Raw genomic sequence first — 217,513 nt, 5'->3', positions numbered from 1 at the left:
CTGCCATCTCGGCTCACTGCAACCTCCCTGCCTGATTCTCCTGCCTCGGCCTGCCGAGTGCCTGCGATTGCAGGCACGCGCCGCCACGCCTGACTGGTTTTCGTATTTTTTTTGGTGGAGACGGGGTTTCGCTGTGTTGGCCGGGCTGGTCTCCGGCTCCTAACCGCGAGTGATCCACCAGCCTCAGCCTCCCGAGGTGCCGGGATTGCAGACGGAGTCTGGTTCACTCGGTGCTCAATGGTGCCCAGGCTGGAGTGCAGTGGCATGATCTCGGCTTGCTACAACCTCCACCTCCCAGCCGCCTGCCTTGGCCTCCCAAAGCGCGGAGAGTGCAGCCTCTGCCCGGCCGCCACCCCGTCTGGGAAGTGAGGAGCGTCTCTGCCTGGCCGCCCATCGTCTGGGACGTGAGGAGCCCCTCTGCCTGGCTGCCCAGTCTGGAAAGTGAGGAGCGTCTCTGCCTGGCCGCCATCCCATCTAGGAAGTGAGGAGCGTCTCTGCCCGGCCGCCCATCGTCTGAGATGTGGGCAGCGCCTCTGCCCCGCCGCCCCGTCTGGGATGTGAGGAGCGCCTCTGCCCGGCCGCGACCCCGTCTGGGAGGTGAGGAGCGTCTCTGCCCGGCCGCCCCGTCTGAGAAGTGAGGAGACCCTCCGCCTGGCAACCGCCCCATCTGAGAAGTGAGGAGCCCCTCCGCCCAGCAGCCGCCCCATCTGAGAAATGAGGAGCCCCTCCGCCCGGCAACCACACCATCTGGGAAGTGAGGAGCATCTCTGCCCCGCCAGCCGCCCCGTCCTGGAGGGAGGTGGGGGGGTCAGCCCCCCGCCCGGCCAGCCGCCCCGTCTGGGAGGTGAGGGGCGCCTCTGCCCAGCCACCCCTACTGGGAAGTGAGGAGCCCCTCTGCCCGGCCAGCCGCCCCGTCAGGGAGGGAGGTGGGGGGGTCAGCCCCCCGCCCGGCCAGCCGTCCCTTCCGGGAGGGAGGTGGGGGGGTCAGCCCCCCGCCCGGCCAGCCGCCCCGTCTGGGAGGTGAGGGGCGCCTCTGCCCAGCCGCCCCTACTGGGAAGTGAGGAGCCCCTCTGCCCGGCCAGCCGCCCCGTCTGGGAGGTGTACCCAACAGCTCATTGAGAACGGGCCATGATGACAATGGCGGTTTTGTGGAATAGAAAGGGGGGAAAGGTGGGGAAAAGATTGAGAAATCGGATGGTTGCCGTGTCTGTGTAGAAAGAGGTAGACATGGGAAACTTTTCATTTTGTTCTGTACTAAGAAAAATTCTTTGGCCTTGGGATCCTGTTGATCTGTGACCTTACCCCCAACCCTGTGCTCTCTGAAACATGTGCTGTGTCCACTCAGGGTTAAATGGATTAAGGGTGGTGCAAGATGTGCTTTGTTAAACAGATGCTTGAAGGCAGCATGCTCGTTAAGAGTCATCACCACTCCCTAATCTCAAGTACCCAGGGACACAAACACTGCGGAAGGCTGCAGGGTCCTCTGCCTAGGAAAACCAGAGACCTTTGTTCACTTGTTTATCTGCTGACCTTCCCTCCACTATTGTCCTATGACCCTGCCAAATCCCCCTCTGTGAGAAACACCCAAGAATGATCAATAAAAAAAAAAAAAAAAAAAAGAAAAAAAAAATAAAGTCCAACCAATATGGCATTTTTAAAATTTGTTTCCACTGGTGAACTCAATCCATTTAAATGTATTGTAATTACAGCTGTATTTGAATTTATTTCTAATGTTATATTTTGGGTTTCCATGTTTCTTTTCTTTTTTTCTTGCTTACTTTCAGATCAAGTTTTTCTTTAGTTCACCTTTTTTCTCTCTGGTTTAGAGATGATTTGCCCACATTTATTTTAATTGGTATCTTAGAAATTGAAACATGCAACTTAAATTTAATGAATTCTAAAATGATGTAATCAATATTTTTACTCTCATTTGGAGACTACTTTAACTGTCTTTAGCATATTCCCAGCTCACATGCTGTTAATATGTAGTATTAGTTCAATCTTTTATATTTTTATTCCTTAAGCAATAGGCTTATTTGGATAAACAGGTTGAGTATCCCTTTTCCAAAATGCTTGGAACCAGAAGTGTTTCAGATTAATTTTTTTTTGTATTTTGAAATATTTGTATACATATTATCACTGTCTTAGAATGGGACTCAAGCCTAAACATGAAAATTATTTGTTTCATATACACTTTATGCACATAGCTTGAAGATAATTTTATTCAATATTTTCAATAATTTGTGCATGAAGCAAAGCTTGTATACATTGAACCAAAAGAAAGCAATGGGTTCACTATCTCAGCCACCCATATGGACAATCTGGTTATTTGGTATCACCATAATGCTGAGCAAATTACTGGAAGTTGGGGACCAGTCAGGACATTATTGCAATCATCCTGCTAAGATGTAGGGTAGATGAGTACATGATAGTGACTCATTGAGACAATGTGAATTTACAATTAACAGTGATAGAAACAAAAGGAATAAAAAATACCATGGATCAAAGACCAAAATCTCTATAAACAGGTGCATTCATTCACTGCTAGTGGAAATATAAATTAGCCAAATCTCCAGATAGGGAATTTGGGAATGCATGCCAGAAACTATAAAAATAGAAGTATACAGTATACCTTTCACCAGCAATTCCACCTTCAGAAGCAATAAATTATTCAGACAAACATGTGAATATGTATGAACAAAACCTTTTCCTGAAGCTTTGTTTTTTTGATTATTATTTTTTTTTCTTAGAGACAGGGTCTCTCTCTGTCACCCAGGCTGGGGTGCAGTGGCATAATTGTAGCTCACTGTACCCTCGAACTCATGGGCTCAAGAAATTCTCCTGCCTCAGCCTCCCAAGGAGCTGGGACTGCAGATACATGCCACCATGCCCAGCTAATATTTTAAATTTTTTGTAGAGGCAAGGTCTGGCTTTGTTGCTCAGATTGATTTTGAACTGTTCTTAAGTGATCTTCCTGCCTTGGCTTCCCAAAGTGCTGTGATCACAAGTGTGAGCCACCACATCTGGCCTTGAATCTTTGTTTTTGAAGCAGCAAATTAGAACCAATCTATATAATACAGTCACAAAACTGAAGATATAAATCTGTATATTTGGTCATAAATATTCACAATCTATTGCTAAATGATAAAAATGGATCACTGAGTAGTATGTAAAATACATCATTAAAATAATATGCAGGCATGTATAGAAAAGGTTTGAAAGTATATCTATAGCTATAGCTATAATTCTAAGAGTGCTTATATTACTTTTTTCTATAGTCTTTTCTTTTTTGATAATGTATGTGAATTACTGTGTTTTGGGAAAATGGTGATGCCATTAATAGATACTTCAAAGAAGCCAGCATAGGATATTGATTTAGTGGAAAATATAATGAATTTAGATGTCATTTAAAGCTCTGGCTGAAAATCCAATTGGATATGTCTGATTATCAGTTTGGAAGAGACTATAAAGAATTTAAAATGAAATAGCTGATAATGGTTACCAGAGGCTGGGAAGGACAGGGGGATTGGGTATGATAAAGGGATGGTTAATGGGTACCAAAATTCAGTTAGATAGAAGAAATAAGGTTTAGTGTTCAGTAACACAATAGGGCAACTATGGTTAATAATAATTAATTGTGTATATCAAAATATCTACAATAGTGGAATTAGAAAGTTCCTAATATAAATAAATGATAAATACTTGAAGTGATGAATATCCTAATTACCTTGATTTGATCTTCATATGCTTGTATCAAAATTTCACATGCACCCCAGATATATGTACAACCATTATGTATCCATAATAATTAAAAATAAAAAAAAGAAATGGCTAATGACAAAATTTTAGAAAATTTAAGATGAAATGGCTGACAGATTTTTTTTTTTTTTTTGAGATGGCATCTCTGTCACCCAGGCTGCAGTGCAACTGTGCAATCTCGGCCCACTGCAACCTCTGCCTCCCAGGTTCAAGCGATTTTTCCACCTCAGCCTCTCGAGTCACTGGGATTACAGGCACCCACCATCATGCCTGGCTAATTTTTGTATTTTCAGTAGAGACGGGGCTTCACCATGTTAGCCAGGCTGGCCCTGAGCTCCTGACCTCAGGTGATCAGCCCGCCTTGGCCTCCCAGAGTGCTGGAATTTCAGGAGTCAGCCACCATGCCTGACCAGAATTTTTTAATATTAAAAAATAATAACTGGCTTCCAGGAAGTCTAGTGCTTATTTTTAAATGCTAAGTTTGAAGAATTATGTAAGCCCATATTTTGGTTGCATTTATCAGCCCTTTTCTTTTACAGAGCTTAACTCTCTTCTCCCTGCTTATTCTCAGTCCTATTATATACAATTGCCTTTATCAGTTATTTGAAATCTTTTATAGATTGATGGTCTATATAGTTTAAAAACATATAGTGTATAATTAACTAATGATTCTATTGGTCATTATTCAGGACAAAGCAACTGAGAGATCACTTTAATTAATTTCTACAATTGAATAAAAATCCTATAGCTATCACTTCTGAGCATCTCACTTTTCCAGGAAATCTTCGAATGACACATTTTTTCTATGATTATTTTGCCAATTTGAAGTTTTGATCTTTTAAAATGATCAAGATTTGATCGTTTTTTAAAGAATAAAAAGTATTTTTATTTATTATGAGAAGTCATTGCATGTCTTTATGGTTCAGGTAAATCTTTATTGACCAAGGTTTTTTAATTTCACAGGTCGGAAAATTCTTCGCAAATCCTAGCTAACCAAAATGCAGATAAAAAATAAAGTTTATTTCTAAAACTGAATCTATCTGTGTGACACAGTTGAAAATGGTCCACTCTCTCCATTTCTTCTAGTTCAACCCCTTTTTGCCCTGTGTGTTATTGCCTCCACTTGTTCTCCCTGCTCTCAACATCTCCTCATTTTATGTCTTCTCCACATTACCACTATAGGTAGTTGATTGTGTAAAATACCTGATTAATAAATTTTTCACTCCCCACTCCTGATGGGCTAAAAACTTTCATAAGCAATGTCTGTATTTTGGTTCTGTGCTGTTTTCCTGATTTCATTTTCCTCTGCTCTTCTTCAGAATGCACTCTGCACTTTAGCTGCTCAAAGTTCCTGGGGGCACAAATTGAATTATTTTGTTTTCTGCTTTTGTAAAGTACAGAGAATTTCTTTCCCATATCTTCTGAAAATCCTATTGATCTGTGTTTTCTTTTCAGCTGCTATAGATTTATTTTGTTTAAAAAAATTAATTGACATAATAATTGCACATATTCATGGGGCATATGTGGTATGTTGATACATGTATACAAAGTGTCATTATCAAATTATCAAACTGCAAAGTGTAATTATCATCATCCTCAAATATCTATCATTTCTTTGTGTTGGTAACATTAAAAATCCTCTCTTCTAACTATTTTGAACTATACAATACATTATTAAGTATAGTCATCCTGCTGTGCTATAGAACCCTAGAACTTATTCTTCCTATCTAAATGCAATATTTTACCCATTAACCAAGCTCTTCCTATTCTTCCCTCCCTGCTACCCTTCCTAGACTCTGATAACCACTATTCTACTCTCTCCTTCTTTGAGATATTTTTTTTTTAGCTCCCACATATGAATGAGAACATGTTGTATTTGTCTTTCTGTGCCTGGCTCATTTCACTTAGCATACAAAAAATCCTAAAAATAGAATTACCATATGATCCAGTAATTCCGGATATATATCCAAAGGAAAGAAAATCAGTACATCAAAGAGAGATTTGCACTTCCATGTTTATTGCAGCAGTAGTCACAATAGCCAAACTATTAAATCAACCTAAGTGCTTATCAATAGATAAGTGGGTAAAGAAAGTATGGTATATTGATCCATTTTTGACAGGGAGGAAAATTAGTTGCAAAATCTGTTGTGGCAACTCATTCATCTAATGACTATATAGATTTCTCTGTTTTCCTTCCTGTGCCAATTCTGGCCCAAGCCTCTTAAAACAGCACAGAGTTGATTGAAATGGGTATCCTTTTTAGCTAAAGGAAGACCATTCTGTAATAAAGAATTCTGTAATAAAGAATGGTCTTCGTTGAGGACTCAGATGAAATAGCACCATGTCTGGAATGGTCATGAGTTTATTCCTTTATCCCTTGGCCCCATGAACATTTCTGTTCTTGCCCATGTGTATTTCCTTCCATTCATGTCAATGCCATTATTTGTTTGTACTATTCATAAATTTCATCCCTGTCTTTGGTCTGGGGAGGATTCTTTCTGTGCATTTTAGTGCCCATTCAAGGGAGGACAATAACTTTAAGAGTATAATTAATGAGAAAAATTTAAATTTCTGAGCTCCTTGGGGTGGTGGAGATGAAGATTTTAAGTCAAGACATAGAAAGTAGAGTGACATCTCTTTATTTACCCCTCTGTCATCCTGAGACTAGAAGATATTCTTAATGATACAGTTCTAACAGTTATTGGTATGTTCCATGCACTGAATGTTTGTGTACCCTCAAAATTCATATATGGAAGCTTAAATACCCAGTATGATGGTTTTGTGAGATGGGCCTTTGGGAGATAATTAAGTCGTGAGAATGGAGCCCCCATTAATAGAATTAGTGCCCTTAGATCAAACAGGAGAGAGATGATCTCTCTCTACTATGTGAGGATACAAGGAGAAGATGACCCTTTGCAAACCAGGAGGACAGCACTCACCAGACTCCTCATCTTTGAGTACCTCAATCTTGGACTTCCTGCTTCCAGAACTGTGAGAACTGTGAGAATTAAATTTCTGTTGTTTAAGTCACCCTGTCTATGGTATTCCTTTATAACAGCCTAAACTGACTTTGACAGTGTGCTGTTGGCCTTATTAAATTAACACGTGCATAAAAGAAAGTGTCACCCATCCAAATTCCACTGGACCCCCCCTCCCACCTTGAAAAAAGTGCAAAATAGAAAAAAATTAAAGAGTGCTTAGAGAAAAATTTATATGAACTTGCTTCCTCATATTAGCTGGCTATAACCTTGCAGGCTTGGGCTCTGATCATTGCCCTTCATTAGTGCATGTAATAACTGGGATTTTTTTTTTTGAAATGGGAAGGGAATGAATCAATTTTCTTGCATTGGTAAGATGCTTAAATTTTTTTCAATAGATTGTTTCTAAATCTGTGGGAAATGTTCTGTTTCAATTTTCAGTTGGAACAAGATTGCACTAAATAAGCGATCCTCTTTCTTGGCTCCCTTAATAAATTGCTTTAAAAATTAATTTTCTTTAGATACTTTGTTACATAATAGTTTCTTACTACTAAATGCTTTAAAAAGTAATAATTTTCTTTTGGATAAAATATTTTCACTGTTTGCACTTTTAATTTTTCTTTTGAATTAGGCATTATAGTAACTTTTCCGGAAATCAGAGGTATGGGTATTATTTCTTCTTCATTAATTATGTTTATTTTTTTCCTTCTCATTTGCTTGCTTCTCTGCTGACAGACACATAGAGAACAGGGCCAAGCTATAGCTTTGCTTTTGTCCTTTGTTTTTAAACGCCACCTGATAAAACCACAATAATTTTTATCTTAAATGTTTATTTTAGTTTGAGCACCTCTACCTTGATATTATTTGGCAGAACATCGAATACTCGAGTTTGACTGCTATTTGGTGAGGAGATGAGACCATACCCTTCTCTGCTTGTGTTGCTATCACCATCTTCCTGACCAATTCTGAGTTATTTCTTGGTTTACAAGCTTTCTCTGCCCTCAAAATCTCTATTTGGCTTATTTAACCTAATAGACATGTCTCTTAAAAAAAAAATGACCCAGCCTGGGCCTCTTCTCTGACTGCCCCAGTCCTCAAGGGTGCTCCTTCCCATTATCTCTTTGGAACTCGAACTCTTTCTCTGAACAAATGAGTCACGTTTATCTAAACCTTACCTTTCAACTCTGTATTTTTTTTTCCTTCTTTTGCTTATGTTTGGGGCCTCTGGAAATCTGAACCTAGGGAAAGAAAAACAAATAAACTTTTCTTCCTAAGAATGCCTTGGCTCTTACCCTTTCTGTGTCTCTGCAGCAGACACAAAGCCTCCATATCCATTTCACATAGATCCTTCTCCCCAGAGCTCTTTTATTCCTAAGCAAAGCAAAGAATTTATAGTCATCTGGTGATTCCAGCACAGTAATTCAATTTTTGTACTGGAAATTTTACTGCTTAATATTTTGGCTAGACTTACCTTATTAATAAATAGTATTAATTATATTAGCAATAATGACTGTTATTAACTGTTTTTTTATGTACCTTGTGCTGAGTTAAGTAGTTTACACAGTTCTATAAGAAATCTAGATTTATTAAATAACAATCACCTCTTTCTTCTAGTCAACATTGTATTTTATGAACCAGGTTGCAGACAGTCAATAAAACATGTTTTGGAGCATGGTCAATGGATCAGAGACCTGGGTTCAGTTCTGTGTCTGCCAAGTAATATGTGTATGACCTTGTATAAGTTATTAAACATTGTTTTATCTAACAAGTATTTTTGAAAAAAATTATGCCTTTTATTTTTAAATTAATATTAAAATTTAAAATTGTATTGACTATATACATTTTAGAACCTGGGTTACATTATTAAATCAAAAGAAATGATATCTAACTAATAGAATTATAGCAAGGAGAAATGAAGTTATATACGCAAAACACTTGACTTAGTGCTTGGCACATAACAGGAGTCAATAAATTATAGCTCTCCTACAGTTCTCCTCTCTCAGAGTTATCAAGCTGCTAAATTCCTGGGCCAGGACCAGTATCTTATTCTTTATGTATCACAGTATTTTATAACAATTTCTAGCATTAAACTGGCTAGGACAGAAATAACGTAAGTCCATCATAAAGTAACTCCTAGTTAAAGTTTTACACTTTTTCCATTTTATTTTTTATGTAGGGTGAAAATCGTTATTTCATCCAGGAAGTAACTGATTAACCATGAGCCTGATTCTCTCCTTTCAGATAAAATTTTAAAGGGAAAGACACTCAAGATGTGATGTAACCATTACTAGCACTAGTTTTCTCAGAACACTACAGAATAATTTGTAAACTTAGAAAATGTTGACAAAAGTAAACAAGAAGAGTACAACACATGTTGATTCATAACAATATTAGGCAGCTCTAATCTGTCAATAAACAAAGACAAGGAAACAGTTCCATTATTTTTGACAACTTATAAATAACTAAGGTCAGGTCCAAACACCTAAGCACTGAATTCAAGTTCCAGTCTGCTTTTCATTTTCTTCTATTTTTTTTTTATGAAGTGCACCCAGACTTGAACATTTGCTCCTCCATGAACATATTACACAGCTGATGCTTTTGAAATTATACTCCTACGATGCATTGTGTCAGGATTTCCACCTCCTGGCCAGCGCGGGCCTATTCTCTATCATCTTTCAAATCTTAACTTAGGGCCTACAACCTCTTCTTTTCTGTTTCTCTTTAGCTATCTTAATTTTTAATATTTTGACAGCAATTACATCTGTATCTGTAGTATAGCATTTCTTTTAGTCTGTCTTTTCTTATGACTTTTTAAAATAGAAAACTTGGGTTGTTAAATAACATTTAAAGACATTGAATCATTAGTTAATCTTTACACAAAGAAAACATCAGATCTAGGCAATTTTATAAATGAGTTCTACAAACTTTTAAAGGTATAGATGATTTTGGTCGTAAAAAAATTCCTAGGCAGTAGAAAACTACAGAATAGATTTTTTTTGCAATACTAAAGTAACTTCATATCAAAATTAGATAGATGGAGTAAAATAAAAATAACAGGCCCGTCTACTCATGAACATAGAGGGAAAAACACTTAAGCAAAATAGTAGCAAACTGAATTTAGATAACATACCAAATATTAAATTCTTGTATTCTAGTTTCAAGTTTGGCTTGACATTAGAAAGTATATTAATAAATTTGCTACATTAACAGATTAAGGAATGAAAAAATTTCAGATGTTCTTAATAGAAGTTCATCATTTGATAAGAATAAAAATTCATTGTTGATGAAAAAACATTACAAGTTAAGGATAATAGACAGCACATACTAACAATCTAGAGCAAATGTTATACTTAATAGAAAAATGTCAGATACGCTTTTTTTTAATCAAGAATAAGGAGGATATTCAATATTACTCTTTATATTTGACATTATTTGGGACCTCCAGGTCCTAACGGTACTTAAGTATACTTGATAATTACCACTGGAAGGGCTCAGAGGACCACATGTTCCTTCCAGAATCTGGTAACTAGGGTATGGTAGAGTAGGCAAGGTGGACATGCCCAACTTTACTGTGTTGAGTATCTTTTCTTTTCTCAGTCTCCACATGGATGTCAAATATCTAGAACTTTGCTGTGCATTATGATAATCTCTGTGTTACAAGTCTGAATTCAAATATGGCTACTCTGGATTGAAAAGCACTATAAGCATAAAATACAACACTGGATTTGAAAGACAGTATAAAAATGCAAACTATATAAATAACTTTTGATAACATGTTTACATGCTAATATGTTGGATATATGGGCTTAAATATTACTAAAATGAAAATTAGTTTTACTGGTTTCATTGTACATTAAAAAAATGTGGCTACCAGAAAATTTAAAATTACATTTGTGGCTCTGATGAGTGGAATTATTATTTCTAGTGAACAGCTCTGATTTGTGGTAAATCTGAGCTGAAGAGCATTAGTGCAGGGTGTAAGGGGTGGAGACAGCATAAATGCTGGCAGGGTGGAGGAGAAGGAGGAGGAGGAGGAGATGACCTGGCTCTTCCTGCGCACTAGGCCATAGCCATCATGCTTGGGAGACTCAAGCTCCACAGGCTGAGGAGCCAGAGCTGAAGACCTTGGAGTTATCCCAGAGAAGATTTCCAGCTCTGGTCTGTAGAGGCAGAGGCGCTGCAGAGATGGCTCTCTGAGACAACAGTCAGTCCATAACGGCAGTGGGGCCATGAGTGATTTCTGCTGGCTTCCCTGGACATGTTCAGCTTAGGGCTGGATCTTTGAGGCTGGGTGATAATCTCAGGCTATCATCAATTTTTCTGCCTCTCCTGTTAGACTTCAAGATTCTTGAGGAGGTCCTGTGGCTTACCTTTTTCCTATCTCTTACTATATAACAACAAACTGTTTTGAATAGAAAACAAGCTCCAGACTTACTTGTTAATTCAAACGGGAATTATTTCTTAGTTCAAAAGCTTTCCATGGGACCATTATTCTTAACTTCATTCACTACTAGACCCCTTCAGGATAATAAGCACGCAGGACCCGTTACCTCTCTAGCACTGGCCAGAAGGTAAAGAATTCTTTCAAGGTGCATAGCTTCATAGTATTTTTAAAGTATGTTGGAGACTCTACTATTAGTATCATTATCATTTGTGTATAATGATTTTTTTTTTGAGATGGAGTCTCACTCTGTCACCAGGCTGGAGTGCAGTGGCACAGTCTCAACTCACTGCAACCTCCGACTCCCTGGTTCAAGCGATTCTCCTGCCTCAGCCTCCCGAGTAGCTGGGACTACAGATATGTGCCACCATGCCTGGCTAATTTTTGTATTTTTAGTAAAGATGGGATTTTACCACGTTGGCCAGGATGGTCTTGATCTCCTGACCTCATGATCCACCTGCCTTGGCCTCCCAAAGTGCTGGGATTACAGGCATAAGCCACCGTGCCTGGTCATGAATTCATTTTTAAATGGATTTTTATAACCCTGATTAAGAAGTCTTAATATATGATCTATGAATGTCTCAGTTTACTGAATAGACAGTAAAATAATTCTGTCTCACTCTTTTGCACCTCCTTTTTTTTTTTTTGACCTTTCTTGCACTAACATTACTAACAAACAGATTCATATCTTTACTGGTGTTGTTGAACATCTACTATGTAAAGTTTTGTGATGGCTAAAAGATACACAAGACATATTCTCTATCTTCAAGTTGTTTACTGTCTCACAGAAGATTTAAAGACACCAGTAACTTTAACACAAACAGCATAAGAGGGTGATGGAGCTCTAAAAATTCAGGACTGTCACATTGACCAGGAAAGAGGGATCTCTGTCACCCGAGGAGATTAAAGCAAATATCATTGTTGAGATGACTTCCAGAGTGAGTCTTAGATGATAAGTGGAATTTGGATAGTGGAAAAAGTGAAGAGGGCATTATCTCTAGGCATAAGAAATGGCATGAACAATGGTAGAGTCTTCTAAAAATGAGGTTTATGGCTGTTGAGCTGAGCAACAATTTGAGATTCTTTTTTGTTTTCTCTCCATAAATAAGAGTAGTGTTTAGTTTATCTGATAGGAAATAGGAAAGTACCAAAAACAATGAAGATGTGTGACATGATCCAAGCAGTACTTTAGTAATTAAGAGTGTTGTGCAAGGTGACTTAAGGAAGAATCAAAAGACGTTATACTTCATGGGAGTCATAATAGAAGAATGAAAGAAATGTAAACGTCTACAGGGAAAAAATTCAAAGCATTTAGCAACTGATGTTGATATAGGTTATGTATTGAAGAGAAGAGTATAACCAAATATCTGTTTGAGACTAACAAACCGACTAGTGAAAAAGTTATGTTTTTCAATTTTAAATGCAACCAACTATTCAGAATTTCACTCTAATTTTGTCTTTAGTAGCAAACCTATCTCTCCCTTTCCTTTTACTCTTCTAATTTTTTATAAAATATTTCTTTATTATTTTCATTATTTTCATTATTTTGCTTTCCATACCCTTTGAAATCTGGCTTCCATCTACACCCCTCCACCAAAACTTTTTAGGCAAAGGTCTTTGATGATGATCTCTTTGTGGCTTAATAGGCTAGATTTCTATTCCTTATCTTTACTTCACTAACTATTTGATAATGGTAATTAATTAATCATTTTCAACTCTCTCCTATCTTGGTTTCTGTGACACCATTATCTCTTAGTTTCTTTTCCTACATATTTGGTTATTTAAAGAACAATGCTTCCTTAACCCATTTCATATATGTTGGAGTTTCCTAACTTTCTATTTTCAGCCTTTACATCTTATAATTCTACACATGCATTCCCATAGTTTCAACCTTAATTTCCAATGTTTTTTAAACAAATATTTATTGAGTATCTGTCTTTACCAGACATTTTGTTGATGAATCCCAAAATCATCATTTCTATTTCACCTTTTCCTCCTGAGCTCTAGATCCCAGATGTCCATCTGCCTACTTGAGTTAATCTCCTGACTGTAATCGAAGCCCTGCAAAGATAACATTCTCTGTCCCGACCCCTCCTCAGACTAAGTCTTACTCTTCTATCTTTTTTCTTAGTGAACTGTAATAACATTTATCCAGTTGACCCAATTAGAATCCCAAGAGCTCTGCTTGACTCTGCATTTCAGTAGATGACAGCATGGACAGTTGCCAATGGCCAGAGACCAGATGTCTTTCTTTCATGAATTACCCCCTGAAGAGAAACAGGAGTAGAAGGACAGAAAATCTTGCATAGAAAGCATTTGAATTTGAAATAACTGTTTTTCCATAGAATTGGCTAAAGAATTATAATGGAGATTCAAAATTGAGGTTGAAGTGCATTTTAGAAAAAGTATGTTAAAATTTTGCTCACCTGAATGCACAGCTTAAAAATATGACTTAAATTTGTTCAATTACAGTATACTTCTAAACGTTTTTCAGAAGTTCCTTATAACTTTTAGGATAAAGTCCAAAAACTATAGCACTGGATCCAAAGCTCTTTACAATCAGATTCATGCTTGCCTCTCCAGCCTCATCTCTGGCTACAAGCATCCTTGCATTCTACCTTTGAATAAGCATGGTTTTTCTGACCTCTATATTTGCTCTTACATTTTCTTAGCATATTTGTTAGCCAATATTCACTTGAGTAATTCTTATTCATTAGTTCATCCATAAACATTACAGAACATCTAACAATGTGCCTAGTATTGTTTAGTTCTGAATCCCAAAGATGAAAAAGCCAAAATCCTTGCTCTCAAGGAACTCATTATCTGTTGGAAGAGGCAGACACAAGAGATAAGTTTATTGATAGGACATTGATAGAGATGTATCACAGATGGTGTCTCTGGAATTGAGGGAAAGGTCTTGAAAGACTTCATGACAGAAGTGAACTTATGTGCTATGGTTTGAATGTTTGTGTTCCCTCCAAAATTTTTATTGAAACATAACCCCCAATGCTACAATATTAAAAGGTAGGGCCTTTAGGTGATAATTAGGTAATGAGGGCCTTGCCCTCATAAATGAATTAGTGCCCTCTAAAAGGACCTGAGAGGGCAAATTTATCCTTTCTATCCCTTTCACCATGTGAGGACGCAGTATTCATCCCTGTCCGAGAATGCAATAAGATGTTATTCTTGGAAACTGAAAGTAGCCCTCACCAGACAGAAACTGCCAGCACCTTGATCTTGGACTTTCATCCTCCAGAACTGTGAGAAATAAATCTCTATTATTTGTCAATTACTCAGCTTCAAGTATTTTGTCATAGCAGCACAAATGGACTAAGACTATGAGAACAGCCATGTACTTTCCCAAGTTTTTAATGACTAAGGAGTGCTTTCCTATGTTTAAAATAAATCTTTCTCTGTAGTTGATTTTAGTTCTTTCCATTAGGGGACAAATCAATGATATCCTAAATCAGTGCCAAAGTTTAAAGTGAGGAGCTTTGGAATGATAAAATGGTTTTGCTCATAACCTAACCCTGCCAAAACAGGATTTTCAGGTGAGGTCAGACACTTCATCTTTGAAAAACAGTTCTGGAGATCACTGTGATACACATGCAAGGTTGAATACTGTTGTTAAATAATAGCTGGCAAGCACACAAAGAAAAAACAAACAAGAACTCTGCTAGTGATTTACGTTTGTTCAGGACTTAGCTTAGATAGCATCCTTTCAGAAATTTGTTTTGTATTGTCGTAAGTCTGGGATAAACACCTGCGGAAATCTGGGTTTAGCTCTATTAAAATACACTAAATTCTATATTTCTGTCTTCTCCATTAGACCTGAGGATAAAAACTATATCTTTTATATTGGCATTAACAAGACACAGCGTAGTACCAGAAGCATAGAAAATGCTTAATTGACATTGACTATAATGTAGGGGATATGCATTATGGAATATAGGGGACTCAGGTTTTAAAGAGGGACCAATAAATTCTATTTTGTTCATATTGAGTCTAAGGTGCCATTGGTTTATTTAGTTTTGAATACCCAGTGAGCAACTAGAAATGTGGGACTTGAAGTTCAGAAATAAGTCAGGACTAGAGATGCTGGTTTGCTAATAATCTTCAACACAGTATTAGCTGAAGTTATGAAAAGTATGTATGTATCTATCTAAGCATAGGAGGATAAAGAATTAATAAAAAAGACACATCAAAGGCTTTTCTAAATATACAAAGGAAATAAGGAGAATCAGTGCCACATAACTCAAGAGAAGAAAAAATTTCACAGTGAATAATGGGTCAACATTGTTAAATATTATAACTACAGTATCAAGTGCTATTGAGGGTGGGGTGTGGTGGCTCATGCCTGTAATCCCAGTGCTTTGGGAAGATGAGGTAGGAGGATTGCTTGAGACTAGGAGTTTGAGACCAACCTGGACAACACAGTGATACTCTTTCTCTACAAAACATTTTTTAAAACTGTGGTTGGGATACACAAGAAAAGTTAAGGATAGAGAACATCCATTTTATATTATAACTAGGAGATGAGAGTTGACATGTAAGGAAATAGTTTCAGCTAAGTTGTGGGGACAATAACTTAATACTAGTAGATAACCAAATACGTAGTGATAAAATGGTGGAATTTTGGACAGGTGAGAAATTACATGATAACTTGATGGACTGACAGGTGAACACAAAAGTTTGCATTATATTGAAATATTGGAAAAGAAGGAGCAAATGACTGATAAAGGTGGGATGGTAGAAAATATTGAAAAAGGAATGACTGGTGAAGGATAAACTTTGGCAAGGCAGTATGGTATGGCGTTGCAACCACAGAGGGACATTGTGACGATTCGGGAGGCACCTCTTTGCATGACATAGAAGAGAAAAAGAAAATAGATACAGAATCATTTTGAGGTTGAAAGGGAATTAATTTTAGGTTTATTAAAACTTCCCAGGGCCGGGCACAGTGGCTCGCGCCTGTAATCCCAGCACTTTGGGAGGCTGAGGTGGGCAGATCACGAGGTCAGGAGATAGAGACCATCCTGGCTAACATGGTGAAACCCTGTCTCTACTAAAAATACAAAAAAGTAGCCAGGCACGGTGGAGGGTGCCTGTAGTCCCAGCTACTCGGGAGGCTGAGGCAGGAGAATGGCGTGAACCTGGGAGGCAGAGCTTGCAGTGAGCTGAGATCATGCCACTGCACTCCAGCCTGGGCGACAGAGAGAGACTCCGTCTCAAACAAAACAAAACAAAACAAAACAAAACAAAACAAAATAAAACCAAAGAAAACAAAAACAAAAACTTCCCAAGAAATTATGGCATTAGCTGAAGATACATAAAGTATAGAATTAGTGTCAAAGTCTGAGGCAACTAAGCAAGCCTGAGGAGCTACTGTGAATATATTAATACAGATGAGGATGGTAAAAATTTAAGGAGATGAGAAATGTGGAGATCTTATGAAGAGCAACACCGAATTAAGTGACCATTTGGACTGTAGTAGGTTAAGGCTATAGTGAATGAATGTTTGAGAAATATGGTGTAGAGATCCAAGGAAATATAGGAAAAAAAAAAACAGGTTTAGAAGCTCTGAGAGTAACTGAGTCAAAACCACAGGATAACAGGCACTTTTAGTTAGTGAAAGGAGAATCCTTTTTTTTTAGTTGGTGGGTATTTTTTTCAAGTTTTTCCTCCTCTAGTGGCCCATGTGAAAGTCTTATTATTAGAGTCTCTGTGATTCCCAAATACAATTTCAAATTTTGATGCATAAAATTGCCACCTTTGGAATTTTTAAATTTATTTTTGACAATTAAGGGCAATAAAAAAGAACTTCCATCTGCTCTATGAAAAAAAGCAAGGAAGACAAAATATAAGAATTTAAAAAATGGATTTTCCAAAACAGCACATTTTGCAATTATGTTAATACCTGAGTTTAAATTTATATACTCATATATATATATGCATACACATATGATATTATAATACAGTAAAATATGTGTGTGTGTGTATATATATGTATGTGTATATATATATTTATCCTTATTGTATCATTATTGCCATAACTTATTTTTTGGTTTATTTGGTCATGAAAGCTTTGCCATGATCTGGTAAGACACTGATGACTAGACTTTGGGTCCTGAAGAAGTGATATTTCTTTTGAATGCTGAAGGAATAGGCATAATTTAGGCAAGTAGGTGTTACAGAGAAGAGTATTCCAGATGGAAGGAACAGCAGTGTAAAAGCCTCATAGCAAGGGAGATTGTGGCAAGTTTGAGGAACTTAAATGTGAATGTGACTGAAAGGTGGAGGCTGCCATAAAATGAAGATGTATAATCTAGCTGGAAAGAGGTAAGAGTGGGGGCTGAAGGTGAAATGGTAAGTTTTTAATTTTGTTTTGTTTTGTTTTGTTTTTTTCCCCTCGCTAACTGCTCACCTCCTCTACCACTTGCTTCCTTTTCTGAGCACTTTGGGAATTTAAACCATGGGCAGGTAGGGAACTGTACTGAGTTGAATAGAGTCCTCAAAAATGCATGTCCACACAAAACCACAACATCATTCTCATTAGGGAATAGGCTATTTGCAGATGTTATTAATTAGGATGAGGTCATACTGAAGTAGGGTGAGTCCTAACTCCAGTATAACTGGTGTCCTTGTAAGAAGAGGAGAGACAGACACATAGGGAAGGTCATGTGAAGAGGGAGGCAGAGATTACAGTGATGCATCTGTAAATCAAGGAACACCAAAGATTCCAGCCAGCCACCAGCAGCTAATAGAGGCAAAGGAGGAGCCCTCCCCTGGAGCCCTCAGAGAGAGCACGCCTTGTTCACACCTTGTTCACACCTTGTTTACACCTTGATTTTGGACTTCTAGTCCCCTTAACTGTGAGATAATACACTTCTGTTGTTATAAACCACCGAGTTTGTGGTAATTTGTTATGGAAGCCATAGGAAACTAAAACAGAAAGATGAAAGGAACAGATTATTTCTTATTTGCAAAATTTCCCGTGCTTGTTTTATATTCTCTGGGCCTGCAGGTATTCAACATTGACCCCTTTCTTTTGTAAAGTACTTATGTGAATTATTTTTTATTTTAAAAATATTTAACTAACAAATAAAAATTGTATATGTTCAATGTATAGAATGTGATGATTCAGTGTATATATATGTATATACATATATGTATTGTATTGTAATGATTATCACAATCAAATTAATTAATACATTCATCATTACTCATGCTATACATTAGATACCCAGAACTTGTCATCTTATAACTGAAAGTTTTTACTCTTTGAGCAATATCTTTCCCTTTCCCCCATCCCCGAGCCCCTGGAAACCACTATTCTACTCTGTTTCTGTGAGTGCAACATTTTTAGACTCCACATATGAATGAGATTATATAATATTTGTCTTTCTGTATCTGGTTTAGTTCACTCAGAATAATGTCCTCTAAGTTTATCCATGTTGTCACATAGCAAGATTTCTTTCTTTTTTGACTGAGTAATATTCCACACACATATATCATTTTCTTTATCCATTCATCCACTGATGGGCACAGGTTGTTTTCATATCTTGGTCATTATGAGTAATGCACACTCAACAGGGGGGTGCAAATATGTCTTTGAGATACTATTTTATTTTCTTTGGATATAGCCTGAGAAATAGGATTGCTGGGTTATATGATAGTTCTATTTTAATTTTTTGAGGAATCTCTATACTGTTTACCATATGGCTGTCTCTATTTACAACCCCACCAACAGTGTACAAGGGTTCCTTTTCCTCTATATCCTCACCAACACTTACTGCCTATCTTTTTGATAATAGCCATCCTAACAGGTACGAAGTGAAAGCTTGTTTTGTCTTTGACCTGCATTTCTCTGATGATTAATGATGTTGGACACATTTTGATATACTTGTTGGCCATTTGTATGTCAATACAATCCTTATCAAAATTTCAATGGCATTTTCACAGAAGTAGAAAAAAACCCATAAAATTTGTATAGAACCACAAAGACCTCAAATATCCAAAGCAATCTTGAGAAAGAAACAAAGTTGGATGCATCATGCTCCCTTATTTCAAACAATATTTCAAAGCTGTATTAATCAAAACAGTATAGTATTGTCACTAAAACAGACACATAGACCAAGGGGGGACAGAATAGAGTATAGAAAAAAACTCCATGCATATATGGTCAACGAATCTTTGACAAGAGCATTACAAATACACAATGAGAAAGGAAAATCTCTTCAATAAATGGTGTTAGGAAAACAGTATCTCATACTTTTGTACCTTTGTCTTACACCATATTCAAAAGTTAACTCAACATAGATTAAAGAAAAACATAAGACCTGAAATTATAAAAGTTTTAGAAGAAAACCTAGGGGAAAAGCCCCTTGACATTGATCTTGGCAATATTTTTTTTTTAATATTACATCAAAAGCACAGGCAACAAAAGTAAAATTAAGTTAAGAGATACCTACATGAAACTGAAAAGCTTTTGCACAGCAAAGGAACAATCAGTTAAATGAAAAGGCAACCTGTGGAATAAGAGAAAATAATTGCAAACTATATATCTGATAAAGGGTTACTATAGAAAATATATGAGGAACTTGCATAATTTAATGGCAAAAAAATCAAAAATAATTAAAAAATGGTCAAAGGACCTGAATAGACATTTTTCCAAAGAAAGCATAGAAATGGCTGGCGGATTTATGAAAAGTTGCTTATGTGGATTCTTATGACCCACCGCTGCCCTCCAGTAGGATAGCTTTCTCACTGACTATTTCTTGATGTAAGTGATGTTTTGACCTATGGTTCTTTTTTTTTTTTTTTTTTTTTTTGTAGTCTCTAGGAATCCAGGGTGGCTTTTAACTTCTCTCTACTGTAACCAGTTCATTCTTTAGGTAGCCTTCATGGGATGGGCCCTAATAAAACTCAACATACTGAGTCACCCCTACCTGTGGCCCGCATCTGGTCCATAGAAACCTTTAAGTTTGTTTTGCTTTATTGAATTCTGGGAATACAGGCTCATTCCAACTCAGCTCCCCGCTTTTGCTTCACCATCAGAGCCATTCGCCCGTTGTTTCTTGTCTTAACACTTCCCAGATGTGAGGCACGGCAACTTCCAACTTTAAGGTGCACATATCAAGTTCTCTGAGGAGACTCCTTGAAGCTTCTGTAATTAAGTTTGAAGTTAGAGGCAGATCCCCATCCTCAGCTCTTTCCCCTGAAAAAGAAGAGGAATTCACAACCCACCGGTTTTCTACTTCTGACCCCTTTCTGCTCTGGAAGTGAGGAACTTACTGGTTGTTTAGCTGGGTTTTATATAAACGTCCTTTGAAAATACTTTTGTCTAGCACCTCTCCTTGATTTCTGAATCTGCCATTTTAAGGTATTGGATAAAACTCCTACTTTATCGTCTTTTTATATGTAGTCAGTTGTTTAATGTTTGCTTCTTCCTTAGAATAATAAAGTTACTTCCATGAAAGCAGAGATATTTTACTTCTAATAAATGTATTCCTGGTACCATCTTAAATGCCTAGCTTATGGTAAGGCAATAAAGTATGTATTCAATGAATGTGTAAATGAATGATAAAATTACAAAAGAAACACATTTCTCAGGTACTAAATTTTAAAAGAAAAATTCATGTGATGCTCATATAGGAGTTTATGTAGAGATGAACAATGTTCTCAGCATCAGTGTTATAGATGTACTAAACTAATATGACTTATATTATACTTTATCCCTAAAATCAGATTTTCTCAAGGGGTGTATTAATGGCATGCTCATTAAGTTATCTTTTCTAAGTAACTTGTTTCTTAGCTCATGTTAAATAAAATCATAAAACAGGTTTTTGTATTTATTTTCTTTGATGAGTATAAAAATGTTAATATCTGTAAGATTGATTTATGACAGGTTCATATTCTGTGGACAGTGGATTATCAGGTGATATTGTTTAACATTTCATTATACATATTGAGATATTAATATTAGTCATTTTTCTAAATTAAAGGATATTTTAGGTAAAGAAACTACTAATGCTGTATAACAAATTACTCCCTGCTGTGGTTTGAATGTGTCTATTGCCTCCAAAATTCATGTTGAAAACTTAATCTCCATTGTGGTGGTATAAAGAGATGTAGCCTTGGGAGAAGTCATGATCTTATGAACGGATCAGTGTCTTACAAAAGGGCCGGAGAGAACTAAGTTAGACCCTTTTTGCCCTTCTTTTTCCTGCTGCATGAGGAAATAATGTGTCCTTTCTGCCATATTAAGTAATCAGCAAGAAGGCCCTCACCAGAGACAGACTGCTGCCATCTTGATCTTGAACTTCTCAGCTTCCAGAACTATAAGAAATAAATTTCTGCTCTTTATAAATGATTCAATCTCAGGTATTTTGTTATAGCAGCAAAATAGACTAAGACATTCCTATACATAGAAAGTGAAAGCAATGAACATTTATTATGTTACATTTTCTGTGCATCAAGAATCTGGTGACAACATAAATCGATACCTCTGGCTTAAGGTCTCTTTTGAGACTGTGGTTAAGTTATTGAATGTAGCTGTGGTATCCTCTGATGGTTTCATGGGGGTGGGTGGGTAGAGGGATTTGCTTCCACGTTTATTCATATGGCTTTTGGCAGGCCTCAGATCTGCTTCGAAGCTCACACATGTGGTTGCTAGTAGGCCTTAGTTCCTCACCATGTGGGCCTCTTCAGAGGCCCTCTGAAAGTCGTCACCACAGGACAGCTGGTGATCCAAGAGACAGAAAGCCTGAGAGTGAGAAAGAGAGAACACGCAAGTTGGAAGTTAGTCATTTTATAATCTAATAGTAGAAGTAACGTTCCATTACTTCTTATGTATTTTATTCATTACGAGCAGTCAATAAATTCAGCCCACACTTCAGGGGAGGGGATTACACTAGGGCAGGAGGACCAGGGGCCATTTTAGAGGCTGCCATTATCTGTATCAGGACCTAAACCAAAACATTTTCTTGAGGTATTCACATTTTTACACTGAAGAACATATGAATATTCTTTAACAATTTTGAAGACATTCTTACTATTTGGCTACCTGCACCATGGAAAGTTTTTCTATGATTGTTTCAAGCAATACTTGAGAGTATTAATAGTAGTGACTATTAGGGTAGTTGTTATTGAAATCTCTTTGTAAATATTATATTGAGACAAAGACACTGTTTAAGAGAAACCTGCCATGTATTGAAAAGATAGATATCCAACTATCTTTTTTATATTTCTTTCTGTATCTTTTTTGTAATATATGTGGATACATTTCCCAGATCTATCTTCATTAAATTTTTCCCTTCAGCTGTGTGAAATCGGACCATTTATTGATTGATTTTTTAAAAAATTGGTGTTCATAATTTTATTTCTATTAAATTTTTATTAATTTTCAAATCCTCCTGTTCTTTTATCAATGTCCTGCTTTAAAAAATTATGATTTCTATTTCTTTTGTTGTGGCTTTACCATTTTAAACATAGTTTTAAAAGTTTACTTTGGATGGTTTTATTCCCTCCAGTTTGGGGATGTGCAGTACTTCCTGCTGTCTTACTTGACAGCTCCTGCTCAGTTTAGATTGCTTCCTTATATGGTTTGTAGTTTTTGATTTTAAACTTTTCTTTAATAAGTATTTTCTCCCTGTGCAGAATTCTGTGGACTCTAGTGCTTAAAGGGAAGCTATTAATATGTATCTATGCTATGTTTGTTCAATTGGTTTAAAACAAGTTTTTAATATTGAGACTTGGGAATTCTACCACTAACCTTAAGGACAGCAGAGTACCATGAACTATTTAATTTTATTTATTTATCGTATCGTATCGTATCATATCGTATCGTATCGTATCGTATCGTATTGTATTTTTTGAGACGGAATCTTGCTCTGTTGCCCAGGCTGGAGTGCAGTGGCGCGATCTTGGCTCACTGCAACCTCTGCCTCCCGGGTGCAAGCAATTCTCTGCCTCAGCCTCCTGAGTAACTGGGATTACAGATGCCCGCCACCCTGCTAGGCTAATTTTTGTATGTTTAGTAGAGATGGTTTCACTGTCTTGCCCAGGCTGGTCTTGAACTCCTGACCTCGTGATCCACCTGCTTCGGCCTCCCAAAGTGCTGGGATTACAGTTGTGAGCCACCATGCCTGGCCTTGTTTTAATTTTTAAAGGAGAATTTTAATTTATTTTTCACTTATATCCTTAGGCCAAATCAAATATTACTTCACTAGGGGTTATTATTTTATCTCTCTCTTCAATTGCTCAGAGGTCCCCCCTTTATTTTCCTAGCTCTCTATAAGGATCTCAAGTTCAACATCTATCTTCATGTAAGTCCAAGGTAATATTCATGTCTCTATATGGACAGTTAATCTGCATCCCCTAGAAATGCGGCTTTTCCTGAGCCTGATAACCCCCTAAACATCTATTGAGTCATTTTGTAAATTATCTGGTTTTACATTTCTTCTTTGTTGTTGGTGCCTAGGAATTTCTCTTATTTTCCTTTAAGCTCATCTGTATATTTCACTTCATTATTTTGATTACATGTGATTTACTGTTTACTTATGTAGCAAGAGATGTGCTTTTTTACTACAGTCAGGTTGTAAGAACTGTACTGAAAAATAATAATAGAATTTGTTATTGAACCAATTCCTTTATTTACTTTTGAAATTTGTTGTTGAACCAATTCCTTTATTTACTTTATTTATCAATGTATATCTTCCTTCCCATCCTTGATTTCCTTTATTTTACATTGACCCCATGTAGAGACAACCTCATAATTTCAGATCCTGTCCTACGTGAAATCTATGTCTATGTAGAGCCTTTCATTTCTTTTCACCCACGAAATTAGTCTCTAGATGTGCCTAGGTACTTACTGTATAATTTTTTACCCTATAATTTAAAACTGTGTACATAAAATACTTATGGGGTGAGAAGGTATAAATCCTTCTAGCCGAAAGAAATGTAATTAGTGTTTCGGCATATTTGAGTGTGTCGTTGCAAAATACTGTTCTCTAGGTTAGTGGTGTGGTTTGGTATAAAAGAAGTAATAGAAATGTTCATAACAGAGACCCAGGATATAAAAGTCCCTTTGTGTTTTTCATTACAAGGTCATTACTTGCCATTCTTTACAAAATAAACATGAAGAATTGTTTCCAGGTTCTAAAGTTCAAGAGTTTTTGGACAAACTTAGTAAAATGGTAAGTGAAATACTTAAAGAACTGTAACTGAAAAGCAAAAATTTAAAGATGTATATTTTCATAGCAATAGAGATAGGATTATTATTTCTAAAAGCTTAAAGTGTGTCTAAACATTTCCATTCAAAAAGGTTACAGTAAATTTCTGCAACTTTACAATTTATATAACCAAGAGGTGGCAGTGTTCCATCTAGTTTCCTTTGGAAACTCATTCTCCAGAGGTAAAATTTTCAGATGTATTCTAATTAACTTTTAAAACAATTGACTTTTATTAAATTAATAAATACTACTATCACATGTACTTAAAATAATTATAATTGAGTAGCATTTTTTGAGTATAAGAACATTAAAGCATTACTGTATAGAATAGTTTGATCTGAACAGCCAAAAATTAGACATTTTCAACATCATCATATGGGTGTTTTACATCTAAAATACTTTGTTACTAGATTGTCTCTTTGGTGTTCTACTCTGTCTTTAATATTAATTAATTTATTTTGTAACACTATGAAAACAGTGATTTATCTTCATGTCTAACTAGTTAATAAGGGGAATAGTTTGGATTGAGAGTTCGTAACAGACAATATAATTTCATCATTATCTTTCAACATTTTCTTCAAGAAGAAAATAATAAACATTTATGAATATTTTCATCTATTGAAAATACATACAAATACAATCTTCAGCTATTAGTATTACAATGAAAGCAGCTAACATAAATAATTGAAACAGATTTCAATCCCAAATTCCAAATCTGTTCCAGAAAATCTTAAATGAAAGCTTATTGGAGGCACAAATTCTCTTTTACAAGTATGTCCTGGCAATAATTGACTTAACAGTCAATTATTACAAACAAAATCCAGGTTTCTTAATTAAAATACAAAATATTGGCTCTCCTACTTAGCCTGAAATAAGTTATGTCTTAAGGAGACTGCAATTATGGTGGCGCCTTCTAATGCCACTGATGGTCAGAGCCTGTCAGTGTTTGTATAAAAACTAATTTCTTTAGAGGTTTGCAACAGTGCTGTGGATTGTTACTTCCTTAGCAAAGGCTTGGCATCAAAATTCTAAAACAGAAGTTTAGGGATTTTTTTTGAGTTTGGTCTGAACACCAAAAGACTTTCATTTTTACTCTCATAAACGTGGAAAAAGTAAATTCTACCATTTATTATAATTACATTTTTGAACTTGAGAATTTTATCTTTAAATATGTATATAAAAGTTATGAATTGGGTATATTTGGCAAATAATACTAAATATAAATTAATGAACCACTCATAGCAAATTTGAAACAAGTTTTAAACAAAGCCTTTACATATTTGAATGATAGCTATTTTTATTTGGTAAGCCCAAATAAGTTTTTATAATTGATTTTATCAAAATGAATAAAATGCATTTATTTTTCACTTATCAATGTTAGTGACAAAGTCTTTTTAAATGACTTATTTATTCATGTAAGACTCCTTAACCAGCTAACTTAAGAAAGACTTCTAGGACAGAATAGGTTACACTAGTTATAATTTTATCTTTCTTCTACTCACTTGCTTCTCAATTGAAAGAGCGGAAATGACAGTCAAATTGTCTACGGCTGGTCAGTGAGACTTGGGAAGAGAGAGAGCAAAAACCGTGAACTGATTTTTATACCTTGGATTCATACTATGTTTGCTTACTTCTATGTGTGTTTCTCAAGGAATTTAGTGTTGTTATAGGTCATATTGGCATAAGAAAATATCCTTTAGTAGATAAGCATTTTGACTGCTATGTATTAAACTGGAGAATGCATTTTTTTAAGCTGTGTTGTCATATAAACTGTGTAAAAGTTTATATGGACCAGTCACAATTGTGACATACATTTCTTAGACTTTGATACAATATTAGTAAAGTAATAAAATATATGAATAATTATAATGTTAATTTAATAGTTGTCATTGCTTATAGATGGTTTGTAAATATTTTTAAGCAAATTTATAAATTTCACTCTATGAATATTCATTCTATTGGACATCTATATATCAAACACTGTTCCTATAACACTGAGGCAACAATAATGCATAAGAAGAAATTTCCATCCTTCAAGAAGTAGTAAAATATTATAACACTTGACACTTATTATTTATTTTGTGTCAGGACCCATGCCAAGTCTTTTTATGTTTATTAACTTATTTAATCTTCATAAAACCCTAAGTGATAGCACCTGCCATTATCTCCATTTTACAGATCAGGAAACTGAGGCAGATAGTGCTTATACAATTATGAAATGGTGGAGTGAGATACAAATTTAGTCTAGTTCCTGAGCAGAGGCTTTCAATTGTTGTGTTATTTTGCTTCTCCATTTATAACAAGACAGACGTACTCTTTTCCAGATGTTCTGGTTGAAAATCAGTCTTAGGATATGTTTTGCATGATGGCAATCAGCTCCTTGGATAATCACCTTCTTAGCTCCTTAGATACTGTGATTCCATAGTAAAATTTTTTTGGAAAATGCTATATACTACACCTCCCCTTCACTACCATATTTTTAAAAATCTAAATGTGCAGTAGCATGCTAAATGTTTTGGGCGATCTCTTTGTAAAGGTATGAAAATTATACACTTCTCCACAGTGATCTGAATAATGTGACAAATGCTAAGATAGTGATTACATTTATGAAAGAATATTCACATACTGCATCCTTTAATGATTATAAAAATCTTCTGAAATATTTCTTATTAATATCCCTTTTTTAAGGTAAAGAAACCGAGGCAGATGTGTTAAGTGACATTTCACATGTAACAAAGCAGACAGTAGCAAAACCAGTGCTTGAATCAGTTCTAATTCAAAACCCAATGCTCCCAATTATGTAAAGTAAACGTCTCCACTGTCAAATACCACATCCTTGTAGGCAATTATCTATATGCTTTAGATGATTCTTTTACCAAGCTGTTAGTTGGTTGTGTATTGCTTGCTTCAAGGGTGAACAAGCTAACTTTTTCTCTTTTCACTCATCATATTCAGAAGTTGACAGCCTCCCTTAACACTAATGAAAAACCTCAGGGTAGATGTGCATTTTAATTTTATTTCCTTGTGCAGTGGAAGAGCAGTTAGTGAATCAAGCCTATTTTTCTCTATTGCTACTGCAGTAGGATACCATGAGAACAGATTTGAGATGTGCTGTTAAAACAATGAGGAAATATCACCAAGGAGAGAAATGCTGTATGTCCTCCAGGATATTAGGAGATTGTACAGAAAGATAACAGCATGAAATCCCTGGCTTTGTCTAACTTTGTCTATCTGTAGACATAACAATTTTATTTGGTGAAATGATCTTTTCATAGTAATTCTTAAGTCTTTTTCTCTTCTTCAAGTGATGAAACAGAAATACAAACATTGAATCCCAGGTTGTCAGTGTGAAGTAACCAATGGAAAAGCTCACAAGAATCTCAATTTTACTGGGCGAAGTGCCCATGATAATAAGTTATGAAACATGTTGACTTTTATGAAGCATTTTCTCATACATGTTCTCATTTAATGGGCTCAACAGCCTCATGATAAGGGACTCTTTTTTTCTCCATTTCACAGATGAAGAAACTTAGATTCAGAAAAGTGACTCTTTGCTGTTACTCTGTAGTTGTGTGATTCCACTGTGACTTTTCCAAGGTCATTCAGACAGTAAGTGGCAAAAACAAGATATAAATCTTGTTTCCTGGCTTCAAGCCCTATGCACTTTCCTTGGCAAGCACCATGCTTCTTAAATATCCCTGGCATTAGTCATGGAAGTGGAAAAACCATGAGCAATGAGAACTGAAGAATTTTTACAACATTCTTTGATTACATGATAAGTGATAAGGAATAGAAACTTTCTACTAAAAAGTTTCAAGCATCCAAATGACATTTGGATAGTTGCAAAGATATAGTATTCATATCATAGAGTAATGAGTTTTAAGCTTATGCCCTGTAGTTATTGATTTTATCCATCTAAGAGATTCTGATTCTATCATATATGGGTGATTTATATTTCAATTTGGTAGGAAGATCATGCTAGCCTGTTCTTGGGCTTACAATTGCAGAGGCAAGCACCCATTGAAATCTGTATATTTAGATTTATAGACTAAGCTGAGAATATTTGAACTGCTCTAGATTTCCATGGAAATAACTTTGGGCATCTAGAGAGCTCTTGAAAAGCTTGACTAGTTGTGAGTGTTGACACTTGTCTGACTCTGTGTAAGGGATGTTATTAGATTGATCTTTTTCTAATGTGCCTTTATCACTGATTTAAGAAGCATGCTTAAAATATATATGTAGTATGTAGTATATTTACATATGTGGAGTTTCTGGATTATTGTAGAAATTGTAGACAATTTTGCTTAACTTTATTTCCCTAGAAGTGGTTGGAGGAAAACACAAATCTTAGAAGGCTTTTTAGAAGACACAGTATTAAGTGAGATTGCATATTGGATTAGAGCCTACTATTAAAAGAAAATATCTCATGCCAGAATATAAAATTATTGGATGGTAAGAAGTTAATTCCTTAGAGTCAAAGATAATTATTCATTATAAGTGAGAACTGACAGGATATAATTTCCACAGCTACTTAGGTTATTTTCTTGTATTCTTACTATGAGGCTGCATATCTCGTTAAAATTCAGAGTTATTGCTGGATTCAGTGGCACATGCTTATAAGTGTTAGCTACTCAAGAGGAAAAGGTGGGGGCGTTGCCTGAGCTCAGGAGTTATAGTTTGTAGTGTGCTGTGATCATGCCTGTGAATAACCATTGCACTCCAGGATGGGACACATAAGTGAGACGCATCTCTAAAAAACAAATTCAGAGTTATTATTACTGTTATTGTTATTATTATTATTATTATCATTGTTTTGGCCAGAAATAGTGAAAAAGTTGTGAATATTTCAAAAGAATTTATATCTACATCTGAAAACACTGATCTTCTTGGGTTGGGTAAATAGGGTACAATATTTGCATCTGTTTCCGCAAAAGCAGTTTAAAAGTAAAATGAAGTTATAAGATGGGAAGAATATTATTATACTGCAGATCGATGTCATCACTGTCTTGCTGGTGAACGTGCAGCTATAAAAATACAACTGTTCTAGAAGAAAGAAAAAAGAACTGGAGATTAGGAGAAGAGATGGTAGGATTAAATCCCTCTCTGTAGGAAGAAAGGGGTGGTGAAAGGTGAGAGATAAAGAAAACAGTTACACACTTGAAAGAGAGTTCTAGATAAGAAAACTAGGAGGGATAAGCCTTTTAAAAATGGAGACTCAAGATAAAAAGTTTATTGTAAAATAGAGGAACAAAAGATATAAACAGAATGCAAAGTATAAGAAGATAAAATCAATACATTTTAAATGTAGGAAGTAACTGGGAAATGAAGACGGAAAGGAGATCCAGTGTAAGAGGAAACTTCAGAAATAAACATGCACCTCTGAGGAAGATGCATGTGCATGCACACCCATGCACATGGCTCTCTCCAAAAACCAAGAAAATGGGAAAACTTCAGAACTGAACATATCCAGTACAGATATGAAGAGTTCTTTTTATATGAGTTCAAATAATGACTGAATTTTTTAAAATTAGATTTTAAAGCTTTGTAGTAGAGGAGGCTTTATAATTCACATTATATTATAATCTAAGAAAAAAACTACAAATAAGAGCAGAGGACTGTGTAATAAGTAGATACCATTTTGAAAAATATATTCTTATTCCCTCTGTGAAATAGTAGCACTTTGTGTCTAAGAAACTGCATTTTAAGCTTAGTATTCGAAATACAAACACTTAAGGAAATTGTTCTAGAAACAACTGACCTCTAATTTTGGGAAGAGTAGGAACTGTTTTAATTACTGCTATAGTAGGTACAGAATAGCCTAGTATTTAGTCTGTAAATGGATGGAAACGTTTTTCTTGATGCAAGCATTGTGTATCTGTTTAAAGAATAATTTATTTACATATCATAGAAACTTAGTAGCGATCAGGGAAAAAATAAAAAAATCTTGCTCTAATTTGAAGTTGTTATGATACTGAAATATATAGCTTATTATATGTGCAGTGATCTATATGTTGCCAAGATTATTTGTTAGTCATTCTCAACTTTGGCTACATATTAATCAGTACTGAAAAATACTAATGCTTGGGATCATTCTCAAGAGTTGTGATACAATTGGTCTTGGGTGTGGCCCTACTCTTAGTATTTCTTAAAATGTCCTCCTGTCCCCGGTTTGTGATTCTAATGTGCAGCCTGGTTTGAGAGCCTTCGTGTTAGAGGGATATTTACATGTACAGCTTGAATATTAATAATTATTGTTATGTTCCCCATTATTATATTTCCTTAGGGTATTATGTCTTAGGAAGCAGATAGTCCATATCCTCTCATATCACAGAATATTAATGGATCTTGGATGATGTATACACAAGTTCTTTACGTTCCTGATGGACAATTTCTGTCATATATCTTGGGCCAATTTGTTAGGCTGTAAATTTATCTTAAAGGTTTTGAAGAAGACCCTATAAAATATTATCTGCTTCCTAGGAAAAAAGAATGCTATGGAATAGTAGGGCCATTTCATTAAAGCATTACAGATAATAGTAGGTCTGCCATCAAGGCCATTTTGCATTAGATAATTTTTAAGTTTTCTTTAAATTGTCTCATTGTGAACATATCAGACTAGTGACATTTATAGATTTTACTTCCTTCTGAGGATCAAGTTGCTGTTAATGGGAATTTTGGGGTAACTTGGCAGTCGTGCCTTTCATGAACTATCACGGGTTTTGAATTGGTCAACTTATTGGTAAAATACTTGTAGTTAGAGTCAGCCATCTACAAAAGTATAAATAGTGTGGGCTTATAAGCATTTACTTTGATACTCACAAACATGCCTTTAGTGTATTCTTCCATGCTCCAGACCCCACCTCATCCCAGGGTCTACTATGTGTTTCAAGTCTGCATGTACCTACTGAGCCTTAGCAGGTGTGCTGTTAATTGCTAATGTTCCTTAAAAATGGTCATTTTCAGGGCTTCTTGCATTGTAATATGGGTCATAAAAACAGCACCAACAAAACAAAACAAAACAAAACATACAATAAGCAATTACAGTGCAAAGGAATGAGGTGTTAACTGACAGGAGTAGAAGTTGCTCATTTGGGCCAAGGGCTACTTTAATTCAATATGCTGTCCTTGTAATGAGAGACCGAGGTATTTTGCAAGTTCTAATGTAATTCTTTATATAATGCTTTCTCTTCTGAGTTATTCCAATTGCCTAGTATTGACAGAAGTTTGTAGTTAGATTCAAAACTCTGGGGTAAGATGTGTAACTGGCAAGTTTCTTTATGAAAGGAAACTTTAGAAGGTTAGGGGGGCTGCATACTAAGAGATGCAGCAATTCATCAACTCATCAGCTTAAGGAATCCTTATAACTATCACTTCAGAGAGACCTGCCCTTAAAAAATTCCCTGGAATATTGTTCATCTTTGCTAAGAAAATAGACTGTTATACAAATATTAACTGAGCCACTAATATGTACTGCTTTACACCGGTGACCAAAATAAATTCTGCCCTTATTTTCATGCAGTTTGCATTGCAGTTAAAATCTCAAGAAAAAAAGTAGAAATCTCCCTTGATTAATAACTACATTGAAATAATAATTTTATGTCCTTAAGTCTATTGATAGGATAACATTTGCTCTCAAGAAATAATATAAAAACAATCTTAGGAACATGTAATAATATGAAGCATATTGAAAAATCTTCTGTTCATTTAAAACTATTCGGCAATGTCACCATCCATGAAAAATAATACCAAACATTTCAAAAGTTTTTGGTGACTGTATTTTATTATGCATTTCCAAGACTTCCTTAACAACTAGAAATCAAGATGGACAAAAAGCCTATGCTGCCCGTGATTACAGTTCCCTTTCAGGTTATAACAAGCAAATCTAAGTCAGATGGTAGTGGTGTAGCACTGCTCTGCCTTCCTTTGGACCACACCATATTCTCTATTTATATGTTTTTCACTCAAAGAGAGTGAACTGAAGCAATTTAATACTATAGATGCTGCTTTGTTATGCATTTGTCCATGTAGTCACCAAAAAGATTCTAGAACGTGATACCTTCCCTAAATTATCCCACTGCTTCCAGCCTCTTCAACATTCTAAGTGGCCTTATCTCCACCCTTTCCTCTTACTCCCTCCAATACAATCTAAGACAGCTTTTGCTTAAGATTTATAATTACATTCAAAGGATTTTGAATTTTGTTTTAATTTGAGAGACAATTTAGAAAGCAGATGCCATTTATATTGGGTATTTGTCTTTCGCTGCAGTCATATCTTTATATTAGGAGATTTTTCTCCTAATAGAGAGAAAGGAGAAATGTTTTCAAGGAGAAAACAACACAAAAACAAAAAGCCAAAAGTGAAATAGAAAGGTCCTTGTGAGCAAAACAGACTTAAACGCTTCAAATTTTTTCAGAGCAAGTTTCTTTTAAAAAGCCAAAAAAAAAAAAATTGGTTGATTGGACATAGTTGGTTTATATATCAATGAACGAAATGTGTCAGATTTTAATGAGGGAAAGAGAAAAATGATCAGAAAGAATGACAGTGCAGAAATACTTCTTACATGAATTGCATTGTCTCTGTTCCTTACCAGAAGGTTCCTAACATTAGGATATACCCAGGGAAATACTACATTGTGAAAGGTAGATTTTTACAAGGCTCCTTTTTTTTTTCTTTGAAATGTGCTTATCTTTAGACACAATTTTTGTGATGCCCTGGGTGTTTTTCCTGTCCCCATGTCTTCTTTCTCAGCATATGCTTATTCCGTATGTTCAATGCCTTATACAACTTTAAATACATACTCTGAAATTTGGAATGTTTATACTTTTCAGTTGCAAAATACTTTATCCTTCAAATTGCTCTCACATACAAGTCTACCTGAGAATTCAAATGATGGAGTAAAATACATATACTTTTAATTGAAAATGAATCTGACTTTTTGTTTGGCGATTACTATTTCCTCTTTATTCCTGGAAGGCTTTTTCTTTATTTTCTTTCTCTCACTGCACAAGTTGATCTTTTTGAAAAATGAGTGTTTGCCAAATCTAGTCTGAGTTGGAAGGGAAGGTCGGCGGGAAGGGTGATTACTTAATATTCTGACTAAGAATACTAGCAACTGATTTCCAATATAGAGGTAGGCTATATGCCTGGTGAAACAATTAAATTATAATTACACTGATTGATATTATAAATCATGCTTTGGGAAAATGAGTTTTTAAGACTTGTGATGCCTAGTCTCATTTTTATTTTTCACATGTATCTTAGAACAAAAATCCACACATATGGAAGATAGTAAGAGTTGTTTCTTCCTCTAGTGTGGTAAATTTTTACTTTGTAACTCTATGCTGTGCTCTAGAGACAAATGAAGCAAATTCATAACTTTGATGATATATTTTAAAATATTGAGAACTGTAGCCTGCTTTATCTAGGATGTTTTGTAAATGCAGAGAAACTTTTTGTCTTGAAGTAATTGATTTGACTTTGTTTCTTAGTTTGGTTTGGATGTTAAATAAGCAATGTCAAGAATTTTAGCCATTTAAACTATTTCTTTTTGAAGTGGTATTTCTTAACTTACTTTCAACCTGCACTATTGCTATTCTTTGTGATATCTATTTTACAAGGGTGTTGCATGTATGTCAGCATTTGCATCTGCTACTGTGGCATCCTACATGACTATTAATAATTAAATTTCAGTAAAGCAAATATTAAATAGCAACATCAAGTTTTCGTGCAATAACTTTGTATAAGAAAATGATGCGTACAATAAGATTCTGCAAACCCTTTCAGTATTCTGCATTCACCAATAACTGAAGACTTCTAAGAAATATGACTTTTCTTTATACATTCAGAGGAAATATTTAAAAAGAAACAAGAAACCAGGCGCCTCTAGGTAGAGTAAAGGAAAAACATTAAAATTTCATAACAGCTCTAGAATTTGCTCGATAAATTTACATTGGTATCAGCATACTATCCCAGACAATGAAAGTATTGTGAGCCCTAAGGTTAAGTGAGAGCCTGTAAGGAAAATTATAGCTGCACAAAAACATTGTAGACTTCCAAATTTTAAAGGCATTAAACATTAAGGATAAACACATACTTTGCTCATTTCCTTGGATTAAGTATGGTATTTTAGAAAGGTGTGCATTTTCCCCATTTTACCCATCAAATTTTAAAAACTCAAATTTCAATCTGCATGTAGTCATGACGATTTGATTTGTGTTTATTTGCATGGGTTAAAACAAGTCAAAGTATTGAATACAATTTATGGGAAATATCTAATTTGTAAGTCTGTGTATATTTCAACTGAAATAACTTAAAAGTTATGAATCATGACACTACATCTTAGGATATTTGTATTTCAACTTTCTGCTTAAAATTTTAATACTTAAAGACACTTAAAGCTAGGTTATCTAATTACTGTTATTGAATTATTACAACTACTATTTTGGCAGCTAGAATATATTTATTAGTGATTAATTGTCTGCTGTATTTTATTTTAAAAGGATCTGGCTGTCATTAAGAAACAGTGAATTAACCTCAATTTACAACTCATCCTTTTATTTTTTAAGAAGTGCATTTTAATGACTTACAAAAACTAGAAATAATCTCAAATACAGAACCGAGATTCATCAAGCTAACTTAGGCACAACCTGAGACTTAATACAGAAGTGTATTAAGTACATGTCACTGAAAAAAGATCTAAAGAAGTACTATGTAAAATGGATGGCAAAATTTTCAGTGTACTACTTGAAAACTGCCTTTTATTTCCCCTAGAATTTGTATGTCCCATGCATCACTGTTTCATGTTAGATGCGTGGTTATAAAATTGTGAAAATGGAGACTTTTCTGGTAGCAAAAGGGTTAAGTTCTTTTTGCTTTACCAGTTTCAAATTACAATGAGAAGCCTCTTCTTTCCCAGCAGGGTTGTGCTTACACTACTCTTTAGATCTCTCTTGAAGAGGGCTGGTATATTTGTGCCTGCTGGAGGTGGAATTAACAGTAAGAAGGAGAAAGGGATTGAATGGACTTACAGGAAGGATTTCAAGTAAATTCAGGGAAACACATTTACTTGAATAGTACAACCTAGAGTATTATTTTACACTAAGACGACACAAAAGATGTTAAAGTTATCACCAAGCTGCCGGACAGATATATATTCCAACACCAAGGTGCAGATCAGCATAGATCTGTGATTCAGAAATCAGGATTTGTTTTGGAAAGAGCTCAAGGGTTGAGAAGAACTCAAAAGCAAGTGAAGATTACTTTGGGAACTACAGTTTATCAGAAGATCAACTTTTGCTAATTCAAATACCAAAGGCCTGATTATCATAAATTCATATAGGAATGCATAGGTCATCTGATCAAATAATATTAGCCGTCTTCTGCTACATCAATGCAGCAAAAACTCTTAACAACTGTGGATAATTGGAAATCTGAGTTTCAGCTTTCTTAGAAATAACTACTCTTGACATATTCCAAAATATTTAAAATAGGACAGGAAAATCGGTGAGGATGTTGTGCTCAGAAATGTCACTGTCATGAAAAATAGGTAAATTTGTTTTTTCAGCTACTGGGAAACTGTACCTCCTAGAACCTTAGGTTTTTTTTTTTTTTAAGAGGACAAGAAGGACTAAAAATATCAACTTTTGCTTTTGGACAAAAATGCATCTGACTGTATTTTTACTTAAGGGTATTGTGGGTTTCCTCTGGAGCTGCTGGGTTCTAGTGGGTTATGCAAAAGGAGGTTTGGGAGACAATCATGTTCACTCCAGTTTTATTTATAGAAGACTACGGAACCACGAAAGACGGGAAATACAAAGGGAAATTCTCTCTATCTTGGGTTTGCCTCACAGACCCAGACCATTTTCACCTGGAAAACAAGCGTCCTCTGCACCTCTCTTTATGCTGGATCTCTACAATGCCATGACCAATGAAGAAAATCCTGAAGAGTCGGAGTACTCAGTAAGGGCATCCTTGGCAGAAGAGACCAGAGGGGCAAGAAAGGGATACCCAGCCTCTCCCAATGGGTATCCTCGTCGCATACAGTTATCTCGGACGACTCCTCTGACCACCCAGAGTCCTCCTCTAGCCAGCCTCCATGATACCAACTTTCTGAATGATGCTGACATGGTCATGAGCTTTGTCAACTTAGGTATGTTGTTCATTTGTTTGTTAATCTATGTTATTACAAAGTGGAAGTTTTCCCTAATGGTAAAGGAGCTGCTTGGTAGGTGGTCATGTTTATATAAAGACATTTTCTCTAACTCTCCTGTTTAGCTTCTGTTTTCTTTCTTTCATTGATGCCTTAGGCAAAAAGTCATATATATATATTTAATATGAATAGTTAAATTTAAACACTTATAGTGTGGGTCTTTTCAGATCTTGTTAAAATTTCAACCTCGCTTAAATATATGAATGCAAAGGCAATAGTCTAAAAACAGGGAAATTTATGAGGATAGCTATGCTATGGGCAACAATAAAAAAAAGAAGCACTTACAGATGGGAAAGTAAAAGTGACATTCGGAAGCACTTTTTTTTTAAGTGATTTAAAGCACATGTAAGTATATATTCACATACTACTTAAAAATCTCTCATCTAGGGGAGGCAACTACTGTAAAAATATAGAGGTAAAATTAACCAAGATTGAATAGCACCATAAAAGATTACTATCAAGGAATCAAGGAAGGGATTCTGAAATTCTATAGTAAATATTTCAGAAATAAAGTTTCAATCTAACAGTTCTTAACTGTAATGAGTAAAGTATGTTATAGCTACTTGATTTTTTTCACAGGCAAGAAAAATGTAAAACATGCTTTAGTGGTCTTTATCTATACAAAATTTTCCTTCTATATGAGATAAAATATTTGAAATTTTCTGTAAACCACAACAATATTAATGAGAAAATTTTAAAATTATGTTTTAGTTGTAGCTGGTACTTCATGGTGGTTTTTAAATACTGATAATGTCAAATGATAATTTAGTTCCCAATATTCCCTCTCACAATAATATTATGGATTACCAATTTCAAATTATTTTATAAGGGCTGTTGTTTTCTTTAAATGTTTTAGTAAAAATTGAAGGTGAAATTTACTATCTCTGGCAGTCAAAGGAAAATAACATCGAATATATTTTATGTTTGAAGATTAAAAACTCTATCAACAAATTTAATCCACTGGGAAGAATTGAGAACTTTATGATGTTATAGCTTTTAGAACTTTGTTTTAAAAATGCAATCTGCTTTGACTTAAAATTAACATGTTTTATTAAACACTTAATTAAAAACTTCCTCATGTAACATCTCAAAGGAAATATTCTTTGAAAAGTCAGATTATCAACAAATCTTAATAACACATGGATGCTTTTATAATATATGTTGCTTAATATACTCTGCTCATTTGCTCTTAGCAATCCTAGCATGAAGGATAAGGTACTTAATAAATCGTACGTTTTATGTTGCTAGAGACAAAGGTCTCATTATTAAGTGAGTAAGTCATAATTTGTTGCACTAATCAGGTGTCCTGGAGGCCTTTTCTTCTACGTATAATTAACAGACTTCACATGGAACTTTTTAGTCATTAAAATATAGCTTAATTTCAAATTAATGTGATTGCTTTTACCTAGTATAAGGGATATGCAAGTGTAGCTTGTGGTACATTTTGCTTTGTAACATTTCTAAAGTATTATTCAAGAATTTAAAGTAGTTTAAATATTTTAATAGAAAAATTTCAACCTAGCAAAATTTATATATTCATAAACCATTGAGAAAATCAGGTCATATCATCTAAAATCTGACAAAGAAGCATATGTATGTTACATATTTTAATAAACGATAGCTCAGTCATGAATGTCATAATATATTTTATTAGAATTGCTCTGATCATTCACAAGAGAAGTGTAAGCATGATTTTTGGATTTATGTGTTTACTTTTTATAAATCTACATAGAGTAAGAAAGTCAAAACCAATAATAGTTTTATTCATTGATTCCTATAACTTTTTTATTATTGAGAAACACATTTAAAAATAAATGACATTTTGGTTACATTGTTCAGATTATAATAACATAGCAGTTTATTAGTTTATTGCCTATATGAAGAAATACAATTATTCATTTGACTCTAGAGAAACAATATTAGCTATAAGCTTTAGAGAAACTGTGTGTTTATTTTTATCATGCTTGAACTTCTGAGTAGTGCTTTATATTCAATAACAAACTATGTTGTTTCTTCTTTATTTAATAATTCCAAACTAAATGTCTTACATGAAATTACTGACAAACTGATTCTGATACTAGGTGAGTTTTTCTTGGTAGACTTTAAGGAAAATTAAACCACAGTTTAATTATCCTTTGATCATGCCTTCAAATACATTCAAGATTTATAGTTGATCACTGCTTAGTAAAAAGCTTCAACTTTTGCATTTCTTTTATAATCAAATAAATAAATAAGCATACTCAGAAAAGGTGAAAGTGTAATAACATTATTAGCTGCAATAAGAGTGCCAGTGCTTTTTAAATGTAATATCCGTTAGCAAATATTACCTGTAGTTTATTTCATGTTCTTATAAGACTAAAAAGGATTAGATTTTATTTTTTCACTGTCTTAAAAGACATGCATATAGTTGAGACTAAGTACAAATGAGTCACATTAGTAGTAGGCAAGGGATTTGTATTGAGGAAGTCACCTGGATATTTAAATATGTGAAAAGAATCTGTTGACATTTCCCATAATTAGAAGAATTATATAAAAAGGATCTAGTAGCATCCTTTTAAAAAATGCTTGTGTGTTGTCCTTTTCAAGTCAAATAATGGATTTTCCACAGGTACCTTGCCATTCAGAAATTCTTTTTTCAACATAGTTTTGGTCACGAAGAACAATTAAACTTAATCCAAACTCAGAATCATGTTTAACAGAATACCTACTGTTTAAAATTCAGATGAGATTAGCTTTATATTCATAAGTGAAAAATAGATTTGAATTTACTAAAAGCAAAATAAAAAGTAAATAAATTGCCTAAGGCATGCAGACATCTGAATATGAAACCAAACATATCATTTTAACCTTTATTTTAGTGACTCGTTTATTTTGAAGAAACAAATATAAATTATTAACTGTGTGAAGAGAAATATTCCTTCGATCATATTCATTATTCTTAGGCCACTTTTATCAGTCTCATAGTATTAAATTTTACAGATTGAATTCTTTGCTTTTTCCCTAAAACTGTTGAATATCAGTGGAACTTTTGCTTGGTCAATATAATATTATTTTGTTAGTAATAAAAATGTTTTTCTGTTTAGTTTTATTTTCTTTTTTAACCATCTCTTTGTCAAAAGTGCTAAGTGTTAGTATATGTATTAAATACCAGTACAAGTTAAAGACATGATTAGATAATTTGCTTACAATATTTATCTCTTGTTTACACAAATAAAACATGTAGTGTATTTCTAAGATCTTTTAGTTAGAAGCCAATTTTATTTGATTACTTGGTGACATTATCACCATAATGACATAACACTAGATGTTTTAGAGGAAGTAAAAACAGGAAAATTACTTTTATATTATTCTTTGTATCTACATATTCCTCTGGAAAAAGTTGAACTTTGAGTTTATTAATGGTTTTTCTCTTAGATGTATTTCAAGAATACGTTTTAATTCCAAGCACAAAAGTATTTAAATGTGTTGTTAAATTTTTTAAATATAAAAACATATTTAGTCTGTTATCATGAAAGAAAAACGCTTTCAAAAACTAAACCTTTTTTGCCTACTTACCCTAATCATTAAGTTCTCTTGGTACTGGAAGGAAAAAATGCTTTATGTTCTCAGTTGACAGATTTGAAAGACATCATTGATAATTTATTATTGTTTTTGGCTGAATCAAGTGCCCAGTGGAAAGTAATTTATATACAAATCTACCTAAAGATGCCTATCTATGTAGTCTCTCCAACAGAGTTATTAACACTTGTGTAACATAAACACACCCATAAACACATGGAAGTTTTTTTTGAAGGGGGATGGGTTGGAAGGAAAGATAATATAAAGCCATTATAGTATATATTCATAAATTATGCCTGGAGTAACTAATGCTAATAATGGGTAAAGCAACAATCATTCTGTAAAAGTTTTAACTTTTGAAGAGAAAAATATTGCTGAGTGAGGAGACCTTTTTCTCTCTTCTTCAACAACACTTCACATTCATAATCACGACCAACGGGATTCTTTTTCTCCTTTAAAGATGGTTGATTATCAAGTGATTGGCATGACAGACAAACTCTGGGTTGCCAGAGATAGTTATAATCATAGTTTAATTAAATGCTTTTTTTTTTTTTTTCAAATTGTAGTGGTTACTCACAAATATCAAATTTTAAAAGTTTAATGAGACGTATTAGCTGGAACTAAGAAGGACTTGGGACTGCCTCAGCTGCCACCTCTCCTTCCCTTTCATTCTTCCATTTTCTGTAATATCACCACTCTCCCTCCTCCCTTCTCATCCCAGTATTTTTTGGCCTTTCCTCCTTGTTCTTGGTCTCTGTAGCCCCAGGCTCTCTTGGCACCCCTCTCCTTACCACTCCCACACTTCCTGGGGTCTGCCTTTCGTCCTGGTTTGCTAGAGGCTTAAATTAGTTGAAAATCAATTAGTTACAGTTTGAGAATTGAGGTACACTCTCCTGTTTTCTCTCCAGTTGAGAAGGAAAAGGTTATGATGTGCCAACTGCAGCCTCCACCCACTGGGAGAAAAGCTCCCCAGGGCATCAGAGCTGCCCTGGCTCTTGCCATCCCCTGTAATTGTTTCTCCATCATCCCATTCTTCTTTGCCTCCTCATCTCTCCCTAAGGATCCCATTGACAGAATTTAATTGTGTTTTGCCTTTATTTTATAAAATAACATTTAAAAGGGAAAATTTCAAGAAAAGTAAAAGAAAGAAAAAGAAATCAACAATGAACAAAAATAACACTCATCAAACATGCCATTCCTGTTTAGTTTATAAAAAGCTTTTGTGTTTATTATCCTTATTTAATATTCTGTCACTTCCATGAAGAAATTATTTTTTTTTGAAAAGAGATAATGAGAAAGAATAAAGAGACGAAGAGTGAGATATAGAGGCATACAGGAATAAGGATGAGACAGAGAAAGAAAGAAAATATTTTTGAAAAAGAGCCTGAAAGAAAGAAAAGGAATGAAATGAGTCATTAAAGGCTGGTTTTTCAGTTGTACAGGTGGAGGAGATGCTGGGAAATCCTCAGTCTACCTCATACCAAACAGCAGCTAATTCAACATCCCCAACCACATCAGCTCGAGGGGAAAACCCTTTCATCCTTACACACTAAAATACCGAAGTGGGGAAGGAGGGGGTTGTCTCAGTATGTGTGTACAAGGAGCATACAGACAAGCTACTCACATTTACAGTCATAAATAATGTAGTAGCTCAGCTTTAAAAAACCACAGGTTAAAGGAAGAGGCTTCCCTGACGCACAGGAGAGGGGCTGAGATCAGAGGAACCACTGAAAGGGTTGGAGAGAAACAATGAATCCCTTGTTCTAAGTAATATTTATGAGTGCTTCTTTGCACCTTAAGTTCATATTTTATTGGCTGGGCCGTGGGGTTTCCCCATTTGCTCATCTCTTAAAATAATACCCTTGGCTAAGATATCCTTTAAAACACACTAGTCAGCCCTGACAAACAGCTCATTTATTTAGAGGAAAAAGGGATCTGTTTTGATTTTGATGTCAGATTGGGATGTTTAAGATTCAGCTCACAAAGTCTGACAGTAAGATAAAAATAATGGTGGAGTATTCACCTGACTTTTTCAGAGATGTTTAAAACAATCTGCATAACCAAGTAGTAGTAACACCTAGTTTGTATGAGTCTTGACCAAGAAGCTGTGGATAAATGATAATTTTAAAAGGCAGAAACAAAATCTATGAAAATGTACAATGTTTAAAAAGAGAAAAAAATACTATTTGTAGATTAGTAAGAAAGGTCTTTAGTGGTTTGGGGAGAAAAAAACAACAAAAACAAACAAACAAAAAACCCCATAAATCAAAAAGAATGCATTAACCTCGGCTTGGAAGGCAGTGAATTAAATACATATTACATAACTCTTAGAAACTAAAACCTTGTATAATTCTGAATAGTTGGATGTTGAAATTAAACTGGAGGTTGTGCTGTTTTATGACTTCTAAGACAATGAAGATCCTTGTCTTCAATATTGTGTTTGTTCAATTTCTTTCTAGAAAAAAAATTAGCAACTTTTATTGTTCTTGTTAAACAGGTTTCCTGGAGTTGTTAGGAATAAAGAAAATAGTTTTAAAATGTCAGGATCAACAGATGTAAATCCTATTTAGATTTTATTCAGGACTATAACACATGTCTAAATCAAGAAAAGATTTATTAACATGTACAAAATCCTTCAGCTATTTTAATGCTATAATGACATGAAAAGTTCAATGTTATTTGTTGTTCTGACTCTGTGATTACCCTTTCTATATAGGAGACACAGCCATCTCCAGAATCTTCAGTTCATGGCATATTACTGCTCACATGACTTTAAAGTTCAATTATAAATTAAATTTAGTTGCTTTCTTTTCTGTGCTTCCATGGCAGAAATAGAGTAGTATACAGGAAGCCAGAATGCTTGGATTGGAATCCCATATTCCACGCTTACTAGCAGCGTGAACTTGAGCAAGTTATTTAAATTATTTGTGCGTCTGGTTGCTTATCTAAAAAGTGCAGATAATAAGATCACCTTCCTCGATGAATGTTGAGATAATCTGCATGAGCAGCTACATAATCTGTGGACCCTGATGCAAATGAAAATGCAAGCCCCTTATTCAAAAATTATTAAGAATTTCAAGATGGTGGCAGCAGAGTATTACACCAAGAGCAGGGCCCTTCTAAGCCCGGGACCCTGTGCAACTGCGCAGGTCACTTGCCCGTGATGCTAGTCCTACATGTTTGATTACATGTTGTGGCAACAGAAACCATGTCCCATTCATCCCTTCCCGCCTGCCCCACCCACTGAGATGTATCAGCATTTCCAGAAGAAAAGAGACAGAATGTGCAAACTGAATTATTTAGGAGAGTTTAAATGATGTTATAATGTTTATAGTGTTGTGGGCAGAGGTTTTGTTTTGTTTTGTTGCAGCAAAACAAGGGATCATATAGTATCTTGGGATGGCAGGGTAGCCTTCACTACTCCTGGGCAGGGGGCATAGTTACCAGAAAGCTCAGAGGAGAGATATGTGGGGAAGGTGCCCTGACAGAAACTGTGGCATTGGGAGAAAGATGCCATGCATCTAATCCTTAGATACTCAGCGGGGGGGATACAGATACCAAGGGATAAATACCCAGACCATATGCTTTGGTCTTCCATTGGTTCACCCTCACTGAAAGCCAGAGAGCCACAGAACCCATTGGTGCAGTTCCTAAAAGTTAGTCTTTTGGTGAGAATAGCAGAATAGGGAAATGTGGAGAGTGGATCTTGAGGTACAAATGGAAGATATTTGGCACAAGTAGATAAATAAACATTGGTTGTTTAGTCAGCAAGTGTTCTAGAATTACTTCAATTTCAGTGCAAGTTACTGATATATATGTTAATCTTTGTATTATTTAGTTAATTTATAGTAAAATTCAAGAGAGAATAATAATTTAGTGTGAGAGATAATTACTTCAGGAGTTGGTGAAATAAAGTGGTAAATATAAGCATGGCATGCTGAAAGAAAAAATCCTTAAATTGTACATGGGTCAATAATTTCAGGTGATATATTAAAACCATTTTAGAGAAAATTGAAATTAAGAAACAAAAATTACCCAGAAAACAGAAGCCCCTAAAACAAGAAAAAGCAGCACTTTCAGATCACAATATGAACTGCGGACTGCAATTGCCAATGAAAAAATTCAGTATGGGAACGAGAAGAATATATGCAAGTATGTAGAGCAAAATGAAGAGCAATATATTTTTCAAATCCCTGTTTATTGTCAATTGTATGCCATACCTCCTGAGATGATCCACGACTGTGTGTTAAAGCTTTTTTGAATTCTGAGTGGAATCATATGATATTCTCACATGCAGCATTCGCATTCCATAGTTAATGTTGCAGGCATAAATAATGTTAGAATGAGGTAGATAGGGATTATTGTCTTTCTTCTTTGCTACCTTTATTCTCCTCTGGCAGACCATCTGTGACTCAGAGAGGCAGAATTTAGTAGTGGAGCAGGTATGTCAGCTATTTAGTTCTCATAAATAATCAAGCACTAAACCTTGAGGCCAGAGCCACTCCCTGCCCTTCAATCACAGAGAAACACTGAATAGAACAACTCCTTTCCAGTACAGTTTGTGTTTTCCATCAAATTTGCTACAGTTGGAAATTTCACTTATATAATTATTAAAAGAGGAAGAGAGGGTGCAACTCAGAAACTGTGTAGGCTCTTCTGCAAATAACCTTGATGCAGACACACAAAAGACTTATTTATCTAGTGGGGAAGCAATGAAGGTTATTAATTAAATATGCTTTATGTCAAAATTTTTGTAGATGTATTCTTTGCTCTGGGTGAAGAAGGGTCATTTGGTTCTCCCTTAACTGTTTTAGTAGGGTTTCAGTGTTAGGGTTTTGGAGCCAGACTGGTTTGAATTCCAGCTGCGTATCCTTGAGCAAACCATTTCACTTCGTTGAAACTATTTCCTCATCTAAGTGGAGCTCATAATACAGAATTGGAGTTAAGACTGTATAATGTAAGGTCCTAGACTTTTGAGCCTACATGAGACAAATACTAAATTAATGGTCTCAACTGCTATTACAACTATTTCTACTAGAATATACTATGGAGATCTAATGTTAGAGGAAATCTACATTCAGCCTACAAGACTTTGTCAAATAAATGCCTTGCTGAAATTCTGAAACATTATGCACATAATTTTTCCTCTGTCTAAAAGAAAAACCTTGAATTTCATTGACTCTTTCTTCAAGCTGGACAGCTGATGGACTCTGTTCCCCCACTAGAGTGCTTTGGAAAAGGTCAGTCTATGTCAGAGCCTTCATGAGACGGACTGTGGTGCTTTCCTCTGAGGACCCAAAAGCAACATTTTCTGTGATTAGCTGCTGAAAGGTGCTTTTCATACTACCTTTGGTCAGAGTCCTAGAACTATTCCATGGTTTTACTTTAATTTTAGATATTACCTGTTCCATTTCCTTGCTTGTTAAGGAGGGGAAACTAATTAGAAGCCAAGGTAGTAATATACAATTAGAAGATATTTGATTGTAAAGACATGGACAGTCTATAAAGAACCCTTTGAAAGAATGTAAAAAAAAAATGAAAAGTTTTTAATGCTTATTTTCATAAGTCAACTCACTTTGAGGGTTTTAATTTTTAAGAAGTTGATTCATGATGAAAATTTAGGTGTATAAACTTTTAAACTCTAAGCAGGAAAGTCACTCTGTTCAAATAATCTTTCAATCCTGGAGCTTTCAGTATTGTCTGTAACTCAAATCATGTCTGAATTTATGATTTATAATTTGCAGCTATTCTCATTACTACTTAAATCATTATTATAATTTTGTTTCTACTTAATACCATTCAGCCTTAAGTATTGTGACTTTCCTCGACGATTTGTTTGGGTTTTTTTTTTCAGATGCGGCTATTAAATATTTTTGTTAATTATCTTGAGTTGTTATAATAACTTATAATTTTTTAAACAGGATGAAAATGTATTTGTTTGGTCTCCAAAGCCACACAAAAGGCCATACATAAACTGTGGACATCTTCTATTACAGGATGCACATTGTAAAATCATCACATTGATTTTTGATATTTCATTATATATTGAGTGGGAAAACATAGATTTATTGTTTTCTCATTATTTGATAAAATGCTGGAAGATAAGTCATTAATATGATGTCTCAGTCTGTTTGTGTTGATGTAACACAATACCTGAGACTGAGTAATTTATAAGGAAAAGTTTGTTTGGCTCATGATTCAGGAGGCTGAGAAATCTAAGATCAGGCAGCCCATTCGATGAGTGTCTCATGCTGTTTTAACTCTTGGTGGAAAGTAGAAGGGAACGTGAGTATGTGCAGAGACACACAAGAGAGACTGGACTTATTACAGCCTGCTCTCAAGGGAACTAATCCATTCCCAGGCGACCAATAACTCCCTCCCTCCCACAAGATGACATTTATCTATTCATAACGGCAGTGCCTTCATAATCCAAGCACCTTTCACAAGGTTCCAATTCCAAACGCTGCCATATTGGGAATCAACTTTCAACATGAGCTTAGGAGAGGACATACTCAAATCGTAGTGATAATTACTGCTAGATTTTTAATTGTGATGGGTAGTTATTAAAATAAGTACAGATTCCAGCTACATATTTATTGATATATTCGAACCACCATTTAAGGTTTTTCTCTTTACACTTTACATTAAAAGTTATCATTCTTCAGTAATTTACATTGAGGAATAATTTTATTTATCAGAATTAAGTGAGCTTTTTTTTTATATGTGTGATGCATTCACGGTTATGCATCTTTAAAAATGGGGGTGTACCTTCTGAGAAACGTTTCTTTAGGTGATTTCATCACTGTACCAATATTATAGAGTGTACTTACACAAACCTAGATGGCATATCCTACTAAACACCTCAGCTAGATGGTAAAGCCTATTGCTCCTAAGCTACACACCTCTATAGCATGTTACTGCACTGAAAACTGTAGGAAATTGTAACACCATGGTAAGTATTTGTTTATTGAAACATATCTGAAAACACGTAATTGGTTGTGCTACATTATGATGGCTATGATGTCACTAGATGATAGGAATTTTTGAGCTCCATTATAATCTTATGAGACCAGTGTTATATATACAATCCATGTTGACCTAAACATTGTCATTATGTGGCTGCTTATCGTATATAAAATTTTCAGGTCTTAGTATGGTTGTAGCAGTGATAATTAAAGGAATAATAACAACAATAAATGTAGTTCCCATGGCAGAGACTGGACTCTGTGATTTTTATGCGTTATTTCAATTTATCCACATCTTAATTCCATAGGTAAATATATTTCTGCCAATGTATTGATGTAAAAATTGAGGGTGTTCTGAGGGTAAATAACTTATAAAAGTCACCCAGCTAGTGAATGGCAGAATCATTACTGGAGCCATGCTCTGGCGACAGTTTTTATATTCTTCACCATTATTCTTTGCTTTGTAACAAAATTTTGAAGAAGTTAAAAAGTATACAACTTTTAACAACAACAATAATAATGGCTTATATTTTTTAAAAGCATCTTTATATACGTTATGTGGTTTGATCTAAATTACCGCAGTATATAGCCCTCAAGGAAGTAGATATGATCCCACAACACACATCTATGGAAACTGGAGTTCTGAAAGGTCATTCATTCAGTCATTTAACAAATATAAGCTGATTACCTACTATTGGGCCAGACACTGTGCGAAAGACTGTGCCTGTTTTACTGCCAAAATCACAGGGCAAAGGAGCCAGGTCCAGGCCCAGAATCCTTCATTCTTGTGCCAGGATTTTTTTTCTTTGCTCAATGTCACATACTTTAAATAAATCACACCCAAAATCTAGCACCAAGTAAAATTAAAAACACCAACAAAAATCCCTTTAAAGAATTTTTTTTAAAAGTCTGTTACCAGTTGACAGAACCTATGGAAGCCTTTTAGTCCAAAAAGACTGGAGCAAAGGTAAAACCAAGTCGCAGCAAAGCTTGGAGAGTCTGTTAGAAGCCTGCTTGTGTAGCTCTGGGAAATTATTAGTATGGAGGCTCCAGTGACTTTCAAGGAAATATCCGAAAAGAAGGTTTTATATTTTACACTGGATGCTAATTGTACATTCCAAAATATAAGTGTGTCTCAAACATTCATTGTTTGTGTTGTATTCAGGAAATAAGGATACAAGAGCATTCAATTTTTCAAAATTAAGTTGTTGGAGCTGTCTAAATCTTACCTCTGGCCCTATCTTACTTCTTCAATTGTGATGGATAAAGATTTTCACCCATATTTTACTGCTAACAAGACTGTATACAATGTTTACTTTGCTACTGTATACATTGAACATAATGTAGTTTCAGGATATAATAGTCAATGGAGATACAATTATAAATTGAAATAAAAGGGGATTCTGAGAATTGGTATAAGGACCACTTTCATACATTTCCTTGAATCTACTTACGGTATTGGGGATTGGGCAATGATTACTTTAAGTTGATTGTCGAGAAAAATCGACCAATATTCTATGACTTCCTTACTCTTTCCTGGTAGTTTACTGTGATTGTGAAGTAAAAATTGCATCAAAATATGGATATAAGTGTACTGGTACACCATCATAGTTGTTAGCGTTCACCTATCAATTCACATCAACAAAGCATTCTATCATAAAAGTGAAATAATAGAAGTGGAAGAAGTTAAGACCTTAATGATTTCTTCTCTAGTGGATATTCTGTTTGCTACAGCTAGCGTAGTGCTTATGATGTGCAAGAGAGCATGCAAATAGCATTTCAAGTGCTAACATTTTAATTTTTCATAAAGTCACTCAGTTTTATAGATGAAGAAATTGAGACCCTGAAGTCCTTTGTCCGAAGTCCTACTTCCTGTAATAGGAAGAACTGGATTCAGAGCTCAAGCTATTCACTGATATGCTGTGCTGCCTTTGTCAATGCTATTGAGAAGGCTGCTGTGTTGAATTCTTTGTAAAGTTCTATATACTTTCCAACATATTATATATTGAATTTGCACTATTTTCACTTCATCAGTAAGGGACATAAAATGGCATAAAATGAAATAAAAATATTTTAGAAGAAAGTCTGTAATAATGAGTTTACCAAGAGTCTACTCCCTGGAGTTCAACTGTTACGGGCTTTTGATAGATGAGTTGTGTTGCTGGCCTTCCAAAGGAGGCAAATACTCATGAAACAGAGGAAAAGAAGCACTGTGCAGACACCAAAGATACTGACATTTGTGACATACAATCTAATTGGTCAGTAATGAGGAGTGGAAAGATTGATCTGTGTTATTGATTCCCACTTTTAAAAGACAGATTTGGCATAAACAAGATTAACATTTGGCAAAATAGAAAAGAGGTAAAATATCAAAGTTGCAAATAGTAATAGGCCTTAAAAGAAGGGTTGGAGATTGGAATAAAGTATTAGTGAGTTTAATTGTATGCTGGGTGATTTCCAACCTGCTGGCCGGTCTAGAAGGCCATATAAGCAGGGCTGCCATGCTGCTAAGTATGAGTGCCTTGCCTCAGCTTCTCTGACCCCACTGGGGATTGGCCAGCAAATTAGTAGAAACCTACTAAAGTGGAAGTTTGGGCTGCAGGAACATCTACAGCTGACAAGTTAGGAATCTCCTACTGCTTGCTGCAGCTAGAAACTGACAGATAACTTCTGCTTCATCTTGCTAGTCATGACTGAAACTCCTCTGTGTTCTAGATAATATTTAATAACATCCCATATTTAGTACACATCCTTTGATTTGTAGCAGTTACAGCCCTAATCTCTTGCATGTGTAAAGTGAGTTTCTTTCCATAGCTCACTCATTGCCCCTGTATCACACAAAAGCTGAATATATTATTTCTGCTCCTTATGTATTTTATGAATTAAAGGGTAAGGACTTGGGATATATTTGTTTTCCAAAAGAAAATATTTCTGGAGCTACAAAATTTCTCAAAGCAAAATGCAGAAGTACATGAGGACAGTTCAGACCCGGCTATCCTCAGCTCCCAATACCAAACAGAGGGAACCAAACAATGAATTATGAAAAGTAGGTACAGTTGTTAACATACTGACGTTTAGCTAAAACACTGAAAACTAATCTCTGCTTTGAAAAGCAAGGCAAGAAGTAGCTAAGAGTAAAAATGAGCATTTAAGACATCACCTGCTGCTTCTTAAAAATTCTATTTTGTTTCTCTCTCTCTCTCTCTTTACCTTTAGCCACTCGTACCCAATCTACCAATAGCCCAATTGTAATGCTAGAAGTGTGAAGGATCTTAATATCTGATTTCTAATTATTTAGTCTGAGACATGCTTAGGAAGTCAGATGAACTTATGAATAAGTCAAACATTTAATTTTTATTAGACTAATTTCATTGACATATGATAAAACATGTGCTTAACTATAATTATATTCAAATCTCTTGGCCACTTTCAATCATTTACTCTTTTTAATCAGAGTTCTTTGTCAGGGTTTCCTGAAATGAATTTCGTTGAAAACATTACTTTTTAAAAAAATTTTTTGAGACAGGATCTTGCTCTGTTACCCAGGCTGGAGGTCAGTGGTGTGATCTCGGCTCACTGCAGCCTCACCTCCTGGGCTCAAGCAGTCCTCCCACCTCAGGCTCCCAAGCACCTGGGACTACAGGCCCATGCCACTGCACATGGCTAATTTTTAAAATTGTTTTGGAGATGAAGTCTCCCTATATTGCCCAGGCTGGTCTCAAATCCTGTGCTTGTGAGATTTGCCTGTCTTAGCTTCCCAAAGTGCTGGGATTATAGGCATGAGCCACCAAAACATTTCTCTGTCCTTTTCAGAGGTGTTGTCTGAAATTTTGTGGCCAAATAAATTTGAACTATGCAAAGAAACTAATTCAATAGGTTCTTATGTTTTCAGGACAGGATTCCTCAGTGTGTTTATTATGCTAATGAGCATTATGAATCTCTGCAAGGAGGATATAAGTTACAGTGTTTAACATGATTGATCATTGGTATTTGGAAGAAACTTTCCTTTATGGAGAAGGACTGTTTATAAAAGCCATTCTGGAAATACAGCAAACAGAACGTTATGATACTTTAATTTGTTGACATTGTAGTCACTTTTATGTCAAATTAAAAAGGAGCAGGAAAAAAGTTACAATTCCATTATCTAGAGCCAATTATTGTTGATGTTTTTGTACATTTCCTCTTATACTTTAAAAATACACCTTTTTGTATAGTTGAACTGTTTATGTAAGGTTGTACCCTTACTTAATTCTTGATTTTTAAGTTTTTGAGTTTTCTCATTTGTTCATTTTCTCCTTATGAATATATTTTTGATGACTGAATAATATCAGCTAGACAATTCATTGTCATATTTGCATAAACAGTATTTTATTATTGGGCATGCAATTTTTTTAGTTTTTACTATTGTGTGCTGTGTTGCAATAGCTATTTTTACTCATATGTTCTTAAACATTCCTGACCAGTTTTTTAGAGTCTGTTCTTAGAAAACGAATTATTAGAGCAAAAGGTGTGACCTTTTTTAATGCATTTACACAGAATTACATTGAGGAGTTCCTGAGGAAAATGAACCCAGGAACACTGATAATTGAAACTAACCAGTGTTTCAATATCACTGCTAAATCACTTGCTATCCTATACCTTTTTAAACTTTTTTTTTAAAATTTTACTTTAAGTTGTGGGATACACGTCATGTGCAGAACGTGCAGGTTTGTTACCTAGATATACATGTGCCATGGTGGTTTGCTGCACCTATCAACTTATCATCTAGGTTTTAAGCCCCGCATGCATTTATCCTAATGCTCTCCCTCCCTTTGCCCCCTACTCGCCGACAGGCCCCAGTGTGTGATGTTCCCCTCCTTGTGTCCATATGTTCTCATTGTTCAATTCCCACTTATGAGTGAAAACATGCAGTGTTTGGTTTTCTATTCCTGTGTTAGTTTCCAGCTTCATCCATGTCCCTGCAAAGGACGTGAACTCATTCTTTTTTATGGCTGCATAGTATTCCATTGTGTATATGTGCCACATTTTCTTTATCCAGTCTATCAATGATGGGCATTTGGGTTGGACCCAAGTCTTTGCTATTGTAAATAGTGCTGCAATAAATACACGTTTAAGCCTCCTGAAAAATACACTAAATTGCTTTTCAGTAAATTTGTTTCAATTTCTGTTTGTATGAGTGTAAACGTTAGTATTATTTTACCAGAATGAAACCTGAATTAATATTATGTATTTCCATTCTTGATAATCTAAAACATACTCTTTTATTTGTGTTTCTTCTGAGATTTATTAATCTTTTATATTTTCTCTTTGGGGAGTTTTAAGTTTGCAGCTTATGCTTAGAAATTCCTCCTGTGACTAGGTGTTAATAATTATTTACTTTTTTTTCTGTTGTTTGCTTTGATCTCTTTTCAGCCAACTCAACTCATTATTTGTAAATAGCAGTCATGTGAAGACATTTCCAGATATTTAAGAATTTTAAAAACATACCGTCAACATTCTATTTTGAAAATAATTGCTCAAAGTCATCCTATAGGTAATTGCTGAAAAAAAATTGAGAAGAATGAGGTGTTTATAATATTCAAGGAGTTAGAGTTTTAGAATTAAATGAGGTGAGCAAATAGATTTGGTCTAAATAACTTGATGTTCAAATAACCTTCTATAACTTAATTATAAAACGCTCAAGTATATATGAGCAAAGAATAATTTGGATGGCAGAGATGTAATACCTCATTTATAACACTGTTTAAAAGGTGTTGGCCAAGTGTGGTGGTGCATGCCTGTCATCCCAGCACTTTGGGAGGCCGAGGTGGGTGGATCACCTGAGGTCAGGCATTCAAAACCAGCCTGGCCAGCATGGTGAAACCCTGTCTCTACTGAAAATACAAAAATTAGCCAGGCCTGGTGGCGCATGCCTGTAATCCCAGCTCTTGGGAGGCTGAGGCAGGAGAATCGCTTGAGCCTGGGAGGTGGAGGTTGCAGTGAGCCGAGATCTCACCATTGTACTCCAGCCTGGACAAGAAAAGTGAAACTCTGTCTCAAAAAAACCAAAAATAAATAAATAAAGCTGTCATTTTGGGATTGCAGAGAAGGATTACTAAATAAATGTATACATTATTTTTCAATTGAGTAGTAATTGCATGCATTTACCCACAAATTATATACTTTATAGTTTAGTATCAAGTTTGATTTTTGAGTCAAAGCATTTCTTTTCATGGAATCTCAAGATGTTTTGGAACTTTTTGCCATCGGCAATTATTTAAATGATCACAATGATATAGGATATTCATAACCCACTTTTGGCACCTTGATCTCTTTAGTATCTTCTAGATTGATAGTTACTTCTAAGGGATATGAAAGAGTGCGAAAGTATGGCTGCATTTTTGTTTTGGCTAAACCTGGTCTCTAAATGTAAGGTTTTCATTATACATATTTATCATCTTATCAACCTTTCTTAGCTTTAAACATTTTATAATCATACATAATAACTTTTTGAGTCTCAATACTGTATCATAGCATAGTTTTTAAAATGTCATTTAAGCAACAATTACTAATGTAAATTCAAGTAACATATTGTGTTAGCTGCAAAAATAATGCCACTGAAGAAGCAGTTGAGTGATCGATAAACTCTAAATCAAATAATAAGGTATATCAGGACTGCATGAGCAGAAGAAAACAGTGTTCAAAATTTTATATTAGTAAGTCTAGGATTCAAAAAATTGAATGACATTGAACAAAACAAGTCACTATGATCATGAACCACATAAAACTTTACAAAGCTTCGGCAGTGTCAACTCTGTATATGGAAAGTAATAAATTAAAATGTTTAAGGTAAAGATGATTAGAAATGTAAGTAAAAATTGGTAGAAGCAAAACTGTAGTGTGAAATCTTTCCATAAAATTAATACTGCATAATAGCCTACACACACACATACAAATGTAAAATAATTTTGTACTTAAATAATACAATTAATAATATTAAATTAAATGGTACATAATGAAGATTGTGCTTTGAAATATATTGATATGTATGAAATCATGATTTTTGAGATTCCATGGAACAGTTAAATCAATCACTAATCGGGTGGTATGTAAGTGTAAAAATATAAAAAGTATAGATAATTAATAAACATGTAAGAAAATGTTCAACACTATCAATTATTAGAGAATTGCTAATTAAAACTAAAATGAGATACCACTACACATCATAAAAATGGCTAAAATAGAAAAAGAAATAAAAAACCCTGAACTCAGAAAACCAAGTGCGTCAATGATGCAGACCAACTAAAACACGTATAAATTGCTGGTAGGTATGCAAAATAATACAACCACGTAGAAAATATCTTACAATTTTTTGATAACATTAAACTTATGCTTGCCATTATGACACAAATCTCAGTTCCAGGTATTTACCTAGAGAAATGGAAACTTGGGTTCACACAAAAGCCTGTACATGAATGTTTATAGTGATTGTATTCACAATTCTCCAAAACTGGAAACAACTTAAACATCCTTCAGTGACTGAATAAGCAGTGACACACCCATTGAATTAGACTTCTTGGCAACATTAAAAGGGGAGAACAATTGATAATGCTAAAACATAAACCTAAAATACATCTAGCTAAGTGAAAAATACCAGACCCAAAGGGCTATATATTGTCTAATTTCATTTGTATGAAATTCTAGAATAAGCAAAATTGTAGATATAGGAACAGATTAGTATTTTCCAGGGATTAAAGGTGGGGTGAAAGACTGACTACAAAAGAGCCATGAACAGGTAATGGAACTATTCTGTATCTTGACTGTGGTGGTGATCACCGATTCTGCATTTGTCAAAAGCCATAGAGCTAATGGTAGATTTCACTGGTAAAAGCAAATTACAGAGGCAGATTATGCCGTGTTTACAATCAAGTATTCATAAAATATATAAAAGAGCTATTTAAAATAAACAGCTATATTAAGAGAGGAAATTACATGTTTAAGGAATAACATTTAAAAAATACTTAAAAATTTATCAAAACAGAAAAGTAGCAGCCAAAGAACTGTATGATAAATTAATGTGTTTGGAAGTTTGGTACCAAAAGAAAAATATCAGAATAAATGTATATTAATAAATTAAGCATCTGATTAAACATACTCCATGAAATCCTAAAAGGACTACATGCAGGAGTGAAAGCAAAATGTGCTGAGTTAGAAAACAAAAACAATAGGATTAATTCGTCTAAGGGTTGTTAATTTGCAAGACCAAGTAATCAACAAACTTCTGGTAAACTTAATAAAAATAGAAAAATCCCAAACAAATAAAAAGAGAAATAACATAGTATAAATATTCACTAGCACTTTAATGATTACTACATTAACTCTATGCTAATATCTAATATATTAAAAATCCCCCCCCTTTTTTTTCTTTTGAGAGAGGATCTTGCTCTGTCACCTAGGCTGGAATGCAGTGGCACCATCCTAACTCACTGCAGCTTTGACCATCTGGGCTCAAGTGATGCTTCCACCTCGACCTTCCACACTCTCCCCCAAAATAAATAAATAAAAATAACTAATTGAATAAAAATAAAAACAAATAAATAAAAATTTAAAAAGGAAGTGTTGAAATTACAGGTATGAGCCAGCATGCCCCACGCACCTCATTAAAAATCTTATCGAGATGTCCCAGGAATGAGAAACATAAATAGGTAAACAATATTGGTAGTTGCTGAAAATATGATCAAAAGCTTTTTTCTGTTTTCTAAAGGAGAAGAGGAAATTTGTCATTTTAGGGGGGAGAGAAAAAAAGAAACACATCAAATGCTACATAAATTGGTCCAGACTATTTTAAAAATATGAAAAACTGCATAGTATTTTTTAATAAATTAGCATAACATGCATACAAAAATATAAAAAAGAGAGTCTTTTGCATAGAAATCTTACTTAAAATTATTTGCAAATCAAAATCAAAAATACTGTGGAAAAATCTTAATTAAAATACTTGCAAATTGAAATTGAGTATTTTTAAAAGAGTCATTTGTCTTTATCAATTGATTTTAATTCTAGAAATGAAAGGATGATTTAATTTTAGGGAATCTATCAATTCAATGAAGCATATGAGGTAAAATTAGGAAACTAATCTGAATTTATGGCATACCTAAAATATTTGACATTTAGAGCCAATCATTTCAATACCTTGCTCCTCTATGTGACAAAATTATCTTCAACAATAATTGTGAAATGAGTCTAGTAAAATAAGGCTAAAAAGAAAATACAGTGAAAATTATCTTTATTGAATGATAAATATATATGCATATATACACACATATACATATATGTGTATGAATGCCAATAAAATAAGAAAAAAATACAGTATAAAAAAGAGACATTAGATTAACCCTCTTAAATTGCATTAATTTTATTGAAATGAAAAAATATTGATCAATATCAACATCTTGGTCAATTATATAAGAAATAGTTTTCATTTCCAAGGTTTCTGCAAATTTGTCAATGACTTTATCAAAATGATCTTTATATATTTTGTTTAGTATCAGGATGTCCAGATCTGCTAATCTGTCTTCACTCCTACTTGATAAAATCATAATTTATATAAATCTTATTTTTGAAAGTTTTTTCATGCACACAACATATATAAAAGTAGAAAATGTCTTAAACACAAAGAAATTGGTTAGAAATTCATAGAAACCTTTTTCTCCATCAATTTCAGAAATTATAATGCAGTCTGTCATTGTTTCTTTGGATTTGTTGTGGTTTTCCAGAGTTTTCACATTTGAAAATGTTTGCTAAAATATCCTTACAAAAAATAAAATAAAACAATATTATATTTGGTAAAAAATTCTGAAGTATATAATGGTTTTGAAATTGGTTGAGCTTACTTAGGGTAGTATTTGTGTCTCTAAGTCATGAGGTACTACATATTCCTGCAAGCAAACAGTAGATTTGATATAAACAATGATAGCACAGTGATCGTAAAGAAAAAATATAACCGTACTTCAGTTCTTACTCACCCCATGTGTATCGGGTTTGACTGTATAACCAGCAGTTCTCTACATTAGCTTCCATGGAATACAATGTTTATTAAAGGATAAATAATAAAAATGTGCTAATTGGAAACTTACATACATATTATGAAAATACAGCAGTTGCAACAGCAATTTTTAAAACTTTGCTCAACACAAATTTTTTCTGGGAGGAATATTTTGTCATTGACACTGTTTAGAATTGCTGGAGGCATGGGGATAATAAAAAGCAGAATGACTAATAGTTGGTTGTATTACTGTTTTTAAATCCTCTACAGAAAGTGAATCTTTTTCTTTCCTGAACCCAGAGGGGCTTGCTCTAACCACCTAACCTTGGTACAGCAATGATGTTAATAGGAGATTAATGGCATGCAATAAAACTTGATTCTGTTTCCTATTAAGGAAAGAGAGTCAGAGAGAGAGAGAGAGAGAGAAAGCGGGGGAGGGGGAGGGGGAGAGAGACAGAGAGAGAGCTAGGAATAGAAAGATAATTTACTCATATGATAAATAATATCTATCACAAATTAGCAACAAATTTTATTTTATTGTATTTTATCTTATTTTATTTTATTTTATTTTATTTTATTTTATTTTATTTTATTTTATTTTATTTTATTTTATTTTATTTTATTTTATTTATGTATTTGAGATGTAGTCTTCCTCTGTAACCCAGGCTGGAGTTGCAGTGGTGCGATCTCGGCTCACTGCAATCTCCGCTTCCCAGTTTCAAGTGATTCTCCTGCCTCAGTCTCCTGAGTAGCTGGGACTACAGGCGGGCACCACCATGCCCAGCTAATTTTTGTATTTTTAGTAGAGATGGGGCTTCACCGCGTTAGCCAGGATGGTCTCGATCTCCTGACCTCGTGATCCACCCACCTCGGCCTCCCAAAGTGCTGCAATTACAGGCGTGAGCCTCCGCGCCTGGCCAGCAACAAATATTTTAATAATAAAATTATGTCTAATGAAATTCCAAATTAAGGCAAAATAAACAACAGAAGAATGACAGCAAACCAAACTAGTGTACTGGTTATCACTATCAATAATTAACAGAGGTCTGGAAGTTTGAAATGCTACAAGTTTTAACTGTATACAGTTGATAATATTGCTTTCTTTAGGAATCAACTGAAAACATACTAAAATTAATTGGTATGACTAAGAGAGCAGAAATAAGACTAAAAATAAAAACACAATGGATTTCTTCTATGTAAAGAGCACTCAGAGACTATGATGAAAATATTACATACCAATGACAGTAGAAGTAGAAAAAAACACCAAAATAATAGTGTGAAAAGTTTAATTGGAATTCTTAACAAGAACATGTAAGATTTTCATGACTAAATTTTATATAAATAAAAACTTGTATAAATAAGTTGTGACACAATTTTCTGAATGAGAAAAGAGAGATGAAATATTGTCTTTCTATTTGCATATAGATTTACTATCAATCTGAAAGTCTTAACTGAATCTTTCTTGGATCGTCACAAAAATATACAAAAAAAACTCATCTTAAAATAAAAATCAGCTAAGAACTAGTGGAACAGCAAGTTTAGTAATTTTCCTACCAAATTTTAATGTACATTTTAAAGCCCTACTAAATATTTTAATATTTTATATATTGCTATAATAGAACAAATTGTATATAGCATGCTTCCTGAATTGGATAGATTTTAATATCATGAGAGTAGATAGATATACTAACAGAAATAAATTCATTTTACTAATAAGTGCTTGGCATATAAAAACAATACTTTGGGGGGATAGAATAGGAGGCATGAAAATTTGGGCTAATACAATTTCCTTCTAAATTTACTGAAAAATGAGAAGGATCTTCAACTTTCTTGCAGAGTCATTCACTCAAGATACCTTTGCAATAAAATAAACTTCCCAACATCTGACATGGCCCATACTTAAAAGGATGCTTTTCATACCTTTTAAGGAATCTTTTCTGTGATTTACTAGAGGGAATGTAGATTTTTTTTATTATCAGGTGCTTTCTATGACATCTAATCAGAGTATTAACACTGTGGCCATGACAAGTGTTTAAAATTTAAAAGTACTTTTGTAATACTTAATCCTCTTAAGTTGATTTTTATTTTTACCGAAGTTATACTTGCACATGGCCTAAATCATGCTATAAAGTTTTGTTAAGAAAAACAGAAGTTCACTTTATTTTCCAAGTCCACAGATTCCTTTGCAGTTCAGTGGTTCTACTGCCTATTCCTCTCTCCAGAAATGTTCTAGTAATATTCCCTGGGGTGGAAGCCAGCTTTCCACACTTCTTCCAGAGGTACTACCACCTGCCTCCATGGGAGAACTGGCTCTGGACAACCGCTCTAGTCTTGCTTTGTCTACTGCTCCTGCCTATCTCCCTTAAAAGCATTAGCTTCTCTCCCTTCTCCTGTGACATACATAGCGTATTCCTCACTCCATGACATTGTCATAGGACTGAAAGAAGCCAGGAAGGGAAGTTGTGTACAAGTAAGCTCTGTTTTCTGTTTTAAAGCGCAATCATCCACTGAAAGAAAAAATAGCACAGAGACCTGTCTAGCTGCTTAGAATGGGGAGAAGAAAATTAAGAGAAAAAAAATGATAAATAGCTTTTCTTTTCCTTATTCTATTAAAGTAAAAAAAAAAAAAAAGCAAAACAAAACAAAACAAAACAAAAACAAAAAACCCACAACACTAATATTTTGTGCCACTATGCTCTTTGCTCTAAGGAATATAAAGTAGGATACACAAAACTGCTTTTAAGAAATTCAGTCTGTTAGATCAAAACAGTAACTTTGGTAGTAGCTATCTTTTACCATTCAACTGCTATGCAGTGCAGAAAATGCTAGATGGTATACAAACATTTCATCACTTAAAGCATTCTACATCTTGTAAGGTAAACTGTTTATTATCTCCTGTTTGCAATGAGGAAATTGAGGTTTGGAGAGGCCCACATTTACACAACTAATGAGTTAAGAAGATGGGACTGGAACCTACTTTCTTAATCACTATGCTAAACAGCCTGCAGATACACATTTAGTTGATGCTAAATAAATATTTGATGAAAGAATTTCTAATAAAAGACAGACATGGCTTATGATGAATGGCAGTGCCTTTATCAAATAAGCATTACTGTGAATGCTTTGCCAGAAGAGGAAAGGATTACTGTGAGGAGGCAGAAGGTAGAAAATGTGCACAAAGTAAGGCTTACACTGGATAAAATTTGTGACAGAGGAACTTTGTGGGATAAAGTAATAACTTGAGCAGTGGTGTGAATATATAAGGTATGTATATATCACTGGGGCCCAGCATCCCTGATTAAGGATATTAAATATATCCTAGGTAGGGATCTATCTATCTACCTCTAATCTATCTATCTATCTATATCTATCGATCTATCTATCTATCTATCTATCTATCTATCTATCTATCTACCTACTTACCTAACTACCTATCTATAAATACACACATAAACTTTTCTATCAGGTAAATATTTATGTTCTACTTGACATTTGCCAGGCATGTCTAAGCGATTTATATGTATTAGCTCATATAATCCTCAACAACAAAATTACAATATAAATACTATGATTAATCCCTATTTTACAGATGAATAAAAGCTAAAAGTCAAGTAACTTGGTAAAGGTTGTGCAACTTGTAGATGACACCTGAGATTTGAATCCAGATTTTTCAAGGAAAGGTGATGTATTAGAGATAAACATGAAGTGCTGTTCTTGGTCAAAAACTAAAAAAGTATGGCCCTGATAGACCTTGAAAGATACTATGTATGCAAAGGACTTCAAAATGCTGTTTAAGCACAAGTTTCAGAGGAAACAAATTGATAGGTCCACCAGAAAATGTACTGTAAGTTTAGGTTTTATTAGTAGAATAGATTATCAAGGGTAGGATAGAAATAGTCCTCATCTACATGTTGATCAGAGAAATCTAGGATGATTTTCATTCACTTCTGGTCTCCATAATTTAATAAATATATAGAGAAAGTTTAACATGTTCATAGGAGGTAAATGCAGGGTGTGAGGGTGTTCTAAATTATATATTAGGAATGCTTGAAGGAAATCTTTTAAAAGCTTTTCATCTTACATATAATAAAATTCAAACTCCTCACTCTGTTCTACATATCCCTAAATAATATCTATTTTGGCTAGCCCTTTTACATTTTTCCTAACTCTTCCTGCAGCTCACTCTGCTTTAGTTTGCTCCTTTTGCTCTTCCTTAAATAAGACAGTGTCCTTCCACAGGGCCTTTGCACCTGCCATTCACACTGCCTAAATATTCCTCTCCAATCTATGTGTGTTGCTTACTCTCATGTTAGTAAATTGCCAGTTTTTCAGAGATTTCTTCCTCAATCATCTTATGTAAAATAGCATTCATATTACTCTCTATTCACTTACCCTGGTATATGTGTGCACATGTCTGCATATATGTATGTTCATGTGTAGGTACGCACATACATAAGAAGACCTTTATCAGCACCTGATATTATTTATATATTCAACAAGTCTTAGTTCTTGCTGTTACAGTTTTCTCCGGTAGAATATGAACTCTATAAGGATAGGGACTTTGCCTCTTTTCTTCACTCCTATAGCCCCAGACCACAGCAGTGTGCCTGAAACACAGAAGGGTCACAACAAATATTGATTGAAAGAATAAATGATGGACCATTTAGCTTCAAGAAGAAAAAAATGCAATGAGGCTAATTGTTATCTTCAAATATTTGAATTGCTTTTGCATAGAAGTGTGATTAGACATAATCTAAAATAGAGCTAAATTAATGGTAATCCCATTTTTAATAACAGTCACAGTGGTTCAGAGATGAAGTGTGTTTATTCTCTGTTACTGAATATGTTCAACCAGTGACAGCCTAATTTCTTAGGTAAGATTTAGAAAGGATCATATTTGGACTAAATGAATTGTAAGAGCTGGTCTAATCCTGCAGTCTTTGATTTTATGACTGGAGATAAGGGAAAAATGATTCCTGCTGCATCCTTTGTCCCACCTGATACCTGGCTCATATTTAGAATCATAGCATTTTAGGGCTGACAGAGACTAAAGATCACATAGAGACTGAAGTTGAAAACCAGGAGATGATATTATCTTTCTGCAACAAAACCAACTATGATCATCCACGGACCACAGCATAAACTCCCAACTCCTCAGTCATCAATAAATATTTATTAACCTCTAACTACTTGCTAGGCAGTGTTTTCAACCCTGAGGTTACAGCAGCAAATGAGATAAACAAGAACTTTCTTTTCATTGTGATACCATTTATCATATCGTAGCTAGACTTACATGTATGTGTATAAATGTATGTATATATTGAATATATGAATAATATGAATATATTGAATTATAAGTAGTATATCACTCATCTAAATTTTGTGTGTTATTACTAAATGGAAAAGATAGGGAATCAAGTGTAGTGACTGGGAAACAGTGTTTTCTTTGTTTACAAATTTGCATTCTTTTGGCTTTTGAATGATTATACCAAAGTGACAGCTGTTGGTCAACCAGAAACCAGGAGTCAGCTGAATTTTTGCAGGATATTTATTCATACATTAGGGTGGTCTTCCAGGAAACAGAACAACAAACAGAATATTTTACAGGCAGTGTTATAGAAATATACACAAAGAAGCATTCTGGTTGAAAGTAGAAACTTTTGACCTCACACAGGGAAGTCTAAATGTAACTTAGGCTACACCAGCAGTTTTGACTAGGAAAGTAAATAGAAGTTTTTAAAAAGTTGTTTTTAAAATAATGGCTTAAAAGATTAACTGTACAAATTAAAATCCAATTAATTATCCTTTTAAGGAAAATTAATTGAAGTAGAGTTAAAAGCATCCTTAACAATATTGGTGATCTATATGAAAAAGCTATAGGAGTAAAAGTGATACTATTTTCCCTAGTAGTCCTTTTAAAAATTTTAGAGTGCAATTTTTATTTTTACAATATTGAGACATATCACTGATATTTTGATGGCTAAGATACTCTACAGTAATGGATATTCTACACAGTGGAGAATTGACTACATTTTATAAAATTTCTGACCACCTTTTGGACATTCCTGTAGATGAAAAAATCAAAACCTAGATACTAAACTCACTTAACATAAAAGTAAAAAAAATTATTGCATTTTTATATACATTGATTTTTTTCCATTAATATATTTGTCATTGAAGTCAATGAATAATAGCACTTTTTTTGGCCCAGGAATTTAATAAGCATCATTTTCAGTTTTGATAAATAATACGACTAACGGTAATGCAATTGTATCAGTCTACCTTTAAGGCCGTTGCATTCCTGGTGGTGTAAACCTATGATCACTTCTGTTGTATGCCTACATTACTTTGTAAGATTAATTTTGTATTGATGTTTTCAAGACAGTGAGGGTAAGTAGGACACATTGCATACAAGTTTTGTCTCAGGATAGGAAAAGGACACGTTACAAACAGCATAAAATGAAGTGCTGGGACTGCCCTGGTTGAGAATGACAGGACAAGATGAGAAGTCATGGATATTTATCCTGGGTCTGGCAAAGATGACCACAGGGGCTTTAATGTATTATGGAATGCAATGACTTTGAATTTCAGTTCCACCACTTTCTAAGCTGTGCTAACTTGGGCAAACAAGTCTCTTGGAATATTATATTTTACATCGATAAAATAGGAACTGCAGTGCCTAGTCTATGAGATAATGGAATAGAGGGTATACAATGTTTGGGACTGGTCTGGGCCCCTTGCTGGTTACCCTTGCTGGTTATTTTCCTTTTTTTTTGAAATTTTAGAGCAATAATTTCATATTGAAGCCACTTTTTAACTATAAATATTTGCTTCCCTGAAATGAAAACCATTGAAAAATATAATCTACCTACATATGATTATAAAATATCACCTGAGGCATATACATAAAAATAAAAAGAATAAAAAATTATTAAATATTATATATTTGAATATATAAAACTTGGGTATTACTCTGGTGGATAAAACAATACAAATATCAGATGTTTGCATCTACCAGTAATGAAGATATTCAAATTTAAGAGACATGATGTCAGAACCCATTCCATTCAAGAAATACATCAAAATGAAAGAGCAGACATTCAGGGAGATTTGAGCATATAAATTAGTGTCTGGATAAATAAGAAACTGGGTCTGTTGCACATGAAAGAGGATACTAATTTGTGTGTGAATATGAGTGCAAGTTTAATTGAAGAAGAAGTACATGACAAGAGAAATGGTCTACTAGAGAAGTTGAGAAAATGAGAGACTATTATAGTTTTTCAAATGAGGGTATTAAGTAACGCTACCACGAGCACTTCAGGTTGCCATCTTTTCTAAACTACTTTGGGTGGCATCTCTCTCTAATAATGTAAGTGAGAACCATCCTGAACAACTACCATGTGTCTTCAATAACACCAAATAAAATATTAACCAAATGAAAATTATCAAATCAATATTTATATTTCCCTTTCTATTTTATTTCCTATCTGCATGTAGTATTTGAGTTGTACATTTCAAGACAATGTCTTGGCTCCACTTATGCTTTGCTCTCCAAGTTGAACATTCACTGAATTACTGGTATTTTCATGTACATTCTTGTAAAAACTCTTCATTATTATTAGCAACTGAAGAATGAACAATTTATATTTATGGGAGTTTAGTCTAGTGGGCCATTCAAAGACTGTGTGGGGCCTGAGAAAATAAATTTTTCACTATGAGGGACTCATTAGAAAATAGCACTTGCTCTTCCAGCTAAATTCCAAGTCTCTACATAGTTCCAAACTCTCTCTAGGAGACAGCATTGCTGCCTCCAAGGTTTTCTGTGCCTTAGAAAGAGGAGCGGGAGTAGGAGTAGGATCAGGATGGAGAAGAAATTGGATTTGGTGTTCTTGTTCCCAAATACCTTCCTCTATAAAAGTATGGGAATAAGGAGTTAAGAATACCTGCCTAATTGACCAATATATGTTTTTTCAAGAAGACTGACATGAAGGAATTTGATAAACTTGAGTCCAGGGGGTTCATGGTGTAACCTCCAAATCATAGAAGGGGAGAAGCATCACAACCTCTCTCCCTGTATAAGAGGAACCAATTCTCAATCCACTGTGTTTCCTTCAAAGGCTTCTTTTATGGTGGTTCAACTTCATATTTTAATCAAGGTCCATATGTTGGATATTAAAGTAATTTTAAAGTGTCAGTACAATGTTGCTATCACCCAGAGATCTGCATGGTAAATAAGAAACATCTTAAGGTAGTAGGAGACACTCACCTTAACAGTAAGGGAAGTGTTACATATTCACACAATCCATGGAAATCCCGTCGCCTTGTGGTTATGTCACTACATCAAAGCATCCAGATCATTTTTTTTTTCAAGAGTTGCTCCATAGACCCATTGTAGGTTCCAGGTGAATATGCTGCAGAGAGATTTAGTTCCTTCAGATGTCAAGTAATTTGTATGGTAAAATCATATCTCAGAATAATTCAGAATAAAGTTCCATGTTTATTTTTCATTGTCTCAGCACAACTGATTAGTTATGAAACTGAAATTTCTCGGCAAAAAATTTAAATCTCATTATAAATGTCCATTGAAGTAAGTATGACAGCTCTGTTTCTTATTATGCACATGTGCCATGTAAAGATATTAGCCATAAAATTTGCTGAATGTCCTTTAGGGGACTTCAAATTTTAGTATGTTTCAAATAACTTAAAGAACAGCATTTGTTTATGGTTTTTCATGTGTATAGACAATAATAAATATAACTGATAGTCACGTACATGGTGAATTAAACTAAAGCTATATGATATAAACAAGTTGTCTTTTTGTTTTTGAAATGAACTTAAAATGAATTAAACATGTCAAAGTCAATATTTCAAAATATACATTTTTAGCTAAACATTTAGGTCTTTTGGAAAACATTTTGGTTGGTTCTAAACAACATTATTACTTTTTTTCTAGATAAGTTTTATTTCTTGTATATTTCATTGATATGAAATTATAAGTATTCTTAGAGTTTCAAAACTACTTATGGCAAGAGTTAAACTGTGTATTTACCATATTTTAAAGGTCAAGAAAAAAATTTTCAGAAGATAATGTGATTTATAAAAATTTTAATAAAAAGCATTGGTATTCCTATTATTGAATTCACATTGAATTTTAACAATCAGCTGTAAACTATTTTGGCATCTCAAGTTTGGAAAAGAAAGTAATCTGTTAATTTGTAGAACTCATAAAATCACTCTCGAGAAAAAAATCCATTATAAGAAAGGAAATCACTTCTAAGTTAAATATATAACATTAAAAATAAGTTCACAAATATGCGTAATCTGTTGTAGCTATAAAATTGTATAGCTTTATGATACTATATCTTCCCTACATTGATAGTTTTTGGTTTTAATTTAAAAAGCTTGCTATCTTTAGATTGATGTGTTAGGAAAGAGAATCTGCCAATGTTTTTATTTGATTATCCAAATAAAAATTAGATTAATGAGGCATGATGACAGCAGCACAGTTAAAAGAACAGATAAATCATCAGTGGACCAGCTTCAAACTTTACTTGCTTTTGCTCTTCTGAATATAAAATCTTAGTGGGGGAGGTGGCTTAATCTAGAAGACAGAACAATCAACTCTTAGGCTCATGCTGTGTTAGGATAAATAATATCATACTTTGTTGAAAGGGTGGGTGGAAAGTTTATTAAACTGAAAACAACCCTTCCTGTATTATAAATACAGATTCATATTCAAGCTTCTCCCTAGATCATTCACCTTTAGTGTATATGTTCATAGAGATGTGAATGGAGCTAAGTTTAACTTTTCATGAAAAATCATGACTGATACCTAGTAAAATTTAAGGACAATTTCTCTTTGAAAAAACAAGAATGTCATAAGGTGTATTTTAAAATTATTTAGATAAAACATCTTTTTTTGTTCAAGGCAGGATAATAAAAGTATGAATTTTGAAGTCAGGCAAACCTGCATATAAATCTTGGCTCAGGCACTATTAAAAAGCCTTATTAACTTATTCAGCACAAATTTATTAATACTTTGGGTTAAAGATTGCATTTGATATGATAGTATACCAGAAAGTTTCTCCTATTTCAGATTATTTTTTCCCTTAATCTCAGATTACTCCACCATAAAATTGGAATAATAATAGATCTATAGTTGCTTTTTTTCTATTCCTAAATGAGTGTGCTTATAGAAAAACCGTTTAGTTCTTTAGCGATAAAGGCAGCTTAATCTATATGAAACACAGCCTCAGTGTGTTACATTACAGCAGAAAACAACATAACTATGAATTGGAGGAAAAAAAACTACAATAAGTATGATCAGATGGTTAAGATGGTATGCAAGTATTTGAAAACTGAGATCCCAAATGTCATTATGAAGATGTATTCTTAATCTTAAAGTAGTTTTTATTGACTTCAGAAATGTCTTAATTATCTAGTTTATAAAATGCTTAAATATTTAAAGGAAACTTTAAAAAACTGTATGCCTCTATGAAACAATTTAATGAAATAGCCAGGCTGCTTTAAAAGCTAATTACTTATCAGTAAGTTTATAAATATATATATCCTAACTTATGATATCAGAGAAAAACGTGTTTTGCATGGTGTAATATAGCCATGCAAATTACTCTTATAAAAAAATTAAGCAAACTAGAAAAAATCTTAATGCTTTATTTTATTTACTTTTTTTGCTGTAAAGTTTTCATAAGAATCTGTTTCAATTATAGGGAGATTTAGTGATGTTTATTCTTAGGAGGCTGCATCTGGTGTAAACAAGCAATCAGATTCTTTTCAGTCTCACAGCAAAGATGAAGCAATTAAATGGGTGAATTGAAATAATATTTTACAGTTGATATATGTAATTTTAGCTGAAATATTTAAGAAATATATAAATGTGATTTGCTCTTTTGCCTGTGGTAGATTAATTTTAGACTTATACCTTCAAAGCTAAGAAGTATAACACAACAAAACAAATAATTCCAATGAAATTGTAAAAAAAAAAATAAGGCAACTTTTCTAGGTATCAGACAGCAGACAGTGGAGGATTATAATCTTCAACAGAATGTGTACACACAAAAGAAGACCCCAATTTGCCCAGGTTTTTTGTGTCGGGGCATTTTTTTTTTGAGGGGCCGGCGTAATGCAAGAAGGTGAAACCTCAGCTGAGAGCAGCAGCCAGTGAATTGAGGAGGCAGTGATTGGAGTCTGGGGTTCCTGAGGCAGTTCGAATTTTCTAGGAAAGACACTATAAATAAAGGTGCTATGTGGAGGCACTGAGCTTTCCTTGTAAACCTGGGGGAGTGTTGCATTCTGTATGTGTAGGCTGAGACTCTGCAGGGCCTAGCAGAGAGTAGCTGCTACAGAGGTGACTTGAACAGGCACACCAGAAGCCAAGTCATGTAAACATGGACATTCTTGTCCAATCAGGGTGGAGAGAACTTGCTGACTTCTTGAACATTCGGTTAGGGTCCCAGAAAGGCCACATCTTAGGAGTAAAGATACCTAAGATAGGACCATGCCTTAGAACTAAGAACAAACTGAAATAGATCCGCTCTAAGAAATCACAAAATGAATTTTGACGGGACTAAGAGGATTCACCAGACATTTAGTTGTCTTCCAGAACAAACCTCAACAGACCAGAAAATGAAAACATACAAACTCTCTGCAACATATCATTCATAATGTCCAACTAAATTTTTTAAAAAAGTGTTGTAAAGTCACGATCAATAGCGGTTAATAGAAATCTACTGCAAGATGATACAGATATTTGAATTAGCAGACAAGGATTTGGAAATGCATAAATATGTTTAAGGATAGAAAAATCTCTCTCTCTCTCTCTCTCTCTCTCTGTCTCTCTCTCTCTGTTATGGGCTGAACTTTGTTCTCTCCAAATTCATATGTTGAAGCTGTAACTCCCAGTACTTCAGAATGTGACTATATTTGGAGATAAGGCCATTTAAAATGAGATTAAGTTAACATAAAGCCTTTAGGGTGAAACATAATTCAACTGAGCTAATGTCTTTATAAAAAGAGGACATTTGGATGCACAGAAAGACCCCAGGGGGTGTGTATGCACAGAGAGACAGCCATGTGAAGAGGCAGCAAGAGGGTGACCATCTGCATGCCAAGAAAAGGACTACAAACAAACAAACAAACAAACAAACACCACCACCAGACCTGTGACACCTTGAGTTTGGTCTTGTAGTCTTTAGTACTATGAGGAAATACATTTTTGTGGTTTAAGCTAACCAGTCTGTGGCATTTTGTTGTGGCAGCCTTAGCAAAGTAACACAATATATATGGACTCTGGGCCATTATACTTGAAAACAAATCAATAGAAACAATTTAAACTGAAGAAAAGAGAATCAAAATTTTTTTTGGAGAAAAACATAGCTCCAGTGACCAATGAGATTCTGTTCAGTGTTTTAAAATAACTTTTAAGAAGTTCTAGAAGGAGAGAAGAGAAAATAAATAAGTAGAAAAAAATAACTGAAAATTTGGTGAAAAACATCAACATCAACCTAATGATCTAAAACAGCAGCCCCTAACCTTTGTGGCATCAGGGATTGGTTTTGAGGAAGACAATTTTTCCATGGATGCAGGGTGGGATGGTTTCGCTATGAACCTGTTGTTCCATCTCAGACCATCAGCCATTAGATTCTCATAAGGAACATGCAATGAAGATCCCTTGCATGCACAGTTAAAAATAGGGTTCGCACTCCTATGAGAACCTAATGGCTCTGCTGGTTTGACAGGAGGCAGGGCTCAGGCCATAATGCTTCCTCACCCACTGCTTACCTCCTCTCCTGCTGTGCGGCCTGGTTCCTACAGGCCACCAACCAGTACCCGTCTGGGGCCTGGGGGTTGGAGACCCCTTTTCTAAAAAGCTTAGTGAAGCCTAAGGAGAACTATACTACGAAATGTACAGCTAGTTACATCATCTTTAAGCAGTTTAAAATCACAAAGAAAAATCTTAAATGCAGCCAAAGGAAAAAAGACACATTACATGGAGTAGTAAATCAATGATATAAATGATGGCTCATTTCTCATTTGAAACATTGGAAATCAGATGACAAAGCAATAATACTTTAAAAAGATAAAAATCCATACTTTTGTAGGAAAACATGACTAAAGTAGATAAAGATGTATTTTAAATAAATGAAAGTACAAATATTTCAAAGCAACACAACCTATATGATAAGAAATGCTGGAAGAAAAATGTCAGAGTACCAGAAAAATAGTATCAGTATCATGAAAGAAATCTATACAAAATTTACAGTTAACATTATATTGGAAAGTAAAATACTGAGTGTGTTCCCTCTCAGATAAAGAATCAAGTAAGGTTATCTATGCTCACCATGTCTAATTCAACATTGAATTGGAGGTCTTCACCAGGAAAATAAGTCAGGAGAAATAGAAGGCATAAAGATTTAAAAAGAAGAAATAAAATACTCTTTATTTACTGACAACATAAGTATTTTTAAAGTCCTAAGAAAAACCTACACAATTAATAAAAGAAAAATAGTTAGTGGATTCAGCAAGGTCACAGAATACAAAGTTAATATAAAAAATTGTATTTCTGTATACTGACATAAAACAATTAGAAAATAAAATTAAGAAATATTTACCGTAGTATCAAAATAAATTTAACAAAACGTGTTTAAGATTTCTATATTAAAAACTGTAAAACATAGCTGAAATAAAGAGGCGAACTGTGATTTCATCAAAATAAAAAACTTCTGTTTATAAGACACCATTAAGAAAAGTAAAGTCAGAGCTTCAGACAAAATATTATCAATATACATACAGAACCAAGCACGTGTCTAAAGTATATATTGATTTCTACAAATAAGTAATTATAAGATAAATAACCTAATAGTATACAGACAAAAAATTGAATAGACACTTAGGAGGAGGCAGAGCTCCTGTTATAGGTATATGAATGGCAAAAAAAAGTCTGAAAAGGTATTTAATATCATTATTCACTAGGGAAAAGTAAATTAAAATAACACTGTCTACAATAGCAAAATTTAAAAAGGATAACAGCAACAATATTGGTAAAGAAAATGTACATATAACCTACGGTACACCAATTGTGCTCCTATGTATTAATTAATGTTATTCAAGAGACAATAGACACCTTTGTTCACAGACCAAGCATGGTGGCTCATGCCTATAATTCCAGCACTTTGGGAAGCCAAGGTGGGAGGATGGCTTGAGACCAGGAGTTCAAGACTAGCCTGGGCAACATATTGGGAGCCTGTCTTTACAAAAAATTGAAAAATTAGCCTGGTGGTTGTGAATGCCTGTAGTCCTCCCTACTTGGGAGGCTGAGGTGAGAGGATTGCTTGAGCTCAGGAGGCTGCAGTGAGCTATGATTGTACCACTGTATTCCAGCCTGGGTGACAGAGTGAGATCCTGCCTTGAAATAAATTAATAATAAATGATGAATAAATAAAAAATAAAAACCTTACAAATAAAAGTAAATAAATAAAACCCCTAAATAAATAAAAATGAAATAAGAAATAAAATAAAAATAAATAAGTAGAATATTTATTGGAGATTTATTCATATAGCCCCAAATTTGAAATGACACAATGATTCATCAATAGACTTATGCAATCTAGGTATGTTATGGCATACTCACAAGATGATATAATATTAATACTTAGCATTAAAAAGAAAATGAACATTGATAGACCTGAGAACATGAATGAATCTCCAAAACATTTTCTATGGAGATGCAAATTATATCTTGATTGGGAATTCAGTTAGATAAGTGTATTCGTCTATTCAAACTCATCCAATTATACAATTGTACACTTAAGATCTGTGCATTTCACTATGTCTCAAGAAAGAGCTCTGTTAAAAAACAAATATATGAATTTGAGCAAAACAGAATTAGAATGAAAACACCATGTGGAACATGTTATTTACAGTTTATAATTGTTCTAGATAAGCATGGCAGCAAAAGCATCATGAAAATAAATGATTCTATAGATGTTTCCAAGGGGGAATAATAGGATAGATTTTTTAAATGATAAGGATTTTTTAAATGATATAAATAACCTGGAGAAGTCCAGATGTCAAAAACATCCCCAGGGGTTTGGGATCACATCAAATTAAAAACCTTCTGCACAGCAAGGGAAAAAAATCGACAAAGTGAAGAGACATCACATGGAGTGGGAGAAAATATTTGCAAGCTACCCACCTGGCAAGGGATTAATGGCCAGAATATATAAGGAGCTCAAACAACTCTATAGGAAAAAATCTAATAATTTAATAAAAAAATAGGCAAAGGATTTGGATAGATATTTCTCAAAAGAAGACATACAAATGGCAAACAGGTATATGAAAAGGTGCTCAACATCATTGATCATCAGAGAAGTGCAAATCAAAACTGCAATGAGATATCAGCTCACCCCAGTTAATATGGCTTATATCCAAAAGACAGGCAATAACAAACGCTTGTGAGGGTGTGGAGAAAAGGGAACCCTGGTACACTGTTGCTGGAGATCTAAATTAGTATAACCACTATGGAGAACAGTTTGGAGGTTCCTTGAAAAACTGCAAATTGAGCTATCCAATGATTTGGCAATCCCACTGCTGGGAAAATCAGTATATCAAAGAGATAACTGCACTCCTGTGTTTGCTAAAGCACTGTTTACAATAGCTAAGATTTGGAAGCAGCCTAAGTGTCCATCAACAGATGAATGGATGAAGAAATTGTGAAACATGTACTCAATGGAGTATTATTCAGCCACGAAAAAGAATGAGACCCAGTCGTTTGCAACAATATGGATGAAACTAGGTATCATTAGGTTAAGTAAAATGATCCAGGCACAGAAAGACAAGCAACGCATGTTCTCACATTTGTGGGATCTAATAATCCAAACAATTGAACTCACGGACATAGATAGTAGAAAGATGGTTACCAGAGGCTGGGAAGGGTAGTGGGAGGCTGGCAGGGAGATGGGGATGGTTTGGTTAATGGGTACAAAAAAATAGAAAGAATGAATAAAACCTACTCTTTGGTAGCACAACAGAATGACTATAGTCAATAATAACTTAATTGCACATTTTCAAATAACTGAAAGAGTATAATTGGACTACTTGTAACTCAAAGAATAAATGCTTGATGGGATGGATACACTATTCTTCATGATGTGCTTATTTCACATTACCTGCCAGTATTGAAACATCTCATGTATCCCATAAATATATACACCTACTATGTATCCACAAAACTTCAAAATAAAAAAATTTAAAAAATAAAGGAGTACTTAATGAAACAGATTTAAAAGACTTGGCCGATTTAGCCAAAGTATACCAAAGTAAATATCTATCTGTCTGTCTGTCTGCCTGCCTATCTCTTCTATCTGTCTGTCTATCTATCTATCTATCTATCTATCTATCTATCTATCTATCTAAATTAGTTTTATAAGGATATAAAGAGTCATTTTTTTCTTTCACTGTTTTATTGAAAGCATAAAGTTAAGTCAATCTTCTTAAACATACTGTGTTAATTATCATAATTAGTTAAAGAAAAAATGCTCTGTGGTCGCCCACACCCATAGTTCCAGCTACTCGGGAGACTGAGTGGGAAGGATGGCTTGAGCCCAGGAGGCAGAGGTTGCAGTGAGCAGTGATCGCGCCACTGCACTCCAGCCTAGAAAACAAAAGCAGACTCTTTCTCAGGAAAAAAAAAAAAAAGTTACTTTAAAACTTTTTCTAGTTACATAATTTTCAGCAATTCTTCCCATACTTTCAATACCAAAAAGCACATTTGATAGCACTACTTCTTACAAATTTGAAGAAGTTTGCTTATAATTATTTTATTTTTCTACATATTTTGCCTGATTTAAAATTTTTATATCCCTGTAGTTAACTTTAAGAAGCGTTTTAGATTTTAGTGTGAAACAACATTTGAGATAGATTCAAGGAACTTCCTAACACTGATTCTTTGCACTGGAATAAAAAATCATGAAAGTACAGCTGTGTGAACGTAGAGTTGACAGCACTCTGGAATATGTTAGTTGGCACCAGTCTAAAGGCTGGGAGGGTAAACAAGATAACCTGGGAGGTCTTCCAGTAATGCCTACGTGTGTGTGTGTGTGTGTGTGTGTGTGTGTGTATGTATGTATGTGTTTGTGTGTGTGTTGGTGGGGTGAGGTTAGGCAGTTAAGATCTTTACAGCCCAGATATTGTCAACTGGCAATCTACAAAGTCAGTAGACAAAAATCTCATTCTGACTACTGATTTATCACATAACTTGGCTAACCAAGTTTTGTCAATTTAGATTTCTCATGCTGGACTTCTAGATTTAAACCTCTCTAGAGTAATAGAAAAAGGTTTCTGTTGGTTTGTTTTTACTTTTAAAATATGCTCTCTAGTCTTTGCAAAATAGTTACATACACACGTTATATAATTTGGTTAATATTTGCTACTTAATGCTAACAATTTTGTTGCAAAAATCCAATAATAATCACTTTCAAGCTTAGTCTGAACAGTAGTTATTGATTTTTATATAGTACTTAATAAAACAATGTGTTTTTAGTACTCAATTTATTTCATGAAATACTTTACGCACTCAATAAACATCATCTACAATTAAAATAATTGTTTATCCTGTGATATTTTGTGAGTCTTTTGGATATCTTAATCAACTTTACAAATTTGTTAATTTTTTGATTGGGAAAATTGAGCTAGGTAGCCTACATTTAAATAAACATATAGATGATGTTATGATTTTATTTAATATTTAAGAAAGAAAATACCGTATTGTGTTAAATCAAAATGTATTGAAAACATACAGTGGTATAGATTACATCCCTATTGTTTAGTTCCAAACTAATGCTGTTTAACTTTAAATTCATCTCTTACTTTAGTTTCACATTTAAATTGAAAACTGTTTGTAATTCTTTTCCCCAAATTGTTTCTGACAGAAAATTGTTTTCTTAGTCTCTTGCCACTGAAGCGATTTTCAAGTGTTGCAAATTTGCTCTGTTATCTTTCCCTCTTGAACACAATGTAGGCTATAGTTGGCATTTCAGAAAGGAAAAATGGATTTCTAGAAATTGAACATAATCCAAGCCTCAGACAGAGGGAGAAGGAAAAGTAGGACCATGTACTCCTGAGAAAAGAACGACATAGCTTAGCATTAAACACAACAGTACTGTCTACAACATGCATTGTTAACAATGAAAGCTGCTTTTCATTCACAATTTCAAGCTGAGCAGCTTGTACCTAATAGGTGCTCAGTAAATACGAATAGAGCTAGATTTGCAGTTTGAGTTGATTTGCAAGTTAGTATGTAATGCTAAATGTTAAACAGTATTGCTTAACCAAGTCAAAGTGTTCCTGTACATGTGCATTTGAAATCCAGGAAATAATTTCTGCTCAGTTAGGAAGTTTTGCCCCACCCATGTTACACATTTGCATCTGTTTTTATATGCTTTTGATCCAATCTTGAGTTTTCTTATTTTTTCATTGTTGAGAATTTGGTGGGAAAAATTGGGGACAGGGTCTTGGTTCTCATAAAAGTATTTTTCGATAATATCTTGAAAAATAAGGTAAATATTTTTCTGCTAATGAAGCTGTGTCAAAAGACCAAATAAGAATTGCTATTCACAATGAATTTTTCTCAAACTCACTCCACATATAATTTTTTTTTTTTTTTGAGATGGAGTTTCACTCTTGTTGCTCAGGCTGGAGAGCAATGGCACAACTTCGTCTCACTTCAGCCTCCGCCTCCTGGGTTCAAATGATTCTCCTGCCTCAGTCTCCTGACTAGCTGGGATTATAGGCACCTGCCACCATGCCCAGCTATTTTTTTGTTTTAATTTTTAGTACAGACATGGATTCGCCATGTTAGCCAGGCTGGTCTCGAACTTCTGACCTCAGGTGGTCCACCTGCCTCAACTTCCCAAAGTGCTGGGATTACAGGCGTGAGCCGCTGCACCTGGCCTCCATATGGAATTTTATGTTATTTGTTTGGTATGTAAGCACATATAGAATCTGTTTCTGTCCATTTAAACATGTTATTTTATTTATTTTTATAGTTAAGTCAATGAGGGTTTGTAAATTATGAGTTTTACTTTTTTGGGGGAAAGGATGGCGTGTATTCCCTTGACAGCTAGTATAGTATCTGCCATATGAAAAAGTTTAATAAAATGATAGTTAAATTTTTATAGCCATAATCTAAATGAATGTATATTGGCCTGAAAAGACAAACAAACAAACAAACATGAAAGCAGCTGAGTGCAAGGTTCCCTTTGAGTCAGTTCAGAATCCTCAGAAACAATAAATATGGCCTTCTATGTCAGAGATAAGAGGCAAGGCATGTTACATACATGAATATCTAGTTTTGCTTATCAATCGAATGCAGATAATATTAGTAATATTTACTTTTATTATTGAATTCTTTTCTCAGAATATAACTAGGGGTAATGAAAAGCAGGATTAAAGGAGCGAGGAAAGGAAGTTTCTGTTAGTAAAGTCTACCCTAAAGTGACTTCAAGAGAACAAGACAATTTAAAATTTCAACAAGCAACACATTAATCACAGATGAAAAAATGCTCAATTTAACTAATGCTAGTTCCATGACCTATATTTCATCTAGAATCAAGCCACCTCAGAGGGTAATTAGGTGATTGCTTGCAGGAAGTTACCCTTTGTTCCCCATTTTCCCACCTTCTTTTGTTCCCCAATCGTGTGCCCAAAATGGTGGCTAAATGATAATCATTCAATAGACATGAAAACTGTTTTCCTCTTTTTTCTTTTACTAAATACATATTGTATTAAATGAAATTATAGATTTTTGCATAATATCTCATAACTGTTATTAAAATTTTTATAGTCATCATCATTGTTGTTAGTGGTTCTCTCTGGACATTGTAGGACTTCTGAATATACACCAAAGCTTTATAAATTCATTAGGATTCCATGATTGAACATGGGATATCCTGCATGATTTTGGGTAAGAAGAAAAGAGACACTATATCCTTTAGTTTCTGTGCCACTATTAACATAGTTAACGACACAGACTTTTATCCTTCAGAGATTGCTGTCCTGTTTACATATTGCTTGAATTTACTAGGTAATAAATATTAATGAGCTTTTTTAGCCCTTCATTCTTTCAGATGCATTCAGTTTCTCTTTCAAATGAGTTCACCTAATCCTTTCCATTACCCTTGTCAGCTCTGTTCTGTGTAATGATTATTTACATGGCTTCCTAGAGTTATTTTAAGTTTTGCTGGTTTCCTTCAAAAGCCGAAAAAGAATAAAGCCTGTCATAACTGGAAACATGTAAAGCACAACTTAGGTTTGAGATAATTTTTGTTTTCACTATGTGTTAAAACCAATGTGGCATAGGCTGGTTAGTGATGTTGATATGTTTTCAAAGTCATGCCTTATTTGAGGCTGTGAACACACATCAAGGGGCGAGAAAATGAAGCAGAACTTTAAGTACATTGGCTGTTTCTATACAAGAGCAATTTTTGTTGTACTTAGTTGTGATTGTAGGAATAACACTTGCATTTTGCAGAGTCTAAACATCCTGTACTGTGGTCAATGCCATGCAGATTACTGAAAATGCTCCCTAGTGTTAGATATTCATAATATCTCTGATTTATTTATTTTTTATTTCTTAGAGACAGGATCTTGCTCTGTCGCACAGGCTGGAGTACAGTGGCATGATCATAGCTCACTTTAACCTTGAACTCCTGGGCTCAAGTCATCTTCCTGCTTGAGTCTCTGGAGTATCTAGAAGTACAGGCATGTGCCACCATTCCCCAATAATTTTTTTTTTTAAATTTTTGTAGAGACAGGGTCTTGCTATGTTGCACAAGCTGGTCTCAAACTCCTGCCCTCAAGTGATCCTCCTGCCTTAGTCTCCCAAAGTGCTGGGATTATAGGCATGGACCACTGCACCTGTACTATGACTTATTTTTAAATGAACAAAACCCAAAGGAAAAGTGAGACACAGAATTTTGGAATTTGCATTAACACTGTGACAGAGCAAAAAGATAAAGCTCAAAAAGAAATTCAGTAACCTCCTGGCACGTTTAATAGGAGGCATTGATGTGGTTAGGTACCGATTTGAATGCATGCTCCACAGATTACTATACTTATGAACTTGGATAAGTTAATTTTTCTTCAATTAGATATGTCATGTTTTATCAAATATATTTCACATATAAGTACATGTAAAACCAATTACTATTAAAACAGATGAGAAGCACAAAGCTAGATATTTAAATACAGGTGCTTAGTGGATTCTTTCAGAGGACGAGATAAACACAGCCTCTGAGTAAAATCCTGGCTTAATTTGCCTAACAGTTTTTAAAGACTCTTTTCTGGGGAGGTATTGTCCTGGGGATTTGGGGGATCTGCCAAGTGGCAAGCCCAAGTACAGTCCAGCCAACTGAAACATGGTGAGGGGAGGTGAGCTTTTCTGCAATCTCAGTTTGCAGGCTCATTGTGATCAACAGACAGCTCTCAGGAGTAGGGAAAAAAAGAAAACAAAAATTCACTGGGGAGAAGTGAGTGTTCTCAAATGACCCAAGAGGCAGCATGGCTTTGAGGAGAAAGCAAGAACTTCATGAAGACATGTCAGGAGAGCTACTTGTAGGTACAGTTCAAGTCTTTGCTCACCTAGACTTTGTCAGGTTCAAAAGATGGTACAAATGGTAAATGGGATATTTGTGATGTTAGCCCTTAATATAGCTTTCCAGTACGGACTATTTGCCTCCTATACTTGGAGCACAGCCGTTGTCCTGAAATCTCCCTTCTTAAGCATTATTTTTGTCTCTCTCTGTGTTAGACCTTCTCTCTCCTGTTACCCATGTCTTTGTCTTCTTTCTGGTTTATTTATTTCTTATATGTATGTGATTTGTATTTTGTCTCTGGAAGCCTGTAAAATCTTCTGTTCGCCTCCAGTGTTCTAAATGTTCACAACGATGTGTGTCCACTGAGCTGGGAACACTGGTTTTTAGTCTTGAAATTTTTTGTACTTCAGATAAGTGAATTGAACTATTTCTTTGATGATTTCCTTTTTCTTTTTTTCTTCATCTCTCTTTCCAGAAACTATTATTTGGCTGATTCTGGACATTTTTTTTTTATTTTTTAAAGTCTTCTTTTCTAATTTTCCACTTCTAATTGCTCTCTTTTTTGAGAATTTGCTCAATTCAATCTTTCAAACTGAGATTAACTTTCTGCTTTACTTCCAAGAGATGTTTTAGCATTGACTGTTTCTATTTCTATTTTATAGGATTTGTATTAGTACTTGTTCCATGGATGCAATAATTTCTTTTAGCCCTTAAAGGATAATATAGTAGTTTTTTTTAGTAGGTTCCTCCAAGTTCCTTTCCTTAAAAAAATCAATTTTTACGTTTATATCTCAAGGTGGAGAATTTTCTCAGCTATCTGGTAATAATTGGTTGTCTGTGCTTATTTAATAGTGAGATATTAAAATGCTGATTAGCAACTTAGCATATTGGCGGAACTTGTCAGTATTATTTTCCCTTTAGGATGCTGTTTCTTTGCTATTTTGTGGAAACTTGGTCTTTTCCTCTTGGATTTGTCAGATTTCAAAAAGAGGATTCTCATTCTCTTGCCTAGAAGATATAACCCTAGCTGTCGACATCCTGGCAACCAAGTGGGGAAAGAAGCCGGGAATTTAGCATTCAGGGTGAATATTCTTGTCTAGTTCCTCTGTCTTGAGTATGCTAACACACTCTAACTGTGCCTGGTGTTGCCAGTGAAGAACCCTCTGTTTTCCCTTCTTTAGGAAAAAAAAAGTCTAAACTTCTCATGTAGGAAAGAACAGTCACTCAAAAGCACAGAATGTGAAGAGAAACCTAAGAATCTACCTGCTTTGTAAACTTCTAATACTCAAACTTGCTTATTTTAACCTCAAACTTGTATCTGCTTCACACAATCATTTCTGGAGATAGTAGATATCATCAATTCCTGACCATTTTGGAGAATATGTGACTTAAATTGTTTTAATTCAGCCTTTTCTATTGTAAATTTAGGTTTTATGTAACAGTATATATGAGTTAGTTAGATGGATTACTAAATAACATTAAGAACAAGTCAAACTTAACAGCAAAAGCATCAGAAAACAGATCATCTGATAACTAACATAACATTGGATTGGAGACTCAGGAAATTATTAAATTTGAATCTAAAATAAGATGGTCTAACATAAATCTCAAAAGACTTATTGTTGTTTCCAGGTGTGCATCTTAAGAAACTTGAAGGGTTTGTATATTTGAACTCAAAACCAGATACTGCTCAAAGATGCGTAGCTGAATTTTGCTCTGAGTTTTGTGGTTGACCTGAAATCCCAATACAAAGGAAAAGTCCAAGAGTGTGAAACCATGTCAACCCAAATATGAGACTGTTCATGTGAATACTCTGTGAACTGAGACCACTAAGGATCCCTTGACTCTAATTACAGTGTGGTCTCATTCAATAAAATGTAGGAAGATCATGTGATTTCTTTATTGATTCTGGCACCTGTTAAATCTTTATTAAATACACATATGTTCTGAAGTAACTCTCCAATTATACAATACATCTTTAAATACAATACATTGATTCATATAACTCACCATTTTAATAATGTGCTATAAAGAGATGTTAAGTCATGTATTATGTATTCCAGTTTCTAACTGTAAATGTAAAGACTGGTAAAGTTTAATTTGTAAGGATGATATTAGGGAAACTTATGACATATAATAGCAGTCCTAACAACCAAATGTAAAAGAAACACACAAAACAACCATACTTTTGAAGGGACCAAATGTTTTTAATACCTTAAAAAGAAGCTTAAAAATTATAAATATGTTACCAAAGATTTGGTTATATTACATATACACAGTTTGGTGGAATATTTTTATATGCATAAGAAAAAATCAATGAGAATATAGAAATTATCATATTATGTTCAAAAACATCACATATGGTGTTTCACAATGCGTAATTCATTCTGTGGATTACTTTAATACAATTCTGATAATAACCATAAGATAAATGTTATTTTTTTTGCATGGTTATGTATTTTTTGAATTACCTTTTTTTCTTCCTCAAGAGTAATATATTCATTAAAGAATTATAGAGATTCTATTACACTAGCATATGTTTTTAAGTACCAACACAGGTAGTGTGAAACTGAAAATAAATGTGTGACATTAGGATTCTGTCTAGTTATCACTATTTATTTGAATTTCCTTTGAAGAAGGAAGTAAAAAATATATATATACTATTAGAACTAATATTAATACTATTTTGTGGCATGAGCAGGGCTGTGCCACAGTAGATGGTTGAGGGGTTCTGCTTTTGAATTCACTGGAATGGCAGAGTCTGGATTTAGCCTTCCTTATGAAACAATAAAAAAAAATCTGAAAAAAAACAAGAAAACCAACATATATTCCTATATTTATTTATTATACATGTATATGAATACCTGCTGTGTGCTAGGGATTGAGGTAAGGAAGAGTGTACGGTAGTAAGCAAAACAAAAGTGCTGCTGTTATCAAGCTTACAATCTACCGGGGGAGACATAAAGCAAATAATCACTCCTTAGGAAACAAACGTGGGCCACTTGCAGTTCTTGCCTAAACAGAACAGAACATCAGCTACTCCTATATTAATTTTAGAGTGTATATGTAATATATTCTTATAGTTTTATTCCTAATCTTAGAAACCTGTAAAACTAATGTGTCTCTATTAATTATATATTATTCCATATGATAATCACATTTCTTTGTGATTATACATCCATGTACCAAACTTCACTGATGCAACCCATTTGGCAGAAAAATTCATAGTTTGTCTTTTTGCAAAATGACAGATTGAACCACAAATTGAACTTGAGTGAACTCTATTATATTATACCAATTTAAAATTAAAAGTGGGTGATTTCAGATATTTATTTGTTTGTTCAGCTATAAAAATCCTCATATCCTTTAAACTATACAAACTGTGTCTTAAACCCACTCCATTTCCCCCATAGAGAAATATTGAGCAAATAAAATATACTTGTCAACTTCTTTATTTTTTCAAGTGTTTTTTTCATTGAGTATAATTATTTTTTTCTAAATAAAATGTTCCTAAAATATACCAAGATAAACATTGAATACACTAAAAATGTGATTTTTTAAAAACAAACTTTCTTTATTATGTAAATAAAATATGCAAACTCCAACTATTGATATACTTAGGGTGAGTGGCTTCACTTTGACATCATATGTAAAATGGCATGGAGATTACTTGTAAATTATAATCTAAGGAAGTGAGAATGGATTTCAAGCTAGGCTAAGAGCTGTTAAAGGGGATAATAGACTTTTGATGTCTGTCTTTTCACAGTAGCACAATAGCTAATTCATGTGACTTCTGACCTTTTAGTGTCTTGTAACCAAGTATTGGCATTAATCTACTACTTATCTGTCACCCACCACATTTGATAGTCCCAATCTCTGTTTTCAATTATCAGTCATTAGAGAAGGCACTGAGCAATTTCAGAAGAAAACTCACAAAACCTTTGACCTGTTTTTGTCATGTAACCACAAATATTCACTGTAGATAAACTATCAACTCACTGATTTCAAGATGTAAAGGAAAGTCTTTTGTGTACATAGACTTACTGTAACCTCTATCACCTAAAGGTGGTTAAAAACTGTTTTATTTTACTGATGGAGCAGAAGAATTCACAAGATCATTTAGTGAAATCTGGTGAGATTAGAATGGTTGACCTCTAGCTGCCAGACAATCTGTAAAAGGAACAGATTTTTTCCACTAAAGAAAATGTAAGAGCTAAATATTGACCAAAAGATGGCTATCAGACAGTTATGCCTTTATTTTAAGTTGTTACAGGTAAACACAAAACATTCTCAAATATTTGTACATAGTGTCATTGAAATCTGTTATTTGTGTAGTAAATATACTCATTCATCATTAACCATTTTTCATTATACAGAATGAATCAGTCAAGTACCACCCTTTGTGGGTATTCTAAGCTAATTTTTGACATTTAATATTAACGTTTAACTCAAAAAGATGTGTATTTGCTTCTAACATTCACTTAATAATTTTTCCTTTCTAAAATGCTCATAATAAAAACAATAGTAAACTATGTGTATACTTCGGAATGCATTGTTATCCTCAGTGATAAAAATAACTTAATGACTTTAAGACTTAAAAAAAATTTGTAAGAACCAGTAAATTTGATTACACTGATATTTCTTGGCAATTTGTGAACCTTCAAATATGTGCTACGTGTTCCACCAATATATAAACAAGATGTCAAGTAAATACAACTATTTTTTATCTATCCACTGTTGTAGGAACCTAGCCTGCAGGTTTTTTTTTAACTCCATAATAACAAACATTTTTAAAAAAACCACAATGACATCTAGCTTCTAGAAAATTATATTAAGATACCAAATGATTAATTTACCTCTGCTTCCTAAGAGCACTCAGGTCAGAGGAAAACCCTTCCTCTTAGAATTTTCTACTATATTACTTAACAATCCTAATGAGTCCTTTCTAACAGCCTTTTACTGAGATTTGCTGTGGCATCCATCTCATAATACAAGCTGAAACAAGTCAATACACCCAACTTTGTTCATCTGCAAGTGTGTTCCCAGTGTTCTATTGTCTCCACAACACTGACTTAAGGTAGAGGAAAAAGGAAGAAACTAAATGCATAGGAGGAGAGAGCACGCTAAGAATGAGCATAGGAGCTTGGGAGTAAGGCTAAAGCAGAAACATTGTTCTGGAATGGAATAGGAAAACTTTGCCCTGAGACAGATGTAGCAGTTGTTATTAGTTGAAACTTTCATGCAAAGAATATTAGGAGTAATAAGACCTAGATATTATCTCTGGCTTTGTGATAACTAACTCTGTGACAGTGAGAAAGTTAATATTGTTTATCTGTACCATGAGGGAGATAATGGAAGCTCCACCTTGTTGGATCAAATTAGGGAAGAAACAAAAAATTAAAATTTATTAATTATATTAACTCCTTCATTAATTAATTTATTGCTACAATTGTTTATTTGTTATTAATTTAATTATTAAATATATAATTTTCATACCAATGCTTGGTATGCATAGCTGTTATCATTACAGTATTCTAAATAATCACTGAAAGCTCATTGCTAGGCCTAATTTAAAGAAAACAGGAACACCTTGAGACCAACTTCATTCTAATTTTAGAGCTTTATGTAAGGCTTAATTCTTGTTTCTAAACTATTATATTTTTAAAGTAAACTAATATTCAATCAACAATTAAATGTCTTAATTTTCAAAATTATATGCATTATATTTAAATTGATTTTGAAAATCAATTTGTTTAGTTATAGTAGAATATTACAATTATTTAACTATCTAATAATTCTTTGAGATTTTGCTTCTTTATAAAACTGTATTCATGAAATATTTATGAGTAAGAGGATAATAACTGTAGAAAATTTGAAAGTCAATTGAAATTATCCTTTGAAACAAAACATTCAGGGAGACAATTTTCTTTCATTCAGGTCACATATTACTGTGTATTAACAGGCTCTTAAGACTTCTGGAATCTGGAGTTTGCCACACTCTCTGGAATGGTTATCCATTCATGGAAAACATGTACATATTCTTTCACTGACCAATAAATAAGTCTTTATAGAACTAGGTTTATGTTTTTTGGTGGACTAGTTAGCGAAGGATATCTTGGAAAGTGATGCATCTTGGTAGTCACATGATATCATTGCTTTTTTTTCACTTTTACAATGCAACACAGATTAGTAATAATTCTATGAGTAATCTCTTAATGATTTTTTGCACTCAGCAGCAAACAATGATCTGTATTCTTTCAACAGCTGGCTAGGCTCCTGGGAGAATGCTATCTTTGCCTTACAGCTACTGCTGCTATTTGTGTCTTCCAAGTTACAGCTCTTGTGTGGGAGATTAAGACTGATTGCCCATGAATGCATCTCCTTAAAACTGCAGATAAATCACTACATAGATAAAACTGTAATCCTCTGTTAATTAATTCTACTCTTCAGATAATGTAGACATGAAAATATTTAGCCCAGGACAATTTCATCCAGTTTCTATTAGTGATAAAGTCATTCAGAGAGATATCTGCTTGGGAGGAAAAAAAAAACAACTTCTATCAGTCATTAACTTCTGTTAACTTGTATCTCAACAATAAAAGTCTTCAGTGTGTGTTTTAAACAGAGTTTAACCTTTGCAGAACTTTGACAATTCAGAGCACTTAGGACATAGTTTGGTGCTTATATAAAGGCAATTCTGCTTCTTTTCACTATCAGTCCATTAATCATGGGATGTGAATAATTTGATTCATATTTTACATCTTGTATGCTTTGATGTTACCACTTTTTAAACCAAAATATAATAATAAATTATTTCTCTTCTTCTAGCAGTGCAGTTGAGTTTTCTATTTCTCTAGATAGCTCTGTAATTTCACATAGTTTGGAGTACACACAAAGAAACCTGCTCCCTAGAAGCAGAAGGAAGTGTGTTTACCATCATTGTTGTGTTTGTGATTTGGGTGGTAAAATGCATACGTTTTGCTGAAGTTTTGATGTTTTATTTTCTGTGAGTTTGTGTATGTGTGTGTGGGTATAGGAAAGCAACTTGTTTTAATTTTTTTAGAGAGCGCTGTTGGCAACCATCAGCTCTAATAAATAAACAACCCTATGTTGATGGACTTATTTGAATGGAATAATTTTACATGATAATATTTGGGATGATCTACACCTCCATCCATAAAGTGTATCATTGTAAAGTTTCCTTTTTTCATTTTTATGGTGATATTAAATGGCTTACACCTGGAAATCTTCAAAACGTGTGTGTCATAAATGACAACGAGAGAAGAGTCTGGGATTAGTGAAGTCTATGTATGGCTGTTTGCAAAATGCACCCCCCTCTTGGTCTTGTTAGACAGGTCAGCACATGTAAGAATTTGAACAGGCTGCTGTGGTCTCCTTTTAAATACAATTATTAGAAGCAAATTGATTGACACAAGTGTTTGTTACTAAACACTCTTTCTATTCTCACACGAGAGAAATGTCATTTTTGGTCTGAGATAAGGGATGGTACTAGGAAAAAAAGCATTAACCCCTGATCTCAGTGTGTCTTTACTCTGTGTCCTTCTATCCCCTTTAACAAGTCTGGGTCTGGCTTAAATGAGCCAAACCTTCTGCCTTTTTGTTTGTCTTGTTTTATTTGTTTTTATATGGTAATTAAGAGATGCTTTTTCACCACCAAAGAGGGAATGTGTTTAGGGCTTTTATGGAGTCTTGTGTATCTATATCTGATAAAACAGATTTTACTGGAAATACTGGTAAAGATTCTGGAAATTCATGGTATTTGGTTGATGTAAAATATACATTAAGGAATGAATTAAAAGGGCCAAATACATGAATCTCAAAGCCAATAATAGTATACACTTCTCTGTTTTTTTTTCTTCTCATTTACTTGTGTATCTTTTAACCTTCCCAAGTCATTTACCACTGCAGTAGGTTATAGCATACTGTAATATACAGAAAGACAGAATGCTTAATATTTGCCAAATTTGTCACAATGTGAATAAGACAAAGATCTTTCTTAAAAAGCTGACATTTAAGGAGTGTTAAATGTGTGTGTTTGTTCTTTTTCATCTACTTTGGGAGTTTTGATTTTGGTAGCAGCTCTGGTAAATAAAAGGTTGGGTATGAAGGAATTCTGCCGGTGAATCACAATTATGTCAAAATTAAAAGCTATAATTAAATTTCAACATATGGTTGTAGTGAAAGTATGATGTTACATTAACATATATAGTATATAATACTCAAATTATATAATCATTTGTTTATTCATAAAATATTCCTTAGATAAGAAATGTAATCAATATTAAATAAGTGAATAAAAACACATGTGCTAAGATAAAGATAGGAGGAGGTGTGTTCTAAAAGAATGAACTGAGTCCAGAAAGAATGGCATGTCTTTATTATGGGAGCATCATAAAGGGAAGGGGAAGGGTTCTTTGGAGAGAGGATAACGAAAGCACTGAAACAAGGTCAACTTTCCCAAGAAATAATTAGATTGAAAACATAACAAAACAAAACAATATTCAGAAAAACACACTCCGGCTGTGTTAATGAGGGCTTAGAAATTGAAATCCTGGGATGAAATCTGTTATCTTTCGATTACAAGTTTTGGGCTCTTTGACAAGTTATAAAACTAGTGGACTTAAGTAGGGTCACGGGGATTAAATGAAATATGTACCACACAAATGATACTTAAATAAGTTACCATGGCTTCAGCCAAGGGGGAATGCAGCAGGAGTTGCTGAGTGGAAAGAGATGACTAGATTTTGACCCATTCATGCAATTTTTCATTCAATTAATATTTATTAAAAGATTTCTCTGGATTATGTATTGTGATGTGTTAGATGCTATATACTTTTTGGTGATCAAATTCCTTATTCTGTTCTTCACTTTTTTGTGTACTGCTGAAAGACATTGTTTAAACTAACAATGAACTAGCCTCTAAGTGCAGAACAGTAGGATGTCATTATGTAGGTGGTATAGGTATTGAACGAAGATTTATAATAAACTTTAGGAGACAGACATCTGTTACTATGTAGCTGTCATCACCCAATTTCTTATTCTTAAGTCAGGGATATTAATATTTGCCACCTCCCTAGTGTTACTGTTTGAGGTAACTGAGATTACATTGTTGAATATTTGTGGGCATCATTAGGCTGTAAGTCTTATTCCATTACTCATTCCAATATGTCCCATGGAATTTATTGTTGCAATTATGATTCAAAGCAGTAGGATATAAGGATTTGAATCACCAGACAAGTCTGCAATGCAACTTCGTTCTGTGTGGTATATTTAATATAAAATTTTATTAAACTCTTTGAAAATGAGTCCCCTTAAGGGTTTAAGTTAAATAGCTTGGATTAGAAAACTGAAATTTTATAATAATGGCTGAAATTCTAGCTTTCTACTTTATTACACTAACATCTCACAGGGGATTCCAGAACGGTAGATTACATAACATGAATTCAATACTCATCTGCATTAAGCAGGTGCACACTTTAGGTTGGATCCTAGCAAACTCATGTCTTAGCCTTTATTTTTAGGACTATACTTGTTGCTTTTTGGTTAAAATTTTAAATATACAATTTAATATTAATGAAAAAATGAATAATGGTTGTTATCACTTAGAATTATGAATATTGACCTTCAGAATGGAGAAAATATATTTTCAAATGGCTGGTTGGTGCATATATCATGAAGTATAGTATTTGTCAAGCAGGGTCTGGGACAGTGCCACCTAGGCCAACACATGACAATTTCTGCAGCAAAGCAATAAATATTTATAGAAACTGGGATAAAAAGAGACTTTAAATCACTTCATGTCAGTTAACTTCTGGTTCTTCTGTCAAAAGAGCTTGAAAACAAACTCGTAGTTTTCAGAATGTTTTGGATTTTGGACTTGTAAATACAAGATTTTAGGTCTATGTTAACAAAATAGGACAAAGCCATAGTGTGTTAGCAGACGCAGCATATCCTGACATTTAACAACCATGGATTGGTGACACCAAATGCCTGGGTTCAAAGTTTTTGGTAAGGTATTTATTCCCCATGCTTCCACAGTTGCTTCATTTCTAAAATGAGGATAATAAGAGAACCTACCTTGTAGGCTGTTATGAGGCAGAATATGTTAATATTAATAAGATGATAAAATACTGAGAATATAGTCTGGCATATAAATGCTATTTAGATATGGTCACATGATGTCATCTACTTCATTTAAATTTAGGATAAGAAAATAAGAATACAGTGAGTTAGATTTAGTTCCCTGAAAGCAAAAGTTGTGGCTAGTTTTAGCATTCTTACATGCACATCAGTTACTAGCTACTTAGGTAGCAGGCATTTTCTTCCCCTAGACTTCCACTCTCACACAGCCCAGTCAAATGGACAAAAGGGAGAGGAAGGAGGAGTGTGCAGTCTGCACTATCATGGCAGTCTGCACTATCACCAGAGACAAGATTTAAATTATGGACCAAAATAACATCTTACAAATGGGTTTTTTGTCCTTATTTAGGAAAAATTGATTAATAATCTCTCTGGAAATGGACCTTTCTTAGGACCAAGATAATGATATTTTAAGAGAATAATTTTATGAATCATGTGAGGTGGTGTTACTGTAGTCAGAGAGCCAAAGAGCATCATCCTTGCCAAGATCCACAGGACAAAAATGCTTCCAACTGGGTGCAGTGGGGAACACCTATAGTAGTCCCAGCTACTTGGGAGGCTATGGCAGGAGGATGGCTTGAGTCCAGGGTTTCTGTAAAATAAAATTTAAAAAAATATGCCCCCAAATGTAGCTACATTTTTCTGTATGCCTGCTTTAGATTCTGAGATGGAGGTGAGGATCAGCTTCTTGCTCTCTCCTGAACCACCTTCCACTTTTCTGGGGAAAATAAACCAGAGATTATTATGGAGGATGAAGGCAAAGCATTGTGGGTTCCTTTGTCAGGAGCTTCAAATGTGGCCACCCATCTGGCCTTAGAACATGATGTTCTAGCAGCCTTGTCTCCGCAGCATCATTCCTGATGGTCATTATCATCTTTTCCCTTCCATAATCTTAATGCTTCTAGCTTAGGATCCTAAGTTTCATATATGTATAGCAGTGTTATAAATTTTAATTAATCTTCTAAAGATTTCCAATTTTTGAGCTTTGTGAATCAATTAATACCACTTGTACAATACACTATCTTACACAGCCAGATTATATAATAATATGTCTGATACTTACTGTCCTAAATTCTTCAGCATTTCTTAATATTCCCAAAAGGAACAGTTCTTTGACTTCATTTGTTTGGAAGGTTACTAAAGAGGGAAAATATGTTCCCCTCTCAATTCTGAATAATGACAGAGGTTTTTGAGAGACTTTGTACTGGACCAGGGGTAAGAATTTATAAAAAATGCTTTAAAAGCAAACAAACAAACAAACAAACAAACAAACAAACAACACGGGGCAGAGTAGCTCATGCAAGTAATCCCAGAACTTTGGGATGCCAAATTGGGAGGATTGCTTGAGCCCAGGATTTCGAGACCAGTCTAGGTAACATAGTGAGACCCTGCCCCTACAAAAAATAAAAAAATTGGCTGGGTGTGGTGGTGCATGCCTGTAGTCCTAGCTACTCTAGAGGTTGAGGTGGGAGGATCACTTGAGCCTGGGAGGTCCAGGCGTCAGTGAGCGGTGATCATACCACTGCACTCCAGCTTGGGCAACGGAGTGAGACCTTTCTCAAGAAAAAAAAAATGTTTTTAAGAAAAAGAATATTTTATTTGCTGAAAAGAGAAAAAATTTTCTGGGGAAGACATTTTAGAAACAATCTTTCTTGTAAAAATTAGTTTGCTTTATTTACTTGAACTTTGAAAGGCCATAAACACAGTCCTTGTATACTTGCAACTCAGTCCTCTTTCCCATTTCCCTCCCATGGCTGTGCTGTCTCTCCAGTCATTTCACCTGGAACTCTGGAGGTTACGGTAACATATTCAGAATTTCTGTATAAAATTTTCTATGGTCTGATACTTGATACATAGTAGTAATCATTTTACAGCCTTCACTTTTAAAAACATTTTTGGATAACCTTTCCATTTAGGATCCAGGAATTTGTATAAAACCGCAGAGGTTATATTGCTTTTGAACTAAAGGCTGTTGGTTTGTGGAATTTCCTTTAACTGGAAACACGTTTCAGTTTGTGGTTTTAGGGTTTTTCCAGTTTTATACTATCCTGCTTGTTTGTTTTCTTTCAAAGCTGGAGAATTTATCATTAATTTCCATATTTTATAAAAGACTAACTTTTTTCCCCCTCAACCCCCTTTATTTTTTCAGTTGAAAGAGACAAGGATTTTTCTCACCAGCGAAGGCATTACAAAGAATTTCGATTTGATCTTACCCAAATTCCTCATGGAGAGGCAGTGACAGCAGCTGAATTCCGGATATACAAGGACCGGAGCAACAACCGATTTGAAAATGAAACAATTAAGATTAGCATATATCAAATCATCAAGGAATACACAAATAGGTATAATCTTTTTATTTAACTTATTATCCTGGCAAATATATGTAAAATTTTAGTAAAAGCCATTGATAACTCATGTGATCTATCAAACAAATTATTTTTTTGGGGGCAATGTAGTAACATTTAGAGCCAGGTAGAGATATTGAAAGGTAACCGTAATCGATCTGAAAATTTTCTCCTACATTCCAGAGCTGCTCCCTACTCCTGACACCAATTCGTATACTAAATAGTCTCATGCTTCTAAAAATGTGCTTTCTAGGTCTGTTGTCTCATTTTGTAAAGTTGTCCTTCATCCCAGAAAACTTCCACTTTGTTCTGCCCACATGAAATGTATAATTAAGATAATGAAATTACTTGGTGTTCTGGAAGTTAGAGAAGCACTGCTTTACTTTTCACTGACATGAGTGTAAAAATTGTATGTTCATTTTTATGTGTATTTTGATGTCCTCTGTCTATAAGTTGGTTAATTCGGAATGATACAAAAATGGACAGATAGTCTGAAATACTAAATGCATAAAAACCTCAGTTGATAATGACTGCAAATGAACCATTGAAAATAAGTGTTAAATATCAGTCATTTTCTCTGATATTTAACAAAATGCAGAAATCACTTGGATAACACATTTTTTCAGGTGATGAATCTACCTTTGTCAGACAGCTCAGATCTACCATCTATCTATCTATCTGTCTGTCTGTCTGTCTGTCTGTCTGTCTATCTATCTATCTATCTATCTCTCATGTATCTAAATCTATTTGAAATCCTATATTGAGGTGATATCTCTCTCCCAGTAGCTTTCATTCCTCACATCTAGGTCTTCCTTTTGATGAAATAATATATCCTTTTTTGATTAGAAAAATATTTAAAGATTGCTATCCTGTCTCCTGTAAGGTGCTGTTCTCTCCTTGTTGACAATATTTGCAGTTCTTGATGTTTAGATTTGTCTTGGTCTTCCAGTTTGGCAGAATTTCGCAATAGTGCCTTGCAATACTCAATGAAGAAAAAATTAAAAAGCTTCTGAGGTCATGTCTATTGCTAAAGCCTTCCTGTTAGACTATCCTCTCGGAGATTCACAATGCATATCAGAATATTAAAGTCTTTTTTAAAATTTTTTATTTTAAATCAATTTAATTTTGGTCTTGAATTAAATACAATCTAATTTGGGACATTGTGATGTGCCCAAAGTTTGAGACTAATAGTTTATCTTAAAATAAGGGAAGTTCTTGTTCTGATTCTTTAGAAAAGCAAACAGCAACAGAAAAACAAAACAGTGATTATATTTGAGAGCCAGAAAAACTTTGTAAGGAAATAGAAACTTTTTATATGCGTCTGATATAATAATCAGATCACTTATGTTTGTCATTTTGAGTGGCTTTGCAAATTAGGTACCAAAAGATTAAAAAAAAAAAAGCCAGACACTAATGCTGCTCTATCTCTGGTTTAGAATCCACCCTGTATACATGTCATCTAAAGTCATCCCATGTAGACAACCAGAACCCAAAAGGAGGCTGTGGACAATATATGAATATATGCAGGTCTTCCAGCCTAATGGCACCTCCCGATATTCCTGACATACAAAAGGGCTTTATGTTATCACAGTATGGTTTACTCAGAAGTTAGTCTGGGGGTGCCATTCATCTGAGTTGTTTGGCTTGAATACACAAAGACTTTTGTCTCTACCTTGGCTATTTTAAATAAAGTATTATTATTATCATTGCAACCACAGAAGACCATCAATATGATGGACTCATCAGGGTTTCCATTATGTACATTGTTTTTCTGGTTTTAAGCTATTTCAGCTGCTTAACATTCAATTAGGCTACGCCTTGGCTTCTGGATTGTAGGAGTGTTTGTCATTGTGGACAGTTCTGAGGCAGATTTCTTTTTTATTTTATTTTATTTTATTATTATTATACTTTAAGTTTTAGGGTACATATGCACAATGTGCAGGTTCGTTACATATGTATACATGTGCCATGTTGGTGTGCTGCACCCATTAACTCGTCATTCAGCATTAGGTATATCTCCTAATGCTATCCCTCCCCCCTCCTCCCACCCCACAACAGTCCCCAGTGTGTGATGTTCCCCTTCCTGTGTCCATGTGTTCTCATTGTTCAATTCCCACCTATGAGTGAGAACATGAGGTGTTTGGTTTTTTGTCCTTGCGATAGTTTGCTGGGAATGATGGTTTCTAGCTTCATCTGTGTCCCTGCAAAGGACATGAACTCATCATTTTTTATGGCTGCATAGTATTCTGTGGTGTATATGTGCCATATTTTCTTAATCCAGTCTATCATTGATGGACATTTGGGTTGGCTCCAAGTCTTTGCTATTGTGAATAGTGCTGCAATAAACATACATGTGCATGTGTCTTTATAGCAGCATGATTTATAATCCTTTGGGTATATGCCCAGTAATGGGATGGCTGGGTCAAATGGTATTTCTAGTTCTAGATCCTTGAGGAATCGCCACAGTATCTTCCACAATGGTTGAACTAGTTTACAGTCCCACCAACAGTGTAAAAGTGTTCCTATTTCTCCACATCCTCTCCAGCATCTGTTGTTTCCTGACTTTTTAATGATTGCCATTCTAACTGGTGTGAGATGGTATCTCATTGTGGTTTTGATTTGCATTTCTCTGATGGCCAGTGATGATGAGCGTTTTTTTCATGTGTCTGTTGGCTGCATAAATGTCTTCTTTTGAGAAGTGTCTGTTCATGTCCTTCGCCCACTTGTTGATAGAGTTGTTTGTTTTTTTCTTGTAAATTTGTTTGCGTTCTTTGTAGATTCTGGATATTAAAGTCTTACAAAGGCTTTACAGTGACAACACACACACACACACACACACGTACGTGCACATGCCCTCTCAATTCTATTTTAACTAGTCTTCCTCAAAATTATCTGGCTATGGATTCATTGGGTGTGTAGTACTTATTAATATCCTATGGAATGCTAGTTCAGCAGAACTCACTTTAATACGTACTGACTGATATGCATTGTTATTTTTAACAGCAGTAATTTGAAGGCAGAAAGACCTATATTTGTTTCTCAACTTTAACACTGACTACCTATTTGTCTGCAGATAAGTTACGTTTTTAAAAAATCTCAATCTAATGGTTCCATTTATAAAATTAAGATACTAATATTATTTTCTTATAGGGCCAGGCATATATAGTGAATACTATAATATGTTATTTTTATGTTACATAATAATAATATCTCAAAATTAGTGAGAAGAGTTGAAAATAATATTCTGAATGTTAGTTAATAATATTGCCAAAACTAACAAATTGTTTTATTCATAGTTATCTTTTTCTATGTCTGTTTTCACACTTGGATTATGAGTTTTTTAAAGAAGAGATAAGGATAAGTTATTTATTTTTATCCTCAGCACTACCATTTTCCTCGGTATGATTCAATGCTTTGACATCATTATTACTCAAAATTGGAATACTACTTCCATATACATATCCTAAAATGTTTGAATTATGTTTATTTTTTGTCAGTTATATATATTTTATGTATGTTGAGTTTATAGTTGGTTATTTATATCCTAAGCATTTTTTTCAGGAATGATTGGCATACCAGTTTTCTATCCTCTAGAATATATTTATTAATTGTATTTAATTGCAGAATTTTACATTGATCACAATTAAAATTCCTATCTTTTCTGTATGCCCACTGTTCTGTCTGCTCAGTATATTTCTTAATGTCATCTAATGAAGCTCCCTCTGAGCTTACTTTCACCTTTCTATTTTCTAAGGATGTGAATGGTATAATTTAACACATGACAAAAATGATAAAAATAAAGAACTAAGAGTCTATTAATACTTTATAGTCTATTTCTAAATAAACTAATGCTTATTTTTATTAACAGTCCATTTTGGAATATTTATGGATATTGATGCTTAGTTCACGTGACTTCATAGTTTTGGGAAATTTTAATTATCCTTACAAAAATGAAATGTTTGTTTATCTTGCACCTCTGATATTTTTCTAATTATACCTGATTTAAAAAATATTACTCTTAATGTTTCTGCTACTATAGCTACGTATTGTTTCAGTATTCTTTGGTATAATTTGGCTAAGACTTTATTTTAACATGTGTTTAAATCTACTCTCAGATTTAGGATTTCACTGATATTTTTCCTAATTCCTTTGACTTAATTTGTAAAATCTAAAGTGCATGTATATCTTTACCTGGCATCCTCTTCCACTGCCATTTTAAACTCTGGGATGATATAGATTTGATAGGTTTCTATTTAATTTGCCAAATAGTATTTTTAAAAATTCAATTCAATCTTAATTCAGTTCTACCAAGTTCACATTTTTGAACATCTGCTATTGAGTAGTGTTACTGAATTATGATTGTTACTTTATCTTCTAGGGTTATAGTATATTTATTGTCCTCTGTGATATTTGTTTTTGCTAATGTATTTGGAATGTTTTACTAATTATTTTTTCAATCCTGAAATATTCACAGAGACTCATACTTCGTAATTCAATTCTTTTTTTTTTTTTTTTTTTGAGATGGAGTTTCACTCTTGTTGCCCAAGCTGGAGTGCAATGGCACTATCTCAGCCCACTGCAACCTCTGCCTTCAGGTTTCAAGCGATACTCCTGCCTCAGACTCCTGAGTAGCTGGGACTACAGGCACCCACCACCACACCTGGCTAATTTTTGTATTTTTAGTAGAGAGGGGATTTCACCATGTTGATCAGGCTGGTGGTCTTGAACTCCTGACCTCAGGTGATCCACCCGCCTCAGCCTCCCAAAGTGTTGGGATTACAGGCGTGAGCCACCACGCTTGGCCATATTTCAATTTTATATACTGTTGATCAGGTATGACAATCTCTAGCAAAACACTTTTTTTATTTTAAAATAAGCATTGGTTCATTGACAGAAGTTCATTATTCTGCATTGTAAGAAAATGCAATTCTGTGCCGTGTTATTACCTATAGATGCAGGATTCACTTTCTGTACTCCCCCTTTTCTTCCAAAGAAAGATGTTTAAGGGAAAGAACACATAGAAATAGCGATATGTCTTATAGAATATTTCAGGTTTCTATGAAGGACTTTAAAGTCACCACAGAAAATAATAATATAGTGCCATAAGAGCATAGACTTGAAATTCCCAAATAGGGAAATTTCTATATTTCTTGGAGTCTCAGTTTGCAAATCTGAAAAAATAAAAAACAGATGAAAAAGTATTTCAGATCAAGAAAAATAATTTCAGATGATGTGGGAAGGGCTAATGCATATCCCAATGCAAAGATCATAGTTGATAATAAATACATTCATCAATATATTTTCATATAACTTCATATGAGCATCTATGTTAGTTTACAGAACTATATACATAATGGCAAAAAATTGTTTTTTATTATAATAACAGTAGGTACAGTTTTCTGACACCTACCTTTATGTAAAGATAAAGTAAGTAAAATGTTCTAGGTGTCTTTATTTAATAAATAATTAGTTTTATTACATAATTTAATATATGAAAAATAAATCGGTAGGTTTTGAAGTGTAATAATAAAATAAATGCCACCCAATTTAATAGCAATATCATTGAATCTTTCTGTGAATAATAGCTGAAAACACAAGTTTTAGATAAATAGTCAAACTCTTTAAAATACATTTGAGAAGTATGGGGAAAGGGTAGTGTGGGATGAGAGAGCTCTTATTTATGAATTTATCTTACAGAAACATTGCAGATATAGACAGATGTAGACGGATTCATGTAAAAGTGTTTATCGCTGTATTATTGCTTACAATTCACAAATTGAACATAATTAAACAAGAAAAAAGTTAAGGTATAATTTTTGGAAAAATAGCACAGAGAAAACACATATTACCTTTTTTTTTTTTTTTGAGACGGTGTCTCGCTCTTTCATCCAGGCTGGAGTGCAGTGGCGCAATCTCTGCTCACTGCAAGCTCCGTCTCCCTGGTTCACGCTGTTCTCCTGCCTCAGCCTCCCTAGTAGCTGGGACTACAGGCGCCTGCCACCACGCCTGGCTAATTTTTTGTATTTTTAGTAGAGACGGGGTTTCACCGTTAGCCAGGATGGTTTCAGTCTCCTGACCTCGTGATCCGCCCGCCTCGGCCCCCAAAAGTGCTGGGATTACAGGTGTGAGCCACCGCGCCCGGCCAAATTACATTTTTGAAAACTATTTACTAACACTGAAAAATGCTCAAATAATAATGTTAATTGACCCAAACCAAGAAACATTATTATATACATTATTATACTATTTTAAATAAATTTATATATAAAACAGATTGAAGGAACCCATCAAATATTCATTGCAGGCTGTGGGTAATTTACATTTTAATTCTTCAACACTTTCTGTGTTTTTAAAATTTTTATGATGAACATTATTGGTATAAACAGCAATGTGAATAATTATAGTTGAGAGAAAAAAGGTAATGAAATGATTTTATGCTACACACATCTTTACAAAATAGCATTCCCAACTTCTGCCAGGTATAGAGAGTAAAAAATCAAAACAAAACAAAACAAAAAACACTAGGATTTAAAAATCAGTTGCTCTCATTTTTTCTTAAGCCATGGAAGGTATTTTTTTCTCATAGGAAATGAAGATAAATAGTATCTTTTTTATTTTTCGAAAAAATTTACCACTGCTTTGGAACTTTGACTTTAATTCTCTGAGAATTCTCTGAGAAGAGTAAATATTTTTTGGAAAATAGTTACCACAACTTTGGAACTTTGACTTTAATTCTCTGAGACAAGTATTGCATTAAAAATACTTTATTTACATATCACATGATCACAGTTAAAATGGAATTTCAATTTGAAAAGTAATTTTAAAATCCTATTAATTGTTTTAACTATTGATTATTTGTGGCTTCATATACTTCTTAAAGAACTAAAGTGGAAGTAGAAAAAGGAACTAGTACCTCTGGCTATTTTTAAAGCAGAGTCACCTCTCAAAACTTCTGTGTCAAAGTTGTGGGTTTTATCTACTTCGTATTTTCAGTTAAACTCAGAAACAATTGAAAAGTCAGGGCAGACTGTACTCTTTAATGTAATTTATTTGACAATGCATATATGTTTTCACATATGTAAAGTTTCCTTTCCCTAAGATACTGCCTAGGACTGGCTGGGTAAGGGAGATCTGTACAGTAATTTGGACTGATGTTTTATGGATATGTTTTATATTCAAGACACAGTCTGACCTATTAACCATCTAATCTATGAATTATTTGACAGTGTTATGCAATCAAATTTAAAATATGGTAGATCCATTATGTCACCTCTTTTCTTATTTATTTATCTTAGTGAGACTTATAGCTCTTAAAATTATATATTTTATTCCTACCATTTCTCCCACCTTCCCAATTTATCCCTACTCATATTTAAATGTGTGTAATTTAAAGGAGTGTTCTGATACTTATCCAAATCTATATTTTACTTGGTAAAAAGTTAACACACTTTGCATCATTTCACTTATTTAATCTTTTCATATAAGGCTGACAGCCCCAAATTCTATATAGAAGGCATTGCTCTATAGTCACACCTCATATATCTGGCATTATTGGGAAAGGAGGTTTCCACATGATTGAATTTTCCAGATAATTCAGCTGAGCTTGGAGTGCTTTTGTTGAGCGTCTACCATGTGGCAAGCACAGAGGACATAAGGCCGAGTAAATAGGGCCTCAGAAGCTCATAGCCTGGAGGCCAGGGACTGTGGTGGGGCTGCCACACACAGACTTTAATAACTATAATACAATGTGCTAAGAACGATGATGTAAATATGCACTAAGTGTTGTGGAAATAGAAATGAAGAGAAAGTTAATTTTTTACTTGGAAGGGTAAGGGACCTTAGGGAAAGCCTCTGAGAGGAGTTCACTATTGAGCTGAACTTTTCAAGAAGAGTAGGAAGTTTCCATAGGCAAAACAACAAATGGGGAAAGAATAGGGAGAGAGAGAGAGAAAGAGAGAGAGAGGGAGAAAGAGAGAGGGAAGGAGGGAGAGAGAGAGAGACAGAGAGAGAGAGGGCAGAGGTGTATGCCAGAAGAAATGTTCCTAAGCACTAAAATGTTTAAGTGTATAAAAAAGTTCAAGCGTATAATGAATTAAATTAATACAATAAAATGATCAATGCCAGTGTTACTACTAATAAGAATAGCATCCAGCACTTACACATTTAATGGACACTCACCATGTGTCTGGCGCTGTGCTAAGTGCTTTACTTGAATTAATTTTTTCACAAATATATATATTTATGTATTCCCTAAAGAAAATGTGCTATGTAGAATCAACCTTTTCCTAATGCTCTGCTATGAATATAAATTTCTGTACTCCATTGTGAAAACATTTTAAGCTAGCCTGCTCGATGTCATTAGCCACCTTCAGTACTTGGATATATATAGTTAAGCTGTCATCATTCCAGTTCACAGTCAGCTTCATATTTACATCATCTCCCCCTGCCTCCTTCTTCTCTAAGATTTGTGATTCTTCTGCGGACATACTTCAGAAGGTACTCTGACATTTTCCACTCAGGAAGATTTCCTGGGCTCTTGAGAGCAGGGTGCCAGAACAGGACACTCAGATGGGAGATTATGTTTCTAAAGTGTCTAGAACGGTACACAAGCATAGCTTGCATATCTTCAGTGTGTGGGGATCATGCTCTATTTTAGAGGTTCTTACCTGGGGTGATTTTGGTCCCTAGGAGACATTTAGCAATGTATGGAAACACTTTATTTTGTCATCCACAATTGATAGGGGGCAGGTATGTGTGTGTATTGTTACTAGCATTTAGTGCGTAGATATGCTGGAGTAGTAATGTGGGTAGGAATGCTGCTAAACCTTCTAAAATGGACAGGACAGCTCCTCTGCCTCACAGAGTGCTTTGATCCAAAATGTCCTTGGTACCAAGGTTGAGAAATCTTGCTCTATTTGAAGATTTAAGATATAAACCTAAAGTGGAAATAGTTTGTGCCATAAGCTAATATGTCAGTGAATTTTGCTTTGACCATTTAATATTTTGGATCATAAGACTCATAAGATGAAAGAGCTCTTAGGAGTTTGTACTGGGTACATTGCTCATTCACTGCATGAAAAATGGTTGAACTGTCTGTGTAATAGCCTCATGTCCTTTTTGCTTGTTGAATGAGGGGACCTCCTGGGTGTATACCTGGTAGCACATGTTTAAATTTCTCTGCAGGGGAAAAATGTGAGATGATGTAATGCCAGGAAACCTACTAAATATTAAAAATGTCTTGGCAATTAAAAAAATTCTGCTCAGTGAAAAGTGATTAAATTTTCTTAGTGAGATTCCAACTTTTTTTCATTTCTGCCATGCTTTTCATTCAATTGCATCTAATATTACTATTTTACCAGTTTTCATCTGTACCTTTTAAATGCAGCATGGAATTAGATATTCTGAAAATTAATGGTTAGTAAGATTTATAGAATTGTATAATCCCACATTTATTTTGGGGAAAAAAAGCGATTTACCATTTGAAAACATTGATCAATTTGAATTGAAACCCAATTCAAATTCTAGCCCATATAAGCTAAAAGCTGCTGATGAGGGAAACTTTGAACCTTATAAACTCTAGAATTTACCATTATTAATTTGTAGTCTCTTGAATAATATGATGGTATTTATGACAAATACCCAGAGAGAGATGTATGCTTTCTCCTTGGGTGGCCATCATTATATTTTTATTGGACTTGATAAGCTATTCAAGGAAAAAAGGAGATGGAAGAAAGTGAAATAGTTATAATAATAGAAGCTTTGGGAAAAGTGGAGATGTCGTTGTGGACTACAAGTTTTGTACTTTATGAAAATAAAGTAGTGTGGCATCCTTTCCTCTAAAATTTGTCTGTGTAGCTTCTAGATAATTTCTTAAAGCTTTTCTGGACCAGGTTTAAGTGCTTCATGATTAGATAGTAGAGTGGCTATCCTATTGGTTTCTCCTTTTTGTTTCTCTTTGAATATAAAAAATATGTGGCTATCCTCTTGGTTAAGTATCCTTTTTCTCTCTCTTTCTCTCTCCATATATATATGTATATAATATATGCATGCATACACACATATACATATATTCATGTAATTGAAACCACAACCACAACCAGGGTTAATATTCCTTTTCTTATCTCTTCTTCTTGATTATATAAATGATTTTACTTATTTTTTATAAGTTTTCAACCCATTTTTTTCTCCAGTAGAACTGAGAGGTGGTTTTATTATGGATTATGTATCAAAAATATTCCTAAAGTTAAAGAAGATGAATAAATTTCTATTTCCAAAGTTTCTAAGTACAGGTTGTTAAATAACTTTTACATTTGTAATTGCATAAATCACTTCTGACTATAATGAGTTGGATGCAAGAATAATGCATACAACTCATATACATTTACACACTATACATGTAGTTTGTTAAGAAAGTAGCAATTATAGTAATTTGTATATCATTTTTATTTGTGTATTCTTTTATCCTTGCAATAGATTTTTGAGGTAGAAATTACTTTAATTTTCATTTAGAGAATATTCATTTAATCTTCTTTTAATCTTCATTTAAAGAAGAAGGAAGATAACTTTAGAAAGGTGACTTTAAAGAACATAATGATTTTTTTCTAATATTAAGTAAAGCCTGAGTATAGCAAGTCAGCGTTGAAATTAAGCAGGCACCAACTCCATCTATGATTGTGGTTCCTAGATTCATGAAGGTACATGGATAGTGTGGCTCTTTAAAGTATCTGTGGGGTGGGTCAAGATGGTTGACTAGAAGCAGTAGCGATAGGAGGCTCCCATTGAGAAGAACCACAACAGCATGCAAATCCTACACCAGCAACCGAGGTATCCAGGTTCTGTCATCAGAACTGACTGGGCAGCTGGTGTGACCCATGGAGAGGAAGGAAGAGCAGTGGGGTGCGGTGGCCCACCTGAGGGCCTCATGGGGCAGAGGGGCCACCACCCCCCAGCCAAGGGAGGTGGTGAGTGAGCATGCTATCCAACCTGGGAAAACATGCTTTTTCCATGGAACTGTGCAGCCCACAGATTGGAAGATCCCACGTGTGAGCCCACGCCACCAGTGCCTAGGGTCCCAACCATGGACCTGTGCAGGTTCTCAACAGCCAGTAAGCTAGAATCTGCTTAAGCCTGCTGAGCTCACAGAGGGAGGAGTGACCAGAACCACAGCTGTGGTTGACTGCTGTCAAAGCCATTTGAGGTCCTTGGGGGAGGGTGAGAGCCAACACCGGGACAGATAACTGCCTAATACATTAACCTCCTATGGCAGGAGAAGGGCAGCAGCCATCTCTATAGCTCCAGGCTGTGCTTTTCCTTAGCTGGACCCAGGGAGACTGGATGGCTTGGTCCCAAGAAGTATCCCTCACAGCCAAACACATCAGCTGTGGCATACTGTGGACAGAGTGCCTCTTCAGGCCTGACCTTGACCCATCCCTCCTCACTGGGCAGGGCCTTCCTGCAGGAGCTTCTAAAACTCCAACCAGGTGCTCAGGGACAGAACTCTGATCTCCCTGGACCTGATCCCCTAGTGGGAGGGGTGGTCACAGTCTCCAAAGACCAGCAGACTTAGTCTTTCCTCTGGCTAGTTCTGAGGAAGTCAGGAAGCCCAGAAGAGTGGGTTTCTCCCCCCACTGAAGTACACCTCCTCCATCAAGGAACAGTCAAAGTGCTTTGTTAAACTGGTCCTGCTCCCCATGCCATCCAACTGGGTGAGACCCTCCAACAGGGATCATCAGACACCCTATACAGGAGCGTTCCTACTGGCATCATGTCAGTATATAAACACATGTCAGTACTATAAACACCTCTATTCAAATAAACTATAAAATCTAGAAGAAATGGATAAATTCCTAGACACATACACCCTCCCAAGACTTAACCAGGAAGAATTTGAATCCTTGAATAGACCAATAACAGTTCTGAAATTGAGCCAGTAATAAATAGCCTACCAACCGAAAAAAAACCAGGACCAGATCGATTAACAGCCGGATTCTACCAGAAGTACAAAGAGGAGCTGGTACCATTCCTTTAGCTACTATTTCAAACAATTGAAAAGGGATGAGTCCTTCCTTCCTTTTATGGGGCCAGCATCATCCTGATACCAAAACCTTCCAGAGACACAACGAAGAAAGAAAACTTCAGGCCAATATCCCTAATGAACATCGATGTGAAAATCCTCAATAAAATACTGGCAAACCGATTCCAGCAGCACATCCAAAAGCTTATCCACCACGATCAAGTTGACTTGATCCCTGGGATGCAAGGCTGGTTCAACATATGCAAATCAATAAATGTAATCCATCACATAAACAGAACCAATGACAAAAATCACATGGTCATCCCAATAGATGCAGGCCTTTGATAAAGTTCAACATCCCTTCATGTTAAAAACTCTCAATAAATTAGGTATTGATGAAAAAATCTCAAAATAATAAGAGCTATTTATGACAAACCCACAGCCAATTCATACTGAATGGGCAAAAGCTGGAAGCATTCCCTTTAAAAACCGACACAAGATAAGGATGCCCCCTCTCACCATTCCTATTCAACATAGTATTGGAAGTTCTGGCCAGGGCAATCAGGCAAGAGAAAGAAATAAAGGGTATTCAGATAGGAAGAGAGGAGGTCAAATTGTCTCTGTTTGCAGATGGCATGATTCTACATTTAGAAAACCCCATTGTCTCAGCCCCCAAACTCCTTAAGTTGATAAGCAACTTCCAAAAAGTCTCAGGATACAAAATCAATGTGCAAAAATCACAAGCATTCCTATACACCAATAATAGACAAGCAGAGAGCCAAATCATGAATGAACTCCCATTCACAATTGCTACAAAGAGAATAAAATGCCTAGGAATACAGCTAACAAGGGATGTGAAGGACCTCTTCAAGGAAAACTACAAACTACTACTCAAGGAAATAAGACAGAACACAAACAAATGGAAAAACATTCTATTCTTGTGGATAGGAAGAATCAATATAATGAAAATGGCCATACTGCCCAAAGTAACTTATAGATTCAGTGCTATTCCCATCAAACTACCATTGGCATTCCCCACAGAATTAGAAAAAACTACTTTAAATTTCATATGGAATCAAAAAGGAGTCTGTAGAGCCAAGACATTCCTAAGCAAAAAGAACAAAGCTGGAGGCATCATGCTACCTAACTTCAAACTATACATCAAGGATGCACTAACCAAAACAGCATGGCACTGCTACCAAAACGGACAGATAGACCAATGAAAAAGAACAGAGACCTCAGAAATAACACCACACATCTACAACCATCTGATTGTCAACAAACCAGACAAAAACAAGCAATGGGGAAAGGATTCCCTATTTAATAAATGGTGTTGAGAAAACTGGCTAGCCATATGCAGAAAGCTGAAACTGGACCCCTTTCTTACACCTTATAGAAAAATTAACTCAAGATGGACTGAAGACTTAAATGTAAAGCCCCAAATCATAAAAACCCTAGAAGAAAACCTAGGCAATACCATTCAGGACATAGGCATGGGCAAATACTTTATGATGAAAATGCCAAAAGCAATTGCAACAAAAGCCAAAAGTAATAAATGAGATCTAATTAAACTAAAGAGCTTCTGCACAGCAAAAGAAACTATCATCAGAGTGAACAGACAACCTACAGAAGGGGAGAAAATGTTTGTATTCTACTCATCTGATGAAGGTCTGATACCCAGAATCTACAAGGAACTTAAACAAGTTTACAAGGAAAAAAAAATAACCCCATCAAAAAGTGGGCAAAGGATATGAACAGACACTTCTCAAAAGAAGACATTTATGCGGCCAACAAACATATGAAAAAAAGCTCAACATCACTAATCATTAGAGAAATGCAAATCAAAACCACAGTGAGCTACCATCTCTCACACCAGTCAGAATGGCGATTATTAAAAAGTCAATAAACAATAGATGCTGGTGAGGATGTGGAGAGATAGGAATGCTTTTACACTGTTGGTGGGAATGTAAATTAGTTCAACCACTGTGGAAGACAATGTGCCGATTCCTCAAGGATCTAGAACCAGAAATACCATCTGACCCAGCAATCCCATTACTGGATATATACCCAAGGGAATATAAATCATTCTGCTATAAAGCAAAGACGTGGAACTAACTCAAATGCCCATCAATGATAAACTGGTTAAAGAAAATATGCTACATATACACCATGGAATACTATAAAGCCATAAAAAGGAATGAGATCATGTCCTTTGCAGGGACATGGATGAATCTGGTCAAGGGGAGGGAGAGCATGAGAACAAATAGCTAATCATGTGGGGCTTAAAACTTTGATGACGGGTTGATAGGTGCAGCAAACTACCATGGCACATATATACCTATGTAACAAACCTACAGGTTATGCACTAGTATCCCGGAACCTAAAGTAAAATAATTAAATAAATAAAATCAAGTATCTGTGAGTCTTACAGCTTATTGGCACCTGATACCAATGAGAAATGTTCAATTATATTTTTAAAACAAGCAAACACTTTTGCCATGTGTCTATAATATAGTACTCTTGATAAAAGAGATTTCATCAAAAGATGAATGGGCATCCCATCCAGTGCATATTAGTTTACCCAATGTCTCTTGCTAAGAGGTGATTTCATTTATAATGAAATTTTGCATTTGAACTCTAAGGATAGTGTTGTAGAGAGGTAAATAAGCATTTGCTTATTCCAGAAGATTTTCTGTACTGTACATACATCTCTTCTTACATTGAAATAGTGCAAGAAGTTCTATCTTCCACATACAAACTTAAATGCATCCTATAAGTAGCCTCATGATTATCACATTAAAAATCCCTTTACATGACTGTTTGCACCTATTTCCCCAAACTCCACAGTATTTGTCCTTTCCACATCATAACCATATTCACAGATATAAAACTTTACTTTCAATTCCTTCTCTTTCTCATAGTTAATTCACCCCTCAATGCACTGTAATTTGATTTTCATAACTCCACTCAACTAGTCATCTACCATCAGCCTCCTCTTTACCAGATCTTATACTTTTTCTTTCTTCTTATTCTCCTCAGTATTTGATATTGTTGATCATTCCCTATTTAATATGTGAAATATCCTAATCAGGGGAATATATTAGTTTCCTAGAATTGCCATAACAGATGACTAAAAACTATGATGGCTTAATACAATAGGAAGTTGTTTTCTTACAGTTCTGAAGGCTAGGTTTCCCAAATCAAGGAATTGGTAAGGCCACGCACCCTCCAAAACCTCTAGAGGATGATGCTTCCTTCCCGTTTTCATCTTCTGGTAGCCCTAGAAGTTCCTTGGCTGTGTGAAGATACTGTAATTCCAATCTCCTCTTCCATCTTCATGTGGCTCTCTTCCTTCTGTGTGTCTCTATCTTTGTGTCTCTCCTCTTCTTCTTATAAGGATACTGGTTATATTGAAATATGGCTTACCTCATCTTAACTTGATTACATTTGCAAGCATATTTCCAAATAAGATCACATTCACAAGTATGAGGGACTAGTACTTCAACATATGTTTTTGAAAGACACAATTTAACCCATAACAGGGAGTAAGCTAGATAGTGATTGATAAGAAAAATAAAATTATTGTGAGTCATAAGGAATAAGATATTTATTATAGGGATTTGACTTTCTGCAATCATGGGACCTGGTTAAATAGTTCTTGTAAGGCTGTTGCTTCTCTATCTTGTGATGGGTCTAAAGTTAGCTTCCCATAGGCAGCTGGGAAGAAAAACAGATACAGAATTGGAGAGAAAAAGAAGAACTAGAACTTTTCAGGATATGCTGGAGCCCCAAGGACAAATTAGAAACCATGTCTTTCTCATGCCTTTGGAGTTCCAACTTTAATGATGTGCGTGGCCTGCAGGGGAGATTGGTATGCTTCACCATGAATTCCACAAACTCCTTTGCTTAGGATGTAGAGAAGCTGAAGGAGGTGATCTTGCAGAAGGAATTGTGGGCCAGAATTTGGAGAAGCTGACGGAGCTGTTACTCAATGGAAGCTGAAAGAGCCCAGGTGCTCCCAACAGTAAGGTGAGCTAGCAGATCAGTGACAATGTATGCGAGCAGCAGAAAAGCCTGGCACTTTACCAATTATCCAATCATAAACTTGGGTGCTGCTTCCATTCCACTACCCAACTCCTGTGCAGATTTCTCTGATGGCTAACTTCAAAGCAGCCCCAAACAAATTCCCAAGGGAATTCTGGAATTTGTCATTTCTGTTTAGGTAATATGACAATGTACATAGTCACAACAGTCCATCCTTGTCAATTTGGCACTAATATACATCTTTTATACCCATTCATAACTTCTTCCTGTTTTTTTTTTTGTTTGTTTTGTTTTGTTTGAGGCAGAGCTTCGCTCTTGTCACATAGGCTGGAGTGCAATGGCGTGATCTCAGCTCACTGCAACCTCTGCCTCCTGGGTTTAAGCGATTCTCCTGCCTCAGCCTCCCGAGTAGCTGGGATTACAGGCGCCTGCCCCCCCCACCCCCCCACCCCAGCTAATTTTTGTATTTTTAGTGGAGACGGGGTTTTGCCATGTTAGCCAGGCTGGTCTCGAACTCCTGACCTCGGGTAATCTGCTCACCTTGGCCTCCCAAGTGCTGGGATTACAGGCATGAGCCACCGCACCCGGCACCATTCATAACTTATAAAAAATGTAATAGCAAAGTAATTCTGCCTTTTAATCCATCTTTGGATGTTGTTCATTCCTTTTCTAGCTGAGCCATACTCCCCCTTTGAAGTATTGTAATTTCAATACTGAAATATGTGATTAGCTACTATCAACACTGCTTATACTAGATGGGAGGTAGATGGGGAAGAAAAGGGGAAAAAAAGAATTATTTAATATATATTAGGTAGGTGCAAAAGTACTTGTGGTTTTTGCCATTAAAAGTAATGGCAAAAATACATATATATTTAATACAAAAACATAAATATATTAATTTCAAAATAAGGAATAAATACCATATTACAATACTCATTTCTGCAGCTAGTCACATGGTTGCAGTTGGTATTTATAATTTCCTTCTTTTACTATGCTATCAATTTTCTGTTTATTTTGACAAGCACCATGGCTGGTCACTTTTCCTTATCTAGTAAGGTAAATCAAATATTTATTGTTGAAGTGTCTGGGCCATTAGCGATAATGCCTGCAATGAACTGTGATTTTCCATTTACTTTTGTCATATGACAAGGGAGTACGAAGTGGTGTTCCAGGTGATCTCTTGTACTCTATGCATACTCCTCATTACTCATATTGTGGTAGTAGTAGTCCAATTTCCCTTTGATATTTAGAATCATTGATTCACATGGTATAGTAACCACTTACTGGCTTCTTGATTCACTGGCATGAGGAGTCGAAGTGGCCGGGTAGCTGTTTCAACTTCCAATTTAATAGAACTATTGCCATGGACACTAGAGTTAGCATTGTACCATTGGGAACTAAGAGCTCTGGACCAACATAGCCCAATGTCTTGGGAGTCAGAAGCACAGATTTTGCTAGTTGAATCATAGATAGTGAGTTGAGAGGAACCACTTCCATTTCCACCCCTTGATTTCCAGACCATGAGACATCTGGCTATGAGAGAAACAGTCATCCTTGCTATATTGGTTACTGATTTAGATCATATAAAGCTTCCTTGAAGGATATCAGTTCATTCTTGTAAAATATTGGTACCCAACTTGTGGCATAACTGAGTCTTCAAAAGGCCATCCTTTTGATGGGAAGCATGGGAAGACCGGTGACTTCCGTAAGCATGAGCCCATTTTTTATCAGAAGCGATGCAGTATGGAATTCTATGGATAAGTGAATAAGGCATTCTGGAAGTTCATGTGTGGTAATTTTGGGGAGAAGCATCATGGACAAAGAAGACAGATTCATATCCAGAGCACCCTTTCCAGAGAGAACGAAGTACTGCCCTTCCAGTACTGAAGTAAGTGTTCCAGTATAATTAGCCAAGAGCAAAGTGGAGATTTATCCTCCTGGGAAATGCTTCTGCAAGGATTTATGGTAGAGATTTGACCTTATGCATTCCTAGAGCTAACCAATCTATTTAAGTCTGTTGCTCTGCATCTGAAGCTGGGCTTAAGGTCCACAGGACAGAGTCAGAAAGGAAAGATGCATTGGGGGAAACAAGGACAAAACAGAACCTGTGAAGATAATCTGGAACCCATGAGGACAAAGTGGAACCTACCTCCAAGTCTCCAACTTCAATGATGCAGTTGACTTTCTAGCCGCCAAGTCCTTTCCTTTAGAAGCGGATGCCTTGCCCTAGATTCAGAGGAACTAAATAGGGAGAATTAGTGGGATCTGAAGGAGCTGCATGCTCAACACCAATAAGATGAACCAGCAGATCTCCACAATATGTCTAAGTTGCAATAACACTTGACCACAAGGTAGTCTTCTAAGCATAAATATGGCTACTGCTTCGCTGCCACCTTCTAAATGTTACCCAAATTTCCTTTGCAGCCAACCCTAATCCCAAACGATACACAGTAGTTCCAGCTTAGTTGAATTGATATAGTATAAAACCACCATGGAGTGTGAAAATACGTTAAATTGAAAAAGTGAATAAATGAATTAATAGATAGATGGATTTGTGAAATGACAGCCAAAGTCACTTCTTAGCTGTTTCTACCCAACTTGTTTTAGGCTAGTGGCTCAGATCAACCTTTCAGTGGTCCAGTCCAAATATCAGTGCTTTTCTTCAAGATAAGGAAAGCAATTGAGTTATGGTTTGGGAGTAAAGGGAGCTGATATTTTATAAGAGAAAGTGTTCTGAAAATGGAAAACTGGGTTCTGATCCCCCTATTGGCTAAGTGAACATGGAAAATTATTTGATTTCTCTTTAAATTTCCTTATGAAAAAATAGTTTGGCTAAGTAATTTATATCTCACTCAGTTCTAGTATTCTGTGATTTATTTTGGTCACTTTCAGAGTTAAAATCCCAGACTCATTGATTTCACATCAAACATTCTTGGTCAATTTTTTTTGTCTTATAATGAGAATACTCCATTTATTCAGCTGACTAGAAAAATAGAGGAAGTTAACATTTCCAATACTACATGCCTGGTGTGCTACTAGGCCTGTTCACATCCCTTATATATCGAATTATAAGGAGAACACATTATCATAATATAATCATATCAAATGATATTCCCTTTACTCAAGTAAAAGATCAAACAAATTAGAGCAAGAAGTTGAATGTTTATACACTTGATTTTTTGTATAAGCATAGGTAGATAATGAATACACTTAAAATAGACAAAACTATAATAGTTTGTTAATATTTCGCATACATATTTTAATTCACATGTTGTCTGAAATGATTAATATAGTATTCCTTGTTTCACTCTCAAAACATATATATGATGGCTTTTTCTTCAAACTTGTCTCATGCATCTTTGACATTATGCCTTTATCACTAGAATCACATTTTTAATCATATATCACAGTGTTAATAAGTATATCGTCTTCAGATCCATCTATGTTGTTTGAAAAGTAGCATTTTTGTATATTTGTGTATGATACTGTCATTGGAAATACTATGCTATCGAAAGTGCAGGAATCCACAGGTTGTGTGTGTGTGTATACATGTGTGTTTGTTGTTGTTTTTTAGCATTTATTTAAATGCATAAATGTTATATCCACAATGCAACCTCTAACTCTATTCTTATATAAGGGAAGGGTACTTATATAAGTGCTTTTTAAAAAGGTGATGTTTCACTGTGGGGAGGTCTGTGCAAACCTACCCCAAAGTCCCAGGAATCTGAGAGGCTGAAGAGACAGGCTGACAAAACCAGTTTCCTTGGAAGAAATATTTAATAGGGACTTAGGAACAGAAGCCATGTCTGTATCTCGGGCAGCAGCAAGTTGAGATGGTGGATTCCCACACCATCACCCAGGGAGCAGAGATGGTTCAGAAGGGAGCTGTAGGACAATTGAAGTATGATAACATAAAGGTTGTTTGACCTAAAGGCAGAATTTGCGTAAGTACCTGCTCTTACACAAGGAAGATAGATAAACTGAAAATATTAGAGGGCTTCCCAGAACAGAAGTTAATCAGAAGCCAATAGAGTGGATTAGCTTTCAAGATGGAGTTGCTTTGGCCTCCACAGGTAAACTTCTAAAGACAGTCAATAGTTGAAGTTTTGAAACAACACTCCCAGAAATACTTTCTAAACTTTTTGTGCCTTGTTTTCTCTACCTCCTCCTTCTCCTTTTCTCCTCTTTCTGCTCCTCTCTTTTTCTTCTTCCCCCTTTTTGTAAATACAAAATTAACACTGATAGAGGTTATTTGAAGGTAATGTTCTTCTCTAAATAATACTTTCCCAAAACTCATAGGTCAAAATGAAGCAATTTAGAGACATTTGTATTATGGCAGACCCTATAAAAGATTGCAGATTTAAGTGTAATTTACCTCTTAACCAGATAGATATTCAAAGTATTGCACTTGGTCTTGATCAAACATTTTAAGGCAGGGATTGTCATACCATTTTTAATATACAGGGAAATTGAGGTTGAGGAATTCCTTAATTGTTCAAGATCTGTCTGATCTCCAAATCTTTATAGCACTAGATTGATATTGATAAAAAGATGATAAATATTAATTTCTTAGCTATATAGCTTCTATATTCTCATTCCACCAATTAGCATCTTCGGTTGAGTTATGCTAATGGTAGTAACTTAAATTCTGCTGAATTTTGGTTCCTGCTGTTTAGTCTTTAGTGTAGTGTCCTTCTGGTATTTTAAGATTCTCAAGGTATGTATGCAAAACTCTTTCTTCTTTCACTAAAATAAAAGGCACTCATGCAAGTAAATATACACAAACATACCAATAGCCCATGTATAACTAGACATGTTTAAACTTCTGGTCATGATGAGTCAGACCTGCTCAAATGTATTTGTATTGACAATAAATGTATGTATATATTATATATTACTATTCACCTTTGAGCAGCTAAACTTAATATTCCAAAATATTTCATATCTGATAAGCTTATTTGATACTACAAATCTAACTTTATCTGTTAAACCTGACTCTGTATTTAACAACAGCATGATGACTTTATTAACCATAGAGGAAATTATTATACTGATCTATATCACAATCAAGATGAACAATGAAATTTTACCTGAAAAAGAAAATGCAAATTTTAGTCATTATGATTTCTATTAATATAAATTTACTTTCACATATTTGTTTTTGAAAACCTCTCAGTCTTGATAAGTGCTATGTTGTCAATAAAGACAGACTATTCACATCCAGGAATATTTACATTCCCACCTTAAAAAAACCCGCTTTATTAGTATTATGTATTAGTATTAGTATTATGGGTTGAATTGTGCCCTCTCCCCCGATGTTGAAGTCCTAGCCTCCAGTAACTCAGAATGTGACCTTTTTTGGACATAGGGTCTTTGCAAAGGCAGTTGACCTAAAGTGAGGTCAGTAGAATGAATCCTAACCCAATACGACTGGTGTCCTTATGAAAAGAGGAAATTTAGACACAAAGACATGCATAGGAGAAAAGATGATGAGAAGGGATACAGGGAGAAGACAACAGTCTACAAGCCAAGGAGAGAGCCTGGAACAGATCTTTTCCTCCGGTTTCAGAAAGAACCGACCCTGCTGACACCTTGATTTTGGAATTCTAGCCTCCAGAAATGAGAGAAAATCAATTGCAAACTCTAGTCTGGTATTTTGTTATGACAGCCTTAGAAAACAATCACACGCAGTGGCTCACGCCTGTAATCCCAGCACTTTGGGAGGCCGAGGTGGGTGGATGACGAGGTCAGGAGATCGAGACCATCCTGGCTAGCATGATGAAACCCCGTCTCTACTAAAAATATAAAAAATTAGCCGGGCGTGGTGGCAGGCGCCTGTAGTCCCAGCTACTCGGGAGGCTGAAGCAGGAGAATGGCACGAACCCTGGAGGTGGATCTTGCAGTGAGCTGAGATCGCACCACTGCACTCCAGCCTGGGCGACAGAGCTAGACTCCGTCTCAAAAAAAAAAAAAAAAAAAAGAAAAGAAAATAATCACAAACACCATTCTGAAATATTTGCTTATGCACATTCATGTAAATGGGCTTTTTCTTTGCTACAATGTAGGCTTTAATTTCAAGTATTGTAACTGCACCTTATTTAAAGGATTTATGGAATTATTTTTGCTACAAATAAATATGTTTTTTCTTTATACATGTATTTTCTCTATCGCACTGTTCTTAAATGCATTACTATTTAAAATGTTCTTTTATTGGATATTGTAAGAATTTCTTTTAAAAAGTGAAGCAAAACTGGTGAGGCAGGACAACTTTAACAAGTTTATTTTATACTGTTCATGGGAAATACTTAGGATATTTTACTATTCCCGGTAGTATAAGTGCCATATTTTAGTGGAGAAATTTTATACTTCAAAATAAATCCCCTCTAACATTCTACAGAATGGGGTTGGGGGGGACTTGTTTTTAAGAACCTGCTATGAAAGGGGCCATATGAGTAAAAATTACAGAATTATTACCACTGTGTTTATTACTCATAGTCTTGATTCTCCTCAAGCATATTCTGTTGTCTATAGGTAATGCAGAAGAGCTTCGTATATGAAAGGAGAAAGGAGAAATTAAATAATTTGTCAGTCAAAAGTAAAATAGCTTTGACCATTAATAGAAAACTGTGCACTTATGAAATCAATTAAACTTTCATAACTTTTCAGAGGTGAACTAGAAATATATGGCTCTTTTTAGACCATACCACTTCATCTTCCCAGATTTACTTTCCAATGAATTGCAATTTGCATCACCGAAATTCAGATATTTAGGCCATTCTTGATGCTTTTTCTAAATATATACATCATCATTCTCAGTAAACTATCGCAAGAACAAAGAACCAAACACCGCATATTCTCACTCATAGGTGAGAATTGAACAATGAGAACATATGGGCACAGGAAGGGGAACATCACACTCTGGGGACTGTTGTGGGGTGGGGGGAGGGGGAAGGGATAGCATTGGGAGATATACCTAATGCTAGATGACGAGTTGGTAGGTGCAGCGCACCAGCATGGCACATATATACATATGTAACTAACCTGCACATTGTGCACATGGACCCTAAAACTTAAAGTATAATAATAAAAAAAAAGAAAAAAAATACAAATTCCATAAGAAAAAAATATATATATATACATTTAAACTGGAACTGTCTCCTTCATAGACATGCTGGAAAGTTTTGGGATTTGAACATGGAGAGTTTGGAGAATTTTTTTTTCCTGAAGAGATGGCACAATTTAAAAATAATAGAAAATATCATTGAAATGACTACCAAAAGAAATTTGTTAATTTTGCTTCTGAAAGTTTACCTCCTTGTTCTTTTTTGTTTTTCATGTCTTTATTAATATCATGCCAAGGGATGACATTATGAGCCTTGCAGAATTGATTAGGACATTTTTGCCATATTTCAAATGAAAGCAGACCTGAAATCAGTGTAGCACTCAAGTATTTCCCAAGGTACAGGGTGACTGCTCCTGTTTAAGAAGTGAACAGTGTAAATGAGTTAATTCCAAGATTAAGGTCTCAGAGATATTTACCAAATATCTCAAAACTTTAAGACAATTCTTATTTTCTTGTCTGCTTATTTGGAGGATTTTTCAATTTAGGAGGAAGAGGAAGAATTTAACTGACCTGCTATCACACTGGGACTATAAAGGGTTCTACAAATTCTAGTGAGAACTAAAGGAATCATTTTACTGCTTTGTATGATATGCTTGTTATAAGTCTGCAGTATCTAAAACTGAATCCTATATCAGATGTGAAAAAAGCAAGCGTTTCAATCCTTCCTTTGGTAAACACTATGACTGTAATTGTGAAAAGACAATAAAACATTCATAGTTTGTATTAGGATATTTAGATTATTTCCTTATCATATTACATTTATTTGAATTTCTCTAGATTAATAGAAAAAAATCTAGTTAAGAAACGAAGATGTAGTTTCTAAGATACACATTTTTTAACTTTGTTTTTGTTAAAATGGTTCACTTTTAAATTTGAGTATTTTTCATTAAAAAAGTATGATTTATTAAAAATGTGTTTTCACATTTTGTAAGCCACCCTTAAAGTGACTTCTATGATGTATACAGACAGAAAATGCAGTAAAATAGTATTTAACACAGTATGTTGATATTTAACCTAGTATAATAATATTAAACAATGAATAGCTCTATTGTTTTCTATATAAATAATATGCTCTTAAATAGATTCAATACAATATCAAAGGTCATAAAATGCATAATGGTGTTATTTCTACTCTATCTTGAGGGAGATACAGTGTTTTACAGTTAACCTATTTGAGCCTGAATGTTTTCAATACTAAGGAGCTGTTGTAAAGATTAAATGTCAGAAATAGGTAATTTTAGCTCAGAAACTGCCTGTAGTAAGAGAATAATAAATTATTCATTATAATTCAACAAATGTTTATACATTTATAAATATAATGCTAAAATTAAGATTCAGCAATACAACCATAAACGTTAATAACAGTAACACTGTGCAGATTATTCTAAAATATATAAGTAAGTTCATATTCACAGCCATTACTGTCCCAAGGGGACTTAAGCTTGCAGAAGATATTAACAAAAGTTCTCATAGATTGTGCCACTCAACTCATGGGATTTATCCTTAAACCAGTGGTATTACTCTGTAATACTCTCTTGGTGTTTGGTATCCATAAAATAATTATATAATAAAAATAGAAAAAATATTAGAAAACTCCTTCTAAAACAGATGATTGCATTACATCCTGCCTGTGTTCCATTCATTTGAGAATTCACATTCATCCAAACTGGAACAACTACTTTCATTTGACTCTATTCAGTTTAATCCTTTGTTTTGAGGACTACTTACAGATGGTGGTTACCGGGAACACTGATGACCAGGGATCAAATTAAGAGCACTAAGTCAGTTTATAAAGGCCAATGAAAAGCAGGAAAATGGAAATTACTTTCAGATAGAGATTACTAATTTGTACCAGGTTTGGTTGGGAGCCTAGTAACAAAGGTTTTGTATCTTATTACTCATCACTTGAGTCACTTGTTCCTCTTGTTCTTTAACTAACTGCTGTTATTTTACAAACTGCTTTTGTAATGTTTTCACTTAAGTCTAGGAAATAATGATGTTCATTTAAACCTTTAACTTTTTTTGTTGTTCCTTTTCTTTTTAGGGATGCAGATCTGTTCTTGTTAGACACAAGAAAGGCCCAAGCTTTAGATGTGGGTTGGCTTGTCTTTGATATCACTGTGACCAGCAATCATTGGGTGATTAATCCCCAGAATAATTTGGGCTTACAGCTCTGTGCAGAAACAGGGGATGGTAAGCACTGAATTTTATATATTTTTTTGTGAAGCTTGTTTGACACATTGAGAGTTATCGTTTTTTATGTGATATAACCAATATATGTTTTATATTTATGATGTCCAAGTCAACGCATTCTATAGGGTAGTGCAAAACTATATTAGTTAGTTAATCAATTCAGAACACATTTATCCAATACATTTATTGTCAGGCTCTGGGGTGGGAGGTAAAGAAGACGTAGGTACTGCTACTGTTCTCAAGGAATTTTTAGTCTAGTGTTGAAGACCTGTATATGTAAGTAAGTAGCACTACTCTAATACAACAATACCAAAATAATATAGTTGTGGTGGTTACACAACTATACGATTTGTAAAAATTTATGGAACTGTACATCAAATAAGAATAAATATTACTATATGCAAATTATGTCTTAAAGCTCGACTAAAACAATGATAAATATGTATCAAAAAAGACACTAGGGAAGTAAAGGAGCTACCAATAATACAAAGTGGGAGAGAGGAGATGGGGATGGAATGAGTCACAAAAAACTGCAGAAAAATAATACCAAGTTAGTTCTTTACATATTGCAATGTTTGATCAAAGACTACTGCTCCAGAAGTACTTGTGGAAGGGTCTGTGGGAAATCTTCACTTTTAAGAAGGTCCAGAAGTAATTCTTATGCTCACAAGTATTTACTGGGCACCTACTATATGCCCTAATACTGAAAAATAGTGACACATCAAAGACACCATGGGAAAGCAGAACATACACAGCTAAAGACACCTGGGATGGAGCCAAAAGAGCCACTTGGTGAGATTCTGGAGATATAAAAGTGAGCCAATGCAGATGGCTTTATGAGACTTGCATTTGAGTGATGCACGAGGTAGTAATAACACAATAGTATTAGTGAATGCATATCACAGCACACTGAGGTGTTCAATGGATCTGTGAACATAGGATGGTGACTAGATTTGAGCTATAATCTGAAACACGAAGATGTGATTAGGGGAAGAAGTTGGGGGGCAGGCAATTCAGACACATGGAACAGAATTTGCAGACTGTGGTGATGGTGATACTGGCATATTTGCTCAGAAGGCTCAGGAAGCCAAGGCCAATATATTCAGATCTTTGTTGCCCTTTGATCACTCAAAGTTCAAACACTCTAAACTCAAATCTAGACTTGCAGGTCATTTAAAATTATATTTGTCATGATAGGAGGATAAGACATAATTTAATGGTGTCCTACCTTTAAATACTTAATATTTAATTTTAAATATTTATAAAAAACATCATGGAGATCTACATTGTGCTGTTATTCTCTACCCTAAAAATGTTATCACCAGGGACAGGGAGGATAATTTTTAAAAAGATCATTAATAAGAGAACGTATCTTATTTAAGGTTCACTGCTTCTTGTTGTCACAGAATCAGGCAAGAAAAACATTAGGCCTACAGTCTACCTCCCTCATTTTTCATTGCGGTGTTACACAAAAGCCTTGTTTAATAAACCACAGAGGTAAGTAAAAGCTGTGTCTGTCTTGGACCTTTTTCAAGGAGATTTATTGCTATAAATGCTTAAGACTTCACTATGGCGTTGTTTTACCTGCAGCCAGTTTCATAGCCTATGGATAATACCATTACCGATGCTGTGACTGCAAAGATTGTATATATGGAATGAAGTTCACACACAAATTGAATATATTAAAGGGTTAGTCTAGTGCGTGTTTTATGTGTCTCAAATCTTTTTTTTTTTTTTTTTTTTGAGACGGAGTCTTGCTGTTTGTTGCCCAGGCTGGAGTGCAGTGGCGCAATCTCGGCTCACTGCAAGCTCTGCCTCCCCGATTCAAGCCATTCTCTCGCCTCAGCCTCCCGAGTAGCCGGGACTACAGGCGCCTGCCACCATGCCCGGCTAATTTTTTTGTATTTTTAGTAGAGACGGGGTTTCACCGTGTTAGCCAGGATGGTCTCGATCTCCTGACCTCGTGATCCGCCCGCCTTGGCCTTCCAAAGTGCTGGGATTACAGGCGTGAGCCACCGCGCCCGGCAGGGTCTCAAATCTTGATCTAGAAAAAGAAAGTTCTTACTGAAAGTATTATAGGCAAAGGTTCAGACCTTCCCTATGCTCTCAAATCCAGATTTTTCCATAGCTTTTAATTACAATGTTGAATTTTCATAAACAATTCAAATATTCTGGATTATAGGTTAGAGTACAATTATGGCTTTACGATTATCATTAAAGGATCCTCAGAGTTCAAGCATTATAAATGTAGACTGAGTAAAGCACAAATTTAAATAATCTTCCAAGAATTCTTACAATGTTAAGCTACTGTACATTTATCGTCAGAAATGTGACTGGGAAATTGGCACTGGGGAGGTAAGCCAATCGTTCCTTCCCTGGTATGTGGCCCAAACAAGAAAAATGAAATTAGTGGTATGTGCTTCTCCCACTCTCCTCTTTGGGGATATGCTTGAAATGTCTAACTAAACAAATCAAGAAATCTATGAAATATGATCAGCCTGTTTCCTTTTAATTTCCATCTTCCCTCTTGCTCCACGTGGACTTTCTAAAGTTTCTCTTTTTGTTTTTTCCCCCACTCTTATCTTGTATTGGTTCTCTCTTTTACTATTTCCATAATTTAACTTCTATGTTGTTTTCAATTTATCTTTTTCTCTCTGAGAACTAGTCTATATTTTGACTTTCCCTTTCTCTATGATTAATTTTCTCTTATATTACATGGGTAATTTTACTTTAAATTACTAGTATGTTATTTTTTAGCCTAGAGTAAACTAATGTTTTACTCCTTTAAAAGGTTTCCAAATTCCATATTTGAGAGTTTGGTTTGAAATATACAGCCTTTTGTTGCTTTTCCTTATCTCTTTGATATTGTCTAATTTGAAGAATTTTCAAATGGTTAAACATGCTAGGCTAGCTGGCTTTTTGCTTTTAGGCAGTACTTAAAACAGATTTTAACCAGAGGTGGAAGAGATAGGGCCTTGGGAAAGCAACTGATTCTCTGGGCACCTTAGTTTTATTAACTGCAACTTCATGGAGAATATACATGTGACATTTCCTTATAAATATGAATAACCAGATGCTTCAGCTTATTACAGCTTCACTCATTACCACTGCTTGTGTTCTCAATGTGACATTGCTTCAGAGCAGACAGACCATCTTTTATTTTCAGTAATATATTCCTAACGTTTTCTTCTAAGCAAAAGGAGTTGAAAATCATGAAAGGATGATAGGAAAGTCTGCTTTCAAATTCATTTGTAAACTATTATTCATTTATCCATTTGTCCAACATATAATTATTGAGTATCTGTGCATGCAAGGTAGCGGGTTACAAAAGCATATCACCTAAGAGACAGATATAGGTAGCTAATTTTAGAAATAACAAAGTGCCCTAATACTGAAAAATAGTGATACAACAAAGACACCATAGGAAAGCAGAACATACATGGCTAAAGACACCTGGGATGGAGCCAAAAGAGCCATGGTAGCGGTGGCCTTGAAACTGGGTCAGCAGTTAGATTCGTAAGAAATACAGATGAAGAGGAAGGGAAGTCATGGAAGTATGCGAAGTGATGGTGAGGGCAGGATAATTCATTCCTGGATGAAGAAACAGTAAGTAAATGCACACTATGTCAAAATGGCGTGGTATATTCTGGAAAAATTTAACAGTCCAGGATTGGCTAGAACAACTTTCATGTGTAAAATGTGATTGCAGATGCTATTAGGCAAGTGATCTGTAAACAAATCATGTAAGGAATATGAAATCTAAATTAAATGTAATATTCTCTTGTAGCTTGATCGTCAGCCATAAAAAAGAACTAAACTTACTACTTTAATCAATCACAGTAACACCACTGTGATTACAGGTTTGAATGAATGTCAGTTTCATGAGGTCATGGGACTTGTATCACTGATTCGCACTTGTACCCTCAGTGCGTGGCACAATGCAGGTCGTAGGTATTGAAAATGTCTTGAATGGTAATTGAGTGAGTTTGTAATTAAAAAGGTCTTGTAGTTCACTTGCCACTGAACATGTTCCTCTTAAGAAGACATTCCAAACTGTGAGTTTTGGAATTAGTAACTAAACCAGTTTAATGTAACATAGGAGCAGAATTTTGTAGAGCAAACCACAATACAGAAATTAAATAGTTTAAATCATAAGGAAAGGAGAAAGTCAGTGATGTGTATTATTAAATTTTGTTTAGCCTGCCCCTGTGAAGAAAAAATACCAAAAAGGTCTAAATATATTTTGGGAATCAAAAGGCTGCTGAAATCAAAAGTAGCATTTTGATTCCTCAGAGAGCCTGTGGAAATTATGTCAGTTTATGAAATACTCTTTTTAGAAATTTGACAAATGAACTGCAATGTATTTGGCAAGAGAGTTCAAGAATATTTTATTATTTTTTCATGCTGAATAGATAATTCTCAGAGCTCCATATGTTTGTTTCAGCAAAATAATACAAACATATGAGCAAGCAAATGAAAAAATATATTGCCGCTTCTTAATGGCAAAATTTAGACATTCCAGACAAGATGTTATATCCAATTTTACAAAATTGGTTTTAAAGTTCTCAAGCACTTTCTCATGGTGGTTAATAAACCTCTATGATAAAATAAATTCTATTTTTGTTTTTAATAGCAAATGAGTAGGCTTAAATCTGTCCTAAATTATTGTAAGATTTCTAGTTCCCTACATTATAATGATACATTAATTAACTGACATACTAGGTCTTTATTAACATTGCTAATAAATCTACAGTAATGATTTTTCCTACACACATATGCACATAGTTTATTACACAGATAGCAATTTAATCTAACTTTAAAGACTTGAGTTTTCCCCCCAAACACTATAATTTTCCGTTGTTTGATGCTTTATATAGCTTAAGCCTTCCAAGTAGATTAATTCTTTTTTTCAAACTTGGGTTTATAGAATAATTTAGAGATTGAAAAACAAAGATAGCATTTTGGGGTTCATTAGAATGTCTTTTAAAAAGCCCTATGTTTTCAGACATTTTCGGTTTGGCAATACTCAGAATGAATTTTGCCAGTGACTTTTTTTCTTTCTATTCAAACTTGCTTATACATCAAGAAAAATTCAATCCGTATGTTTCTGATTCATTTGTATTCAAGTCATCAAAATGTCGTTTTGTCAGAGAGTTGTTTAATGTCCAAGAAACATTATAAGGTTATTTTTTAGAAGTAGGACTTAAGAGCCATTTTGAAAACAAAGTCAGCATAATTTTCAACCACATCAAGGTAAAACTTCAGGTTTAAAGTCAGAAAGTTTAAAGTTTCACTAAATTTTGTACCCAAATCAAGAAAAAAAAAAGATTTCAGAGGTATTAAACTGTCAAATTAAATTATATGGTAACTGATACTTAAATGTAAAATAAAGAAACATTGCTTACAGTAACTTAGAATTTAAAGTTTTGATATTTAAATGAGGAGGATAAATGAACAGATAGCTACATTCTGGAAATAAACATTTTAAAAAGAAATCATTAGGAAAATTAGATTAAAATCTGGGCTCTGATAAAATACTTACCATTCTAGCCATTGCATTGCATCAATAAAATGAGTGTGATAGTAATTACCTCACAAGGTATGTGAAGTTGTATTAGATGATAGTAGCTGGCACATGGTAGGGCACAAATAAAGTTCTGTATGATAAATTGGACTAGAGATTGCACAGACTTTTCACTTACATTAGCTCTGGTTATCACTCCTTTAACTTGGGACTAGTTCTTTTATTGTGGAGGTTTTGCAGATGATTTAAATACATTTTAGATAAATTCACAAGTGATAGTCCACAGGGAAAAGGTCAGATTGATGTATATTCTGAAACTTTGAGTTGACAGCAGAGTATATAGGCAGTTATGTTATTAAGCTCATGTTTAATAACATTGATTGATAAAATAATTACTAATAAGAAAGTTTTAACCTGTTTCAATCTAGGGTGTGAAGTCAATAGAAATGAACCCATTTTGTTCTTAGAAAAACAACATATTTTTGGAGATTACTAATTTAATCAATGAAAATAAGGGAAACAAGCTTTTCGTAATGCAATAGGATTATATATGGGGCTAATTTATTAAAGGCTGGCCAACATTAGCATAAAAACTCCTGTTTAAAATGCCTCAGGACAAATTACTAGTATTTGAGTTAATAAACCTATTAGTAAGCGTTAAACAGTAGAATGGATTCTTACAAAGATAATTGAATTACAAGCAGGATTTTAATGTTCATAGAACACAAGATCAAATAAATATTAGTAGTCTTTGATAAAGAGTAGGGTCCAATGGTCCCTAATACATGTTGTGCTGATGTTTATACCAAACCATATAAAATCTCCACCATGTAAATGGTATTTCCCAAAAAATGCTGGGAAAGCTGAGATTTTAGATTTTGAGATTTAGATTTTAGAAAATCAGAGATTTTCTAAAAGTACCAACAGTTTAATCCTCTTTTATTTTCGCCAATATTATTCTGCAAACTTCAAATAAAGTCTTTTGTTATCAGGACAATTATCTTGAAAGTGGGTAATTTTACATTTCATTACCCAGGATGTTGCTGTGTTCTCTCCTTTTCAACCTGTGATAATTTTTGTTGTTGTTGTTCATTCCCAGTAATTGACAACTGTTACAGCTATGTTAACAAAGAACAGGATTCATCTTTTTCTTCAACATTGGGTTGTTTTTCATTCCTACCTGCACAGTAATTTAACATACTGATAACATTTCTTTTCCAAATTAAAATATCCAGTAATATTTCCTAAATGTATTCTGTTAAACTCAGTTTTTCCAAAATTGCCACATCTTTTGAATTGCAGTATATTCCTAATTAGAAACATATATTCCAGTATCTAAAGTCCACATGTGATTATATATTAAACAAAGATATAATTTACAACTGAATATTCTTTTAGGTTTATAAAATTTAAGTGTATTTGTGTGAGAAATGCAGAGTTCTTAATATAATATCTACTTAAATTTAGTAAGTCCTAGAATCTGCTATTTTTAAATGGAAGTATCTGCCTAAGTTTGTTGTGTTATTCTTCGTATCCCTAAGAGAGTGGTTTTTACCTCAGGGAAAGAGCTCCAAATTAAGCCTCTGTGTTGTCAGAGGTTTAATTTATCTGTGTCAAGGGTTAGATGATCTATATGGCTGGGTAATCTGAATATCAGCTGACAGTGCTAATAAGTAGCAGAAGAAATTCAAAGATCAAGGGTGATATTTTTCTTTTTCTCCTGCTGTTTTGACTACAGTTTCTCATTATTATTTATCTAAGTTCAAAAAGTTGAATTATGTCCACTTATCTGAGGATCTTTTAAACATTCTAAGATTTGATAATATTTCCTTCTCTTATCTGAATCTTATCTTTTGAAGTAATTAAGTCATTTTTGTTCATAAAACCATATGGCTCCCCTTTTGCTGAATTTATGGTGATGACAATTGGTTTTAAATAAACAAATGAGAGAGTATCTATATCCAAGAAACTGAAAGAATCACATATCTTGCTGGAGGTTCTGAAAGGAAAAAAGAAGATATACACTTATGATTTGCTCTAGATAAATATTGTTATAAATAAGTAGTTCTTTATGTATTGTCTAATGTTTAAGGATAATTAGCTTTGACTTCTGGATTAATATTTAAGAATAAATTAGGAAGACAGCAGAAGAATAGTTATCTTCCAGTACCTGAAGAAATGAAATTAATAAATAAAATTGAACTTTTTCTCTACAGTCCACAAGTTAAATCAATGTGCATAAAAGGCAAACTGAGGGCTCTTTACAAAAGAAAAAAAAAGCCTGAATAATGGAAGCCAATGGCCTTAGAATTGTTTGTTCTGTGAGGAATAAGCTCTATGTGACTTGAAGAATTCACTATTTAGTTGACTTCTTGTCTAGGAATTATACAGCATAATGTAAATTTTCAGGTAATTTCTACAGTCACTTACAACCTTGCTGCATCATGGAATGGTACGCCAATTGTAATCTTTAAGCATATATTTATACTTTAAGCATTATATTCATGTATAAAAAAACACTATATGTAGAGAGGGTACAGTGAATGGAAATGCATTGTCTTAGAGGAGGCTGGTATTAAACAGTTACATTCAAACCCCAACTTAAGATATGGTATAAAAATAGTGATGGAGAAACTGGTAAAGAGAAGCGAGAAAGTTAGACATGTTTTTCTGTGCGCATGCATGGGTGTGTAGACATGGAATACCCAGGCATATACACATTCTCAAGTAATTGTGTTAGGGATCAAATATAAATTCATAGTTGAAAATCTATAATAAGATTTCTAGAGAGTTCTTTTTACAGCATTTAGCAGGATTGTATTTTCTTTTTAAGTGCCATACTAAATGCTTTAGTATCATAGCAAAACATAAAACTCAATCTAAATTTTTCCATAACATTTTAGAGTGCCTTCTACTTTTATCAAATTTTTTCATCAAATTTCAAAAACATCAAAACATAAATTATCTATGGCCATGTGTTACTTTCTGAAAAAATTTTTTTTTTTTTGCAAGAAATCAAGCCTTGGAGAAATATTTAAAAGATGTGGCTAAGAGAAACAACTATGTTGGTCATTTTAATGTGAATGTTTAGCAAAAGTGTCATTGAGAATTCCTGTACATTTATGGTAAACATGACTAGATTTCTACTGAAAATAAATATGACATAGATTTCCCTTGGGGTCTGAAATCAGTATTTGTTAATTTTCCAAACCCACGTATGCTGTGACCCATGGGTTTTCTAACTCGCGTAATGTCTTAAAGCACATCGGAGAACATAAATCTTCCCTGTATGCTTTAGTTTTTTGTCATTTGCCCACTGCATACAAATGAGCAAAATGTCTTTCATGGCAGGAGTAACTGAACATAAATAACGGATCACTGTTAAATTTCTACTTGGTTCAACCAGAGATCTCGTTAATTCTCTTATTAGCCATATAGAATTTTCATAAAATATACTCCATGTATTTTCAAACATTCTTCTTATCAACTTATTTTCTGTCTATACAAATATCCTCTTTTTTATACGCTGATTTCAGCAATACCTTTTGCCAATATCAATTTGTTCTTTCATGCTAATATTTAGTATTTTTAAATTCTACATAGTTAATCCAGGTTTAACTTTCTAGGTATATTTTTAATTCATTTTCAGTAAGAATTTAAACCATGCATTTCCTGTGATGGACAACTGAAATCAAATAAATAACATTAGTGGAAACTAACATTGCTGAGAGCTTACTCAGTGTTAACCATTTTGCTAAGCTCTTTAAATGAAATATCTACTTCTTCTTAACCCATTTTGTACACGAGTAAATGTAGCTTAAGAATAAATCTGAAAACGATTTGTTTTCAGAGCCACCCTCTTATATGCTGACTCTTACAAATTAAATTAGTCTTTTATAAATTCTGAACTGAAAAATAATTGTATTGTTATAATTTCCAAATAAAACAATGCCATTAAAAATGATTATAAGGGAGAGAATTGAATTTTTGCTGTATCTGTTGGGAATTATTTTTGGGTTTTTATATTTTCTGCCTGGAGTTTAATTGTGATGTGGTCCACAATATGTAACAGTAATTCTGTCACATTTTTTATTTTCTAAATCAACCTTTTCTTTTGTCTCTTTGTGTAATTATAGTTAATTTGATAAATTAATAAATAGGAAAGGAGAAAAAGAAACTTTTCATCTGCTGATGATTCACTTCAACATGAAATTTAGTCAAATTTAATCTTTTTATTTAGAACTTGATAACAAACCCCCTCTTCTTAATTTAGTCTTGTATGATGATTCTTAGGCAGGAAATAATTTCTCTTTATAGTTATTGATTATAGAATATATTCAATAATAAATTGAAAGACTAAATTTTGCTGTTTTATCATGTACATTGTATAAACAATATTTTAAAAATAGTCTTTTTTTCTTTTGAAGACTTGCATCTCTTTGTTATGTCCTCTTAGGATAATTACATAGCAGTAAACATTTTAAAAAGAATAATATCTGAAACATTTGGCATAGTCTAGTTACTAAGAAACGACAGTTCTCTTCTTCAAGTCCCAAAGCAGGTAACATATGTAAGGGGAGAATTGCAGGTTTGATCATACTTAAGAACATCTTACACTGGCAGATCACAATAACTTAATTCGGAAGTCTTAGCTTTTGTTTTAATTTAGTTTATTTATATTTGAATGAGAGCCATATGGTTAACATAGTTTGCTTATCCAAAGTTCAGCATCGCAACTAAAAAACATATATGAAAAAAGGTTTTAAAATTATTGATTTAAAGTAAGCAGTTACAAACAGGAGTTAGTTGTGGTTCACTATCTGGCAAAATATATATTTTACTAATTTTTAAGGTTTCTTTTAATGAAAAGGGGTTCAGAAGTGCTTGGCTACATCTGTATTTCTGTTTTTGATTTTCCCTAATTCAGAACAGTAACTATAGAGCACCAGTCTTACCAAACAAATGCCAAAGTCAGAAATATTTTTTAGTTTTTGTTGTTTGTTATATTTTCTCTTCTAGACTCTAGCTAAACTGATGATCTGTGGGGTAAATATTTTCATGGTAATATCAATTTAGGATCATGAAAAATATAAAATACTACTTATTGTCATCATACACTAGGGTTGACTCTTTCTTTTCTTTTCTTTCTACTTAAGTTTAACTTATTGTTGACATATCTCTCAAAGATATATTGCAAAACTAGCAGTAGTGCTGGTATTTGTATCCTGAGCAGAGAGCACAAGTGAGAAGAAAAGAGAACCTTTAATCCTTATAAGGCATGAGCAACCACAGTGTATCTATACTGCTGAGAGTTAAATTTTGGCATGCGGGTAATAAGATTATAAGAGAGAGAGGAAAACCAAAACAGAAACAAACAAACAAAAAACAAAGGCATCTAACCATCAAATCCAGTAGTATATATTGGAAGTGGCAATCAAAATTTGGATTAGACTAATACTACTTTGACAATTAAATTATATATCCCCACTCCTTAAAAATGTATGCTAATTTCTCTGTAGTGTGACAGTAATTGAATCTAAGTTTCAATTAGAGTGGAATAGGAACTGGGGAAGCCACCTGCCTTCTTATGGCTAATAAGAAGTATTGAGTCTTCATCTTCCTACTTACTTACTAAGGAAAGTCTGATCCTGAACTTAACGAAAGAAGCAGCTATAACATTATTCTTGGAAACTACAATACGTATGCCACTGACAGGCTATTTTTCCTCCATTCTTCTCAAGGTGAAAATATTTATACAGGAACCCAAGATGAAAGTATTCACCAATCTCTAAAAAGTGGACTACTGTGTACTTAGAGGAAAAGCATACTACTTTAGTAGTGTGACAAGGCTGAGTTAAAAATCTGACTCTTTTTTGAGCCTTATTTTAAGAGGATAACAGTTGCTTTGCTGTGAGGAGTAAATAAGATGTATACAAATCAACTGGTAAAATAGTTGTCTTCAGTACATGGCAGCTGTTGCTTCTCTCTTAATTTCAGAAATGTTGAATTGGCTTTTTCAATTCCCAATGTCCCTGATCCTTTCAGACACGCTTCTTATTACTCTCAGGTACCAGTTATGTTTATATGTAGAAGTATTCTTCACGTTATTTTTCTCTGAAGTAACACAACTGATAGAAATATGGAAGTTGTACTTATGCTATGAGGTCAGATGACACTGCTGACCTAGATTGAGCACAAGAAAACACTCTTGGAAACCAGCTATTATTTTGCATGCAAATGGTTCAGGATGCTTTTGTTCTGGAGGCCAGCAAGGAATCATGGTGGTGTAAGATTTCACCTTGTAACTCGTCCCTTATGTGGGGCAGGCTAGATGGCCTTCTGGCCATAGCCAGATACATGAAAAAATGGTGAAGAAAAATTCTGCTTCCTTCTACTCAGAAGAATGCTTTATGATCAGCCTTCATATGTGAAGAAAATAAGCCCCAAATACTAAAACTCCACATTTTTAAATTTACTTTTTATTTATAATTGAAACAATATTGCACATATTTTTGCGGTACAATGTGGTGTTTCAATGCATGTGTACAAAGTGTAATGACCAAATCAAAGTGATTATCATATCCATCATTTTAAACGTTTATTATTTCTTTGTGGTAGCAGCATTCAAAATGTGTTCCTGCAGAAGTAGTTACTATGGCATATTACATTAGGTATCTCAGTATCAGTTCTCTACTGCATATTTTAGAAAATATAGTTCACTTTTTTTTTCACTTTCTTTATTAGGTGCCGAATAATTTATTTTTCTTCTATTTTGCTGGTACTAGACTGATCCAAAGATCCTGGAAGTAGCCTATGATCATTTGATAGGTTCATGTACAAATCAAAAGGGAAGGTCAAATATTTAACAAATAGATTTTCTGTATGATAGGCCGAGGTGGGTGAATCACCTGTGGTCAGGAGTTTGAGACCAGCCTGGTCAACATGGTGAAACCCTGTCTCTACTAAAAAAATACAAAAACTTCACCAGGTGTGGTGGCACATGCCTCTAGTCCTAGCTACTCAGGAGTCTGAAGGAGGAGAATCACTTGAACTTGGGAGGCTGAGGTTGCAGTGAGCCGAAATCACATCACTGCGCTCCAGCCTGGGCGACAGAACGAGACTCCATCTCAAAAAAAAAAAAAAAAAATTTGGAATAATATAGTAGCTGGTAAAAGAGTATCTCCTTTAGATACTCAGTAAGTTTCCCAAGTAACTAAGTTTCAAAGACCACTTTAATTACTATAGGTAAAATGCAGAATACTAAAATTTCACTGCTGTGAAACAAACTAAAATGTGTTTGACATCTAAAAGCTTTTTGTCATTGATGTTGTAACACAAAGAAAGAGTTTTTAAAGTTTTTGGTTGATTTCTGCTGAAATTCTGCTTCCCTATAGTTTTACTAAAATCCCCCAGGCTTCTGAAGGAAAAGATTCTTTCATTTAAGATATGTATAATTTTTATTTTAAAAAGTCACATAATAACTGGAGAAGAAGAAGAAAAATAATTCACTGTTCTCATGATTTTGTGAAAAGAATGTTTCTACTTTCTTAAAATAAATGAGGGCTATAAGACCAACTGCTAACCAATCTTTTTGGGGCATGTGACAGATGATGTCTGTAAAGTTCATAGGACCTCAGGGGAAAGGTGCTATATATAAAGACAAGAGCTATTAAAAAGTAAGTGCTTTTGTGGAGGTAAACTACAATCCCTAGCGTGAGATTCATATTTCTAGCGGCTGAAAATAGGGACCAAGTAAAACACATTTGTTGGGCTTGTCATGCCCGAGACAGCAAGCCCCTCATTTCAGAGTGATGTCCCATGGAAGGAAACTAATCATTTTCCATCACCTCAGTCCTGCCCTCCATGCAATAAAACATTTCAGCATTCTGGACAGCTTCCACAACTGGGCACAAACCTCTGGCCATGCTGCTTTACAGTTCTCAGCTTCTCTGTCCTCAGGCCCTACTTCCTGGACCCTCATGAGCTTGGGTTCTCAAGGGTTTGTGTTTCTCCCCCTGCATGACTTTAGTTATCCTGCCAATGTTTCTGACCAAATATCCCGTTTCTTTTCTAAGCCCCGTCACTTTATCAAACTGTGGGGCACGACAGTATCTTCTGCAAAATTTTTAGAAAGAATGTCAACACTTTAAAAAATCTCTATCCCCTTTAAACTTCTTTATCCCTAACATACCCAAATCATATAGAAAAATGGATTTCTTCTACTGCTATATGTTACCAGGAGTTGTAACCACGTTTCTTTCTTTCTTTCTTTCTTTCTTTCTTTTTTTTTTTTTTTTTAGTAGTGATGGGGTTTCACTGTGTTAACCAGAATGGTCTCGATCTTCTGACCTTGTGATTGGCCCACCTTGGCCTCCCAAAGTGCTGGGATTACAGGCGTGAGCCACCATTCCTGGCCATAAGCACGTTTCTTATCCACAGAAAACTCTCAACTCATAGTTCATATCAGTGTGTCAGGGTACTGCTACTAATAATAGCCCTTCCTGGATTTCATTTTTCCAGTCCGTCTTTTTTTTCCCCTTTACTTATGAGCCACAGAATCCTATGCTTGTTTGTACATATTATTACATTTGTCCCTTCCTTTGATTTTCACACATTACCAATAATATATAATTATCAATATATAATACTGGCAAAGTGGCTTTTTTTTTAGATTACTCTTTTAAATGTCAGTAAAAAGAAGAGAAGAGAAAAGTCCAGCCAAGGTATTGTACGCCAAACCTCATTTGTTAAACAGAACCCCAGAATTACTGTGAAGAATCACTCAAAAATCTTATCCTGTTCTCTACAGTTAAAAGAAAATTTTAATACTTAAAAAATAGTTTAAAATCCCAACTTTTCCTTATTTTTGTTTGAATTTATAAAGCAATGTAAACCATTTGAAAAACAAGAAAGTAATAAGGAGGAACGCTAAATTTCTGTTTGTGATACTTCAAGTCTGTATACTTAACTCTGGCAACAGGTCTGCGCTTTTACAATAAAACTACAAAAGATGCAAATTTTTCATCAAAGTATAACAAAGTTGAAATTTGTAGCTAGATTACAATATACTTAATTTAAGATTATAGTAAATTTAAGTATATATAGAATTTAAGTAGACAAGATTCTATCTTCCTCACATTCCTTAAAATCTCATATAAAAATGATTTATTCTGTATGCTGGGTGGTGAATTCTGTACGTTTTAAATGATCAGTTTCTAAAAAGGGTAGAATTCTAGTATAATTTAGAGTCATATAATCCATAATTTCACAGTACCAGAATCAAAGTTAATCACAGGTTGAAAATAAGTGAAGATCAGATAGATGTGTGGATGGGAGATAATACACTGATTTGACTACTGCTAAGGAGTCCATAACGGATACTGCAAGAGCCATTTTTGAAATGAAGAAAAGATAATTTGTGCACAAGTTCCATCACAGGTGTTTTGGGTTAAGCAGTCAATTACCGTGGGTTTAGAGGAGAAAAAAACGAACTGGAATGTATGCTAACATCTCAAAGTGATATCAACGTTTAGACTCTGATAAATCCTCAAATGAATGTTTTTCAAACTGTGTATCCTAGAGGGAAACTCAATGATCATATTTGGAACCACTTATCCTTATAACATCAACATGTGTCTGAAGAGCTGTTTTATGTCAGAATCTCCTTTAATAACTCTGTTTTGAAAGAAATAAACATTTTGAAAATCATATTTTCCAAAAGGAGTGGTCTGAAATACAAAACCGGTGAGTCTGGGATAGAGCTTTGGTTTGCCAGTCTACCTTCCCTGTGACTATAAATTTGAAATAGTTTCAGTTGTGTTCTTAGGCAAATGTGACCACAATACACTAACCTCAGTACTTATATGAAGTCATTTGGGTTAGAGTAGCAGATCTAGAAGGATTGAATCTCCAGCCCCAATTATGACAAAATTTAGTAGTTCAGCGCTCCAGCCTCATCTACATCCTTCTTGATCTCTTTATGAATAGAATAATAATTTCTTAGAAGATATCAGTCCAATCCTATCTTTGTTCACTGAGTTAATAAAACTGTAAAATAATATACCCATATATTTGCTGCTCAAATTGTTTCTTTATGATTCTGGTACAATAATTTTGAGGAGAAAATAAGATGGACAAGGTATAAATATTTCTTAAAAAACTTTTCACGAGCAAATATTTAATATTTTTGTTTGTTTTTTGTTTTGTTTTGTTTTTGTAAATACAAAAAGACAATATCTATGTCAATAACAAACTCTGGATGCCTACAGTTATAGTCATTACCACTTTCATTTCATAATCCAAGTATTATATGATACCCAAACCTGAAATAATTAGGAATAAACAATGTTTCTTTGGGTCTAACTGCCACCAGCAAGATCACTGAAATGTTGGCACATCCTTCAAGAACCCTTTCAATCTCCTCTCTGCTGTCTCTTCTTCCCTCCCATTTGTGTGTTTAAGCTTGAACAGCTTCCAGCAACCAAGCTTTTTACCTCCTATTACCACCCCATCCATTTAGCAGATCACATCCCTACCCTCTTTCCAGTGTCCACATCAAGACATGGATATCATACAAGGGAATTTTTCTCTTGCAATTGGAGCCACTTTATCCCATTACTGGCATTGTCTCTTGCTTTGCTTTGGTATAGTTATTGATGCACATTAAAACTCCCAGTGTTGTCAGATTGCTGCTCCGCTCAGCTTTGAGCTGGTACTACTCTTTGAAGTCAATGCTGATGACTAATACAGAAGATAATTTCGGAGATCATTCTGTTGCTGCCATCCTGACCCAATGTGGAACTGCTCAGAAGCCATTCTTCTCATATAGAGAGAATCTTTGTTCACCACTTCTGCCAGTCTGTTAACTAAGTTCCAAAGTAGTGCTACCTTGTCTTCCCAGTATTTTAGAGACTTTGGGTAAAAGGGATGTATTAGATTTTCTTTGATTCCCTTTCTTTCTAGGAGTTAAACATGCATCTATTGAAGCTGTGCCAGAAGTAACTCTGAGTTATAGACTTAAAAAAATATCACTGCAGCTCATCTTTTTCTTAAGATGACTTCTTGCCCACAAAATTGCTCAATCTTCTTTAAATATATGCCTGGCGAATCAAATCTATCACTGTTCTAGCTATGCCTGGATGTGTCTGAATCCTAAGGTGACTAAGCTTGGGCTCAAGCTGGTATCCTTACCATACTTTATTTTAATGTTCTTTTTGTTACCTCACCCCCATTTTCATTTCCACTGTATATTCAATGCTTCATCTTTATGTATGTTTTTAAACTAGAAACTACTCTAAAACAAGAATCAGCTTTGAAAATTAAATCCATGTTGATACACACATGTAAAGGTAATGTGTTTCTAAATCAAAATGCTTTAGGTAGGCTTCTTCAGTTATATATTTGCAATATCTAAAACATACTGTATGTTTAATAATATCATTTAAAAAGTTCAAATAAAGTTTTATAAAGAATTTACTTTTTTTTTAATACATACGGTGTAGTCTGGGTTTCTCTCAGTACTTCTACTAAAATAACTATTCAGTCTTTGAAAAGGTTTAGTCAACATAATCAATATAAGTGTATTGTTTCTGAAATACTAGGTCAAATAGTTAATGCATCTATGGTGTAGCTCAAGACCAAGGGTAACTGAGCAAGCATTAACTTGTGGAATCTTAATAGTCACTCCATTGCTGAAGTAAAAAGGAAACCAAGAGGAAACTTAATAATATTAAAAGTTATTTTAAAGGGAGTTCACATTGGTTTGGAGGGTACTTTGCTTCAAATACAATATCCACCTTTGTAAAACCCAAGAAACCCGTATTTGTAACATACACACATCTTTTCAGTTTTTAGAACATAAATCTTCAGATCCGTATTATTTCTCCACAGATAAAAATTAAAATATTGAAAGTCTTTGGAATAATAACAAAAGAAACCCCCTGGCAACCCAAAGGAAACTTGGAACTTCTTGTTAAGTGCTTATTTAACTATAAAAGAGTCAGTGTGTGTTGTAATGAATGGAAAATTGATTTTATTGTATTCCATTTATGAACATCTCTCAGCAACCTATTTCAGTATTAGAAAGATCATACATTAAAAATGATTTCTGCAGTCATCAATGTATACAAGTTAAAATTTAGCTCCTGTTAAATTAACACTTCATTAAAATATCAAAATAAAAGCTTCGTCAAATACTTTTTTATGTTGTACTCCAAGACAGAAAAAAAAAATGAAAAAATTTAAAGAACAGATTGCTAGTTATTCTATTCTATAACAGTTAAGTTTCTCAGTTCTTTTTTTTTTCTTTTGCTAAGCTCTCTGTCACTGGAAACATCTTAAACCAATTTCAAGTGCTACACCTGAATAAACATGTTGTAAAAGTGTTTATGTATTGAAGTGGGTCAGTTCAAGGTATGGTATTTGGCTGGAACTTCTAATTTCTCTTTTTACAGTGAAAGGGCTGCCAGAAGGAGGAAGTCTGAGCTGAATTAATACATTTGTTACAGTGGAAGTAGAATGGAAACTGCTCGGACCACAAATCAAACTGCCTCTTTCATTTATGCCAGTGATAGAGTTTTTCTAAAAAATATAGACTCTGGCATAGAGCCACTGTAAGTTTGCATTTAAAAGAGAAATCTATATGCTTATTTGTTTAAGGTTTACTGCTTTGATTATTTGTAAGTCCCTTCTCTTGTAGAACTCAGTATAGTGGCATTTGTGAGGCAGATGGCCATTTTAATACTTGTAGGAATTGGACAACTTTTCCCAGTAGGTTGTAAGACAACTGTGGAGGATACCTATGCTGTCTAAATTGATGCAGCCTTTTTTTTTTTTTCAACCAATACCTCCACATTTGAAGAACCCCTGTGTCCGTCCCTCTCAACAGCTGCACAACCTTATACGACACGGTCTCATTTTCTGACGGTCTTGTTCTCTGCACAATGGAAGTATACACAAAAGTTTTTATGCTGCCAAAATAAATTTTGTTAAGAGCAAGGGTTTATTTGCTAAAATGCCATTGATGCCATTTTGGGGACTTGCTTTCCTTTCCTTTCTTCTAAGGTGGGTCAGGTTTTATAATGGACTGAGGTTGCTCCACAGTCTTTACTGAATAAATATTTTAAGAAAACATGCACATCTCTCATGGGGCAAGCCAGAGTCAATCATGCACATATTTCAAACCACATTATATGTTACTCTTAAAAGATTGCTAACTTCTGTATCTAGAGTAGCAACTTTGCATAAGATATACATAATTCTTAACCAAATTTACAATTTAAGGTTAAATATCATCTTTGAATGATTTTCATTGAACCAGATATCAATGGTTTTCTTTTTCACATATATATAAAATATAATTTTCAGTGATTATTTTAAATTAGAAGAGCCTAATAAAAACTACTAAAAGAGGATACTATTAATACCTAACTGTAGGGCATTTGTGGAATCCAATTAAATAATGCATGGAAACTACTTAGAAAGATGCCTAGCACAGCAACCACTCCAAAGTGATTTGACATAGTTTTAAGTATTATTATTACTACCCACATGGGAGAGGTACTTTATCAACTTTATCTCTAGGGCACCTTGACTTTTAACTCACTCCTATATTGGTACTTGTTGTGTCCCTTTTCACTGATATATAACCACATCAAAGAACACATAAGGGTCTGAGACACAGGCTAGTTTATAGGCAAATTTGAGTCTTGAAGCTCACTTGGATTGTTTATTCTTCTTTCTGAGAGTCTCCAGGCTTGGTTTGCCTCTTCTGAATTCCTTTCAGTAAACATTTAGGTGTGTCAAAACTCAGAAGGGGAGGAATTCCAAAATTTCTATGTTTATTTCACAATACTTCATATTGATAATTATCAGGTTGGTGCAAAGGTAATTGCAGTTTTTGCCACTACTTTTAATAACTGCGGCTTAAAGCAGACCTCCATCCCCAGACTAGGCTTCCAGAATGACTTGTGAAGAACTTTAAGTGTAGTGCAGCTTAGTAAAGGTTGCTGGGCACTGGCCAGAAGTGAAGGTGGAAAGGCTATCACCACTAATTAACACTTGAAAGGCTTCGAATAGGCTGGAGAAAGTAGAAACACCCTGCCAAGTATTCGGCTTTTATAACTTAAAGGAAAATTACAGGGCATTTAGTGCCGAAGAGCCCATAGCTAATATTTTTTTAAATTGTTATTTAATGTGGACATTTCCAGGCGAATGAGTAGTCAAATCTTCCAATTTATAGTATTCTTGACTTCAAGGTCTGAGAAGCTCTCAGTGAGTGAAAGCAGCTGGAGGGTATTCTGTGGTGGAAGAATGATGCAAGATGTAACACCATAGATGGATAATTGTCTGTAATAGTAAGCCTCAATATTTATAAGAATCTTGGCCTGTAAGGAAGGCATTCTGATAATGTTTTAAAACTTTTCCCCTTTTCAAAGTACCCTCAGAATTCATTCACATCAGGTAATTGTTCTTTCTTTTTCATAAACCAAGTGCTTTTGTATTACGTTCTAGGACGCAGTATCAACGTAAAATCTGCTGGTCTTGTGGGAAGACAGGGACCTCAGTCAAAACAACCATTCATGGTGGCCTTCTTCAAGGCGAGTGAGGTACTTCTTCGATCCGTGAGAGCAGCCAACAAACGAAAAAATCAAAACCGCAATAAATCCAGCTCTCATCAGGACTCCTCCAGAATGTCCAGTGTTGGAGGTAAGAATAAACCCGAGCAGCAGTTATGCACAGAGAGTTATGGGGTCGTATGCTGCAAATCAAGTAGCCACAATAAATTTACCCTCTATGTATACCTTCGGATGGTACATTAAATCTTCCAGTGATGTTTCTAGCATCCCAGAATGTTTCATCAGTGAATCACTCAGTAATTCATTTTAAAATACATATGAGTTGCCTTCATATGTTGAAAGATTCAGTTCAAATTAAAGTCAAGATGACAGTAATAAAATTATGAAATGGCTAATCAACACAATCTAGCCAGAACTGAGCTACATGACTTGCTGAGCTAACTTCCTCAGGGCCTTTCAAAAATGGATGGTCAACCAGGTAAATTAAATGTAAAATCCTTTCTTTCGTACTTAAGTCAATACATGTGAATTATGCTACTCAGTTTTATTTTTCTGAGATTAGCAGGAGAAAGACATAAGAAGACAATGATTAAAATATTTACCTTTTCATTATTTGGAGGACTATTATCTAATTTTCTTCAGGTGTGTCTACACACACACACACACACACACACACACACACAGTCTTTCAACAAAATATTACGAATGCACAATTCATGTCAGTCTTTGCAAATTAATCTGTTAATTATAGAGGGATCAAATTTCAATTGATCAGAAAGCATCTAACTGCCAAAATTTGTAGTGGCTTAATCGTATTATTTATACCAAGAAGTACCTTGTTTAGTCCAGGATGCAAACAGTAAGCTGTTAGATGAAAATGGTGGCTATTTTAGTTCAAAAATTGATTTCATGTATAAAAATAAATTTGAAGGGGGAACTCATCCTGGAACATCTCAATGTAGTATCACATACTTATCTATTTGTCAAATATGCATTCTTCTGTGATAATGGCCAATTTATGCATAGCACTCTGCCAGGCATGATGGATGAACTAATAAGCAAAAGATACATGATTCCTATATATATTATTTTACCAAATTGAAATTCTAACTTCAAACAGTCTTTGTCATTATTCCTAAAATCTTCATTTTTCTCAGGTTACTTGAAAATGACAGGTCATACAGCAGCTATTTATTACTCAAACATGCATGAGTGTTTAGATAAGAAATAGATGACGACCTTTATTTGTTTGTTTTTATTTGCTCAGAGACGCTCCATAAAACTACTAGGTGGAATTCATTGGACTTTTCCTAAAGGGTAGGCACCAGGAGAATCACGTTAGAAGTCCTATTTGTGTGGCAAGCAACAGAAGCAGGAGGGAAGATTTCTGTATGGAATTGCATTATACTGAATTAAATGCTGCTTATAAGGTGATGTTTTAAAATAATTTTCCAACAAAGAAATTTAACCACTTTTAGTAAAGCATGACACTAGTGCCTTATTACAACGCTATTTTTTAAAGATATTCACAAGATATTTAGTTTGGCAAAAAGCTGTAATTACTTAATATGAAAGATGGAGAAAAATAACTTTCTAAGACCTTTTCTTCCTGGTAAATACTAGGCTGTCAAACTTGTATATTTTTCTTTTCATGTAGAATGGTTCTAAGTTTGGTTGAAATGTTTTTAATTTAATGTAGCAGACTGTATTAAGAAAAAGTTTTGCTAAACCTTGAATAGAATAGTAAATAATTTTGGAGGAAATTACAAAGGGAAAAGTATAAGTCACATACTTATTATTTGAGCTCATAATGACTCTGGCAGAGGTGTTCCGGTGACTGAAATCATCAAAGTCCTTTTCCCTATTGGTTAACTCTATTTATCTTCTCTTCCTAACCACAAGAAACAAATGTACGTCTATAAGCAGAGATGAATAAAACACATGGAGCAGAAATCACGTAACTTTTCACCAGTTTCCTAACACCATTTAGAGTACAAAATTATTCTAATATAGACCAATATTTTCTTTTTGAAATTTTGTCATTGGCAACCATTTCTGTGAAATATGTGGTAGATGGTTTTGGAGTGTGTTCATATTTTGATAAGAAGAAGAAAGAAAGTAGCTGGTTTGTGTCTATAAGACTTAACCTTTCAATAGGTAGTAATCAAGCAGTCTGGGAAAATCCTCATAGGATTTGGTCTAAAAGACAAGGCTTTAAGGAAAGGGAATGCTAATATAAACAGAAAATTTGATACTTCAGAGACTTGAAATGCCAGTGAAATTTAAAAATTATCCAAATATAAATAACAAAGTTGTAATAGTAACTAGATTTTACAATAAGATATTGTGCAAAGGCTCTATGGATAAGAAGGGGTGGGATGGGGATGGAGTTAGGGAGGAAAGTTGTATTGCCTGTTTGCCTGATTGCTGGGTTTTTTGCAAAGCATATTATCAAATGTTGAAAATCTCCATTAGTACAGAAGAATTAAAACCCAAGTCATTTCTGCTATCTTTATCACATTTCTTTTCTACTTCAACGATTCTTCCTTCTGACTTCCTGATGTTCTTTTTTTCTTCCATATTCCTGTGGGAGAGCTTAGAACAGAAACCAGCACAGAATAGGAGTCCCCAAAATACTTGTTGAGTAAATTAACGTGCTGACAGCATAGGAAAAACTAACTTCGTTTTTCAAGTAAAGGTATATAGAACCATTACTTCCAGGTTTCCTGCAGAAACTGCCCGGCACTGCTTGTTCCTCTTCAGGTTTTTGGCAAGATGGTTGAACAGACACATTGTGGAAGATATTTCCTGTTTCATGTTGAGGCAGTGCAAAGGGTATTTCTTTGAATTTGTGTATGAGAGGAAAGAAAATGGAGCCAATAGCTAAATTCTAAGCTAGCTATCCTTGAAGATATAAAGGCACTAGGTGGATAAGATTTTTTTAAAAACCTCCAGAACATGATGCTGCTTGAAGGAGTATATTCAGTGTTGAAAAGAATAGAGTACAGGCATACCATGTTTTATTGCATTTTGCTTTATTGTGTTTCAAAGATAATGTGTTTTTTACAAACTGAAGTTTTGTGGCAGTCCTGCATTAAGCAAGTCTATTGGTGACATTTTTTCCAACAGCATTTGTTTACTTGGTTTCTCTGTGTCACATTTTGGTAATTTTTGCAATATTTCAAAATTTTACTGTTATTATTATATTTGTTATGGTTTATGTTATCAGTGATCTTTGATATTTATTGGTAATTGTTTTGTGACACCACAAATTTTACCCATATAAGATGGGAAGTAAATGTTGTGTGTGTTCTGATTGCTCCAACGATCGGTCATTACCCCATCTCTTTCCCTTCTCTTGGGTTCCCTATTCCCTGAGACACAATATTGAAATAAGTTCAGTTAGTACCCGACAATGGCCTAAAAGTGTTCAAATGAAAGGAAGATTTAAACATCTCTCACTTTAAATCAAAAGCTAGTAATGATTACGCTTATTGAGGAAGGTATGTTGAAAGTCCAGATAGATTGAAAGCTAGGCCTCTTGTGCCAAACAAACAGTTGTCAAGTTGTGACTGCAAAGGAAAAGTACTTGAAGAAAATTATAAGTATGACTTCATCAACACAATAATGATAAGAAAGCGAAATCGTTTTCTTGCTGATGTGGAGAACGTTTGAGTGGTCTGGATGGAAGATCAAACCAGCCACAACATTCCTTTATACCAAAGCCTTATTCAGAGCAAAGCCCTGATTCTCCTCAATTCTATGAAGGCTGAGAGAGCTGAGGAAGCTGCAGAAGAAAAGTCTGAAAGTAGCAGATATTGGTTCATGACGTTTAAGGAAAGAAGCTGTCTCCATAGCAAAAAAGTGCAAGGTGAAACAGCAAGTATTGATGAAGAAGCTATAGCAAGTTATCCAGGAGATCTATCTAAGATCACTGATGAAGGTAGCTACACTGAACCACAGATTTTTAATGGAGATTAAGAAGCCTTATTGGAAGATGTTATGTAGGACTTTCATAGCTAGAGAAGAGTCAATGGCTGGCTTCAAATCTTCTGACAATCTGACTCTCTTGTTATGGGCTAATATACCTGGTGAGATTAAATTGAAGACAATGCTCATTTACCATTCTGAAAATCCTTGGACCCCTAAGTATCATGATTAATCTACTCTTCCTGGGCTCTGCAAATGGAAGAACAAAACCTGGATGAACAGTGCATCTGTTGATAGCATGGTTTATTAACTATTTTAGGCAAACTGTTGAGACCTATTGTCCAGAAAAAAGATTCCTTTCAAAATATTAGTGCCCATTGACAATGTACTTGATCACCCAAGAGCTCTGATGGAGATATACGAGTAGACTAATTGTTTTTATCATGCTTGCTAGCACAACATCCATTCTGCTGCCCATGCATGAAAGAGTAGTTTTGACTTCCAAGTTTTATTATTTTAAAGATTTATTTTGTAATTCTACAGCTTCCATAAATAGTGATTCCCCTGAAGGATCTAGGCAACCTTCTGGAAAGGATTCACCATTCTAGATTCCATTTAAGAACACTCATGATTTATGAGGGGTTGAAATATCAACATTAACAAGGGTTTGGAAGAAGTTGATTCCTACCTCCTGGATGACTTTGATGGGTTCAAGACTTCAGTGGAGGAAATCATTGCAGTTGTGGTAGAAATAGCAAGAGAACTTGAATTACAAGCGGAACCTGAATATATGACTGGATTGCTGCAATCTCATAATAAAACTTGAATGAATGAGGAGTTGCTTCTTATGGTTGAGCAAAAAAAGTGGTTTCTGGATATAAAATCTTCCTGGTGAAGATACTGTGAATGCAATTGTAATGACAACAAAGGATTTAGCATTTTAAATAAGTTTATTTACTAGAGTAGAGGCAGGATTTGAGAAGATGGACTCCAATTTTAAAAGAAGACCTTCACAAAGTAAAGTGCTATCAAACAGCCTTGCACACTACACAAAGAATCTTTTGTGAAAGGAAGAGTCAATCAATGTGACAAATTTTATCGTTGTCTTTTAAGAAATTGCCACAGCCACATCAACCTTCAGCAATCACCAACCTGATCAGTCAGCAGGTATCAACATTGAGGCAAGACCCTTTACTAGCAAAAGGATTACAACTTGCTGAAGACTCAGATGATCACTAGCATTTTTTAATCAATAGATTATTTTTAACTAAGGTATGTACATTTTTAAAGATATAATCCAATTACACACTTAATTGACTGTAGTATAATGTAACCATAACTTTTACATGCACTGGGAAACCAAAAAATATTGTGACACTCACTTTATTGTGACGTTCACTTCATTGCAGTGGTCTGGAACTAAATTCACAATATCTCCCCAGTAAATGTCTCTGACATATGCCTGTATGAAGAATCCAAAAGAATTAACAGGGCAAATGGCAAGTCCTGGATCATTACAGAACTGCTAAGAAAGATTGCTATTGTATGCTGGATACTGAGAATCTTCGAAAAATAATCCAATCATGTAGTGGCCCTGCCTACATCCATGGTGATTTCGTAGGGCAAGTCTTTGGTATACAGGTGCTCTTCAACTTAAAATGGGGTTATATCCCAATAAACCCAAATAAAGTTTGCAGTACCATAAGCTCAAATATCATAGCTTAGCCTAGCCTCCCTTACACATGCCCATAACATTTACATTAGCCTACAGCTGGGCAAACTCATCTAAAACAAGGCCTATTTCATAATTAAGTTTTGAATATCTTATGTAATTTATTGGACACTCTACTGAAAGTGAAAAACAGAATGCTTGTGTGGGTACTCATAGTATGATTTCTACTGAATGTGTATTGCTTTCAAACCATCATCAATTTAAAAAATCTTAAGTCAAAGCATTGTAAATCAGATAAAATGCATAGTTACTAAAATTGAAACATTCTATTCTTGTTCTCAAATTTGATAGGCGCTATCTCTTGCCTAATAAATACAATGTAAATTTATGCCTCTTGGAAAAACAGATATTAGTCAAAACAAGAAAATAATTAATTGAAGTTATTTCCATCGAATGTTTTATATTATATAATTAATACACTGTTTTAGTGTTTAGAAATAATAAAATCATAAATAAAGCTAAAGTTCTCCCTTGTTTACCTAATCCATACATAATAGATTACCTTAATATGCTGATATCAACATGGTACAAACCTCTCTCTCATCTCTTTTGAGAGAATGTATTTTTGTTATATGCTTTTAATTACATGAATTATATATTTTACAGGTTTTATAAACAATGTTTAGCCATATGTCAAATAACGTGAGCTAATTCTTTTCAACTGTTGCAGCTTAGTATTGGCATCAGTTTATTTAATCATGTCACTCCAAAAAGACATTTTGCTTTTTTTCCAAGTTGGCACTCTCAAAATAAATGCTGTACTGAAAATCCTGCAATGCTGCACAAGTGAGAATATTTCTAATCCACGTAATTATGACAGTAACTAATATTAAAAGTTGCTATCTGTGCCCTGAATCATGAAAAATTCTGGAAACCCCTCCTGAAACAAGTATGTTGATGCATATAGTATGTCGTTAGCTAGCTCTCTCTATCTATATATTTATCTATCATCTATCCATCACTTAATATCTAATACTGACTTCACTACTTACTAGTTGTATAATCTTGCACAAGATATATTACCTCTCTCTGACTGTTTCCTCATGTATAAAGTGGGAATGTTAATTATACCTGCCTTGCAGAGCAGGATTACAAGAGTTCTGAGGATTAAATGAGTTATTATATATAACTAATTTAAAATAGTGGTACACGGCAAATGCTCATTAAGTGTTGAACATTATAATTGGTTTTATAGAACTGGTACAAAAGGAGTTCAAACTCTTACATCAGAGAAAACCAGAAGTTCACACTCTCTCTTATAAGTACTCATACCTGTGGTCACAGGATTTCTTATCTTTTGAGACTTTAGAAGCAAGAGAAATTTTAGTCTTTAACCTAATTTGGCTAATCTATATTAGCAATTAACTACACACTTTAAAAAAGACTTGCCAATAGACATTAAGGCATTGTGTCTGTTGTTAAATTTCTCTCTAGGAAAAATCCACAGGAAGAATATATCTGGGTATAATTTCTTATAAATAATATTTATTCAATATCAAATAAACTCCCATTATATGCCAGGCACAGCATTATATGCTATATAACTATATGCCATGCACTATATTAACTATATGGCCCAAAATACTACATGAGGGACTTATCTGAGAATAAATAGACATTTTCTAGAATTAACAGACATGGATGAAACCATTTCAGGTTGTAGAAATGAAATGGCTCTACAGTTGTAGAGCCATGGACCATTGTCAAATGGCTGGGGTATGCATGTATTTTTATGTGAGAGGAATGTGGTATCAGCTAGGAAATTATTAAGGGGCCAAATCATAAAGAGTAGGGTATGTGATGATAAGGAGCAGTGATGTCTTCCCATAGGCAATTGGAAAAAGAAGAATCATAACCAGATATGCATTTTAAAAAGTTAATTTTGGCCATGGAGTGCAGAATGGAATGCCAAGGGTGGAGACAGAAAACTCAAATAATGATTAGGGTCTAGTATAATACTCCAAGCAATGAAGATCATAGATTGGAGAGAGAGATGTAAGAACCAAAACACACTGGATAAGGCCAGCAGGGGTTTGAAGAGGGTGGATAACCCAGGACTCTGGAGAGGGGAGTGTTGAGAGTAAGTGGAATGTGTAGGGAAAAGATATAGCTATAAGCCAAATTGTTAGATGTAGGATGAGGCTGACCAAATGCCACAGGAAACAAAGAAAGAAAAAATATAAGATGGAGCCTCCTTGGGGAACATCAACACTGTAAGTACAGGCAGAGGAGAAAAAGAAATTCCATAAAATAAGCCAAAAAAAATCAGAGATGTCAAAGAGGAGCAGGGATAAAGTGTTATTTTAGAAAAGGTTAGCAGAAGAGGACATTGAGGAAGTATGAGGCAACTAAGAGTGCAAAGGGCTTCCAACAGGATACCTAGATTAAATAGTGAAATTGATCAACTAATGAGGCTTTGTGGATCCATTTAATATAGGATCAGAGGGGAAAAATGAAAATCAAGAAGCTTATTAAATTTTCTGGCCTGGACGACTGATGGTCCTATTAACAAAAATAGTGAACATTGAGTGTGAGGTCAGAAGTAGAAATAGTGAGCAGGAGGCGTCAGGGAACTGTCCTTTAGAGGTGTCTAGCAAATTCAGGTTTGTGGATAGATTTTTATATCAAGGAGCTCTAAAGTGACGATGTTAATTACATGATCCACATGGATACTTTGCTGAGCAGAGTTATGCAAACACATTACAGAGTTATTTTGTGGTGTCTTGCGTCACACATTGGTACCTACACAAACACAAAATTGTGTTAATATATCTACAAAATAAACAACAGTACGTATTACTGGCTTGTGTGTAAATGCAAGTGAATAATTCACTGGGTATAGAAAATAATGATTAAGCTAGAACAACAATAGCATTTTAAAGCCCCTTATCTTTGGGTAGGATTGTTATTTATTTTTGGGCTTATCCTGAATTTTTCTACCCCCAAGGTCATATCAAAATCCACATTATGGTAGCACCATTCCTGCTTTTTCAACTCTTGTACCTTCATTCATTTATCATTTTAAATTTTTATAAATAAATTAAGGTCTTCTGATGCTTTAGGTATCAACTTCCTTTTTCCCTCTTTCTCTTTGGGAAATAAGAGTGAAAACACTAACATCTCCTCTTTTGCTTTGAAACAGCAGCATATCATCATATTTAGCTCATTGAAGCTGTTGTCATGGTTAAATGTTAAGTTTTATTTCTGATTTTTCTTTGCTTTTATAGCTATATCTGTGTTTCATCCCTTTAATAAACTAATACTATGTTCTGAAGAAAAAAAATGGTATATGAAGGTTTTTGGCCTGGATTGTCTTTGTCCAGTTCACAGCAAGTCTATCCCATGTTTATTTATTTGTTTTTTTCAGGAGCTAGTATGCAGAACTTTGACAGTCCATGCAGATTTCTGGAATTTGTTTTTATTGATACATAATAATTATACATATTCATGGGGTACATGTGATATTTTGATAGATGTATACAATGTGTAATGATCAAATCAGGGTAATTAAGATATCCATCACATCAAATATTTATCATTTCTTTACATTGGGAACATTCCTAATCTTGTCTTCTAGTTATTTTGAAATGTAGAATTAATTATCGCTAACCATTGTAACCATACTGTGCTATTATCGAACACTACAACTGATTTCTTCTGTAAGTTTTTTAAAAAGCTGTAGTTTTGTGTTCATTAACCAATTGTTCTTCATCCCCTCTTTCTGCTACCATTCCCAGCTTTTGGTAACCACCATTCTACTCTCTACCTATCTTCAGGAGATCTTTTTTTTTTTTTTTAGCTTACACATATGACTAAGAACAGGGGTTATTTGTCTCTCTGTGCCTGGCTTATCTCACTTGACATCTTCCAGTTGTTTCATCCATCTTGCTCTAATTGACTTTTTTTTCTTTTCTTTCTTTCTTTTTTTCTTTTTTTTTTTTTTTTGAGACAGAGTCTTGCTCTGTCGCCCAGGCTGAAGTGAAGTGGCACCATCTCGCTCACTGCAAGCTCCGCCTCCCGGGTTCACGCCGTTCTCCTGCCTCAGCCTCCTGAGTAGCTGGGACTACAGGCGTCCGCCACTACGCCTGGCTAATTTTTCGTATTTTTAGTAGAGACGGGGTTTCACCGTGTTAGCCAGAATGGTGTCGATCTTCTGACCTCGTGATCCGCCCTCCTTGGCCTCCCAAAGTGCTGGGATTACAGGTGTGAGACACCACGCCAGGCCAATTTCATTCTTTTTATGGCTGAATAATAAGCTGTTGTGTATATGTACCACATTTTCTTTATCCATTCATACACTGATGGACACTTATGTTGCTTCTGTATCTTGTGAATAGTGCTGCAATCAATATGGGAGTGCAGATGTATCTTCAACTTATTGATTTCCTTTGTTTTGGATATATACCCAGTGGTGAGATTGCTTGATGATATGGTAGCTCTACTTTTACTTTTGGGAGGAACCTCAAAAAAGAGGTTGTATTAATTTACATTTCCACCAACAGTGTACTAGTGTTCTTCTTATCATATTCAGGAATTTTTGTGTTTTACCAACTTTTACCTCCACGTATTTATTTTGTTTTTCATGATTTTATTCTAAGACAAAAAGAATCAAACTAAAGAAAATCGAACTAAAGATTAAATTTATACAATATCTAGAAATTGACCATAAAGAAATTTGCATAAAGTATTTAGCAATATGTTTACTATTTTGGCATGGGCTTCCTAATATTATTACTATTAAGAGACAAAACAGAGAAATATTATTGATAACACTTGCACTATGGATAAGACATGTTGGTTTACTTTTTCTAGTGTTGATTGTAGAACATTTTAATAATTTTTGCCATGACTCTTCATTTGTAGGCAGGCTCATTAACAGTAGAATTATATCCATTTCATACTAATCTCCTAAAGGCTGCCCATCAGTATTTTAAAAGACATAAATCTAACTTCCTTGCCCTTCCTCCTACGGCTTATTCTGCCAAGCATTTAGAGTAAACCTAACTGCAGGCTTTTCTAGTTTGGGTACAACATTTACTTCACTCACTATCCATTAATTTTTATTTCTGACAGAATAAGCATATGGTCCTAATGCTCTATGAAATCAGACTCTTGGAACCAGATTCTGTTATACATTTCATTGCTTGTTACATTTATGTGATGTTACATTATATACATCACTTAGCCTGCATAAAAAGACATATATATGGAACAGATATATTTTGACTTTAAAGTTTTATTTTCTTTATTTTTTATATACATAGAATTCAAATAATCATATTTGTAGTTTATGGCTTTTCATATAAACATGTATGTGCTATTGGCTACAATGTTGTTATTCATATTTAATATTTTTAATTAAGACAAAGATGAATAGATAAATATTCCCATTATTACCTAATGCAGAGTTTGAAAAAGTAAGGCCTAATAACCAAATTAAGCCTATCATTTGTTTTTGTATGACCTACTAAGAGTGGTCTTTACATTTGAAAATGTTTGCGTGGAAAAGAAGGACAATATTTTGCAGCATGTGGGAATCATATGAAATTCAAATTTTAGTATCCATAGGTAGTTTTACTGGAATATAGCCACACCCATTCATTTACGTATTGTCTACGGTTGCTTTTATACTACAGCAGCAAAATCGAGTAGTTGCAAGGAGACCACTTAGCCCAACATATTTACTATCAGTTTCTTTAAAAAAAAGTTTAAAGAAGTTTAAAAAACTTTTAAAAAGTTTGCTGACCCCTGGTCCAATGCATAGCTAACATTTGTTTTTCCCCGTTTTGTATATCAAGGAGTTTATGAAATCAAACCAATAGTAGAATCAATTATTTCTTTTTCTAAACACGATCGAGGAAATTTAACCATTTCATGTTTAGTGTTAAAGTGTTATTTATCCATTGCCTGAACAAAGTTAGCTGCAAGGGAGATATTTCCCTGAAGAAGAACCAGAATGTAGAGTCTGAAATAAATCCTCTCTCCCCCATTTCCCATTATCTACTTATTTAATCTGTTTTAATGAAGTTAATTGCATAGTAGGAATAAATAACCTAGAAGAAAAATACCTTGATTTCAAAATTTAATCATTAGCTTGTTTTTTAGATTAACATTAAACAAATAATTACTTGAAGTAACCATGAGAAGCAAGGCCCTCTATGATGGGCTCCTTTGATCTCTAACTTGCCTACACTTTCATTAGAGGTTGAGAGTAATTAAACAGGAAGGTGACACTTTAACAAAAACTGTAAAACAAATTATTTTTTAATTTTATTTCTTTAATATTTTATTTTAGAAATAATCAAAGTGGACTAGTTTTTCGAATGTTATTTGTACAAAATGTGAGCAAACCCAACACAAGACAAGAATGAAAAATGTTCCATAAATCTCTGTGTTTCTTCAGTATTTTACTTTATTCCAGATGCAAGATTGAAATTCTACATTTATATTTAATAATTTAAAACAATTATAAAAAGTTATGGGTATTTCAGATTACATTCCAAAATATGTAATGATAGTATTTCACTTGCCTCAAATCACTTATGGAACACTATGAGAAATTTGTCCATTAACTCCTCAGATACTTTTTTGAATGTTTATTTTATGCCAGGCACTGTTCCTGGCACTAGGGATACATCAGTGAGCAAAACAGAGCCAAACGAGATTCTTGCCCCTATGACGCTTATATTTTAGTGGGAGGAAACAGACAAGAAGCCACACATAAATAAATGAGGAAATGACATAGCATTTCTAAAAGTGATAATTGAGATGGAAAAAAATCAGAACAGAGTGAGAGAAATCAGGTGTATCAGGGTGAGAGTTGCAATATTAAAAGGGTAGTGAAGGTCTTGTTGAGATGTTGCTTAAGCAAGGACATGAAGATGCAGGAATTAGCCATGTAGCTATCCAGGGAGAGGGACTAGTGAGAGAAAAGGCTCTAAAGTGGGAGCAAGGTTGACTGTGAGTGAAACAGCAAGGAGGTATGGTGGCTGGAGCAAGGTGAAGGAGAAGAAGTGAGAGTCAGAGGGGTAATAGGATCAAATGAGTCAGAGGGGTAATAAGACCAAAATGTAAAGAGCCTTGTAACCACTCTGAGAATATTTCACTCTTAATGATATGAAGACCATAGAGGGACTGGCAGGGAAGTGATGTAATTAAGTTTACTTGTTAAAAGGTCCACTTGACTAGTTTGCTATAGAGGAGCAAGGGCAGAAGCAGGGAGACTAGCAATGAGGATATTGCAGTAATTCATGCCAGAGATGATGGTGTCTTGGACCAAGACCAATTATGAAGGGCGTGAGAGCAGGTGCATTTTGGACTTATTGAAGATAGTGTGTGAGATTTCCTGACAGATTGGATGTGTAAATGAAAGAAAAAAAAAGAACTATTTTGATTCTTGTTGTTTTGTTTTGGTTTTTATTTTTTAACCCAGGCAACTACCATTAGTCAAGAATGAAGTCTACAGGTGGACAGGATTTTGGGGGATGATTAGAAGCTCAACTTGTGGTATCCTGAGGTTAAGATATTTATTAAAATAAAATCAGCTAAGTAAGATCCCAGTATCTGCCTCATGGAAGATGTTACAAGTTATTGCACAAATATTATATATATATAATCTCTCTCAATATATTAAGTACCCCTAGAGTATGAATGAATTAATGAATAAGTATTCATTGAGCAGATGGTACTCAATGAACGACAGACACCATGCTGTGCCCTGTCAAGTAGATGGCTTAACAGAATCCATGTTAGAGCTTCATCAGGTAAATGGTATTGTCTACATCTCACAGAAGAAGAAACTCAGGACAAGTAACTTGACTGAAGTTCACATGGTTAGTAAGTAGTTCTAACTTTAAGATTGAAACTCATTTTTCCACAACTTCAAATAAAACCCCTTTAAAAAATCTTACCAGTGATCTCACAAAAGAAGTATTAGTATATCTGTAAGCAACCATTTATTCAAAATGTGGTTTTTATCTTCAGATTATAACACAAGTGAGCAAAAACAAGCCTGTAAGAAGCACGAACTCTATGTGAGCTTCCGGGATCTGGGATGGCAGGTAGGAATTTTCAGTCAACTTTGGTGCTTCTTTTCTGAATTATCATAAATCCTTAATAAGTCATAGTCTTTGGCAGTAATTTTCCAATATAATACCCAATGATTTTTGACATGACCATTTAGAATATGGCTTATTCACTTTATTTTCATTTCTCAATTAACCTTTTACCATTGAAACATGATTAGTAGGTATCACAGTCAAACAAAAAAACTACGCTGAATGAGACATAGAACACTAAGATATTTAGGAAGAAAAAAAAGAGTGCCGTTGTTTAAGTATTCCAAACTTTTAATTTTATTGTAAATAGAAGATTTGTTCATATTAGTATAAGTAACTCCACTAAGCCTCTGAGGGTCTCCAACTATTGGAATGTCCCTGTCATGGGGAAGATGACAGACATTTTTTTTTCTTGCACTTAAAAATGTATTGCTATCTTTTGGGTAGCCTTTAGAAACAGGATGAGGAGGAAAATTTCACCAAAGTAATTTTTTAATGGCTCTATGTGGTGACAGTTTAAAATGAAATTTTAAGACTTCTCCTAATATTCTATTAGAATGGATTCTCATATATGAGTTCCTGTATTGAGAAATACTATTAAAATGTAAATATATTCAAAATTCATGATAAACTTTCCACATGAATAACTCAATAATTCCTACATTTGTGCCAAGTTTTATTTCTCTGTGGGAAAAATATCAAGGCAACCATTCATGTACCAATTCTTTAGCTTCCCGAAATTTATCATGTTCAGTTTTTAGGAATTTGCTCCAATTTATTTTTTCTAAAGAGACCATAAAGTTAATGCATGAATGGAAAGAAAAACAGCATGCAGAAAAAATATTAAGGCTTTAGGATGTTGTCAGACTTATAAAACTAAGAATGAGTTCTTAAGAAGTAATGAGAATGATCTCAATTAACTTGATTCTCCTTTTTCTTTCGGGTTCACTTGAACTTTCCAGAGTTCATCATTTCCTGTTTAAACAATATTTAGAATGCTATTTTCTTATAATAGTTTTATTCGTGAATACATGTTTAATACATACTATGAATATCTTACATAACTACCCCTTGGGAGTAATTAGAGAGGACAATTTCTTGTGAAAATATTTATACTTTTGTCCTAAACTTCAGCTTAAAATTAAAGGGTGTGGGGAAGATAATTCCATTAGAATAATTGTTGGACCAAGAATAGAAACCTATTCAGATACAATATATTTCAATAACTTTTAAGATTTTTTAAAAATTTTTACTTTGGTGATATTTTTTCTTGTTGTTTTTTTTTTTTTTTTTTTTTTTTTTTTTTTTTTTTTTTGTGTGTGTGTGTGTGTGTGTATGTGTCAGGACTGGATTATAGCACCAGAAGGATACGCTGCATTTTATTGTGATGGAGAATGTTCTTTTCCACTTAACGCCCATATGAATGCCACCAACCACGCTATAGTTCAGACTCTGGTAAGCTTTGTTTTTGAAGGATTAAGAAAAGCTTAGAATGCAAGCATATTATAAAGTTGTTTTAGAGGAAAGCATCTATTTACAATTTTAATGCATTATTTTATCTTCTCAAACTCATTTGTTTCTTTTTAGAGCTGAAGTAACAACTGTGGGTATAGTCAGGAAACTCGGGCTGGTTTAGAGTAATCCCAGTTACACAATGGAGAAGGATTCAGCTAGGAAAACTGGAGTAATAACATGAAATGGTCATCTTGAACTGTTTGTTCATTACACAGTATGACTAAGCACACAGGTTCCCTGGGGCTGTTTCTAACCTAGCAATTCATTAGTAATCATTGCAAAAACATTGAGTAATAGCTGTACTAAATTTCATCTGAGGGTTTTTAATTATTTAAGAATGTTCTATAACATACTTTGGTATTATAAAAGTTCTTCAATGTAGTATACAAATAGGAAGCTAATTTCTATTTCTTATTGTTCTCCTCCTCCTCCTGTAATCTTTAAAGTAGAAATTATACTTCCTTTTCTTTATTCCTCAATCTCAGAAACTTAGCAGTGATTAAATCTCTAATAATCTAGGCTTATTTTTATGAACAATGTACTGAAGGGTTGACGTGATTAACTGATTGCCTTGTACCTAATGAGCTCATGAAACCTATTGAGAGTCTGATGTACCTCATAGCATCTGGCCTATCGATTTGGCAGAGGAACAATCTCCCTAAGACTAAATGAGAGGCTCCTAGAAAACATACCAGACTATGTGACATAATTTTAAATCAATGTTTGGGCTAATATAAAAATTTTAACTTTTGTATTTAAGAAGAATGGGAGAGAACACATTATTTTAGAATCAAGGCTTGATGGGAGTGGAATTATTTGGTGGACGCCAGTAAGAGAAAAGTAGATAGTAGACAATCTTGTCTTTGTGGGTGAGGTTTATTTATGGAAAAAGAAAGAATTACTCTTAGAATTTGTGAAGATTCGACTCTCCATAAGTTTGCTATTTTCCCCCACAATTAATTTAAAACTTAAAGCTGAATTAAGGAATAAACAATGATATCTGTGAACTGGCAAAAGCAAATACTTGAATGACTTGATATTTACTGGCATCTTTATTGACTTAATAAAATACGACAGAATATCTAGACACCAAAAAGTGCAATCTATAACAACTAGAGCATGAACGTTATCAAAGACTGGAAATAACCTTGGGCTAGAGAGCAACAGAAAGATAAAGCAAATATACATTTTGATAATAAATTATTTATAAGTATTCTTCTTTTTATTGATTCATGACCAGTGAGAATGCCTACTTTAGTGCCATATACAAGGTAAAGAGTAAATTTCTGGGGGGATTTAAAGTCTGATATGACTTCACCTTTGCTATCTGTAAGTATAAGCTCTTCTTTATATGGAATAGTGTTTCCAGGAGTATGGAGTGTAGGTAGGCTTTGCAAGGATGGATGTTTTGCATTCAAACTTCTACCACTAAAAGAATTTTTAAGAAGCTAACTTTTCTCTTTGTATATGAGAATTCATGTTGACATGAAAGCATATCAGATAAAGAAGAATGCTGTTGTTTCATCCTATGAAGAGAACTTCATGATCACTGTCTTTCTGTAAGGTCATAGAATAACTCCTATCAGTTGAAGTAATGCTATTTAATTTCTCAGAAAATTCTTTGCCTCTTTTTATCATCATTTTGATGACTATGAAAGCAGACTTTTGCTTCCTTAGATATGGATCTAATGTATCAAAAATTCCCTCAGGCTAAGCAATGCCTACTTATTGAAAAATACCCTTTGTCAAATACTCCCCCTTCTCTCATTTTTTCTTTTTTAAAATAAATAAATACATATTTTCAGCTCTTATGGCTGTAGTAAAGTATCAAAAAACAAATATAAAAAAAATCTGACACAAACTTTGAACAAGAGTCTGCTCTGTATCTCTACCCTGGGATGTAGGACATAAGTCATTGCAAAACTGGAGCATACACGTGAAGTTTGATTTTTTTTCCCTGGTGTTGTGCACGCTTTATGTTTGTTCTGTGAAGGACATGAAACAAAAAGACGGAGGAAAGCATGTTTGTGACTAATATATTGAGAAACCATTCAAGAACAATCCATTTTTTTTCCGTTAGGCTGCCAAGGCCATTGAAACAGCAGGATTATCAATCATGTATGTGTGGGTTATGGAAGATAAAGCTGATGAAGGACATAAGCAGCATCAGAAATTTGTAGAAACTATCCAACTTTTAGTTTTGTGAGGCCTTAGGAAATTTCAAGTTCATGTCAGATCACCTCATTTTTCCTGCTGTTTCTGTCCACATGCAAGGCCCCTATATCATTTCAGCCAGGACGTTGTACAGCCAAAACTGTAAGAGGCTGTATTTGCTTTTTGTGGATCCCGTAAGACTCATCAGTGGGATTTCCCATAAACTCCTCTGGGGGAAGGGCCAGAATAGGTGGGTGGGAAATGGGGGAACTGTGTTCTGGCTCTTTTCTCAATTATTTCAAATCATAGGCAGACTGCCAGTCTGATCAAAATTATTATCAACCCTTTACTTAAGCATTTCACTTTTCATGTACAGACACCTTTTTAGGCTTTTGGGGAGGTGGATGTTCATTTGTAAAGTCTCTAGGCCCTTTGCTTCTGATTTAGCTTAGCCTGCTTTTTGGCACTTGTCTAGGGGGCAGGCAAGGGAGAAAAAAAGTAAATGGATATTAAACTCCAGCCAATGTGATAAAAAAATTCTATGAAGAGCTGAAATCATTGCTCTAAGGCAAGTATTGGATTATATGTGGATTTTATTTTATTATGATTTTTATGCTTCTTTTACCATGGAAAATTAAGAGTTGGCTTAAAATGTATGATTTATTGCTTAATTTTCCTTTTAAAAGATAATTCTTAGATCCAAATCTTTCTGCAACTATGTGTTTTCATTGATTTGCTCTTGTAACTTCCATATTCCTCATGATATATATAGGAACAGTTATTTCAACTAAAAGCAACAACGTGCTAGTTGCTGTGTTCTTTCCCTAGGAAAACTTCCACTGAATATTCTATAGAGGAAGTTTTCTTTATTTGGTGAGATATTTTTCAAGGTTCAAACACATAATTGAATTGGCTGGGTTGATTCCAGGTGTTAATGCTTAAGAATACATCCTTCAGTCCCCCACCCCAGTCATGGAATAAATGGGAGAAGGGAGATCAGCTTAATGGTGTGCCTGATTATGAGTGATAAAATAATCATACCATTTTAAAACTGCAAAAGAATGTATATTTTATTTCTTAATAAAACAAAACCTTTTTTCTTTCCCAGGTTCATCTGATGTTTCCTGACCACGTACCAAAGCCTTGTTGTGCTCCAACCAAATTAAATGCCATCTCTGTTCTGTACTTTGATGACAGCTCCAATGTCATTTTGAAAAAATATAGAAATATGGTAGTACGCTCATGTGGCTGCCACTAATATTAAATAATATTGATAATAACAAAAAGATCTGTATTAAGGTTTATGGCTGCAATAAAAAGCATACTTTCAGACAAACGGGGAATTTCCTAAAATTAGTCTGGCTCATTTTGACTCTTTTCCTATGTACAATATCATGTATATAGTCATTTTTATTTATTTAAACGTATATATTCTCTTCTGTGGAGGCTTTATCAATAAAATCTATTTCATAGGCCACTACATTATACAATAGATCATCTAGTATAATTTTCAATGGGTTATGCTGAGTCCATTCAATTCCATTTCAACATTTTTTTCTAATACAATTTTACATAATTTTCTGAGATTAGACAGAACTCCTTTGACTGTTTAATATTGTGGAAGGAAATTGAATAATTTAGTTATATTGTGCCAATGAAAACCATGATAGAATATTTATTTAGAAATAAGACTTAAAAAAATAACAACCCAAACAAAAATTCTTGGATAAACACAATTTCTCTTTTAGAGTTCCTGCTTCATTAGATAAAGTGAAATGTTGAACTGGATTTGAATAAATAAACGGTAGGCAGAACATAGAAGCTGAAAGATTGCACAGAATTGTTTTAACTGTTTGCTTTAACAGAAGTGGTGTAACTGTAGGAGCATGTTCCTTTTTGGCTTGTGGATTGTAGATTTTGCAAAGAGCTCAAAGCTTCAGGAGACAGGCTTGAGCCTGTGTCCATAGCTTTCCAAGTTAACACTAATTGTAGTACAACCTTCTTACCTCAAATAAATCATGTCTGCCTATTATCTAGAACACTACTGCTGCAGAATTTTTTTTTCAGATTTAAAAACCTAGTCCAAAATAAAGAAACATTTACATGTGCTCCACTTTCCTCCCCACAGGCAAGAGTCACTGCATGCGTAAAATGTACAAGAGCAGAAGATGCCGAAAGAACCATTTTCTTTAGCTCTCCTTTATAACTGAGTTTGCTGATTGATGTGATGCAAGGGATTTTATTTAGAAGTAAAAGCACTGAAACTAAACTGGAGGAAATTACCAAAAGTCCCAGAATGGCTTTGACAGAATTGCCATTTCTAAAGAACAGCTGAAATTCATTTTTCATATCTTTGAGAGTGAGCTCAATGAAAACCTTATTTTGTAAAGGCATTTTGTAAACCTTCTTCCAAGCACAAATAATTCCAAACAGGAAGGTTCTGTTGTGTGTGTGTGTGTGTGTGTGTCTGTGTGTGCATGTGTGTTCTTCCCTCTAAAATTAATTTATTTTCTCTATCTATTAGAATGCCCTCTAAGGCCTTTCTTTAACACACACTGACTTTTTGAAGAATGATCTTTAGATTGATAACTTGCTATTTATGGTGACTCTGTGGTTAGGCTTATTTACCGTTAATCTAAAGTATTCATAAAGCACCATTTATTAATCATCCTTTTGGATCTTTCAAACCAAACGTATACCAAAAATGTCTTCAAAAATGTTATGGCTTTGTTTGTAATTCGGGTATATTAAAATGTTGTTTTGAAATACAGTTTATCTTAAAGAAAATTTGACAGTAACTATATTAAGGGGTACATTAAGTAATATATTTTTAATTAATGGTGTACCATTGAGAGAATAAGAAATGGAAGTCTATTGTTTTATTCTTTAAATGTGCTGTTTAAATATATTTCCATATTTTAAAATATATTAAACAGATGCTAATTTCTGCTGTTCTTGATTTGGTTCTTTATTTAAAAGGAATACAAAATGTAAGTATATCATAAATTGAGACAATAAGAATATTTATCAAATGTAAACTGTTTGTGGATCACATGATTCTTTATGTTGTTCTTAATTGCCAAAATTGTTTTTTGTGTTGTTAATAATTATCTCACTATTAAATGTGCAAAGCAACAATCCATGAATTAAAGATTTTCTTAATCTGTTCAAACAACAAATTTTAAAAATAGCAAAAAATAATTAGAATGGAGAAATACCTCATTTGTTCTTTTTCATATGAGAAGGGAGGTAATTGGCATCAGTGCTTTTGCATTTTCTAAAATTACATATGTGTAGCATAATACGCACATATACTTGGTCACATTAGTTTCTAATAACTATTACAGTAAACTCTTAGTATCACCTTGGTGATACTCAAGCTCTTACTAGACACCAGAATAATTTGACCTATTTTAACAGGTCTTCATTCAGGTCTTTTTAGTTCGTTAATGATGTACTCACTTTTTTGATTGTTTATTTTTAATTTTTCTGTTTTATACTTGTTTTTACTTTGTAAAGTGGCCATAATCCTTTTTGGAAATAGAAGGGCATAAATCATAAATATTCAAATTCTTTAAAACTAAGGCAAAAATAGTCTACATTAAACTAAAGAAATTAAGAAAACACAGGCAGAAAATCCAAAATTATTTTTTTCTCAACTAAGAACTGTCATTTTATAATCCTAGTATCATCATCATCAAACCCAAGCCAGAGTCTACTGGGTACTTCACAAGCTGGCAGATATCATCTCCCAAGACATTTACAATGAATAATTAGCTTATGTTCCAGTTCCATTCAAGGCAGAAGAAATCCTCATTCCCAAACACAAGTAACCATCTCATAACCATTCAGTCCAGTGCTCAATCTATTATCTAATTTCCATCTCAGATTACCTATTTTTCCTTTCACAATTTTTTTTTTGGTCTGGAATTTTTTAAAGTTAGAAGTGAAGATGCCTTTGCTGATAAAGCATAAAAATTGTTGGTATACAGGTATACATCTGTGTTTTATCAAGTTTCTTTAAGATCATAATTGAAGAGAAAGTACAAAAAGTAACAATCAATGTCAATGCTTATTTAAGTAGAAAATGATGCTATATCCAAGTTAGCAATTTTAAAAAAATAGCAAAGGCTCTGCAAAATTTTAAAAGTCTATTGTGATATTTGTTAAAGGCTGTTTTAAATACAGAGATTTCAAAGACAGGAAAAGTCACATCAGATACAGCCTTTGAAAATTACAAAGAAATTTCAAAAATTAAAAGCATGTATGTTAACTTTTGCATCCTTGTTTCAACTTCACTAAGGCAGCTAGCCTAAAATCAATTCTGGGCCAGGCGTAGTAGCTCACATTTGTAATCCCAGCACTTTGGGAGGCCGAGGGGGTGGATCACCTGAGGTCAGGAGTTTGAGACCAGACTGACCAACATGGTGAAACTCCATCTCTGCTAAAAATACAAAATTAGCTGAATGTGGTGGCACATGCCTGTAATCCCAGCTACTTGGGAAGTTGAGGCAGGAGAATTGCTTGAACCTGGGAGGCAGAGGTTGCAGTGAGTTGAGATCATACCATTGCACTCCAACGTGGGCAACAAGAGCGAAACTCCATCTCAAAAATCAAATCAAATCAAATCAAATCAAATCTGAAGGGTCAAGGTAGGGGATGGGTAGATACAGTAGAGCCTCAACTTCTGTAAATTATAGAGAAGAGAATAAAGTAGATAATACTGCATAAACAGCCTCAAGAATCAGTCTGGAAACAGGACCTAACCCAAGAGTTTAGTGGGATATAAGCAATATATTTTTCAGTTCATTGTGCATAATACTATATAGTGAAATATAGTAGAACTTACTTAAAAAGCTGGACTATATTTATTTTCTTTCAGGTATCTACAGAAAAAGCTGAGTAGGAGAAAAATTCTCAAACCTGAGCATAAGCCCAATAAGATAGCTTAGACTACATATCACTTTCTCCAATACACACACACACACACACACACACACACACACACACACGTGTGTATAGGGGAGAAATGAGTACTGTATTAGTAGCATTTTCTGATTGCTATTAGCCTGGAGCTTTGGTCAATGACCATTCCATGTGGCAAGAACCAAAGCCTTAGGTCTGTGCAGGGCAGGAGCTCAGATCAGAGCTCAGATTTCAGACTAGAAGTCACACTATGTATGGCATCTACACATACACATATACTTGTGTGCAGTTATGGCATAAATGTAAGTTTTAAAAGTCTCTGATCTGATTAGTGAAGCTGAAAAAGCATTTGAGAGAAGCAAACGCGAAATTTATCTTTTGGAACTTGACGTTCAACCTAGGACTCAAGGAAATCCCACTGAAAATATGCCAAGGAATATAAGCTCACATCAAAACAACCAAAGGAACAAACAAACAAAACAAAAACTATCACAATAAATGTACAAACAAGGCACCATAAGAGCTATAAGAAATAAAAAAGGGTAACACCAAACTCATAAGTGTCCTGTTTACTGAATTATTGGATATAGAATATAAGTAAGTATATTTTATGTGATTTTTCAAAAAGAAAGAATAAGAACGTAAGTATAAACATATTTTAAATGAATATATCGAACATCTAAGAAGAAAAATCTTTAAGCTTTATTGGATGTGATAAATAGTGGTTTTGATATCAGGAACAAGAGAAATAGTGAGCTGGCAGACAGATCTGAAGAAACTATCCAGAAGGCAGCATTAAGCCAGATAAAAAGATGGAAAATCTAACAGAGAACTAAAAGTACATGGGGATTAAAGGAGCTCTAACATTCATCTAATCAGTCTTCCAGAAAATTGGGGACAATTTTTGGGCTAACAGTTGGCTCCTCAATCAAACTGTTTTCTCAACTTAAAAGTCAGTCAACTTGTAATTACTGTCTTTAAATTGATAAGGAAAAATAACTGCCATTTAGAATTCTATATCCAGCAAAACTATCTTCAATAATTAGGGCAAATTAAAATGTTTTTGAGACAATAAAACGAAAATTGAAAAAGAATTTATCATTAATAGCAAAGCCACTGCTAATGGCTATACCTCAGGAAGAAAGAAAATAAACTCCAAAAGGAAATATACGCAAAACTGATAAGAAAAAATAGTAAACATGGGGGATAGATTAAAATAAATAGTATTGTCTAAAAACCATGGTTAAAAAAAGCAGAGTAGAGTTAGAATAGTGTTAAAAGAGTTAAGATAGAGTTTAAAATACAGTGAAACTACGGAATGTATGCAAGAAGGTAGGTAACTGAAAATACATGTTTTGCATTTTACTCGATGATGATGATTAAATTTGATTTGGCCTCAGAATTCATGGTAAAGTTTTAAGTGCAAAGATAAAATACCAGAAAAACAATATATATCTTCTAAATCAGGGTCAGCACACTTTTTCTGTAGAGACCTAACAGTAAATATTTTAGGCTTTGTAGTTTTGTTCCAACTACTTTACTCTGCATCTGTAGTGTGAAAGCAACCATAAACAATACCTAAATGAACGAGTGTAGGTCTATTACAATAAAACTTTATTTACAAAGATGTGTTGGATTGGATTTGGGTCCTTGAATTGTAAACTTTTGACCCCTGTTCTAAACCGGTAATTGCAATGTGATAAAATGCAATTATTTCAACAAAATAAAAAAAAGGAGGAAAAGATAAAAGAGACACATTAAAAGGGAGAAATGTTGCATAGAGTAGTATGATAGAAATAAATCTAGGCTGAGTGTGGTGGCTCGCATCTGTAATTCCAGCATTTGGGAGACCAAGGAGAGAGGATTGTTTGGGCTCAGGAGTTCGAGACCAGCCTGGGCAACATAGTGAGACCCCATCTCTACTTAAAAAAAATAAAATCAGCCTGGCATTGTGGCATGTGCCTGTAGTCCTAGATACATGGGAGGCTAAGGTGGGAGAATGATGTGAGCCTAGGAGATGGAGACTGCAATGCACTATGATCATGCCACTCCTCCCTGGGTGACAGAGTAAGACCCTGACTGCCCCCCCGACCACATCCCCCCCCACACACATCCAGATAAACTCATGAAATTTTAAATGTTTAAGTGTATTGAAAAGTCACTTTTACCATATTAGATTTAAAAATAATAACTTCAACCAGTAGCTACATGCTATTTAAAGACCCAAAACCACAGAAAAGTTTAAAGTAAAATGAAGGGAAATATATATCAGGGCAACAATAGTCAACAACAGAAACAAAAACTCTGACTTAATCATATGTATAAAGTGTGTTCACACTTTAACACAAAACAATCATTACTAGAGACAATGAAGATCAACACATATTGATAAGGTTTTCAATCATCATTATTTTAAGCTTAATAAGCTTAAGTGTACCTAATACTATGTTTTAAAAGTGAATAAATTATAAATTGTTAGAACTATAAGGATAAATCAAAAGTGTACAATTTTAGTGAAGGATTTTTAGCAAACTCTATTATTAATTGATAGATTAACAGAAAAAAGATTACTGAGAATACAGCAGATGCCTTATTAACAAATATGACTTAATGGACATATGTAGAACACGGCAGAATATACATTATTTTCAAGCAAATATGACAGGTGTATTAGTCCGTTCTCACGTTGCTATAAGCACATACCCAGGAATGGGTAATTTATAAAGGAAAGAAGTTTAATGGACTCACAGTTCCACATGGCTGGGGAGGCTTCACAATCATGGAGGAAGATGGAGGAGCAAAGACACGTGTCACATAGTGGCTGGTTATTTGACAATTACTTGTTTTAAAGGTGAAAGTCAACAATATTGTACCAAACAATACATCTTGAGGGCAATAAGCCTTTCTAAGGTGTTCTACTTAGAACTTTAGTTTATTTGAGATGGCAAGCATTTCTCCAAGGATGTCATGATAGAAAGAGGAAATATTTGAAAAATCTTGGCTATTGAACATAGGGGTCCAGTGAATCTCATCTCACACTAACCTTCTATTATTGAGGGCTGTTATTAAGTGAAAATAAGTTTAACTACTCTGTATCGCCCAATGCACCTTGAAAACATTTTTTTTATTCACCAGTAACGTCCTTTCTAAGTTTTGCCTGCTGATATTCTATTGATTCCTAGAGACTTTTCTCATTTGTGAATTCCTTCAAAATGACCAAATACACAAAACCATGTGTATTTAATCCCTCTAATAAATAACTATAGCACTCTTATTTTGATACATGCTTCACATCATACCATTATGTCAGTTACTACAGTTATTTGGAAATATTCTCCCTCTACATTGAGAGATAGGGAAATCTTAGCACGTTCATTAATTTATCAATTCCTTAAAAAGTTATCACAAAGATATTCTCAGAGTTGATGCTCAATAAATGATTTAGAAATAACTGGAAAATGGTCTAATTTACTGTTTAATGGGAAACAGATAGCACATCTAAAAGGAACATCATCAAAATTGAGAAAGTGAGGGGACTAATTTCCTTATTTTAAAACCAATAGATCCCAGTATCTTTCACTTTTAGAGTATGCTAATCTAGATAAAACAAGAAACACAATATGAAACCCACAGGATGATTTCGTTTTTCTAAATTATAAGAGGAGAAAAAAGCTTCCAACCAACGTAGAAAGTGTTGCCTAATTCACATAGTGGTGATACAGAATTGGACATAGAGACAAAATGAATGATTTATGTAGATATCCATGAGAAGGGAGTTTCAGGCAAAGATAGCACCAATTGCAGAAGTATGGTTGGCATATTAGAGACACAGCAAGGAGGCCAGTGTGGCCATGCAGAGTGATTGATGGGAAAAGAGGAAGAACATAAGTGTAGGCTGATAGTAGGCAGCCAGGTTGTATAGGATCTTGAAGGCCACTGGAAGGACTTTGAATTTTTACTCAGCGATGCATAGCCATTTGGAGTTTTTGAGCAGAAGAGGCCATGAGTTGTATTTTAAAAGGAATCTGGCCATGTGAGGAGACTACTTGGTGTTACAGTAAAGGCAGAAAGAAAGGAGGGCAGGTTAGAAGACACTGAAATAAGCCAGGCCTAGAGAATAGGGTAACTTGGACTAGTGTGGTAATGGTAGAGGTGATGAGAGGTAATTGGAATCTGGAAATATTTCACAGGCAGAGTTGATAAGGTGAGTTAATGGGGTGTGAGAAGGGAGCGAATGTGTTATTCCATTCTGCATGGCTCTAAAGAAGTACCTGAGACTGGGTGAATTCTAAAGAAAAGAGGTTTATTTGGCTCATGGTTCTTTAGGCTATACAAACATGGCACCATCTGCTTGGCTTATGGTGAGGGCTTGGGAAGCTTTTACTTATGGCAGAAGGCATAAAGGGGACCCAGCGTGTTACATGGCAAGAGAGGGAGCAAGAGAGAGGAGAGAAAGGTCCCAGACCATTTCAAACAACCAGATCTTGCTTGAACTCAGAACCACCTGGAAGACATCATGCCATTCATGAGGCATCTGCCCTCATGACACAAACCACCCCCCCACAGGTTCCACCTCTAACACTGGGGATCACATTTCAACATGAGATTTGGGGGGACAAACATCCAAAGTGAGTTAAGAACTCCTGTTAATAAGGCTCAAGTAACTAGAAAGAAGGAGGAATCATTTATTAGGTTCTGCATAGGACAGAAAGGAATTGTTCCAAGGAGTTGAGACCTTGGTTATGGGCATGTTAATGTTAGAGTGAGATGCCCGGAAAGCAGTTAGAAATGTAAGTCCTGATGTTGCAGGAGACATATGCGTCAGAGATATAAATCTGTAAGTCATCAGCAAGTAATGGCATTTAAAACCATATACTCAGAAAGATTACTACTGTAGGTGCGAAGTACTGGAAGTAAATAAGAACCCTTCTCCAACTTTTTCTACTCAGCTAAATCACACCAGGGTCTACCTCTGGAAAACAGGTATTGAGGTGGAGTCCATCAGCATAGTGCTGGGGATGTTTCTTATGGAATCACATTATCTCTGTTTAATAAGAAGGGTCATTTGGAAATCTCTATATGTTTTTCAGAAAATAAAATCTAGGTACTAGTTACTAAATGTCTTCACTTGCTGAAACTTTTAGATAGTCCAAGGAGCTTTTGGGAAAATGAATACGGCAGTGAGAAAAAAAAAATGAAGCTAAACATCTGGGAACATTTGTATAACATTTCATTGATGTAAATGCTACATGAAGATGAGTTTTTAATGAAAAACAAACAAAAAAAGTAATATGTATTTTTCACCAATACTGTATATGTGGTGAGAAAAAGGAACTTAAATTGTAGCATAAAAGGTTTAGGAGAGACATAAAGAAGGTTTCTCTGATTTAAAATATCACTGAACATTAAAATGGCTCTCCAAGAAAAGGCTTTGAAAAACCCTTTGCAGAAGAGATGTTAATATTTGATCATCCTCATCTCTCACCATTGACAAGATAGTTCTGCCTTACTTTCGATTAAGTTCCTTTATATATTCTTAAGATTTACTTGATTTATACAGCTTCACTTTGTGCTAAAATTACATCTACTTTCTTTTTGTAAACTTGCTATATTTTTTGCATTAAGACCTAGTTATCAAGAAAGTTGGTTTTCCAAGAATAGTTAGTACTAGTCCAGAAGAATTTGTGTCGTGGGGAAACAATGTTATTAATCCAAACACTTCTAGATGTTGTAGTATTAGTGTGATCATTCTGTAAGTGGAATATATTATTGGGTTAAGATATGTTATTATTAGACAAATAATGTATTCTTTGACAATACTAATTTAATAAAATATGTAGAATTTTTGGATGACTTTTTAAAATCTGTGCTGCTTTCTCTTATTTCAACTTTACTAGTTTTAAACATTAGTACCTCAAACTTTGTCTCTAGAGCCTGAAGAAGTCTTCTAAAATGCTTCATATTTTATCTGTTTTATTATTCAAGGTTTCTAACAGCTCTCATAGGAAATGCTACATCCTAAATAATGTTGTAGGAGTTGATTTGAAAGAGCTTATCCTCTTTCATGGCTGTGTGTTAAACTAGAATGAACACATTGAAGAAGTATGTTTTCTTACTTTTTCTTTCAAGCATCTCCTCATAAGGACATAAAGAGTGCCAAACCATCAATTAGAAAGAAAAATACTTTATCTGTTTTAAAATAATTGTTATCAAGCCAGTTATGGCCAAATAATATATAAAACAATGTTCAACTCCACTAACATTTATGAAAAGACAAATAAATACCAAAGTAATGTCACAATACACACTGGATTGGCAAATAATTTTTAAAGAATGTTTTAACATGGTTGAAGAAAATATTATTATGCATTATTATGTTGCTGGTGGGAGTATAAATTGGTAAAATAATTTTGAAAGCCATTAATATAATAATGTTAAGAAGAACATTCACATACCTACCACCTAGGGATTCCTCTCCTAAATTTTTACCTTGGAACACTTCTGGAGATCTGAACCTAGAAATTATGTGAGAAGGTTTATGACAAAACTCTTTATCTTGGAGAATAATAAATACAGGCATGTATGTTATAACTAAAAATACAGATGTCACACAGATATTGATCTGTAGAAAATGGACAAATATATCACATTATATATCAGTGAAAATAAATTAGTCACAATTCTATAGATGAATCCCACAACATAATGTTTTAGAAATAAAGTATATCATAGAAGATTACATATAGTATGATATACTTTTTATAAACTCAAAATAAAGCAAAACTCAATATTTTAGGCACATATGTATGTACATTAAGGGATAGCAAGGGAATGATTTAAAAATTTTAAAATTCATGATGGTTATCCCAAAATTATGGCACAGTATTTAATAGGTGAGGGAGATATTTATAATGCTACTTCTTAGTATAAATGATAGTTAAAAATCTGATCTTATAAATTTTTAAAAATGTATATGCGATTTTTACCTCAGAGGGAGATAATTACACAAAAACACAGCTACAAGAGGCTCGAACAAATTGAGGGTTATTACTGCAACAATCTATCACATTTATTTTTATATATTACTTTGCATATGTGCAATATTCAATAATAAAAGTGCTTAAATTTTTTAAAAATCAAATGATTAACACCTATGAAGTGATATATGTCAAGACCTCAAGATGTTCAATGGAAGAAGGGTTATTCTGGTTGGCGGGATCAAGTCAGGCTCTGTAGCAGAAAAAACAGTAAATATGGGATTAGAAGATATGCAGGCTTAGGGTTTTTGGAAGTCAGAATGCATTGCAATCTAATAGAAAATATAAGGATAAAGCAAAAAAGGGAAAGGAGTAAGGGGGGATTTGTTTATTTATTTATTTATTTTACTAAAACAACAAGGTTTAAATGACAGCAACAGGAAATAATACCCTGTATGTAGGAAAGAGTCAGATAAAACAGGACATGAATAATAGGAGAAAGGGTTTAAAGTTTGGGCGGCAATTAAAATCATTGAAGAATTGTATTTACGAGAATGACACAGAAAAACGTAAGGAAGAATTTTGTTGTACACTTTCAGTTGTCATTTCAGATCAATTTTTTCTCTTCATTATAGACATATAGCTGACCTATTGGAAACTAGCTGCTTACCTGGCAGCTAGTTCTGGTGCCGTAACTAAGTTCTCACTAAAGAATGGCAGAGGAAGTGTTGTGTGCTATATTTTTTTCATTTGGATAAAAAAAGTTGATTGTTTCTGTTTCCCTACCCTCCTACTGAAATGTGGGATATTTCAGTCAGTGGAGAGAGAGAAAGAGAGAAAGCGGGGGGGAGGGAGAGAGAGACAGAGAGAGAGAGAGAGAGACAGAGAAAGAGAAAGAAAGAGAGAAATACATAGAGTGAGAGAGATTTTTTTCTTACTTTGGCTTCTCTTCATTAGGGCATTCGCCATTGTAGCTAATACAAGTAATCAGGCTGCAGTGTGAAAACATATGTGTATAGTAGGGAACCACAAATCTTGGCAAGAATAACAAAAATGATTTATATGGATGTCAATTATTATATATTTGTAAAGGCTGCATGAAAGACTGTTGAGAAAGGTCTTAGGGTAAGTTTACACATTAAAACTAATTAAAAAGCTGAAGTTCACTAACAATGTCACTACCTTAATTCCAGCCTGTAGTGTTTCTCATCACCCTTACTACAGTATGATGACCTCCTAACAAGCATCCACTTTCATTCTTGTCCATGGCAGATCACCCAAGAATTAGTTAAGTTCTGCCACCAGAATAATTTATCCAAAATGTGACTCGGATTATGTCATTCTCTTGCTTAAAATTCTTCAGTTACTTTCTACCACCTATTTAAAAAAAAATCCTAGATTTCTAACATACAAGACTCAGTGTCCTGGAGTGTGTTTTCTCATTTTTAACTGAGAATAATAACAAAAACTACCTGATTGTTCTTGTGAATATTTGTAATAATATTTTCAAATATAGTTCTTGGCACAAAGAGGAAAATTAGTGAATGGTAGCTATAATTCTGATGGCATGAGAATCTTGCGCAAACTCCATTAAAATTTACCATGGAGTATGACTGTAGGAAGCAAGAAGTTATTAAGGCAAACAAATTGGCTAAGAGAGTTCGCTGCATACAAACCAGCCTTGAAGAAAGCCATTTTAATAATAGAATTAATAGTACAATATCTTTGAGATGATTTTTTGAATAACTGATCAAGTTTCCTGAGTTTCTGATATTATCAGGGTATAATGATATTCTGAAGATAAGTCTTTCTGTAGCATCCTGAACATGTTTGCACAACTTTCCTCCTGAATTCCAGACAGTTCAAGTCCATATTAATCAGGCCAGTGAAAAGAACACGGAGATGGTACTTTATTACCTTCAAATGAAGCTACTTGATTCTTGAAAAATATAGATTACTTATTTTAAAGAAACTGAACATTTTCTTAGCCAAACATTGGTTATTTGCTATTTGGTAATGCATGAGATGGGAAGTCAGAAACCCTAATACTGTAAGATTATTCTTGATTCTTCTTAGGATCCTTGTGAAAGTAATAAGCTCATTATAGAAACTCTGGAATTGGAATCTAAACAATTTCAGGGAGGAGAAATTGTTTAGATAATTGTGGATAAACATCTAAATGTGTTCAAAGTAATTGCTAAAACTATTGAGATTTGTTCATCTTCATTGTTTACCTTCTGTCACATTGCATGTATATAGCCTGTAAGGAAGAATGTTTAAAAATGAGGTGATGTAATAAAGCCGAAAATGTAGAAAGAAAGAAATAGTGTAAATACTACCCTAGCTTTAATTAGAGAATGGATGGGAGACAGGAAGCCAGGTAGGAGAATATCCATTCCCAACACACTTTGTTATTCTTTGCTCTTCGGTTATTGCATTCATACTGTTGTGCACTGGTGTCTACTAAGGCCCTCATTAAAAGGTGATGCTCGAATGTTGGCCTGCAGTACCGCACACATTCCTACAAAGAATGAGCCTCAGACATCACATTCTCCTAAAATACTTCCCCAAATAGGCAGATTGAAAGAGGTATTTTCTGAATGAGGCCTTTGTGAATCAAGAGAGGTTTGATTATATTAAAATTAATTGTGAATGTTTGCATAAGATCGTTAAGTGAGAAATGATATTACATGCGTTCAAAAGCAAATAAAAATTAACAGTGGGAAGTATGATGTCTCTTGGGGCCCATAGAGTTAGAAAAGGCAGCCAGAGGTAAAGCTGGAGGAGACTCTTATGTGCTCCAGGGAGGCTTATGGTATACTGTATTAATAGATCCAGTTGTTTATCATTCCCTGCATCTATACCCTTTGCTATTGAACTTTGAAGTTTCTCTCACTAAAAAGGTGAAGTGTGTTTTTCCACTCCTCGCCTTTGTACTGGACCACATGACTTACTTTATCCAATGGAAGTTTGAAGGGTGTCACATGAATAAATCCTTGAAAAACACTTGTATGATTGTGAGTAATAAGTGATTGTTTGTGGATTCTGCTGTGATTTTAGTGGTTGGTTGTTACACAGCCTTATTGTGGCCTTAGCTTACTGTTACAGAGCTATAAACATAAGTTATTATTTTGCTTCATGAGGTTTCTTCTCATTGTCAGTGGTGAAAGACACTGTTTTTCTTTTTTTGTTTTTCTTTTTAATTTTATTAATATTATACTTTAAGTTTTAGGGTACATGTGCACAACGTGCAGGTTGGTTACATATGTATACATGTGCCATGTTGGTGTGCTGCACCCATTAACTCATCATTTAGCATTAGGTATATCTCCTAATGCTATCCCTTCCCCCTCCCCCCACCCCACAACAGTCCCCGGTGTGTGATGTTCCCCTTCCTGTGTCCATTTGTTCTCATTGTTCAATTCCCGCCCATGAGTGAGAACATGAGGTGTTTGGTTTTTTGTCCTTGCAATAGTTTGCTGAGAATGATGGTTTCCAGTTTCATCTATGTCCCTACAAAGGACATGAACTCATCCTTTTTTTATGGCTGCATAGTATTCCATGGTGTATATGTGCCACATTTTCTTAATCCAGTCTATCATTGTTGGACATTTGGGTTGGTTCCAAGTCTTTGCTATTGTGAATAGTGCTGCAATAAACATACATGTGCATGTGTCTTTATAGGAGCATGATTTATAATCCTTTGGGTATATACCCAGTATTGGGATGGCTGGGTCAAATGGTATTTCTAGTTCTAGATCCTTGAGAAATCTCCACACTGACTTCCACAATGGTTGAACTAGTTTACAGTCCCACCAACAGTGTAAGAGTGTTCCTATTTCTCCACATCCTCTCCAGCACCTGTTGTTTCCTGACTTTTTAATGATAGTCATTCTAACTGGTGTGAGATGGTATCTCATTGTGGTTTTGACTTGCATTTCTCTGATGGCCAGTAATGATGAGCATTTTTTCATGTGTTTTTTGGCTGCATAAATGTCTTCTTTTGAGAATTGTCTGTTCATATCCTTCGCCCATTTTTGATGGGGTTGTTTGTTTTTTTCTTGTAAATTTGTTGGAGTTCATTGTAGATTCTGGATATTAGCCCTTTGTCAGATGAGTAGGTTGCAAAAATTTTCTACCATTCTGTAGGTTGCCTGTTCACTCTGATGGTAGTTTCTTTTGCTGTGCAGAAGCTCTTTAGTTTAATTAGATCCCATTTGTCAATTTTGGCTTTTGTTGCCATTGCTTTTGGTGTTTCAGACATGAAGTCCTTGCCCATGCCTATGTCCTGAATGGTATTGCCTAGGTTTTCTTCTAGGGTTTTTATGGTTTTAGGTCTAACATGTAAGTCTTTAATCCATCTTGAATTAATTTTTGTGTAAGGTATAAGAAAGGGATCCAGTTTCAGCGTTCTACATATGGCTAGCCAGTTTTCCCAGCACCAGTTATTCAATAGGGAATCCTTTCCCCATTTCTTGTTTTTCTCAGGTTTGTCAAAGATCAGATAGTTGTAGATGTACCGCATTATTTCTGAGGGCTCTGTTCTGTTACATTGGTTTATAACTCTGTTTTGGTACCAGTACCATGCTGTTTTGTTTACTGTAGCCTTGCAGTATAGTTTGAAGTCAGGTAGTGTGATGCCTCCAGCTTTGTTCTTTTGGCTTAGGATTGACTTGGCAATGCGGGCTCTTTTTTGGTTCCATATGAACTTTAAAGTAGTTTTTTTTTTCCAATTCTGTGAAGAAAGTCATTGGTAGCTTGATGGGGATGGCATTGAATCTATAAATTACCTTGGGCAGTATGGCCATTTTCACAATATTGACTCTTCCTACTCATGAGCATGGAATGTTCTCCCATTTGTTTGTATCCTCTTTTATTTCGATGAGCAGTGGTTTGTAGTTCTCCTTGAAGAGGTCCTTCACGTCCCTTGTAAGTTGGATTCCTAGGTATTTTATTCTCTTTGAAGCAATTGTGAATAGGAGTTCACTCATGATTTGGCTCTCTGTTTGTCTGATATTGGTGTATAGGAATGCTTGTGATTTTTGCACCTTGATTTTGTATCCTGAGACTTTGCTGAAGTTGCTTATCAGCTTAAGGAGATTTTGGGCTGAGACGATGGGGTTTTCTAGATATACAGTCATGTCATCTGCACACAGGAAAAATTTGACTTCCTCTTTTCCTAATTGAATGCCCTTTATTTCCTTCTCCTACCTGATTGCCCTGGCCAGAACTTCCAATACTATGTTGAATAGGAGTAGTGAGAGAGGACATCCCTGCCTTATGCCAGTTTTCAAAGGGAATGCTTCCAGTTTTTGTCCATTCAGTATGATGTTGGCTGTGGGTTTGTCATAGATAGCTCTTATTATTTTGAGATGCGTCCCATCAATACCTAATTTATTGAGAGTTTTTAGCATGAAGGGTTGTTGAATTTTGTCAAAGGCCTTTTCTGCATCTATTGAGATAATCATGTGGTTTTTGTCTTTGGTTCTGTTTATATGCTGGATTACATTTATTGATTTGCATATGTTGAACCAGCCTTGCATCCCAGGGATGAAGCCCACTTGATCATTGTGGATAAGCTTTCTGATGTGTTGCTGGATTCACTTTGCCAGTATTTTATTGAGGATTTTTGCATCAATGTTCATCAAGGATATTGGTCTAAAATTCTCTTTTTTTGTTGTGTCTCTGCCCGGCTTTGGTATCAGGATGATGCTGGCCTCATAAAATGAGTTAGGGAGGATTTCCTCCTTTTCCATTGATTGGAATAGTTGCAGAAGGAATGGTACCAGCTCCTCCTTGTACCTGTGGTAGAATTCGGCTGTGAATCCATCTGGTCCTGGACTTTTTTTGGTTGGTAGGCTATTAATTATTGCCTCAATTTCAGAGCCTGTTATTGGTCTATTCGGAGATTCAACTTCTTCCTGGTTTAGTCTTGGGAGGGTGTATGTGTTGAAGAATGTATCCATTTCTTCTAGATTTTCTAGTTTATTTGCATAGAGGTGTTTATAGTATTCTCTGATAATAGTTTGTATCTCTGTGGGATCAGTGGTGATATCTCCTTTGTCATTTTTTTATTGAGTCTATTTGATTCTTCTCTCTTTTCTTCTTTATTAGTCTTGCTAGCAGTCTATCAATTTTGTTGATCTTTTCAAAAAACCAGCTCCTGGATTCATTGATTTTTTTGAAGGGTTTTTTGTATCTCTATTTCCTTCAGTTCTGCTCTGATCTTAGTTATTTCTTGCCTTCTGCTAGCTTTTGAAGGTGTTTGCTCTTGCTTCTCTAGTTCTTTTAATTGTGATGTTAGGGTGTCAATTTTAGATCTTTCCTGCTTTCTCTTATGGGCATTTACTGCTATACGTTTCCCTCTACACACTGCTTTGAATGTGTCCCAGAGATTCTGGTATGTTGTGTCTTTTTTCTCGTTGGTTTCAAAGAACATCTTTATTTCTGCCTTCATTTTGTTATGTACCCAGCAGTCATTCAGGAGCAGGTTGTTCAGTTTCCATGTAGTTGAGCAGTTTTGAGTGAGTTTCTTAATCCTGAGTTCTAGTTTGATTTCACTGTGGTCTGAGAGACAGTTATAATTTCTGTTCTTTTACATTTGCTGAGGAGAGCTTTAGTTCCAACTATGTGGTAAATTTTGGAATAAGTGTGGTGTGGTGCTGAGAAGAATGTATATTCTGTTGATTTGGGGTGGAGAGTTCTGTAGATGTCTATTAGGTCTTCTTGGTGCAGAGCTGAGTTCAATTCCTGGATATCCTTGTTAACTTTCTGTCTCATTGATCTGCCTAATGTTGACAGTGGGGTGTTAAAGTCTCCCAACATTATTGTGTGGGAGTCTAAGTCTCTTTGTAGGTCTCTAATGACTTGCTTTATGAATCTAGGTTCTCCTGTATTGGGTGCATATACATTTAGGATAGTTAGCTCTTCTTGTTGAATTGATCCCTTTACCATTATGTAACAGCCTTCTTTGTCTCTTTTGATCTTTGTTGGTTTAAAGTCTGTTGAATCAGAGACTAGGATTGCAACCCCTGCCTTTGTTTTTGATTTGCTTGGTAGATCTTCCTCCATCCCTTTATTTTGGGCCTATGTGTGTCTCTGCACGTGAGATGGGTTTCCTGAATACAGCACACTAATAGGTCTTGACTCTTTATCCAATTTGTCTGTCTGTGTCTTTTAAATGGAGCATTTAGCACATTTACATTTAAGGTTAATATTGTTATGTGTGAATTTGATCCTGTCGTTATGATGTTAGCTGGTTATTTTGCTCATTCGTTGATGCAGTTTCTTCCTAACCTTGATGGTCTTTATAATTTGGCATGTTTTTGCAGTGGCTGGTACCAGTTGTTCCTTTCCATGTTTTGTGCTTCCTTCAGGAGCTCTTGTAATGCAGGCCTGGTGGTGACAAAATCTCTCAGCATTTGCTTGTCTGTAAAGGATTTTATTTCTCCTTCACTTATGAAGCTTAGGTTGGCTGGATGTGAAATTCTGGGTTGAAAATTCTTTTCTTTAAGAACGTTGAATATTGGCCCCCACTCTCTTCTGGCTTGTAGAGTTTCTGCTGGGAGACCAGCTGTTAGTCTGATGGGCTTCCCTTTGTGGGTAACCTGACCTTTCTCTTTGGCTACCCTTACCATTTTTTCCTTCATTTCAACTTTGGTGAATCTGACGATTATGTGTCTTGGAGTTGCTCTTCTCGAGGAGTATCTTTGTGGCATTCTCTGTATTTCCTGAATCTGAATGTTGGCCTGCCTTGCTAGATTGGGGAAGTTCTCCTGGGTAATATCCTGCAGGGTGTTTTCCAACTTGGTTCCATTCTCCCCGTCACTTTCAGGTACACCAATCAGACATAGATTTGGTCTTTTCACTAGTCCCTTATTTCTTGGAGGCTTTGTTCATTTCTTTTTATTCTTTTTTTCTCTAAACTTCTCTTCCTGCTTCATTTCATTCATTTCATCTTCCATCACTGATACCCTTTCTTCCGGTTGATCGCATCGGCTACTGATGCTTGTGCATTCATCACGTAGTTCTCATGCTGTGGTTTTCAGCTCCATCAGGTCCTTTAGGGACTTCTCTGCATTGGTTATTCTAGTTAGCCATTCGTCTAATTTTTTTCAAGGTTTTTAACTTCTTTGCCATTGGTTCAAACTTACTACTTTAGCTTGGAGTAGTTTGATCTTCTGAAGCCTTCTTCTCTCAACTCATCAAAGTCATTCTCCATCCATCTTTGTTCTGTTGCTGGTGAGGAGCTGCATTCCTTTGGAGGAGGAGAGGCGCTCTGATTTTTAGAGTTTCCTGTTTTTCTGCTCTGTTTTTTCCCCATCTTTGTGGTTTTATCTACCTTTGGTCTTTGATGATGGTGATGTACAGATGGGTTTTTGGTGTGTATGTCCTTTCTGTTTGTTAGTTTTCCTTCTAACAGTCAGGACCCTCAGCTGCAGGTCTGTTGGAGTTTGCTGGAGGTCCACTCCAGACCCTGTTTGCCTGGGTATCAGCAGTGGTGGCTGCAGAACAGCAGATATTGGTGAACTGCAAATGCTGCTGCCTGATCGTTCCTCTGGAAGTTTTGTCTTAGAGGAGTACCTGGTCGTGTGAGATGTCAGTGTGCCCCTACTGGGGGGTGCCTCCCAGTTAGGCTGCTCAGGGGTCAGGGACCCACTTGAGGAGGCAGTCTGTCTTTTCTCAGATCTCAAGCTGCATGCTGGGAGAACCACTACTTTCTTCAAAGCTGTCAGACAGGGACATTTAAGTCTGCAGAGGTTACTGCTGCCTTTTGTTTGCCTATGCCCTGCCCCCAGAGGTGGAGCCTACAGAGGCAGGCAGGCCTCCTTGAGCTGTGGTGGGCTTCACGCAGTTTAAGCTTCCCGGCTGCTTTGTTTACCTACTCAAGCCTCGGCAATGGCAGGCACCCTTTCCCTAGCCTCTCTGCTGCCTTGAAGTTTGATCTCAGACTGCTCTGCTAGCAATGAGCGAGGCTCTGTGGATGTAGGACCCTCCGAGCCATGTGCGGGATATAATCTCCTGGTGTGCCATTTGTTAAGCCCTTTGGAAAAGCGCAGTATTAGGGTGGGAGTGACCTGATTTTCCAGGTGCCGTCTGTCACCCCTTTCTTTGACTAGGAAAGGGAATTCTCTGACCCCTTGTGCTTCCTGGGTGAGGCAATGCCTCGCCCTGCTTCAATTCATGCACGGTGCACTGCACCCACTGTCCTGCACCCACTGTCCGGCACTCCCCAGTGAGATGAACCTGGTACCCCAGTTGGAAATGCAGAAATCACCTGTATTCTGCATCGCTCACACTGGGAGCTGTAGACTGGAGCTGTTCCTATTCGGCCATCTTGGCTCCACCGACTGACACTTTGTTGATATAAGAAAGGCTCTCAATGTAAATATTACTATGCTCTCATTTCTCAGCAATGTTAGCTCTGGGCAAGCACAGAGATCAATGTATTTTACAGCTTATTTCTAGAATAAATATATGTTTATTTTTCCATAGGAATGAAACTCAAGATCTACTTTTAAGATGACAGTCCATATTACATTTATAATAAAAGAGGAAGAAACTAAAGTTAATTTTGCTGTTCATATCAAGTAAATTTCATTATGGTTGTCAAATCAGAAGTGATTATTATAATATTCTTTAAACCAACAACATTTACTTACAGTTGAAACTACTTTCACATTATCTCTTATTCTTTAATTTTGCAGAAAGTAAATGTATAGTCCTATATCATGTACTTTATCTTCCATGAGTACTTATGGCAATTAAGAACAACTAATGTGTTTCTGTTGAAAGTTCTCAAAATGTCACTTTGGGGGACCTAAAGATTAAATTATTTCCCAAAAATATTTTTAAAATTTCTTTTTAAGTAAATACTTAGTAAAGATCTTGGGGGAAAAAGGAGAGTTTATAATTTAATTACATGGTAGAAAAATCCTGAGACTTAGATATTGTCTCTTACTAGCTAATATATTTTGTTTTATAATTTGTGTACCTGTATACAACTATATATTCATATATACAGATATCTGTTTCTTACCTGTATAGTTGTATTATACAGTTATTTGACTGTTTGTTGGCTGTTTATGTTTTAAGTAACATAAGGTTATTTTTGACATGACTGATTATTTTTTGGGTGAGAGATATAAGATTAAAACTTCATTTACAAACTCAAAACACTTATAACTGGAAATTTTTCTGGAAGAGTATACTATAGTGAAAGAAATCCATTAGGAAAGTATTCACTTGGTGACATCCTTCAAGGGCTGGTCCTGGAAAATATGTAGAATAGAAAGACTATGTCCCTCTTTGTCTGCCCCTAGCCCTCTTGCTAAGATAATAATTTTTTCTTAGAACAGCATACCAATTCAGATTCCTTCCCTCTCAGGTAATTGGAAGTCTCATATTTCTTGCTAGTCCAGTTTAGGAATGTCTGCATGGGTCTCTGAGGCCAGAAATTCCTTTTGTCTCTTCTCTATTATCCTTAAAAAACCAAATACCATGTATCACTAGGTGTCATTCTTGATTGGTTCTGCTCTCAGTATGTTTATGTCTGGGAAGTTGTAAGGGTGAGATCATTAATTCAGTGTTTCATCTTACCTCAAGTAATAGATTTCAGTGTCAATAAAATGAAGACTAAATATGAAGTTACAAACTTCAGATACAAATTGAAACTGATACATTTGATAACAGGAAATTTGGAAACTATTCAGTGGAGAAGAGATTTTGTACAGTTGGGTAATATGGAGATACAAATGGGGTCAGTTACTGGACTTTTCTTGGCCAAGACTTGATCCTGAAGGATTTACTTTCTGTAATATTGAGTTTGAACCCCTAGCTATGTTCTTCCTTATAAAAGTCCAACCAATGGCATTGTGTCTGTAGCTCCATGGCAAAAACAACATTAGCTGCTACAAAAAACAAAACAAAACAAAAAAACCAACAAACTTCTGAAACAGGAGCAGCAATGATAAACTAATAAACTATTGATAATTGGCTAAAAGTTCTGTATGCCACATAAAACCAATGAAAAGTGAGTTAATAAGTGCCATAGGCCTGGCACAATGGCTCATGCCTGTAATCCCAGCACTTTGGGAGGCCTAGGCAGGCAGATCATCTGAGGTCAGGAGTTCGAGTCCAGCTTGGCCAACGTGGTGAAACCCCATCTCTACTAAAAAATACAAAAATTAGCCGGGCATGGTGGCATACGTCTGTAATCCTAGCTACTTGGGAGGCTGAAGCAGGAGAATTGCTTGAACCTGGGAGGCGGAGGTTGCAGTGAGCTGAGATCACGCCACTGCACTCCAGCCTGGGTGACAGAGTGAGACTCCCTGTGAAAACAAAAACAAAAACAAAAACAAAAACAAAAACAAATAAATGCCATAGCAGTTTTTTTTGTTAGCAGAGGAAGAATACTACAAATCCTTAAGAGAAGTATTTCAAAAGCAATAGAGAAAGACCTATAAAATATTGGTCATTGGATTATATTAATCGTTTCAATTAGTCTTGAATGTTGATGAGGATCTTTTAAAAATCATATATTAACATTTTAAAATTTTGACTGAAGTAATTTTGGCTTACGAAAAGGGTCAATCTAGTTGAATCATGATTGCTGTCTTCTAGATTTCAGCAACTAAATTGACAAACCAGAGACATAGAGCCAATTTATCAGCATTCTGTTAGGCTGCTAAAACTTCCATTTTACCACAAAATCTGTGGATACAATTTCAAACCTAGGAAAATTAAGCATAAATATCTTAAAGATTTAAATTTGAGTATCTTCGGGGGAAATTCTTACAAAGAAATATAACTTAATTACTCAATTACCATAAATAGATACAACTTGATTGTGTTATTTAATTATAATATAAGTTAGAATAGTTTCTAGGATAGCAAAATAGTTTTATTTTGTCAATGGAATCTTATTTTCAAACCAACAATTCCAAATCTAAGATTATATAAAGTGTCAATATGAAAATTAAATTTCAAGCTCATTTCTTATACCAATGAGAGTCTTGAATTCTCATTACACAATTGTCTGAATTTTATATTAATATGAGTAAAATGAAAGATAGGTGAAATAATAAACAGCTGGTTAAATGTTTATGTATTTAACTACCACATTGATCTGATTACTTTTTTTATGGTGAAGATGATATGTAATCTAGTTTCTCAAACAAAAACTGAAGGAAACATCTTTGTAAAATCAGGAAGAGTGTGTCGGTAGGAAGAAATCTGTGAGTTAGATTGGGCATTTTGTCGGTCCTAAATTTTCAAGATAACTATTTAATCAACCATAGCACCTGTTGAACCTGCTTATCTCTAATAATCTAATTGCAAGAATTACGTTATTATAAGACTTATAATGAAATCAAAGAACTCAAATAATATATTTAATATCTTATGTTTACAAAGATATATGTATATTTTATATTTAGGTTCTTATAAGTGTCCTACACTATGAGACTATAAGCTATCTGAAGGCAAAGATTGTTTGTGAATACGCACAGTACTATTTTTCTTTATTTCTAGCATCCGGACAGGTGCCAACATTTTATAGACATAATCAAATTATAAACGCATTAGTAGGCAAAAGGATGCATTAGTTAAATAACTTCATTTAGGTTGTTTCATTTATTAGGTTAAGGGCAGAGATTCAGACATCAAAATGGGTGTTATTGGAATTTTGCCTTGAGCTTAATACTTAGTATTTAAATGAGTATCTTTTTTTGTTAACTTTTCAAATCCAGAATTAATTATCCATCTCTTAGCCTTTGATTTTTTAATACCATTTATACTGTTTTCTGGCACCAGACTCACAATAGCCCAGATATTTTCCTCTCTAGGACACTGTATTACTCACGACCTTTGATTATATCTTTAATCAGGTGTCATCACTTCATGGTATAAGCTGTTTGATTCCCACCTTGGAAAAAGACTTTTGCTGCCTTCTACTTCATTTCATTTCTCTGAAGAATGATTTCCCACCCCACATTTTCTTTGTTGTTCATATTTTATGGTGCAAGGAATAGAAATGGATTGTATTTTAGTCAAGATAAAACTCTTTTGGATAGAAAACTGGAAAGTAGGGTTATAGAGAATCAGTTGGTTGCTGGAGATCTAGGCTTGGAAATGGACATTTAGAGATGCATCGCCTCTCTATGATTCTGAATATATAATAGCTGAGTATCTAAAAGGAAGATTAGGTGAAGAGAGGCCTAGCGAATAATGTCACTGCTCATTTCAGAGCTCTGAATCCCTTTTGACAATCGTGTGCTCTCCCAACTTCAGGTGGAGAGCCAGAAATACCTGGGAATTTAACTATAACCAGAAAATATATAGGTGTGTCAGTATTAAAGTCTGAACCCCTTGTCATCAGTGGGACAACTCTGAGGCAGTACTTACACCATAGGACTCTCGTGCGGGATCAGGTCAAAGATGTTCTCCCATGGACTTTGCCTGAGAAGTCCAAAATTAGTTCCTTTGGGCTAAAATCAAAGTGTTGATAGTGCTGGATTCCTTTTGAAGGTTCTCAGAAAGAATCACATCCTTGCCATCCTTGCCTTCCATCTTCTAGAAGCCATATGCTTTCTGTGTTGTGGCTCTTTGCTTCATCTTCAAGGCCAGCAACATAGTATCTTCAACTCTTTCTCAGTCTCTGATACTCCTGCTTCCTTCTTTCACTTTTAAGGGCCCTTGTGATTAAATTTGGGCTACCTGGCTAATCCAGGATTATCTCACTATCTCAAGATCTTTAATTTATTCACAGCTGTAAGGTACATTTTGCCATGTAAGGTAATGTATTTACAAGTTCCAGAGATTAGGACTTGGACGTCTTTTGGTGTGGCAGTTTTCTGCCTTTCAGACTTGGCATTTTTCCTCCTCCTCCCCCATCCTGCTCCCTGTATTCCCATACCATTTCCCTAGGAGCATTTGTCAATAAATCACTTGCAGAAGACATGCTCAAGATGTGCTACCAGGGAACATGATCTAATACAGGGGGGCTAACAATGAAAAAGTGACAAACATCTATGAAAGTTGGGATGTATGATTGATTCAGGGTAGCTTCTGGTTTCCATGTTTATTTCTCCTCTTGCACACTGTTTCATCAAAATGGTTAGGATCAGCATTTTAAAATACAATAATGGTGTTGGGAAACAGAAAAAAGTGCTACCAGTGGACCAGAAAGTTTTAACAAACCCTGGAAACCAAAAAGTAGGTGGAATGGGATTAATGGAGAAAACAGAGCAGAAGAATTCAAGCCAAGATTCCAGAAGTGAGAGCAATCAATCCTGATGGAGCCCATGAGAAATTCTAAACTCAATGACATCAACACAAAGAATAGGAGAGGGTCCTGGGAATCATCATGGAAATTAATTAATTAAACAACTGCTTTATTAATAGCTGGGCCTAGAGAGACCTTTTCCTTTCTCCTCCTCTGGAATATATGCAGATGATATGGCTGACAGCAGTAGTATTTGCCTCCAAGCTAGAACCTAACACTTGTCTGGAGAGGTATTCTAGAATGAGTTTTGGCCTGAGAGAGAAGTAGAGAAGGATGTGGTGGGGTCGGGGGAGGGGGGAGGGATAGCATTGGGAGATATACCTAATGCTAGATGACACATTAGTGGGTGCAGTGCACCAGCATGGCACATGTATACATATGTAACTAACCTGCACAATGTGCACATGTACCCTAAAACTTAGAGTATAATAATAAAAAAAAAAAATTCACACAGCTGTACAAACAAATAATGACTGAAAAAAAAAAAAAAAAAAAGAAATAGCTCCAGACATTTACTTCAGACACCAAGAAAATATCAAGTAAAAGAAGAAAACAAAAATTTCATCTAGTAGTGAAATACAGTAAAATACTTTATCTCCAGAGTAAAACTCTTCTTAATTTGATAATTGAAGGGATCTCTAGCCTACCTGCTCCATACCTAAGCACCCTACAGTGGTATTGATTTGTTGACATGACCCTGCTCTCTAAGAGAAATCAGTGGTTGGCCCTCTCATTTAAAGGAGAAGCTCTTGGGAAAATAGGTAAACACAACCAGAGAGAAAATTCTATGACTCAACTTTGTACATGTTGAGAACTAGGAGCTAAGATCAACACATATTTGGGGGAAGAAAAACCACAAAATAAAAGAAAGAAGAAAATATATCCATCAAATCCAGAGGAATCAAAAGTGATATATGGAATAATGAGAATTTTTCATATTTCTAATAGTTATATTCCAGGGCTTCCCAACGTTGCCACTGTTGACTTTCAGGGCCAGATAATTCTTTTTTACAGGGGGCTGTCCTAGGAATTAATTATTAGCTATTTAGTAGCTTTCGTGGCCTCAACCCACCAGATAACAGTAGCAACCCTCACAATTGTGACGAGCAAAAATGTCTCCAGATGTTGCCAAATATCTTGGGATTGGGGGGAATTCTCTTAAGAAACACAGGGTATTTTTACAGAGATTTGAGATATCAATAAATTAAAAACAACTTGTTCCTAAAAATAAACGATTAGATATCAAGACAAAAATGACAAATATTATCTCCAACAATGAGACAAAACAAATGAATAAACTAAATAATACAATGGGTTAGGCTAAAAAACCAAGCTAGTGATCTACAACATAAACACAAAGAACTCCCCAAATGCAAAGCTAAAGACAGATATTAAAGCATGAGAGAAAGTAAAAGAGAAATGATAGATCTTGGAGATCATTTTATAAAATATCCAGAAGCAGAGAAAAGAGATGGTAGAAATCAATCAAGTATACATATATATATATTTTTCCAAGCTGCCGTAAGACATAGTTCTTCAAATTGAAAGGACTCCCAATTGCCAAAAGGGATAGACTAAGAGATACCTACATCTAAATGCTTTTAGGTGAAAAATTAAAATCTACCGAAAAGAAAAAAATTTCCAACACCCATTAGAGATCAAGAAATAGCTTACATACAAAGAAATTAAGATCAATTAATGACTAATAGAGGACATGAGAAAAAATACAATGTCTTCAATTAAAAACATATTTTAAACTTAAATTTTCATATCAAGCCACTCTATCAAGAAAGCAAGAGTATAAAATAAAAACATTTAAAAGTATATAACCCAGAATATTTCCACTCATTTATTCCTAATAAAAAAGTTACATAAGAAAAGTAAATTCCTTAAGTAATTTAATTTCTAAAAAAATTTACTTAAAAAAAGTAAGGACAGTAAGGAAGAAAAATGGAAAATAAAAAAGGGCCATAAAAAGAGGAAGTCTTCAGGTACAAGAAGAATGATAGCTGATTACAACTATAAAAATATTAGCAGAGAATTTACCAGACCTTTGTGTTTGAGACATTCATTTTTGGGTTTCAGGAACTTAGTGACAAGCATGCATTTCCTCCCCTAGGTACTTAGTCTCATTTCTTTATTCTTTATTACGTTGCATTCATTAATATATAACCATAATAAACTAAATTCTATTTTTATTTTAAAATATTTAAAATCATTCAACAAATTAAAATTGAACTTCTGACAGAATGCTGAGTCAATAAAACTTAAGAATATAAAATACAGCTGTAGCTGTTCCAGTTACCTGTTGCTGACCCAAAGCCTGATAACTTAAAACAACAATAATCATGTTATTGTCTCTCATGTTTCTGGGTTGACCAGGTTCTGCTAGGTGTTCTCAAGCTGGGTCTCTCGTCATTACAGCCAGATGATGATGGGGACAATAATCATCTCCAAAGCTTTCTTGTGAGTCTGGTGCTGGATCTGGCTGTCAGGAGGAACCTCAACTAGGTCTATTGGCTAGAACACCTAAACATAGCCTATACTTGTGATCTGGGTTTCCTCAGAGCATGCTGGCTGTATTCCAAGAATAAGCATCCCCAGAGAACCAGGAGAAAGCTGGTTGTCTTATATGACCTACCCTTGGAAGTCAAGTAGCAACACCTCTACTGTTTTCACAAGTCTGTGAGAGTCAAGGTGAGGGAAAAAACATCCCACATCTTGATGAGTGGAAAGTCAGCATCATGCTGTAAGATGAGAGGTGGGAGATCTTAATGAGGCTATCTTGGAAAATACAATCTGCCACAGTCACCAATATGAAGTATGTGAGTAAGTGGAGAAATGCGGTTTTGGTAAATTTCTCATCTTTTATAGTAGCTAAGCAATAGGTACATTCTACATCAAAATAGAGAAGTAAAAGAATATTTTTGGAAGTCATAAGTCTAGCATTGGAAGATGTAATAATAGGCAAGATTTACCAGTCCTGAAGTTAGAGAATTTGGTAGTGGAGTTATTTTTTAAAAAAGCTCTGTGCCAGTATTACTCTGTAAGAATGTCATATGAACTTTTACTTAGATATATAATAGAATATATTAATAACAAATTATGTGAACTTTTATTAATATAATACAATTTTGTAAAACAAAGCCAAAAAGTATAAGTTCAAGTATTCAACAATTGAGGTTATTTATTTCATCTCAAAAAACATATATTCACTGGGCAGCAACTGATTACATGACATTATATTAAAGTCAAGTCAAGTGATTTTAGGTATAGACAGCTGGAAGTGAAAGTTAACATTTATTTGGCCTAATTTCTGAGTTTTTCAATGGGAGACTATCTAAGAGGAGTTACAAAACAGATGCCTGCTTTGCCAGCTTCACACAATTTTTTTGGTCATAAAACAATTGCAGGCAGAATTCTAAAGATGTCCCCACAAGAGTCCCATCCTGGGTTACTTAATCACACTCTAATGTAGATATTGTTGTTAAGATGGAATTCTGCTTGCTAGTCAGGTGACTTTAAAATAGAGAGATTATCATGGAATATCTGAGTACACCCGAAGCAATCACATCGATATGGTTTGGCTGTGTCCCCACCCAAATCTCATCTTGAATTGTAGCTTCCATAGTTTCTACATATAGTGGGAGGGACCAAGTGGGAGGTAGCTGAATCATGGGAGTGGGTCTGTCCCATGCTGTTCTCATGATAGTGAATAAGTCTCAGAAAATCTGATGGTTTTATAAAAAGGAGTTCTGCTGCACAAGCTCTCTTTCCTGCCACCGTGTAAGACGTGCCTTCCTCTTTCACCTTCTGCCATGATTGTGAGGCCTCCCCAGCCATGTGACACTCTGAGTCCATTAAACCTCTTTTTCTTCATAAATTACCCAGTCTCAACTATGTCTTTATTAGCATCATGAGAACAGACTAATACACACATGAACTCTTAAAAGCAGGAAATGAAAATAGCAGAGCCAGACAGAGATGCAGCAGAAAAGGAAGGCTGGAGACTTGAGGCAGGAGAGGAGACTGAACTGTGAAAAATGGAGGAAGAGGGGCACAAGCCAGAAAATGTGGGCAGCCACTAGTAACTGAGAACAACCGTCAGCCAACAATCAGCAAGACATAAGAACTTCAGTTCTACAACCACAAGGAAATGTATTCTGCCAACAACCTGAATGAATCTGGAAGCAGATTATTTCCTAGAGCCTCCTGGTAAAAGCCTATCCTGCTGGCACTTTGACTGCAGCCTTGTAAAACTCAGAGAAACCAGTTGGGCCAACTTAGACTTCTGATTTATGAACTTAGAGATAAGCATTTTGTGTTGTTTTAAGCCAGAGTTTGTGGTTATTTATTATGGCAACAATAGAAAACTTATACAAATACTAAAACCAAAATCAAGGTCTTCTGACACCTTGTTTTGTTCTCCTTTAAATGGACAAAAGCTAAAAGAGATTGTTTTCTTCTCTCAAATTGTTTATAAGTTAATTTGCTTGGGGAAAAAATGTGCCCTGAAAAGAAAATATCAAAGGCAATCCAAAGTGGCAGTCCTTTATTTGACAGATGTTCTATAGGCCACCCTCAATAAATTTCTTAACACCAGCCTCAGACAATAGTTTGCATATTAGATGACTGTTCAGAAGCCTTCCCTGCTTTGCAGCCATATAATTTTCCCTGCCAGTTTCTATGCCTCTACTTTCTGATATGTTTTCTGGACTCCTGATTTGGACTTATCTCTAAAGCTCACTAAACTCTGTTTCTAGCTCAATTCTTGATTCCTTAAACTTCTCTTATTTCAGTAGCCCCCACATCTTTTGGTAAACACTTGTTCTATCTGCCTATTCTCTGGAATTCACTGAATGACCCACTCCCCTTCCCAATTGTGACTATTTGGCCCAAGCACCAAGTTTGATTAAAACTTCATTTTTAGCAATTATGGCTGACATTCTTAAAAGCAAGAAAAGGCTAGATTATAGAATTAAATTTTAAGTCAATAGAATATTTCTCAGACAAGTTAACATTTTCCTTTGTGAAACTGGCATTTTTTAAACAAGGGTCACACTATATAGACTGCAGGTACTGCAGTATATATGCTTCAGTGCATTCTATTTTGGCATGATTTATAGTCATGTCTACATATTAGTACTGTGACTGTGCATGTAAATGTGTAGAAATGAATGTGTGATTTCAAGTCATCAGTCTTTCAAATTTAAAAATATAAAACTAATTTGTTTGACTTAAGCAAAAATATGTAAATTGTTGAAAATTCACACAATGACAGTGCTGTATATATAGAAATAGGAAGCAGCTATGGATTTTATTGAAAACCAGAGTAAGCGCCATTAATAAATACTTCAAAAAAGCTAACAAACTCAAGTATTAAAATAAACATGCAAGACTCCACTATGTATGGAAAGAACGTTGCATCTTCCAGCTTTTATAAACAACTTCATCCCTTCCTCTCACTACTCATAAGCTTTTCTTTGTTAAATATCCTTCTCAGTTCCAGTCTATATTTATATTAATAATACGTATGTGTTATTAATAACATTTGCACAGGAAAGAGAACTCCATGCAAAGAAGTTTCTAAAAAGCAAAAGTATGTGTTCCAAAAGTCTGTACAAAGTTAGTTTTCTCTTTCTTGTCCCATCTTTCTTTTTTTCTCCTTCTTTTTCTTCTATGACAGAAAATCCCTTAGAGATATTTGGTTCAAGGGTAAAAATTAGCCCAGTACTTTCTCCTAAATCTTGGTGATTTCACAGTCTTTCATATGGTACACGTGTACTGACTTTAGACAATTTAATCATGTAAAAGGGTAGAAAATGTTATGCTTCCTCATTATTAAGATACATTCCCCTTAATTCTGATGCTTCTTTGGAAGAAAGTAGACTTTTATCCTTTGACCTCTTCTCCAAAAGAACACAATAATATATATAGGATATTGAAAATTACTTCCTTCTTTCATTAGTGTTGAAGATTTCTACAAATGTAAAGAGTAAGAGTTTGCAGAATGTATATTAATACACTAGGACTGGATCCCAATCAGCAGTATAAAGAGCTTCAAAGCCTTATGGGTCAGATTCTTGTGTTTTTATGTTTATTCCAGCCCTTTTGCCTTGTAAATCACATGTTTGAGATTGAATAAAACAAGTCATTTTTTTCCATGTGAAAAAACATTCATCAAATAGCATTTTCTGATACTAAAAAAAAAAGCGAAACACTATGCTGGTTTACTATCCACACAGATATTCTAAAACTAATCTTTCAGTGGTATTAACTCATTTTAGTTATATAGGTAACTAATACTTTTTGAAAGAATGAATAAAGATGATCTAAATTTGCAATTTTTTCTTTTCTTTTTTTTTTTTTTTGAGATGGAGTCTCGCTCTGTTGCCCAGGCTGGAGTGCAGTGGCGCGATCTGGGCTCACTTAAAGCTCCGCCTCCGGGGTTCACGCCATTCTCCTGCCTCAGCCTCCTGAGTAGCTGGGACTACAGGTGCCATCCACCACACCCGGCTAATTTTTTTTTTTTTTTTTGTATTTTTAGTAGAGACGGGGTTTCACCGTGTTAGCCAGGATGGTCTTGATCTCCTGACCTCGTGATCTGCCCGACTCAGCCTCCCAAAGTGCTGGGATTACAGGCATGAGCCACCGCGCAGGCCTATATTTGCAATTTTTAGCATTTCAATTGTCTAAAAGATATTTCTTTTAAATAGTCTCTTTTAGTTAATAAAATATGTAATCCTAAGAGTATCTCAAACGTTTAACATGTTCATTACTAAATTCATTTAGAAGCACTCCTACCATGGCAGCTATTTGAAGGAATGAAACTGATATTTAAATGTCAATTTTTATTTTGGAATCAATCTTATCGACTAAAATTACTTTCATATGCTCAATAAAGTCCTTTTGCGAAACTTCAGCAGTAACAATTTATACCATTTAAGAATTTCTTTAAGAAGAATAGACTAAGAATTAAAATCTAAATTTGAAGAATAAAATTGGTGATCAAATTCATAATGCTCTTTGATGCCCAAAATTAATAGATGAGAATGATTTCCTTTTGTGATTGGTGAACTTTCCTCAGAGATATTTAACATCATGGTTTTAAATATGGCAATTCTGATGGCTAACACTATGGAGGGCAGCATAAATTTGTTGTGCTGAATTTATGAGTTCTGTTGATTTAGTTAATTTAAAGCTTAATTTTTTCATTTTCATATGATAGTCATTCTTAGACAAAGTCATATCTTTCTCCTTTAAAAATGTACATGGAATAAAATTTATCTCTCAATTTACAACATATGTTTTTAATATAAACAAAAGACACGGTTCTACATGGATAAATAATTTAACTATTTAGAATTCATTTCCTTTCCTTTAGCTGCAGCATGGCCCCCTGAATAACATAAGTATAATTATAGTTCTCCCCCTTAATTACTTTCTCTGCATGCACATTGAACAATATAAATGTTGAAATGTAGCATTTTTGCATTTCCCAGAGTATTATTACATAGAAAAACCACTTCCACAGGACATTAATGTGTGTTCCAGGAAAAAAAAAAAGAGATTTGCAATATTTATTTGAAAAATACTGAATTAAGAAATTTAAACAGGTTTATTTATGGTAGGAATTCTGACTATTGTGCATTTTTGATTTTCAGAAGGGAAGTGTAATATTTATTACGTACCAAACAAGATTATTTGACAATGGAACTCTTTTACCTAGAGACTATCAAGATAGTACTGTTCTTCTGAATTTTTTTTATGAAACACTGACTTAAGGAATGCTGAAGGTATGCCTATTTTATTTATTCAGAAATAATTCTTGAATCATCTCTTACAAGTTTAAATAAGACAAAGTCTGTCCTCAAATAATTTGCAATTCATAAATGAATTCAAACGCAAATGACAACAACTGGCTACGTACAATTACAATTCATTATGGTAAAAGTAATAAGAATAATTAAAAATCTAATGAAACATACAAGAAGGAGGGAGAAAAGCAAAGAAAAAAAGACTGAATCTGGCTGAGGAAAAGGGGAAAATTCCTCCAGTAGTTGGTGCATCTGCTGACTGACTTTCTTTTTTTTTTTCTTTTTTGACAGAGTCTCAATCTGCTGCCCAGGCTGGAGTGCAGTGGCGCTATCTCAGCAACCTCCGCCTCCCAGCTCCCAGGTTCAAGTGATTCTCCTGCCTCAGCCTCCCGAGCAGCTGGGATCACAGACGTGCATCGCCATGTTCAGCTAATTTTTGTATTTTTAGTAGAGACAGTGTTTCATCATGTTGGCCAGGCTGGTCTCGAACTCCCGACCTCAGGTGATCCACCCACCTCAGCCTCCTAAAGTGCTGGGATTACAGGTGTGAGCCACTGCCGCTGACTTTCAAAGTATTTTCCAGAAGAAATAGGGAAGACATTTCACATGGGGAAATATAAAATGTTTTTGTAATGTTTGGAACTACAAAGGACCTAAAATCATAGTTATACAGTTCATGTATTAGAAATTATTCATCCTTCTGAATCATGTCCTGCTTGTTTAGAAATTCAATCACTCTTATAGTCTATATAACATACTATTTAACTACTGGTACGTTGAATATTGAAAAACCAGAAAACACTTGCAAACTCTATGCAACTCATGCTGAAGAATGAAACAAACTATATTAATATTTAAAACAATTACGTTGCAAAGTTGATACCTGTAAAAGAATACAGATTTGTATGGCAAAGGACTTGGAATTTTAATACATGTTTAATCTGATGGCTAATCTGGTCCTCTGGCCGCATGTCTATGGTGAACGGCAAGAAACCCAAATTTAATATTTCATTTGCCGAAAGATTTTTAGACCATTGGTCTCCAAACTTTTTAGAATCATGCACTCTTATCACTATAGTTTTGTAGCATGAACATACAATATGCATATATTTATTCATATATAAATTACATGCATAAACCACTGGAATGGCAGAAAATTATTGTTCATTATGCATACCCTAAATATACATTTAAAAGGTGAGCTAAACTGTTAGCTTTGAAATACGATTTTGAAATAAATTGATAAAATTGAAATCAGTATTTTTGAAATATAATATTTAAGGAATTTTTAATTTTTCTATTAATGGTAGAAACCATTTTAAATACCAACATTGTAGTAAGTGCAACATAACTAAATTTGCTTCATGAATTTTAGAATATTTGTTTAGTAATGTATGATACACCAATTTAAACATATCTTATGTTTATTTTCTTTTAACTTCATTCAGAGGGAGTATTTTATGATTTTGAGGGTGTTTTTGGCTTTCAAGCTTGGTTTTGCTGCCATTATAACTAGAAAATTCACAATGATACATAGATCAAAAATTTTTGCAATTTGGCTAGAAAATTTTCGTCTTCCTTGATTTCAATTGATTTTTCCTGAATATTCTTTTGAAGTTGTACCATTTTATTTTTATTTTCTATATCCATAGGTTATTGGGGAACAGGTGGTATTGGTTACATGAGTAAATTCTTTAGTGGTGATTTGTGAGATTTTGGTGCACCTATCACCGGGAAGTTGTATTATTTTAATAATGTTAATAAACTTGTTTAAAACCCATTGAAAATTTTCATTTGGAATGTTTGAAAAGTAGTTAACAATACTCTTTTCTCAAATTAATTTTATGTGTACACATAATTTTCATAGGTGAGGCACATTATTTTTTACCACAAATCTTGTAATGATAAAAATTTTCTAAAAGAATTTGAAAAATTCTCTCTTATGTCCTTTTTACAAACACTATTTTTACTTTGAAGGTTACATAAAATGTGTTTCTCACTCCCCATCCCCAAATATGTCTTTGGCAACATATAAATGTTGGTCAGTCATCTTTTGCAGAAAAGGGCAGCACATTTGAAACATTTGTCTTTTTGTAAAAGAAATATCCATAACTCATATTCTTTCCCTCCCTGAGGGCAATAATAATTTTTGTAATTGTAAAATAAGCCACATATGCAAAAGTGAATGAAAATTTACAAGTATAATTTTAAAACAATAAAAAATGTGTATATCCATATGGCCACTACCAAGTTAATAAATAAAACCTTGTACTCTAAAAGCTCCTTATCTATGACTTTACTTGCCCACTTCCAGTGCCTCCTCCTGCAACCAGTTAACCATAATATTGAATTTACTGGCTTTCCTCACAGATTTTATACATACATATATGTAGAAAATCATAAACAGTAGCTTATTTGGCTTTGAACTTTATATAAATAGAATCATACCATATATTTATTCGTGACTTCTTTTGCCCAATAGTACATCTCCATGATTTTAATGTACTGATGCCTATGATTCTCATTAACCCATTTTCACTATCAAATCATACTCCACTGTATAAATACACCACCACTTATTTGTCTATTTCTACTGCTGATGGACTTTAGGATTGTTCAAAAGTATTTTGTTTGGTTGGCCGGATGTTGTTTGTTTTGTTATTATTAACAAGGTTGTTATGAACTTTATTATGCATACCTTTGGGAAAACGTGTAAAAGCTTCTAACACCTAACTCTTGAGAAGTAGGCTTTCTTGGATACATGCTACATGCATGTTCAACCTTACTGTGTGATACATACCATATTCCAAATATGTTGCCCACTTTTTTACTTATGCCAGCAATAGTAAAATGATTCTTGTTGTTTCACGTTCTCATGGGCACATGGTATTGACAAATTGTGGATATGAAAGGGTATTTCATTTTGGTTTTAATTCTCATTTTCCTAATTACTACTAGGATTGGACATCTTTTAAGATTAGAGCCATTTTTGTATCCTACTCTGTTAAATTTCTATTAATTCCTTTTATGTAAAATGGTGGTAGCAGGGTATTTTATGCTTTCTTACTGATCTGTAGAAGTTAAATGTACATTCAGAATATGCCGGTGGCTCACGCCTGTAATCCCAGCACTTTGGGAGGCCGAGGCGGGCGGATCACGAGGTCAGGAGATCGAGACCACGGTGAAACCCCGTCTCTACTAAAAATACAAAAAATTAGCCGGGCGCAGTGGCGGGCGCCTGTAGTCCCAGCTACTCGGGAGGCTGAGGCAGGAGAATGGCGTGAACCCGGGAGGCGGAGCTTGCAGTGAGCGGAGATCGCGCCACAGCACTCCTGCCTGGGCGACAGAACGAGACTCCGTCTCAAAAAAAAAAAAAAAAGAATATGCAATATGAGTTAGAAATATATGTTCTTGAATTGTTGCTTACTTTTATATACTTTTTATGGTATTTTTGATGAGTATACCTTCTTAATTTTTCACATAGTAAAATGTATTATAGTATTTTATGCTTTTTAAAATTCTTTTTTGGGTCAAGTTTTATATTCAACAACTTCTTTAAATATTTTGTCATGCAGTAACTGGTGAATCTATGTGGGATACACAAAATTTTTCATGATCGTTTTCCATTTCATATCAGAGTTATAAAGATTCTGTTACTTATAATAATAAGAGCCCAAAATTCACATAAGCAAACAATGGCGTTCAATCTGTGGCAATATGCTGAAAACAAATGAGTGATCATGTGGCACTCACTCTCCCCAGGACTTACTATAATGCTAGATACAAGGGATATCAGTGTGAATGCATATATTTTATAATGTAAAAAAAAATTTTTTAAATTTGGGTCAAAATATAAATATAGCGTCGGTTTATTCCTGTGCGTTGTTGTGGATGGTCTTCTGCATCCTTTTGGATTCATGCACCTCATTTGGAGACCACCATTCAAGACAAGCTGTCTTAAAACCGAGGCACTCAGACCTTTGGGTCTGGACTTAAGCAGACCCAGAATTTTTAAAGGAATCGGGATCCATATCCTCAACTTCCATCTGTACTAGTGTAAAACTGATCTACCTGGAGAACATAGTTTTCTGTTACTCCTTTCCAGTTACCCCTTTCACTGTTGTCGTTTCTTTACCCAAGTTGTGAAATAAACACATCTCACTCACCCATCCTGATTCTTACTTTTTTAAGGGTAAAAACCCCCCATCCAGGCACAAAACTGAGGGACACTTATTCTTAGGGTAACTAAAAAGATCATTACTCTTATGACTGTATAATAAAACTTTTTGCAATTCACACAACTTGTTTTCATGCAACAAAATTAGAAATAATTTAAATAAGATATAATCTGGTATATTATTTAAAATGTTTTTGGCCGGGCACAGTGGCTCACACTTGTCATCTCAGCACTTTGGGAGGCCAAGGTGGAAGGATCACTTGAGCTCAGGAGTGCAAGATAAGCTGGTCAACAAAGTGAGACTTCATCTCTTAAAAAAAAAAAATAGAAAAATTATCTGCGCTTGATTCCAGCTACATGGGAGGCTGAGGCAGGAGGATTGCTTGAGCCCAGGAGGCCAAGGCTGCGGTGAGTCATAATTGCACCACTGCACTCCAGTCTGGGTGACACATACGTGCACGCACTCATACACACACATATATGTATTTAAGGTAAGTTTTATTGTAACTTTAATATAAAACTTTGAAGGGGTATTAAAAAAATTAAGTGATAAATCCAGAGATAGACTTCTTTTTTTCTATGTAACTATTTATAGGTAACTGAAGTTCATACAATTTATATTCCCAATGTGAAAACTAACTATATAATTTATGTTGAGTCCTGTCTCATTCCAGCGATGGAAATATTCATCTACGTATACACCAACTAATTTTAGAATCACACCAATTTTCACACACACACTTTCAAATACATTTTATTTTTATGTTTAATATATTAAACATATTTATTCAATAATAATCTGAATAACTGAACCTTGAAAAATTTTACAGTTAGAGTTACAGAAAATAATGTTATTTAATTCCAAATATATATATATCCTTTTGTTATAGTTATGACAAGATGTTCCATATGTAACCTATTTAGGTAAGATTATAAAATATGAATAATATTTTTTGGTAGAACTAGATTGGAAGTATAATTTCAAAATAAGTAATGCAAAATTTCTGATTATCTTCTCATATATTTTTAAAATTTATAATGATAGGTACCAAATAGCTATGATATTTACATTTGAATAGTTTTAATTGAACAAATGATTTAACAATTTAGTTTTAAAATGTCAGTATTTGCAAGCTCCAATTATAACCTCCTTTGCAACCAGAAAAACTACTGATAAAAAGATGCTAATTTTATAATATGCAAGGATTTTTTCAAATATTTTATAGGCTATGGAGAAAAAATGCTGCAGCACAATATTTAAGTGAGTCAACAATCTGTGCTAGAAATTGATCAATATTATTAGTGATGGTAGCATAAGGTGTTTAAAAACACCTCTGTTTTTAGGATGCTTATGGTAAATAAGGAACTGAGTTATTGAAATAAAATAAAAAGCTGCCTTAATCAATATTTAATACATCCTTTCTTTTGATTCAAAGAAAATTAGAAATTTTGACTCCATCTCACAAAACTCTACATTTTCCTAGATAAAGAGTTAAATGTTGTTATCAGTGCTCATTAAAGGAAAATGTTTATAATCTTCACTCATCAAAATCCTGGCAACTGTTTTTTTTTTTCCACTATCCTTCCACGATTTCTTTTTAATATCTAAGCTTTTCTTGGATATGCCAATTGACAGTTTTATACTGGTATGTATTTAATTTATTAATTTTTTTTATTCTTCACTAGTTTGACAGATATGTATTATACTAAGCACATTATTTCATCTACTCATCAACTATCCCCAAATATTCTGAAAAATGTACCTCCCAGATCCAATTCCACCTCTATTTCAAAAGGCTTCCTCAAATCTGACAATTTTATAACCTGGTAAATTTTTCCCTGGTTACGGTTGGTTGATACCAAGGAAGAACCAAAACTAAGCTACTTGTACATTAGTCTCATGGATTGATCTAAAGATGAGCCTTATCAAAGTTTATCCATCCTGAGCTCTTCTCTCTGCATTTGGATCCCAGAGAGTATAACCATTCTCTTCATTGTGTGAATCTGTAAGAAGTTAAGCTCTGGATGTATTGGCAGCCATGTTTTCCTTCATGTGGGCCATTGCAGCTAAGGCCTTCCATTGACAGAGAAAAGAAGAATGAAGCAGAGATTAAAGAAACAAAGTTATGATACACGGTAAATATGAATGAACCTTGAATACTTTAGGTTAAGTGAGAAAAGTCAGATACAAATGGCTATATATGATTCCATTTATATGAAATATCCAGAATAGGTAAATCCAAAGAGACAGAAAGTAGATTAGCAGATGCCTAGTGCTGGAGGGAGGGAGAATGGGGAGTGATTGCTAATAGGTATGAAGTTTTTTGGGGAGTGATGAAAGTGTTCTGAAATTATTGGTGATGGTTGCACAAGTTTGAGAATTTGCTAAAAAGTCACTGAATTAAACACTTTAAAAAGGTCAACCTTATGATATATAATTGTATCTCAAGAAAACTCTTATTTTAAAAAAATGAATGGAAGACGTACTGGAGCAGGAGGGAAGAAGAGTGGGAAGTCTGATAAACACGTGGCTTGTTTTAGATGTGCTTACAGCTTAGCTCTCCTCTTATTCACGACAGATCAGGATTGTACCGTAAATTTTTCATAAAATAGAGTTGACTTCCTTTCTTTCCTATGATAGAGTCAGACTCGTATCGCTTTTATTACCTTAGTTTTACATATGAGAAATTGCAGGCTCAGGCAATTTAGTTAACTGGTCTAAAATAAAAGGGAATATATTTCACTTCAGGGGTGTCCAATCTTTTGGCTTTTTTGGGCCACACGGGAAGAAGAATTGTCATGGGCCACACATGAAGTACACTAACACTAACCATTGCTGATGAGCTAAAAAAAAAAAAAAAAATTCAAAATCTCAATGTTTTAAGAAAGTTTACAAATTTGTGTTGGGCCACATTCAAAGATGTCCTGGTTTGCATGTGGCCCACGGGCCATGGCTTGAACAAGTTTGCTCTATATCTTTATTTCAATGTATTTCTACTCTCTTCTATACAATTTAAATCTATAGCAAGCCCACCTTTTTCACCTGTAATATCGCCTATTTTATTTAATTGTTCTTCCCACTTTCCAATGTTGGTTATGCTGTTCTTAGGGTAGGATTTTACCTTCTCATACTTTTTTTTCTGCTTGTGCGTTCATCAGTAATCCTGTATTTACATTCTACTTAAACAGTGCATTTTCTTGGAAACACTTCTTAAAGCACAGATCCACAGCAGGAGCAATTTTATTCAGTAATCAGAATAAAGTTATTGACTTTAGGAAGATAAATTAAAATACTATTTAATGATTCTTTAAAGTGCTATTAATTTCTTTGGGAACTTATTGCTTAGCTTTGAGAATGTCAATCATGAGCTAATTTCAAGTGAGGTAAGGCCTCTGAATGGCGATTTCTCAAGTGAGCAAGAAAGGGGCTCAACTCTGTCAACCAACTAGAATAAAAACAATGGATTTCCTGAAATGCTGCAAATTTATTTAGTCTGTGTCTGTGTAATACCCGAGTAAAATCAGCTCTTTCAAATCATATGATCCAGGAGCCAAACTCAATAAAATGTAAAAATCAGCCCCCAGGGGTGTGAAATCTAACCTGAAATTTCCCTTTTCGTCATGGGTTTAACAATAGCCTAAAGAGATGAGCAGAAAACAGTTTGGCTGGATTATATATTTCTTTTTCAAAACAAGAGGAGTCTGTGATTTTTTAAATGTTAGAATAGGCCTGATTCTATCTATTTTTCTTTCCTATTCGTTAACTTTTATTAAAGAGAGAGTTCTAGCTTTTCCATGCTGTCAATGCTCTTTAGGGGAAAAGATTCAAAATACGCTTAGAAACACCAAATCATCTTTAAAATAAAATTGGTGCTGCTAACCATAGCCTACAAGGCCCAGTGAAAATCAGTGCCTGCCAAATTTTCCTGAGCTAATTTGCTCATTATGCTGGTTTTCTCTTTCTTCCTTGAGTATATCCAGCTCATTCCTATCCAGGACCCTTGCACTTGCTGCTCATTCTGCCTAGACGGTTTTTAATGCTAGGCCTTCCCATGAATGGTTCTTTCATATCATTAAGGCATATCTGAAGACACTAATCTCAGAGAGGTCTTCCAATCCCACCAATCAGGTACCTTATCTAAAACAGGCTGCTGCCACCCTCATCTCTCTCATTGGTCACATGGCTCTGTTTCATTGTCTTTCTAGCATCAATTACAACTTGAAATTAACTTTATTTACTTGTTTAGTGTCTGTTTTATTCTCAGTCGAATTTGAGAGTCCACATCTGATCCTGTAAATCATAGTCTGTCTTGTGAACATGGTATCCCCAATGCCTAGAACATAATACTGGTCTTGTGCCTGGGACTTATTATTCTAAAAAATATTTATTGAATGAAAAAATGAATAATCTTCCTTCAACAAATGACATTTAAAGGTATCAATCATAAATATGAAATTTCACATGAGATAAGGAATTAATGTGATTTATTGTTCCTAAAAATATTAATAACATTGACAGGTAAGAAGTGAAAGAAGAAAAGTAAATTTAACAAAAAGTAACGTGAATTAACATGTTTTAAAATCTATTTTCATTTTTCCATAGTAACAGTCTTTGTTTTCTTCTTGCTTAAACTTTTGGCATGTTCTCTGTATATTATCCTTATCCTAGACCAATTATTGAAAATCTATATTAAAATAATATGTGTGTCTGTGTATGTGCACAGTTTTTAGCCCTCAGTTTCTAATAATACAACTGTTTGATTTGGACAGATGGGAGATTTCCTCTTTGCATGTTGGCCACATTCAGCCCTGATTTGTTATTGTTTAAAATTCTGAGAATGTTTTACACACGTTTACAAAGAAAAACATTTGGCCTCTGATAAACGAATGACAAGCATGATATAAACGCTTGGAGATGATCCTTTCAGATCTGTGCAAAGAGACCTGCACATCTGTCTCCAGCTGTGCAGCTACTCAGAACAGAAATGACTAATCCTGGTTTGGCCAATGCCAGTAATTATTTTTACTGTTGATCTGAAGATCAAAGGTTGTTTCCAGGAAGTAAGAACAGGGCAATGGACTTTACTATCTGAATACAGTGGAGATTTATGCAAGCTATTATTTGGTTCATGGTTATCACATTAACCTGGTGCTAATGCATATGGATGACAGCAGAAATGTAAACAGTCTTGAAGTGATATTAATTATAATTAGTTAAAAGTAAATCAATCTAGTGGTTTTGAATCATCTGTACCCTTTTGTCTAGCCTCACATCCTGACCCTAAATGATAGGAAAATCCACAGCAACTACAGCACACTTTTAAAACACAGTGCGCTGTTCTATGAAGGATTCTATGAATCCTTGGCTATTATTTTAACATTTTGATTAAATCATTCTACACTGAAATTCTTATTCTAAAGGTGAGGTTTTTCATGGGTGAGATTAGTCTAATTCTCCAGGATGTTGTAACAATTTTAAATTAATGCAAAATCTTAAATGTGTAAATTTTCTATATATTTTTTCTTCCTACCCAGGGAAAAAAGAAATCTCAGATCAGGAACCACACTACTCAGAAATGCTGCCCATTCCTATCCCCGCAACAATCCATCCCTGCTTCTTTATCATTTCTGGCATATCTACCCCAAATCCTGCATTCAATAATGTGCTACATTGCTTATTCTAATGAATCCATATTTGAGATAGAGAAGGTATTGGTCTCAAATGCAGATTTAGTTTGGGATCTGCCTGTCAGTGTGTTAATTATGGTTAATTCCATTTATGTGTTAGGCACCAAGCTAGACATTTAGCATACATTATTTCCTCCAGTCCCCACAATTCAAAGTGAATATGCTTATCCTCACAGATAAGTAAATTGAGACCCCTTAAATAATAAGGATGACATTACAGTTTACATTTGCTACAATTCAAAATAAGTCCTTTATATGCTATATAACATGGTCTCTAGTGAGACAAAATGTTGCTTTTAATTTTAAGTTAATATTAACTTCTGTAGTCATTCTAGGTTAGAAAACCTGATTTGTTCTTCCTTGAATCTTTAGTTTTTACTTATTGTGATGTAATTGTTGCTTTGCAAATGGGTAAAATCCATGAAGGGTAGGACTTCTAGAGGTGGCTATATTTTTTCCTGGAGTCATTATAATACATAATTTATTTAAATAAACTTTTGAATGAATTGCATCTTCTCAAAAAGAACCTTTCTAATTTTGAAAAAAATTTTGTTTAGTTTGTATAGTGTCACTCATAGAAAATTGCACCAAACAGGCACTTCATAAATTCAATAAATTTTTATACAACAAATAAAAATACCTGCTGACTTTAAAAATAGACCAAGTAGGTAGAAAGCCATTTGACTTCTTTCACCAAATATTTGTAATTGTTTGTCTGGAACAAGTACATAGAGACACAAGATTTTCTCTATGGTTCATTCTATAATTAATAATTTTTATTCTCTCTTTTAAAGACTTTTCTTTATGAGGGTTTTTTATTTTATTAAGTCCAACGAAATATAAAGTCTTTTGTAAAAGTGTGCAAGTATATTGCTTGAGAAAAGAGAATGTGGGGGTGATGACAATTGGGGATAATTGATTTAGATAGAAATGATGCTGCCATGAGAAAAAACAATGCTTACCACGGAATTCATTTCCTAGTGTAATAATTTATTAGGTAGTGTGAAGCAGATCCCCAAAGCACCTCATCTCCCACAGCACCTTTCTAGACCCAGATCGTATTTCTTTAGACTAGACATTGCAAAAATAAACAAAAAAACCCAGACCCTAATTTGTTTGATTGCCACTTTTGCCTCTTAATTCTGTTTTCCACACTGCAGTCAAATAAGAATCTGGCATATTTGTTCATGTACCTTATTGCATAAAAATCTCTCAGTGACTTCCCGGTGTCCTTAGGATAAAGATTAACTTCATTAAATTGCTGACAAGCCCCTGTGATCTGGTACCTTGATACCTCTCCAGTCTCATCTGCTTCTTCACTTTCTAAAGTTGAGATTATCTGCCTTTTCAATCCATTGCTTTTAGTGATCATTCCTCTGGCCACAGGGCCTTGCACGTATAGTTTCTGCCTGTCTTCCCACCTCAGACAGTTGAATACGTTATAGCCCAAGGCCACTAGGTCATTCCAGGATCTTCCTATGTGCCTCTTCTTTTCTCCTTTGAGAAGAGGGAGTAAAAAAAAAATAGAGAGTGAGTAGGAAGAACATAAAAACTCCTATGACTGCTACAACAGCAACCATTTACTCAGTGTGTATTATCTACTAGGCATTTTATGTGCATTAAAACTTACTTAATCCTTGCAATAACCCTTACATGTAAATGGTTTCAAATGTGAGTAAACAAATCTGATATTGATGCAATAACTTAAACTAGTAATTAGGAAAGTCAGAATTCAAACCTAAGTGTCAAACTTCAAAGGTACTATTCATATAGCTTTTTAAAATATAAGTCAAACAAGGAAAATTATATATGCTTAAATGGCATATCTTGATTTTATGCATCTCCACTTTTTCTTTACTTCATCTGTCAATATAATGAATATTTAAAGAATTTCCCACTGTAAGCAACTGTATTAATGACAACAATTGAAACAGCAGTATAATTCAGTGGTTAAAAGCCGGGACTCTGGAGCCAGACTGCCAGATTAAAAAGCCCCTTTATCATTTATCAGCTCTTTGTCCTTAGGAAAGTTGCCTAACTTCAGTTTCCTAGCTGGAAAATGGGATTAATGATATCCTAATTTTTCTCATAGTGCGAGGATTATACAGTGCAAGTAAATAGGTACGTAGTCATTAACACAGAATAGGAAGTAAGTGTTTTAAACTATTGAGAGCCTAGTGAGTGTTTTAAACTTATTGAGAGCCTATGGTATGTATGGACTGTGTTAGAAATTTTGCATATTCTATAAATTGTTACATTTAATCTTGATCCAATTTTTCCATCTTCTACTAGCTCTATGACTGGCAAAATCTCCTATAGGTTTTCCACTCCAAATGAAACAAAACAACAGAAAACAAACAAAAATTGGTAGCACTGTTTTTTTTTAATCAAATTTTCAGGTATTAAAATAGTTGACTTTTTTCATTATCTAATTTTTAAAATGACATATATTTTCAAGGTAGATAAAAATCTAAAAGTTTTAATATCATGGGCTTGCAGACCCGGAAGAGACATCAGACCAAGATCAGTGATGGTGCCAGGCAATTGAAAAACTGCTGTCAAATAATTGCCAGAATTTCTCTCCAGAAATGTGTTACGTACTTTTCAAATGGATAGCCCACTATTATCTTCACACTCTATATAATAAAATTTATTTCAAACTTTCTGGACCAATGTTTACCTACACACATGAAAAAGATGTACAGTTAAGTTTTAGGGCATCTAAAAGATACTATCTCATTTTTTAATTAAAAAGGAAGGAATCTACCCACTTAAGGATATCCTGAAGCCTGTGTGCACACAGGAGTTTAAGTTGAATACTTCTTAAAGAAAGGCACTTGTACCTGGGATAAAGCATAAAGGCACAGTTCAAAATAAGCAATAGCAAAGCATCCTTAGAATGGGCCGTTATAAAAACTAATGTTTCATACCTTGGCATCAATTTAAAGCTAATTTCAAAGGATACTAGAACCATCCTTAAGAAATCTTACCAATTAGCATATAAGTGAACTGACCATCATATGATGATTGTGTGTGTTTGTGTAATTAAGAAGTGAGCTTGACAAGGATCTACAAGATTCTAGACAATAAAAGTACACTTGTGTGTCTTTGTATCTCTGACTTCCTGTTTCATCTTAACTGAACTTAACAGTGCATGTGTTTCCACATATTCCTCACCCTCTAGTAGAAGTCCATAAACCCTGGGAGCTCTTTCTCACTTGTTTCCCCCATTTGGACATCTCTCCACTTTCTTGGCCTGCCTTTACCTCATTCCTTTAACTGGCTTCATTAAAATACTTCTTGCTTACTTAATGGGTAGAAGACAAGGATCCTACCCTTAAGAAACACAGGACTTTCAAAATAAGAAGCATGAGTTTGGCTCTGTCATTGCTGTTGAACAGAACTGTAGTATATGAGGTTCTACATTAGGGCAACACTGTAGGAATATGGAACGGTCCAGTGGAATGAGTCATGAATGTAGACCTATATCTAAATTTCAGAAAGGTCTTGCCACAAGTACTTTAACCATGACAATTTTTAAAGGAATTAATGTATGTTTCTTCTCTCTAAAAAGAAGATGGGCAATTCACAACTGTGATTTTTTCCAACTCCTTTGAACATAGTAGTGAATGACCTTTTCAATGCTTTGCGTTTTGTGGTAAAACTTCATAAATTCTATAAAAAACACAGTAAACAGACCTTTAAAATAACTTGGAAAAAGTTTAGAGAAAAATTCCTTTCTATTACTATGTTTATAACATGAAAAACCTTGTCTTTTCTGTGAACTTTTTACTACCATATTACTCAGGTAACCATTTCAAAGCTTTAAAGCTATAATACACACTTATTTAGAATTTCTCAAAGAGATTCCAAAAAAAGTATGTTTTCCAGCCAATTTAAATGATAGGTCCAAAATTGTGTTTAATTTAGAAATATTTGTATTTTGAGGGAGAGAAAAAATGTTTTCAACTATGTTTATGTTGAATGCCAGCTCCTCATATATCACCAACTGTGGATAAGACAAAGTTAAGTTTATTGCTCACTGTAGTGTGGGAGAACACCACTTGAACAGAGCTTTGGGAATGTCTCAGACTAGGAAGCGCAAGATTGAATTTTATTGAGATTCTGAAACTTGGTTAAAGAAAGCAATGGAGGGAATGGGGCAGGAAGAAGGGGTTGTAGGAGGAAGCTTGATTAGCTTTGGGAAATTCTTATGACATAAGAGGCTATAATTGGTACAAGCAGCAATGCCAAGATTTTTAGGCAAGGGGTTCAAAGAATCTTGTTAGGTTAACTGTCTGTTTATGTCTTCTATTGAAAAGTTGATAAGTCTTTTCAAAAGTTCCTGTAGTAAACAAGAAAGACAATTCCATAAAGACCACTGAAGCCAGGTTAATGTAGACATTAAGATATACAGGAATAGGTTTCTTTTTTCATTTGTCAAATAACATAATTAAAAACATACTTAAAGATTACTGGTCAGGCGTGGTGGCTCATGCCTGTAATCCCAGCACTTTGGGAGGCCAAGACGGGCAGATCATGAGATCAGGAGTTCGAGACCAGCCTGACCAACATGGTGAAACCCCCTTTCTACTAAAAATACAAAAAATTAGCTGGGCTTGGTGGTGAGTGCCTGTAATCCCAGGTACTCAGGAGGCTGAGGCAGGAGAATCACTTGAACCTTGGAGGTAGAGGTTGCAGTGAGCTGAGATTGCACCATTGCACTCCAGCCAAGGCGACAGGGAGAGACTTTGTCTCAAAAAAAAAAAAAAAAAAAAAAAAACTTAGAGATTACTATAAATGTTTCCTCCAAATAAGTGAAATTTTTATTGGAACTTTATATATGCCCATAGAGAACACATATTTACCAAATTAGTTTGGTAAATAAAATAATCATTATACATGAATATTTGTGGTTACAGACTTGCTAGAGTCATAAAAGAAAAATATAGCACTTATTTTCTTATCTTTTTAAAATATATTTAAAAGCTAAAAAGCCTTCTTATTCAGGAACACATTGAAAATATTTGAAATAATAAAAACAAAGTAACACTGTTAAATTGAATTTTATTTACTTATGTAGAAATAAATTGCTCAGAAATGTGTTATGAACACACTTAAAAAATATTTAGTTTAAAAAACAAGAGATTATTTAATAGATCGAAAAGCTTAGTAATTCACCAGGAATAAAATATTGTTTAAATGAATAGAAAATATTAGGTCACTATTAAAAGACTTTTGAATTTATTGGGGCTAACCAAGGTCAAGTGCTGTAATAAAAAAAGACTGAGAATTTTGAAAGTAGTGTTTATGATTACTTCTAAAATAAATGGTCTTTGAGATTCATATTTTCTCAGTAAGAATGCCTACTGTCTTCTAATATAATTTCACAAGGTTACTTAGGTTTATGAATACTACAAGAAATAACTTAAAAGTTAGAAGTTTAGGATAAAGTATTAAAATCAGGATGGAATTGCAGAGAAAGGAATATAACAAGAGCAAGAGAGACAGATAATAGATAAGTTGAACAAGAAAATAATTTAAATGTTCTAGCTTTAGAAAGAGGCTTTCATAAAGAATAAGTGCCATCTACCCAAAGACAGCATTTTTTAATGAAAATATTTCTGGGTTAAATGATCAATCCTAAGCATTCTTAAATCATTAGCTTCACTATTATAAAGACAGTTTTCCCCACCACTATACAGAGGCTGAAAGAGCCTAATGTGGAAGCTGATCAAGTAGTATGAAATACTTGAAATGTATCTAACATAATTTATATCTTTTTGTTAAGCATTGCCCTCTTCAGAAACTGCCCTTTAAAACATAAAAAATCTCAAAAGAGCCCTTGGTAAGAATGGGATCATAGAACAGAAGGGATTCTGAAGCTGTGAAGTGCTATGAAAAGGACCTTAAGGGTTACGAGAAGACATTTCATTTGCCTTGAAGTTTTGCCTAGGATCTCTCCTGCTTGTAGGCATGAGGTGTCAGGACTTATGTGAGTCCAGTTGGATGTTACACGTTATAAGTTTTATGCCTACTGAGCAGGAGAAGGTCATCTATCCATGTATATCTTGGGTTTAAAAAACAAAAGCCAATGTCTACTAAAATATTACTGATTTATTGTTTCTAAATTGAAAATATGAAATTAAACAGTTCAGAATTCATTTTTGGATTAGAAAAACTATGGACATCTCCAGGCTAAAGAACGTTTTAGTACTTTTAGGAAGTAACACATTTTTATAATGGATATGTTCAGAGCTTCATAGCTTTTAACTTGTGTAATAACAAACAGTTGTGATGGTTTGCTACTAATTCAATAGTTGAAATGGAAAACAGAAGAAAAATAGCTCAAATTCCGAAGTTTGGGTGTTTTAGTTTGTAAAATGGCCTAACAACATGTAGGTATGAAACCAGTGTTCTCATTATGACTTATGTGGAAATGAAGGTTTTCAAGGAACCAATTTTACTCATTATCAAGAGCACAGTTTTACAGTGATTTTCATCAACCATCTAATCATTTTGTTCCTTTCACTACCTGAGATTTACATATAGCAGATATAATTGTAGTACTTTGTTTTCTAGCAGTTTTATGCTTAGACCTTTTAACATAATAGCACTTCTTTTTCTTTTGAAATCAGTGAGATCTCTCTACTGTGTCTTGCAAGACAAAGATGATGTGTTATGTGGACTTAACTCCTTTGTGCTGTTTCAGTTCTTTGCAAAGCTTCCTCTTTGCCACAAAATCAGCTTAAAATACTTTCAGTGCTGCTTTATGCATATGTGATTCAAGAAATAAAGAAATAGAGATTGAATCCTTTTTATTTTACACATTTGAAGATTCAAGGATAAGCATATTTTTAGCTTTTTTTTTTACATTCTTAGTCTTAACGCTTTAGGAAATGAAAAAGAAACTTGCTTTGGCATTCTGCATGGTGTAATTTGGATCCTTGGTTTTCTGGCTTCAGTTTGCATGCTAAGGATTTGGTATAGTGAGGGAGGCTGAGACCATTATAAATAGACTCCTGGATTCTGTAATACTGGGAGCATTCTGTTCATAATGCAAGAAAGCTTAAAAACATTGCTTTCATTATAATTGGAGCTGCTATAACAATCCTGCAGACATACTGTTTATGTCTGGATTTATTTTACCCAATATTTCTTTGTAAAAGCCTTACATTTTTATTTTGTAGATGGCTGAAAAAATTGGTTAGATGAAGTCAAGATGCACTGATGCCAGAAAATTGTGTAAGTAATGAAATATGATGACTTAAAAAGTAGTTTTTTTTCCGACATCATCCAGGCTTACCACTTACACTATTCACAACCATTGGATACTTGCCATTTTCCTTTTTGCAGTAGGAAGAACTGGCCCACAAGTTTCCTCTTTATGTTTTTATGTGGGTAGAAAAGGAAACCCTCTGGAAATGTTGCTTCAGCAAAGGTTACTGTAACTTATATGCAATAGATCTCAATACTCGTAGATAGAAGAGCTTACTTTGTTTTGTGGCTTGATTTATTTTAACTGAATTGAGCAGATAATCGAATAGCACATGGACAGACTCAGTAAGAAGTTCAGTCACTCCTTATGTGTTTCTTAAATATAATACTTCAACATAATACTTTCCCATTATTGCTGACTTAATATTCTACACTGCTCAGTATCTACATATGTTCTAAAACCAATTCTCTGACAACTAGATGCCTTTTAATTCAATTTAATTCTGACACTAACTACCTAGAGTTAGCACAGGCCTTACAAGTTTGTACAAACAGTTGTGAAGACAAGACTACACTCACTTCGGATATCAACTGCAAATCTCAGGGCCACAGGCGCACCTGACTGACCAGTTATAAAATCAAGAGTTCTCACCACTCCTTTCAGATTTGATAATTTGCTAGAATGACTCAGAATTCACCAAAATCACTGTATTTACAATTACTGTTTTGTTATGAATGATACATATCAGGAACAGTCAAATGGAAGAGGCATATAGGCAAGGTCTGAGATTGGGGTGGGGTAGGGGCACAGAGCTTCCATGCGCTTCTGTAGAATCTGGCCTATTGCCCTCCTAGCAAATCAATGTGCTCACCAACCCAAAAGCTGCACTGAATCTCAGGTTCAGAGTTTTTATTGGGGTTTCATTATATAGACATAATTTATTAAATCATTGGCCATGTGATTGAGCTCAAATTCTAGTACCCCTGGTTCTTGCCAGAGACTGAGCTGTTCCCAAGTTTCAGTCCTCTAGTCACAATCATATGGTGGGTGTTTTCAGTGACCAACTCCCATTCAGAATCTGCGTAAGGTCCCATAATGAGTCACCTAATTAACCTAACAAATACTCTGACTCAGAAAATTTCCACTCAGGAAATTCCAAGTTTTTTGAAGCTCTAAGACAGAAATGGATAACAAGGAGTAGAAATCTTTTATTATATCACACATATATAAATTTAACTGGAGTTATTTAATTGATAATCTTTAAGATAATGGAGACCAATTTTTTCTCAAGTGCTAATTTTTTTTTTTTACAGAGAATAATAGTGTTATAGTCTGTTAGAGGTATTGTGGTTTGAATTATGATAATAGAAGATTTGAATATAAACTTGATAACCAAAAATACAATGTTTTAATGTCATAAAAGTTTTTGAAGAATGGTTGTTACTAAAGTATGTTTATTATGTTTAACATAACTTTTCATTTCTTATGAAGAAGCTAAATACATATGGATTAATGAAAAATAATAACTTCCTCTTTTCATGTTATTACTCTCCAGTTTTCAGATTTTTATTCTATTGTATGACAGATACTGGGTATAAGTATTTACAGAATAAAATTTGGAATAAGCAAAAAAGAATACTGGGTGTCTCCAATGAAAAACTGCATTACTTACAATCTCCTCCCCTGGCTTATCTGATTCTAATTCTGCGGGGCTCTGTGCCCTTCACTCTCTTGGAGTTATTTTACAACTCCTTAAATTGCACTTACTAGTGACCCAAAATAATTTTTCTCTATAGACATGCAAATAAATTCTGTCAAGTAGAGACTTCCCTGCTCCACTATGTAATAAGTCAGTTTCGTGTCTATTTGCAAATTCGTTTTAATATTCCTTATCCATAAATGTGTCTGTTCTTTGACTTCTCCTTTGAGCAGTTTAACGCTTGCTCACTTATTTCATTAATAATGAATTACGTAAGATATCTTACAGATGCTAATTTTTTATCTGTATGAGAGTAATGATTTTACCTTTTTTGGGAAAGTCATCCTTAAACAAAAATTATTAAGAGATTGATTACAGGATCTGAAAGAAAGAGGGGAGAAAAGAAAATAAATAACTGTTGTTAGTTTAGTTAGCTTCAAATGGACCAGCTAGTCAAACCTCTTCAGAAAATCTGTGTTTAGCCATATAATAAATACTTTGTATTAGTTCAGTCATTCATCAATTAATGCTTTATAAATGTTATTTATAATAATTATTTGCCTAATTAACTAAATGTTTAAGTGTTTATAGATTTAACATAAGATGTAGGTAAGAAATACATTTGTATTGAAGAGTGCCTTACAGAAACAAAAATACTTTATATGACTATCCTGTTAAATACCAGCCAAAACATATTTTTAGGGAATTTTTTGAAAATAATCTGTGTACTGATAATTCTAAAATTTATATCTGTAGCTCACTTTTCAAACCCTAATTTCAGAACCCAAGGTTTCTAGCCTAAGCACCTAGAGAATGAAACTGGAATAACTAAGATAAATAAGGCTGCAGATAGAGAAGGACTAGGGATGAACATCAGGATTTTGGTTAGGCAGAGTGATTTTGACATGTTTAGTATACATCTAGGTGGAGAGTTTATTCAGATAATCAGATATATGAGGTTATAGCTCAATAGAAAAGTCTCTGTAAAAAGATATCTTGGGAACTGCTATCATTTACATGATATCTAAAGCCAGGAGACTGGATGAGACCATGCAGGGAGTCAGTGTAGTTGGAGATGAGAAAACAAAAAATGAACTCTTGGATTCTGTACATTAAGAGTCTGGGGACATGAGGCAAAACTAGCAAAGAAAACTGAGAAGGAAAAGCCAGTAAGTTAGGAGATAAAGGGAGAGATTATGCTATCCTGGAAGCCAAGTGAGAAAGTGTATCAAGGCCAAAGTGCTGATGGTCTGTGAAGATGAAATAGAATGGACAACCGAATTTACCTAGGTGGAGATCATTATTGTCCTTAATAGGAAAATGAGTCACAGCAAATACACCATTGGAGTGTGTTAAAAAGAGAAAGGGTGGGTGTGCATGGTGGTTTGTTCATACCTGTAATCTCCGCACTTTGGGAGGACAAGGCAGGTGGATCACTTGAGGCCAAGAGTTCAAGACCAGCCTGGCCAATATGGTGAAATCCTGTCTCTATTAAAATGATAGATAGACAGATGATAGATGATAGACAGATAGATAGATAGATAGATAGATAGATAGATAGATAGAGAAAGGGTAGAGAGAAAAGTGAAGGCAACATCTTTTTATTGATCTTGCTTTTGCCTTTGCCTCCTGAAGACTTCCTGGCGACAGAAGTTCTAGCGATCCAATTAAAATGTAAATCAGGTGTTGTTACTGTCTACTATAAACTCTTCAGGGCTTTCCCATCTTTTTCAGGGTATAAGCTAAAAATCTGTGTCTGGCTCCTGCATGATCTTTCTGACCTTATCTCCCATTCTTCTCTCTCTAGTTCTCCTATCTCTAGCTATCCAAGCCTCATGTCTAAAGCCTCGTGTTTCAGGGGCTTTGTTCTTATTTTACCTTTTAGGTGAAATGCCCTTTCTCCTTATATCCACAGCCCTCTCTCTTCCCCCAGATATCACTTCAGCGAGGCTTTTCTGGCGATTCCATTGAAAAATCACACATCCTTCACTTATGTTCCATGCCGATACTCCATTTTTGGACTTACTAGTACTATTACTAGCTGACATTTTATACATTTATCTTGTTTATTGTTTGCCTCCCTCTCCATTAAGTTAGATCCATATGGGCAGGAATTAAATTTATTTTGTATCCTGGTGTATTTCCTGTACTTAAAACACTACTTGGCACTCAGAGTGCATGCAATAAATATTTTTTGAGCCAGCAAATGAGAGAGGTGCCATGCAGTTCCGTGCAAAATAAACTAAACCTCTGTTAAAGTGAACAACGGGCCGGGTGCAGTGGCTCACGCCTGTAATCCCAGCACTTTGGGAGGCTGAGGTGGGCAGATCACAAGGTCAGGAGATCAAGACCATCCTGGCTAACACGGCAAAACTCTGTCTCTACTAAAAATACAAGAAATTAGCCGGGCGCTGTCGTGGGCGCCTATAGGCCCAGCTACTCAGGAGGCTGAGGCAGGAGAATAGCATGAACCCAGGAGGCGTAGATTGCAGTGAGCTGAGATCACGCCACTGCACTCCAGCCTGAGTGACAGAGCGAGACTCTGTCTGGAAAAAAAAAAAAAAAAAAAAAAAGAACTGGTGGATACATTCACCTATGGTCGTGTTTTGAACCCCTGCCTATACGGCTGGCTGGCCCTGGGATGATATCTCTATGCTACAGTTCTTTTAACTGCCACAGCAGCCAGTAAGATTTTGATACATTCAGTCCCTTTTAGGGATCTCTTATAAGAAAATGGGTAAAAATTGGACAAAGATATATGTGCCAAGAATTCACTGTTATGTAATTTGTAATAGTGATTATATTAATCTTGTCTACCACTCTTTGATTCAAGTGATAGAAACCCAGTTGAAATCTACATAAGGAAAAACAGAAAACAAAAAAGTGGGAGCAACATATTTGTATATTCAATAAAATCATAGGAAAGATAATAGGGAACTGTTTATGCATGACTAGATTCAGAAACCCAAATGATGTCAAGACTTCCTTTTCCTAACTTTGTTATCTCACCTCTCCTTCTACTTGACTGCTCTCAGGCTGTAGCTGGGTGTTCACATACGGTCTTGGGCATGAATACTACTCAAATTATTTTCCTAATTTTTATTTAATTTTCTTTTTGTGTAGAGATGAGGTTTTGTTATGTTTGAGACCAGCTTGAAAGTATTTTTTAAGTCATCCAGCATCCAGATAAAAGGACAACTGAGTTTGTTTTCCAGGCTTTATGCATGCTACTGTACACACACGTAACACCCTGAACACAGCACAGGAACACATAATTATTCAGGGAACAATATCTGTGTGCATTTTGTAGCCTGCTTTTGTTACCTAGTACGTTCTAAATAATTTTTTGGTTATTAAATTTTATTTGAAAATGATATTCAAAGATTGCCCAATATTTCATTCTATCATTAATCATTTCCTGTAAGATGTTTCAACTTTAAGATATTTCCAATGTTTCACTAATATAATGTGAAATAAATGCTGAAATAAAAATCAGAAGCATATTTCTTATTGTGTCCTAGAAAAAATTCCTAGATACAGAATTAGTGAGTCAAAGGCTATGCACATTTTTAGATTCTTAAAAATAATTGCCAAAGTGACTTTGAGAAAGTTGTTCTGATTTACCCTTTACACCAGCATTGTACAAGAGTGATTTTATAACTATAAATCTGCTAACATTGGATACTACAGTTTGCAAATATTGTTGCCAGTTTGACAGATGCTTTAATTTGCTTGGATAGTTCTTCATATATTTATTATTAATTTGTATTTCTATTCTGAGAATTGCCTAAGCCTGTATTTCCCAATTTTATTGGGATGTTTTTCATTTCCTTATTGATTTGAAAAAGATATTTGGTACATTTATTAGCCCTTTATTGTATATGCTGCAAATTTTTGTATTTGTTTTGATATATAACTCCAGATTCATATGTAGTCAAATTATCAATTACCATAGTCACCAACATCTATTGTCATATTTAGATATTATTATAACTGCAGTACCTGTATAAATCTAATTTTGATCATGCCTCCTTTCCACTTTCCAGCTTACACTGCAATTCTAGTAATGCTTCCCTATTCATCGGCCCCACTACATTTTGCTCTTCTCTGTCTCCTTCAAGTCTTGATCTCTCCCTTAACCCAGCAAAGACGCCATCAAAACAATAACTCCTTAGACTGAGACTCTCTTAACCGTGCTATTCTACCTTTAGCTAGTTTAGCAAAAACCCAACCCTGCTTGGATTCAACTCTATACTGTTTGCCCCAGAATCAATGGAGGAAAAATGCAGCTATGTTCGCTAGTTTCTCAATAAATTAATGATCACCATCCTCAAATGGGTCTTCTTTCTGAAGTCACATTACATTTCCTTAAAGTGTGAACAATTCCCCTTCAAACTATTCTTCTTTGCTCTTCCTTGACAATTACTTTATTCCAATAAAATTTGCCTCTCTTTCTGTATCATAACTGTATCTAAACGGACAATGAGCAGGGGCCAGATCAGACCTGTGACTGCAGCAGAAACCAGCATGGATTCAGAAGCTAACTTGTGGCCATAAGGCTCACTTCTCCACCATGTTGAGATGGCTCAAACCCCTCAGTCCTTCTATAGATTCAGACAAAAACTAGAGAAAAGCAAGGATGGGAGTGTTGGAAAGATTGTCTTTCCCCACAAAGAGTAAGAAAAAGTATACAAAATAGAAGATACTATTTCCCCTTTGTTACACAGGTTAAATCAGGTTTTTTTTCTACTCTTCAATTTAAGTTGGTAGAGGCAACTTTTATTACACTTTGAATCATAATAAATTTTTAAACATGCAAAATAAATTCCTAATTAGAGTTGAGTACTAACCTTCTTATTTGATCTGAAAAATGTTAATATAAATGGGTAAATAAAATGATAGAGGTTCCAATTTGCAAGGAATAAGGTGAAGAAATTCCACTAGTACTTTCAATTAGTCAGCTAGAGAATATTTCTGAAGAAATACTTGAATTCTGGAGTAAAAACCTTATGTCTGTAATAGTAAATTTTAGGATATTTATTGCTATATTAATAAAAATATCTATTATACATATTCTTTAATATCCTTAATGAATAGCCTCTTCCAGAAGTCCATATGACCTACCAACCATGACTAATTAGGAGTAAAACAGACATAAAATCTTCTGTAACAATAAATATGAAAGACAAGCAGGGATGCAATATTAGGAGGTAAGTTTAACATATATTTTTAATATAATATTTTTAAAAGCATACCCATTTGAGCCTCAGAACACTTTTTTGGTGAAAACAATTTCAAATATGCTCATCTTTCTACAGCATTTTTGGCAAGATTCCATAAATTTTCTTTCTAGTTATTTATTAATCACAGCAACATGTATGAAATTCTTAACAGGTCAACACATTCTTGTTAGGTTGATTTAGGATGCACTTGAACTTTTACAATTTAAAACTTGATCCCAATCATTGCTACATATCATGAGAATAATCTAGCCTATGTACAGTGATAAAGTCTTTTTTGTCTTTATAGAACTTTTATACTTCTTTTACTGATTTATTTCTTCTCCACATCAGTCCACTGAAACTGGCAAAATATCGTCATGTTTCTAATTAGAAAACAGAGAGAGAGAAGTGTGAATTTTGCTTAAGGTCAATCCGAATAATTAATCACCTGCTTCCCTCTCCTTTCTTCAAGGAAATACTAGGAGGAGAGAGGAGGCTATTTCATTTATCTCCTGAGTTGTGTATTGTGAAAACATACCTCAGTCTCTGGGCCTTCCATGGTGCTAACAGCTTCATTATGGAAAAACTTTCACTTTATTACTGGTCGCAGCCTCAAGTTTCCAGACCCAATTTTCTAAAAAGATATTTCTGTCCTACAGGAGAAGCAGCAATGAATATTTTGTGGGGCATAGCACATTCAGTCTGCTACCTTGTCTCGTTCCTCAAACCACCACCATTCAAAGTGGTATGATTTTATAAAACTTTTCTCAAAGTTTGGTACTAATTATAGCGAATTGAAAATTTCATTGTTAAATTGTGCTTCCCCGTACACCCATGGGTCTATTTTGGGGAACACCCGGTTTTTTTTTCTTTTTTGGAGATGGAATCTTGCTCTGTCGCCCAGGCTGGAGTGCAGTGGCGCGATCTCGGCTCACTGCAACCTCCGCCTCCCGGGTTCAAGCGATTCTCCTGCTTCAGCGTCCTGAGTAGCTGGGACTAAAGGCACCTGCCACCACGCCTGGCTAACTTTTTGTATTTTTAGTAGAGACAGAAAAACACGGGGTTTCACCGTGTTAGCCAGGATGGGCCCCATCTCCTGACCTCGTGATCCGCCCGCCTCCGCCTCCCACAGTGCTGGATTTACAAGCCTAAGCCACCGCACCTGGCCTGGGAACACTCATTTTTTAAAGTCAGATTTCTCCATTGTCAACCAAGTACTACCTGCCCGACTCTACCTAATCTTGCTTTTCTTCTAATCTGTACTGTGCAAATATTCACCACCTTTTAGGACACCTCACCTTGCACAGGATCGATTTGCCCCAGGATTCAACATCCTCTCACCATCAGACCTTAATCTAGAGATGAATGACTCCAGGTCTTAAGAACCCAAGTCTTTCTGAATGGTGCTGGGCACATAAGGCTGTGTCTTCCTAATTCTTAGCAAGAGACTTGAACATAATTCTGATGCCATTGACATTTTTTCATCAGTGTGGTTTTTTATATTATTTATTCCTCCCATAGTCCAGATAATAGCAGTAGACCCCCACAGCATTCCCCTTTTCTGAAGGTAAATATTAAAACAGTATAATTTAATATTATAGTGGAGAAAGAATTATCTTTCCGTTTCATAAATTTTAAAAGTGTTGCCTTCACAATAGAGGCCTATCAACCTTGAAAAATGAGTGATGATATTTATAATGTATTTTTAAATTTTTTTCTAAAATTATTCAGTTAATAAACATTAGTCACCAATTATCTACAGGCACTATGTTCTAAAGGTGAAAACCTTGGTTAGACAGCCCTTCTCATATACCCCCATAGCCTCCTATACTTTTCAAGTACACATCACAGGATCCTATATTGTAATTGCCTGTTTACTTGCTTGAGTTGTTCACCAGATTATATGCATCATGAGGGTGAGGATTGGTAGCTTCTATTTTCCCTCTTATCTCTAGCATTTAGCACAGTGCTCATAACCAAGCAGTTTAGTATATAACTCAAGATGAATGAATTACAAATCTCAAACAAGATCACTGACATTTTAGATAGAGAAATAAACATCCATGTAACCGGTTAAAAATTCTATGGTTGGGTAATATGTTGAGAGGTTATTTTGTGGTTCATCTTTGTTGCCACAGAGACAGCAAAATATAGCAGGTACATTTGCCTTCTTAAAGGAGCTCAAAAGTATAGATCTGTGTTCAGAATTCTAGGTGCCGTTTTAGTGGATTGGAAAATAGGAACTCCTATGTATTTCTGGGAATGTCTTGATAATAATCCCTATGCAGATTGTATCATAGAAGATGAAGTCCATTGGGAAACTCACTCTAGGAACTGAGTAAGTAAAAATACTTAAGCCAAACCTGAGTCCCTCCCTCCCAGGGTTAAAGAGGAATAGCTCTGTACTGTGCCTATGGAGCCTGGACACTCAGCCATGGTTAGAGAGCTTGAGACTTTTTTATTTTGCATGGATGGAGAGAGCCATTTGAATGAGCCTGAGGGCCTGGGCATTCTCAACGAAGGCAAGATGACCCTTGTCTACCCAGCCTAAATACCTACAAATCCTTAGTGACTACAGCAGTTCTCTAATAATGGCTTTTATTGGGATCTCCTGACATTGAGAGCTTGGAATCAAATTTAATGTGCTGCAAAATATTCTCGAGTAACCAACTTTATTAACTACAAGTGAAATGATTTAGGAGAGGTCAGAGAACAATTATTTTTCCAGGGGCCTTAGTTTTGGAGGAAGGGATATGTAACTTAGCAGAAATCCTTAAGCTTCGATTAGAAATAGGAGGAGAAAAGAGCATTTGAGGGTGAGGGAAGAGTATAAGTAAAAATAGAGAGGTTAAAAAAAGTATGTTGAAAGAAAAACATTTAGTTTGGTGCTGCTAAAGCGGTGGTTACTGGTATTTGTTGGGCCTGAGAACCATCTGGAATGTTTCCATAGATAGTATGTATATCAGGCTCCTAAATGGGACAGTCTGAATAAGCATGCCTGGAATGGAACTCTATGATGTAGATCTTGAAGAAGTTTTGCAGGTGTGTCTGCATTCAAAAAGGTGAAAAACATAAGGATAGAAGGTTAAATTAGCAGAAAAGAATAAGACGTCAGTCAAAATCCAGATAAAATTGGATTTTCAAGACTGTTGAACAATCTGCTCAAAAGTTAGGACTTTGAATGAAGAAAGTTTCATCTTTCTGTTTATTTTATGGATATGTATCATTTTCGTGTTTTATATTGTCACTCATCTTTAACACTTAGAACCACCCCCACTTCCTTCCTTTCTTCCTTCCTTTATTTCTTAACAAACACATATCGAATACCTATTATATGTTAGACAAAGGTTTAAGGATGTGGATATAAAAATGTGATTTATGATTTCAAGATTTCTTAGTGTGATTCTCTTAATACTTTACTAGACTCTGTAAAAATTATGTCATGGTTAACAATTTAGAATTTATAACAACTGGTTACTTGTATAGGAAAGTTTAACCTATTTCCAAGAGAAAACAATATTTTCCCACAAAGACATTGAACATTTTTACCTCTGAAAGCAAAATTTTGCCTTTCAAAGACATCTAAAGAAGGAAAATACTAACCTCATTACATTATAAGATCTTTGTTATGAAATTCTAAATGAACCTTCTAAATACTTTGTACCTTGGCTGGCCTTTCTAATTTAAATATTTACTATACATGATGAGTATCTTAAGAAATTTCACACTTAAAAGGCTCTTAAAGAGTAGTGGTTTAAATAGTTTTTGACAGTGACTTGTTTTACATAACTTGAAATATTCAATATGTGTGTGGGTGCATGTATTATGCACTTACAGACAGAATTACACTTACAAATGACTTTGGCTTCAGATTCAGACCTCAGAAAATGACTTAATTCCATAACCTGACACTTTCCACTGCTATAGGTTAATCTTCTATAAACTCATTTTGAAATGATATGTTATGGTTATCCCAAAACTCCTTAAAGTAGACATATCTCAAAAGTCTGAAATGTTAATCATGAGAACTAAAAGAACTCATTTTTCCCCAAAAGAAAATTTGATCTGTCGCCAAAGCCAAATAAATATTTTCTATAAAATGCTGAAATAATGTATGGAAAAATCTGTGAAACTAAAACCTCCATACAATCTAAGTTAAATGCCCATATTTATTTATATAAGGAGAGTGACCCTCAGTGTATAGAAGATACCTCTTTTTGTGACTGTGGGTTTTTTTTTTTTTTTTTTTTTTAAATGAAGGCAACACTGCATGGCCTGCATTCTACTTAATTAAAAGCTATAGTGGGCCTTCCCAGATGTTAAAGGGGCCTGAGCTGAATAAAGTGTTGACATCAGATGAATGGGCGAGGCCACCTGCTAGCTCCACTCTTGGCTTTGTGGATGATTTGCATTCCTGTGGCCTGTTGCTCGGCATGACCACTCTCAGCACTTCACAGCACCATGGCCTGTTTAATATCATGGATGCCTTCCAGTCATGAAGTCTCTCTTCTATATTAACATCAGCACACAATAGCAAGGGGCCCATTCCATGATTTCTTTGCTCAGAGTATGATGTTTTTACTTAATTTAGACCACATAAAAGAAAAGGAAATGCTTTTCTACAGGCTGGATTAAGATAAAATAAACTTCTCCTTGCCTAAAATCATTAACAGATCAATTGTTCTTTCATGAAGACAATGCTCCTTATTTTAATTGGCAAATAGTATAAATTAGATTAAAAATATAACTTGACCTTAGTAAGCACAGAATGTTTCAATTTTATTTCTTTGTTCGTCAATTTAAGATAAGTCACTCAAGAGTGTTTAGATTAGACTGTAAAGGCTGGGATGGTAATAGTCTATAAACCTAGGAAATTCCATGTTTCATAGAGGAGAAATAGTAGGCTGCAACAGAAGTGAAAGGGATAAATCATAACATTACAATCTAGAGTATATTAAGAACAAAAAGAGAAAGAAAGGTATTATGGGAGGCACTTGCAAACAATTGATTTTAAATTATTTTTTCACCCAATTTAATGTTCAATTATTTTAATTTTGGTGAAGTATACAAATATAAAGTGTACATAAAATGTACCATTTTAACCATTTTTACATGTACAGAAAGTCATTTTGTACAAAGTGGTCAATTCATCAGAAGGACATAACAATCCTAAAGTTTATGTTCCTAATAGCAGAGTTTCAGAATACATAAAGCAACAACTAGAAGTACAATGAGTAAGAGACAAATTTATAATTGCAACTGGAGATTTTAATATCCCTCACTCAATAATTGACAGAGACAATAGGCAGAAAATCAGCACAGACATAGAAAACTGAATAACAACAACCAACTTGACTTAA

At 34.6% G+C, this 217,513-nt stretch overlaps 1 protein-coding gene across 5 annotated transcripts, besides 6 other annotated features; it reads left to right on the top strand.

Moving 5' to 3' along the window:
* Positions 619-1,153: an enhancer, noted in NCBI's record as "H3K27ac hESC enhancer chr6:55774580-55775114 (GRCh37/hg19 assembly coordinates)". NCBI's record gives its function as "activates a minimal SCP1, AML or CMV promoter by ChIP-STARR-seq in primed H9 embryonic stem cells {active_cell/tissue: H9 hESC(primed)}" and the evidence as "EXISTENCE:reporter gene assay evidence [ECO:0000049][PMID:30033119]".
* Positions 35,345-157,282, top strand: BMP5 (bone morphogenetic protein 5). 5 transcript variants are annotated; one of them, NM_021073.4, is made up of 7 exons: positions 35,345-36,559; positions 91,088-91,280; positions 116,508-116,656; positions 136,692-136,886; positions 150,402-150,478; positions 151,820-151,930; positions 155,253-157,282. In NM_021073.4, exons 1-7 carry the CDS (start codon positions 36,070-36,072, stop codon positions 155,400-155,402), a joined length of 1,365 nt encoding a protein of 454 aa, NP_066551.1. In that variant the 5' UTR covers positions 35,345-36,069; the 3' UTR covers positions 155,403-157,282. The 5 variants fall into 5 exon arrangements, with proteins under 5 accessions (NP_066551.1, NP_001316683.1, NP_001316685.1 ...); NM_001329754.2 differs by lacking the exon at positions 151,820-151,930; NM_001329756.2 differs by lacking the exons at positions 150,402-150,478; positions 151,820-151,930.
* Positions 50,614-50,803: a silencer, noted in NCBI's record as "fragment chr6:55724930-55725119 (GRCh37/hg19 assembly coordinates)". NCBI's record gives its function as "represses an EF-1alpha promoter that drives an FKBP-Casp9 reporter gene in an ReSE screen in K562 erythroleukemia cells {active_cell/tissue: K562}" and the evidence as "EXISTENCE:reporter gene assay evidence [ECO:0000049][PMID:32094911]".
* Positions 135,927-136,470: an enhancer, noted in NCBI's record as "NANOG hESC enhancer chr6:55639263-55639806 (GRCh37/hg19 assembly coordinates)". NCBI's record gives its function as "activates a minimal SCP1, AML or CMV promoter by ChIP-STARR-seq in naive H9 embryonic stem cells {active_cell/tissue: H9 hESC(naive)}" and the evidence as "EXISTENCE:reporter gene assay evidence [ECO:0000049][PMID:30033119]".
* Positions 176,941-177,110: an enhancer, noted in NCBI's record as "experimental_92293 CRE fragment used in MPRA reporter constructs". NCBI's record gives its function as "activates a minimal promoter by MPRAs in K562 erythroleukemia cells, with activity observed for the non-introgressed 6:55598708 variant allele {active_cell/tissue: K562}" and the evidence as "EXISTENCE:reporter gene assay evidence [ECO:0000049][PMID:34662402]".
* Positions 193,747-193,916: an enhancer, noted in NCBI's record as "experimental_92273 CRE fragment used in MPRA reporter constructs". NCBI's record gives its function as "activates a minimal promoter by MPRAs in K562 erythroleukemia cells, with activity observed for the non-introgressed 6:55581902 variant allele {active_cell/tissue: K562}" and the evidence as "EXISTENCE:reporter gene assay evidence [ECO:0000049][PMID:34662402]".
* Positions 216,300-216,820: an enhancer, noted in NCBI's record as "OCT4-NANOG hESC enhancer chr6:55558913-55559433 (GRCh37/hg19 assembly coordinates)". NCBI's record gives its function as "activates a minimal SCP1, AML or CMV promoter by ChIP-STARR-seq in naive H9 embryonic stem cells {active_cell/tissue: H9 hESC(naive)}" and the evidence as "EXISTENCE:reporter gene assay evidence [ECO:0000049][PMID:30033119]".

Source organism: Homo sapiens, chromosome 6 (genome assembly GCF_000001405.40).
Source record: "Homo sapiens chromosome 6, GRCh38.p14 Primary Assembly".
NCBI lineage: Eukaryota > Metazoa > Chordata > Mammalia > Primates > Hominidae > Homo > Homo sapiens.
Note: the sequence above shows the minus strand (reverse complement) of the source record. Positions and strands in the feature narration are given on the sequence as shown.

Bases quoted from the DNA above. Each gene is read 5' to 3' on its own strand.
- BMP5 (NM_021073.4), top strand. From the start codon at position 36,070: ATGCATCTGACTGTATTTTTACTTAAGGGTATTGTGGGTTTCCTCTGG. The intron at 116,657-136,691 runs GTAAGCACTGAA...ATTACGTTCTAG, and splicing joins CTGTGCAGAAACAGGGGATG to GACGCAGTATCAACGTAAAA. The intron at 136,887-150,401 runs GTAAGAATAAAC...TTTTATCTTCAG, and splicing joins CAGAATGTCCAGTGTTGGAG to ATTATAACACAAGTGAGCAA.